General features: G+C 38.7%; 2 protein-coding genes across 3 annotated transcripts; one reads left to right on the forward strand and one right to left on the reverse strand.

Annotated features, from left to right (window-relative positions):
* Positions 1 to 29,599: 29,599 nt before the first annotated feature.
* CDH6 (cadherin 6) lies at positions 29,600 to 172,307 on the reverse strand. Of its 2 annotated transcripts, none has more exons than XM_043887473.1 (12): positions 172,063 to 172,307; positions 93,718 to 94,074; positions 65,113 to 65,407; positions 61,440 to 61,559; positions 58,319 to 58,486; positions 54,880 to 55,067; positions 52,460 to 52,713; positions 46,316 to 46,452; positions 42,876 to 42,997; positions 41,715 to 41,832; positions 41,332 to 41,583; positions 29,600 to 35,665 (listed from the first exon to the last, which is right to left on the reverse strand). In XM_043887473.1, exons 2-12 carry the CDS (start codon positions 93,943 to 93,945, stop codon positions 35,175 to 35,177), a joined length of 2,373 nt encoding a protein of 790 aa, XP_043743408.1. In that variant the 5' UTR covers positions 93,946 to 94,074; positions 172,063 to 172,307; the 3' UTR covers positions 29,600 to 35,174. The 2 variants fall into 2 exon arrangements, with proteins under 2 accessions (XP_043743408.1, XP_043743409.1); XM_043887474.1 differs by lacking the exon at positions 172,063 to 172,307 and adding an exon at positions 171,810 to 171,916.
* Positions 130,918 to 131,341, forward strand: LOC122683685 (ATP synthase subunit g, mitochondrial-like). Its single transcript, XM_043887480.1, has one exon. The coding sequence runs from the start codon at positions 130,931 to 130,933 to the stop codon at positions 131,240 to 131,242; it is 312 nt and encodes a 103-aa protein (XP_043743415.1). The 5' UTR covers positions 130,918 to 130,930; the 3' UTR covers positions 131,243 to 131,341.
* Positions 172,308 to 288,358: the final 116,051 nt, after the last annotated feature.

A 288,358-nucleotide genomic window follows, 5' to 3' on the forward strand; every position in this document is an offset into this window, starting at 1 on the left:
GAATCTGTCAGCAATGAATTGGATGAATTGCAGCAGACAGACACAACTCAGTGAGATGGGTAAGGAGGCTATTGTCACTTTCAGAGGAAAAGCCATGAAGTCAGCTGGTAGCTAAGAGGTAGAAGGAGATGTTGGGCATGAGAGACTTCAGACAGTGGAATCTTCGTGTGTATGTGTGCCCGTGCGTGCACGCGCATGCTCAGTTGCTCAGTCATGGCTGACTCTTTGTGACCCCATGGACTGTAGCCCACCAGACTCCTCTGTCCATGGGTTTCTCCAGGCAAGAATACTGGAGTGGGTTGCCATGCCCTCCTGCAGGGGATCTTCCCAACCCAGGGATTGGACTTTAGGTTCCTTTATCCCCTACACTGACAGGCAGATTATTTACCCATGAGCCACCTGGGAAATCCAGAATCTTCACAGCCCACTAATAAATTCATTGTAAAGAGTTAAACATGGAGCAGTAATGATGGAAGCTCTGATGTCACTGCGATGAGCAAGAAAGTGGGAACTAGCTTTCATGAAGATGAGCCCTCAAAGGCTCAGGTGTACTGCAAAGCAGCAAGCTCCACAAGGGGGCAGTAAAGACTGCCTGGCCCCGTGGCAACTGATCCTCAAGTGCTTGAAAAGCAAAGGGACCCCTCTGCTATTTACCTCTTTTATGAGCTGAAATAGTTAACTGTGACTCCTCTCCCCTTTTTTTTTTCACTGTGTCATTTCAGTGGCTCTTAACATCGCAGAGCCATTACCCAGTGGCAGGATCACGAGCAAACAATAGGGGTCTCTAAGTGGCTTCAGCATTGAAACTCTAGAGTCAGGTGGACGGCAAGCAAAGTAGTATCTTTAATGCTGATAAAGCTGTTGGAGAAAGTGACTTAATGCGAGGCTCAGACTGACTTCCTTAGATTGCCCCCAAGTAAGAATTTAGACTCATTGGTTCAGTATCCGTTTTGGGGAGGCAGGATTGTTCCTGCAGGGATGGAGCCTCTGAATGAAAACCTACACTGTGTCCTAAGAGAATGGCACAATCTCTGTGGGCAGGCAGTCCCCAGAGAGAAGAGGGACATACCGGTACATTTCTTCCATTCACCAATAGGTCTTTCCTCTTCCCTGGGGAGGAATGGGTGAGAGGAGCACAGGGGACAGTCCTCGGGTCTGGTCCCTCACTGACAGTGGGGGTTCCCCATGAGTTCCTGCAGAGCTGTCTTCCCTTTTTTCTTTGTCAACGCCCAAAGTCCCTGACTCCTGGTGGCCTCTGAAATCTGGCTCCCCTGGCTCTTTTAGACAGAAAACTAGAGGTAGTCTGATCAGATAGATTTCCTAGCACTTACACAAGCAGTTTGAAAGATCTGAAATGATGTGCTATGGTTAGATGGAGTTTTAGAAGATTCACTCTGATGACAGTGCACAGAATGCCACGTGGATAGGCCATGGGCTGGAGCAGGTCTGTGAACCACTAAGAGGAAGAATCCATGAGGCTGAAAGTGCACAGAAAGAGAAAACTGGATAATCCCCAGAGACTGCCTCTGGCCCTTGGTTCGACATTGAAGTCATTCCTTAAGGGAAGAATTATAGGAAAATGAGCATGTTGAAGGGTGTGAAGTGAGATTTCTTTTGGGGCATTTCAGTTGCATGTGGCATTTCCAGGTGAAGATGAGCAGAGATACCCTCAGCTTTGCAAAGCATGGGGCAAAATAAAGCATGAGATCAGCTGGGGGTCGGGGCTTGGAGACACTCATTTCCCACTCCTCACATTTCCATCAAGGGAGGGAATTACACACCGTCACCCAGAGAAGAGGGCTTCTCTGGTGGCTCAGCTGGTAAAGAATCCGTCTGCCAATGCAGGAGATACACGAGATGCAGGTTTGATCCCTGGTTTGGGAAGATCCCCTGGAAGAGGACATGGCAACCCACTCCAGTATCCTTGTCTGGAGAATCCATGGACAGAGGAGCCTGGAGACTACAGTCCATAGGGTCACAAAGAGTGGGACACGACTAAGCATGCACCCAGAGAAGAAAGGTCAGGGAAGAACACTCCCAACCTCTCTCTGCCCTTCACTCACTCCTTCATATTCTCTTTCTTCCATACTGGCTCTGGTCCTCTTTCTTTCAGATCTATCCTCCTACCCAGAGTGCCTCCTAGGTTCCTCCATACAGTTTCCAGAGAAGGCCTGCTGTTTTGTTTTGTTTTGTTTTTGATGAGGACCATTTTTAAAGCCTTTATTGAATTGTTACAATATTTCTTCTGTTTTATGTTTTTCATTTTTTTGGCATTGAGGCATGTGGGGTCTTAGCTCCCTGCCTAGAGATCAAACTTGCATACTTCTCCCTCTTACTGGAAGGGGAAGTCTTAACCACTGGATAGCCAGCAAAGTCCCAGGCCTGCTGTTCTGACTTTAATGCACACCTTATTAACTGCTGATGCAAAGTCACTTTCCCAAATAAAAAATATGGCTGACCCTTTGCTCCCATCTCTCTATTTCTCATCTCTTATTTATCAGTTGATTCAGAGCTCCAGAGGAGAGTATTTGGGCTTGCTAATGCTGCTGTAACAAAGTATCAACGACCAGGTGGCTTGCCCAATAAAAAATTATTTTCTTACAGTTCTCGAGGCTAATAATCCAAGGCCAGGTTGTCAGCAGGGTTAATTTCTTCTGTTTCTCTCCTTGGCTTGTAGATAGCTGTTTTCCCATGTCCTCACATGATCATCCTTCTAGAGCTGCCTGTGTCCAAATTTCCTTCCTATGAGGACCCTAATTATAGTAGATTAGGGCCTGCTCCAAGGACCCAGTTTTTGCTTAATCCCCTCATTAAAGGACCTCTCTCCAAATACAGTCCCATTCTTCAGTCCTGAGGTTAAGGCTTCAACATATGAACAGGAGGAGAGGTCACTATTCAGCCCATAACAGGGAAAGAATGGGGTGTTTGTTCATCCTCTAAAACTTCATCCACAGACCCTATCCTGTTCCTTTTCTCTCTCTTTTTTGTTTCTTTTCTTAAATTCATTCTCTCTCTCTTTTTAAAAATTATATTTTTTTACTTATTTTTGGCTGCGCTGGGTCTTAGTTGCTGTGCCAGGGCTTTTTCTCGTTGCCTGCCTGGGTTTCCCATCCCAGTGGCTTCTCTCGTTGCGGAGCACGGGCTCCAGGATCCCGGCTTCAGTAGTTGTGGTACATAGAGTCAGTAGCCCCGCAGCATGTGGAATTGTCTCCAACCAGGGATCAAACCCGTGTCCCCTGCATCGGCAGGCGGATTCTTAACCACTGGACCACGAGGGAAGTCCCAAAGACATTCTTACACACAATTTTGAGACCAAATTTTCTCCTCTCTCCCTCTTTTTGTTTCAATGCCAAGAACTAGGAAAATTTTAATCAGGGCACTGTTGAGTTTCATTAAAGAAAAAGTAGGTCAGTGAGGCTCAGAGACTGGATCCCATTAGGAGGGTTGCTGGACTGTGCCCCTCTGGGAACTGGAGAGAGTTTAAGACAGAGCCTAGTGAGAACCTGACCGCCTGGTAGTCAAGACGGCTCTACTTCTTCCCCTCAGAAACAGTGTGGAGCAGTGAGACCAGCATTTCCACAGCCTATGGGATTTACAGGTGACAGTATTGGCAAAGAACTGCCTGTGAATGCAGGAGACATAAGAGATGTGGGTTTGATCTCTGAGTGGGGAAGGTCCCCTGGAGGGGAGGCCATGGCAACCCACTGCAGTGTTCTTGCCTGGAGAATCCCATGGAGAGGAGCCTGGTGGGTTACAGTCCACAGGGTTGCGAAGAGTCAGAAGTGACTAAAGTGACACATGCAAAATATCCAAGGTTAATGGTTTTATGTATATGTAGATTCACGGCCATGATCTGGGCCTGTCTTTCTTCATTAGTTTTGCCCTCTGATATGTACTTCTCCTGCCATGTTTGAGTCTGAATGGTCTTCCCAAGAGAAATAAATTCTGCAGCCAGAGTGATGGCTGATTTTACGGAATTCTGTTAATATCCTACATGACTGAGGACAGTCATTCAGAGCTTTGTTTCAGGGACATACGATCTTTAGGCATCTCCACACAATGAGGGGAAGAAATGACAGATCTGTGGCAATGAAACACTTTTCTTGATCAGTGTGATTATATCAGAATGCTCAACCTGGATATATTGATTTGCCTTTGAGAGTGCTCTTTGCCATATAAATCTCATAGAAATATCTTTAAGGAGCTGCCCCGGAAGGCCACTGCTTCCCTCCTCAGCAAAGAGAAGCAAAGCCAGGGAGTCATTTGTCAACGTTTCAAGCAGAATGGTCCATTTATGAAGTGACTCTGGATGGTTTCCTATTGTGACATTCATGGGATTTTAAAGCAAAGATGCATTTTATGATTAACCTCGGCATATAGAAGTGCAGAGCTGTATTTGTCTCTTTCGACTTACTTCACCAACCTGAATTTTTAAAAAAATCACCTTCAAGGAGAATCATATTTATTATACCTCAAAAATTCAGTTTATATGCACCGCTGTTCAGAGCAATTTCTTTTCCCCTGTGTCTAATAGCCTAGTGGTCCTTTGTTTTGGAGATGCATTCATATTTTTCTAAGATGTGGCCATAGATGGAAAAGAACATTCTTGAGAGCATTTTCCCCCGCCCTGCCTTAGTATAAGAAAATAGGTCTTAAAATGTTATGAATAAGGTTTAAAATATTGATTAAAAGCTTCTCACTTGCTCTTTATTCTGAGACACATAGCCTCAATTTTCTAATTTTTGAGAGCTGTAGTGAAAGGAGCATCCTTCTCTTTCTCTGTTGCATTGGGTGACCTTGGACAATTATTGAGCTGAAATTTACCTTTTTCCCCTTGTAAAGTAAGTATTGTGACATAAGAAGGTAGGACTGGAGAAAGAGGGGTGGTAGTTTAGCACATTACTTATTAAGGAGTGTAGGTTTTGAGCCAGTTTGGCTTGATAAATTTGCGACTTGCTGGTTGGATGATTCGGAGCATGTGACTTGTCTCCTAAGCCTAATTTTCCTCATCTGTGAAGTAGACATAAGGATTGCTTTTTCTCCTGTGGTTGTTTGAAAAAGAAATGAGATAGTTTACAAATGTAGTGTGAGATTATCATCATCCCCATCATGAAAATAATGAAGAGCCATCAGCTGCTTTATTTCACTTTCCTTAATATATGCAGTAAGACATAGACTCAAAGGAAAGTAAAGTCCATAAAATCCAAACTCTGTCCTGGGTAAAATGGATTGAAACTGGATTGATGTAACTTGAAATGTATCTTTTGAATATCTGTATTCATACATACATATGCACATATATATGCACAGACACATACATAGATATTAATATTTATACAGAAATGTAAAAATAAATCTATTTATACACAGATGAAATTTCACAGAAGCTTTAAATAACAACTTGAAATGTATTTACCAAGATTTTATAACTATACTTCCATTTGGAATGCAAAGCCATTTTCTAAATAAAAAATATTTAGTCACAAGTATAAAATTGGAATAAGATTTAATAACCTCCCTTAGGAACTGATTTTAAGGTTTAAGTTGTCCTTTTAAACTGCATTAACTCTTAAATCCTTCTTATAATGTCTTCATATTTAAGCTTCAGTGGAGAAAAAGAGGAGCTAACCATTCTGTCACTTATTTAAAAATATTCCTGGATTTAAAAACATTAAGAGCTTCTGCTTGAAGATGGCAGCATAAAGATAATTGTGTTAAGCTCTACTCTCTAATATCAACTGAAAGCAACACAAATTCTAAAAAAGAGTCCATCTTTAATGAAACCAGGAGACAGATACAACCCCAAACCATGAAGAATTGCTTCTAAATATAGGGACATTTGGCCTCATTTCCAAAAGGATGCCAAAAGTAGGTTCACACTTGACACTCTTTGCACACTGCAGAGTTTTCCAACAGAACTGGCATTGCTCGGAACCACTTCACTGGTTACCCCTTGCTGGAAAACATTCATTCCACATCCTACACTGAGGAGCTGCAGACCGGGTGGGACTTGAAGGAGAAAAACCCATTAACTTTGCAGGAAGCATCCTGGAGGCATACAATGGAAATTGCAGTACCACTAACAGCAATATCAGTAATGACAATGGCCGACTGGTATCAAGTGCTCACTATGTTCTAGGCGGGCTTCCCAGGTGGCACTAGTGGTGAAGAACCTGCCTGCCAGTGCAGGGGACAGAAGACATGCGAGGTGGATCCCTGCGTTGGGAAGATCCCTGGAGGGCATGGCAATCCACTCTAGTATTCTTGCTCGGAGAGTCCCATGGACAGTGGAGCCTGGCAGGCTATGGTGCATAAAGTCACAAAGAGTCAGGCACGAGTGAAGTGACTTAGCATGCGGGCAGGAAATGCTCCAGACCCTGCTTTAAATGGTTTATATCCACCAAGTTGGGTTATCCTCACAGTAGCCTTATGCTGAGGGTATGATCACGATCTGGTTTTACTAGTCAGTTACAGAGCCTGTCCTCTTAACCTCCACACCCCTGAATTTTATGGTGTGCATGGAATCAGCTTTGATCAGTGGCTCAAGGTCAGCTGAAGGAGAAGGAAAATAAAGGCTAAGTCGCCACAAGAGAACTTGAGCCTCGTGGGGTTTCCCTGTAGGTCTCGAGGCTTTCTGTTTCCTTCCAAAAGGAATGCAGGTGATGGGGAGGAGGTGTGTGCTTGGAGCAAGGGCACAGCAGAGATGATGAAAAAGTCTTCTGAGAAGACACCGCTTCCTTGAGGCTCTGTGATTTTGGTTCTCCTTCCCTCTGCCCCATTTCTTGCTGATAAGACTCCGTGCATAGAGTTGACCAAGATGGAACTGCCCTCATTTAATTATGCATCAGAGTTAGAAAGAAACTAGCATAGGCTAATGTATAGATATTTGAAAGATATAAAAAACAAGAAAAACAAAACAAAATAGCAAGTAGAGTGACCAGAAGGAGGGAAAAAAAAAAAACAAAAACACACACACACACATACACTTAAAAGGGTAAGTGGAAAAACACAAAAGGAAAGGAATTAAATTATAAAGTGAATAAAATTTCAAACACTTTTCAACAAAAAGAGAACTGAATTCATGGGAATCCCATAATAATTTAAAGGTAAAAGGAAAAAAATCACTGCCGTAGGACAACTGACAGTGGTAAAGTTGCTGGACATCAAGAATAAAGAAACTGATGTGGGCCTAGCATTTAGAAAACAACAGACACTCAACTGATACTCATAGAATTAGTGAGTAAAACTAAGCCAGAAAATGAAATTCCCTATACTAAGGGAAAACCAAGTCAACATTAAACTTCCTAGTAAAAATGCTAGAAACTGCAGGGGCAATTATTATAAAGTATTCAGGGGATGAAAGTGTATTCTGAGATTTTTTTTTTTTACTTAGCTGAATGTCATTCAAATCTATAGAACACAAACAGGTTATTTTGACATACCAAAGAGCTCAGGCAACATGGCACTCATTAGTTTTTGGGGAGGAGGAAAAAACCTATTTGATTAGGATGTCCAGCCAATCAAGATAAGAGTTAAAAATAAAGGGTTCAATTATAGAAAAATGAGAATACTGATGCTATTTAGATATAGCACCAGGGCTAAACACCTGGAAATTATGGTATTAGAAGAGAATGCAAAGGTTATAAATTGTAACAACATAGAAATAATGATCTCAGTACAATAATCAGGAGGTCAGAAGAAAATAGAGACGGGAGGAAATGTTTGTTTCCACTTATTTCATTATGGAGCATGAGAAATTCTAACAAATGCTGGTAATTTAAATTATGAAGGTTTGAGTGTGTTTTTTTAATGCATAAAGATAACACCAGAATAAATTAAAATGGCAATATAACCAAGTGATGTATGCAGAGGGTGTGTAAATTTGGGAGGTGAGGTATGTATGATAATTTCCTCATCTTCCCTAGGGGAAGTTGGTAGATACTATTTAAGGTGGATGAATAAGTTTTAAAGTTATTTGGATGTATTATTCAAAAATATAAAATTATTCAAAAATCTAAAAACTAAAAATTCATTATAAACACAAAACCACACAAAAACAAAATAGAGAAACTCAGATCACAGAGGAAAATAGAGAAAACAATGGAAATATTTAATACATAACATAAAGAATTAAGACAAAAGATAGCATCTGATTAATAAATGTAAATGAAGTAAACAATCTGTTGAGAGAAAGACAAAAAGAACTCATATCTCATACTGCTTAAAAACGTAATTCCACAAGAGGAAGTCTAAAAGAGACACATCTGAACAAAATAACACAGTAAATTTGAAAATTAAAGGTATGTGGCAACCCCTCCATTCTCCCTTCCTGCCCCCAAACACCCCACAACTAATCAAGGCTAATGCAAGCAAAAAGGAAGCAGGAGTTGCCATGTTGGTACCATCCAAGGTAAGTTGTAATGACAACTCAGGAAAGTGAACTAGTTAAGAACTGTGAAGGCAGAGTGTTGGATGAGTTATCAACAAGCTTGTGATTGCTCCCAAGAGCAACTGAGGGAGTACCACTAGAGGCAATATATGTTCTTTGCTTAGCATAGCACACAGACGATCATAAGTTCTCAATGAATGCTAGCTACCATTTGAGTGCTGCTTCTGTTCCATTTGTTCTGGTTTCTTTCAGAAATCCCACTTATCTATATGTTGAATCTCTGCTAAATGTCTTCCAGGCACCAAATATCTGTATTTTGGTTTTTGTGTGGTTCAACCTTTACTTTAGGCACAAGCCACGGAGTTGTGCCTGTCCAATTTTTACTACCCATCTTGTCATGAAGCTCAACCTCCATCCAACTCTCTGCTCGGCAGGTTGGCGCACGCTCATGGGCTCACAGCACAGTTGCTTCTAAACGATTGTGGTTCTCTTGTGACACACTTCCTGCTTGCCCCAGGATTTGTTCTTTTCTTCAGTCTTCAGACTCGAAGGATGTTGCTGGGATTTCCCAAGACCTCCTCTAATTATTTTCATCTAGTTCCATACGTATCTTTCTCGTTGAAGCCATGGCGTGTGGAGGAAATTTTTTCCTAGTTCAAATGTTGAGACAGCTTGTTTGCTCTTTTCAAAATCATTGTGTCACTATAGCAAGGGCCTGGGAAGAAGGTTAGATACTTTTGCTCAAGTCACCATTTTAGATAAAGTTTCTTTTTTCCATTTTGTCTTGACTCATAAGACTCTTGTATTCCTGGCTCTTATTCTTCTGGGTCCATATCGTTGTTTCAGTGTCTGCTTTTGGACATTCTCTTTGGAGACCTGTGGACTTCTCCTTTTGGCTCTCTGAGCCTGGCTTTTTATTCAACTCTCTCTTTATTTAAAAAAAAATTAATTTATTTATTTTAATTGGAAGATAATTACTTTACAATATTGTGGTGGTTTTTTGCCATATATCCACATGAATCAGCCATAGGTGCACATCTGTCCCCCTATCCTGAACCACCCCCCCCACCTCCTTCCCCACCCCATCCTCTGGGTTGTCTCAGAGCACTGGCTTTGAGTGCCCTGCTTCGTACATCAAACTTTCAGTGGTCATCTATTTTACATATGGTAATATACAGGTTTCAATGCTGTTATTTCATATCATTCCACCCTAGCCTTCTCCCACGTAGTCAACTCTCTACTCTGATCTTAATATCCCTCTTCACACTACCCTGGTTTTGGAGGAGAATCACTTCTTTTAGCTCCATCCTCGGGTGTTGTAAGTAGGATTTTAAGATGGTACCCATGATCACTGTCCTCTTGTATCACTCCCACGATATTATGGCAAAAGGGAGAGTATCTAAGTGTGCCTGATCTAATCACATGAACCCTCTAAAAGCAAGTTTTCCCTGGTTAGTGGCAGGAGAGAAAGTCACAGAGATTCAAAGAATGAGGACTCAGGAATTCTATGGTGGTCTAGTGGTTAGACGACTGTCTTCCACTGTCGGAAGCAAGAGTTTGATCCATGGTCAGGGAACTAAGATGACACATGCTTCATGGCCAAAAAGGGGGAAAAAAAAATCCTTAAGCAAAGAACAACATACCATTGCTAGCTTTGGAGACGGAAGGGGCCATATGTCAAGGAATGCAGGTGGCCTCTCTCTAGAAGCTGACAGTAGCCCCTGGCTGACAGCTAGCAAGTAATTGGGGACTTCAGTCCTACGGCTGCAAGGAACTGGATTCTGCCAACAACCTAAATAAACTTGGAAGCGGGTTCTTCCCCAGAACTTCCACACAAGAGCCCAGTCCAGCTGACATCTGATTACAGCCTTATGAGACCCTGAGCAGAGAAGGTAGGCATGCCATGCCAGATTTCTGAACTATAGAACTTTGAGTTAATAATTGGGTGTTTAAAGTCACTGAGTCTGTGATAATTTTTCCACAACAATGGAAAACTAATATATAAACATCATCACTAACTTCATGTGTTCTGGAGAAAAATCTGATGATAAATTCTGAATGGGAAGAAGTGAAGCAATATTACAATGCTTTTGCAAAGAGAGGCTAAACCAAAATATAGTCTTAACTCTTTCACCCATGCCTCCCCATCTCAATTTATCTATTGCTGCTGCTGCTGCTGCTAAGTCACTTCAGTTGTGTCCAACTTTGTGCGACCCCATAGAGGGCAGCCCACCAGGCTCCCCCCTCCCTGGGATTCTCCAGGCAAGAATACTGGAGTGGGTTGCCATTTCCTTCTCCAGTGAATGAAAGTGAAAAGTGAAAGTGAAATTGCTCATTCGTGTCCGATCAGCGACCCCATGGACTGCAACCTACCAGGCTTCTCTGTGCACAGGATTTTCCAGGCAAGAGTCCTGGAGTGGGGTGCCATTGCCTTCTCCGTTATCTATTGAGATATATCTATATAACGTTATATAGGTGCATAAACTATATAACATTATATTAGTTCAAGTGTATAACATAGTGATTTAATATTTATATATTTTTCAAAATGACCATCACAATAAGTCTAGCTAACATCCATCACCACATATTCTTACATGTTGGTTTTTGTGTATGTATGTAATGAGAACTTTTAAGATCTACTCTTTTAGCCTTCATTATTTATTGATGATAAGTACAACAACCTCCTAATTTAGGGCTTTACTCAATTATCTGCATTGCTCTTGTTTTGAGGTTTCTGAATCCCTAATTTGATTATGTCACTCTTCTACTTAACTCCTTTGAGGACATCTTATAGCCTTCAGGAGAAAATCCAGACTCCCTAGCATAGTATTTCCAGCTCAAATTTCTCCCACATTAGCATTAGTCATACTAAATTGCTTGCCTTTGCTACAGGGAAGCATATATTTGCACTACTTTGTGCTTGAAGACGACTGCCAATTCTGTCTGGAAAATTGCTGTTCATCCTTAAAACTCCTCATCCCTTTCCAGGAGGTGTTTTGTGAGTTAGATATAGACACTTCTCTTGTGGGTTCCTGTTCATTAGATAATGGGGTACCTTAATAGGGGCTTTCTTTCCTTCATACAGACAGATTCTGACTACCGCTCTCCCAATATGCAAAGAGACTCTGGATTTAGACCAGGCTCAGGCAGATACGCATTGCATTAGACAAGGTCTAGTTTAAGTCCAGAGGTGTAATTTGATCTTTATCCTTGTCTTAGGGTAAGGCTAGCTTAGGAGCGGTGAATGAGGCATTTTGCATAGGCAACTCAGAGTTGTCTGGGAGAGATGGTCTAATCACTCTTCTATCTCTTTTTACTGAAATTTGAGTTTGTAGAGACCTTGGAGTTTACAGGCTTGACCTGATGAGTGTCCTATGACAGGGGAGGACAGCAAGACTTTTCGCATAGTGCTAATTTGAGTCCTGAGAGAGCTGTGACAGGCTGGACTTTAGGTGCTGCTGAAATGGCCTTGAACAGGTTCACATGGGGCCTGTTTTTGCCCTAAGAAGTGGTTCCATGAGAACGGAAGGGGCTGGTAACTCAAGTTCAGCCAGGCATAGCCCACGTTTGTGGATGGAATGGACCATCTTCTCTCAAAGGACATCCTCACAAGCACCACGGAGCCAGGCACTCAGTATGGGACAAGACAGTCAGCTGCTACAGCCGTTCCTTGCATTTTCACTTCAGCAGTGGTCCTTCTTCCTGAAGCATTTAATTTCCACTGCTGCTGAAATATCTGCCATCGGCAGGCTGTGATACCACTCTAATGGCAGAAAGCAAAGAGAAACTAAAGAGCCTCTTGATGAGGGTGAAGGAGGAGAGTGAAAGAGCTGGCTTAAGACTAAATATTAAAAAAACTAAGAACATGGCATCCAGCTCCATTACTACATGGCAAATAGAAGGGGAAAACGGTGAAAGTAGTGACAGATTTCCTCTTCATGAGCTCTAAAATCACTGAGGACGGTGACTGCAGCCATGAAATCAGAAGATGATTGCTTCTTGGCAGGAAAGTGATGACAAACCTAGACAGTGTGTTGAAAAGCAGAGACATCACTCTGCCAACAAAAGTCCATATAGTCAAGGCTATGGTCTTCCCAGTGTTCACGTATGGTTGTGAGAGCTGGCCCATAAAGAAGGCAGAATGCCAAAGAATTGATACCTTCGAACTGTGGTGCTGGAAAAGACTCCTGAAAGTCCATTGGACAGCAAGGAGATCAAAACAGTCAATCTTAAGAGAGATCAGTCCTGAATATTCACTGGAAGGACTGATGCTGAAGCTGAAGTTCCAGTATTTTTGTCATCTGATGTGAACAGATGACTCATTGGAAAAGTCCATGATGTTGGGAAAGATTGAGGGCAGAAGGAGAAGACAGTGTCAGAGGATGAGATGGCTGGATGGCATCACTGAGGCAAGGACCAAGAACTTGGGCAAGCTCTGGGAGATGGTGAGGGACGGGGAGGCCCGGCGTGCTGCAGTCCATGGGGCCACAAAGAGTTGGACACGACTAGGAGACTGAACAACAGCCATGGGCTGTGAGGTGCCAGACACTAGAATTTGTTCCACCTGCCCCTGAGTGTCTGACGGAGAGAATGGAAAGAGATCTGATGCAAAGACCTTGGTTAGTTTCCTTTGTACTGAGGTAACAACCTCATGGAGCTATTTTTGCTTTGGTGGCTAGCAGCAGAGAGTCTTTTTTCCACTTACGGTGCTTTAGACGCTCAGCCACAGCCAGCTTCCACTCCATGTCAGAAGTCAGAGCTTCTCCTCCGTGTTGGAGCTGGGATGATAAAATGGACTTCCTTGGGCTACCAGTCTATTGGTGTTTGAGCAGAGTTTTCTGGGGTTTGACCACTGCCTATTGTTTGTACGCCAAACTACCACTTTCATAGTTTTCTAAGTAACATTTGTTTGGGTGACTAACAGAAGCAAAAGTAACATTATTTCTTTCCTTGCTCTCTGCAAAATAATGCATGCAAACTATTTAAGTAACTCTACAAGCAATAGAAACAAAACTTGAGCTACCTAAAGTGAAGTGAAAGTCGCTCAGTCCTGTTTGACTCTTTGGAACTCCATGGACTGTAGTCGATGGAATTTGCCAGGCCAGAATACTGGAGTGGGTAGCAGTTCCCTTTTCCAGGGGATCTTCCCAACCCAGAGATCAAACCCAGGTCTCTCGCGTTGCAAGCAGATTCTTTACCAGCTGAGCCACAAGGGAAGCCCAAGACTACTGGAGTGGGTAGCCTATCCCTTCTCCAACAGATCTTCCTGACCCAGGAATCGCACCAGGGTCTCCTGCATTGCAGGCAGATTCTTTACCAGCTGAGCCATCAGGGAGCCCTAAAGAATTTGTCTAATCAGCTGTGGCCAGGAGACCCCAGTCAGGCTGGGGTGGGATTATCTACCCTCAGGTAATCAAGGCTGGTCACAGGCCTCTACAGGTGTCGATCAAAATACTCATTGGTTTACCCATTTGTTTCTCAACCAGCTTATAAACATATGAAAGTCCTTCATCTTTTTTCTATTTCTAGTGAGTATCTCACTTCCCATAGGCAATTCAATGATGTTAACCCAATTCTAATATTGGTTTAGCATTATTATTAAATGCAGGGTTTTATATCCTGCATTTTTGTTCATATGAATTATTATCATATTTGGTTTTTGCAGATATAACATGCATTCTCAAAGGATGATGAACTCTGATAATTAAGTATGGTCCTTAATTACAGGTTATTTGGGTACTTGGGAAAAATATTTGATGCAGTTTCATTGGTAACATAATTTTGCCTAATCAAATGGAATACTGTGAAAGTTGTAATAAAAGCACTGCTCTGTCAACACACTTAAGGTATACTCTTTTCCTTCAAATTTGAAAATTATCAGAAAGAAATACAAATCTTTCCTCCATAGAAAATATAGAGACAAGAAAATAATAAAAAAATACATATCAAATTATTATACACATTTGAAGTGAAAGTGAAAGTTGCTCAGTCATGTCCAACTCTACACAGTCCACGGAATTCTCCAGGCCAGAATACTGGAGTGGGTAGTCTTTTCCTTCTCCAGGGGATCTTCCCAACCCAGGGATTGAACGCAGGTCTCCAGCATTGCAGGCAGATTGTTTACCATCTGAGCCACAAGGGAAGCCTAAGAATACTGGAGTGGGTAGCCTATCCCTTCTTCTGTGGATCTTCCCGTCCCAGGAATCGAACCGGGGTCTCCTGCATTGCAGGCAGATTCTCTACCAAGTGAACTTTGAGGGAAGCATTTAGCTACCTCAAATACTATTTTACATCAATAAAAATGCTTAAATACTTAATTTTAAAATAATTATCCTTCTAATTTCATGAAAGAAATTAATTTATATGAAGGACATTCAGAATTTGTACTATTTTAAATTTTACTACAAGTAGAAAAATTCTTACCATAATCCTTTCTTTTCTTTTCTCACGCTTTGCAAGATAGTGCAAAGTAAAAGAGTTTGAAATACTTAGAAGCATGATTTAATGTATCCAATTCTGCAAATGGAACGGTAGCCTATTAATTTCTCCTTGGGAGTTTATCAACTCAAACCACATAACAGACTAGTTAGAAGAGCATCCATTATGGGTAAAATAGCTAGAGGAATCAAGTAATGTTTTCTTCTAACTGCTGAGGGTATATACAGGCATTTTTAATGAACAGTGCTGAACCATTCCCAGCATGAAAATATTTAACAACTTTTCCAGGATAAACAAGAATCCTACTCTCTTTTTATCTCTGGCATGACTTTGCAAAGAACTTTGCATAGAACTAGGTGCATGACAAATGCTTTCAGAAACAATTGGAAAAATGGAATGCGGAAACAAAGAGAAGTTAATACAAGACTATGCTTAAAGCAAAACCCACATTAAATGTCTTCGATGTTTGGGATACTGAGAGTAAACAGAATAGTTTTTACATGTAAACGGTTATCCATTTCATGAAGATGATCATTTTTATCCTAAAGCAGTGATTAAAATTTTTTTCTCTGGCTCAAACTTTCTGGTGCTCTGCTTCAATGATCTCTTTTTGTCACACTTCACCCCAATAATAGACCAATAGACATGAACAGCCAAATTTAGAAAACAATGCTTCCTTTCTCGTTGTTGTTGTTTAGTTAAGTCCTGTCGATTCTTTGTGAACCCATGGACTGTAGCCTGCCAGGCTCCTCTGTTCATGGGGTTTCCCAGGCAAGAATACTGGAGTGGGTTGCCATTTTCTACTCCAGGGGATCTTGCTGACCCAGGGATCAAACCCCGTGTCTCCTGCAATGGCAGGCAGATTCTTTATCACTGAGCCACCTGGGAGTCAAAAACTCAGGAAGCAATCTTAATCCCAAATCTTTAGAAAAGTTACCTAGTTTTTGAAATAAAAAGTATATTTTCAAAGCAGCTCAATGAGACTGTTTCCATCAGTTTTGACTGTGCAGCAGTTTTCCATGGCCCACACTAATATCCTGAATATTCTGCTTGCTCAGCACCAGTTTCCTCTCCATTATTAAGTATTCAGAAGAGATGAACATAGCCTTTCAGTGCATGTATAGCATTTGTCCCCCAGGTATTCAACCTCTTGTCTCCTTATTAAGAAGCCCAGCTACAATATTCAACACTAAAACAACACAACACAACACACACACACACACACACACACACAGGTGTATTTTCCTGAGCCACCATCCAGTGTTGTAACATGTGGATTTCAAGGTCAACGTGTCATAGCGCCACTGAGAATCTTGACTGTGTGGGAACACTGCAAATATGAAAACAATGCTTTATGCACTCGCCATCTGAAAGCAAATGTGAAAGCATGTAAATTAAGGTATAGAAGCTTAGGAAAATATAGCAATTGTCACATGATTGCTTTTAGACACAGCTTGACATTCTTGAAGAATAGATGTTAAAGAGTAACTCCTTTTCAATGATATACAAACTCACTTATTCAGGTAGTCAATAAATATTCATTGGGAGCCTACTGTATACATAAAGTGGCAGATACATTGATGGATAGCAAGGATGTATAACACCATATTGACCATGTGTATATCATTTCCTAGAGGGCTTTGCCAACAAAGCAGAAATGAGGAGGACTGATTACTGTAAATGGTGTTGAAAGTTATTCTTTATGTACAGTAGTAACAAGACCAGCATACCTTTAACAACCTTGTCTCTCCAAAGATCCATTATATATTGCTCATCAATAATCAAGGAGAATTTAAAATGACTTTTCTATGGAGGAAGTAGACCTAGACCAAATTTGATTAAGAATAGATAATATGAGCACAATGCTTTAAAAAATTTTCAAGTGAAGTGAGATGAGTCTGACCTGATTATAGAGGTCATCTGTTTTCTGAGATAATCACACAGTTTAAAACAAAAGTGGCAACGGGATGCAACATTAGAATCCCATGATTAGAAGGATTTTTTTGGGGGGCATGAATAGGAAGTTGCTCATTCTCTAAGGATCTGATGAACAGCCTTTGAAACTAAGGGAGGAAGAATAATCAAATAAGTTGTTTATTTAAAGGCTTTTTCTACGAAGAAACATGATCTTCCAAACTGTGAACTAGATCGTCAAGAGACTGAAATTTTAACATTGCTGAATATGTCGTTGAACTGTTCTATAAAATAAAGTACAACTATTTCCCTAAATTTTCTACACATTTTACAAAGTTTGATGGAAAGGTGAATGACTTTATATCACATTACATCTTTCTGGCTTTGGGGGAAAAGGAGATGATTCAAACTTTAATCACATCAGGCTAGAGACTAGAGCTACTATAAATTCATGGTCCTGAGCACTAACTTGGAGCGTTGTGCTATAATGCCTGGAAAGCCTTCTCTTTTCAGTCATCTCTCTCCTACTCTTCACACAAGTAGCTATGCCTGCTTCTCCACAGAAACTACAAAACCTCCTGACCTCGAATCTATTATCTTATCAGTGCCTCACATCCTTGTCATCATACCCTCTCACCACTTCCGAGCTTCCACAGAAAGTTGGCAAAGTTCACTGACTTCACCTCCTTACCCATTACACCTTGGCTAATGTCCCATCTCTACTGAAATTGCTATCGTCAAGGTCATCTGCTACTTCCTCTTCTCTATGCCCACTGGAAGTTTTCCAATCCTTACCTCAGTTGACCCGTGGGTAATGTTTGGTACTGTTAACCCTTCCATTCTTATTATATCTCTTGCTCTAAATTGGAAACAACTCCTCTGCTTTTCTCCCAGTTCTTGAGAAAAATCTTTCTCAGTCTGCTTCACAGATGCTTTTATTTTTGTTTATTCCTTAAATACTGGTGTTCAGGTAGGTTGTGTCTTGACCTCGTCACACTCTGCAGACTCTTGCTGTACAATCTCATCCATTCCTATGCCTGAAATTGCTATCTATATGTTGCTGGTGCTCAAAGCTACATCTACATCCCAAATTGTTCACCTTAAACTTCAGACCCATATATTTCAACTGCTGCTTGACTTCTCTTCAGTGACACACAAATGCCTCCCATTTAGCAAGTTCAAACTGAACAGATTATCTTTCTTTCAAATCCTTTCCTTTTCCTGCCCCCTGTCTATGATAGCACATCAAGCTACATAAATGCTTCAGTCCAGAAACATGTAGCGATGGTCCACAGTCCAGTCAAGGGGGGAAATCATTTTAAATCTCTCATGACTCTGTGGCCATAAAAATAAAATCACTGCTCAGACTGTGATAGTACTGGCTATTTTCACCTTTTTTTTTTTTTTTTCCTGAGTAACCAAATTAGCCTCCAGTTGTATTCCTTTGCTTGTAATTCCATCTTGTTCCAAGGCTTTTTCCATGTTAGAGTCAGAGTTATCTTTCAAAAGAAAATCTTATCATGTCATTCACCTTCTTTAAATCTTACAATGGCTTCCATTTTATTTTATTTATTTTTGGCTGTGCTGGGTTTTTGTTGCTTCTTGGGTTTTCTATAGTTGGGATTAGCAGGGGCTACTCTCTAGCTGCAGTGCACAGGTTTCTCATTGCAGCGGCTTCTCTTGTTGCAGAACATGGGCTCTAGGTGCATGGGCTTCAATTGCGGCTTGTGGGCTCAGTTGCCCCTCAGCATGTGGAATCTTCCTGGACCAGAGATTGAACCCATGAATGCTGCATTGGCAGGCAGACTCTCAACCACTGGACCACCAGGGAAGTCCCTGGCTTCCATTTTAGAATAAAATCCAACCCTTTAAAATGTCTTACATAACTTGTCACCACCTTGTCTACACTCTCCTCTTTTATATCTCACCATGTCCTTTCAAATTGTGGTCCTGAAGAAGATTCTTGAGAATCCCTTGGACTGCAAGGAGATCAAACCAGTCAATCTGAAAGGAAATAAACCTTGGATATTCATTGGAAGGACTGATGCTGAAGCTGAAGCTCTAATAATTTGGCCACTTGATGCCAAGAGCCAACTCACTAAAAAAGACCCTGATGCTGGGAAAGATAGAGGACAGGAGGAGAAAGGGGTGACAGAGGATGAGATGGTTGGATGGCATCTTCGACTCAATGGACATGGGTTTTAGCAAACTCTGGGAGATAGTGAAGGACAGGGACGTGTGGCATGCTGCCATCCATGGGGTCTCAAAGGACTTAGCAACTGATCAAAAACAACACATATCCCCTGCCCACCCCACTCTACTATGCTTCAATCACACCAAACTTTTAGTGTTATCTAAATGGACTATGGTCTCTGCCACTTTTAAGTTTTCTCATTGACTCTTCATTTTGTTTGGGTGTTCTTTCTCTCATCTCATGCCTGACAATTTTTCACTGTTTAACATAACCATTTATTCCTCTCAGAAGGCATGATTTGTATCCACATTCCTCCTCCCTCCATACTTTTATCATAGCACTTTATTATAATGGCTTATTTAATTATTTGGTGTTTTTTTCTGCTAGACTATAAACCCCAAGTGTCTGTCATGTTTAAAGTTGTAATCTCAAACATCTATCACCGTAAATATTTTTTCATATTCACTGATGGGTGAATTTAGAAGGTGAAAGGAGGATAAATGAGTAGCAACTTACTTAGCAGAATGGAGAGACTGAAGCCTAATTTCTAGCGTGGGGTGGGAATGCAATAAGAAGCAAGCTGATTCATAATGCAACACTCAGGCAAGGTCAAGGCATGGAGCTGCCAGGAACTTGATTACCAGGGGTGGGGGTGGCTGGAAGAAGACTGACTGTAAATCTGCATCAGGAGCAGTTAGCCTCCAGATCTTCTTTCCTACTCTACACATCCAGCTGGTTTTTTTCACTACTCTTCCTCCATCCCAGCAGAAGGTAAGAGGTTTACTCTCTAGAAATGCTGAATCAGAGAGATCCTGTGCTCAGGAAAAAGAAGACAATTGAGGGCAGGGGTAAGAGCTGTACCTTAAAGGTAAATTACATGAAAATCTCTATTCCGAACACTGAAATTCCTCCAGATCCTTCCTTGTATAAAGGTTTCTAAATACTGACAGCCAGGACTGGACTTCCAGGGAGGAAACTGGAGGATCCTTCTCAGTGGAAACGGACTGACTCAAGACCAAATATTCATGAATGTGGTCATTTGAGGATACCAGTGAAATCATCAGTTTCCTTCAAGCATGAAATAGGGAAGACCACCAATGACACTTAGACCTTCTAATCAGCTTTTAAGTTGTTGTTGTTTAGTCGCTAAGATGTGTCCAACTCTAGCAAGCCCATGGACTGTAGCCCACTAGGCCGCTCTGTCCCTGGGATTTCCCAGGCAAGAATACTGGACTGAGATGCCATTTCCTTCTCCAGGGGATCTTCCTGACCCAGGGATCAAACCTGCATCTCCTCCATTGGCAGGCAGTTACTTTACTACTGAACTAGCTTTTCAGTACCTCACTATTAACTAGGAACAGATGATTAAGGATTGATAGACATTTGAGGAAGACGTCTAATGTGGAAGACAAAGACTAAAGTAAGCAGAAAATAAATTCAGAAAAAAATAGAGATAAACAATCAGGAATAGAAGAAAAAGTTTTAAAAAATCCATTCATGACATCAGAGAGATGGATGGTTTCTAGACAGATACTCTAAGCAAAAGAGAATTGACAGATTTCCTTACAGAATTGAGAGGAATTTAAAATTCACATCAGGAAGATTGTGGCTGAATTATGACAGGTATATAGAAAGCTAAGCAAATTTTAAAAAGAGGCAGTTATTAACTTCAGGCAAAAGCAAAGTTGAGTAAGAAAGGAAGTGAAATCACAGTACAGTGTAAGGCTCAACTGTGAGTAATATTTATACAGAGTAATAAGGTAAACTCTTCATCACTAACTGTGCTATAACTATATGGGAAAAATGTGAGAGAAGTGAGCATGTGTGTGTGTGTGTGTTTGCATGTATGTGCACGTGGGGGTGTTATAGTACATCTAATCCTTTCTCTCCATAATGGGAAGCCAATTAACAATGTTCAGAATCTTAAACCCAAGAAATAGCAGTATGAAGTTGAACTATCTGAAATTGCTGATGTTAACCACTTTTCACCTAAAAAAATAGCAAGTTGTTATGATTCAACGTAATGTAAGAATTGTTTAGAAAATGCTCCTTGGAAGAAAGGCTATGACAAACCTAGACAGTGTATTAAAAAGCAGAGATCACTTTGCCAACAAAGGTCTGTATAGTCAAAGCTATGATTTTTCCAATAGTCGTGTATGGATGTGAGAGTTGGACCATAAAGAAAACTAAGTGCCCAAGAATTGATGTTTTCAAACTATGGTGTTGGAGAAGACTCTTGAGAGTCCCTTGGACAGCAAGGAGATCAAACCAGTCAATCCTAAAGGAAATCAACCCTGAATATTCATTGGAAGGACTGATGCTGAAAGGGAAACTCCAACACATTGGCCACCTGATGCCAAAAGCAGACTCATTGGAAAGTACCCTGGTGCTGGGTAAGACTGAGGGCAGGAGGAGAAGAGGGTGACAGAGGATGAGATGGTTGGATGGCATCTTTGACTCAATGGACATGAGTTTTAGCAAACTCTGGGAGATAGTGAAGGACAGGGAAGCCTGGCGTGCTGCAGTCCATGGGGTCGCAAAGAGTCAGACTCAACTGAGTGACTGAACAACAACAAAGAAATATGGAAATAAGTACAGCTATCTGAAAGAGTTGAAGGGTATTACCTCTGGGTGAGTGAGTGAGAGTTGAGTGGGGAGTTTTTGCCATAAGTTTATAGAACTATCAATATTAGGCATTCTAGATTACATACATACATTGACTTAATAAAAATTAAAATTAATAAAGGGATGCATAAGTGGCTTACTTCTAAATTATCTAAGTGAAAAGACCCCATTTTACAAGGAAGAATGATTAACAGCATTAATTGATCTGACTGTGCTCACCCTTTCTCCGTTAAGGATTTTTACCTTTTAAAAAATAACTATTAGGAGAGCTTTCTCTGAAAAGACAAAAATAGTCTGTTCTAATAGCTCATTTAGAACTTTAATTGGAAATTTGGTTGTGTCTTCTTCCAATTAAGCTAATTGAAGTGGAACTTGGATTGGGCCCTGGGAGAGGAGGAGTTCCCCAGCTGAGGCTCACAGAATAACAGCTGACTTTAAAAAGAGAAGTACAAGCTAATGCTTAGGAAGACCAGAGAATTGACTCTATAGGGATTTCAATTATTTACTTATTGACTGACACATGCAGGGAAAGTAGCCAGAAAAGTTCTGAAAAAAAAAAAAAAAAAAAGATGGAAGAGTGAAGAGCTACACCTGAGGTTTTAAATGAATGTGTATGAATGACTCCTGGTATTTTAATTGGAAACTTGCAAACTTTTCTAGGGAGGACACCTGTTTTAATCCTTTTATCATTTGTTAGACAAGTGCATTCATTGCAGTCAATAAGCAAAGGAAAGTTGAAAGGCATGTGTGAAACTATTACAACTTCCATCCTTCCTCACTCTTTTTAGAACCTGCTTTGCTAGTCAAAGAGATTTACCCAAAGTTCCTTGAGCATGCCTTGCTTTTGTTACCTCATCAGTGTTGCTCTCTCTCAAACTCTGCTGCGCATAAAAATCACTGGGTAATTTGCTATAAATGAAGATTCCTAGTCCTGTCTTTAGTTTCTCCATGACATCTTTTAATACATTACCCATAGTACACTATTTATGCTCTCAGATGAGCTGCAGCCCAAAAAAGCCCAAATTTTTGTTAAAAAGGGCTTTAAGATAGAGAAGGAGTTTGGAAAAATAGAATCAATGAAAGTCTAGTAGTATATATAACAATGTCATGTAAACTAGTGAATTACAACTTGATTCACATCTTCAAGGGCTTCCCTGGTGGTTACATCTTCAACGTTAAGCGCGGGTATAATTTAAAAACAAACAAGTCAATCCAAAAAATGGGCAAGGAACCTAAATAGACATTTCTCCAATGAAGACATACAGATGGCCTAGAAACACCTGAAGAGATGCTCAACATTGCTAATTATTAGAGAAATTTAAATCAAAACTACATGTCTTTACTATTGTAAACAGTGCTGCAATGAACATTGGGGTGCATGTATCCTTTAGGGCCATGTTTTGCTCCGGGTGTATGCCCAGGAGTGGGATTGCATTGCAGGTCTATTTGCAATAGCTAGGGCATGGGAGAAACCTCGGGCCTGGGATGAAGTTAAATGTCCAACAAAGGATGAACGGATAAAAAGGATGTGGTAAATATATGCAATAGAATATTGTGTGTGTATGTGCACACACATGGGCATTAAGTTGTGTCTGACTCTGCAACCTCATGGACTGTAGCCCACCAGGCTCCTCTGTCCATGGAATTTTCCAGGTAAGAATACTGGAAATACAGGAGACACAAGACGTGGGTTCAATCACTGGGTTGGGAAGATCCCCTGGAGGAGGGCACAGCAGTCCACTCCACTATTCTTGCTTGGAGAATCCCATGGACAGTGGAGCCTGGCAGTTGCCATTTCTTACTCCAGGTGATCTTCCCGACCCAGGGACCAAACCTACATCTCTTGAGTCTCCTGCATTGGCAGGCAGAATCTTTACCACTGGGCCATCTGGGAAGCCCAGTGGATATATGTATTCAAATTCATATAAGTGATTTACTTTGCTACACACCTGAAACTAATATAGCATTGTAAATCAACTATACCTCAATATAATTTTTTTAGTGTGGGTATAATTTAATGTTTAATATAATGGGAACTTCGGAATGCCTACAGCCTATGGAGTACATAAAACAGCTCTGGTTATTCCCGGAGTGGGACCTGTGAACTTGCACTTCAGAGCGACTGGATTCCAGTGACAGTTGTAGATTCTAGCATTCCTACTTGGGCCCAGCGCAGGTCTTAATGCCAAAATCAATCTGCCCCTCAACCTTTTCTCACTTGAGATATCATTTGAATCTTGGTGTCATTTGGCCAAATTCTTTTAAGGTAGATACAGATCTTTGGATCCAAAGGAAAGCAGTCTGAATCATATGTTATTGTTTTTTCATTACAAGTTATTTGTTAAATATATATTTGATTGTGATCCGATTTTTGTAACTTTGCAAGGTATTTTTGTATAATGTTTTCACAAATCAGAAAACACTTAGTCATGATCTTGATTTATGATAAAGGAAAAATATATTTTATAAATAAAGCAGGTAGTAAAGTTCTCATCACATAAGAGATGTTCAGAAATCATTGAAGACTGGCTCAATTTTAATATACTATTATATTTTAATACTATCATGAATACTTTTTATAATGCTTGTGATAGATAGTAAAGCATAGGAAAAACACTGTTATAAATTAGCATTCAGTTTGACACAGTGACATTCAGAGGTAACTTTCAGCACTTTCTGAACCTTGGCCAAAGCCATAAGTCAGGAAAGAATCAGGTGTCTTTCTTAAGCTTTTGATCCTGACCTTTTGAGGATAAGAAATGACAATAACATAAAAAGCAATTCTGATCAATAAACTTCAGCTTCCCCATTTTGTGATAGGTAGGCGAACAGACAGGGAGGGTTAAGAGAATTATCATATTTTTTCTGGAATCCATCTACTCCCCCTAACTCCCTTAGCAGATGAGCTTTAAGCTTTGACTATGCCTCATCTTTCTCCTGACCCCCACTCTTGAAGGTTACCTTGACCCCTTAGAACTTGGCTGCACTATTACAGTATGGAAAATTACTGATATTATAGTATCAGAATTACAGTATGGAAAGAAACCTAAATGAATAAAAGTTGAGCTTCTGTTGCTCACAGGAATCAAGGTTCAAAATAGAGGTGAAGTTCAGTTATTGTTTAGTCTCTAAGTCATGTCTGACTCTTGTTCAGTTACAGAAAAGTATGAAAAGTACTTTACTTTTAGTTTGTAAACAAAGATTTGTAGCTACTACTCTAGTACATGGTACCAGATACCACCATGGTGTCTGGTATCTGATACCATCCATAGTACATGGATACCACCTAACAGGGTAGGTGGATTTTCCAGAGATAAAGCAGACACCAGACTACTGGGGTGGGTGTATGTCTGTGTGTGCTAAATCATTTCAGTCACGTCCGACTCTTTGGGACCCCATGGGCTGTAGTCCACCAGCCTCCTCTGTCCATGAGATTCTCCAGGCAAGAATACTGGAGTGGGTTGTCATGCCCTCCTTCAAGAGATCTTCCTAACCCAGGGATCAAACCCATGTCTCATGTCTCCTGTATTGGCAGGCAGGTTCTTTACCACTAGCACCTCCCGGGGAGCCCACTGGGGTGGGTACTTGGATCTAATGGATGCTTCTGGCTAGAGCAAGTCTCCTTTGTTCCTCTAAACTCATGAAATCTGAATTGCAACAGGAAGTCCTAATTCTTTTCCTTCTCTCCCAGCTCTTGAAGGACATGGCTACACTATAGAAGGTTAACCACAATTTCATTGTGTGAATTATCACTGTTGTAAAGATGGTTATTATATAAACAACTAGAGCTTTGGCGGCCTTGGGTGGAATTTATATTTATTGGGACAATTGTTCTTTGGAAACACTGACCCAGTGGTGTTTTATGGTAAGAATCAATTGAGTAACTGGGTCAGCAGGCAGAATTTTGCTTTTCAAGTTCTTCTTTCCTTCGTGGAGCATTGGGGTTGATGTTATAGAGAGGAATGTTTCTAAGTTTGAAGTGACCAGTGGATTCAAACCTCATCTGAATTTATATAAAGGAAAAAGGAAGCCTTTTCTTTTCTTCCAGTAAGTATTTATCTCAAATGGATGGGATTGGACTATCCATAAAAAGGAGGAAATGGGTGATTCATTGGTGTGATTGCAGAGCCTGAGTTTATAAAGAATTAAGTTTAATTCTAATTCCTGTGATGTGACCTAAGGACAAATAGCCCCACTTTGTTGTGAAATGGGGATGATACAGCCTAGCGTACAGGGCTTTTGTGAGAATTATATTAAGTCATATATAGAGTAGTTATTTCTAAAGTGCTACATAAAAGTAAGGCAGTATTATCAGGCAGCTAAGCAAACTTAAAAGCTTTAATAAAACCTATCCTTTACTGACTATAAGAAGACATTTTCTTACCAATGTGCAAACAAGACATTCACTGTTAAAAGTTAAGTTTTTGAGACTAAATGGTTCAGGAAGCAATAAAGATGATCTAATATGTCAAGGGAGTCATTTTGAAAAAGAAATAAGTATTTTATAGACAGAAGTAGGAGACAATCTACTTCTTTTAAAGAACCATATCTATTCATAGCATATTTAGAAAAGTATTGAATTCAGGAATATTAGACCCAGAAAAGTGATCTAAAAAATCAGGGTGTCATTCCATGCAAAATGTTTAGTCAAGCAAACCAAGATTAATAATGGGAGATTAAATCATGGCAGTCCTTGAAGGAAGGGTGTGCACAGAGCAGGGTGTGTGTCTTTTTTATTCCTGTGTTCCTATCACCTTGATCAATTCCTGGCCCGCTGTGTGTGAGTGTTTGTGTCTTAGTTGCTCAGTTGCTCTTTGAGACCTCGTGGGTTGTAGATTTCCAGACTCCCCTGACCCTGGGATTCTCCAGGCAAGAATACTGGAGTGAGTAGCCACTTCCTTCTCCAGGGGATCTTTCCAACCCAGGGATCAAACCCAGGTCTCCTGCATTGCAGGCAGATTCTTTACCATCTGACCCACCAGAGAAGCCTGCCTGGCCCATTGTAGATTCTCAAATAAGTTTTGCAGAATGAATGTAAAGACTCATGAGTATCACCATATAGGCTTCCCAGGTGGTGCAGTTGGTAAAGAATCCACCTGCCAATGCAGGAGACGTGGGTTCGATCGCTGGGTCAGGAAAATCCCCTGAAGAAAATGGCTACCCACTCCAGTATTCTTGCCTGAAAAATCCCATGGACAGAGGAGCCTGGCAGGGTATATAGTCCATGCGGTTGCAAAAGAGTTGGGCATGACTGAGCATGCACACACAGTATCACTATAGAGAGATGCATCAACAAGACTGAAATTAACATCTGAATTGTTGAAAAAGATACATGCTTGTTGGGTCAGATTTATGAAATAAAGATGTGAGCTAATTATAATGGCAAGCTGAGCCCTTTCGGCTTCCTTAATTATTCTGAATTTTTTACAACTTCAAGACCAGAAAGCTCTTCCTAAATGTCAGTGGTGAGTAGTTAACAAAACTTAGAACTATAACAAATAAAGCAAGTCTTTTACTAGACAGCTTAATTTCTAAGGTTTGTGATAGCAAATAGGTCAACATTGTTCTGTTGTTGATAGCTGCTGGGGCATTTCTGTTAGAGATGCTTAAGGCTAGAAATCCATAAGTCAATTCATTAGCAATGCCTACCATGGGTATTAGACTCAAGGATGACAGACAAACACCTCTTACAATGTTTTTCAACTTGAAGGTTGAATTTAAAAATGATTTAGTTCTCTGACTAGGGATTGAACCATAACAGTGAGAGCACTGAGTCCTAACCACTGGATTGCCAAATAATTCCCTATAAATGACTTCCTACCTGCTTTTCTGATAACACACTCAAGATTATCATGGATATGACTGAGGATGAAACTGATGTGATGGATATGAACTTGGGCAAACTCCAGGAGATGGTGAGGGACAGGGAAGCCTGATGTGCTGCGGTCCATGGTGTCTGGAAGAGTTGGACATGACTTCACAACTGAATACCAACATAATTGGGGCAGAGATTGGGAAAGATAACACAAGCTTGACAGAGACTGACTTTAAATGTGGCAGATACATGTAAATGTGCTGAACACATTCACATGTGCTCATCTTTCTACACCTCCCAGCCTCTGTCCAGTGAGTCTGGGGCTATGTGATTGAGATGTGAGCAGAAGCAGTCTAAGACAGTAGGCCCCGCCCTTAGGAGCAGCTCATACGATCTAGCTTGCTCTCTTCCCCACCACGTTAGACCTTGGAGGCAGCATGCTCCAGATGGCGTCGCTACAAGAGTGAGACACACATTTTCTGGAGGTGCTGGAGTTTGTCTATTGTAGCAGCCAGAATAAATTACTATAAATATCATTATGGGTAGTTTGCTAAGATGATGGGTTAGGGCTTAGTCCCGCTGAACGTTTGCAGCAGTCTGCTTCCTCAGCTGCTTCCTTGAGAAAGCACATTGCCCTTCCTGCCTATGTTACTGTTAGGTCAGGAGATTTTCCTAGATGCTGCAGACGATGCTTGCCTTTGGGTGGCCCAGAGCTGCGGAGGGGTGGGAGTGGCTTGGCTTTAGTCTACCATGCATGCTACTGTGTAGTGTGCATATCCTTCAACAAGTGTATTTCTGACAGCATCATTCCTTTCCATGGTTTTCTGTTTCCCACCAAGTCATCATTAAACCAAATGTCAATAAACAAAAATGTAAAGAAACAACAAAAGCCAGCTGCTATGACACTTGTGATCCTCTGTGTTCTGGTGACATGTGAATTTTCCAAACCTAGTTTTATTCAGATGGAGAAGGAAATGGCAACCCACTCCAGTATTTTTGCCTAGAGAATCCTATGGACGGAGGAGCCTGGTGGGCTGCTGTCCACAGAGGTCGCACAGAGTCGGACATGACTGCAGCCACTTAGCATGCATGCATGCACTGGAGAAGGAAATGGCAACCCACTCCAGTGTTCTTGCCTGGAGAATCCCAGGGACGGGGGAGCCTGGTGGGCTGCCGTCTATGGGGTCACACAGAGTCGGACACGACTGAAGCGACTTAGAAGCAGCAGCAGCAGCAGTTTCCTTCAGGAAACCTCAGCTGAGATCAATGACACTGCTTAGACATCCCTCTCTTTTCTCTCTTTTTCCTGCTATTCTTTCTGATTTCTTATCTCCCATGATCTCAATCTCACTAACTCCTAAACCTCCCCCTGACTTCTCTACCTGGGCAGAAAGAGTTTCTCCATCCTACGAAGATTTTCATATATACCTCTCTGAAGATGTCTCCATGTCACCTTCTCGTAGGTACCCTAGTGATGAATTTATGGCAGCCCTTCTTCCTAGACCATGAGCTTCTGGAAAGACAGGAAAAATTTTATATTTGGCTTATTGTTGAATATTCCATAGCACACAGTGGCATGCCTACTCTATATAGAGCAAATGAATGAATACATGGAAGTTTCCTTTGCAAAGCTATGAATTCAATTCTCCCCATTAAAAAATTATGAAACTGCCTCTGTAGAAATAGGAGGCAGCTTAAAAAAGAACAAGCATGTAAAATATTATACTTCTGAATATGCTAAAAACATTTTATTTACTCATGGTATCAGAATGCTGGAAGGATTTTATTCTTAGTCCCCTCTGGTGTGACTCTTGCTGTTTCTTTTTTAAATCAGAAATCTGTAGACAATTGTTTTTATGTGAGTGAAATAAAGGATGAAGATATGGGATGGGCAAAAATATAGAACTGTCTTTTTTATCTAAAGCAATTTCCATGAAGATGAACGAGTTTCTTTGTAAGACAGTAATTTTATAAGTAATAGTAGAATCTTGATGTCCCAGCAGTAAGAAGTCTGCAGGACTGTGCCAATGATACATGTAGCTGGTTGGGAGAAACTATTGTTTACAAGCTAATTATCATAGAGTAAGTTGGCTTTAGTTGGCTCTCTCAGAGGTTAAAACAGCAGATTTGAAAGGATAAAGTATGTATCAGTATGTACATTTAAAAGATCTATGATTACAAACAATAGTTTGAGAGAATTGAAAAAAAAAAACAAGTTAGAAAAAAAAACCAGTTTATTAAGTAATATCATATAAATAACTTGTTACAAAAATTGATTTGCAAAAGGCATATTTACTCTTTGTGAGAAATCACTTTTTAAATTGCATTCTTTTTAAATTTATACTTCCAAGAAAACAAAGGAAAATAAAAGAAGCCATTTCAAGGAGCGTGTATTTGCCATTTGACTACAACGAATGGTCCCGCCACACTGAGCTAAAAAGGTAATTGTCTCAACCCCATTCTTCTAATACAGAAAAGTTTCTCATGTAATCTGTGAAGTTATGAAAAATCTCCCTAGCTGGAAATGTGGATGAAAGCTGAGCAGTGATTGTTTCCACCAGGTGTTCTCGTTGCCAGAGACACGAGCGACACCGAGAAAAACCATATGAACTGAGGACTCCAGGCAGTAAATCTTCGAGGGTGGCATCAGCTTCAATTTATACTTGGGAGTATTTTTAATTAAAAACAATCAATACCAAAAAGCTTTTATTTGGGGGATTTTAAATCACACATCACAGTAGGAGACTGCCAAATTGCCTTAGCTTGGTACTACTGAAGATGCCCGTAGCATTTATTATAAATCCTATTCTTACGCAGTTTACTTTCAAAGCAAGGAAAATAATCACATAATAGTACAGTGGTTTGAAAGCGCTCCTATGTTTCTCCCGAACAGATCATTTTTACGTTTGCTACACAGCATTCCTCTTGAATGCCTAGTAATTCTATACATATGATTCCTTAATAAACACTAAACTAATAGATCATAGAAAACTAAAAGCTTATAGTAGGTGCCTCTAGACATATTTACATAAATAGTGTAGTCTCACAAGAAAGACCAAGATCTCATTATAGTGGAATGCTTTTTCCACAACGCTGGGTCCATGCCTCATTTGTCAAATTAACCCCATTTGAGGAGAAATTTGAGTTTGTGGTCCATGGGTTTTTAAAAAAATGGAATTAAGCAACTTGTAAAAGCTCTTTCGAAATTAATCTAATAACCCAGTGGCTCTTCGGCTAAGTGCCTGGTCCTGTCTGAAATACAGTGGGTAATAGGCTTTGTTTCCATTTGACCTCCTTTCGGCACTTTCATCTGCTGGCTCTGTCGGGCAAACGTTCCCCCCAAATTAAAAACTGAAAATGCATCATAAATAAGGTATTACCAAATGGGGAGGAGATTAAAGATTGTCTCAGCAATGCTTAAATTAAATTGACGATGCAGAGACCATAAACTCCTGGCTTTAAAAATGAACTATTTCTTTATTAACTTTTAACAAGTGTGTGAGTCAAGGCATTGCTCTGCGTGTTAAATATGGTCAGGGTCTAATATTTTTTAGTAGAGAATTATCCCTTTAGAAAATTGTTCCATAAAGATGCCAAAGGGATATTAAAAATGCTGCAACCGTAAGAATCATTGAACTTTTAAGGAGACCATACTGTAATTTTGTATCCTCTACAAAAGAAAGCTGCTTGTCAGACCTTAGGAAATAGTTCATTTTCCTGAAGACCCACACACTAACTCTTAATCTTTCCACTCTTATAATCTGATACAGGAGTCTTGGTTGTAGTGTTAATGTAAACATAGTAGACAGCTTAGAGTTTTAATCTCCTGTCATAATTCAAAAAGATTTTGTCTAGATAAAAACAAAAAAAGAATAAAATTACACTAAAATGATTCTTTTCAGAGGATACCTTTCAAAATAGTGGAGATCATGACTTTCTAGTGTTTTTCCAAAGTAATTACACTGCTTCAACACTAGTGACTATGACAAAATAATTTTTTGGTTAGTTCAGTTCCTGGGGAAAATGAGTTTAGTTGTACCTGCTTTAAATATTTAGTTTGGGCTCAGAAATTAGCTTTCTCTTTCAACTGCATCAGTTCAGTTCAGTCGCTCAGTCGTGTCCGACTCTTTGACTCTTTTAAATGGTTCTCAAGTATATAAAATTGGGGAATGCCCAATTCTAGTTTATACATGATTATTGCCAACGAAATAATCATTTCAAGGCAAAGCATTTGATATAAGGTATTGCTCAGCAAATCAAACATCTCAAATCTATGTATTACTTAAATATCTAAATTTAAAAATTACCTAAAATGAAAGTAATGAAAGCATTCTACAGTTAATTTGGATCTGTAAAATCTGGCTGCTTCTAAGGTAGAGATTCAGCTTATAAAAGCTCTTGTACAACTTTTTGGGAGCTGAAAATGAATATCAAACCAAAATTTTTATACTGAGTTAGAATTGAATCAGCAGGTTTTGTTTCATCTGAAAAGGGAGTCAATTTGTATCCAAATTTGTATCAAATTTGTACCAAATCTTTATGCATCTAAACTGTAAAGCTAAGAAAGTTCTTACAAAAGCATACATTTTCTGGGTCCAGATCCCCTCTCTCATGGCTCTATGGAACCATTTTCGATTCTCCCTCTCATTTTCGATTTAGTTTTTATTTGGGAATGAATATTTTCCAGGTCTCTCAGAAGAACATGCCATGAAGTGGAGGGGCTTTAAGTTTATGCACAATAGATTCATGTTTTTAAAATTTCAGCTTATTCTAGGGAATATCTCAGTGATTTGAAGAAACTTTCCCTTTTGAATCAGAGGGTGAAAAATAATGTGAGAAGGGCCTCAAAGTCCTTGAAATAACCCACAAAAGCAATCTCCCTATATTTAATGAACTTTAGGTTCTTTGTGATTAAAGCAAATACTAAAACTTTACCTCTCCCCAATCTCCTTCTATCTTTCTCATGGCAAATAGCTAATACCAGGACAGAGACAATGTGAAAATTGAACTGAAAACTAATGGTTTCTCCAGTAATCGTTCATGTCTGACCTGGATCCTCGACCTGATAGCTTAGTGGAAGGAAGTGCAACTAGCACAGAATGATGAAATTATGGCTCTTATTGTTTCCATAATGTCAGACAGCCTTCATTTTAGGAAGATATCATTCAAATATCCTTGACATTTTTAGGGCCCTAGTGCAAAATATTCAGCCCCAGTCTCAATTTATTCTCTTTCTTAGAGATTCACCTCATCATCAGGTTTTGTGGTAAGAGATTTAACAGTTATTTAAATATTTAGTCATATTAACCTGTTCTTGGTATAACTATTCCATCTTCAGGGTGATATAAGATACCTTTCAATCACACCTCAGAAATCCCACTACAGAACTTCTTACTTTTACTTATATGAAGAGAATGTAAATTTTACTCCTAAACTTTGAAGTTGCTGGCATCAACCCGCAGACATTCCAATTAATGCCAAAAGTTCAAAAGGAAGACTTTTGATGATACTTTTCTTTTTACAGGACTATCTCTCTTGATATAATTTATTACATAACATGAAACATGAGGATAGAGAGCTCTTTTTTACAGTAAGTTGTGTGATTAAGGTGCTGTTCTATTGCTATAAGTAACTAGTTCTTATTAATTAACTTTACTAAGCTATCTTTTTTCAACACTTACCTGTGACTATGATATATACTGACTCTTTACAGTGAAGCCCTCCTGTAGGATTTTGTTTGCATTCTTCTGTGTGTGTGTGTGTCTGTGTGTGTATGAAGAACTAGAAAAGAGAACCTTGTAAGCAAGAAACAGTCCAAGCATAAAATACTTGTTAGTATACAGGGAAGTCCATCCATTCAGGAAACACAAGGAATAATATGGTTGCAACAATTTTTCATTCTAATTGGGTAGCCCCAAATACTATATTTCTCTTTTTTTAAAGATGTTGTCTTTACTTCCTGGGTAATACATCTATTTAAAACTTAACAAAACAACAGTGTATTTTCAAATAGAAAATATGTGTTGATATGACATTATCCTCAAATGGAAATGACACTAAGATTACCTGCAGAAAATTAACATTAATTGAAAATAAATTCCTAAGACTACTAATTGAAGTCAGCATATTCTTAAGTACATATTATATACATACAGAACCTGTTTTTTTTTTAAGTTTTCAAAACAAGGATGTTTTCATTACAGTACTTTGGAAATTTCTGATGACTGCACAATGTAAGATTCTAATGACAAAAATCATTAGAACAGCATATGAAATAAATGATTTGAACCTGCCAAAAGGATTAGTTCAGTTCAGTTGGGTCCTCTGGATAATAACTATGACGCTAATTGCATAATTAGAGAAATAATGGATTCGATGGATTGTACATTACTTTTCTGTTTGTAGTTTGAGACCATTACTTTATCATTAGTTCAAAGACAAGGATGGCAGTGTTGCCATGGAAACAAAGCTAAAAACAATGAAAAAATTTTAATGCTTTGAAAGTCAGCTATCATTTTAATTACAATCTTAAATACCCTTGTAGGGAATCCAAGTTTTCCCTTTGTGAGCGTCTTCCAAACATATAATATGTAGGTTTTCACCATGATTTCAATATTCATCTATATCACATTATATAAATATATGGATATTTTTGAATGTGAAGGACAGGGTGTCAAGTTCAAGTGTGACTGGCTCTTACCTCCCCATTTAACTCTGAGAGAGGGATCTGAGTTTTGTTTAATCTACTTTTACTAATGCAATTTAATTGTGTAAGAAGTATCTGAAGCATATGAGTTATTGTACTTCACGCTGCTACTTTCAAATATATTAGAATAATACTGACAACTACAGACAAGGAGTTAAACTTTGTCTCAGAAAAGTTCCTTCAAGAACTTTTTAAATGATTAGACTTATTTGTAATTAGCCTACTGATGGCTGAAATAATTCCAAGTGATCCATGATACATTTGGTGGCCCAAACTTTAAACTATGCTAAATATTTCCTTTGTTAACATCTATTAGCTATTTTTCCTTTCCCTTTATATGATGCAACAGCAAACTTTCGCATGTCTTATGAACCAGTGGCAAGGAATGAGGTCGTATTAAGATTTTTTTTTTTTGGTTGTTCTTTTTGAACATTACCGTTTAATTGGCATCATTTCCTAAAGAGGAAGGAGAATCTCAAAACACTGGTGGATCTGATGTTTTGAATAGTCATTGGTGCCGAAAAAAGATCATGAAGGACAAACAGGATGGGCAAATATCATTTTAAATTCTTTGTGACAGAAATACACACCCATATATAGTTCATCAGCTCCTTGTGAGCTGATACACCAGGAACAGTGGCTCCTCCCTCATTTCTTTTACTAAAACTGTATTTTTTTTAATCATTAAAGCACAATCCCTCATCCCATTAGCGTGTGAAATGTACAGAGCAGTCAGCTGACCTTGAGTCAGTGCAATGTAGTAAGAGACCAGGCCAGTGGCATTGAGCTGTGTTTCAGACTTGCCCTAAGAGTACAGGGGAAAAGATGACGACCATCCTCTCCTGCAGCCCAGCGCCTGTTGGGCAGATATGGTTAACAGGATGCACTAAAAAATAAACATTTGCCTCTTAGAAGCTCATAAAAGTGTACTAGAAAAAAGTCTCTAACGTTGGATCCACACGGACTGCAGCCATTTACTTTTGGAACGGATAGAACAGAGAACCCTTCACGGAGCAGTGGATAAATAGAAATAGCCACTTCACATCTTTCAGTGTCGTACTGAAAAATGAAAAAAAGGCAACATATCATATTAGGAGTCCTTGTCACTGTCCACCCCTCCGTACATATCCGCGAGCTTTTTGAACCGAGGCCCCCAGTCACTAAGGTAATCGTAGTCTTGGTCTCCATCCGTGGTCACCGACTCGAGCGAGCTGAGCGAATCGGCCACCGAGCCGGCGCCCTCGTAGGCGTAGGTGGCCAGCGAGTCGTAGGGCGGGGCGGTGGGGTCCGTGTCGTTCTCCTTTAACCTTTGGTTAATGAAATCGCGGACGTCGGTGTTATCACGGGCTGCTGGAGTCCGTCGGGGTAGGAAAAGGGCTTCGGGCACAATGTCCCTGCGCAATTTGCTGTCCTCTATGGCTTCGGGATTTCTCAGGGTGCCGATATCAAAGGCCTGGGTGTCCTCCTCTCCACCTCCTTCGTCGTTGTAACTGACAATGTTGTCTCTGATGTCCTCTTTGGAAATGATCAAAGGTTCTTTTTTCCGCTGCCGCCTGAGAGCTGCGAACAACACCACTGTCACTGGAAGCAGAAACAAAACAGCAAGGGAAGGGAAAGTTAATTTGCCGCCCAATTAACATCAGGAAGAAACACAAAGTGAAGTTTTCAAAGTTCTCCACGAAACTACCCTTGCTTAAGGTTGCACTTGCCTCCGCACATGATCAAATCAGGGCCCTCCCCCACCCCCTCAACGGAGTAACTATATAATATTTGAAAGAAAGTTTTTAAGAATTTAACTAGAGGATAAAACACCTTCATGTTTTGTCAGTAGTTCCTTTTTGCTTTGAAATGGCAGATTAGTTTCAAGGTAAGGGAAAAAAAATAATAATAAAAAAGAGCTCAGCCGCAGTGAGAGTACTGCAAAAAGAGTGAAAATTATGCTGAACACCTGAAATGCTCTGAAACTGCTTATAAGCACAAGGCTGGCACCTTCGGGGATGTGTTGAAGGGTTTGCATAACTCCACTTCTAAAATAACTTTTGCACTGATGCCTTCTTTTTTTTTTCCCCGAGAAAAGTGTAAAGTTCGTTTAAAGCCCAAAGTAGAGATGTGAATGTTTGCATACCTTTCTTACATATAAGTACAGATAATACCTGGAAAGACCCAGATACAATTCAGAAAGCCATTTTGAACTTAGATCAGCCAGTTTCAAGGGAACAGGTAATAATACACGTGCCAGATTATTTGTGCTTAGGCTAAACAAAACAAACATTTCTGTGGGGACTTAAAACAGAAAATCTTTCAGAGTTTCACGTTCTGTAAGTTTGTTGACCGGAATGTTTGTTCTTTTGATTTTTCCTAATTCAAATTAGAGGCAAAGCAAGAACTGTATTTAAATAGCTCCCGATGTTTCTTCACAGCTGGTTGGGTAGAACACAGCTGGCTACCTGTAAAGAGACACATCTACGAATGAACATATGGATGAGAAAGTAAAAACATAGTGACAGCTTAGAGCGAAAACAGTCATCTGGGGCAGAAAATGCATTGTTAACCTGGGTTTGTCCAGGGGAGACTAGTACCAGTAGTATCTCTTTACTCTTTCATCCATAACATGGTCCAGTTTTTATGAGCCATGAAAACTGAATTATCACAATAACAATTACAGAATAATGGCCTTTGGTAGATGTGGATATCTACCTATATAATAATGGATATATGCACACCCAGGTGTCTATATATTTAACATTTCAGATGTTAATGATATTAATAATTGGTTACCTGTTGAGACAGTTCTATGTGCCAAGCACTGTGCTAAGTGCTTTACATATGGAATCTAATTGAATTATAATAGGCTTGACAAAGTAGGTACCACCATTATAACTCCATTTTACATAAGAGGAAATTGTGGTTTAGAGATGTGATGTGTGCAAATAATTGAAATCCAGGTCAGACAGACTAAAAAGCTTGTGCACTTGATTACCATGCTTTGAAGCATGTTTGGGTTATAGACTATTTCACAAGGATATGCAGTTCTGCTGTTTTCAAGCATGTGGTTGTATAAATGCAAACATTCTCTTTTGCTGCCAGAGAGTATCCTGGTGCCTCATGTATCCCTTTCATTCATGGTACATATTTTTTGTTTGTTCAAGAAGTATTTATTTATTGCCAACTCTGTGCTAGGTAGAGTTCTAGACAGAAAAAAATTGATCAAGAGTCTTGTCTGGATAAGGTAGGCAGAGGTGGTGGTGGTGGTGGTGGATGGATGGAGACAGAAAAAAGCAATGTGTATAATAAATAAGGAAATTATTAGAAGATGATAAGTGCAATATAAATAAGAAAAAGTAAGGCAGAGTAAGGAAGATGGGAAGGACTTCTGTATATGTTTGAGGGACTGCATATATTTTTGTGTGTGTATGGGGGGAGAGTGCATCATTAAGGAAGTAACATTTGAGCAAATAGATGAGGAGTTATCCAGGGCACTATCTGGGGGAGAGGCAGAGCTAGGAGTAAGGCCATGGCCTGGGGTGTGTTTGGAGAGTGTGAGGTGTAGGGTCGGTGGAGAGAGAGGAGGAGGAAGGGCCATGACATGTGGGGCTGTGGATGCTCCATATGCCTCCGCTTTACCCTGGGGTCCAGGTGGTTGGAAAACTGCAGGGTTTTGGGTGGAAAGATGCTCTTCATCTACCTTTTTGTAAAAATAATTTTTATTTGGTTATGCCAGGCCTTAGTTGCAGCATGCGGGATCTTCAGTCTTCATTGTGGCATGGGGTATCTTTAGTTGCAGAATCTTTACTTGTGGCTTGCACACTCTTAGTTGCGGCATGTGGGGTCTAGTTCCCTGACCAGGGATTGAATCCTGGGTTCCCTCCATTGGGAGCATGGAGTCTTAGCCACTAGACCACCAAGGAAGTCCCTTGTGTCCAAGGAGATCTGTGAAAGTGAAAGTTGCTCAGTCGTGTTCAACTCTTTGCGACCCCATGGACCATACAGTCCATGGAATTCTCCAGGCCAGAATACTGGCATGGGTAGTCTTTTCCTTCTCCAGGGACTCTTCCCAACCCAGGGATCCAACCCAGGTCTCCTGCATTGCAGGTGGATTCTTTACCAGCTGAGCTACAAGGGAAGCCCAAGAATACTGGAGTGGGTAGCCGATCCCTTCTCCAGTGGATCTTCCAGGAATTGAATCGGGATTTCCTCCATTGCAGGCAGATTCTTTACCAGCTGAGCTATAGGGAAGCCCCTTAATCTATCTTTAATGCTAGTTTCCAGTGTGACACAGATTTGCAAAACAGAGGGCTGTAAGTAAGGCCAGTCTTTAGAATAGAGAATAGAATCAAGCTAAATGTCTCTCAGAGAAATAAATTCTGATGGACACAGGTTCATCCCATCATTTAAGGCAAGATAGCAGGCATTTATCACTTCCTAATTCTTCCCTAGCTTAAGTTACCTGTATCTTGTCTTTTAGTCCTATGCACACCTGAAAGCGCAGTTGTCTAGAAGACAGAGGGCATGTTCAGTAATTCAAAGGCATCTGTGCACTGCCTAATTCTCCTGCTGCTACAATTGCCTGTCTTTTCTTACTGGCCCAATGTACATCTAACAGAATTTCTTGAGAGCATAATCATCTAAAAGGAAGGTCTTTTTTTCAAAGCTGACTTTTATAAATTGAAAGTGTGAGTTCTAAGCACTTGGAATAAAAATACTCTGAGAAAGTAATATGCTGTCTTCCCAGTAACTGACCCTTTCCTTTTCTCTACCCCCTTGAGGCCAGAGGACCACAGTGAAATTTTGGGGCTGGAGTACTTGGACCAATTTGTGTTCAAATCCCATCATAAAACTAGAAGGTAGCCAGGTATCTAAGATAAGCAGATCTAGATTCAATTAAACAATCTGACCTTTCTAAGTCAGTTTTTTCTCTGTAAAAGAGAAGCAATAACACGGTGCCCAATGTGAAAGTTATGCCAACTCGAAAGCACCAAAGAGGCACAAGATGTAGTAGTTGTTTTTACTGTTGCTTTATTGACAAAAACAACAGATGCCACACGATCCACTTTCTTGACGGCAGATTTCCTCCTATGTCAACGCCGCTTTCTTCCTCTTACAGACTCTCAGATTTGTTCAATCATCTCATTTTTAGTTCAAGCTCTCTTTCAGCGTGGAAGTTGCACTGCATTCTGTAAGCTTGTAAAGAAAGTAGGGTACAGTGTGGAAGCACCAGGGCTTGGGGGGCAAAAACCTGGGTTTGGAACTTTGTTCTATCACCTGTTAGCTGTGTGACTTGGCTTCACATCCTGGAACCTCAGCTTTCATATGTAAGATGCAGATAAATATAGACCAGAGAGTTCTGAGGATTAAGTGAGAAAAACGTTTGTAAAGCCTCCTGTCCCGTATCTAGCCCATGATGTGAGTCTAATAAAGGTTAAATCCCATTTTCTCCTTTTTAATTAGGTACAGAATTACAAAGGGACTGGACAAGATGTGGGAAACACAGAGGCAAATTAGGAGTAATGAGGAGATGGCAAGTTCATTGGAGGAAGGCGATGAAAAGAGAGGTCATAGGGAGCTGGTTAGAAGGAAAATAAGAGGGTGGAGAAAGTGGATAGATGATGAGAGAAGGGAAGTATGACCTCTGTGAGATGAAGACTGGTTCTTTCCCCATAGACCAGGGATCCATGGAATTCTATTTGATACAGTCTCCAGACTAGCCCTCCTAAAAATACCCGCTTTTACCAAGGGGGATGGTGGGGGTAAGGGATAGTTAGGGAGTTTGAGATCGACATGTACACACTGGTATATTTAAAATGGATAACCAACAAGGACCTGTATAACATAGGGAACTCTGCTCAATGTTATGTGGCAGCCTGGATGGGAGGGGATTTTGAGGGAGAATGGGTAGGTGTATAGCTAAGTCCCTTTGCTATTCCCCTGAAACTATCACAACATTGTTAATCAGTGATACCCCAATACAAAATAAAAAGTAAAAATAAAAAGTGAAAATAAATAAATAAAAAACCTCTTTTTCTTTTAAACCAAAAAAGAATATTTGCATCTTTCTCTTGGAAAACAATATTTAAAGACTCACACCATTAGAACACTGTTTTGTCTTTGCATACTGTCAGTTTTTATTTATCCTCATATCTTAAAATACTCCCTCCAACTCTTAGTTGACGAAGAGAATCACAGTTCTGTAGCCAGGTTTCAAGGCTCTGTGATAATTAGCAGAGTCAACCTGGCATATGAAACTCTTGAGCAGGGATCCCTAGGCTTTCTCTTCTTGGAGAAATGGAAGTCTTCCTTCCCTCTTCTCAAAGTCACTACACTGTCATTTAAAAAAAATGACTCCCTGGTCTGCCTCTGTGAAATCCAGGTTAACTCTGACTTACTTCCCCCCCACCCATGGTGTGGGCAAGTTTTACAAATTTTAACTTTTATTTTTTGAAGGGGTGTAATAGCTAGTATTTGATCTCTTACTTCATAACAATCAAGGGACTTTTGAGCATTCCGAGCTCAACTTGTGTGCTTAATTAGTTGGTTGGGAATAAAAATTTTTCCTTCAAATCACTGTTAGACGTTTGATTACATTCATTTCTTTTAGACCCCAGATTTATTTCCTTACTCATAGAAGTTATTTATTGAGAGTCTGAGAAATAATAGACATTGTGTATGTGGTAATCAGAAAGCAATGCTAAGAAGATAGTTATTCAAGTGGGTAGATCCAAGTAAGTTTGCTGATTTCAAGAAAATTCACCACTATTTATTTTCCTGTATGAGAGAAAAAAAGTCATTGCATTTCTCTTTCCAGTTTCTCATTGGTCTTTAAACTTTACCTTGATGGAAATGGCCTTCATCATATACACTCCACGCCCAACAACTTTTGTTCTTTGAAAACGGAATGTTCGCCAGGTTAAATATTAAAAAACAAATGAAATGGAAAGGGCATATTTATATATTGCCCTCAAATCCCCCTGCAACTCATTCCCAGCCTGATAGACAAGAGATCTCTTGGTGGAACGACTGCCTCAGTGGGGAAAGACATGGGCAAGTTTCACAACTGTTCATTCTCCAAAGCCACTTTTCAAGCAAAGACTCGTTCATGGGTGAACACACATAAGATTCCCAGCACATAACTCTACTCACCTAGATCAGGCTGTATGCCTTAATGGGGGAGGCGGATAAATCTAGAGAGCCACAGTAACAGTGTGTGCCCCTCAGCATGGGGAGATAGGATGCGGGGAGAAGCAGTTTACCTAGTAGGGTCACGATGCACAGAAGGATGGCAATCAGAGCCCCCGTGCTCAGTCCCGTGGGGTGGACGAGGGCCTCCGCATGGCAGGACTGCATGTTCCCTTGGTGGTCACATGCACAGACCCGGACAGTCACTGTCCCAGTGCTGCTTTGGACTGGGTAGTCGTTGTCTGATATGACCACAGGCAGGAGATAGATGCTCATCTCGTGTCTGTTATAGCCATTTTTCCGAGTAAAGATTCCCGCCGTGTTGTCTGGAACCGGAAAGCAAAGTGGTGAATGGAAGTGGAAATCATGTTATGTATGGGATCAATTCTGATGAGACTAGATAGATATAGATACAGACATAAATATATAGGTAGACAGGCAGCTTGGGCTCATTTACCTTTGTTGTCTTGAATGGTAAAGTTTGAGCCACTGGCTGCTTCGGGGGCCAAAGAGAACGAGAATTGGTGCCCGCTGTAAGGGTCATCCTTGTCAACGGCGCGTAGGGTCTGAATCAACTAAAATCAAAACCATAAAGCTGTCATCAAGTTTTACTAACTCAAAAGAGTTTCTTACAGCTTTGCAGTAAATTGCTAATTCAACGATATCTAATTTTAATTTTAAAATGATAGCCTCTAGAAAACTTACAATGAATCCACCCTATGCAGAGAACTGATTGGCTAGAAATAGAGCAAGGGACAGCCCTACAACAGTATTTTTTGCAGCAAATCTAAATTCTTCTGTTGAAACCAGTAGTACCCTCTTCCTTGTGACAACCAGAAATGTCCCCAGATATTGCCAGATGTCCCTGGTGGGGGTGGGGGGGCAGGGGGGTGCGGGGCAAAATCACCTGGGTTGAGAAACATAGCCCTAGAGTGATAACAAGCTTAAAATATCACAGCGATTTATGACAACATTGCAACTTAAGTAAAGGGAGGCACTCTTTGGACAGCTTGCTTAGAAATGCAAGCTTGGCATACACAACTTGCTAAAGAGCTAGTTTGAGTATAAAACCCACAACTTTGGAGTCCCATTTTAACATGTATTTTAACAGTGCACTTCTATTTTGACAAACTAACATAATTTTTATATCACTGGCAGAAAAGACTGATTTCAGGTGGGGACAAATTTGTAAAACAGTAAAACATTCATGAATTTGTATTACTTGTACAGATGGGCAATGTAAATAAGTGAAATGAATTATAGGCAATTGTAAAATATGTTCTAGCTAGTACTTTTCAGTATATATGGTAATTAAAAATATCTTCTCACCAATAAAGATTTTTCCAATAAAGCAGTGACTGATATATTTTCATGAAAACTTAAGACTAATTTGGGATCAGCATCAGTCTGTGAGACTAACGAACTTCCTGTTTTTTAAAAACTGTTTGCTCTCTTATGCAAGTTAAACATTCATCATGTTTCTTATTTATAGTATTAATTTTGTTGGCATTTATTTCATAGATAATTCAAAACTTGCCCTCAGCTCTGTGTATCATCTGAGTTATTAGAAGATCTAAATTTGTCTGAGTTAATTAATTTGCTTTCTTATGAAACTCACCTGATCTGCTTTTGCTTTTTCACAGACAAAGGTTTCATAGAATTCAGCAAATTCTGGGGGGTTGTCATTGACATCTAGGACTTTAATATATAGAGGTACTCGGCTGCTCTGCTTTGGATTATCTGCAAAATGCCCAAAAGAAAGGAACAGGCATTTATATGTTAATGGGTGATCCCCTTTAGATGATGGTTACTCACTCCTTTTTCATTCATACATAGTTTCCCCAAGGCTCCTATGAGTACCACAGGGCATTATGTATCATCATAGTCACAAAAAAGTAGAATTCAATTCTTTGGTACTTATGGACTAGGATATACCTGAAGGAAATATATAGGGGACAAAGCTACCTTTATGTACAGGGTGTGTGTGCTGTGCTTAGTCACTTAGTTGTATATGACTCTCTGTGACCCCATGGACTGGAGCCCACCGGGCTCCTCTGTCCATGGGGATTCTCCAGGCAAGAGTATTGGAGTGGGTTACCATGCCTTCCTCCAGGGGATCTTCCCAACCCAGGGACTGAACCCAGATCTCCCACATTGCAGGTGAGATCTGAGCCCCCAGGCAAGCCCCAAAATACTGGAGTGGGTAGCCTATTCCTTCTCCAGGGGATCTTCCCAACCCAGGAATCAAACTGGATTCTCCTACATTGCAGGCAGTTTCTTTATCAGTTGGGCTACCGGGGAAGCCCATACAGTGCAACCATATAATAAATCCCAGATTAACACAAAATAAAGAAGAGCTATCCAGAAAAGGAATTTTAGAGACAAATTTTAAAGGAAGCAAAGCCAGGGAAGTAGACTTTTCTGTGGACAGAAGGAAAAAAGAATGGGGCAGTAATGATTGTGAAGTGTCTTAGTTTTTTAGCTTCAGAGCTAGACATTGTGCTAAGCATTTTGTTATATTATTTTATTTAATCCTTATAAACTTCTGAGATAGATATAATTATTGCCCCATATTATAGATGAGGAAACTCATTATATTATAGATGAGGCATGGAGGAGTTAGGTAATTTGTCCACATTCACAGAGAAATTAATAGTAAAGAGTGGATCCTAGATTCAAACTTGGGTCTGTCTGACCACAAAACTGAGGCTGTTCATCTCATAATGAAAGAGCTTAATCAGTGTTTGAAGACCTGCGGTAAATGGAGTGTTTTGGCTGTCATTTCTGATAATCTCCTGGGAAGTATGGAAGATAGATTCCTGTTCTAAGAATCAGGGGCTGGAGTCTCTCACCTCAGGTTTCTTCATTCATTCACTCATATGTCTGTTTGTTCTCATCATAAATATTTAGTGAGCATCTAATACTAACTTGTGCCAGCCACTATTTGGGGTGCTGGGACACATTGGGACTATAACAAAGATCCTGCTTCCCGGAGCTTTGTTCTAAAGGAGGAAGGCAAACTGTAAACACATAAATATATAATGTGCCAGATGGCAAATGCTATGGAGAAATTAAACAGGTAAAACGGACTGGAGAGAGACGGAGATGCAGCTTTGTGTGGGATGACGAGGACTGGCTTCTCCGATGAGATGCTATTTGCATAGAGACATGAATGAAGAGATGGATTAAGCCATGTGAGTGTTTCTGGCTCTTGAGGTCAAGGAAATGGCAAGTACAGTGACCTGGAGTGAGAGAGAGCTGGCTTAATACAAGCTCTTGACTCTTGGCATAAAAGGTATTGAAAAAGTTTGGACAGTAAGATTCTTAGCTTCCTTTGCACCTAAAATTTTGCTCACATTTATTCTTCCAAAGTCAGAGCTTCCAAGGTGAGTTTTAAAAGGTCTTTATCACTAAGACTTTCAAATATATCATAGAAACAGTAAATATTAAAAACAAATTTTTAGGTGCAAAGCTTAAAACATGCTTAAGATGACTACCTCAGTAGAAAAATAAAATTTCATGTTATAAAAATGATCCTTTTCAAGTGGTAAATAATTTTGTAATTTTAACGCTCTAAGTATGCTCTGTCATTGGTATCCACAGTGGTCCCTCCATATAAATCCTGAAGATCAAATTCTTACCTAGCAAATATATAATGAGAAATTCTTACCACTACACAAAAGCAGTGTTTCATTTTGTCCATATTGGTTATTTATTATTCTACTCAATATCGTTCAGCCACTTCAAATCTCATGAGTTATACTGACAAAGAGTATTATTGTATTGAACCATTTGATATGGACTATTTTACACTAGATACCTGTGCTAAAATCATTTGAACTTCTAAAATCAAAAACTAAAAAATGAGCCATAACTTAGAAGCCTATTTTTAAACATTTAAATGCTATTTAAAAAATCCTCTTTCTTTCATTTACTTAAGTCTACACATTGTGTTTATATTACACAGGTTTCACTGTGTATAATTATTTTATTTGAAGTATTCCTTTGGCAGTGTTTTTCTTTGCCTTACATTTAATGGAGACTGCAATAAAATTCATTCTAAATACTCTATGGATTACTTGGTGGTTAGTATCGCTCACTTTGGTGTTCCATGGAAAAGTCAAAATTTATATGTCTTAATTCTGTAACAGGGCTTCCCTGATAGCTCAGCTGGTAAAGAATCCACCTGCAATTCAGGAGATCCCGGTTCGATTCCTGGGTTGGGAAGACCCCCTGGAGAAGGGAAAGAGTACTCACTCCACTATTCTGGCCTGGAGAATTCCATGGACAGTATAGTCCATGGGGTCACAAAGAGTCAGACACAACTGAGCGACTCCCAAAAAAAAAAAATTCTGTAACAATTTTGAGACAGGCATTTTACAGAAAGCTAAAGGGCGAATAGCCAAAATATTTCTATATTGAGTCCTCCTTGATAAACAAATATTAATAAATATTGTGTTGGATATATATTAATTGATAAAGTACAATGAAAGCTTATATATAGCAATTCTTTTTTAAAATGCACATAGTGAGAGCTGACAGAAGGTTAACAAATATTTGTTGTCTAAATTCATCACTTTCTTTCTTCTCATATAATTAAGTTGCTAAAATAATACTGGTTATGTTGCTGAAATTAAAAGAACTATTTCTAAGCAATGCCTACATTTTAGGTTCTACTTGATTCCCACTCCCCCACTACTGCCACACACATACAGTGTCTAACTGGGAGCCCATTTCTTTCAGTAGCTTGTGTGACACTCTGATTTACAAGCATTTTGGAATCAAATCCAACATGTACCAATTCAAACTAGACTGAGAGATGCATTCCTGTTTTATTGTTCCCAAACTGCAGAACTTCCACAGTTGCTTCTGCATTTATGACTGAACCAACATGTGTTTAGAAGAAGCATTTAGTACAAATCATTACAGAGCTCTTTCATTCAATATGTATTGAGCAGGATCATCAATACACAGTGATGAGTTTCAGCCATGTTCACTAGCCCTTGCTGAGATGCTCTCTGTCAATCAGGGATGGTAGTGGCAAAAGGGGGGACTTACTGATCTCTGTTGCTATCACTGTAATGTTGTGCCACAGCAGTGTTTCTCGGTCAAGAAGTTTCGATGTAAAGATTGAACCATTTCCAGAATCGATGTTGAATATTCTGTCCATATCTGTGTGTCGATCAACAGAATACCTGAAAATGCAGAGCAGAATTTAGGAAGGTTTTCTATTTGTTATTTTTACATCTTAAAAACTATTCCAGAATATTGGTTACATGAAATTTTTTCTACCTTTAGCGCATATTTGAAAATCTGTAACTTAACATTGATGCTTGAACTATGGTGTTGGAGAAGGCTCTTGAGTGCCCCTTGGACTGCAAGGAGATCCAACCAGTCCATCCTAAAGGAAATCAGTCCTTAATATTCATTGGAAGGACTGATGGTGAAGCTGAAACTCCAATACTTTGGCCATGTAATGCGAAGAACTGACTCACTGGAAAAGACCCTGATGCTGGGAAAGATTGAAGGCGGGAGGAGAAGGGGACGACAGAGGATGAGATGGTTGGATGGCATCACCAACTCGATGGACATGAGTTTGAGCAAGCTCCAGGAGTTGGTGATGGACAAGGAAGCCTGGTGTGCTGCAGTCCATGGAATCACAAAGAGTTGGACACAACTGAGTGACTGAACTGAACTGAACTGAACTGAACATTAAGCAAGATATTCTGAGAAATTATTTTGATTTTACAGTTGAGGTCTTAATAGAACCCACTAGACAAGTTGTATGATTTTTGAGTATCATCACCAATTTTTTTAAAATGTAATTTGGATTGAGTTTATATACTAATTGTTATGTTTTAACGTTTTAGATCTTTAGAATTTTAAAATGTGTGTGTGCATAAGTAGGATTATTGGTTATTTTTCTATTACTCATTTTTATTTTAAAAATCATTTTGTTGAAAAAGCAAAGGGTGGTAAATGTGGCTAAGGTTAGTGAGGCTGGAGAGGTAGGAGATAGGCTTGGAAAGAGATTCACAGTTGGGACTCTAGAGGGATGGGCTGGCCATGCGGAGGAGCTGGAGTTTATTTGAACTTGATGTAGATCTTCCAATGGATTTTATGCAGAGGAGTGTCACTGTCCAACTCTTGCTTAATAAAGATCACTGGCTGAATTAGGAGAATGGTTGGATGGTGATATTACAAACGATAGGAGTGAAGAACAGGATTTGGGGAAGATCAGTTTTGATATGTCGAGGCCGAGGTGCCTTAGGAAAGTCCAGGAAGCTCAAGATAAACATTTGGACTAACAATCTGGATTTTCGAGTCAATTGTCTAAGAAGAGAAGAGGGAAAAATGCGAGGAACTGAGTTGCTTACAGGATGAACAGGAACAGAGACCCACAGGGACTAGAACAGTGCCTAGAGCAGAGTAAGAATTTGATACATATTTAAAAAGGAGGGTTTGGAGAATTCAAGGAAAACCAAGAGGTGTTTTAGAAACCAAAAAGGGACAAAGTCTTCAACACTGAAATTCATGGAAGGCAAGTAGACTTTGAGAAATGCTATCTTCTTTATAAATTTATCACTAGTTTCTGGAATAGCCATAAGTAAGAGGAAAATATGTAATACACCCTGTTTTATGGAGGATTCCTAAAGAGAAAACTCAGAAGAAAGTTGATAGGTGAAGGTTATTAGGAACAAAAAAATTGCTCATTTCAGCTGCATTCTCAAAATGTACATCATGATAGGAGATTTTAAAATGTCAGCTCAATAGAAATATATTTTAAGTAAATGTCTTACCTAGTCATACATGTGTGGAATTATGCATTTAAAAAAAAACTTGTTACTAACTTGCAAATAGTGTACTATATTCTAAGATTCTATTTCAATTATTTTGTTTTAAAATGCTTCTGTTGACTTATAATAAACAATATATGTTATCTTAATAAAATCTCTTTTTATCATCTAGCAGATGTCTAAAAAATAGATATTCAATTATTGTAGGGTATTTAAACCCGATTTTAAAGAGAATTAATTAAGTTCACAATGGATACATATATATCAACCTGGAATTTTAGTTTCAGTTTATATAAATCTAGTGTTTTATTGTCAAAAGTATTGAAACAGATGAAAGAGCTATTGTTTTGTCATTTATGTCATGAATCAACATTTATTAAGAATTTAACCAATTGCATTGAACTTGTTTGATCACCTTTCTTCATTTTTAATTTGAGGATGATAAATATTTATAGGACATGATTACCAAAAAGGAAATCTCAGGATTCATAGCCTTTGTAAAAAATTTAATAATTTTCTACAAATGTATATTTTTCTTTCATGAAAAATGTCAAGCTTAAGACATGCTGCTTATTGCTTTTATAAGCTATAACAATTATACACAGCAGTAATCTTTTCTTGTTCTTTGTCTCTTTCCTTCCTGCTATGGTTTTAAGTTTTAAAAGTACTCATATTTTCCAATCAAGCTTTGAAATAAAGGGTGAGGAATTTTTAGTTGAAGATGGCTTTTCATTTTATTTATTTACTTGTTTAATGTTTTTGGCCATGAGTGTTGCATGCAAGATCTTAGTTCCCCAACCAGGGATTGATCCCATAACCCCTTCAGTAGAAGTATAGAGTTTTAACCACTGAACTGCCAGGGAAGTCCTAAAGGTGGCTTTTGATTTTAAAGAGAGAGGACAATTTAGGAAATATAATAATTCTATATTATTTTCTTTCCTTGATTGTAGGATTTAAAATCATTAGAAGACCTAAAATGTCTACATTGTTTAGGAAAGATGTCTCACTTGAGGCATACAAAGCCTCATTTATTTGTTGTTTTTCTTTCCAAAATAATTTCTACTTATATCCAGAAATTTACTGTCAGTCACATTAATTGTAATAGTAATTGATAAGGAAAATGGTAATCAATTCATCATGATTAAAGTGGATCATTCTGCTAGGTACCTCCTTTTTTCCCCTCAAACTTTATTGTATTCTGTGATTCAGTAATTTGTCTTCTCATGTATCCTGAAGGGAGCTTTGTGGGTCAGGAAAAGACAATGTATTTGCATGTAAAATTTTCATAATAAGTATTCTGAGTGACATTTCATAAGACTTCCATGTAAATCAAAGGACACTTGTGGCATACAGTAGTTGAAAGAAAATTATTTTATGTGACTAAAGAAGTAAAGATTTGTGCTAAAATAATGATAAATTAATGCTTGGGGAAGAATTCTCTAGTATTAATTATACACTTAAGATGGCATCTAACACTTAATTGTTCCATATTTATGTCTTGAATAACCAAAAACTATATACGGTTGTACTTTCTGAATATAAGAATCAGTTATAATTCTCCTATAAAAGAAACCACTGGAACATACATCTATGTACCAATGTATCTATATATATTTTTATCTTTATGTCTATACATGAAATCCATATGTACCAAAGAAAAACTGGCAGAAAAAATTTTAAAATTAGTTGACAGCCAACCTAGCTTCTGACAAGCTAACTACTTCCTATAATGAAACAAAATAAATACGATGGGTAAAAGTGGTATGTGGTATAAAAGTAAAACAGATATAAAAATGCAGCCTAAATTCCCAGAAGACATTATCTCTTTCATTAGAAATATTTTGACCGATCAAAGAGGTAATCAAAGTTCGTATTTATAAATTTCAAGCATTAGCACATTTAAATTGGTCTTGATATTGACTTGCTAAGATTGTTTTCTTATGCAATATACAAACTTTGAGTAAAAGCACGTTGTGAAAGTACTTAAAGTTATTCATGTTGTATAAGCAAAGGCCATCGTTTAAATTCCTTGTTGCGTGTGTGCTACGTGCTTTGTACTAGGTTGCCTCTCTTGTGTCCCACTCCTTGAGACCCCATGGACTGTAGCCCTCCAGGCTCCTCTGATCATGGGATTCTCCAGGCAAGAATACTGGAGTGGGTTGCCATGCCCTCCTCCAGATCTTCTGGACCCAGCGATTGAACCCATGTCTGGTATGTCTCCTGCATTGGCGGGTGGGTTATTTACAACGAGTGCCCCCTGGGAAGCCCATTTTCCTTATTAATAATGTTACATGTATATGGAAGATGGAGCTCTCATGTGGCTACTCTGGGTTGCCCGTCATGGAATTCAAGGAAATATTCCGGTAGAATGATAAAACAACAAAGTCTCTTTCCCCAGAGATTTAAAATTATTCTCTGAAAATAAGTCAGGCATTTCTGTGTTTTAGATATGGGACTTGCCATGAGGTTTCATTTGAACAAAGGACTCAATGGCTGAAAAGTTAGGAAACAATTGCCTTAGAACCTCAGTCTTTCATCTGCAAAAAAAATATTCTTCATGCAACAACCAATGTGATCCTTTTAGAGAGTAGTTTTGGATTAGTTAACTCTGCTCAAAGCTTGCCAGTGGCTTCTTACCTCAATCAGAATAAAATCCAGTGGTTACGAGGACCCACAAATCCCAGTAGGACCTGCCTCACTCACCACCTACCGAACCTCTCTGTTGCCTGATGCTTGATACTGTAACTTCTCTTCATCAGTGACTGCTCTCAGCTTGGCCGGCCTCTCCTCCCATATGCCAGGCAAGCTCTGATATCAGGTTGTCCCCTTGCTTTTCCCTCTTCTTGGCACCTTCTTTCCCCAGATATCAATGTGGTTCATCCATTCATTTCATTCAAATCTTTACTCAAATGATTTCCAACAAGGCCAGGCCTGACTGCACTATCTAAGACAGTATCCAGATGCTTTTGAGTTCTTTCTTTCCTCTGGCTGTGCCACACAGCGTGGGGGATCTTAGCTTTCTGACCAGGGATTGAACCCAAGCCCACTGCATTGGAAGTGTGGAGTCTTAACCACTGGACCACCAGGGAAGTCCCACCCTTTGTCTTCTCCATCTTATTTTGCTGCTTACACTTTGGTGTCACTTGACACATCACAGGGCTTCCCTGGTGGCTCAGACAGTAAAGAATCTGCCTGCAATTCAAGAGACCCAGGTTCAGTCCTTGGGTCGGGGAGATCCCCCGGAGAAGAGAATGGCAACCCACTCCAGTATTCTTGCCTTGAGAATTCCATAGACAGAGGAGCCTGATGGGCTACAGTTGGACACAACTGAGCAACTAACACGCCCACATATTCATTGTTTGCTCATTTCTGTCATCCCCAGTTAGAACGCAAGCTCCCTGCATTCAGGACTGGGTACTGTTCTCACTCATATCCCCAGCGCCTAGACCAGGCCTGGCACATGGCAAGTGCCCTGAGCAGAGATTTTTGGACTCACTGGCATAATTTCTCAGTCTGCTTACTTTCTTCACGGGGTGTAATTGACACAATAATATTCTGGTTTAGCACTTTTCTCAGCGAGTCAACTAAGCTATGGGTAAAGGCTTGAAGCTGTGGACTCCAGTGCTTTTGTGATAAGATTCTAGCATACTTAAGCAATGATGGTCTCAAAGAGCCATGAGGCTTTCTTACAACGTAATTTACAGTGAAGGTGTACAGGGAAAATAGAGCTTGCTTACTTGGTATATATTTGGACTCAACTCTATTAATTTCCCCATGATTTCCCAGACATATATCATGAAACTGTGCTTGTTTTTATCCATGTCTGCAAAAGAAAAAAATTACGCATCCAAATGGAGCATAATTCTGCCTGTAAGTGTTATATGGTAGGTTCTTCCACACTTGAAAAACAGACTTTCAAGCCCAGTGCCTTGTTTGTTAAAAGTACTTCCTCCGCCAACTTCGACAAATCTAAGACCTGAAAAGAAATCCCAGCCCATTCAACTGCATTACCTTGTACCACTCCCATGTAAGCAATAAACTCCTTACAGCTCATTTTATGTCTTCCCCCCAAATTAAAAAAATAATTTTGGGGGCTGACTGAAAGCATACAGGATCTTAGTTTCCTAACCAGAAATTGAACCCATTCCCTCTGCAGTGGGAGGGCAGAATCTTAGCCACTGAACCACCAGAGAAATCCCCAAATGTTGAGTTTTTAAGGTTTATTTAGTTGCTAAAATAATATTTTATATTGCACAAGAAGTGTAAAGGTAGTAGAAGTAAAGTAATATTTTAAGGAAGATACAACTAATTGGAAAAAAGGATTCATCTTTTCCAATTTACAAGAAAATATTTGAATTTAAATCAACAAACTTATGGAAGAGACATGTCACAGAAGTGTGCTTACTTGACAGGGTTCCTGGCAGCATCTGGGTCTTGGGCTGTGACCGAGCCTATTGTCGTATTTATCTGAGCATCTTCTCTTATTTGCAGGATGTAGGCCAGTTTGCTGAAGACAGGGGGCTCATCTACATCTTCCACCATAATTCTCACCGTGGCTGAGTCTTTGAACGGACCCAGGTAGAGAAAGCGGGGTTCTACGTGAGGATTGGAGGCTTCCACTTTAAGGGTGTACACTTTCTTCTTTTCAAAGTCCAAGAGCTTGTGGGAAGTGAAGGGAGGAAGAAATGACATATTTAAAGCAGTCAAGACACAGAAAGTCAAGACATGAGCCATTTTTAATGCAAACCACTGACAAATGAATGTGATCATATTGCTTTGAGACATTACTACACAGCATAATGTTGGGAAAAAACATGGGAGTTCAGATGCCACACAATCCTGATGAAATTGTGGGCAGAAGTCATGCACCAGGAATGAAAGTTTATGATGGGCAGGAGAGGGCACTAGAAGCAGGAGAGAACCTAAACAGGCCCCTTTTATAAAAGTCCTTATATTTGACTATCAGGAGCCACACCAGGGGCAGGTTGGCAAATATGTGGTAGAGCATTCTGTGTCAGATGTTGTCACATTTGGCTTTAACTGAACAGTCACTGAGTGTTTAAAATTTGTCAGAGAACTTCCCTGGCGGTCCAGTGGTTAAGACTCTGTGCTTCCAATGTAGGGGGCATGGGTTCAGTCCCTGGTGGAGGAACTAAGATCATAGCTAGGATGGAGCGTCGCTGGTTTGCAGCCTAATTTCCTATTCCTTGTTCAGATAAAACAAAATTTGTTTTTTGTTTTTTTGTTTTTGGCATGAGGTGTTAAAATATTCCAAGTGATATCCAGATAAGGGCATCTGGCTAATTATTTGCCAAGGAAAGTAATGATCATTGTTGTCAGAGGTCTGTAGGAGAAGTATCTCTGCTTCTGGAGACATAGTGAACCCAAATGCTTATTGCTGACTTTTAGTTTTAGATGATAATATGACAAGGCTCACTAGAAACACAATTAATCAAGATGTTAGTGAATGTGATTTAGTCGGCTAGGCAAAATTTCAGCATGAATCTGATAAGGCACCAAGAAAATTAAAAAGGTTAATGCACACTAATGGGCTTCCTAATTATATTATAGTATAAAACATTGATCTGAATGTCACTGAAACATGTTTTATTGTGTTTCCAGATATTAAGACATACAATCCAAAGCTTAAGAGGGAAATTTTTCTTCTTATTTACATCCACCTATGCTTATATTTACCAGCAAATAAAACATTACACCAAAGGAGAGAGAAAATATGACACGATACATAATAAAAGTGAACTCATTAAACACAGTAACCAAAATTAATATTATTTTTAGCTTTGAAGCACACAGTTTATTGATTTTTAATTTTTGCCATATTTTAGTACACTGCTCCATGACAATTTTGGGGGTAAATAAGTACATAGGGGACAAATAAAAATTCAGAACATAAAGTTTTTGTGTGCGTGTTCCAGAGTAGTGATTAACTACGTAAGAGAAAAATAGGAATTCAGAATATAAAATCTTAATTACTGCATTTCAAAAAGTAGCTAAAGAGCTTGCAGGAAATTTTGTTACTTTATTTTTGTGGTCTTTCTATATTTTCTCTCTCTAATTCAAACCATCTTTGTCACTGCTTGTATTACTCCTTTCCTTCAAATCATGTAGTGGAATTTGTAGTTATATGTGTTTCTTTGTTCATTTGCTTTCTTGTCCATAGGAGCGGTTCCATGAGAGCAGAGACCATCTTGTTGAATGTACTACTGCATCTCCAGCATTCAAACGGTGTCTGGCACTGTTTTAAAATTTATTCTTCACTTATATTATTTATTCATGTATTTTTATGTGTTTCATTTGTTTATGCTATTTACTTAGGAATCTTTTAATACAAATTTATTAAATAGTATAGAATTAATGAATGCATAAGATTATTGAGAACCCCTGAAAGCCAACCAAAGAACTCTCAATGTAATTAGACTACATCTTAAAAAAATTTGGGCTTCCCAGTGGTGCTAGTGGTAAAGAACCCGTCTGTCAACGCAGGTGATATAAGAGACACGGGTTCAATCACTGGGTTGGGAAGATCCCCTGGAGATGGGAATGGTAACCTACTCCAGTATTCTTGCCTGGAAAATCCCATGGACAGGGGAGCCTGGTGGGCTACAGTCCATGGGGTCACAAAGAATAGGACATGACTGAAGCATCTTGGCATGTGTGCAATGCATGCAACACTCTTACTCTTAAAAAAATGAATAAGCAAGACTTGAGAGGAATGTTCATGTGAGATGTAATTGCCCCCAGTTACTTGGGGACCAGAGAAAAATAAATGCTTTCATTTGCACAGTATTTTTAAAAATGCATTACCTTTTTGACAGTTATAATCCCTTCCTGAGTTTCCTGATCGGTGATGACATCAAACATGTCCAGCCCCTCTCCCTCTGTAATGCTGTACTCGATTTCAGCATTTTCTCCCACGTCGGCATCGCTGGCTTTGATCCTGCCAATTGGTGTACCCGGTGGAGAAGATTCAGGGGTTTTAAACTGATATGTACCTATTAATTAGCAGACAGATGTAAGTCAAACACAGACTAATTACACCCCATCATAATAAAAACAAAACCCATTTTCTAGCAGTTTGTTCAGATAGTACCATGGATGCAGACAGATTTGTGCTTTCCTTAAAATAATTAATGGTGCCCTTGTCTCTTTAATGTTTTTACTTTCATGGTTGTTAAGAATATTTCTTCTATTTCATGACTTGTCTCTTGGCAAAGGGAAAACACTTTTCTTGTCCTGTAAGTAGGCTTCCAAGTTTACGGTGTGATTGTGAGAAAGCCTGAACTGTTAGAGGAGGGTGCAGTTTTCGAAGCCTCCTGTTAATGTAATCTAGCAGAAAGAACAGAAAAGAATTTAACTTGAACTGTGACTTTAAGCCAGTTACTAGGTATTCTTTAAGAGTTCTTTCTGTCATTGTTAATAGTAACTGAAGATGAAAACAAACAGCATACTTCAGAGAACGTATCCAAGTAGAGATGAGATTCCTTCACTCATATGTGGAGCTGGTTTAGTTGCAGTTAGGATATATAAATACATTGAGGAATAAAGCTCTGAAATTTTTCTAGTTTTGACTAGATTTTTTTCCCTTTAAATATTAGTGTCTTTTTTGTACACGGATCTCTCCCATTCTTGTATTTATACTACTAATTAAAAAGTCTATTATGTAGACATACACTTTTCTTACATCTTCATGTTGGAAATTAGTCAAAGGAGACTACATGTGAGTTTCAATTTAGATATGCCAGGCTAGCATGTCCTTAGCGCTACCCCTCCACCCCAAAATAGCAGAAACAAAAGTTATCCTACTCTCGCCCATTACATTTTACCCACCATTTACACAAATTGCCTTGGAAAGAAAATTTACACTGCCACTACTAAACTGTGAAAGTCGCTCAGTCGTGTCTGACTCTTTGTGACCCCATGGAGTTCTCCAGGCCAGAATACTGGAGTGGGTAGCCTTTCCCTTCTGCAGAGGATCTTCCCAACCCAGGGATCAAACCCAGGTCTTCCACATTGCAAGCGGATTCTTTACCAACTGAGCTATCAGGGAAGCCCACTAAGGTAGAATACTTTAATAATATTTAATTCACTAAGTATTGAGCTCATTCTTGATACAATGATAAAAGAGGCCAGTTTTATCATGAGGGAAGTGGAAGTGTACTTGGGTGCCTCCAATCCCTTCCTGTATTCTCCTATCCCTGTCCTTGGGACATTATGCAGAAATGATCACAGTCTCTTCTAGGAGAGAGTGGAGAGGGGGAAGTCCCCTGGTAACAAGTTATGGGTAAATCCTCCTGCTATCCTTCCCCAAGCCATTCCCACATAGAAAAGAGGTCTTGGGAGAAAGTGTTGGTGATCCTGATTTTTTCATGTCAGGCTCCTGAATGGATGTTTTAAGGTTCATAAAAACTTTCTTCTGCCCGTTAAATCAGAAATCAGTTAGCTATTCTGTTTTTGCATTTAGCTAACTATGATTAAATACTTGAAAAAAGTAGACAGTATGGAAATTCCTTAAAAAACTAGGAATAAAACCACCATATGACCCAGCAATCCCACTCCTAGGCATATACCTTGGGGAAACCAAAACTGAAAAAGACACATGTATCCCATTGTTCACTGCAGCACTATTTATAATAGCTAGAACATGGAAGCAACCTAGATGTCCATCAACAGACATCAGCTGTCCATGGACAGTTGAATGGATAAAGAAGTTGTGGTACATATACACAATGGAATATTACTCAGCCATAAAATGGAACACATTTGAGTCAGTTCTAATGAGGTGGATGAACCTAGAACCTATTATACAGAGTGAAGTAAGTCAGAAAGAGAAAGATAAATATCATATTCTAACGCATGTATATGGGATCTAGAAAAATGGTATTGAAGAATTTATTTACAGGGCAGCAATGGAGAAACAGACATAGAGAATAGACTTATGGACCTGGGGAGAGGGGAGGAGAGGGTGAGATGTGTGGAGAGAGTAACATGGAAACTTCCATTACCATATGTAAAATAGATAGCCAACGGGAATTTGCTGTCTGGCTCAGGAAACACAAACGGGGGCTCTTTATCAACCTAGAGGGGTGGGATGGGGAGGGAGCTGGGAGGGAGGTTCAAAAGGGAGGGGATGTATGTATACCTATGGCTGATTCATGTTGAGGTTTGACAGAAAACAGCAAAATTCTGTAAAGCAATTATCCTTCAATAAAAAATAATTTTTAAAAAAGTTCTTATTGGTCCGTGTGTATCTCCATTATAAAAGAAGCTCTTAATCAGTTGATTGGCTTTAAAAAAACGGCCACATTTGAATAAGTGGGTTTTGTACTTACTGATGGGCAACTATTTTCTCCTAGAAGAAGGGATTCAGGTATTAAATAGTTTTCTCCAGTGGCTCAGACAGTAAAGAATCTGCCTGCAATGCAGGAGACCTGGATTCGATCCCTGGGTTGGGAAGAACCCCTGGAGAAGGGGACAGCACCCACTCCAGTGTTCTGGCCTGAAGGATCCCATGGACTGTGTTGTCCATGGGGTCGCAAAGAGTAGGATATGACGGAGTGACTTTCACTTAGGAAATCATGGTCAGAAAGGGATTTTGATGTTGGAAGAAAAATGACATGAAAACCAGTACCTACTGAGGTCTATAAGTGAAAAGGTCAAGTGTATTGCTTAAGAGTGGGCACTTATCTTCCTTCATCTTCCTTCTTATCTAATCATGACTGTTAAAGATTTCAGAGATGACTTTTGGTATCTCAGTTAACCATAGTGTGGAAAACTATTTATGAGTACAAATGGCTTAAGTGCATAGTTATTTCTACAGTTTTAGTTTTAGAAACAGTAAAATGATAAATCCTCCCCTTGCAAAGACTTAAAGGAGATTACATGCCTGATTAAATTCACAAAATATACAGTCGAGTTTTTCCTAACAAATAGCAGCATGCTTGTAAACATATGTTCTGCACAAGCATATTTATGTCTGTGGTAGTCTTATTAATAAAGAAAAATAAAACAATGATATTGCCTTTATAATAACAGACATATCAGGCAAATGCTCAGCTAATTACTGATAAACATTTACATCTACTGAGCATCAGTACTGTCAGTTCATTTTTAATAAATGTGCAAGTTCTTACTAAGTTCACTAACTTTGGCAATTAATAACAATAAAAAAAAAATAAATATCATTCTTAAAGTTACAGTTTTACAAAAGTTCCCTGAAGAAAGTCATTCAATCAAATGTTCCTACTCTGGGGAAACCGAGGAGGGTTGTCATTGACGTCGGTCAGCGTGATGTTCACCGTGGTAGTCCCAGATAATCCGCCCATCTGGCCGCCCATATCCTTGGCTTGAATCACTACTTGGTACTGCTCCCTGTTTTCTCGATCCATGTTGAGCAAGGCTGTCTTGATGATACCTGTGGGTATGAAATTCAGAAATGGAAAGGGATGTAGTAAAAATTACTTTCCAAAATTATTAATTTATGCAAACAAATATAGATTGTCACCCACAATGTGCCTAACACTATGCAGATGTCATGGGTGACCATAAAGATGATTGATTATAGATAACCTTTGTACTGAAGGAAATTAAAACCACATAGGGGAGGTAGATACATTAAAACACACATACACACACACACACATAAACTCATTCACCTATAATGCAAGAAGAATGAAAACGAATGTAAATTACATCCTTCAGTAATGCAGACTGTAAGTTGTATAACTGTTAAGTGTTATAAGATGACATAGCAAAACATAACTTGGCATGTGGCACAGTGATATACTACTATGCCACAGTAGAATAAAAGACAATTAGGTGTATTATGAGGAAATTGTTAAGAAAGTCATATGTACTTGAAAAGACTTCCCTAATGGCTCGGGGGGTAAAGAATCTGCCTGCTGATGCATGAGACGTGGGTTTGATCCCTGGATAGGTAGATCCACTGGAGGAGGAAGCAGCAACTCATTCTAGTATTCTTGCCTGGGAAATTCTAAGGACTGGGGAGTCTGGCGGGCTGCAGTCCATGGGGTCAAGAAGAGTTGGACATGACTGAGCATGCATATGTATGTGCGTATACTTGCACAGACTCTTGAGTTTCACTTTATTGAATTCACTGATTCCTCATCAAATATACCCACCATAACGAATGTTCTGAAGATCTTCTAAACCACAGAACTATGGTCTTACGAAAACAGTATCGGTTCTCTCATAATAATCATCTTGTATGATCCTAGAGAATCTTCTCCCCAAAGCTGAGGTGAACTTTAGTTCAACAGATCCTAGCAGTGACCAACACTCTTCAGCTAGATAAAAATTATCTCTATTGTTAGGTAGTTATAAAATACTTAAAGAACTTCTAAAATTTCATCTACTTTCTGTGTAAGGCTTAGGCTTAAATTAACCACAGTCTTTCAAAACTCACTGATGAAGTCTTTATAACCTTCTCTGGTGGCACATTCCAGTGCTTAATGACTAATGAAACTGAAAATATCTTTCTTTACTATTAACAGAATATCTCAGACAACAGGTCAATTTTATTCCTATAGTGCTGGCTCCAGTGAAAGTGAAACTGCTTTCTATTCTCCAAATAATAGTACTTCTCTATTTAAATACAGGAGATCACCTTAGCCTTTTGTCTTTTAAGTTAAATAATTTTAATTTTTCATCCTCATTGTCTTTAAACTCAACATTTTCTTTCTCCTTGGGATTCTTTCCAAGTTCATTGCACCTCTTACATTGATTTCCAACTAGATATAGTAACTTAGAAAGGTTTTGATATCCAAACAATAATGGAAGCTTGAAAATTGTGTAAAAGGAACTTGACTCCTAACATGATAGCAAAAATACATGTGGAATTTACTATACAGTACAAGTTCAGTTCAGTTTAATTGCTTCATTGTGACCGACTCTTTGTGACCCCATGGACTGCAGCACACCAGGCCACCCGTGTCCGTCACCAACTCCTGGAGCTTACTCAAACTCACGTCCATCGAGTCAGTGATGCCATCCAACCATCTCATCCTTGGTCATCCCCTTCTCCTCCCACCTTCAATCTTTCCCAGCATCAGGGTCTTTTCAAATGAGTCAGTTCTTCACATCAAGTGGCCAAAGTATTGGAGTTTCAGCTTCAGCATCAGTCCTTCCAGTGAATATTCAGGACTGATTTCCTTTAGGATAGACTGGTTGGATACCCTTGCAATCCAAGAGAATCTCAAGAGTCTTCTCCAACACCACAGTTCAAAAGCATCAATTCTTCAGCACTCAGCTTTTGTTATAGTCCAACTCCCACATCCATACATGACTGCTGGAAAAACCATAGCTTTGACTAGACGGACCTTTGTTGGTAAAGTAATGTCTCTGCTTTTTAATATGCTGTCTAGGTTGGTCATAGCTTTTCTTCCAAGGAGCAAGCATCTTTTAATTTCATGGCTGCAGTCACCATCTGCAGTGATTTTGGAGCCCAAGAAAATAAAGTCTGTCACTGTTTCTATTATTTCCCATCTATTTGCCATGAAGTGACAGGACCGGATGCCATGATCTTAGTTTTCTGAATGCTGAGTTTTAAGCCAAAGTTACAATACAATACAAGTGGTATATATTAAAACATAATTCGTCATAGATAGTATGCTACTTTGTGGAGAAAGTGCAGAAAACTGAGATGTGGAAAAAAGAGTTAAGGCAATCCATTTTTTTTTTTTTTAGGGCAGTATCAATTAAGATAAGCTAGACAATGTGACAACAAACAAAGTAAAATCTCAGTGGTTTAACAAAACTAAAGTGTTCTGGGTAGGCCAGAAAGAAAATTTGCTCATGATAACCTTTAGATATTCAGGCTGAAGACTCACTTGTGACTGGTTTCCATCCATGATCACTGTGGCAAGTGGGAGGGAAAATGGTGGATTATGCACCAGGTCTAAAAGTTTTACTTGGAAATGACTCATATGACTACCACATTTCATTGCCCCAAATAAATCACATGGCTATATCTAGCTTTCCAGTAAGGTAGAGAGATGCAATCCTACTAAGTGACTAGAAAAAGAAGAATCAGAATAAGTGTAAACAACCCTCTTGGCTATCAAAAAGGGTTGGCCTTTTAGTTTTATCTCAAACTGGAAGAAATAATAAGGCAATGTGTAATTTTTCCAAATCTCCCTTGTATAAACACAGTAGATGAAAGATCCATTGTCAGATTTCTTGATTAAAATGATCTGGATGTCATGTTTACAAATATGTCATTGGTGCTTGGAGATGAATCTAAGAAAATTCAATCACACTGATTGTTTTTATTAAAAATATGCTAGCTCAGCTGAGCATGTCAATTAAAATTACAGATCTTAAAAAGAAGATGCAAGAGGAATTCTAACCTGTTTCTGATTCAACTGAAAAATAGGGCTGCCCCTGTAGGATGCTATAGACAACTTTAGCACTGTTCCCGTAGGTTGGATCATCAGCATCAGTTGCAGTGACTTGGACAACAAATGTGCCTGTAATGAAAGAAACATGAATTGAAAATAAATTAAGGGTTCATTATGGATCCTTGATACCCACACATTGGGAAAAAGCACAATCATACTTCTATACAAAACTATCATGGCAAGGGAGTGGAGAACCACAGTAGGAATCTAGGCTAAAAAGCCTTGGATTTCTTATTCTGAAAGAATGTGAGCAATGTTCATAAATATTGAAAGGATTAAATTGGGCTTCCCAGGTGACTCAGTGGTAAAGAATCCGGCTGCAATTCAGGAAACATAGGTTCCATATCTGGGTTGGGATCATTCTCTGGAGAAGAAAATGGCAACCCACTCCAGTATTCTTGCCTAGGAAATCCCATGGACAGACTGGCAGGCTACAGTTCATGGGACTGCAAAAGAACTGGATATGGTCGCTCAGCTGCTAAAGAATCTGCTTGCAATGCAGGAGACCTGGGTTTGATCCCTGGGTTGGGAAGATCCCCTGGAGAACGGAAAGGCTACCCATCTGCTGTATTCTTGCCTGGAGAATCCCCATGAACAGAGGAGCCTGGTGGGTTACAGTCCATGAGGTCGCAAAGAGTCAGACACGATTGAGCGACATTCACTTCCCATTAGTGACTAAAAACAACAAGGATTAAATTAAAGGGGAGCATGGGAATGATCATGACTTTGGGTGGAACTGATTCCAGTCCATCTCCAAGGGTGAGATTTGATTGGGATTTTGCTACAGTGATTCTTTCAAGTTGTCTAGGCCTAAATATATTGGTATCTTGTACTACTTTTTCTACAAGGATTAGTTTAGGTATTGTTCAGTTGGAGGGCCATTTGTGATTTTGCTGAAAGTTTGTTGTGTCATAGGTGCTTTTGCCCCCTGAATGTAACGTTCTGATGTGGAGCCTGAAAATGCAGCAGGTATTTTGTGATCTTGGCAGTGCCAGTCTGAGGACAAAGCTGAAAAGGACAAAATTACAGAGAAATAGCTAGAGTCCAAATCAAACTATGTTCAAAGTCCACTTTGCTTTTAGACTTAATGTGACCACTAAACACTTTCATTGTTTAAAGTAATTTGAATTGGGTTTTCTGTTATTTATAAATAAAAGCATCCTAGGTGATAGATTTATCACCTAGGATGATAATTCTAAGAGGCTGAAAGACCTTGCCTTGAACCTTAAGAGAAGTAGTTTTGGATTAAGTAAAGAATTAATTGGAATAGTGGAGAATACACATCTGGAATTTATAATCCCCAAAGATGATTATAATTAAGTGTACAAAGAAAGCTATGCTGTTTCAGATTGGCATTCTTATTTTAGAGACCATAGTCTCTAAATACCATTCAAATACCATTCAAAGTACCCCTAATCCCCATGAAATTCCATGCAAATTTTTATGTGTATGCCTAAATGGATATGACACAGTAGAGAAGTGTCATAGATTTTATCTGATTCTGAAAGGGGTCTGTGACTTCCTAAAAAGGTAAGACCCTCTGATTAAGATCATTTTATGGATGAATTTTGGTATTCATATAAGACAGAGTAAACATACTGATAGAATTCTCCTGTCCATGAACAGGGTAGGGAAGTCACACTTAAGGAATACTGGAATTTTCACCTTGCTCTTATAATATCTAACCAATTCTATTCATTGAACTAATACACTATACTGTCTTAGGGTGGCATACTCTTGGATGGAGCATGTTGATGCATGAGATAGAGCATCCATCCTTGTAATTTAGCAAGGAATGAGGGAAGAATGAAAGCATAAGATTTTATTTATTTATTTATTTTTTCTGGCATGTGGGATCTTCCTGGGTAAGGGATCGAACTTGAGTGTCTTGCGTTGTCAGGCAGATTCTTTACCACTGAGCCACCAGAGAAGCCCAGAAAGCATAAGATTTTAGAGTGAGAATTAATAGTAGAAGTCAACAAACATCTATGTTCATACTTGACATCAATGCACAATTTGATTGCTTTTAGAATATGATTATCTGGATATTTTGAATGCCTATTAGTTGCTGGTGTGGTACTTGGGGTTGTGCACTTGTTTTTTCCTTTCATTCTTATGATAGGGATTTAGGAGTTGATGTTTATTATTTCTTTTTTATAGATATGAAACTGGAGGGTCAGAGACATCAAGTTGTTTATTTTCCTAAGGCCATGTAGTTGCTTATTAGTAGTGATAGTTTCAAACTCTGGTCCATTTGACACCAAAGTCCATTTATACCACCTTGTTGCTGTCCCACTACCTTTATGTGATTCCTTTAGGATTCCTTTATTATCACAATAATGGCATGTTAATTTATGATAATGATGAATATCAACGTAACTGTGCCTGTGTGCAAATTGGAAAAAGCCTTCTTTTCCTCAAGACCTGTTATTGCCAGGTACCCCCCAAATATTTACAAAGCATATTTGACTCTATAATGGCTTCAGAAGCAAATGGTGCCCCTTTGATTGCACAGTCACGCTTTTCACATCTGCCTATATAGCTGCTCTGCCTGGTGCTGATCATCAGACAGCCTTTCATTAATTCTTTTTGCCCTTTACCACACAGAGGAAAAATATTTTTTTCCTAACAAATCTTCTGTTTAAAAGAATTCTAATCCTCCACTTTGGTGATGATTTGTGATTTTTCTAACAAAATAAAGTGACTTCAAGTAATGAGATGAGCAACTTCTTCATGAGAAAAATTTGGATGTTTTATAATCATTTCTGTAGATTAGCTATTGTTCAAGTCTTGGAACTGTGAACTGAAATATCCGTGATATCTGACTCACAGAATGATGGAAATGTTTTTATTATGTAATCTAGCCCTTTTGAACTTGACACTGAGTGAAACTTAAAATAACCCTTTACACAAGTAGTTGAAAATTTGTCACTGTCTCTCCTGAAGTGTTTTAATGTGGTTCACAATGATGTCAGTAGGATTTTTTTTCTTAATTTAAGAAAAATTCACATTTTCTCAATCTAAGTAAACTAAATGCACACATTAAAATTGGTAGTAGAATTCTGCACAGAGTATTAACTAACCATATTAATGTCATGAAAGTCTCAATTTTCACCAATTAGTAAAGAATATATCCCATAGACATCATCTGTGTATTTTTCATGGATTTTTAAAAAAGTTTTCTTTGAGTCTCTTTCTCAAATATAATTACTCTTCAGTCTGAACTGTAAACTCAGGGCTTTTGTTTTCCACTGGGGAGATCCTTACCTAATGCCCAATTCTACTATGGGCTAAAAGAAATAGAGAGGACTATCAAGAAATAAAGTGGACATTTAAAGTGGGAGAGGAAACAGATGAAATGATCTCTCCTTCTCCCTGCCCTTCTCACTCTGCTGCTTTTCATTCGCTAATCACTAGAGCAAATGTTGTTTTCTTAAAAATAATAAGACTAATCTCAGGAGATACTGGTCCACTTCCAAAAAGGACCTAAATGGATTGTTTGAAACACAGTGCATCTAGAATGTAGCAGCCAAGTTCATTCACTTCAGCAAATTTCACTCATAGGATTCCTGATTCAGCTGATGTACTACTATAGGAAACAATTGAATCACATCTCACTTACCGACATCAGACATTTCGGGAACAGTGGCCGTGTAAACCTCCTTGGTGAATATTGGTTCATTGTCATTGATGTCATGGATCTTGATGATGAATTCAGACTCGGGCTCCACGGGTCTCCCTGTTTTTCTGTTTATAGCCTGAGCTCGAAGTATGTAAACAGGTTTTTCTTCCCTGTCCAGCCTCTTTGTGGCCTGTATGTCCCCTGTGTTTTCATTGATAATGAAGAGATCTCCTGCTCCATCTCCTGAAAGGATATATTTAAGTGATCCATCTCCTCTATCCTGGTCTGAATGTAACTAGTGTAGAAAAAAAAAATTAAAGAAAGTAAAAGTCAAGCATGTGATCCTAAACTGTTTGTCTTCATGATGCAATGCAAAGTTAACTTTCATTCAAGTCTTTCTAAGGGTTGCAGATTTTTTTTCTTTTACTGTTTATGGAAATCCTCAATAGTAAATGCCATTTGTTAATGAGCATGTTTCCTTATAATCACAGAAATTTCCAGAACTGGAATTCGTGTAAAGTTTAGTAATCTTCATTTTGAAGAATCAAAAACTACAGGCCAGAACAATAGAAAAATGCCCAAGGACACTTCAGGGTATTTTAGTTTAATATGGGAAAGGACCTTCTAAAAATTAGAGTCAGCCTAAAATTGAATAATCTGCTTTATGAAGTAGTGGGTTCTCTGCCCCTGAAGGCAATCAAGCAGAAGCTCTGATAAGATAAACAGCCAGTGACATGGGTCTGGGTAAAGGGTTGAGCTAATGAACATAAAGACACAACTAAAGTGAAGAGGATGATTTTAACTTGAAAATGTAGCCCATGTTACTTATTCTGAATTTCATTTCCACTGTATTGACTTCCCTGCTGTTTCTTTAGTTCCCTTTTTCCCACCTCAGCAAGACTTTGGGCAGTATCTCACAGGTCTTCTGATAATCTAAGGCTATTCACAATTTTTTTCAAAAAGTGCTTTTTATCAAGAACTTTTTTCAGACCTCAGTTGTAAGTATACATACAGAAAGGTTAGCGTTCATAGGAAGGCTGCTAATCTTGAAACCTGTGAGGATCCTGTGAGGTCCTCCTGGGTATAAAAGCCCTTCTGTGTTGGTTCTTTCTTGTTTGTAGAAAAAGGCTTTAGCCTCCTGGGCCTTGCCTGAGTTCCAAAGAGCAGACTCAAGCAGTTACTAATTAGGGAAGTGAGGGAATGTGCAAACAAAGGAAAAGCAAATCATTCAGTGATAAGATAGTCTTATCACTCTGTGTATAAGATAGTTATACACAGTCCTAAGAGATATACGTAACAATCTGACAAATATTTTGGGTTCTGCAGAAACAAGCCCCCCACATAAGGTGGAGGATGGTGATTTACATGCTACCACAAGCATGTAGACCCCAGATTGTTTGAAACCAGAAGGTTGATGATTATGATTCCTGAAACATTACCCTGTTACCTTACCATCAACCAGTCAGAAGAAGGTCCATAAGCAGCAATTCTCATGCCAAATGTTGCCTTTAAAAACCCCTTCCTAAAAGCTATCAGGGAGGCTGGGTCTTTTGAGCATGAGCTACCCATTCTCCTTGCTTGGTGCCTACGATACATGCTGTACTTTCCTTCATTACAACCTGGAGTCAGTAGATTGGCTTTGCTGTTCAGCAGTTGAGCAGACCCAAATTCTGTTTGGTAACAATCTCTACCTTATTTCAACTCTGTCTAAGTGGAGCACCAGCTATGTTACAATAGTAATGTCAACAACAGCAACAAGCAAACCAACTCCGTGTTCTCTTGATTAACACTGTATGGAATATTCAGAGTAACTTCTACAAACATATTTGAAAATAGAATCTCAGGGCAAAAGGGGACTTAAAAACATGTAACCCAGACTTTATATAAGTATGTCCCATGGAAAATCATTTATACAAAATGCTGAGAAAAAAAGGTTCTGTGGCCCAATAATTTTGGGAAATACTTCATATTCTGCTTCTTTCTTAGAATCTCCCACTGCCCATTAACTTAACAAAGGCTATAAGTACCTACAGTCCCAAACTGTACTGAACATTATTTGACCTGGCTTTCCTGAGCTTTCTTTGCTTATGAATCCTTTTTGGGTGTGATCCATACTGATGTTCCCCAAAACAGATTTCCAAGAAACTAATTTTGGGAAACATGAGCTAATTTAATGCATCATTGCAGAGTCAAGAAACTGAGGCTCTAGAGTACATAGAGTTTCCCAAGTCACACAGATCGTGTGAGAGTCAGATTAGACTTTGAGTGCAAGAAGAGACTTTTAGATTATTCTGTGCAACCACCTCATTTTGAGAGATAAACTGTGTCCAACACCACACAGCTACTGCTAGTTAACAGCAAAGTTTGAGGAAGAGAATATTATTCATGCAATTTGTAGCCCTGAAAGCAATTTGACAGAAATAATGTAAGATAAATGCGAATGGGGAGGAAATTGCTTAGAAGTGAGACAAACGCAATAAGAAATGTAAAACAAGTGAACACCATGATTTGTGTAATGTGACATGCTAAGAAAACGTTGAAACCCTGATTACACAGAAAGAGCCACTGGGGAAAGTTTTAACTCTCCATCGTCAAATTCTAATGACTGAAGAGAGCTCTTAAAAAGCTATTTCAGTATCTCATGAGTAACGAAACCAATGTCATTGCCCATTGGATCTGGCTCTGGGGCAGCCATGGTCAGCAGCTTGGCACAGTGCAGGGAGCACCACACCAGGAGAACCATGCGTGGCTCTTGCTCATCCTCTCACTCACCAAATGTGAGATCATACAAGAGTCAATTAACCTCGCAGCACCAGGATCTTTTTCAGAAAATGAAGATAATGGAGCTATAGGACAAGGCTGTCATGAAGCACTATTTAGAGACGATATACAAATACTATGTTAATTCCTACATAAACATGGGATAAAAACATGTGTTTTATAAAATATCTTCCAAATTTAAGACACTGTTACTATTATTAGCTCTTAGTTAATAATAAACAGGTTTTTGTTTTTATTTTGACTTTGAGAACTTTTTCTGAGGACTTTGAAAACCCCATTTAACAAACATACGGTATCGCTCAGGTAAAATCTGTTATCAAAAGCCAGTATTCTTCTACCAAGTGGCAACTGTTATCTTTCCATGTGATTTATTATATTCTGCATTCCGCTAGATTATAGACTCCCCTCGACTGGTTCTTTCATCACTTTCAATATGTAATCGCTGCACACTTACTGGTGAATACCATATCTGGTCACAAGATTTATCACGTAAAAGTAATCAGAAACTTATTTTTAGCTGTCAGGAGGCACCATTTTGATGACTTATAGAACAAACACCAGGACACTATAAAAGGGCAGCGGAGATGCCAACTAAGAGTGTGAACAGGGATTGCTCGGCAGATTCCACTTCTGATTTATCAATATTTGAAAACTAGTGGGAAAATGCACCTTTTCACACATATATCTTTATATATGATAATAAAACAATTTAACTTCACCCTCCTTCCAGCACAGTGTCTGCATCTGATGAAGTGCACAGGATAGAAACTTCCGGAAGCTTTAGTGTGCTCTTTCTCTACTCAGCTCCGCTTCTGTTGAACCCCCCTGGGGCCAGTTCTTTTTTTCTCTTCTTGGGGAGAAGAGGAAACATAAGACATCAGTGCAAGTGAAAGTGGTGGTGACAAGCAGACATTAGGGGTTTATTGAGCTCTTAGAATTTAATTGGATTTTTTTCTTTTGTGATGTCATTCATCATGGCCACTGTAAAAGGCAGAAGTTAAACAACAACAAATAAAAGGTTGTAGGCTGCCTGAGGCATGTTTTTTACTAATTTCAGTTTAATGTGGCTGTTCCATTAAGTTTAATCATCTGGTTCACTTTTAACGATTCACCATCAAGTAAAAATTATCCACTTTCCTCAGAAAGTCACATTTCATCTGGGGCTCTCAGGACTTTTTACTACTGTACCTGGAGCATTTTGTTTCAGGAGGAGCTCTTGGTCTCTGCTTGTTTTTCTGTTGATTTATCATCATCAATCAGTATTTTTAAAAATAATAAAGTTTTTTAAAAAATTATTTATTTATTTAACTTTTTGTTTGCCCTGGGTCTTCACTGCTAGTTTTCTAGTTGCGGTGAGTGGGGGCTACCTTCGAGCAGGCTTCTCATTGCAGTGGCTTCTCTTGTGGAGCACAGGCCCTAGGTGTTCAGACTTCAGTAGTTGTGGCAAGGGGGCTTCATTGCCTCGCAGCATGAGGAATCTTCTTGGACCAGGGATTGAACTGGTGTCCCTGCATTGGGCAGGTGGATTCTTAACCACTGGACCACCAGGGAAGCTCTGTCACTTTTTTAAGTGTAGTACCTTAATAAGTAAATACAGGAATTTGGTGTTACAGATGTGACCCCATGGCAGGCATTACCAAAGCAGTGCCCGTATCTTTTTACCTGCTCTATGCACTACCTCCAACTTGATTTTGACTCTAATTCAAAGGTGTGACACTAATTCTACAGATTTTTAGTGGTTTATGGAGCTAGTTAATGCTGCTCCCTCCCTCCCATTACCTACGTGTCACTGAGTCACTTGTCTAAGTCCGTAACTAAACTGAATTTTCTAAGCATCACTGAGACAAGAAAGAATAGTTTAAACAGAAGCATACCTACATGACACATCTGAAAATACCTTAACAGGGGAAGGAATTGTGTGATCTTTTTTTTTTTGCTAAAGTAAAAAATTGGGTTATGACTAATATGCTCATAGAAAGTAATGCAGCCCTTTAAGAGATGGAATGAGTGCTAATCTGAGATATACAAGAATTAGAGAACAGCCATGGTTAAAAGATGTCTGATTGGGACTGAAGTGTAGAAACTGGATTTGCAGCGGGGAGACCACCTTTGTGCTAAACAGACTGAATAATATTTTAAATTGGGAAAATAAATTTACAAATCAAGTTAGGACAAATTGAAGCTTAACTGAATTCAATATGTATATGTATACACATACATATCTTGACATAATGCACATATACATAATGCTAATAAATACACTTAATGTTGTACAAATTGTGAAGAGCTTGTTAGTTACAGTTTATGTCTGGAAGTAATTTTTTGAAGTCCATGACAGGGATTAGGAGTGGATTCTGTTTTAGAGACCATAGGATTAGATAGGTAAAAAATCTTTTAATAAAATTTTATATTATCAACATATTTTAATAATGCTGTATTAGGATGTTAGTGGTTAGTATGAGTTAACCAATTTATAATCTGATGATTCTTTTACAAGTTAAAATGCTGACGGCAGAATATTGGGTGGCCAAAATTTCATTTGGGTTTTTCTATAAGATGTTATGAATGAACTTTTTGGCCGCCCAGTATCATTGTGGTGGGCTGCTGGAACTAGTTAGCCATGCAAGATCTCAGACCTCATCTGCCACCAGAATCAGAAACTCAAAGGGTGTTGCTCAGCAGTGTTGCTCAGCAGCTCAGTCTGTGTTTCAAGAAGCCCTTCAGTAATTCTGATGAGTGCTCAAGTTTGAGCACTAGTACTAATGTTAAAAGCATGCAAGATCTTGGGCAAAGGAAAGCAATGGGTATAAAGTCATGCTATGTAGTAGTTGTATAACTTTGGGGAACTTAGTTAATTTCTCCATGTCTTTTTCTCATCCACATAAGAATAATACTGATACTTAGATTACAGGTAGGTTGCTCTGAAAATTAATAAAACAATATATGTAAAATGGTTAACAGAAGGCCTAGCTCAGAGATATGCTTTAATAAATTATTCTTACATCATTTAGTTGTTCAGTTGCTAAGTCGTGTCCAGCTCTTTTGTGACCCCATGAACTGCAGCACGCCAGGCTTCCCTGTCCTTCACTATCTCCCGGAGTTTGCTCAAACTCATGTCCATTGAGTCAGTGATGCTATTCAACCATCTTATCCACTGTTGTCCCCTATTCCTCCTGCCCGCTCACATCATAAATATGAAGTATTCAACAGGTGGATTTTGAAGGTGAAAAGGCTTGTGTCTGAATTCTGACTTTCCTACTGATGAACTAAATTAATCAGATTACTGTAGTAGTCATGCTGTCCATCTTTAAGACAAAACTCAAAAATAAATAAATAAAGAAGAATGGTTTTGGAGTGATGATGAAGTCAGTTGGGAAGTACTGAGTATAAGTTGTCCAAGATACTTGCCTGGGAATTAACTGTATCCGTAACTCTGGATCTCAAGAAAATGTCTGCTCTGGGGTTACATAGAGATTTGGACATTAATGGCATATAGATAATAGTTGAATCTATGAAAATAGATGGATAATCTCTTTTAGAGAGAGTATGTGAAATGAGGGAAGACAAGGACCTAAGGAATATCCACATTTAAGGGACAAGGAGAGGAGGACTACCTGGCAAAGTTAGTTATTTTGAGTTTTGTCTTAAAGATGAACAGCATGACTACTACAATAATCTAATTAATTTAGTTGATCAGTAGGAAAGTCAGAATTCAGACACAAGCCTTTTCACCTTCAAAATCCACCTGTTGAATACTTCACATTTACACCAAAATCATAAGGACCACCAGAGAGTCACCCTAAATCTTCCCTTCTGCCTCTGTCTCCACATTCATTAGACCCCTGAAAGTGAAAGTGAAGTCGCTCAGACACTTTGCCACCCCGTGGACTGTAGCCTACCAGGCTCCTCCGTCCATGGGATTCTCCAGGCAAGAATACTGGAGTGGGTTACCATTTCCTTCTCCAGGGGATCTTCCCAACCCAAGGATCGAACTCAGGTCTCCCGCATTGGAGGCAGACGCTTTAACCTCTGAGCCACCAGGGAAGCCCCAACTCCTGCCAATCCTACCTCTTGCCTGTATCTTGACTCACCACCTGTGGTGGTGGTTTAGTAGCTAAGTTGTCTGACTTCTGTGACCACCGTGGACCGTAACTCGCCAGGCTCCTCTGTCCACGGGGTTTCCCAGGCAGGAATACTGGGGTGGGGTGCCATTTCCTCCTCCGGGGGACTCGCCACCTACTTTGTCTCCATTCCTACCTGTGCTGACCTGGTCCAAGTCACCACCATTTCTCCTTGGTCTATTGCAATGAGGCTCTCCCACACATCTTGTGCATCTCTTTTTCCTTTCTGCAATTAGATGAACTTAAACAATTCATACATCAGGGGTTTGTAATCTTGATCTCCACAGGGAAGTCTTCCCTAAGTGGCTAGTCTAAGTTATATTCTCCTCCTAGAGTCTCCCAGTTTCTTCCCTAGTTAGCCGTCAGCACATTCTTGATTTTTTTTTGTTTTTTTTTTTGAGAATTTCACAGCTATTTTCATGTTTCAGTCAGCAAACAACTATATTGCAAATTTCATGAAAAAAGACACCAAACCAGTCTGGTTCACTTCTGTGTTCTCAGCACCTGACATTTGGCACATTATAGATCTTCAACAATGAATGATTACAAAGAAAGAAAGAATGAAATTTATAAAGATAAAATTGGATAAAATATCAATAATCAATGAAATGTAGAAGATAATCAATAAATCTTAGTGTCGTCCACCTGCTTTCTCACTTGATTTTAGGATAATTCTATGTATCAAGAATATATGTTCCTGAAGTTGCCAGATAAATTAGCAACTAGGGTTTCCCAGATGACTCAGTGGTAAAGAATCTGCCTGCCAATGCAGGAGATCCCTGGGTCAGGAAGATCCCCTGGAGAAGGAAATGGCATCCTACTTCAGTATTCTTGCCTGGAGAATCCCATGGACAGAGGAGCCTGGTGAGCTATAGTCCATGGGGTCATAAGAAGAGTTGGACATAATTAGTGATAAACAACAACAACAACCAAACACTAAGCACATTATCTAATCTGAGCAATCCGAGAGAGGATTCAAGTTACCACCTTAGATATAAAATATTTTATTTAATAACCAATTAAACTTCAATAATAAAACTAATCTGTACAGGATTTGTTGAAAAGAGCAGATTTGTTTATATCACCTTAGATATAAAATATTTTATTTAATAACCAATTAAACCTCAATAATAAAACAAACCTGTACTGGATTTGTTGAAAAGGTAGTCCCTTGAGTACCTCAAACATTGTAAGAGCCGAGACAGAAGTCATCTGTTAAGGGTGAAGAAGCTTCAAGATTTTATGCAACCATATTTCGAGTATCATCCTGTTGCTGAAGCTGATGGAAAATGAATGGAAAACGTTCCATTTCACAGAAACACTGTTCTACTAAAATATAATTTAACTGTCAACCATGGCCATTTTAAAACACTTACTGGCCTGAAGAGCTACATAAGGCAATGGATAAAAAACTTCTATTATCTACCTTCTATACATACATTTTCAAATTAGGCTTGGAAATACTGACTGCTATATAAAAGAAAGTGAATAAAAGCAGAAATTAGACATTTTAGTGTTGTTAATAAGTATTAGTTAGAAATAATCACCGACTCAGTGGATATGAGTTTGAGCAAACTCCGGGACATAGTGAAGGACAGGAAAGCCTGGCATGCTGCGGTCCGCGGGGTGGCAAAGAGTTGAACGTGACTTAGCAGCTGAACAACAGCTACAAGGTAAGGGAAACATATGGAGCAACACAGAGGGAACTTGTGAGTTGAACAGGGTGATGTCAGGGCATATGTTAGCTCTTTGATGGTTTAGAAAGACTTCTTGGAGAAGGCTGAATCACTGAGGGGAGAAAAATGACTTGGCAACCAGCAAGAGCACGTGGCATGGTTTCAAGCCTCCGTGTGGGAGAAAATCAGAGGAGGCCTTGAGTATGTGCCTGGAGTAATAAAAACAGTAAAGTCCAATGAAATAGAAGCGCCCTTCCCTTGAGGTGCAGGGTCACATATTTTCTCACACTGCACTCAGATGTGCATGGGAAGATGCAACTTTCTTATTCTTTCTTTTTTTAAGTAGCTTATCCCTCGAGCTCTAATCCCATTGAGTACTAGGAACTCGATATTGGATTGAATATTCAGTCAATAATTTAGTGCAATCCAATAAAGTCTCCTGATTCAATAATACAGTCTCTTTAGATAACTCTTTTAAATAAATCCTAGTCTTTCTGGCTTCTGCTTTCTCCCTTTGCTCCTGATTCAGTCCAAGATGATGTCTGAGTGTATGAAGAGCAGAGATCCACATGGCTCAAATCAGTGGGAAATTTGGGGCTTTTGGAACTGAGGGCAGTCCTGTACTGCCTCTGATCCATTGGTTCCTAGACAATAGCTCTCATCCGTCATTTTCCTCAGGGGCATCTATGGTTTTCCCCAGTGAAATCACAGATCTGCTCTCCAGGGTCTGAGGTGATTATACCCACCCTGCCTGCCTCATTGGCATCGCATACCCCCTAGTGTCTGACTGTCACTTGTCCATTGCCTTTGGCAAATGTGACCTTAGGTATAGGGTTGCTTTATCCTTGGTAGGTATCATCAATGAGATCGTCTACCCTTTTCTTTCCCTGGAGAAGCCCAGGAGATAAAAGGGGCTTCTCTCCCACCACATGATTGCCTCAAAGGGAAACAGGCAAAAACCCGCTCTCTTTTCACCTTTACCCACAAACTTGCCACTCCTTCCTACTGCCTTCTTTATTGGACTTGAGATACACTGTCTCAGGGAAGTAGAAATGACCTTTGATACACACAGGGGTGAGTTTTCATGTGTTTAGTAGCCAGGAATGTGAAATCCCTCCCTCAGTTTCAAGAATTTATTGTTGTTCACTTGCTAAGTTTTGTCCAACTCTTTGTGACCTCATGGACTGCAGCACACCAGCCTTCCCTGTCTTTCACTATCTCCTGGAGTTTGCTCAAACTCATGTTCATTAAGTGGGTTATGCTATCCAACCATCTCATCCTCTGTCACCCCCTTCTCCTCCTGCCCTCAATCTTTTCCAGATTCAGGGTCTTTTCCAATGAGTCAGCTGTTCATATCAGGTGGTCAAAGTACTGAAGCTTTGACTTCAGCATCAGTCTTTTCAATGAATATTCAGGATTGAGATCCTTTAAAAGGATTGACTGGTCAGGTTTCAAGAATACCCCATGACTTAAGTTTTGGTGGGAGGAAGTGTCAATTTCCACAATAAGAACTGAGATGATAACTGAGGAGGAAGAATGACAAATGGCCTGTAGCCCAGAGTCTGGCACTGATAATTTTGGTAATTACATTTATAAATGGGATTCACAAGTTCTATTAAATTGGCCTAGCTACTCTCACTTTTTCAAAAAATATTTATTTATTTGGCTATATCAGGTCTTAGTTGCGTCACATGGGATCTTTCTTTGCAGCGCAGGGACACTCTGCTTATGGAGTATGGGCTTAGTTGCTTGGAGGCAGGTGGGATCTTAGTTCTCCAACCAGGGCTTGAACCCGTGTTCCCTGCATTGCAAGGCAGACTCTTAACCACTGGACCACCAAGGAAGTCCCCAGGCTTATCTCTTGATCTGTTAAGTGGGTTCTAAAAGAATCTAACAATCTCTCTTCCTCTGACAAAACCTAGGATCAGGTTGCCTCCATATCCCATATTCTTTTTCTATTATACCCTGTTGCCTCTTATCATGACCAGAAAAAATTCTATTCTTCTATGTAAGTAATTTGATTGACTTTTATAACAGTGGAAAATATTTTATCTTTAAGTTTTCTCTTATCTGATTAATCATTTGGTAAGGGTCTATCTAGGATTTGGGAAAATAATAATAGCAAACATTTATGAAGCCATACTATGGGCCAAGTAACGTGCTGTAACTTGTTACATAGATTATATAATTTATTACTCATTACTACCATCTTCCTATCACCTCAACTGATGAGTAAACTGAGGTAAGGTAAGAGTCAGTGACTTCTCAGCATCATACAACCAACAGGAGAAGGATTTGAGTCAGGGTACTTTGACACCATAGTCTAGTCTGTTACCTACAACATAAATATTTTCTCTGGATATTTACATTCAATTCTATGAATGGAATTCCAGTTGAGCTATTTAAAAATCCTAAGAGGTCATGCTGGGGAAGTGCTGAACTCAATATGCCAGCAAATTTGGAAAACTCAGCAGTGGCCACAGGACTGGAAAATGTCACTTTTCAATCCAATCTCAAAGAAAGGCAATGCCAAAGAATGCTCAAACTACCGCACAATTGCACTCATCTCACACACTAGCAAAGTAATCCTCAAAATTCTCCAAGCCAGGCTTCAAAAGTATGTGAACCATGAACTTCCAGATGTTCAAGTTGGATTTAGAAAAGGCAGAGGAACCAGAGATCAAATTGCCAACATCCATTGGATCATCAAAAATGCAAGAGAGTTCCAGAAAACCATCTACTTCTGCTTTATTGACTATGCCAAAGCCTTCGACTGTGTAGATCAGAACAAACTGTGGAAAATTCTGAAAGAGATGGGAATACCAGACCACCTGATCTGCCTCTTGAGAAATGCAGGTCAGGAAGCAACAGTTAGAACTGGACGTGGAACAACAGACTGGTTCCAAATCGGGAAAGGAGTATGTCAAGGCTGTATATTGTCATCCTGCTTATTTAACTTATATGCAGAGTACATCATGAGAAACGCTGAACTGTATGAAGCACAAGCTGGAATCAAGATTGCTGGGAGAAATATCAATAACCTCAGATATGCAGATGACACCACCCTTATGGCAGAAAGCAAAGAAGAACTAGAGAGCTTCTTGATGACAGTGAAAGAGGACAGTGAAAAAGTTGGCTTAAACTCAACATTCAGAAAACTAAGATCATGGCATCCGGTCCCATCACTTCAGGGCAAATAGATGGGGAAACAGTGGAAACAGTGACAGACTTTACTTTTTTGGGCTCCAAAATCACTGTAGATGGTGACTGCAGCCATGAAATTAAAAGACGCTTGGTCCGTGGAAGAAAAATAGTTATGACTAACCAAGACAGCATATTAAAAAGCAGAGACGTTACTTTGCCAACAAAAGTCTGTCTAGTCAAAGCTATGGTTTTTCCAGTAGTCATGTATGGATGTGAGAGTTGGACTATAAAGAAAGCTGAGCACTGAAGAATTGATGCTTTTGAACCGTGGTGTTGGAGAAGACTCTTGAGAGTCCCTTGGACTGCAAGGAGATCCAACCAGTCCATCCTAAAGGAAATCAGTCCTGAATATCCATTGGAAGGACTGATGATGAAGCTGAAACTCCAATACTTTGGCTACCTGATGTGAAGAACCGACTCATTTGAAAAGACCCTGATGCTAGGAAAGATTGAAGGCTGGAGGAGAAGGGGACGACAGAGGATGAGATGGGATGGTGTCACCAACTCAATGGACATGAGTTTGGTTAAACTCCAGGATTTGTTGATGGAAAGGGAGGATTGCCATGCTTCAGTCCATGGGACTGAACAAAGAGTCAGACATAACAGCAACTGAACTGAACTGAACTGAACTATGACATTCATTAAAGATTTACTCTGTATCAAACAATATTTTAAGTGATGAGTTACAAAGATCTATCTAATTCAGGATTTTTGACCTCTGTACTATTCACATTTAGGGCTGGGTAACTCCATTCTGGGCATTACAAGATTTTAGCAGCATCTTTGGCCCCTCCCCATTGGCTACCCGTGGCACCTTTCAAGTTGTGACCATCAAAAATGTCTCCAGACATTGCCAAATGTCCCCTAGGGGACAAAAGTGCTTCCTTTGAGAACCACTGATTGAATCCTATATCTATATACCTATCTGTTTATCCTTCTATATTTTTTCTCATTTCATATGCTGTAACTTTAAAAATATGTTCATATAATACCAGGAAGTGGTCTGCATTTGCAGAGTTTCCATATGACCCCATTCAATTCAATCTTTTATCTTTTGTTAGATTTAATAACCACGGAAACAGACCCTGCATTATGTGAAGGAGAATTTTTGACAAAAGTGCTAAAAGCAAAAGAATTTAAAATCTAAACTCAGGAGAAATGTATTAACTCCCTTGACATTTATCTTTTACACTCAATATCTTGAATTTAATGTCAAAAGTACCAGAGTAACTATTAAATGAACAAAACTTTAGTGCTATAATAGTTGGGGTAAGCAGAATAATGGCTCTCCCAAAATGTTCATGTCCCAATTCCCAGTGACTGTCACGTCACCTTACATGGCAAAAAATACTTTACAGGGGTGATTAAGATGATTTTCAAGTAGGAAGATTAGGTTGGATTATCCAGGTGAGTTCAATGTAATTACCAGGGTCCTTATAAGGGTAAGAAGCAGTGAAGAGTTGGGATCAGAGAAGGAACTGTGATGATGGAGAGGAGGAGGAGAGAGAGAGAGATGAAGATGGTATGCTGCTGTCTTTGAAGATGGAGGAAAGGAGGTCTCCATGAACCAAGTAGACCAGACAGCATCTAGAAGCTCAAAAAGGCAAGGAGATAACAGATCCTCCCCTACAGCCTCCAGAAAGACATCTTGCAGGCATCTTGATTGTGGCCTAGTGAAACCTATTTCAGACTTTTGACCTCCAAAGCTATAAGATAATAAACTTGTACTGTTTTAAGCTATTAAGTTTGTGATCATTCATTACAGTGGCAATAGCAAACTAAGGTAGTTCTCTATCTTTGAAATTCAAGGTGAGCTGGAACTGCAGGTGGTCCTTCAAGAATTTTAGTAAAGAAGGAAGAAAACTAATCCTTGGTGAACACTTACTATGTGTTAGATACTGCAGGAGAATTGACGCTTTTGAACTGTGTTGTTGTAGAAGACTCTTGAGAGTCCCTTGGACTGCAAGGAGATCCAACCAGTTCATCCTAAAGGAGATCAGTCCTGGGTGTTCATTGGAAGGACTGATGTTGAAGCTGAAACTCCAATACTTTGGCCACCTAATGTGAAGAGTTGACTCATTGGAAAAGACCCTGATGCTGGGAAGATTGAGGGCAGGAGCAGACGGGGATGACAAAGGATGAGATGGTTAGATGGCATCACCAACTCAATGGACCTGGGTTTGGGTGGACTCCAGGAGCTGGTGACAGACAGGGAGGCCTGGTGTGCTGCGGTTCACGGGGTTGCAAAGAGTCAGACACGATTGAGCGACTGAACTGAACTGCAGGAGTGCTTCATTTGTTAATCAGTTAATACTCATAATCACTCCAGGAGATAAGCTTTATTTTCTCTATTTTACAGAGAAACTTCATTCAGGGAAGTTAAGTAATTTATCCAAAGTTAACAGCAGACCCAGGGAGTTTACCAAGATCTACTTGTTCACTCACATCAGAGCATACTACCAGTCAGCACTCCCTACCATAATTATAAACACTATTGAGTTCATTATATTTACTATAAGAGACCCCAGGCTAAGTTATTTGTAAATTCTATTGGCACAAATGATATAAACTGTGATAGATGTTGTTGTTCATTTGGGATTTATCAGTTAAACAAATGCATTTTGATTTCTTCACCGCATGCAGTTATTTTCCCAAAAAGGCGTTGTTTACTGCCTTTTGCTTGGCTCTGGAAGTCCAAGGTCTTTGGCAGACTGAGACATTAGTCTCAGCTCCTGTTTAGTCTAACATTTTCATTTTCAAAAAGCCAGTGGTAAATCAAGCTGAGAGCCAGATACCCAGTCGAAAATTGATTTAGTAAGGCATTGTAACTCACTAGTTACAATCCAACTTTTTGCCTTTAGGTATACTCTCTTCAGTAATTGTCAAATCTAAGGACACACATACATACATATACTCCGCCTGTCCCCTCTCACCTTCTCTTCCTGACAAATAGACTTTGGAAGAAAATATTAATAAATGCAGACATTTGAGACATGATGATTCAAGCAGCAGAAATTAAAAAAAAATTCTATTCCTCACTAGCTAATGGACTTTTCCCTAAACGTGTTTTTCCTCAAAGGTAAAAAACATATTGGATATAATATAGTTATGTTGACTCTTACTTAGGATCTAAAAAAGTTAAAGCCATCTCTTTATAAAACAAGTAGTTTGCTTTAGGGAGAGATTATTTCTCATTCAAATTCATAACTCCCAAGCATCCTGTACATGTCCAATAAATGATGATTAAATTGAATTCTGTAACCCACTCATACAGTGAAGAAATAATAGTGAGCAATTCTAGGAGAAAAAGTTATGAGTTCATTTATTAGCTTTAGTTTTTCTTGCAGGGGAACAGCTTATAAATTCTTAAACAATTTGAATAGCTTTGTTTTCTGTTTCTGTTTTTTGCTTTAAGGGAATAACTAGGAAACAATCAGTGAAAAAAAAATGTGTCCAATCTGGATGGCCATATCAGGATCATCCAGAAGTAAGGTGGGCTAGAGGCCAAGGAACATTTGCAAGGGAAATAGACAGTGACCTCCAACTGCTTCCTTAAGAACTAGATTCCAAGATGGGTTCCAATTTCACTGCTTTCCTTAATAGCTTTGCATGAATCCAGTGTGCATTTACTGAATTTGGAGATTAAGTTATGATATACTGAATAGCAATTCTGTACTGGTATAACTCACAAACAGATGCATAAAAGTAGGCCAGTCAGTTCAGAAAGATAATTCCCACAATCTAACAAAAGAAACTATCATAGGAACTGTGTTGTTCTTTTCTAGAAACAGCGTTCTCACAGTGATGTCTGTGCCCTAAACTCAGTACAGCGACATCACTTTGCCGACAAAGGTCTGTATAGTTGAAGCTATGGGTTTTCCAGTAGTCAAGTACGGATATGAGAGTTAGACCATAAAGAAGGCTGAAGACCAAAGGATTGATGCTTTTGAATTGTGGTGCTGGAGAAGACTCTTAAGAGTTCCTAGGACTGCAAGGAGATCAAACCAGTCAATCCTAAAGGAAATCCTGAGTATTCATTGGAAGGACTGATGCTGAAGCTGAAGCTCTAATACTTTGGCTACCTGATGGGAAGAGCTGACTTATTGGAAAAGACCATGGTCCTGGGAAAGATTGAGGGCAGGAGGAGAAGTAGGCAACAGAGAAAAAGATGGTTGGAAGCATCACTGACTCAATGGACATGAATTTGAGCAAGCTCTGGGAGATAGTGAAAGACAGGGGAGCCTGGTGTGCTGCAGTCCATGGGGTCCCAAAGAGTTGGACATGACTCAGTGACAGAATAACAAAACTCAGTGCTCTAACTCCTAAGCCCTTATGCTACCGTTCTATTTGCCCACCATGCCTGAAATACCCTCTACTACTTTAACAAGGTAATGATGTCTTTTTTTTTTTTTTTTTTTGGTAATGATGTCTTTTAAGGGAAGAGTACTAGACTAAATCACATCAAAGATCTGAACTCCATCCCCACCTCTGGCACTCTGCTGGTAGTGGAGCTGTGTGTGGTCTCTTAACGTCTCACACCCAAAAGGATTGAATCACACTCAACTGGAACCGTGCTCAGATCACGAGGAATTCTGTATGTATAGAGTAGTTTGTAAACGGTAGTGCTTGATAAAATCTGGAAAAGTATTATCATTGCTCTTGTCTCATGACAAATTTCTTGCAATAAGATTCTGCTGAAAAACCATCTAAGATGCCTCTTCACCTGCAAGGGGATGATCTTGTGTTTCGTTTTCTGTTCTGTTGCTCCCTATCCAGCACCCTCCCCGGCCCCGCTTCTTTGCAGTTACTTGATGGTTTGAATTGTGGTAAAGATTGTGCCTGCCTCATTATCACTTTAAAACTTAAGTAACATGATGTCCAGTCTGTTGGAAAGGAGACAAAATTAAAGTACTGCCACTCAAGTCTGCCCAAGTCACCTAATTTTCTTGATTTGATTTTGAAATCATATTTCCTCCTAAGAGGCAGGTAGATTGGTGATTGTCAAGATCATAGCTTTTGTACAATTGTAAACGGTTCCTCCCTTTTCTTCTTTTTACAGAATATATAGAGTTGGGAGAGTAGATAGAACACTCAAGATACAAATGGATGATAAAGTAACTTCTTATAACCTACTCTACTTTATTGATTTCTTAAAAAAATTTTTTTAAACACTTTTACTTGGCAGTAATCTCAAACTTAGAGAATACGCAGGTATAAAAATGGCTTAATTTGATTTCTGAAGGGAAAGTTTGCTTCCTGGACGTATTTATCTTCACTGGGAAAACAAAAAAGAAACAATGCTAGGATATAGATTATGTAAATGAGCCAGATTCTTAAGCTTCACAACTAATGAAAAGAAAACAATAAAGCATGCTAAAGTTTTACATAACTGTTTTAAAGCAGAACTTTCTTGGCATCTTCTCTTTCATGTTTTGCTTCTGAATTGTACTTATAAATAGTAGAAACAGTTATGAGATTATTTTTCAGAAATGATTATTTTTCCTGTGAGAACTCAAAATATGTTGATTAGAAGAATATATAGTTGGTAAAAAAAAAAAAAAGAATTAGTCATTATACAGAATTTTTCTCTCCCTCTGTTATTCCATTTTTCTCTATAGCTGATTTTTTGTGGATCACTGTAATCAACATTCTTAGGTCTTAAATGATTTTTCTTTCACTGAGCACTTGAGTCGTCTGCACAGTGTAGCTTCTCAGGAGTTTCAGGAAAATATTTTTTCTATTGGTGAACCCCGGCTTTTTCTCAATTTGTTACAAACTTTCTTCTGTGAGATCCTAAATAATGTCTGACTTTTAATTTGTAAAAGTCTTAAAGGAACCAACTTTTATGATACAGTATTATTTGTTATGTATTTTCATTTTTATCTTTCTTTTAGATGTACATACAACTGTGTTATCTTTAATGTCTCTGGTTTCTACTAAGGAAGCTCGCGTTTTCTTCTAGTATAAATACCTGTGTCATTTTGATGTGAAATTTTTAGAAATAGTTTCTATGGAAAGACTTTCACAATGAATTTGGTTTAAATATTTACTACCTAACATATCCTTGAACTTTAAAGACTAGATTTTCAGTTGTCAACAACTCAAAACACTATCAACGATATCCATATCAAATCATCCACACCAGTAAGCTGGTAGGAAGTTTTTAGAAAATATGGCAGGTTTTTATCTTTTGTGGTCATTGCTGCTTAATTGAAGTAATATTTGTTTCCAATGTGCAAAATCTGTGCTTGGTATCTTTAAGGATAAAAAGATGGGTGAAGTATGTAGTTTAGGGTCTTGCAGAATTTATAAAGACATGGATAGTCAAAGGTTTAAATACAATATCTAAAGTATTAACTGAAAGATCAGACCTAGAACCCAATATAAATTAGTACTCAATATACTAAAGGTCAAAGTTTAAAAAGTTTTGTTGTTCTTAAAAAGGGTAATTAAATAAGTAAATCAAAAGTAATTTCCCCACAATAATAAACTTTGGTTCAATAATATAAGGATCTTATGTTATTAAATCCAACTTAACAACTTAGCTACTATAATTCCAATTTGAAACATTATTATATCCTAAGTGCAATAGTCATTTTTGACTGTTAGATGCATTGAAGTTTTATAACATTTCACAGTAGTTTAAATAATATAAACTCCAAGCTGTGGTGTTAAATAATGATTTTTAAAATGAAATGAGAAATAGCCTTAATAGGAGGATCTACAAGAGTCACCAGGATCATCAAATTACATTAAGTGTAGTGCTCATGTTATCTTTAGTTTATTTGAGATAACAAAGAGAACTTTGAATCGCTGTTGATGAGTTGTGTTTGCGGCTGCCTTAGCTGCTCTGGTCCCATCTTCTGGCCTGTAATACTTGACTTCAGAGAAGGAGACTAAACAATAGTGACACCCTCACCTGGGCACCTTGGGTCCATTCTTCTCTTCACCTTTCCTGTTCTCTGAAGATGCACTTGATAGCACTGGGAGGGTGTTTCCCTCCTTACTCTGGTCTTCCCTTAGATCCTTGCTAGTGAGTATGATATGCTGGTCACATTCTAAGCTCTTTCTGTATATTACCTTAATTAATCCTCACCTCAACAACTTTATCACTCCCCTCATTTAACAGCTGAAGAAATGGAGGGCAGAGAGAAGTTAAATAACTCGCCCAATATTACCCAAGTAGTCGCAGTGTAGCTAAGGATCAAACATAGGCACGCTGCCCATGCTATTAACGTCACAGTCTCCGGTGAATAACTGTTGAATGAATGAAAAGCATTTTCTCTCCAAATCTATTTGAAAATGCCGTAACTGAGATAGCTTCTTCAACAGTCTTCTTAACTCCAATCTCCGTTCCCTCTAGTCAGCATTAAATCCCACATCCAGGCTGAGATTTCAGGGTTTTTGTTATGCTTTCATTACTGCCCTCAAGTCTTCTGAAACACATCAATCCACCTAAAATACTTATCCATATATTTCACACATGTATACATTTTAATCTTTTAAAATATCTCCTTTTTCTTGCGCACATGTACTTTCTGTGACTAGAAAACTGGAAGATGCTATACATAATTTTTTTCTGGTTACAATATATTCGTAGTTTTTCATATTTAAAATAATGCACCAAACCTGTCATTCATATCAATGTGAGAGAAGTGAACTAGTGAAAATTGCTCAGTCATGTCCGACTCTTTGCAACCCCAGGGATTATACAGTCCATGGAATTCTCCAGGCCAGAGTGGGTAGTTGGAGTGGGTAGCTGTTCCCTTCTCCAGGGGATCTTCCCAACTCAGGGATCGCACCCAGGTCTCCTGCATTGCAGGCAGATTCTGAACCAGTTCAGTCACCAGGGAAGCCCAAGAATACTCGAGTGGGTAGCCTATCCTTTCTCCAGCAGATCCTCCCAACCCAGGAATTGAACCAGGGTCTCCTGCATCACAGGCAGATTCTTTATCAGCTGAGTTACCCAGGGAAGCCAATGGAAATGAAATAAATCAGTGGTTTAAGAATCCGCTGACTGTTGACTACCAATATGTCAGGGATTTTTATCTGATTTTTGAATGAGTCAATCAAAATGATAATTAGCAATTCTGATTCTAAAAGACATGTAAACTGGGATGTTGACATTCTCTACATTTATGTTACCATTCTGCTACGTGTCTGGAGTGGACCCATAACATGACAAAAAATGAAGAACTCTGGTGCAAATCAAATATTTACATGGTTCCATAATAGTACAAACAAGTTAAGGTGGTGCATAAAGAAATACTTAACAATGTCTATAGGCTAGATTCAGAGGGATTTGTTATAATGAGCATGCAGAGTCTCTGTAACCTTCTGACAACCTCTAGTTCTGTTTGGTTTGTAAAGCATGGAGGGGAAAATAGCTCAGTGGGAACAAAAAGGATTTGAACCTTTAACTCTCTTTTATTCAGCTTGATCCCTCCATTTTCTTCAACAAATTGAATTATAAGCAGAAGGATATAGGATTCCACGGGCATAATAGCATGGAAGTTGCAGGATTAGGGATTGGGCTCTTGTTTGGCTTTCCATACTTCCCTCTGTTGGTGTGACCCAGGCAGCCAAACACTGCCTTTGGCTTTATGGCCAAGGTCAGACATTCTAACTGTTCTGTTCTCCATGTGAGTGACTGCAGACAGGGAAGGTCAGGACTCAGTGAATTGCTGTTACCAAGGACATTTTCTTAAGTATAAAATAAGAAATTAAGGCTTTTGTCATAAAGAAGGTGAAATCAGTTCACGGATAGTGGAAACAAAATGAGGATTACTGCCAGTTATGGGCAGTTGGGTAGTTGCTTTTTGAAATATTTTTTAAAAGTACGTCCAAGGAGCAAGTGAAGCCAAGTTTTCTTAAATACACTAACCAGTTGAAATATGAAAATGTTAAAAATTTCTGAGCATTAAATTTAAATGATGAAGAATAAAGATGTGCCCAAGGCACTTGTTCTGACATGGGGAGAAAAGATTATTGCAGGTGACTGAACCAGAACAGAAGTTTAGAGAAGGTTATCAAGGGAAATAAAAAGAAAAGTCACTTTTTCATCATGATGACTAGAAACACCACTAATAGCATATCTAATTTTAAAATGCTCACATATAACTATTTTGAATAACACTGATATGTTCTGGAAATTAAAATCAAGAAAAATTGAAAGAATATAAGTAATCATTATGCAAACACATCTGTGTAACTCTTCAAAAGTAGTCTTTAATTTTTTTTTCCCTTTTCTCTCTACCCTTGGGTTTCACCCCTCAGGTCCTCAGTAGGTATTTGTGGTATTGAATTGAAAGCAATCTCTGAATGCTAAAGCATGTTCATGTTCTAGGACTGTTTCTTCATTTGAGCCTCAAAATGGCTCTCTGATGTAGTGGATGTACACGGTCGGGGATATAACACAGAAACTGTGAGGTCGACAGAGGCCAACCGCCAAGTTCAAGCAGTAGGAGACTTCACGCTAAAGCAGTGGACCTATCTGAGCCTTAGTTTACTCCTCTGTAAAACAGAGATATAAATATTCTCTAGGTATTAGGTTGAACCTCATTGGTGAGGAGTGTACCTGAGACATTAGCAGTGTGTCTGAGACAAAGCAAAACTCAGTAATTGTTAGCTATGATGATGATTTAATCTGATGCTGATGTTCAAGCAACAGTGGTTAAATGAGTCTCCAAACCGTCCGTCAAATTAGTATCAGGAGGTCTCTACTCCTAAGCTTATGATCTTTAAAAAAAAATAATAATATAAGAAAGTAATCTCTTAATAATGGCATCTTTCAAATGGTCTTTCTGAACGAATAAAATATTGCTTCATGTTTATTGAATTTGGACCATGTAATTATAGGAACAAATGATGCTTCATTCCTAATTGTAAAGGTGTATATGTCTGACAACTTTTATTCCTATGGGCCATTAAAACATTACTGTCTAATTATCCTAAGACTAGTGGCTTTGTTGAATTGGGGAGACATTAATTTTAAAGACTCAAGAGAAAGGCATATTAGGAGGACCTGTACGTCAGAGCCTCAAAGAGAACTCACATTTTCATGGTATTTAAAAAAGCACAGCGGATCAATTTTTGGATAAACTCCCCCAAAGGGAACCTTTACCAACTTCCAAAAAGCTAACATCAGAAAATATCTATGAAATATACAGTTTATCAAATTCCACAGAATTGGATCTGATATGCTACTAAAAATAGAAGCACCTTGAGAGCTTCTAATGGAGACTAGTTTTACCAATACATTGTGTGGAATAAGAGGATTAAGAACACTGTGAAGGATAAAATGGAGGAGGCAAGGGAGTTAATCATTGCTGTGTGTTGTTTAATGATAATATGTGAATTTTTTGCCTATAAATGTGCATAGTTCTGAGATTTTAAATATATTCATCTTTGTATTAATGCATAACAATACAACAATGTCTTCAAAGTCTAATCTATATCTACCTATGTTCTTACTGAATTTAATTTTAGACTATATACCAATTATCAAGGAATTGCTATATTATGTAAAGCTGAAAGGAAGGACATGGAATTTTCTGAAAATGGAAAATTACAATGCTTCTCTCTTATTTTTCTATTCAGTTTACATATAGCCAAAGATCACTTCATGGCAAACAGATGGGGAAACAATGGAAACAGTGACAGACTTTATTTTTGGGGGCTCCAAAATCATTGCAGATGGTGACTGTAGCCATGAAATTAAAAAATGCTTGCTCCTTGGAAGAAAAGATATGACCAACCTAGACAGCATATTAAAAAGCAGAAACATTACTTTGCCAACAAAGGTCCATCTATTCAAAGCTATGGTTTTTCCAGTAGTCATGTATGGATGTTAGAGTTGGACTAAAAAGAAAGCTGAGCACTGAAGAATTGATGCTTTTGAATTGTGGTGTTGGAGAAGACTCTTGAGAGTCCCTTGGACTGCAAGGAGATCGATCCAACCATTCTATCCTAAAGGAAATCAGTACTGAATGTTCATTGGATGGACTGATGCTGAAGCTGAAACTTCAATACTTTGGCCACCTGATGTGAAGAACTGACTCATTTGAAAAGACCCTGATGCTGGGAAAGATCAAAGGCAGGAGGAGAAGAGGATGACAGAGGATGAGATGGTTGGATGGCATCACCGACTCAATGGACATGAGTCTGAGTAGGCCCTGGGAGTTGGTGACGCACAAGGAAGCCTGCCGTGCTGCATTCCATGGGGTGGCAAAGAGTTGGACATGATTGAGCAGCTGAACTGAACTGAAAGATAATCTAAGTGATTTTTCATAGAATCCAATACTCTTTCCTTTAACCATTAACAAGAAAACATGCACCTTTTTCTGTTTGCTGTGCTGGCATCAGTGACATTTTCACAATCCTGATTGTTCTATCTTGAAGTCTCTGACTTTTGGAACCTCCTGCTTTCTCTTGGCTTCTGCATTCAGTTAATTGGGAAGTCTGGGTAACTCTCCCTCTGCTGTGTGGGCTAACGCATGCTCTTCCCTTAAGACATGATCCCAATCCCACCACCTCCTCTAGGAAGCTTTGCTGAACCCCCAAGCCCAGTTAGCCCCTGTCTTTTGTATTTCCACAATCCTTTGGGGATGCCCATTTTATCACTGAGCTTGCCACATCTTGCTATAATTATTGCCAATAATATTCTCCTAGGGCAGTGGTTCTCAAATTTCACCACAAATTAGAATCATAAATACTTAATTAAAAAGCAACTAAATCGGAATCTCTGGGGAAGTGAGACTCAGGCCAACATACATATTTTTAAAAGCAGCACGTCTCAAATGTTAACGTGTACAGTGGTGGTGGTGGTTTAGTCGCTAAGTCGTGTCTGACTCTTGTGACCCCATGGACTGTACCCCGCCAGGCTCCTCAGTCCATGGGATTCCCCAGGCAAGAACACTGGAGTGGGTAGTCATTTCCTTTTCCAGGGCATCTTCCCAAACCACAGATTGAACCCGCAGGCCCTTGTTTCCTGTGCTGCAGGCAGATTTCTTACCACATATCCACCAGGGAAGCCCCTTAATATGCATAAAATTCACCTAAAATTCTGCTTTTGTTGAAAAGCAGATTCTGATTCAATAGATCACAGGTGGGGGCCTAAGAATTTACATTTCTAATAAGCTCCCAGGTGGCACAGAGACCACTTATGCTAAATCAGCTAAAAGTTCCCCCCAAATGGTTATATATTTTAGAAAACAATATCCTCCTTATCTGTATCGATACCTATATCTTAAGCTCACAAACTTTTACCCAATACAGGACCACTTCTTTCTACCCCCACCTGCCACTACCTTTTCAGGTGAGTAGAGGTGTTGAGAATTGTCTCATAAATCAGAGTTTGGGTTGTCAATCTTTCAGCTGTAACTGGCCTTCCTCACTTTTTTTTTTTCATTTATTTTTATTAATTGGAGGCTAATTACTTTACAATATTGTAGTGGTTTTTGTCATACATTGACATGAATCAGCCATGGATTTACATGTATTCCTCATCCCGATCCCCCCTCCCACCTCCCTCTCCACCCGATTCCTCTGGGTCTTCCCAGTGCACCAGGCCCAGAGAGAGAAAATTAACCGGCCCTTCCTCACTTCTATACACAATAAGTGCGTCCCTTGCTAGCTGTGCCATGCACATGTTTCTGTGTAAATCTTTCTGGCCAGAGAGAAATGCGGAGGAGCGTTAATTAAGACAGTGGGGCTTCCCAGGTGATGCTAGTGGTAAAGAACACGTCTGTCAATGCAGGAGATGTAAGAGACATGGGTTTGATCCCTGGGTCAGGAAGATCCCCTGGAGGAGGTCATGGCAACCCAGTCCAGTATTCCTGCCTGGAGAATCCCCCTGGACAGAAAAGCCTGGTTGGCTACAGTCCATGGCATTGCAAAGGGTCGGACATGACTAAAAAAGCAACTGAACACACACACACACACACACACACACACATACACACATGAATGGACGCATTAAGACAACATGAGAAGGAAGGTCTTGCTAACTTTGTGCTTCAGTTTTAAAGCTCATCTTGTATTCACTTCATGGTTTTATTTATTTATTTCACTGAAGGATAATTGCTTTACAGAATTTTGTTGTTTTCTGTCAAACCTCGACATGAATCAGCTATAGGTATACATGTATCCCTTCCTTTTTGAACCTCCCTCCCATCTCCTGCCCCATCCCACCCTCTAGATTGATAGAGAAGCCTCTGAGTTTCCTGAGCCATATAGCAAATTCCCCTTGGCTATCACTCTAGCCTCCAGATCCATTTTCTGCTGTTTCGTGGATGCTTATGTGGCTTTCTTTTTTTTTCCTTCTACACCTGGTAGCCTCTTGCTCCAACACCCATTCTCTCATTTTCCTCCATTGTTACTGTCATCCCTATTGACTTGCACCCAAATAACTGGAACCAAGGAATGCATATATAAATATAAACAGAACACACATATAAATATTACATTACTTACAATGTAAAAACGTCTTTCTTCTACTTTAAGTGCATTTGCTCACTGGCCTTACTTTTCCTCAGTTAATGCCTCTATCTGTTACATGAAAAGTTGAATCTTTTCAGTTTAAGGTCTTAAGAACAGGCTTTGAGTAGCTATTATTTATGGGCTTCCCACGTGGTGCAGTGGTAATGAATCCACCTGCAATGCAGGAGATGCAGGAGACGTGGGTTCAATCCCCGGGTCAAGAAGATGCCCTGGAGGAGGAAATGGCAACCTGCTCCAGTATTCTTGCCTGGAAAATCCCACGAACAGAGGAGCCTGGCGGGCTACAGTCCATGGGGTTGCAAAGAGTCCGACAGGACTAAAGCGACTTAGCACAATAGCACAGTTTAAGGTTCTATTAGTTTTTGTACATCTTTATATGCCAATCTAACCACAGTCTTTTGGTTCTCAGAGTTTGCATCAAGGCACCCTGGCGTGCAGCAGGGAACTCACTGCAGCACCGGGAAATATTTTTAAAAATTGAGGGAAACACAGCAACCCTTGAGGTATCAGACATCTTGCGAATTACTAACTCAGAGTAGTTCACAGTTTCAACAGTCGGTGGTGCTACCTTCCTTTTGATGATGTCATATACTAAGATTTGTGAAGCTGAGTTTCCCACAATGCACGTGCGTGTGCTAAGTTGCTTCAGTCGTATCCAACTCTTTGTGACTCTATGGACTGTAGCCTGCCAGGCTTCTCTGTCCATGGGATTCTCCAGGCAAGAACACTGGAGTGGGTTGGCATGTCTTCCTCCAGGGTATTTTTCCCATCCAGGGATTGAACCTGTGTCTCTTGCATTGCAGGTGGATTCTTCTACTGCTGAGCCACTGGGGAAGCCCATGTTAAAAAGCAAATATGGTGCAGAAATCAATGTGGAAAAGTTGTGCAGTGCAAAAAAAGTGGACCAACCTGTTGCCTCATGAGAAGCAAATCTGTTTTTCCTTTTTTAAATATTTATTTTTGGCCCACTTTTAATTGTGGTAAAAAAAAATTGTAGTCTTATCTCTTTGTTGATAAAATATAAAGACAGATTCAGGAAAATGCCTTATCAATAGTTCAGGAACACCTCTTACATACATTTGATAGAGCAATGATGGCATCTAGGATAACTTCACTTATTGCGCTTGACTTTTTCCCCAGCGGATATTTCTTCTTTATGGATTAGAACATCAAGGAGGTGGGGAAGGGGCAGATGAGGGGAGGAAGAAGGGCAATTTTTCTTGCTGCCAATAAAGTATGCAAATCCAATGAATCAAATTGAAGCTGTGATTGTGAAGGGATTTTCCCACAAGCCTCTCCATTTACCACCCACTGAGAAATCTGTTAATTACATCATTTTACTTTTGCAATGATATAAAAATAATCAGCTTCCATGCATTAAAGCTTTAACAGAGTGTATTCAATGGAGTTTTCATCGATAACAATAACTTCTTTCTGCACCTACTGTGTGCCAACTACTAGTTCTTGTCTCACTTTACATTGCAACTCCATGAGGTACATAGGCTTTACTTCTGCATTTTCTAGATGAAGAAACCAAAGCCTGAAAAGGTTAACAACCTTTGTGGGCTACACAACTGGCACCTGTCAGCACAGTGAAATGGCCTCAGATCTGCTTCAGTCCACAGCTCGCAACTTTTCCCCACGGCAATATTACCTCTCACAATTATAATCATAAAACTGATTCTTCTGAGGTTTTACCCATTGCTGCTTTTAGTGTTTCGAAATATCTGTATTTAAAAATATATGCTATTTTTTAATGTAAAATGGCATCACAATTTGAGACGAAAAAGAAGAAAAGAAAAAGGGGAGTCAATTATTTAAATAAAGCACTTTAAAAAACTTAATCTTTAATGACAATAATGTTATTTGTATTGTAGAAAGTGCTTTCAAGATTATAAGATTTTTTTTTTTACAATAATTGCCCTATTAATGTAGTGCTATTCAAATTTCACAAAGGAAATGGAGTGAAGTATGAGTAAGTGGACTGTCTTTCTTCAGCAGTCACACAGCGTGTGAATTTCATAGCAAATACAAGGCTAGTCTCTCAAGGATCCATGTTGATGTTCACCCCTTCACTGAATATTTCCTCCCTTACTTTATGCCACATTAATAATTCACTTCATTGGAAAAATGCCTGGTTACCTCAGCCCAAACCATGAATGCTTTTCCTTCATTTATTGTGGTAGATACTTAAAAAGAATATTTGCATCTGGTTATTCAGGGATATTTGATAACAGATTGAAGTGTGAACATGCAGCCCTTGGAATCTGTAAAATTTATGCTATTTGCATGATATCCAAATATAGATGTTCTAAAGTTGTAGTGGTACTCATAAATGAAGATGTTTTATCATCTCTATTATGTTTGTCCCTAGTTTGTTTACAGAAAGGATGTGTGACAATTATTTTCCTGATCAGTACCATGTTCTGAAACAGAGAATCTACAAAGTACAGACCTGTATCCCTGTCTTTCTCACTTCTTAGCAGGATGCAGATCTTCTGCAGTGGGAATGTGACTGATGATAAAATTTCAGTGAAATTCATGATGGCAGTATAACCAAGCTGTTTCCCTGACTCAGCTCCAGTAGTCCGTAAGGGCTATAATAAGCTATGCCTCCTCATTTTACTTTCTGGAGTCAATAAAATGGTCAGATGATATTTGGAAATGGCACCTTTACCTAACCATTTTCCTCTTTTGTGAACTTTGCTACAATTAAATCATAAGTTTTTGAAATGCCTGGTTATTAGCAATTATTGGAGACAAGACAAAAAAGCAGCAGCAACACAACTAAATCTAAGGCAGTGGTGGGTTTTGAGGATAAAGATCTCCGTTTGGTCAGAGCATAGACGGCTCTGTAGGTAGCAGAGTTAAGAAATAGTTAATTTGAACCTGGCCAAAGGACAAAAGCTCAGAATGTTTTTTTTTTTTCCCTCAGAATAAGAAAAAAAGGAAGCTTCCTTTCCTTACAACTAAATCTTTCTATTCCTATTTTTAATACATCCTACTTTATAGAATAGCTGGACCACATTTTTCAAGCTAAAGTAAAAATTAAAGGATTTATGATAATCCTATGCGGATGGTTGTGGGCGTTTCATTTTCAACTGAAGCATTTCTCTCTCTTTGTTGCAGTGCTAACATTTCTCAGCTTCTTGCTACAGTCTTCTTTCTGAAACTACTCAAGTGAAAAAAAAAAAGTCTTACCAGATAAGCAACAATTCTTACTGTATTGGGAGAAGAGTTCACATCCTCCCTGTTCTATTTATGAAAAGTAACTTCTTCAGGCTTTTAAAACCAGAATGTCAAAGAGCCCAACGGAATCCTACCTTGCCCACATACTGATAATCGGATCCTGTGTATTCCTCCAGGAGAAAGAACTGATTCCACATCCAGCTCCTTTTCGAACGGCTCAGCTCATTTTTGCTGTTTCCAGAGAGCTCCAGGGTCCTTTTCTTTGCCGGGAAACCACTAGTCCTCTTAGATAATGGAGTTGAGAAAGTTGGGTAGGGCTGGCCAACCCAAAAGAGAAGCAAGAAGTATCGGTAAGTTCTCATTCTGATGCCACAGTCCAGTCTCTGAGTAGCAGGTACCCCTCTCCTTGAAATGTCTTTTCTCACTGCACTGTATCCAGCCTCATTCCTCCTTTCTTCCTTAATGTTCTTGGCTTGGCTGTCAGAGAATATCTGGAAAGAATAATAACATATCAAGCATTTTTAGAGATGCTTAAAATTCAGTGTTACAGCAAATAGCTCTGGAGAAAAAAGAGGACAGAAATTTGAATAGCAAAACAACAAAAAAATAAGTTGGCTATCAATTTTGAAATGAGGAAAACGGTCTTTCAGATATGCTAAACGGAAGGCGGTTGCCGAGTATGAAGCTACTGTTTTCCTCTCTCCTTTTCTATCACTTAAAAATCCTATTTTAAGTAATAGCTTGCTGTAGGTCAACATGCCAGAGTGGATTATTTCACTACTCTTTTACCTCTGAGGATGTGGGCTGAGATCTGGTTAGAAGAAATGAGTTTGTGTTTCTGATTCTATTTGCATATTTATCCTCATGAAAGAATATCACAGACAATTTTGATTCAATTGAAAGTGGATAATGTTGAAATTTCGCTAAAGTGTATTGAGCACCTGTGATGGGAAGGCAGAAGCCTGTTCTGCAGACTCTTGGCTTCTGAGATGTGTTGTGATGGAACAGCCGGGTCAAACAAGGTTGGAAAAGACCTTATGTCTTCTCTGAAGAATGCTCATTAGTGTATTGACTTTTCTGAAGTGAAATTTTGTAGCAATGATGATAAGCCTGTATTTAATCCAGTATTTTCCAAACTTGACCGGGAAAGTTTTTTTCCTCATATGACCCAATTAACACTACAGGATGGGTTAATGAACAAGCTACAGAATTTGTATTTAATAGTATAGAGAATAAAATGAACAATTCTCTTCAATTTTTTTGAGGAAATCCTGGTTGGCTTTTATCTCTAAATTTTACTTGTATCATAGGCAACTATGTAAGTATATTAAAATTGGCCCGACAGTTCCTTTGTAATATTCACAGGTATATCAAATGTACCTCAATACCACAGTGAGGGCAATAGATGACAAGATCTTTAGAAAAGTCAGCTATTATAATTGTGGGTAATAATTTTCCATGACAAATATTAATTTTTAATATTAATTAATATCAATTGATTAAAAATTAATTAATTTTTAAAAACATAGCCTAGCATTAAAAAAAATCCTCATGCCAGAGTGCTTGGCAAAGATGCAAAGATATCACAATTTGGTTTACCATTTTACCTAATTAAACTAATGCATGCCTATATCTCCCTCCTAAATTTTCCCACATTTCTTGGAAAAAAAACCCCAACAAATTACTCCTTTATCTTGCTGTTTGAATAGAAAAAATATTTTCTTAAATAATACTAACACAAAAATGAAGGGCTTTGTAAGGTACAATATATGGTACAGTCAAATAGGTAAATACAGGTAAATAAACACAGATAAAGGAACAGGTTTTAGGCAATCTAATCAGTATTTTTTTTTCCCTCTATGTCTGAAAGATTTGTCCCTTTGTCTCCTAATTTTCTACTAGGTAAATGTATATATGACCAGTTTTTTTTTTTTTTTTTAACCTCAGCAATGAATAATTATAGCCAACCAACACATGTTTAAATGGAAGTTTTCTGGTGGAATATAAGTGAAATATTTCATAGTGTTCAGCATTTTTAAACCTTTATTCTATTATTATGCATCTTCTTGACAGCAGGCTGGGGAAGTTGAAAATTCCACAGGTGAGTGAATTAGTACTGTGACAATTAGTCATGCTGGAAGAATGCCAGGTACCAGTATATTTGTCATTATGTGGCCTTGGGACAGGTGTGGGATGACTGATGACCAATTAGGTAATGACAGTTCTCTCTTCTCGTGGATAGGATGTAAGGGGGGCTGAGAGACCATATGGAGAAAAGCCCTCTAAAGACATCTATTCATTTCTAGCAGTCGGATGGCACTGAGGTTGATTCAGTGGAAACTGCATTTTTCCTCATTTCCCACATCCTCCGTTATTTGCATAGACAAACCTGCAGTGAGGAGTTACTCATCTGCGGCTGCACTCCGTGTGTGTCCCACGGTGCTGGCAGGGAAGAGGGATGCAGAGAATGGAGGTGTCAGCTGTTAAAATGCAGGCTCCTAAAGGCCGTTTTAGAGAAAAATCGATCCCTATGGATGTTGTGTGCAAACTCTACAAGCTGTTGCCACTTGAATATTAAATATTAGTTCTTTTTAATATCACAGATACCAAAATGTCAAGTATTTTACTTTTTTTTTTTTTTCCTGCTTAGCTGGTAATAAGCTTTTAAAGTGGTACAAATTTAAGCAGTGTCTCCAAGCATGGTAGAACATCCATTTAGTTATCAGCCAGCTCTTTTGGTATCAACTTGGGGAATCAAAAGAGAACTGTGGACAGCTTGTCTGTGAGTCCCCTCAGGGACAGTAACCCTGGGGGACATACCGTTCATCCTTGAAGAATTCCCCTACTTCCCCCTGCAAGAGATTCTACTCTAGCAAAAGGGATTCTAGCAGGAGCAAAGAACTGGGGCCTAATCCAGTGCTTTGGCCACTGCCCACCGTAACCAGCTTCCACCACCCTCAGTGCCCTTCACTGCACTCCATCCACTGAAATGGGACCAGACACGTGTGAACGTCTTGCCACAAGACACATGTCACGGCTCCTGGGTTCAGGACATCCAAAAGTGAGAAGGAGAGGAGGGAAGAAAGGGTGTGTCCTTGTTAAAACTCAGTATGCAAAGTTACTAAAATTACTATGATCCACTCATATTTGGTATTCAGAGGGATAGCTTTCTCTACAAAACTCTACAGTTAAAAAACGCCAACAAACTCGACACTGTTGAATATATAACTTAGCAATTCTCATATAATAATACTACTCATGTAATACTACTTAATACTGCTTAAGTCAGGATTGCATGGTCGTCAAGATTATCAATGTTGGAGCCAGACTGCCTGGGTTTAAATTGCTATGAATTTGTGAAAATGCTTAATCTCACTGCACCTTAGTTTCTCGGTCTATAAATGGGAGTTATTATGGTAACTACCTCAGAGGGCATTATAAGGATTAAATGTCATTACATGCACTTAAAACAGTGACTGGCACTTAGTAAGGTATTAATACGTATTAGCCATTGTTATCATTATTACTACCACTATTGTTATTGTTACTATTATTTGCATTCCAAGTTTAGAATCCATCTACAGTAGCCTGCAAAAGCGTGCCAAAGATAGTATAGTTCCTTCTTAGGCTTAAATACTTTTTTATTTTTCAAGAGGCATTTCCAAGCAAGTCAAATTCTCTTAAAATTAAAGAATAGAAGCATTTAAAAATCAGAATTAGTCCATTTGCTAATTATTTTCCTTTGTGTAGACTTCAGTTCAGTGTTTCACAGTAACCATGTAGAAACAGAGAAGACGGAAGCTTTATGCCCACAGCCTGCCTCCAGAAGATTATGGGCAAAAACGAAAGTTCACCAGAGGACAGACTCATTTACAGACTCTATGTGTCCTTTCCCCCTTTCCATTTCGTTAACGTTTTGGAAATCATCTTTACTTTATTCAAGTGAAAACAATCAGAACTAACTTCAATGCTGTAATTTTACCTTGCAAAAATGGTACTGGATACACATTCTTTTATGATTTAACATGCTGATATTATATCAGATGAGAATTTGATCTAGTCAAAATGAATGACATACCTATTTTTAGGTATATTTAATTTTAGATTAAAATCTAAAAATATGAAATGAAAAAAACCCCACATTCCAAACATGATCTTGTGCTAAGTTGCTTTAGTTGGATCCGATTCTTTGTGACCCTATGGACCGTAGCCCACCAGCTCCTCTGTCCATGGGATTCTCCAGGCAATAATACTGGAGTGGGTTGCCAGGCCCTTCTCCAAGGGATCTCTCCACCCAGGGACCAAACCCATGTTTCTTAGTCTCCTGCATTGGCAGGTGGGTCCTTTACCACTAGCGCCACCTGGGAAGCCCAAACATGACCTTGGATGCAAAAGCCGCTGACTTCTGAGCAATCAGAATACAGGAAAACCACATGGCAAGTAGTAATCAGATGTGCTCGTTCATTCTGTAGGTGTCAGGCAGTAAAATAAAATGACAAAAAGTAAGAGCATACACAGACACCAAATTTTAAAATAGTAGGGATGGTTATTCAATTAGGAAAGAACCAAAGATTAGATGGGTAGCACTAGTGGTGAAGAATCCGCCTGCCAACGCGGGAGACACAAGAAACTAGTGTTGGATCCTTGGGTTGGGAAAATTCCCTGGAAGAGGGCATGGCAACCCACTCCAGTATTCTTGCCTGGAGAATCCCATGGACAGAGGAGCCTGGTGGACTATGGTCCATAGGGTCACAAAGAGTTGGACATGACTGTAGTGACTTAGCATGCAAACAAAAATTAGACCGTAGGGCAGGAAAGTATTTAAAGCAAAATGAATATTGTACCATTTTGCTCTCATCCCCTCATGGCATCAAGAGCAAACTAGGTAGAAATATAAAAAACTCTGTAAAAATGAACCTTGAACTTCCTAATTATAGCCCAATGACAGTTTAGCAATGAACTTAAAAGATTTCTTAATAGATCATGTCTCTACTTTTTATTTTCATTTTTGCCGGAATCTGTTTTTTAGGAGGGGGAGATTTCTATTTCTTATAGGCAATTGTTTGCTCTGAAATATGATATGCAAAAGGGTTGCTCTAGAAAAATAGTTTGAATCTTTGCAGAAGCCTTTTTTAGTGATGTGTAGAAGGTAATTAAGATGTTTATGGATGGTAGGGCAAAGTCCACATAGCATTCATAATTGCATATTTTGAAAATTTATTTGCCTGGCAGCCAGTAGGGATGTATATTTCAGTCTTCACAAGAGCATATAGTCAAGTCCAGCTTTTATTTAATGCATGCCAGTTAGAAGAAACCTGGGCCTCATTAATTCAGGTTCTATCAATTTAGAATATGTAATAATTAATGCAGAAGCTTGGCTGAAGTTTTCCTTTGATTAGCAAAATCTTTCCCCCTAGATTATTGCAAATTAATAATGTAAAATATTTCATAGGATATATAGAATGGGAAGACAAACTACGATGTCTTCAAGTTCCCTGGAATACTTTGGAATCACCTTTTATTTGCAAATAATATGTTAATTAGAAAACGTCTCTATTGATTAAATTGCTTCTCCAGCAACTCATATTTGATAACAGTTTGAACTATCTGGTTTTGAGATACTGATTTTATTATATTATTTACAGACAAACAAATAAGTAAATATTAGACAGACTTAAAGGCAATATAATTACTTTGAAGTTTTAGAATTCAGACTTAGCATACATCTGGTGTTCCTGATTAATTCTAATCAGTGCAATATTACTATAATGCCATCTAGGCTTACAAATTAAACCAAGTACATTCATTTTTTTTGGTATGCAGAGCCTTAACTTTGGCACTAAAAGCCCAGTCAACATTCAATAAAGCAACATTATTAATACACTTGAACCATTTACCCTAGCAAGAGAATGTTTTTTAAAATCTGTTATGAAATGATTTTTTCAAATAAATGGTGTTGCACAGAAATACTGTAGCATAGCACTTTGCATGATGCTGCTCACAGAAAATATTTCTGAAAATATCATCTACCCATAAATCATCCTCACCCATTGGCATAACCCATTAGTAATGCTTTTAACATATGTACCATGAATCCCTGAGGCTTCCCTGGTGGCTTCGTGGTAAAGAAGCTGCCTGCAGTGCAGGAGACGTGGGTCCATGGCTTCGATCCCTCAGTCAGGAAGATCTCCTGGAGAAGGAAATGGGAACCCACTCCAGTTTTCTTGCCTGAAAATCCCATGGACAGAGCAGCCCTGAGGGCTGCAGTCCATGGGGTCAAAAGTGTAGGACACGACTTAGCAACTAAACCACCACCAGCAGCATAAATTCCTACTAAATTTTTGGTACATCTCACATTCTACTGTCCATGAAATAGAAAGTGAAAGTGAAAGTTGCTCACTTGTGTCCGACTCTTTGTGACATCATGGACTATACAGTCCATCAAATTCTCCAGGCCCTAATACTGGAATGGGTAGATCTTCCCTTTCGCAGGGGATCTTCCCAACCCAGGGACCGAACCTAGGTTTCCCGCATTGCAGGCGGATTCTTTACCTGCTGAGTCACCAGGGAAGCCCATATTAAGTAGGAAACAGCTGGTTATTTACAAGTATTTAGCATTTCTTTTGACCCTATTGTATTCCAACTCAGCCTGAAATCTCTCCATTCCCACACCATCTTTGAGTGCACCGGAGACGAGGGTGGTTTTTTACTCCATTAAAACCTGGCAAATCAAAGAAACAGGACTGTGATATCAGGATTAATTAAACAGAGTGAAGCCAAAGGGACACGTCTTCCTACAGGTAAATCTTTAATAATATATATACACATTCTTTATTCTGAGAGGAGTTTTACAGCCAATTAAGGTGGTTCACAATCAATTTTTGGATGACCCAAGGAACTTTGTTTTGAATAGGTTGCCACCTGCTGTGAATAAAAATAAGTCTGTAGTACATGGCTGATCTTCTAGAAGTGGTGACATAAGGATAGAACCAATTTAAAATTTTTGGTAGAGATTTTACATGAAGTCTTCATTTCTAAACCTCCATTTCATTTTTCTGTAAATGTCAAAGTCACTGTTGAGTAAAATTGGTTCCGTTTCGTGTGTGTAATGAACTCCACTGAAATGTGTCAAACAGCCTAGGCATCTTCCATCACATAGCATTCCTCTTGTGCCAATGAATCATTATGGCGACAGTCATCAAATGCTGCCCGAATTTTTTGTAAATGTTTATATTTGTGGATAATATGCCAATCTGTTTGCAAACTGATGTGTTTCCAGATGAAGCTATTTCAACAGTATTACCCTTGTTCTAAAATCATATTCCAGACATTGCATTAATGAAGATAAAATCAAATGTGTTACAGCACAGAAAATGGTGTTTTATATGTAGTTGAGGCTTAAGGAATATTTGTTGAGTTGAAATACTCAGTTGGGACCAGAAACCCCCAAAATTTGAATCAAAAAGACAGAATTCTTTTTCCATGGGGGTTGGGGTGATCCAAAATATTTTATCATGAGAGGAAGTATCAGAATATGGTTAAGAACAGATTCTGGCAGGCCATCTCTGGGTTAGCTCAGCCTCACCCAACACTGGCTGGGCAAAGTAGAGGACGAATGTGTGCCTACATTTTTTTTTTAAATCTATAAAACACAATGATATTAATAGTATCTACCTTGTAGGACGGCTGTGAGAATAAAATGAATGAGTTGCCATGAGGTCTTAGCTATTAAGATGATCACAAATACCTAAATGGTCAAAGAATATCCTAGTAGAGGACACACTTTGCCTCTTGCACATCTCTTGGTTTACCTTTTACAACCGAGAAACTGTGGCCAGTGGCTCATCTTTAAAGATCAGCACATGCCTATTTCTGGGTTAATTTGGAACCAGAGAAGCTCTCATGACATCTTCGTTTCTGGAGTGGAGGGAGCTGCCTCCTGAATCATGCTGGCACTTGCCTACGACCCTTATGGATGCCTGCATAAAGTGTGTTCAACTGCCACTCAATTGCCTTTTGTCCTCTCATGTTCTCTGCAGTTTTCTTAAACCTGCTTGCTTCAGTCCTTTATGTGTATTGCCTGGCTCCTTGTGCATGCTGTCTTTTCCCAAAAGATTTACTTGTGTGAACAAAGGAGAAGAGAAAGCATTTTATGCTTGTAACTAGCTATTCATGGCATGAATTTTGAACATTTCTGTAGCAAATTATATGTTCAGGTTGCAGAACTGTATGAATGACTTGGTTTCCTATTACTCCCTGCTTGTACATTAGGCTCTTCTGCAGCTTTGTTAATTCTTTTGGACGCGTGGCCATTTAAGACAATGAGCTTGAATAAGACTGCAAGATGTCAAAAACCACTTGCACATTCTTGTGAGTGATTTCAGTGAGTTTGGTCTTCTTTCAGCAGCTCAGTGAAAGGGCAGCCAGAAGGTACTGGCTGGGAGCTACAAGGCCACCTTGGTGGGGTAAGGAGTTCAAAACAAATTTAACTTTATTAAACTACAAAAGGAGTCACATGGTTGGGTTTACCATAAAGTCACTGTGAAACCTGGCACATCACAGATGATTTTTAAAGGTTCCTACTCATGAAAAGTGCTATGAAGAGTGGAGATGTACTTATGCTTGCTGATATAATATCTAAGCCTTTATCACTTATACGAAGTCTAGCACATAGTAATAAATTTGCAGTGTTCTGTCCCTGATCTATGTGCTGGGCACTGTGCTTAGCACATCACAAATATGATGTCTTCATTTAATTCTCATGAGAATCTGTGGGGTAGAGAATACACTTATAACTTCTGCAGATGAGAAACTGAAGTTTAGAGAAGATGAGTGACTTGTCCAGGCTCATGGACTTGTCCATGTAATGGGGACGTGAGGAAGCCAGACTCTAGCCCTGGCATATGACTCTGGAGTCCTTGTTCTGAACTCACTCTGATGAGTTACAGGCTGCCAGGCTGCTGCCCATGAGAAGCACTCAGTATAGCTGTGACCTTACAGCAGAATCTTCACAACTCCCCTAAAAATATAACAACAATATAGGTCTCTGAGAGGTAAAAATAGTTGTCACAAAATGTCTAAGCAAATAAGGATAGCAAACAATGTTTGCTTTGCCCCATGCAATGAGATAAATGCTTTCAAAACATGTAGTCTTAAACAATAATTCTTTGAAATAGAGACCGTCACTCTTATCCTTCACTCTAGAGACAGGAGAGACAGGCTTGGAGGGAACCGGATGCTTTGCCCAAGGGGGCATAGCTAGCGGCTGGTAGAACTTGGATCAAACCCAGCTCATCTAGAGGCTCCTTCTTAACCACAACATTCACTATCTCATTTGTATTTTGCTCATGGAAACAGCATCTAGGTTTTATTTACTCTCATTTCAGACAAGATTTGAACAAATTTATCATCAGGTTTCTAAATCCCCAGCAAATTAAAGAGACCATGTAACGAGTACTGGAGGCTGGAGTCCCATTAGTAGGAGAAAGGCAGAGAAAGGCTTCAAAAGACAGGCAGAAAACTAAAGAGAAAATGGATGGAGTAAGGGGCTGGTCCTGGCAGTCAGGCAACACTCTCTATTCCTATGCTGAGGACAATGTCTGAACATACACTAGGTATACACATAAATAAAGTTGATGTGTGGATGAACGCATGATCAGCTGAATATAAGGATGACTAAACACATGATTGATGATATGACTAATGACTGTAAGAATGGACCTAGGAATACTTCACAGCACTTGAGCGAAATCCAGCATGTGAATATTCACGATGATGACCTTGAATCATTAAGAAGAGCTCCTAGTTTTCTTGAACTTTTGGCTTGAGAAGGCATGGATATATAGAATGAACACAAGCAATATGATCATCAAATGTTACAACAATGACATTCATTTGTCCATACCACATGGCATGTAGGGTCTTAGTCCTCTGACCAGGGCTGAACGTGGGCCCTTGGCAGTGAGAGCGCAGAGTCCTAACCTCTGGACCGTGAGGGAATTCCAACAGTGGTATTTGGAAACACTGGGTGTTAGGCCTCTCTGTCTTTCTCTCTCTTATTCCCTGTGTTATTTACCTCAGGCAAGCTCTTCCCCACTCTGACCTTTTGTTTCTCGTGTAAAATTAGGGCTGGTGAGCTGATACCCACTGATAGAAGATCACTGTGGTTAGAAGCACCTTCTGAGCCAGTTTACCCACATGTATCCCGGCATCAGTATTTATTAGACCTGAGAAGTGAGCAAGTGGCTTGATAGTCTCTGCTTCCATTTCCTCATTTTCCAATTGCGAATGGTACAGTTTTAGGATTTAAGTGGAGGCCCTTCCCAGGTGGCACCAATGGTAAAGAATCCACCTGCCAATGCAGGAGATGTAAGAGACATGGGTTCAATCCCTGGGTGGAGAAGATCCCCTGGAGAAGGGAATGGCAACCCATCCCAGTATTCTTGGCTAGAGAATCCCATGGACAGAGGAGCCTGGTGGGCTACAGTCACAGGCTCGCACAGAGTCGGACATGACTGAAGCCACTTAGCATGTGTGCAAGGAGGCACCTGATAGACAGCACTTCCCTTTCTCTTCCAAATTTCAAAGATATTAAGAAAACAACAACCATAATAAAGGAGTGTTGGATAGACACCAAAATATCACCTTTATTGCTAAAAAAGAAGCCAGTTGGAAAGGTAGATTAGTTTGAAAGCCTAGTGGGCTTGCTAAGCAAACCCAGCACTAGGCAGACTCCCGACTAGAGTTGGGGTTACATTATATTTTTCTTTTCTTTTACAAAAGCAGATGTGGCTGCTACCCACTGACAGCAGGCTCCAAATCTGCAGTTCGAAGCCAGAGGGAATCACTTTCTGCTTTCACTGCTGGCTGGATCAGGTTCAGAACCCAGAGATCTGGAGGAAGTGATTAGGCAGAATCTGTTTTAATCCCCGTGAATTAAAAAAAAAGATCATTAGAGACACCAGTGATCCTGAGAGCTGGTAAATCACTTATCAATTAACAACAATTCTTGTACTTAAAGCTTTGCTTTTTTGGAGTTGTTTACAGCATCATGAAAAGGGGGAAAAAAGTATGAATAATTTAAAGACTGGGAGTTTAAAACTTCCCTTAAAATATCTCTCACTTCAGGTCAATCAATGTATTATAAGAAAAGTGAATTCCTTTCCATCTCTCTTCACCTTTCCCACCATCCCTGTTCCCCCTACACACATAAAGAAATATGCAAAAAGTGATGTGCTTTGTACATTTACCTGTTAACACTGAAAAGCTACACTGGCTATTCTCACCCCAAAGAACAGCACTATTTACAGAGGTGTAACCTTTTACAGCAAGTTGTAATGGGAAAAAATAATTGAAGCCCTACTTGCTATTTGGATAGCTTCATTCATTCAGTGTGTTTTATGCAACACTTTATTTGCAGAGGATCCATAACCTAAATTAGATCCTTCTCATAATATCCTGGTGTAATAACTCTGAAGAAATTTAATTGAATAAATATTGTATAACAACTTCAAGAGGTACTGCAAAATTTAAAGGTTTATTCCCTGAGACTAACTAAAGTAGAAAAGGGCCTGTGAAGTTGGGGACATCTTAACTGATTCAGGCTAATGTTAACTGACCATCAAATGTGGCTTGAACTAGACAGGAAGACAATGTGCTTGAATTGTTTGCTGGGTCTTTTATCAATTTTGATTGCCTCCATTTAAAAACTTTAATTAGAACCTCTGTTTACTCGAGTCAAATTGTGCATAAAATTTCATGCAAACCATTTTAAAGGGAATTTTAATTATACCACTAAAGAAATGCCCTTGCTCAATGTTTACTAAACACTTGCCAGAACAAGTTAATTAATACATGTTTAAATAAGTGAAAGAAGAAGAAGGGAAACAGGAAAAAAAATCACATTCATCTTTTGTCAAGTTTCACTGTAGTTGTCAAAGAAGTTCAATTTCCAGTTTAACGACTGCACTATCACAGTGTACATGTGTAATTATAAACAATGGGGCACCAGAACACAGTGAAGGCCAGCAGAAAGCTAATTCTCAGTGGAAGTTGTTGTTCAAAATAATTGTACATTGTTACTTGATGTTCTGCAGTCATCAAATCAAGCGCTTTTCAATTTCTTTCGTCTATTAATTATTCCAAGGTAGAAAATCAGAATGTTCACATGGTAATTTTTTAATAGGTCAGTAATATGGCCTTTTATTTATTTAAAGCTACTAAAAAATACTTTTTAATGTAAAGAGCATAATATGGAGAAAAAGAAAAATTTTGATGATACTGAGTTTGTCGTTCTAATTTTAACATGCCACCAACTTTTCAGCTTTATCTTCTCAAAATCCCCATTTCCCCCATCTATTAATGTAAGCTTGTGTTATTAATACTGCTTGTGTCAGTAAAACAGATGTTGAAAAACAGCTGATAATCTATAAAAAAACCCAGATAAAATCAATCTTTCTGGGATACGCCCTGTTATCTCAGTAGCTTTATGAAAAATGGGAAGAAAAATATCCAAAATAATTTTGAAATCTTTTGGAGAAGGAAAATGCACATATTCCATTAATGCAACTGCCACTACTAAGGAAGTTATTCTTTTAATCAGCATGTCTTACATCAGTCCTGTTACAGTTTGTTCCTGTATTGCTGAAGCTGATCATTAATTTCTCAAATGGTCTAAGAAGCCACAGCTTGTGCAAGTCTGGGAAATAACGTTGACTTAAGAACAGGCCTTCCTTAAGTGTTTTGCTTGAAATTCCAAGAGAGGTGGGATGGGAGTGGGGGAGGGAGGCTCTAGAGGGAGGGGATATATGTATAACTATGATTGATTTGCATTGTTGTATGGCAGAAACCAATACAACATTGTAAAGCAATTAAAAATTTAAAAAATAAAAACTTGCCCAGAACAAACATTTAACTAAAAAAAAAAAGAAGAAATTCCACTGATGGGTTAGGCCAACCCAGATCAGACATTTGAGTTAAGCCTCACTGATTTGTTATGAAAATTAAATATGATACAGTATGTAAAACACTTACCACATTGCTAAGTAAGCAGGCAATAAATAGCAGCCAATATTGCTTTTGAGACTATTGCTTACCAAGAGCTGATCTTATGCAGTGCAACAACAGTACATAAAACATCTATAGTCTTTGGGCCACTTACTATTAATAAAAAACATAAAGTCAAAATATCATAAAATGCAGTCTACTTAAAAAACAAAACAAAACCCTTTTCTTCCACATATTATTTTTCTTTATACCTAGAAAAAGACATGTTTGGTACTTAAGCATGCTGACTTGCTCTATAATTTCAGTTGGCAGGGGAAATACAATTTCCCAATATATTTTTCCTAATAAAATAAAGAACCTGAAGTGCCAGCACATTTACACACCTACCAATTATGAAATGAGTTTCCTTGGATATTAAAACTAAGCCAAAATATAATTTAGTCCTATAAAATACTGTCCAACTCAGCTATAGTTCCACTGGGAGCATCAGGAATTGTTATTAATCAGCAATTGATTAGTGGACTTTAATGTAACTTTATTTTTTCTCCCACAACACAGTAAAAAGTTTTGTAAAATGAGCATTTTTCTCCATATGAAGGGAAAAAAGTACATATCATACATATGTTTTTTGAAATGTCTTAAAAGCATCTGAGAGTCAAGTGTTTATGACATCCTGAACTTTAGAAGATGCTGCAGCTCTGACACTGATGTGAAATTTCTTTCAGATGACTGTAAATAAAAATCAGGTACCCATGGTTATAAATACTCCATTTCACATTTTCTCCAGCAACAGCAAAAAATTTCAATTAATTGAATCTCAGCCAACTACAAATAATGCCAGAAGTGCAATATTTGGTGCTCCAGGTCATAGACAACCATTAATTAAGATGCAAAGGATCAGCATTAGAGGCCCTGAATACAGATTTTTGTTACAGAATTTTTTTTTTTTTTTTTGATAGGTATGGGCTGAAATAGCTATGAATACCACTTCAACTATATGGGAAAAGAGGGTTTTGGGTACAATTTTTATTTTGCTTGCTCTGGAATTTTTGATAAAATTCTTAAGTGTAATTTTTGAAAATAAAAATAAGATTATTTTCACTTCAGGATTTGTTCAGTTCAGTCACTCAGTCGTGTCTGACTCTTTGTGACCCCATGGACTGCAGCATGCCAGGCTTCCCTGTCCATCACCAACTCCTGGAGTTTACTCGAACTCATATCTATCGAGTCAGTGATGCCATCCAATCATCTCATCCTCTGTCGTCACCTTATCCTCCTGCCTTTAATCTTTCCCAGCATCAGGGTCTTTTCTAGTGAGTCAGTTCTTCACATCAGGTGACCAAAGTATTGGAGTTTCAGCTTCAGCATCAGTCCTTCCAATGAATATACAGGACTGATTTCCTTTAGGATGGACTGGTTGGATCTCTTTGCAGTCCAAGAGGCTCTCAAGAGTCTTCTCCAACACCACAGTTCAAAGGCATCAATTCTTTGGTGCTCAGCTTTCTTCACAGTCCAGTTTTCTTCACAGTCACATCCATACATGACCACTGGAAAAACCATAGCCTTGACTAGACGGACATTTGTTGGCAAAGTAATGTCTCTGCTTTTTAATATGCTGACTAGGTTGATCATAGCTTTTCTTCCAAGGAGCAAACATGTTTTAATTTCATGGCTGCAGTCACCATCTGGATTTGTATCTATAGAAAAAAAAAAAAAACCTTTGCATTCCATGTCAGCTCTATTTTAAAGGAATGCAAATTCAGTGATTTCCCATCGGAGAGATGGAGGGGGAAGACTAAGATCCTTTAAGATGACTAAAGTTACCAAATGCAAAATTTATAAACCATGACATACCTTTTTAAAGAATTTTTTCCCAGATCATTTGCTAAGAGGCTTATAGAAATGAATTATTTTCAAGATACTATCCATCTTTCAAAATATCTAGATTTTCTGGCAGTAAAATTGTGTGTGTGTGTGTGTGTGTGTGTACATTTTGCTTTCTGAAATGTAGATATTTCTTCACGTTGCTTTATGGTGGTTGAGCTCAAACAAGAAGAATTCTGAGAAAAAGATCAGTACAACTTGTTAGCTTCCCAATTTATCATCCACCTATACAAGATTTAATGGCTGTGTTAACCCAGAGTCTCAAGAATAATTATAGTCTAAAACAAGTCCTTAAAGTGAAGAGATGAAAAGAAATATAGAAAGGGAGGGCTGTCATGAAACAGAAATTGCACAAGCAAGGGAACTTTCATCATGTTGAGTAAGTACTTTGCTATGGGATTCTTTTTAAAATTAAGGTGCCTAGCAAGTTGGATGGAAATAAAATATGTATGATTAGCAGGGAATACCTTGGCTCAGAGTAGTTGGAAATGAGTGGAGAAAGGACAGAGAGGTATTTTTCCCCCCAAGTCATTACCAGCTTTAGTTCACAGAAAAGTTATTTCAACTTCTCTCTTTGAAAAACTGCTTTGAGGTCTGCTTTTAATTTGAACAGTTAAATATCGTATTCATGCCAATGAATCTTTTTTCTTGTTTAATATCATTAGGAAGAAAGCCTCCCAGGCCAGAGTGAATAGTGTAATTGCTTAAAAGAAGAAATATATAGCATACATATTTAATAAAAACCTTTAAAACAATTTCCTTATGTTGGCCAGGCATTTTTGTTTATATAAGATAAACTTTTAGCTTTTAAAACACTAAACTACATTGAACCGTATGGGAAAATCTCTAGAATAAGATTTTAGTGAATAACCTCACAGATCTTTTACTGATTATATCTGTTTCGGCTGCAGGTCAGTTTTGCAGGATCTTTAATTCAGCTCATGCAATTAGAGAGTAAACCACACTATAAATCTGAAAAGCTTCTAAGAACAATGTAGAAGTCATCATGCAACTTTGGTCATAAATTCCACGAGATAAGTGTTTTGGTATTTTCCATGTCTTGAAATACTCCCAACAACTGAAAAATATTTGTTTTCATGAAAAGTTAAAAAAAAAAATTGAGCGCATCACTACTTTTCAGAGCTCAACAGATTGCTGTCTGCACGACACTTCTTGCTGTTTATAACTAAAGAGAAATGACTTTGGCACTTGTATCTGTTTGATGAGAAATTGTTACTGCAATTGCCCTATGAGACATCAAGCCACCTGTCACAGCATCCCTGCTGTTTTGTTTTTTTGTCCAAGGCAATCCTCTCCCTGATAGCTCAGCTGGTAAAGAATCCGCCTGCAATGCAGGAGATGCTGGTTTGAGTCCTGGGTCAGGAAGATCCGCTGGAGAAGGAATAGGCTACTCACTCCAGTATTCTTGGGCTTCCCTGGCGGCTCAGACAGTAAAAACTCTGCCTGCAACGCCGGAGACCTGGGTTTGATCTCTGGGTTGGGAAAATCCCCTGGAGAAGGGGATGGCTACCCATTTCAGTATTCTGGCCTGGAGAATTCCATGGACAGAAGAGGCTGGCAGGCTACAGTCCGTGGGGTTGCAAAGAGTCAGACACAAGTGAGCAACTTTCAGTTTAATCCTCTCCAGTCGGCAGGAGGATAGAAAAACAGCATGCCACCAGACAGAAGTAGCTGGAACATTCTGGCAAACAGAACGGACTTCAGAGTCAGTCAGATTATAGGGTGAAAATTTTATTTACTTGTGTGACTTTGGACATGTTACATAACCTTTTAAAGTTTTAGCCTTTTCACCTTAAACTGGGGATGATTATGTTCAGGTCCCAGGTTATTAACATGGAGACTGAAAGAGGGTGTGCAGAAGGAGCAGATACATAGTAGTTATTGTTAGGTCATTTTTGGGGTGAAGGTTTGATGCATTGATGACTTTGAGATGTTTTTCTTTGTCATAATGGCTTTTCAGATACGGTAGCTAGTCAACCCTCTGTCTTTGCTGCAGAGGTTTCATACGTAAGGATCTCTGAGAGGTCTAAAGGCAGGACCCAAAGTGTGAAATTTATTGAAATCTTAGTTTTGTCTTAAACACATATGTATACTTTGTGTTCTACTCAGTAACAGATATAAATTGCTTTATTAGCCCAATCACTTCTGTTCCTTAAATCTTTTTATACATCTGACGCTCTGGTGTTACCTTCATTCTGTGGCATCGCCTGACCTCCGGCACCACGCTGGGAATAAGGATGGCCAATCTGGGCAGCATTTGAGAAAGACCAGGACTTTAGGGAAGAACTTAGACTTCCCTAAACTCTGCTTTCTAGTACCTCTGTACAGGTGGTGGGGCTTGGGGGCCTCCCTCTCTCTGACCAGCCCTCTTATTCCAAAATGAGACATAGGCAGGTTCTATTGTATGGATTATTCTCACCATTTTAAATTTTTAGCTTATGGCCTAAGAAATGGGGTGCAGTTGGGCCCCCATGGGGAGGAAGAGGATGCTGAAAATAAATTTCTATACCTTAGTGAAAAAAGATAATAAATGGTAGAACATATGCCATTCTAGGTTCCCCCTCACCTACCCCTATTTTGGAGTCCACCAAGAACACACTAAGATAGACTTTTGATTGGCTACTCTAGAGATTATGGCGTGTGCTCATGTGTGCGTGTGCGCTCAGTTGCTCAGTTGTGTCCAACTTTTGTGACCCCAGGGACTGTAGCCTGCCAGGCTCCTCTGTCCATGGAATTTTTCAGGCAAGAATACTGGAGTTGGTTTCCATTTCCTACTCCAGTGGCATGTAGAGCTTATATCTCATTCTATGAATCATGGGAAACTTGTAGGTAACTTCTCAGATTAAATGAGAAGGAAGATGAAAAAGCATGCTTTGGGTGGCTTGCTATACAGACAACTGGGTTCTTAGGCACAATAACATGTCTTGTAAGTAAAAGTCCATGAGATAGTAAATCATTGCTAAATAAATAAAGCATGGTATAAATAATAAAAGCATTGTTTTCTGTCTGTCCTCAAAGTTCTGTTACTCCGATTAAGTTAAGTAACTATTCAACCTAAAAGTAAAACCTCATTATATCCCCTGGTCACCAACAGCCCTCTAACCCATGAGCTGCGACACACAGGTGGAGAACATTACAGGGGTAGGATGGTATTTGGTACCATTTCATCCTGGATAAAGCCCAATAAGGTAGATGGGAGAGAGGGAAGAAAAGAGAGGAAGGATGAGGGCAAAAATGTACATTTATCTCCCTCTGTCTGTTTACATTTCATTCAGTGTAAGTCATATTTACTTGTTCCTGGGGCCCATGACATGCGACACCTTTCTTACTTCATAGATGGACTGTTGTGTCAATCTGGTGATGAGACTGTGTCATACACAGGTAATGACCAAATTAAACTCAGCCTGAGTCTTCCCTCTTCAGCTCAGGTTTGCTTCCTGCTAGAAAGGGACGTGGTTCTTCTGCTCCCGCTCTCTCAGCCCCTAGGCCTCAGGTCATCACCCTCAGTTTCTGCTCCCTGTCAACACTGAAGTTGTTAGTAGGCAGGGAGGGACAGACAGGTAGTGGGACAGTTCCTTTTACTTTCTGCGCCAGTCAAATTGTGCAAGTTGATATTTCTGGATGGCTCAGTTATATGATGAAGGCTTCCCTGGTGTCTCAGTGACAAAGAATCAGCCTGCAGTGCAGGAGACGTGGGTTCGATCCTGGGTCAGGAAGATCCCCTGGAGGAGGGCAGGCAACCCACTCCAGGATTCTTGCCTGGAGAATCCCATGGACAGAGAAGCCTGGTGGCTAAGGCAACTGAGCACAGTTATATGATTAAAATGAACGTTCCCCTCTTGTGGCACTTTGATGGCCTCCTCACATCTTTCCTATCTGGGCCTCTCTTCTGCAATTCCCTACCTCCAGGCATATATGATTCTATTCAAGATGGCCTAAGAAGATACCTACCTGGACACCTTCATCAGACTCTCTGCTGAAGTCACCGTGCTCCTCCAGGCCTCCCAACTGGACAGAGAGCCCAAGACACCCCCTCTAGTTCTTTCCCATTTGGCCCACTTGTGTTCTCAGGCAACACTCACACATCCATGTCGTGACAAACTTCAGCCCATCCCAGTGAGGTAGACTGCCCCTGGCTCCATTGCCTAGTGAGTCAGCCCCTCTCTCACACCCCAGTTCACAGCCTGTTTTCCCTTCCTCCAGTGTGAGTCAGAACTAGTTCCCCTGTGTCTCCCAACTGTCTCCCAACTGCTGGGAAAAACATCTCTCAGGGTTCAGGTGGTCCCATTGACATTTCCCTTAATATTGACACCTCCTTTCATGAGCTTTAGGAGTGGAAGGTAGCAGCCCTTCTTATAAAAGAGAGTGGGGACCAGGCAGTGACAGAGCCCTTCAGTAATTGCAAGATCCTCACTCTGATCCCCTTTCATCTTCTCCATCTAGGGAGGTTGTCCGTCATGCCATTTACAAATTCTGCATATGACAGGAGTTGAATCCACAGCCTTGTTGCCCATATTATTTTAGTAACTCAGTTTGAATAGCGTTAAGAAGAATCTCCATCCTTATTTGACACAAATCTGGTTTAATTCACTTGGGAAAAATAAGCAAACTCTCATGGTAACTAAAATTAAAAATAAATATGAACATGGTGCCAAAATTAAGTCACTGAAATGCATTTTAACTTTCTGGCAGGTAATCCAGCACTTAGAGTTTGATTTGACTATAAAAACAAGTCTGCACAAAATCAGTCTGAAACCATCATAAAAAGAAGCAAACTTTAAAACTCTTATCAAATTCACATCATGAACTCTTCCTTTAAAAGTGATATTTATAGACTTGGTGCCAACCTTGTAAGTAAAATCTGAGGCAAACATTTTCTTTGCACATTTTCATGTGATGCCTTTGAGTATGTTGACCAGAGAGGGGATAAAGCTAGGTTCCAGGTTTGGGCATGAGCTGTGTCTACCTCTGGGATTCCAGTGGGTCTCGATGTGCCTGGCAGACCCTTGGGGTCAGCCTGCCCAGAGTCTGTGAGCATGAGACACCATGATGCCTCCCAGGAGAGAAATCATCTTCAGGGAGGAGAGTGTCAAGCAGACAAGCTTAAACCTGTAATGAAGCCTGAGCCATCACATGGGAAGGACAATTCTGAGCACAGTATGATGCCGCCATTTGGATATATCCCTTTAGGGACTCAGGTCTGAGTCTTAGGGAGGAGAGGGCTGCAAGTAGAAACTGAAAGAGCTATTTTTACTAAGCCTTCTGGGACACAGAAGATTCAGATGACCTAAATATTCCCAAACCCCAACTGCTCCCTGTGCCTTCCTGGTTGAAAGCAGCAGTTCCTTTTCTGTCTGTTGAGACTGATATGGTCTTGCATATCAAAAAGCAGAGACATTACTTTGCCAACAAAGGTCTGTCTAGTCAAGGCTATGGTTTTTCCAGTAGTCATGTATGGATGTGAGAGTTGGACTACAACAAAATCTGAGCGCCGAAGAATTGATGCTTTTGAACTGTGGTGTTGGAGAAGACTCTTGAGAGTCTGCAAGGAGACTGCAAGGAGATCCAACCAGTCCATCCTAAAGGAGATCAGTCCTGGGTGTTCACTGGAAGGACTGATGCTGAGGCTGAAACTCCAATACTTTGGTCACCTGATGTGAAGAGCTGACTCATTGGAAAAGACCCTGATGCTGGGAAAGATTGAGGACAGGAGGAGAAGGGGACAAAAGAGGATGAGATGGCTGGATGGCATCACCGACCCGATGGGCATGGGTTTGGGTGGACTCCAGGAGTTGGTGATGGACAGGGAGGCCTGGCGTGCTGCAGTTCATGGGGTCGCAAAGAGTTGGACATGACTGAGTGACTGAATTGAACTGAACTGAACTGAAGAGGGCCTAGTAACCCCTTATTAGGACAGTTACCTTGCAGGGTGATGCCAATTCTACTCATGTCTCCAAATTACTAACTCCTTCCCTTTCTCTAGACTTGTATCCAGCAGCAGACCCCAGCAGGCTCTGTGGGGCCAATTACAAAATCAGATCCAGCAGAAGAAAGGTTCTCACATGAAAAGCACTGCATGATTCTGAGGAATATGTGTTCAAATGGATTCTAAGGGTGTTATATCAGGTAGGGACTGAACATGTGTGTATTTATCAGATATTCTCAGTTTTGTTTACTTGGTTGGTTAACTCAAAACTTGCCTCAGCAGTGGCCCATGTTAAATGAAGCTGAGATGCCAGATAGTCACTGGTATAATATAGTAGAAGGAATCCAAAGGTTGAGGGAGATAGGAAGTTAAAGTGGACTTACCTTTTGTTACTGACCATCCACCTTAACTAGATAGTATCCTGGCCATCTCCAAGTGCATCCAGAGAACACTCCTTTCATTAATATATTTAGAAAATATACCAGCAGCCTTGCAAAGTGCCAAAGAGTTGTTTTCTGCAGGCTGGTGATGAATATGGTGATGCTACCATTGAAGTAGGCTCCTTAGCTGCCATAGTGACTACAGGTTGCCAGGATGGCAGAGGCAATGTGCACCATGAGACCTTAAGAGGCAAGATGGGCACTATGTTAGAACATATACTTCAGCCAGAACAGTCATCAAAGAGGGATGATCTGAAGAAATCTTTGGTTGTGGCTAATGGATGATCACTAATGACTGTCTTTGGTGGTGGCTAACGGATTAGGACTGAAATAGTCTACTAAGGTTTTCTTTGATCTGTAGATCTGCAAACTTCAGATTTGGCAAGCAGAGTCACCCCAAGAGTCATCCCATATAAAGATCAAGACACTAACCAAATTCTAAGACTTGAGGCAATTCCTAGACCTAGTAGCTGTGAATGAAGAGAAGGTATGGAATCTTTGACAGCAGACCCTTTAGAGACCCCAACCTTTCCCAAGGGACTCAGAGCCATCTACCAGAGTTATTATGTACAAGGAAAGAGGGACTGCACATTCTTTACAGTTTTGATGGTGGCCTACCTCTGAAACCACTGGAATGGTATTGTTTTTGGTTTACTTTGTTAGAGAGAAGAATCTTCATTAACTGTTTCTATTACAGTGCTCACATTTCAGGAATCAGGGAGCTCATGTAGAAATAAAGTTCCTACTACAAACTTGGTAACTGAGCTAGAGTGCACACACAGAGAGTGGCTCTAAGCTGAGGATAATCCTGGGTCCAGACACCACTGCGCTATACTGGTCACAATGGGGGATATTGGAAGTCAAGGGGAAAATGGATTTTTGGTCAAGCCCACCTCTCAATGGGCCCAGTGAGAACACACATTATGGTTATTTTCTCAGTGGGAGTGGTAAAATTGAGTTGTCCTGCAAACTGATTAGGATTAGAAGGCTTTTACTTGCCTGGAACTTCTTCAAAGCCTTACAGCTTAAGCAGAGAATTAGAGCATCATGTTCAAATATGGTATAGATTGTCTACAAAACCCAAAGAAATTCTTTGTAGTCTTTAGGGAGGACCAGGCAGCAACTTATTGCAGATCAATTCTATCAGATCTCTTCCCTCTTGGAACAGACACTTACTCTTGCTATAGATTTGCTTTTCTTAAGTGCCGTGATTCTGCCACTACTATTTTCCACAGACTTACAGCCATATTCACTGTCACAACAAGCCACACAACTCTGAACAAGAAACTTTTCCAAAAAATAAAAGCACAGCAGTGGGTGAATGCCCATGGACTCTCTTGATTTTTTTGTTTTTACCATGTACCGTATTGCCCTGAAGGAGCTGGCCTTAAAGAAGAGTGGATTGGCCTTTTGAAAACTCAGTTACAGCAACAGTTGGAAGATAACATTGTGAGACTAGGTTACTATCCCATATGATGCTCTGATCTAGTGAATAACATATGGTACAGTTTCTCCATAAACAGAATTCCCAGGGTAGAATGGCAGTTCTCATTATTACACCTAAATTTCACTTGTAAATATTTTATTTCTCAACCCCATGGATTTGGGCTTTCCTGGTTTAAAGATCTCATGATGCAAAGGAAAACTACTTCCGCTAGGGGACATAACAATTGAATGTTGAGACTGCCACCTGGTTATTGAGTTCTGTGTACCAGTGGGCCAACAGGGTAAAAAAAAGTCACTTTTAGGATTCATCCTGTTTATCAAGGGTGAAATAAGGTTGGCACTTTATAATAGGAGTTAAGAGGAGTCCAGGGACCCTCTTGAATGACACCTACTACTGCCATGTAAAGTGGTAAAAGTTAAGAAAAGAGTGGAACAGTTCTATGGCAGACTGAGATATAGTCACCAAAACACATTTCCCTTTTCCTTGTCGGCACATGGACCGACTATAATTCCCAGCCTACCTTGCAGCTATATGCGAGCATGACACTGTGGTCTGTCAATAGACTGTGAAGGGAGCATTATATGCTACTTGCAGGCCTAGCGTATAAGAAAGAAGGAGCTAGTGTATCAGAAGGTCACCATCATCAGACTGAAGACAACCTCTTTGGGTTTTACTGAAAGAGGAATAAACATCTCCTGGATTAGACAGCTGAAAATCCCAAGTTCATCTCTTGTAGCAATAGATGTTACCAAACTACTTACAAACTGCTTAACAGCTTAATTTTCCCTTGAGTCAATGGCACACTTCAAAAGACAGCCTGCCCATGGGCTTTTATGTCTGTATTCTTTCCAAGAGGGGTGCTTTCTGGATGAGGGGAACCAAACAGCAAAAGACCACAAGGAGATCCAAGCCCAAAAGTTGGAAGAGGTTGGGCTGAAGTGGATCTCTCACCTTAAGAAATTGTGCAGTTGAGGGTCCCTTGTTGGATGTCAGAAAAACTCATCTTTGGTTCATACATGAGACACTTTGAGTGCCTGTCATACAATGTTGATGTTCAAGGGATACCACGACCAGTAAGGCAAGAGACACTTGCTTTGTCCATCTTTCTCTTATCTGCACCCTGTGGTGAGTATCAATGACTAAAAGGTTGGTGGGAAAGAGCTGGAGGCAAACACCCTGTCTTCAAAGGAGTTTATGGAGCTGCAGGCTGACTGAGGTCAAGGAAGTGATACAGATTTAGCTCAGATCTGACACTGGAACTTCCAGTTGGACAGGACTAGAGTGGACTATGGGCTTCCGAGGTGGAGCTAGTGGTAAAGAACCCATCTGTCAATGCAGGTAGATGTAAGAGACATGGTTTTGATCCCTGGGTTGGGAAGATCCCCTGGAAGGGGGCACGGAAACCCGTTCCAGTATTCTTCCTGGAGAATTCCATGGACAGAGGAGCCTGGTGGGCTGTGGTTCATAGGGTTGCTGAGTTGGACATGACTGAAATGACTTAGCACACATGCATGCAGAGTGGACTATAAAAATAACAAAGCAACCAGAAAGGTATGGAATTTGCTCAAGATAAAAAGAAGGGGAAGGAAGATTGGAGAAAGCATGAAAGAATGTGGCAACTGAAGATAGAGGAGACTCTGTTAAACATAACTTAGGCTAAGTTGCACTATAATCATACACTCTCTACTCTTTACTCTGTGTTGCAAGATGAACATGGACAATAGTTCGAATGAATCCTACCACTATGCTTTCTAATTGTGGGAGAAACCAACTCATATTAATAAAAATTGCTGTATTTCTTCTTGGCACTTGGTAGGCTGTCTGAGAAGATGGAGATTTCGTAAGAGAGGATGGAGTTCTTAATGGAGCTGCTGCTCTTGAGATATAAGGTGATGAAGTCACTTATTCAGCCTCATATTTCTGCTTCAAGAATGACCTAAGTGATCTGGCTAAGTGTCCCACCATGCTTTGTCTCTAAGTGACGGTCAAGATACCTCCGGTGTTGATGGTGGTGGAAATATTCCCTCACTGCCCTCTGGAAACCACTGCATCTGGTCTGGCACGCTATGGTTGCTTCTACTTCTTTCCCACAAATTGAAGAACAAAATGCACAAAAACCAGCATTTCCTAAAGTGTGTTCCACAGGAATCTAGTTCCATGGGATATTTATAGATGCTAAAGAGGAGAAAAAACTCTTCAATCAAATAACATGGGTAAATTTGGATAAACAAAGGGGACAAGTTTTTCTTTATCACAGAAGATCTAACAGCCTTTATTATGCTAATGTGTGTGGTGGTTCTCATGATAGAGACACAGAGAGCAGAATTTCACAGACTCTAAGTTCATGGACCCTCTTTTCCCCCAGATTGTTTTTGAGGACTGAGAGTTCATCAGCCCATACTTTGAGACCTGCTGGTTCAATTCATTTCCCCTTGTGCAGAAAATTTCACAAGTAATGAATGGATGTGAATAAAAAGAGAAACAGTGAAATCCTATTCATTTATCTAAAGATCATTTGAAGAATTGTCTGTGTTAACATTAAGTGCTTTTTTCCCCTGGACTAGAGAGAGGGAAGACTATTTCTTGATGAAGTGGAGGCCAGTGAAACACAAATGCATGTTTCATCCCAACGCCAGAGAGCAATGAATTCCTCTGGGACTCTTCTAATATATAATTGTCGTGCAAGTGAGTTTTAAAATGAATAGTATGCTTTGCCTTGTCAGATTTTCCACTTTTCATCTCATGCATCACCTTTAAACTGCCCAGGTGGATAAGAGAAGCAGTCCCTGCAAGTCACACATTTTGGTTCTAATCAAGGCAGACTCTAAATTCACCTTGCTTCTAAAGTTGGGTTTATTAACCATTCATTTATAAATGTTTGTTTCCATATACTTCCAGGAATTCTCCTTTTTACCATTTCATATCTTTATGTCAATGATTTTTAATGGGCTGAATTTTATTTTTTTTAATTCATAACATAAATTGAGAAATAATCTCCCACTGAAACAGTATGGATTAGAAATATGGATTTGGTAATCAGCTAAAGTATGTGAGCAATAAGTAAATCAATTCTCATTATTCATTGGATAAAAAAGTCTGAACTTGGAGGCAGAAAACCAAGTTTCTATTTCTTCTGTATTTCTAATAAGTTCTGTGGCCATTGGCAAGTTTCTTTACTTTTTTTAGGCCTCAGTTTCTTCAACTGTAAAATGAAAGTGCTTGAGATGATATCCTCTAGGGACCTCTGAAGCTATAAAATTCTCTGATTCTTACACTGCTATTTTTCCTAAATTTCCACATTTAGTAGATTTCAATATGTATCTGTCATTGGGATGCCCTGCAGAGGAATAGTTATGATTTCTGGAACCACACATCCATGATACACTGAAATAGATGACCTAACTGGCAATATCATACCCATTGCAAAGAATGAATGAATCATCATTGTTCTTTTAGTCATCAGTCAAATTTGTGCTGGGATGTTTGGTTACTTAAGCATGTATTCTTTCCCTTAAATGTATATAGAGAAGTAAATGTATAACTCCAAATTCAGATTAACATTTAACTGCTATATATCCTAAAACATGATTAAGTACAAAATTAGGAAAAAGTGAATATACTCATAGCATAGAGAAGAGGCAAAAATTTCTAGAGTTGTGCTATCCAACACAGAGTCACCAGTTCTGTGTCTACTTAGCATTTGAGATGTTGCTAGTCTGAATTGAAATTTCAGTAAAGGTTTTGAAGACTTGGTTTAAAAAAAAAAAAGAGTAAAATATATTATCAGCAATTTTTAAATATTGATTTCTTGCTAAAAATTATAATATATTCCAACTGAGCTATTTCAAATCCTAAAAGATGATGCTGTTAAAGTGCTGCACTCAATGTCAGCAAAATTGGAAAACTCAGCAATGGCCACAGGAATGGAAAAGGTCAGTTTTTATTCCAATCCCAAAGAAGGGCAACACCAAAGAATGTTCAAACTACCTTACAATTACACTCATTTCACATGCTAGTAACGTTATGCCTAAAATCATTCAGCAGTGTGTGAACTGAGAAATTCCATATGTACAATCTGGGTTTAGAAAAGGCAGAGGAACCACAGACTAAACTGCCAATATTCACTGGATCATAAAGAAAGCAAGGTAATTCCAGAAAAACTTCTGCTTCATCGACTATGCTAAAGCCTCTGCCTGTGTGGATCACAACAAACTGGAAAATTCTTAAAGAGATGGGAATACCAGACCACTTTACCTGTCTCCTGAGAAACTTGTATATGCATCAATAAGCAACATTTAGAGATGGACTGGTTCTAAACTGGGAAAGGAGTACATCAAGGTTGTATATAGTCACCCTGGGTGTTTAACTTACATGCAGAGTACATGAAATGCCAGGCTGAATGAATCATAAGCTGGAATTAAGATTTCTGGGAGAAATATCAACAGCCTCAGATATGCAGATGATACCATCTAATAGCAGAAAGTGAAGAGGAATTAAGGAGCCTCTTGATGACAGTGAAAGAGGAGGGTGAAAAAGCTGGCTTAAAACTCAACATTCAAAAAATGAAGATCATGGCTTCTGGGCCCATCAATTCATGGCAAATAAAAAGGGAAAAAGTGGAAGCAGTGACAGATTTTATTTTCTTGGGCTCCCAAATTACTGAGGGCAATGGCTGCAGCCATGAAATTAAAAGATGCTTGCTCCTTGGAAGGAAAGCTATGACAAACCTAGACAACATATTAAAAAACAGAGACATCATTTTGTCAACGAAGGTGCATATATTCAAAGCTATGATTTTTTCAGTAGTCATGTACTGATGTGAGAGTTGGACCATAAGCAAGGCTGAGCACCGAAGAACTGATGCTTTCAAACTGGTGCTGGAGAAGACTCTTGAGAGTCCCTTGGACAGCAAGGAGATCAAACCAGTTAATCCTAAAGGAAATCACCCCTGAGTATTCACTGGAAGGACTTAGGCTGAAGGTGAAGCTCCAGTACTTTGGCCACCTGATGCAAAGAGCTGACTCATTGGAAAAAACCCTGACGTGGGGAACAATTGAAGGCAAAAGCAGAAGGGTGAGGCCGAGAATGAGATGTTTAGATAGCATCACAGACTCGATGGACATGAATCTGTGCAAACTCTGGGGGACAGTGAAGGAAGGGGAGCCTGGTGTGCTGCAGCCCATGGGGTCACAGAGTCAGATATGACTTAGTGACTGAACAACAGCACAATACTCTCTTCAGGTGTGTCTCTTTTTAAAATCCCTATCTTTATTTTTTAATTGAAATATAATTGCTTTACAATATTATCTTAGTTTCTGTTGTACAATGAAGTGAATCAACTACATGTATCCATACCTCCCCTCCCTCTAGGAATTTCCTTCCTACCCCACACCTACCCCACCCATCTAGATCATTTTGGGTATATTAGGTTACATAAAATATATTGTTAAAATTAATTTTGTTTCTCTTTACTTTTTACAGTATAGCTATTAGAAAATCTAAAATTACATGTTTGGCTCTTTTTATGTTTCTAGTGGACAGCGCCACTGTTCTAATGGATTCTGTCATGTTAATGAACACTTTAGATAGCAACACTGAATTCTATTTATCCCCATAGGAAGATTAATCAATGTAAGTAGCTTCAACCTTTTAAGAAGGCTCTGTTCTAAATTTTTATGTTGCTTCTCTCTCCATTTTTCTGACGTCAAAACAATATAATGGTTTATTTTCCTTTAAAGCTTAAATACTATGTATAAGCAATGAAAATAGAATAAAATACTACTGAAATAATGTGAATTAAACAAAATAAAAGAATAAATCTTGTGTGTTTGTTCCAATTATTCAGACTTGAGTTTATTCTGCTCAGTGTGAATTGCTCCGTTGTGCTCAACGCTTTGCAACCTCGTGGACTGTGTAGCTCGCCAGGCTCCTCTGTCCACGGCACTCTCCAGGCAAGAATGCCAGAGTAGGTCACCATTCCTTTCTGCAAGGATCTTCTTCACCCAGGGATCAACCTTGGGTCTCCTGCATTGCAGGCAGGTTAGTTACCATCTGGGCCACCGGAGATGGAAACCTTCAAGTGGTCCTTCAGAAGACTTTGGCACATTTAGATGTGAATCTTTCCTGTCTATTAACACTTCAAACAGCGTTTTCCTTCTCTTTAAGACATGTGATTCTTTCACACTTTCTTACTTATTGCCAAGTTTACAGTAAATGTTTTGTCCAGCAACAGTGAAAACAAAAGGGAAAGAGGGGAAGAATCGAGAAGAACTTCTTCCTATCTACTTTTTTTTTTCCTATCTCCTTTCAAGGCGACAAGTGGACCAAGAGAGATTGTTTTGGGGTTGGAGGAAATTAGAACAGCTTTGGGATGGAAGGGTGTGGGGATAGAGAGGGAGTGAAGGCCATTTCTACGCATGGCTTTTCTTTCTTTGAAGTGCTTGGCAATGGTACCTTTCTGTTCTCAGCCTGAGATATTTCTATGATAGAAATATAGTTTTCCTATATGATTGTCTTTTAGAATATTTAAAATGTACAATAGAACCTGACTAACTTAAAGCCAGCAGTCACTATCTGACAGCTAGATCATAGACTGAGAAGTCCTTAAATGTTAAGTTTGCTGCTGCTGCTGCTAAGTCGCTTCAGTCGTGTCTGACTCTGTGTGACCCCATAGACGGCAGCACACCAGGCTCCTCTGTCCATGGAATTCTCCAGGCAAGAACATTGGAGTGGGCTGCCGTTTCCTTCTCCAAAATGTTAAGTTTAGGATAATTTAAAACATCTCCAATGACCAAAAATTGAACCAATCCTGCCTCCATAAAAAAAAAAATCAAGTCTCTTACTTATTTAAAAAAATCAAATATAGGAATAGTTGAATAAAGATTTGGGTGGTCCTAACTTCAGAGTATACATTGGTTTCAACTTTTCACTGAAGGGAAGAGCCAGAAAGAAAGAAAGAAAGGAATATTTACGGAATTTTAACTCTTGCAACAATCTTGTGGGGCAGACGTTATCATCTCCATTGACTGATGAGGGAACTGATACGTGGGTTTCCAAGAAGTTGCATCAGCCTCTCACATTTGCATGGTGAGCAATACAAGGTTAGAAATGGATTCAGTATCTTGTGACTTAAAAGCCCATTTAACCTTGCTGCTCCTCCTGCTTTGTTTCCCAGAGAAAATGTGAGAGGAAGAACACTGTTGTGGAAGAGAAGAATTGCGGGCCTGAAACATATTTCACACCCAAAGAAATAGCGGGGAAAAAAAGGTCAAATCCATTCTTTTACCTCTGTCTCAGGAATGAAAAAGTCAATTTTTAATTATATGGGTAAGGTTGACCGGGGGCTAACCTATCAAAAATGCTGAGTTCAGGGTTGGAGATTAAATATGGAGAGAGGCTCAATTTATTACTATTTGGGAGGAATAAACATTCGTACATAAAAAAGAGACTGGAATCTCTTTGCCTCCAGCCTGCCCTTGACCTTGAGGTGAACAGTGTAAAGTATGATCTTTTGGGGGCAATAAATGAACAGCTAGAGGACAGCATGGCCCATAGTGTACGTTATATATTCTGGGATGCTGATCAAGTGTGGAGATCATGTGGGTATCACCATCTGCTGACACCTCTATCCTTCTGAGGCACAGATTTGCTCAGGTCATATAACATTCTTAGATGCCTACAAAGGGCTAGTTTTCTTTGTCTTATGATAACACAGACCCTAAATCCCAAGTCTGACTTATTCTTTTCCAAATGACGGTCTGTGATTGCTAACCATTTATTAAATATATTCCTCTGGCAAATGACGGTCTGTGATTGCTAACCATTTATTAAACATATTCCTCTGCTTACCCACCTTGTTCAGCTGCCTATAATCTGCTCTGGAACAGGCAAGCTTTAAATAAACAAACTGGGTTCATTCATTCTTAAACATACTATCTTGCCAAACAGCTATTTTTCTGCATGTTTAAAAATATAAGATGGCTAAGTGGCAATGTAGTCTTAAATATACAAATCTATGTGGATTTCTTTGCAAAATGAGATAAAGTTTGCTCTTTACTATCTTATCAGCATGATTCCACAGTACTCCCCAAGCATCAGAAATCACACTGAATAAGGCACTAACTGTGATGAGACACAGCTAGGGGAAAGAGGGGTGCAATGGGACCCTCCTCTCCATTCAGATGTTGGGCAAAAATATTGACAGGAAATCCCAGCACGAGGGGCCAGATTTTCAAGTTCTGCTGATCAAAACAGGTTCACAGCTAGTTCACTCAAGTTCAGATGGAGGACAACATGACACTAGGAGACTGGGGGGGCAGGGGCGGGGGAAGGGAATCCCTTCCAAAAGAACCTTCTGCTTTATTTGCCAAAGTGTTTCAGTAAACTAAAAGCAGCAAAGCTAGCCAGAGAAGTTGGAGGGGATTTAATGGTTTGTGGTGGGGCATACCATGGGGCCACGAACCCTGTCCCAGTTATCATGTGGCCAAGCTGGGGAAGGACTGTGTATCCCTGATAACCAAGGAGATCAGACGGAAATTTTGCCTCTTTCCCCCCAAGCGTCCTGTCACCTTCATTCATACTGTGTTCACATCACTTCTTAATTAGGGGAGTATATTATGATACTTCAATGGGTCATTACAAACTACAACTGAAATAAAGTTGAGTGATTTGTTTCCACAAAAGACACCTTGATTGAGGTGATTATTAGTAATCTATAAAGTACAATGAGGATAATTGGTATGAGTGCTATCATTATGTAGTGATGTCTTCAAATTTCCCCACTAATTTTCCTGTGATTAAAGAAAATTACTTACATTTAGCCAGTTGAGTATAGAAAAGAAAAATGGTTTGTCAAAGTATAAAATTGCTATTTATACTTAAACTATTACTAAAATTTATACTTTATAATAGACTTACATATTTTTAGATATCTGCTTCTTATTAAAACAGCTGAAAAATGTTTTCCATACTTCAAAACATAAATGTCAAAAAGGATATATTTTTAGCAATTGAAAGCAAGAAACAGTGCAAATATCAATTCTGTTAGTACAGCATGAGGCAGAAAGTAATACAAAGTTCCCAGTCCACAGTTTCCTTTTCCTGATCAAATGTTAACAAAAACAGTAAAACAAATATTTTATAATAAATTGAAATTGCATAATTTTCTTAGTCAATATCCTAAAATGTGACTGAAGTATAGTTTCTTACATGTGTTACAGTATATTCAGTTCTTGGCCCTTAATTTTGGGTTAAAAAAGAAAATGTTTGGGAATGAGATTGTCTTTCATTTGTTCCTTGAATACAAGACATTATCAATTTGGTTTTCATTGCTATAAATAAATTACTCATTTAAGGCTTGTTACTCTGAAATGAAGGGTTTATGCAATCAATCATGCATAAAATTTGTTATTTCCCCCCACTTAGTCCAGTAGCTGCTCACAGAGAAATTGTATGAGTTGTTAGTTTTCTCTGTCATTACTGCAAACTGGAGACAGAAGAGTAAGGGAGAAACATAGAAATCAGATAAGAGGAAAACTCTAAATGTACCAGAACGGGAGATAGCAATAAAACTGTCGACTTCGAAATGAAATCACAGGACAATATTTCCTTACAAATATATGGGCATAGAGGAGCCACTCAAATCACAGAATTATCCTTTTGTTGTTGTTGTTGGCTCTGATATATTGCTTTGACTGAAAAAGTGGGAATTTTCTAACTTTGGGCTTGAAACAATGGCGTACACAGTTAAAAAAAAGATGAGGGAATAGAGTATTGTAAAAAAACATCTTTGAACCCTATGAAAGAGATTAACAAGGAGCAATCTCTTGGACTGACTAGGTGGTTGGAACATTTTCTTCCACTCTGATCTCCTCAACTGGCTTCTGATACTTAGTGGCTCCCTCAAGTATTTCAAAGTCTAAACCTACAAAAGCGAGCAGGCAATCAATCAATAGGTCATTGACTTCAGTGTGACAAGTCCCCTCATCCCCCAGTGATACTGAGAATGGGCCTTGGTATTGCACACCTGTGGATAATAGAATGCTTGGGTACAGGATGCTTCGGCTGACTTAGAACAACATGATTTTTATGTAGCTGCAAAACCACAAGGAGCATGTATAACTGTATGTATAGTTATAAATATACATAAACAGTATATATACACACACATATATATATACATATCTCTAATGACTCAGACGGTAAAGAATCTGCCTGCATTGCAGGAGATCTGGGTTTAATCCCCGGGTTGAGAAGATCCCTTGGAGAAGGGAATGGCAACCCACTCCAGTATTCTTGCCTGGAGAATTCCATGGACAGAGGAGCGTGGTGAGCTACAGTCTGTGGAGTTGCAAAGAGTTGGACACAACTGAGCAACTTTTACTTTCACTTTTCATATACATGTATATGTACACATGTATATTCACATGTATGTATATTTGTGTGCACGTATGTATATATATATATATACACACACATATATACATAGAGACTTGTTTACAAATGTAATTTGGGTTAAATGTAATGTATCTGTAATTTGGGTTGATCATCATTATAATATTAGAAGCCTAAGTAAAAAGGTCTGGGCTTAGAAAATAAAGACACTTTTATAAACTATAAAGAAATACATGGACAAGGGAGGGGGAAGGTGTCACAGAATAAGTGAAACAAAGAGTGGGAAGGAATGAATGCTGATACTCAGTGATTTACAGTGAAATCCTGGAGTTAATAAGGAACCCAGTGGTGGACTGGAGATATTATTTCCCCTTCTACCTTTTTTCTCTTCTAGCTGTATTGTATTCTGAATGGCAGATATTAGGAAAATAGCATCTTAGCTGTTAGTAAAAAGAAATCAACCCTGAATATTCATTGGAAGGACTGATGCTAAAATTGAAGTTCCAATACTTTCGGCACCTAATGTGAAGAGCTGACTCACTGGAAAAGACCCTGATGCTGGGAAACATTGAAGGCAAAAGAAGAAGGGGGTAGCAGAGGATGAGTTGGTTACACAACGTCACTGAGTTAATGGACAGGAATTTGAGTCAACTTTGGGAGACAGTGGAGGCCCAGGAGCCTGGCGAGCTGCAGTCCATGGGGCGGCAAAGAGTCGGACGTGACTAAGGAACTGAAAAACAACAACGACAAGTTTCCTTTGGTGTCATTACTCTATGGATACTTTCCCATTCTCAATCTGAGATAGTTTTGCTAAATTTAAAGATATGACTTAATTATCACACATACACACACTCAATATATGTGACAAGACTCTGAAGTCACAACATAATTCATTAAAAATACAGAAAGTTTTTTAAAAAGTTTTATCTCTGTGTATAGAAATTTATAAACTCACCTATTTTCTTTTCTGATATTATTTTGACATAATATTTGCACATTCTTAAAAACCTAATGCATTGTAAGATTTTGTTACAACTAGGACAAGAGTAACATATTAATAAAGAATAAAAATATACCCTTAAATACAATTGCTATTAGGCTGGAGGTTTATAAATTTAAAGATCTTAAAATATGATATTGTATCAAATATTAAGATACACTATAAACAGAATAACATTATGAAAAGAGAAATTTTGAGATATCAATTATCATTATATTGTTCTATTCACTTAAAAGCCATCAGAATGGAAATTAATAATTCAGTCATTTATTGAAAATTACTTTTGTGTTCCTGATACGTCCCAGACATAAAGTCTTGCCTCCTGGAGCTTGCATTCTGGTGGAGTAGATGGACTGTGAACGGAGAAGTAAGTAATAAATTTTTGGATCACTGATGAGGACTATGGAGACAAATGGACAGTGTAAAGGGATACTGAGTTATGGAATGAGGGGCAGCTATTTTATGAGGTCAAGGAAGACTTCTCTGTGAATAAACTGGAACCATGAAGAGCCAGTCATGGGAAGAAATGCTGAAATTTCTAGCAAAGCAAACAGCAAGTGCTGCGGCCATGGAGGAAGCAAATTTTCAAAGGTCTTAATAGAGCAAGGCAAGAGTAACTGAAGTAGGAGGTGAGATGACAGGAGACTGATATTAGTAACATTAAGTGATAATAAAGAAATAGAATAAGAAAAGTTTGGTAATTTAAATGTTTATAACATATTTCTCTCCTCATAGCTTTTATACTTTAAAAGATTTTTTTGGGGTATAAAATATGCTCCTTATACACTCTCTCCACGTATGTGTATATCTCTGTGTGTGCATGTGTATATCTGTGCACATGTGTTTGTATGTGTACATATATGTGTGGATATGTATGGATGTATAAATGCATATGCATATATGTGTATATAGTGTATACATGTGAATGTATGTGTGTATTCACACTGCATGTTAAAACCATAACATAGTGAAATTTGGATTGGAACTTAGTATGAATACTGACTCATGTCCCAGCTCTGACTTTTGAAAGGTTATTTAAGCCCCGCATGCCTCAGTTTCCTCATCTGTTCAATGGGAATTAGTACAGTACCTACTTTGCAAGGATGGTATGAGGATTAAATGAATTTATATATATGTGTGCACATATATATATATATCTTAGAATAGTGGCTGGCATATAGTATATGTAGCAAAAAGTCTAAGAGTCATACAACTGTTATTTTTATAATTTTCCTAACAAGTAGCATTTTATCCAAGTGATTAGAATATGTTATAATTTTAAATTTCAATTTACACTGCTATAAGCAAAACCAATAATCAAAAAGCTTGAAAATATTTTTTCACTGGCTACTCATATTCATTTACTCGGAAAACCACTTTGAACTCTCATTTATTTTTGGAATATTTCAAGCTTAAAGACGACCCTTCTGCTTCTCAATTGGGAAGATTAAATGGTTCTGTCCTGGAGAGAGTGTTAGTGAAAGTGTTGATTCCTCAGTTGTGTCTGACTATTTGCGACCCCATGGACTATAGCCCACCTGGAGAGAAGGTGCAGCCAAAAATGTTTTCTAGGGGTTAGGGGTGTATTAAACACGTGTCCACTTGAGGGAGCTCCAAGATTTCTCCAAAACCCTGGTCTTCTAAGCGTTGTCAACCCTGGGACTGGGTGCCACAACACCGGGTTTGGGTTTCAAACTTTGTGGAAAGAAAAATTTAAAGGTCTAGAGTTAAAGTCTGGAAAAGAAAAGTATTGGGTAGTAAAACTGATAATTATTTTACTGTTTTCCAGTTATGTATTTAATTGAGGGGAAAAGAAACACTTTTTGGAGAACTTCAAACAGCTCAGCTGGAAGCATAGGAATTAACATAAAGTGAAATATTTATGGGGGCTTAATACTGTTTAAGACTCATTTTTTCCTTGCCTTAAGACAAGAAGTCAAATTAACCATTTCTAATTAAAGAGTTGGATACAAAGTAGTGTGAGACCAGAAGCAGGAGCTAAATGGGAATGTCCTAAAGTGGGAAAGAGTCATTTGACATAAGGATCAAGAATGAAAGATACAAAAGAATCTTCATAGAACAAGAGAAACAAATCAGGGTGATTTAAAAATGAACATAGTTATGATAGACTTACTATCATTCCTTCCTAAATAAGTATCTTTCCTCTTAGGGCAGAGTTCTAAAACCGGACGTGATAAAGCCCCTCTGTCTCTCTCTGTTAGTGGTTCAGCTACAAAGAAAGTACAAATGCAATATCCCAAGTGAACTGGGATCACTTCATATGTTCACTAAGTATGATTCATGGGAATTCTGGCTCAGAGAACAGCCATCAATTAAGGATATCAAAAAAGAAAGTCCCAAATCCTAGGGGCTCCAGACCACTCTTCTTATGTCTAAACCACTACGCAGAGACACAATGATTTGCTTAGGATATCAATTTTATACACATATTTTAATTCTTACTGCAACATGAGTGAACTGTTGAAGAGAGTTTGAAGAGCCTATAAATCACTATTGGCTGAGTCATCTAAATATGTAAATCAGGCAATACATTTGTCACCCAGAATAGGAAAATATTGCATTAGAATATAATTCCAACAAAAGAAAACCATAATCAAAATATAATCATAAGATTAGAAGTAAATTAAAAACAGCACATAAGGTTTCCAGCATATTCTTTATATACTTAGATCTTAAATTTTAAAGAGTTTGTTTTAACCCAACTTAAAGCATTTTGCACAAAAATTCATGCCAATCTTTTCATTCGCACTTCATGAAATCTCCTACCATTGTTTCTTTATTAATTAACATACAATATTTTTACTTGGGTCACAGACAGTATTGCTAAGCTACTATTGTATACATCTCAAATTTCCCTTAAGCCTTATCTTGATTTTGATGAAATTGAATGGATTTGTTGTACTACTTGAGAACAGAATCAGGATTATCCTGCAAGTGGGTTTTTAAATCATTTTTGTTTTGTTTTGGTCATTTCTATTTTTCATGCAGCATTTGTTTCTTTTTGCTTTGGCTGTAAGTTTCTTCTTTCATTTTTCATTAGTACATCACCTCATGGTGTGAAATACCTTCTGTTGCTTTCTTAAATGTTAAACAAGATGATATGCCTGTTGAAGAAGCCTAATGCATCTGTATTCTCTCTTAAAAAATAAAATTGGAAGCATATTTTAAGGGTGCTTAAAAATCACTGCAACGGGCTCTCTGTCCTAGGACCATGGCCCAGTTTGTCCGTAACCTCGCGGAGAAGGCCCTGGCGCTGGTCAATGCTGCTGTGACTTACTCGAAGCCTCGATTGGCCACGTTTTGGTACTATGCCAAGGTTGAACTGGTTCCTCCAACCCCTGCTGAGATCCCTACAGCAATTCAGAGCTTGAAAAAAATTATCAACAGTGCTAAAACCGGTAGCTTCAAACAGCTCACTGTTAAGGAAGCTCTACTGAATGGTTTGGTGGCCACTGAGGTGTGGATGTGGTTTTATGTTGGCGAGATCATAGGCAAGCGTGGCACCATTGGCTATGATGTTTGAAGACCAATTTTTAACATGTGATTATATTTGCTTTATTATTCAAGTGTTCTTGGACCATGTGTGAACAGACTGCTATTTGAATAAAATAAGACAATGTGTTAGAAAGAAAAAAAAAATCACTGCAGATGGTGATTGCAGCCATGAAATTAAAAGACTCCTTGGAAGGAAAGTTATGACCAACCTAGATAGCATATCAAAAAGCAGAGACATCACTTTGCCAACAAAGGTCCATCTAGTCAAGGCTATGATTTTTCCAGTGGTCATATATGGATGTGAGAGTCTCACTAAAAAGAAAGCTGAGTGCCAAAGAATTGATGCTTTTGAATTGTGGTGTTGGAGAAGACTCTTGAGAGTCCCTTGGACTGCAAGGAGATCCAACCAGTCCATCCTAAAGGAGATCAGTCCTGGGTGTTCATTGGAAGGACTGATACTGAAGCTGAAACTCCAATACTTTGGCCACCTGATGCGAAGAGCTGGCTCATTGGAAAAGACCCTGATGCTGGGAAAGATTGAGGGCAGGAGGAGAAGGGGATGACAGAGGATGAGATGGTTGGATGGCATCACCAACTCAATGGACATCAGTTTGAGCAAACTCTGGGAGTTGGTGATGGACAGGAAGGCCTGGTGTGCTGCGGTTCATGGGGTCACAAAGAGTCGGACATGACTGAGCGACTGAACTGAACTGAACATGAGCAGTTTAATATATAATCAGAGAGGCTGTTGCTCTAGAAAGTGGAGATAAGCCAGGCTTTTTGGAGATTGTCTCTGTGATGGTTACATAGACAGGCCTGTGCACAGAGTGTTACCACAGAATCCATCAGCCCTCAGTGATTTTCTATGTCTTTTAGGAGAAGTTATCAACTGGACACAGAGGGCTTTCTTCATGTGTATATTGAGCTAAGCTTTTGATTTGCCATGGTAGACCCTGAATATTACCCTGAATGAGTACTTGGGGGAATACACAGGCCCTAGGCTTCTTAACTACTGCTTCTAAATTGGGACTTTAGGGCTTTCCGTGCAAAAGAGAAAGTGAATTCTCTCCAACTGCAGTGGGGTATTCTGCAATGTGTGGGATCATTGTTATCTTGACTCTGCTGTGGAGACAAGCCACAGCAGCAGCAGAGATAGCATCAGCCAATTAAACTCCAATATGGTGTTCAAAGGATATGGAAGACAGATTTAATTATGGAACAGATGACACTACTCAATCCTAATTGTCATACCAGGATCAAGTTGAGGGGCTGTTAATCACCAGCCAGGAGACTGGAGAGCAAGCACCTGACGTCACCAAAGACAAGAAGCATCAGACCATAATCACATTGCACCTTAATGATCCCAGTTAGGAACAACAACAACAGAAACAAATAGAAATTTCTTTTTATGTTGTGTAACATTAAGAACTGGGAGATTTTTATTTAGTTACTATGATTGTAGGCAATTAGATTTCTCTTTCTCATAGTTAATACTTTCACTAAGAAACCCTTAGGTGGAACTCTGGAGTTTCTTTAGTTCTCACAAGTTATTTTCAGAGTTACAATTCTTTTTACACAAAAATTAACCACATTTCCTGGTTTAGCCAATAATATCAGGGGAACCAGAGACCTATAAAAGCTTTCAAACTGGCACCAGCCATACAGTCATAAGAGCCAAGCTGCCTTAGCAACTTGTTTCAAATGCCTAACAGCTCCAGAGAGAAAATATTTTCCTGAGCCCACAGTTCCTCATCTATTTTGCTTTTCTGCAAACTTCACAAAAGCTGATGGGCAATATGCCTCATTTCCTATATACCAATCTATTTTGGCCAAACATTTAATTTCTAATCAGTATGGTGACCAGAAGTGGAGAACAAGAGGTTTGTAATATAGAATAGAAAAACACAGGAGTTGGAGTCAAAACACTTGGTTTGCAGTCTTTGTTCTGTCCCTTTTTTCTCTATCACTAAGTTCCTTAACCTTCTTCTTTAGACTCAAAATTTGGCAATTGGAATGCAAAGTAGATTAAGAAATATAACATGGTTAGGACAGTCGTCACTTTGGAAATGCCATACAACCGTATTCAGCATTACATGAGCTTGGACTAAACATTAGAATGGGAAACTAATTAACCGTAATCAAATACCTACTAAGGTTCTGTTGTAATGCTAGGTACTTTTGCATTTTTATGCTCTATATGAGGTTTGATTTTCTTCATGTTTCAGGTGAGGAAACATTCATAGAGAGGTTAAATGATGTCTAAGATCATACTGTTATTGGTAAAGTTAGGGTAGGAACCTAGGTATGTCTAGGCCTGGAATCACACTCTTTTCCATTTCTCCAATTTTGGAATCAAGGTGAATGAAGTTTCCTTCTTCAGCTGATTCAACTCCCAAGTCCTACACAGATGTGTGATTAGCAGAATACTGGGCCCCTAAATATGCCCATGTTCCAATCCTCAGAACCAGGGAATATGTTCCCTTACATGGCAAAGGCACTCTGCAGATGCGATTAAGTTAAAATCTTGAGATAGGGAGATTAGCCTGGATTATCTGAGTGGGTCCAGTGTAATTATAGGGGATTATAAGAGGGAGGCAGGAGAATTAAAAAAAGAGATGTGATTATGGGGCACAAATCAGAGAGAAAGAGGTCTGAAGATGCTACACTGCTGGGTTTGAAAAGGATGGGGCCAGGAGCTAACACCATGCTAGTGACATCTAGAAGCTGAAAAAGGCAAAGAAACAGATCCTCCCTAGAGTCTCCAAAGGGTACACGCCCTACTGACAAGATAATTTTAGCCCAGGGTGACTTTGGACCCATGAACCTGTAAGAAAATAAATTTGTGTTGTGTTAAGCCACTAAGTTGTTATAATTTGTTATAGCAACAATAGGCAACTAATACAGGATCCCTGCCTTTTTCCAGGGCTCTCAAGCTTTGCTTGTCCAGATATACGTGGTTCAGGTAGAGGAGGTGGATGGATCTCGGAAGCTGGGTAGTTGATGGGCAGGGAGTGTCTGAGAAGCTCAACCACATATTGTGGCTAGGATGGGATTTACACTTGCTTTTAAGAGAGAGATTTATTATTGGGGTTGGAGGCCATTGAGGTCTAAATTCTGAAGGAAGCCTAGGCCTGTGATGCTTAGAAGGTGAAAGGATTAGCGTATCACCTTTGATACACTGCCAGGGAGGGGAGGAGGTCTATACTTTAGAATTCTAGAAGAGTCAGAAAATGTTTCTGTTGCAGAACATAAGGAACAGTGGCCTTCCCAAATTCCAGAGCTTGTAATCTCCAAATACATAATCTGTTTTTAGTTATATCCAAATACATAATCTGTTTTTAGTTATATCCATGTACTTCTGTACTAACATACAGTACATAGGATTGAGCAGCCAAAAAATAATTGAAAGTATATGTGACAAAAACCAATTAGTTTAGGTTCAAGCTTTTCATCCCAAACTCCAATAGATTAACTTCCACATTCATCGTGGAGTAGTGTAGAGCATAGAGGAGGCATGGGAAAACATGATCCGATGGGTAGAGGGTGCCCCCCTTCATATTTTACTTTCCTTGTCTCTTATCCAATTTAGCTTAAGAAAGGGGTGAAGTGGGAAAGCGTAAGATGAAACCTTCAGTCTCCTGAGTTGGCACATGACCTCGGTTAAGAGAGCATGACCTTTGACAGTTGACGAGCCCTGCTTAAAGGAAGCATAACATAACATACTGAGCTGGAAGAAGGGGCAAATTTCCAGGGAAGAACAGTTTTCAGGTTTCAAGATTATGAACAGACTCACCATTTTCTTATGAAAGTCATGAGATCCTGTTTCTTCACGTTTGATTCCAAGGAGCATAAAATACTGCAAAATCCTTAATTAGTTTTACAGAGTGATTTGACTGCATAATAATGAGAATCGTGAGATTTTACCACTCTCATCTTTCTTCTTCAAAGGACTAATTTTCCACAACATGTTTGTGGTCCTAAACAATTTTTGAAAATAACGAGGATAATGAGTTTGTGTCCCTAGTTTGTAAAAGCATTCTACCAGTTCAGTAGGGGGATGAACTTATAGCTTTCCTATCATCAGCCCCCTGAAGGGAGAAGTAGGTAAAAAAGGTGGGCAGAAGCAAAAGGGACTCTAAGTAAGAGAACTGGTCCACAGTCACAGACCACTGCCCTGCCTCCCCCCACCCCGCCCCATCCACCACTTGCTGTGTGAACACAGTCAGGTCACACAACGTCTCTGTGCTGTGTTCTCTTTCTTTAAGAAGGGAACCTCTCAAAGGAAGAGATAGTCCTCATATCTCATCCTTAAGAAATAATCTATTTTTATAACCTGTTTATGAGATACTAGAGTGTGTTTTTCTGTGAAATGAGAATATTTCTTTTCAAACTCTAATATCCAAGGAGCTATTCAATTATATCTAAGTTAAAAAGTGTTAGACTTTGAGGAAAAACCCTACTTTAGTACAATGAAAAATTAGAGCAGAACCCGGGACTGTAAATTGCTCTTACTAATTAATTATATCTGGGGTAAGGTGAACAGAGCCCATATCTGGGATGTGAATGTTGGTCCATCTCCTTGTGAGCTACTCAACTTTAGGAAAGCTATTTAATCTCTGTATTCTTCAGATTCTTATGCACAATATGGAGAAAATCATGCCTACTATGCATTATCACTGTGAGCATCTTCTGAATATGTAACATAGTTGGCATAGTGATGTCTAGTGGGTGCTCATGTTGTGTCTATAGCAGTAACAATATCATCAAGCCCAAAGGAAACATCATTATACCCTCTGCAAACCTAAGGGATGATGTAAGCCCCTTGCATTTGTTTTATGCAGTCTCTCCTATAAACACAAGGCTCAGAGTCATTTATTCATCAAGATAGAGCAGTTAGAACAGAAATCAAGCCATATAAGGACATGATTACCAGAAAACCAATCACTGGACAGACAGCTCCTTAAAACAGGGTTTCACAGCCTCAGCACTATTGAGTTTGGGCCAGATAATCTCTGTTGTGGGGGCTGTTCTGTGAACTGTAGGATGTTTAGCAGCATCCCTGGCTTCTCCCCAACTAGATGCCAGTAACACTCGCATCACAGTTGTGACAGCTAAAAATGCTTCCAGACATCACCAAATGTTCCCCAGGGCAGGGATCACTGCAGGCTGAAAACCACTGCCTTAAAATGATGAGCTAAACAACATAGAGAACTAGTATGTGTCCCATTCTTTCCAACCCCATGGACTGTAGACCGCTAGGCTCCTTTGTCCATGGAATTTCCCAGGCAAGAATACTGGGGCGAGTTGCCATTTCCTACTCCAGGGGATCTTCAGACCCAGGGATGGAACCTGAATCTCCTTCATTGATTGGCAAGCAGATTCTTTGTCACTGAGCCACCTAGGAAGCCCATAGAGAAGTAGACTAAAATATAAACGTTGTGAGATTACTTGCTATATTTATAAAGACTAAAAATGCTAGTGAGAATAGTTAAAAGCTTGTCTCTGGAACCTTGGAATTTCACTCTACCTCTAGCCCTCTATGTGATTTTAGATAATTTATTTACTTCTCAAAGTTCAAGTTCTCTCACTTATGAAATGGGGATAATCACAGGTCATTGTGAGGATTAAATGAGATAATGTCAAGATGTCGGGTCCACTGAAGCACTTAGTGAATATTGGTAATTGTTCTTTCATTATTATTTATCACCACTCCTGCCACCACCATCATTACCATCATGGTTGATGGATCTTTCTCTATGCAGTACTGCAGTGTTGCTCAACAGCTGAGTATAGCTTTAAAAAATAATTGTTTGAGAAAATACATTTTAACTTTATAGAATTTCAAACTTCAGCCTTCTAAATGAAAGGCTCATCAAAATATCCCCTATTTTTTCCTTTGGACTCATTCATTCATTAGTAATCATTATATTGGACACAGTTAAATACGCATTTCATCCAGAGATGCCCACAGGGAACCCAATGCAACATATACCACAAAAACCAAAATGTAATGTTAATGGAAATTAACGAAAGACAAATCATTCCATAGCACACTAATTAGTTTTTTTAAGAATTAAATCACTGAGAGCTGCACATTCTACAAATAATTACAAAAAAGAATAAAATAAGAATCTCATTAAACTATTTAAACAAAGTACTGGATTTATAGAACTCCTAAGTTCCACATTAGAGAGCACAAGTATGTTTCCCAAAAGGAGGGATAATGTTACAAAGCTTCCGTTTTTCCAAAATCCTAATTTTATTAGCAGCAAAGTAATTAATTTTTGTGACAACAAATTCTTCAAGGAGAAATAAATACTAAGCCAGCTTCATGTGAGCAAAGCAGTCAAAGAAAAGGAGATGAAAATACATCAAGAAAGCCTTAAGAGTCATTTTCATCTCCTACTATGAAACTATGTCCTTAAAATCTGGTTCATTTTCAAAAGGGCTTCTAAACAAATCTCTGCTACTCAAAAGATAAAGATGGTCTCATTGAGCTTGCAGAAAGTCAACTGGGAAAGAAAATGGGAGGGATATTTTTTCAGGTGCTGAACGTACTATATAGGTTAAGGGAGTGAATAGACTACAGAAAGAAAGCTTGTATGTGTGTGTGTGTGTGTGTGTGTGTGTGTGTGTGCACACATGTGAGACAGAGAGACAGAGAGAGAGAGGGAGAGAGTGGAAAGTGCTGCAGAAAGACAAAGGACTTCACCATCTCCAAAAATCAGGATTTTGCAAGAGAATATAGTCTCTCAAATATCTAATGATAATAGCATTAATCAGGATAATGCACAAAGTGATAAAAACAGAAAATGACCTAAAATTTATATTAGATTGGCTTAATTTTAATTTTTGCTAGGTGCAATTAATGAATAGAGGCTATGTGGAATTATTCTGAGTTCAGTTATAAAACCATCATCAACTAATTGTCCTACCTTGAGTTTCTTAACTTCTTTGTATCTCAATTTTATGTAATTGTATAATGAATCTAAATATTTATATATTTATATCTTATAAATATTGAGAAGATTAAGTGAGATAAAGTGTACTAAAGCCTTAGCATTGAACTTGGCACCCAGGAGGTGATTCTTATTATACTATTATCTGAGTCATCAAAAGAAAACACTTTCATGTTAAGCCCAATTTAATGTACTCTTTTGCAATTTTTTAAATTAAAAAACTTTCTGTAGCATTATCCCAGGCAAAGTAAGAATGCATCAAGTTAGACATGGATAACAATGGAAAAAATAAGGGACATATCTAATTCTTGCTCTCTGATTTATGTGCAGGGCTGTTTTATATCTATTAATCTATGGGTCACTTTTATAAGATTGTAGGATTACATTCTTAGAGTAAGGAAAATTTTGTTTTAAAGAAAGTTCACTTGATGTCAGAGTCTGGTTGCTGTATATATCAAAAGCTATATATTTCAAACATTAAAACATCTTTAGAAGTAGTGAATATTCCTATCCAAAAAAGTTACTTGGGTCATTTTAAGATTTATTTCTCTTGTAAGGAGTTTTATAAAAAATCTGGTTTGGAAAGACTTTTCTATTCTTAAAAATACAACAGGAAAAGGTATGGGTTGACTAGAAAGTCCTGGACAAACTTTTTGGCCAACCCAAGAATTCTTCGTTTTTTTTTTTTTGAAAATGCTAATAGGTAAAAGAAAGGCAAATTACATATACTGAAAGTTTACTATCTAAGAGAAAGCATCCTTGATGGTTTTGCATATGGTTTCACATATAATTCACACAAAAATCTAGCAGTTGTGATCTCTATTTTTATAGATGAAAAAACTGAAGTTTAAAGAACTTGAGGAGCCACCTGTCTCAAAGACTCATAACTAGTACTGGCCAAGTTGGAAGCTTAACGGTTAGTTGCATAAATCTCTATAATCCAAGTGTTCCCTACCACATCAAGCTGTCTTTCCTTAATAACTCTCTTCCAATATCTCAAACAACAAACATTCACATTGGTTAAGTGATTAACATTCCTGAATCTGTTAACTCAAGGTTTTCATCAGAGAAATGGAATTTATTCTATTTTATAGATGAACAAATGATGAATAAAACCAAGTGCAAGATGGCACATAGTCATCAAATCCTATCATGACTCACTCAAGCTTTCTGATTCCTTCCAGTTCCTTTCACAGGTCAACAGTCTTTGACGATCATCTTCTCTTAACTGTGTTTAATGCAAGTCAATAATAGTAGGTAAAGTCAAGAAGGTAAAGTCTTCATCAATGAGTTAAAAATCTAGAGGACCGTTTCCACTTAATTCCAAGATTCTATGCATTGGAGATGTTTCGGGTTCATTTTTTCAGAATAGAATTGTTAGGGGAACTTCCCACCCTGGTTAGGCACTATAGTAACCACTTGCATAAGTTATAACAGGAGGTCCTGTTAAGGAACTGATAACTAACATGCTATTACCCACTGGAAGGATTCGGGAAAGGTCACAAGGAAAGAGGAGATGCCAGTCCACATGTCCCACTAACCTTCTAGAATCCTCACTGGAATCCATCTTGGCTGAGTAATGTGACTGTCATCAGGAAGGACTGCAAGTCAAGTGACTGGCCAGTAAAAACTGGAAACTAACCCCATCGCCATAAAGCCCAAAACTTCGAGCTATGAGGCAGAGCAGTTCTCCTGTGTTCCCGTAATCCCCTGCTCTCCCCATGGCCCCTTCCCAGTAAAGTCTCTTGACTTGTCAGTACATGTGTCTCCTTGGACAATTCATTTCTGAGTGCTGGACAAGAGCCCACTTGGGCCCTGGAGGGGGTCCCCTTCCTGAGTCAGAATTAAAGTTGATTTCACATGACCTAAATGTATGCAGGCTGAGTGCAAGACCAATAGTGGGTTTCTGACTTTAGCCTACCTAATCAACGCTATAGGTATGTAAGGAAAAAACTGTTGCTTCAGTTCATCCAGTCAGAAGTGTTTCCTTTCTAAAGGGTTCCAGCTGTGAGCTAGAGGGCTTGTCTAGGGAGGGAGGAGTGACGGGGACAGACTGAGTCTCGGCAGTTGACAAAGGACTTCGTCAAAGTGCAGCCAGGCTGTGCTTGCATAATAATCAACCAGGACATCTATTAAATCGAATTCTGTTCAAGAGATTCAATTTGCATGACAAACTACATGGTTTCCATTTAAATGTTTCCCCCCTGCAAACTGCCTGTCCAAGATAGGGTGAGAATTCAGGCGAGGCCACATATCTCAAACTGAGGCTAACGCAAAGAAAGAAAAAAAATCCAGATGATTTTAAGGATGATGTTTCCTGGAAAAAGATCCCTTCAGTTCTTAAACTTGATCAGGCATAGTCCTCCCTTCAGTTCTTCAGACTACCTTCTTCCTGGTACCCTCATCTCTCTCCATCTCCTCACCCTATTCTCTCTGGCCTTCCTCCTTTTCATCCTTCAGGTTAGGGAATAAAACATCACTACTGCAAGAGGCCTTTCATGACTTCACTATCAGAGTGTATGTTCTCTCAGTTATTCTCTGTCCCTTCACCTGGATCTATTTCCTTCATAGCACATACTATAGTTTTTAAATAACCTATCTATATATTGAATTATGTATTTGTTTTACCCCTTTTTGCTTCCTCTATATTGTAGAGTTCTCAAGGACAGGGACTCTTTTTTATTCACGAGCAGATGAGTAAATAAAATAGGGAATTTGGTCATCCTCACATTAATTAACTACATTAACTCTTTGTGATAGGATGAGATCCAAAGACTGTGCTGGAAGGCATTTATGAAGTTAAAATATCCTGAACAATTTTAAATGGATTTGGCATATCTGTTGGAGGTGGCCCTACTTTCTGAGTTCTCATGTTAAAAAAGTCAGCACTGACTTTAAGTCTGGCAATATGGACAACATATTCTCATTAATTCAAAAAAGAAAAAAGAAACCAGTCAGTAGGTAGAACCTTTGATACTAGGTCTAAACCCTGACAAGTCCCTCTGGTGTTCTCCAATAGGAATGATTTGTCATAGGAAGTATAAAGAACTCCTTTTAATCATGGAAGTTTACAAAGGAATAATAATGGTCTCACTCTGATTTAATTAGATTTATTAGACTCCACTATGAAAAAAAGAAAGATAGATCTAGGGCAATTTTAGCATATGTCTGAGGTTTCCAATTTAAGACTTAAGTACCACAATTACGTGTGGAAACTAACAGGGGAGCTGCTACTTTTTCATGAGATATTTAACCAGCTTTCTATTTCATTATTTCATTATATGGATTCTGGGTGGAGAACGACCTCTCGGGCTAAACAGATTCTGAGGCTTGACAGAGAATGCTTAGGAAGTAATTTGAACTTTAACAAAAATGTTTTCTTTATTAATTTGTTCATTCATTTACTCAATAAATACTTACTGAATGCTTATTATTTCCCAGGCATTGCTTCCCTGGTAGCTCAGCTGGTGAAGAATCCGCCTGCAATGAAGGAGACCCTGGTTCGATTCCTGGGTGGGAAAGATCCCCAGGAGAGGGGATAGGCTACCCACTCCAGTGTTCTTGGGCTCAGTTGGTAGAGAATCTGCCTGCAATGTGGGAGGCCTGGGTTCGATACCTGGGTTGGGAAGATCCCCTGGAAGAGGGCATGGCAACCCACTCCAGTATTCTTGCCTGGAGAATCTCCAAGGACAGAGGAGCCTGGCGGGCTAAAAAGTCCATGGGGTCACAAAGAGTCAGACACGGCTGAGTGACTAAGCACAGCACAGCACAGCACTATCTCATTATATGAATTCTAGGTGGAGAATGACCTCCTGGACTAAACAGATTCTGAAACTGGACAGAGTATTTAGGAAGTAATTTCAACTTTAACAAAAATGTTTTCTTATTAATTTGTTCATTCATGTACTCAATAAATACTTATTGAATGCTTACTATTTCCCAGGATTGTTCTAAATGCTGGAGACTTAACAGGGAACAAGATAGGCATCTTCCCTCAAACTTCAAAAAGAATAGATACATGTATATAGATACATGTATGTATATAACTGAATCGCTTTGTTGCACACTTGAAACTAATACAATATTGTTAATCAACTATGCAAGTGAAAGTGTTAATTGCTCAGTTGTATCTGATTCTTTGCAACTCCATGGATTACAGCCCTCCAGACTCCTCTGTCCATGGAATTCTCCAGGCAAGAATACTAGGGTAAGCCATTGCCTTCTCCATTGGATCTTCCCAACCCAGGGATCAAATCCAGGTCTCCTGCATTGCAGGCAGATTCTTTACCTTCTGAGCCACCAGGAAAGCCTCAACTAATCAACTATACTCCAATATAAAATAAAATGTTATAAAAAGAAAAAAAAAAACTTTGTTGATGTATACCACATATATCAGAAACATGACAATTTAAGTATACAGGGAAATGAACCTAATTTCAGGACACATTCTTAAAACATCAACCAATATTAAAAGTATATAAAACAAGTGAAAAAGAAAGTATATAAGCAAACAAATGAATAAAGATCATTTTAAGATGAGAATTTCCATGAAGGAAATGAAATGAGATGATATGATGGAGTATCTGGGTAAGCTACTCCAAGGTAAAACATGAACACTATTAAAGGAAGCAGTTATATGGTGAGCCTGGGGAGGTAGTTCCAGAGATGGAGAACATTAAGAGCAAAGGTGTTTCAGGGCTTAGGTATTGAAGGTGTTACAGTGAGAAAAGGCTTGGTATGTCTGGTAGATGAGTCAGGCTTCTCAAAGGAACAGATCCAGCAGGATATGTGCCTACCTATCTATCTGCATTCCTTTGAAGGAATTGGTTCATGCAGTTGTGAAGATTTGGTGAATCTAAAATCTCATGGAGTAGGCTAGGAGACTCAGGGAAGAACTGCCATTCCAGTCCAAAGGCTGTGTGTTGGCAAAATTCCTTTTGGCTAAGGGGTTAATCTTTGTTCTCATAAGGCCTTCAACTGCTTGGATGAGGCCCACCCACCTTACAAAGAGTAATCAGCTTTATTCAGCATCCACCAATTTAAAAGTTAGTCTCATCCAAAAAATCACCTTCATAGAAACGTCTAGAGTAATGTTTGACTAACTGTCTGGGCATGGTAGCCCAGCCAAGTTGACACCTAAAATTGAGTATCACAGTTGGGAAAGAAAAAGAAGTTAAATGTGCCTGAAACACAGTGTACAAGGAATGGGGTGGTGGACAAAGGGTAGCAAAGTGCAGTGGGATGCACTGAAGCTTTCAAAGCAGTGCAAGTCACATGTTCTGGGTTATATTTTACAGATGACTCTTTCTGTGTGTAAAGCCTGGATTTCACAGGAGCTGGAGAAAGAAATTAGGGAGACAAGTTTCATGGCTTCTCTGATAGTCTAGGCAAAAGGACATGATGGTTTGGACTTAGGTTCTGCAGGTGGGAAGAGAGGAAAGGAAGAGGATTCTGAGCACGTCTGGGAAGCAGATGTGACTGCACGCTGATGAACTGAATGTGGGTCTAACTCTAAAGAGCCCACAAAGATAGGAAAGAGTGGGAGCCTCATATTTTGGAATTTTCCCTCAAAATAAATCAGAGTGGGTATAAAATCCTTAAAATGCAAAATACCCAGTGTTTCTCATATCTGTAATTTATACCAGTGAAATAGGTTCTTTGTTAAATGGATGAAATTGCAGTACATTTGAAATTACCAAACCATGTTTTACTTTAATTAACTATAAATCTTTAAGGCATGTGAGATAAACCTCTTTCAGGTACAGTCTTCTTTTAGCTATAATTTTAAATACAACAATTGGGTATTGTGTACTTTTTTTTGTTTTTGTGAATTTCCCTACTTATAAAATTGCATCATTGGATAATATATTATAATTAAGTTTAAAATAGTAATGGTCTCAAAAAGATATTGCAAGTATATTTCAAGTTAGTATTCCTACAATTATAAATGCTCTGCAATTTCAAATGTATTATAATAACAACATTATTTAGCAATTTGGTTATAAAAATGAATTAAAATGAACTTAAAAACTTTAATGACAATGGAAAATACAAATGACTCTCCACTTAAGCAAAAAAACTTCTAAATGCCTAATTCCAGTATTATCTATACTTACACTCAATTTGTATCTGTATTTAAGTTAAATATATCTTAAAGTTTTTCTAGTCTCAAAAACTGGTTTAAATTTTGGGGGAATAATTAGCTCTATCTAAACAGCAGAACAGGAAGCCATGTCCTAAACCCAAAGTTAATTAAAATATTAACTTAATAGAGGCAAAGCTGTGCCTTGGACTGGGAATTCTTTAATTGCTGCTGGGAACTTGATACTATAACCTGTGTGTTCCTCTGGCTGAGTTGAGTGTTGTACAGCCTCCATATCTTTCACTCTGGTTATCTTCCCACATAGACATCAGTCCTTCAGGTGAGAGGGAGTGACGTATTGATCAGCTCTCTGTGTCTGGCAGGGTGTTTGCTGTGTGTGTGTTCAGTCGCTAAGTCATGTCTGACTCATTGTGATCCTACAGACTTCAGCCTGTTAGGCACCCCTGTCCATGGGATTTCCCAGGCAGGAATACTGGAGTGGGTTGCCATTTTCTTTTCCAGTGGATCTTCGCCACCCAGAGGTTGAATCCATGTCTCCTGCATTGGCAGGGAGGTTGTTTACCAAGCTACCAGGGAAGCCCTATGGTGTCTGGACCAGCCCTTATTAAGGTGCTCAATTAATAGTCCTGAAAGAACTCAACTCATTTGTGAATATACAGAAATTTATCCTGAATATCACAGACCCAGCTTTTCAAACTGTGGATTGGGACCCCACTAATTGTTCATGAAACCAATTTAGCAATTCTGATGAGAATTGAAAAATAATTAAATGAATAGAATATAATAGAAAAGACAGTTTTGTATTTCAAAAGGTTGTCTTTTTTGATGAAACTTTTAGGTTATAAGTATATGTGAATATGTGCATTTGGTTGTGATGTAAAATGTTATGTGGTTTTGCACTGGAAAATGTTCAAAAGTTGGTCTAGGTTTTAAAATCAGAACGACTAATTTTTTTCATAAGGATCCAAGTTTATGAAAATTATGCCTATTAGTAAGAGACAGAGAAGTAGGGGAAATTGAGGCCATATTGACTACTCAGCACACATAACATCGAAATAAATGGATACCATTTCATTTAACAACTATATATTGTGCACTTTTGAATGCCCTCATTTAAGTACCATGAGGAATATAAAAATATGTAATATAAAGTCCTTCTGCTCAAAGAACATGACAGTACCTGGCAAGAATTATGTGTATCCAGCTATGGCCTTGCAATCAGGAAAAAAAATTATGGACATTTTTTTCTCCTCTTTCTTGCAACTTCATTGTTGTTTAGTGGCTAAGTTGTGTCAGACTTTTTTGCTACCCCATGGACTGTAACCCTCCAGGCTCCTTCTGTCCATGGAATTTCCCAGGGAAGAACACTGGAAGGGTTGCCATTTCCTTCTTCAGGGGATCTTGCCAACTTATGGCCACCTATTCCTAAACTTCATAACTCAAGCTGTTAGTACTACAGTTAAAATAATTATAAGTTAATCAGCATTTGTGGGTTGGCTTACGTATCAAATTCATTTATCATTTGGTTCTCATGGACAACTGACTTCCAAATGAATTTTTTGTATAAAACCTGCTCCTAAGTTGGAGGATGCTTATACAAATTATTTTTTTGCTTTTGGTAGCAGGGTTTGCTATATTAAAGTAGAAATTGGTAGACTTTTTCTCTAGGGAGTCAGATAGTAAAGATTTTAGGCTCTGCACACAGTCTCTGCTGTAGCTACTCAACATGTTTTTGTAGTGTGAAAGCTGCCATAGATAATATGCTAATGATTTGTTGCAATAAAATTTTATTTTAGGGGCACCAAAATTTGAATTTTATATAATTGTTATGAAATATTATTTTGATTTTTTTAACCATTTAAAAACGTGAAAACCATTCTTAGCTTGCAGGTCATATGAAAACAGGCAGTGGCTGGATTTGGCCTGAGAGCCTTAGACTGCTGACTCCTGCATTAAAAGCAACAACATATTTTTTTTCCCCAAGAGATTTACTGTAATGGTTTTGTGCAACTGAATCAACAAAATAAACATTAGATTGCAAATAAACTTCTTAAACCCAGGAACTGCCTCATTTCTTTTTTTTTAAACCTTAAGTTTTCAGAAAAATGTCAGCTATAAGTTTTGAAAATGTATTGAAAGTTTCCATAAATGAATTATTTAAATAATATGGTAGGTTTTCTGGTAGAATTTGCAAACATGTAAACTCTCTTTATACTTCTGGTGCAGGAGGGCAAAGATTTTGAAAAATCAAAAAGCCTACCTCTCGCTTTACAATGGTAACTGTGTTTTACAGTATACTCATTGTCAGGAAAAACAGGTTTTAGGTCATTTGTCTCCTGGTTCCCATGTGGAGTTTCTTTGTCAAATGCAATGATTTGATTTTTATGAAAAGAGCTGGCTGGTTTCTGTGTGTGTGTGTGTGTGTGTGTGTGTGTGTGTGTGTGTGTGTGTGTGTGTGTGTGTGTGTGTGACTGGGAGGATTCAGGAGTCATGCTTTTACTTGCATAGAATGATAATCAAATATCAGCATCATTGGGCTTCCCTGGTGGCTCAGTGGTAAAGCATCTGCCTGCAATGCAGGAGATGCAGGAGATGTGGGTTCGATCCCTGGGTGGGAAGATCCCCTGGGAGGAGGGCATGGCAAACCACTCCAGTATTCTTGCCTGGAGAATCCCATGGTCAGAAGAGCCTGGCAGGCTACAGTCCATGGGGTCTCAAAGAGTCGGACATGACTGAAGTGACTGAGCAGGCATGCATCATCATCAGTATCATAAAATAACACTACTAATCAAAATGACCAAGGCTTATTTAGTACCTATTGTGAGCCAAGAACTGTGTGACCACCTTATAATACATCTCATTTAATCCTCCCAATAATTTAAAGAAGTAGGACATTGAGGGAAAAGGATAGTGATTGAACGATTTATACAAGGTCACATGGATAGTAAGAACCCACATAAGACTGACTCCTAACCTTAATCACTCCCCGAATCTGCTTATTTTGCGGGAACGCTCTTTCATTTAGACCTGGAAACATTAAAATCCTTGTTTTGTAATGAGTAATGAGTTTTCTGCACACCATATGTGGAATTCTCAATTTACCTAACTTTATTAGAGTTATATTTGATTAGGCTACATCTTCAAAACATTGATTTGCTCTAACCAGAATTATTTTACATGGAGGAACTGAATTGGCCCCAAGCTATTTGGTTTTACATTTTCTATTGCCTGAATATTGATGGTTCCTCCAAACCTATCACTTTCACTGCATTCTTAATGGCATGTTTTTACTAATAAAGTTAAAATGTTTTAAATTATTACAGGGATCCAATGTAAGAACTATATTGAAGAATGGGTTGAATAATATTCATACCCACAGCAGTTTATTATAGCTCAATAAATGTAATATCTAATTCTACGTGATATTTTATTTAAAGGATTTAAAAATTCATTAAATATTTTCAGTAAAAATAAAGCATCATGTAAACCATCACTAACTAGTTGATTGGTGCTTAACAAAGGATTTTTCTTGTAATTATAATTAAAATACATTAAAGTTGATGACAGACATTATTCTAGGGAATATTCGAGAGATTTATAGTAGAAAGGAGTTTATTGCTTTCATTTTTGCCAATCTATCCAATATTGGGTAAAATGTCTCCTCAGCAGCAGGATTATAGTTTCAATTGTCACAACTAGATAAAAAAACAATTAAATCTAATCAATCATATATGTGACTTGATCCCTTTCTGGATTTCATGAATGAGCTAATATGAACTGTAAGACTTTTTACATCAAAGCTTCAAACTTTTTGATGCTAGATATTTTGAAAGTAGCAAGAGGAAAGTCATAGTATAAAATCATTTGAAGTCGTCAGTTCATCCCAAACTTTACTAGGACACGCTCACAGTTTTCATTAATTTCAGGTCAGGATTTATCTGCAATCAGTAAATAAAGGCTTACAGAAATGCAGTTCCATTGCCAAACGCCTTAGCTCCAAATGTGATTTTCTCCCAAAGTGATTTCTTTTAGATACAACACAATTTCTTTCTGATCCTGAGCATATGGTCCTATGCTAATATGAAATGGTGTCTTAGAAAGGTTATTTTTGTTTTTTTTTTGCAGGGAGCAGTCATCCTTTGACCTATATTCAATATGTGACACTGATCTGATTGTGCAACAACCATTTACCTCATCCGGAATCCCTAGTTGGAGGTCAGGGTTCAGGTCAGGGACCACTACTCTTGGGTGTCAGAGCTAAACTTAATTAATGCCTTTAAAAAATATATATATATGGATGATATTTTATTCCTCTGAAGATGTATGAAAATAGCCTGCAGGATTTAATCCTGGAAAAATGTTAAAATCAGAAGTGGCTTAGTTGTTTGACAGGCCCTAAGATCTGTTTCTGAAATCACCAGCACTGCCCAGTGTATTGGGCTTTTTCCCAGCCTGATCTGGTGTCCAGTTATTGTGATCTTTTGTAAAGGCACAGCTTCCTTCTCTGCACCTTTCTGGCTCTCGAAGCATCCTCTGGTCAGCCACTGTCTTTTGAAGATGGGCCTTCCCCCTGTCATGGCTGTTGCAGAACCCAGGAAGGCCACAGGGGTAGAGAGTTACAAGGAAAAGGGCTGGGATTCATAAGGATGAGGAATAATGGCGGTTTCTATGGTGCCAATGAGCAGGGTGGGGGGACTCTTCTTGTGCTGAAATGTTTAGCAATCATTTTCCAATGAGAATTGGCAGCTGCCTGCTAGGACGGGATGTTCTGTCAGCACAGGTGTCAAGAGAACGAGAGGGTTCTGAAGAAGGTAACTGACAAATCAGATAGGGTTCAGGAAGGAGAAAGTCACTGGGGAGGGCCAGAGGAAGAGGGCAAGGTGCTATCCGGCAGATAGCTTTTAAAGTAATTTTTAACCAACATTATTTGAGCCTTTTAGAATGCAGAGCCCCCTTTCCCAGAGGCATCTGCCAACTGACAGTACAACAGGAAAAGAGGAAACTACTTCCGAAAAGGCTTTAAAAAAAGACTTTTAGAGGTTGTTAAAAAGACATACAATCACATTCTGCGTAAACCTGTTTAAGCAGCAGTTTACTGCTCAAGCTGGGCTTCTTCCACTTAATAGTGTGTTGTTTTCCAATACCCACCACCCCACCATCCACTCTCTGAAGCCCTTTACCCAGTAGCTAAGCAGCACCTCTGTTTTCTGGTTGAGCCCCACACAGGATGCAGACACCAACTTCTACTTCTCCTCTGTGTGGTCTGGAGATGTAGTTTTCATTTTAGCCCTTTCATCCCTGCAGTAAACTATACACTGCTTTACCTCTGAATGTCTGACACGCTATTGCTTGAGACACTTTCCAGTGGGTATATTGTAGCCTTCTTTCTTTACTTTCATTGTTTGAGTTCTAATATTCTTTCTCATCATCCATTATCCAGCCAGTGAAGTAGCTTGTTCCTGTGCTTTCAGATTTGAGAAAAATGTGTTCAAAGAGGCCCCTACCAGTCTTTTTTGAGAATCTAGAGACAAAGTCTTCAGTAAGGAAACAAGGTTATGTTCATCATTGTATCGCTGTCATTAGCATATGGTAGGCAAGCCATCAAGCCTTGCAGGAAATAAGAATGTATGAATGAATGAATGAATATGAATGAATCATGACTATCAGCAAAACAGGAGTTGGGAATGGCAAAAGGAGGTGTTCAGGAGGCACATAGTTGAGCAAGAAAAACAAGCTGGCAGCCTTGATTTTTAGAATTGTAATTCATTTTACCGGTGTTTTATATGCAAATATTTTGGAGGGGGAGTGTTTTTCCTGAGTGCAGAATTTGGGGGCAGCAAGGAGAGAAAGAAGGAGGATTAATTACAAGAAAGCATTATCAAGTTGGCCACCAGTTCATGAGATCATCCTGGAAACCGTATGAAATGCATCTCAGGACCTCCTCTCCTGGGGAAGAAAGGGAGGAACACTTAGCCATAGGCTCCAATCCTGGATTTGTCAAAGCTGCAACTCCTGGAACAAATCACCTGCACTTCTGGATTGTATAGGGTTTAGCATGGAACAGATTCCTTTAGTGTCTCAGTTTGTGGTGTCAACAGAGAAGCCCCAGGGCAGAAAGCAAGGTGTGCACTTGCAAAAAGTGGGTCAGAATATGTGTAGAAACTGGTTGTCATGGCAGTGGCTGGAATGAGAGACAGGGGAAGTAAGGAGATCTGAAATGGTGCATGAGTGTGATTAGATGTAGTCCCCAAGTACAAATATACCACATGAAGCCACTCATTGTTTTTAGGAAAAATGTAATCCCACTTAAATCTACATTAATAATTTGAATACTAGCATAACTACTATGCTTCAGTTCAGTTCAGTTCAGTCGCTCAGTCGTGTCTGACTCTTTGAGGGCATACCAGGCCTCCCTGTCCATCACCAACTCCCAGAGTTTGCTCAAACTCATGTCCATTGAGTCAGTGATGCCATCCAACCATCTCATCCTCTGTCAACCCCTTTTCCTCTGGCTTTCGATCTTTCCCAGCATCAGGGTCTTTTCAAATGAGTCAGTTCTTCACATCAGGTGGCTAAAATATTGGAGTTTCAGCTTTAACATCAGTCCTTCCAATGAATATTCAGGACTGATTTCCTTTAGGATGGACTGGTTGGATCTCTTTGCAGTCCAAGGGACTCTCAAGAGTCTTCTCCAATAGCACAGTTCAAAAGCATCAATTCTTCAGTATTCAGCTTTCTTTATAGTTCAACTCTCACATCCATACATGACTGCTGGAAAAACCATAGCTTTGACAAGATAGACCTTTGTTGGCAAAGTAATGTCTCTGCTTTTTAATATGCTGTCTAGGTTGGTCATAACTTTTCTTTCAAGGAGTGTCTTTTAATTTCATGGCTCCAGTCACCATCTGCAGTGATTTTGGAGCTCAAAAAAATGAAGTCTGTCACTGTTTCCATTGTTTCCCCATCTATTTGCCATGAAGTGATGGAACCAGATGCCATGATCTTAGTTTTCTGAATGTTAAGCTTTAAGCCAACTTTTTCACTCTCCTCTTTCACTTTTATCAAGAGGCTCTTTAGTTCTTTGCTTTCAGCCATAAGGGTGGTATTATCTGCATATCTGAGGTTATTGATATTTCTCCCAGCAATCTTGATTCCAGCTTGTGCTTCATACAGCCCAACACTTCTCATGATGTACTCTGCATATAAATTAAATAAGCAGGGTGACAATATACAGCCTTGATGTACTTCTTTTCCTATTTGGAACCAACCAGTCTGTTGTTCCATGTCCAGTTCTAACTGTTGCTTCCTGACCTGCATACAGATTTCTCAAGAGGCAGGTCAGGTGGTCTGGTCAATTGAGTGTATCAATAGTAAAACCATATTATGTGTGCGGGTGACCTAAGGTGCTTCAGTAGTGTCCGACTCTTTGCAACCCTGTGGACTGTGGCTCACCAGACTCCTCTGTCCGTGGGAATCTCCAGGCAAGAATACTGGAGTGGGTTGCCATGCCCTTCTCCAGGGGATCTTCCTGACCCAGGATGGAACCGGTCTCTTTTGCGTCTCCTGCATTGGCAGGCAAATTCTTTACCACTAGTGCCACCCGGGAAAGCCCCAAACCATATTATAGAGTTAGAGAAATAAGAGAATTAGACTCAGCTGGGTCTGTGTGTTTTAGTTTTGATGAACATATTGTTTTCAGGAGATACTGAAACTGGAAACCTGTGGGCAGAGGCCTGCCAATCTGACGTTTCTCCATGCACATTAGGGGAATGACTGCAGTGAAAACAGCCTGGGCTTGGTACAGAGCTACCTGGACTAGATTTCTCAGGAATCTAACGCCAGCTGCAAAAGTGCCCTAACTGAGGAATTCAGGGATGAACCGGAGCCTCAGAGCATAACATTTTAGTTAAAGTTCTACAGTATGAGTGGTATATGTACACATTAGTCTTCCATACCCTACGGTAGGGCACCTCACATTTTTTGCTTGCATGTTAATCAAAATGATACTAAAAAGAATTTCTGCCACATTGTTAGTGGTTAAAAGTACCACACACTGCTATATTTAAAATGGATAACCAACAAAGGCCTACTGTATAAGACAGGAAACTCTGCTTAATGTTATGTGGCAGCCTGGATGGGAGGAGAGTTAGCGAGGAGAATAGATCCATGAATATGTATGGCTGAATCCCTTCACCGTTCACCTGAAGCTATCACAACATTGTTCATCGGCTATACTTTAATATAAAGTAAAAAGTTAAAAAAAATAATCTTACTGTAAGTTTGAGTTATTGAAAATAATGTAACTTCCTGCCAATTGTAAATATTAACACTAAAACACACTATCAAGTCACTCTAAATTTTTTCTAATAGAATTCTAATACAGTAGCAGTTCAATAGCCACAATGCCTCATCTAAAAATAACATGAATGAGATCATTTTAACAGCCAGAAATTTTATACCAGTCCTTTGTCATCAACTCAATTCCATTCAACTTCCCCCACATATTTTAATCTAAAGGTAATTTTTTATGCTTGAATGTCTTATATTGATCACATGTACTTTGCAAAAGTTATGTATATGAACTGAAATTTGAAATAACATTTTTCCTATAAGTCTCTAATACTAATTTTATTCTGAATAGACTTTACTATTATTATGACACAAAGCAGCATATACTGCAAATTTTATAGTTATATAATTATATTTTTAAACGTAAGAGTACACTTTATATAAAAGAGGCTCATACACACAGATGCAGCCCTCTGGGACTACAAGCATAAGCCCCGGCTGTCCTCCAGGCGATCCAGAAGTATTCCGTGGGTTGGACATCTAGGCTCCAGAGAAGGGTATAAGCTCCTGTCTGGGAGATACTGCCAGTTGTAAAAAGGCAGAGGTCAAGTGCAAAGATGATGGCATGCACTGGCCTTTGTTCCCTGAGAGAAGGGCTTTGGGCCCCTAGTTCTGGGCCAAATCTGACGTCTACCCCTCAGCCCAAGTTCCAAGCCAAGCAAATGGGCCTCTTTCTTAGAAGGCGGTGGGGTGGGGGTGGGGTCTCCGTGCAATGTCCACCCAGTGCCCGTGCCGGCAGCCTGTCAAGAAGTGTCTCCCTGGGCTACAGCCGGGGCACCAATCTCACGTGTGAACGCAGAGGGGGCGGAGCTAGGGCAGAGGGGAAGGTGCGAAGGCGGGAAGAGAGAGGGAAGATGGCGCCAGGGCTGGGGCAGGGTAGAGACGGCTTCGTGGTGGCGCCTGCCAGCCTCCCTTTTGCGGAGTAGGGGAGCACCCCAGCTGTCCCCAATGTGTGTGTCAAGGCAGATGCCTGCCCCTCGAGCCGAAGCTAAGCCGCAACATCAAGCAAGTGAGGACTCCCACAGCGGAGGTCCGCGTCTCTCATCGACATCGACACCTGCGCCCTGCCGGCAACAGGTGAGTCCTGCCACTGGGAGCTCTGTGAGGGCTGTTTCTCTGACCCTTCAGCCCTGTGGGACTGGTGCGCAAGAGCTCGGTTAGTTTTTAAAGACCTTTTGAGGGCTCTCAGATGCCGGTGTGAGAGGTGGGGTTCCAACCCTTTGCTCCTCAGGGAGAACCTCCGGTTTTGAGTTCCCTCCTGACTGGCGGGGGGCTTGGTTTTGGGGGGATGGTGTCCCCTCTCTCCTACCTGCTGAGTTGTGGCCTTTCTCGGGCAGGAGCTGCTCAGCCAAGTTTTAGGTGTTTTCAGAGGAAGCAGTTCCATGTGTTAGTGGTGGGTTCCCAGTGTTCATGGGAGGAAGTGAGGACGTGACCCTCTGACGTCTCCATCTTGAACCAAAACCTCATTTCCCGTTTTGTCTTAGGTGTTTTTGGTGGTGGAACTGGTGTGTGTGTACACGTGCGTGCGTGTGTACATGTCCATGTGTGCCTTCTCTTGCCAGTGTCATGTGTTTCTGATGCCATAGTTGTGGTCTGCTGTTTCCCCCCCCCCCCCCCCACTCGTTATCACATGGACAAGGGCAACTGGCCGTCAGATTCGAACAAGATCCTCAGGAGAATAGCGTGCTACAAGGGAATTTGTATCTACCATTTTTTACTTCGTTTTGGCTGCAGTTAGTTCACACCTTTGCAAACCCAAATGAGGAACCCTTCTCGGGTTGCAGATTTTCTGGGAATGGTGCTGAAGAGGCTTAAATTCTGAATTTAAGCCACATTTGGCACATTCACTGTGTCAGCCAAAACACGTTTCAGTGAGTAGAATTATGGGCATGTTGCCCCCCATGGCACATTACATTGGTGACATAAAAAATGCTGTGCATCATTCCAATTAGTGAAATTAAAAAAAAACAAAAAAACACCTTGCAGCTTGTTAAAAATAACCAAGACCCTCAAATGGATTGAATACTTGGAAGACTTCTTGATAACAATGAGGACAGCAACATTTTGGGAGTGCTTCCTACATGCTTATCTTAGTTACTCCTCAGACACCTTTCTGAAGTTGAAATTACCATTATCCTCATTTATCTGAGAAAAATGCACTATGAGAAACATCCAACAGGTCATCTGCCCAACTGGAAAGTATTTGTACTTACACGGTCAACCTGGGACTCCCTTTTTCATGCAAAGTAGGACAGTTTAAGAGCTCAGTGCCCCCTTTCCTCAAAACTTCATACATAAATCATCTAATTAAATTCAAAGCTTTTATGGTCATGGCTCCTTAATTCTACCCCTAACTTGCTTGGTAAAAAAAGACATTTTTGTCATAGTTGAAGATTTGCAGAGGTGATTGAATTCACATGGTGGCAAAGTCAGTTCTAAGGGAACAGAAGATGAGGAAAAAATTGTTAAGATTTAGACTTTAGATTTTATTACAGGATGTTTTAGGAACATCCTGTTGTGTGGCATATATCACATCCACATAAATGCATTTGTTAAAAAAAGCAACCCTAGAACTTCACTTTTGCCTTAAATTAGCCAGATAGCAGAGGCAGCACTCTGTTGAGTTTTCATTTTATATTTCGCAATTATTTCTCAAACCGTTTTGACTTGGATTTAGATAAATATCTGCATTTCAGCTTAGTTGCCTTTCAAATAAAATCTAAGAGGAAAAAAAAGCATTCTTAAAGATTTGGGATATTTTTAGCAAGGCAGAGAAAAGAAAATTGTTTTGTGAGGCTATTTTTAAACAACACTTTTTAAGATTTCTTAAAGCTCCAGTGGTTAGGACAGTGCTAAAGGCAAAAATGTTGCTTAAGGAAACACTTCAGAAAAAGCTAGAAAAGTTAAAGCCCAGGCCAAGCCCCTAGAGAGCAAGGAGAGTGCTCACATGGCTTGATGTCCTTTGAATCTCTTAAGGTTATTTTCTAAATGAGACTATGAGAACAAAATGAAATTATACTTCCCTTCCAGCTAGTTAAACCTCAACTCCCTAGATGAAAAAAATGTTTTCTTTTTGGACAGTGATGTATTTCTAGTCAGTATATTCCCAAAACAAATACACCAAAACCCACTTCATGCACAGAGTAAAATAAAAGATAGGAACGGAGGTCATTAAAATGGTTTAGTATCACTCTAATTGCCATTTTGCTGATAACCCTCACTTGATGGAATAGGTGGGTTTTGGTCTTATTATCTGTTACCTGTAAAGCTGTGGTTTCTGAAACTGAATTCCACTGAATCCCTCACCCACTTAAAACACTTAAGACTTTTTACGTAGAGTAATACTGATTCTCAGGCTAAACTGTAGTAGATAGGGTTTGTTAACTAGGAACGTTCATTCCCCAACTTCTTTCTTCTTGATAGAATCCCAGTTTTGTCTACATATATTTCTTCCCTCTGAATCCACGCATGGAATTAAAATCAAGGGAAGCTGACCCCAAGAATAGATCTTTAGTCTAAAAAGCTAATTAGCACATGGAATTTCCTAGCAAAATAATACAGTAAATGGTCATATGTCCTGTACTGCCTCAGCCTGACTGAAGGACACTACCCTTAACTCTTGATAGTGAGAGAGGTTTTTCTCTTTCTTTTGCTAGACAAGAATAAGGAAGGATGTAGCTCCAGTAGCCACTGGCAGTCATCTTAAAGTTTGAGGGGAATCATTGAATGCAGTTGATGCTAAAGATGACAAGAAGGATAAACAGAAAGATTCAGAGTGTTTGATCATGCTACTCATCTATGGATCATTTGGAACCTGCATTTCTATGGAATGTCTATTTTGTAAAATATAATTTTATTTATTTCTTTCCAGTTTGAAATAGGATTTTTTTCTCACTCATAGCCCAAAGCATCCTATTGCATAAGCTGAAAATACTTGGTAATAAAGAGTAAGAAGTAATCAGATCTTTAGGATGCTGAACATGAATTATTATAGCTTACTTTTCTGATCTCCTTTCCACTGTTAATAGGCTTTCTTATTGGCTTCTCCTCTACCCCCAATAGCTTAATCACTCCTGAAAATCCTTTAATTCTCTACTTACTATTCTAAAGTTGGGATGTGAAGTATGGGAGAGGCTGCCTCTACAGAGTTTAGATTCCTTGTGTTAATGTGAGATGTTACTGATTGAAAGTGTTAGTTAACCAAAGGAAATGTTAACCAGAGGAATGGGAATCACTTTCCTAACTTTTCTGAACCCACAGTTCTATTCTTTTCCCTTGGAAGTTACAATTTCCCATAGTGGTGAGATAGGAGACAAACTTTTCAGAATGTACCATGGTACCTATTCTACTCTAGGAAATCCACTTAGGTAAAACAAACTAACTTCTATTGATTAGTAAATTTAAAATTCTCCATGTACCTTTGACTTCAGGCTGACGGATATCACATTAAATGGAGGAAGTTTAAAGAACATCATCTAAACCTCTTCCACTCTTCATCTCAAACCTTACAAAATATTTGGCATGCTCAGAGAGCTGGGCTGAACTGCATATTTCATTGCCAAATAATATTCATGAAGATCCCATTTCATGTATTGACTGCCACTTAAGGAATGAAACAGGACCACATAATCAGTTGAATTTAATTCAGTCTATTTTGTGTAGTTGTGTTCAAGGTTATAACAAGGTATGTAGACTCTGCTGTTAGACTTCTGTAGAACCTCAAGAAACATGTCCAGGGTAGGAATTTAGGGGAAAATGATTTTGCTCATAAAACATGTATATAAGATTGTTTTGTAGATTCCATTTGATGTACTACTATGGGTGAATAATAAACCAAAAGATAACCAAGGTTTATCATGCTAGTCTATTCCAAAGAGAAAACATTTATGCAGCTAAAATTTTCAACCTGAACACATTAATAAAACCTCTAAACAATTCTACACCTTGGTGAGAGTGACTGAAGAAATTGCAACTTTTAGATAAGAAAACATCCCCAGTAAAAAATTCAAGTATTATATTGGAAGACCCATCAGTTATGTGGTCTATAACCCTATGTCAGACACTTGGCTGACAACACCAAGGTTGTCCTGGGGACAGCACCTTCTGTTGGGTACACCCCTTTGGTCTGGGCTGTCTAGAAGGCTGGCGCTGACCTTTCTTTCTTAAGTGTACTCTTACACTATGTTTGGAGGAAATCGGATTACAAGAAACAAAAACTAACCAACATGAATAATGTAAAAGCATATAAGTGTAGTCCAATTTTATAATGAATACTGTCCATTTCTTCTCTCAACAAACATCGAAGGTGTTCTCGCCATTTGTCAAAAACAGTGCTAGGCCTTGGTTAGAGATGTTAGAGTTTAAGACCCAGAGGCCTTGTTCTCTCGAGGCTTACAGTGTGATAGGTTAAGACCTGGACTATCTTGTAGAGACGTTTGAAACAACAGGTTTACTTAGAGGCTAAGTGCAGTGAAGTTGCTCAGTCGTGTCTGACTCTTTGCGACCCCATGGGCTGTAGCCTACCATGCTCCTCCATCCATGGGATTTTCCAGGCAAGAGTACTGGAGTGAGTTGCCATTTCCTTCTCCAGAGGATCTTCCCTACCCAGGGACTGAACCTGGGTCTCCCGCATTGTAGGCAGACGCTTTACCGTCTGAGCCCCAGGGAAGCCCACTTAGAGGCTAAGTAGAGGCTATTATAGGATCATGCAGTGAAAAATCTTAAGCTGAGGGCGGGACAGGTGAGTGGAAGTCAGGGAGAGTTTGCTGGACAAACAGATTCTTGACCATTTCCCTGAATATCCAGTGAGATTTGGTCAGTGAAGATGAGTGGGGACACTGGAGGTAAGCAACCTGGACAGCTGTTCTGGTGTACATGAGCTGAATATTAATATTGGTACCGAGCTTGGATGTCAATACATTAAAGTCTAGATTTAATAATGGTAGATCTTAGTCTGCTTCATGACTGAAAGGCTCAATTCTGACAGAATATCTGTGTATTCATTGAATAAGTTTATGGCAGTTTTTAACAGTCATATTTAATATAGGTATACCTCCCTTTATTATACGTCACTTTATTGCACTTCCCAGTTACTGTATTTTTCTGAGAAATTAAAGGTTTGTGGCAACCATGCATTCGGCAGGTCTATTAGTGCTATTTTTCCAACAGCATTTGCTCACTTTGTGTCTCTTTGTCACATTTTGGTAAATCTCGCAATATTTCAAACCTTTTGCCAGCAAAAAGATTACAACTTGTTGAAGGTTTGGGTGATGGTTAGTGTTTTTTAGTAATAAAGTATTTTTAAATTAAGATTTTCACATTTTTAAAGACATAATACTGTTACACACTTAATGCAGTATATATCTTACATGCACTAGTAAACCATAAAATTCATGTGGTTCGCTTTATTGCAGTGGTCTGGAACCAAACCTACAATATCTGAGGTTCAGTTCAGTTCAGTTCAGTTCAGTCTCTCAGTCGTGTCTGACTCCTTGTGACCCCATGAATCGCAGCACGCCAGGCCTCCCTGTCCATCATCAACTCCCGGAGTTTACTCAAACTCATGCCCATCGAGTTGGTGATGCCATCCAGCCATCTCATCCTCTGTCGTCCCCTTCTCCTCCTGCCCCCAATCCCTCCCAGCATCAGGGTCTTTTCCAATGAGTCCTCTTTGCATGAGGTGGCCAAAGTACTGGAGTTTCAGCTTCAATATCAGTCCTTCCCATGAACACCCAGGACTGATGTCCTTTAGGATGGACTGGTTGGATCTCCTTGCAGTCCAAGGGACTCTCAAGAGTCTTCTCCAACACCACAGTTTAAAAGCATCAATTTTTCGGCACTCAGCTTTCTTCACAGTCCAACTCTCTCGTCCATACATGACCACTGGAAAAACCATAGCCTTGACCAGACGGAACTTTGCTGGCAAAGTAATGTCTCTGCTTTTTAATATGCTATCTAGGTTGCATAACTTTCCTCCCAAGGAGTAAGCGTCTTTTAATTTCATGGCTGCAGTCACCATCCACAGTGATTTTGGAGCCCCAAAAAATAAAGTCTGACACTGTTTCTACTGTCTTCCCATCTGTTTCCCATGAGGTGATGGGACCAGATGCCATGATCTTAGTTTTCTGAATGTTAAGCTTTAAGCCAACTTTTTCACTCTCCTCTTTCACTTTCATTAAGAGGCTTTTCAGTTCCTCTTCACTCTCTGCCATAAGGGTGGTGTCATCTGCATATCTGAGGTTATTGATATTTCTCCCGGCAATCTTGATTCCAGCTTGTGCTTCCTCCAGCCCAGTGTTTCTCATGATGTACTCTGCATATAAGTTAAATAAGCAGGGTGACAATATACAGCCTTGACGTACTCCTTTTTTCCTATTTGGAACCAGTCTGTTGTTCCATGTCCAGTTCTAACTGTTGCTTCCTGACCGGCATACAGCTTTCTCAAGAGGCAGGTCAGGTGGTCTGGTATGTCCATCTCTTTCAGAATTTTCCACAATTTATTGTGATCCACACAGTCAAAGGCTTTGGCGTAGTCAATAAAGCAGAAATAGATGTTTTTCTGGAACTCTCTTGCTTTTTCGATGATCCAGCGGATATTGGCAATTTGATCTCTGGTTCCTCTGCCTTTTCTAAAACCAGCTTGAACATCTGGAAGTTTTCGGTTCACGTATTGTTGAATCCTGGCTTGGAGAATTTTGAGCATTACTTTACTAGCGTGTGAGATGAGTGCAATTGTGCGGTAGTTTGAGCATTCTTTGGGATTTATATATATCTGAGGTAGGCCTGTATTTAATGCATATTGTAACCAACTGGATGCCATGGTGTTATCTATGGCACCAACACAATGCCTTGCACCTAAGTGTTGGTTAAATAGTTATTGAATTAAATCAAACCTCCATCACTTAAATCTTAATTTCTTGTGATTTCTTGATGAAAAGTATTTCTACTTAATGTTGTCCCACAAACTCACCAGGGGAATTGTAGGATCAGTGAAAGAAACATGAAAACATTCCATGTACAGTATGCTATATTGCTTCAGTCATGTCCGACTCTGTGTGACCCTATGGACTGTAACCCACCTGGCTCCTCTGTCCATGGGATTCTCCCAGCAAGAATACTAGAGTGGGTTGCCATGCCCTTCTCCAGGGGATCTTCCCAATCCAGGGACCACATCTCTTAGGTCTCCTGCTTTGGCAGGCAGATTCATTACCACTAGCACCACCTGGGATGTCTAACGTACTTTGAGGCATACTATTAAAAATAAAATTGTAATAAGCCTTTGGCAGTGAAGAGGGATGTGGGGGTTCTTTCTAAGCTGGGGCAGGAGGTCAAATACCAAATCTGAAAATGAATAGAGACCCTATAAACTGATCATAATGTAACCTGAAATGAAAGACTAATTTCCATGTTCATGTAAGATCTAAGTATGGGGAGAAGATGAATAAAATGAACTGTGAATGTCCTATTCATTTTTATACAAAGCTGGCACTATTGGCCTGTTATTACTAAAGCATGCATTCCTTCACTTTGCTGACTTCCTTCACTGTGTTTTCAAGTTCTGGCTTCATGCTTAGGAATTCAATTGCTATCCCAAGATTATGAATATATATTTATCTAATTTCAGTAAAGTTGCAGTTTTGTTTTATACTCTTACTCTTTAATTCTTATGGGATTTATTTTGTATAAAATATAAGGAAAGTATCTGTTTCCCCAAAGTGCTCTGTATGTTATCATCCCAGTGTCTCTCCAGCATTGGGCACAGGAGGGTCTCAGTAAATATTATAGAATGAATAAATTAATCAGTGATGAGTCTAAACCTTCCAGAAACTTTGCCAGGCTTCCCTTGGGACCAACAGTAAGACTGATTGTAAGACTGACTCAAATTAAAGTGAAAAGCTAGGCCTAAAGCTAAACGACTTTTGTGAGGCTGATATCTGCTGCTTTGGGCTATAATTAATTGATCTAACTTGTTGTGGGAATATACTGATGAATTCACTGAGACTTGAAAGGGAAAGATGTTTCTCATTTTCTTTAAAATTATATTTTTTGATTCCTGAGAAATATGTATATGTTATATATATTGCATATATATAAATGCATGTATAAATATCCTTACAATTTTGACATTATTTTTGAATTTGAAATACAAACATTTGAATCTATTCATCTATCTACCATCTGTTTGGGTATATATACATACATATTAAGCACAAAAGGCACAAGAATTTAATATTTAAGAGTGTGGGCTATCAAGACTGCCAGGATTTAATCTTAGCTCTGACATGTATTAGCTGTGTGACCTTGGGCAAGTTGCCTAACTGCTCTATCTCCCAGTTTTGTCTGTAAAATTGGAAGATTAATAGTGTTTTCTTCAGAACATTGTTGTGAACATTAAATTCATGTAACCATTTAGAATAGTGCCTGAAATATTGTAAGTGCTGTCTAAGTGTTAGCTTTTATTATTATCCTACTCACTTCCAATAATCTTTCTTGTGTTCTCGAAAGTAACAGATTCAAAATATCTTTAAGATATTTTAAAAGAACATTTAGGATTTACTGAATGAGAGAGAAAAAAAATCGCTTAGTAAAAAAGCAATTGCTTTATTTAGCATAGAAAATATATAGTAACACACATGAATACTAAAACTGTAAAAGAAAAAAAATTCAGAAAAGAACAATGTTTAAGTTTGAATTCTGAAAATAAAATACATACATTGAAAAAGTGTAAACTCAGAGGTGCATCCTGTTTCCAAACACAAGAATTAAAAAATCAAAATGACAGACTTCTGCTAATCTGCTTAGGAAGGCATAAATTGTTAATCAGGCTCCAGGCAACATTGTTTAATACCAAGTTTAATAAAAATCTGCCTGGAGGAAGAAGAGGTCTGGTGGCCAATTTTGAAAGCTGGGCAGCTCTGTTTACATGCTTAGTCTCTCTAGCTCTGAGGACACCATTGATAGGGTTTCCTTTGAAATTGGCTTCTTTTAAAGGAGTCAAAATTATTAAACACTATAGCATGGGATAGAAAACTTGAATTTTTTCATTGGTGTGAATAAACTTGAAAAGGAAATAAATTGGAGAAGTATTTATTGAAGAGAATCTTTTGCAGTTTGTATGAGAAGAATTTCACAGTAAGCATTTATTGAGCCTTCACTATATGCTTACATTTGCTAGTGATGCCTTCATGTTAAAACTGTGATCTTGAGATGAAAGAAGTGATATTTTAAAGCCATTTTCTCCTTTCTCCCCAGCCTGTATTTGTTCATTCCACAAGGCATCTTGTGTTTGTATCATGTGGGCTTTTTTCTGTGCAGGGAATCAAGAAAATTTCCAAAGTCTTGGCATTGTTTTTAGGAGGACTTGTCAATCAGGTGAAAACTAAATTGGAAAATATTTGACAAGTGCAATATCTCCTGAGCAGTTAGAGCCTTGTAGCTACTTCTTTGGATTACTGAGTTTAAAATGCAGCCCAAATTTCACTTGCTTTAAAGTCCTTGATAACATCATGGATATTATTGCCTATTTCTTAATTACAAATCAGGGCAGGTTTGGCTCTTGTTTTCATGATTGGTTTTTCTAAACAGCTGTGATTTTCATATGGAGAAAAAAAATAAGCCATTTAAAAATTTATTTTAATGTAGTGAGAAATTGGGAAGCAAACATATGCTCTATTAAAGTTCAGAATATCCACAGTGCAAAGCAAACTTCTTGTTCTTTGGTGCACAGTTAACCCAGCATAGGTTTCAACAATTTCTCCCCTCTCTGTCCACTGTATAAAAATCTTTCATTACATCAGACTAAACTAAATCACTTGGGAGCATTTTACTCTTTTGTAGCTTTTAGCTTCATATTTTAAATAAGTAACTGTCCTATTTAGCATTCTAGTTGGTGAGAAAGTCATTTCACATGATCTCTTGACATCTAGCAGTGTCCTTCCCTCTATTGGGTAATCTCTTAAACTTAATTGCATTGTTTTTTTAGAACACAGAGTAAACACACATTTAAACTCAAGGCGGGGGAAGTTGAAAAATGAAACCATGGTGCTATTTGTAAAGGTATCTTGGAATGTGGCATCTGAGAATAAAAGCATACTGAAGAAGGGAAGTATCACGAGACAAAGTTTTAAAATACGAGACCTGTATTTGGTGTGCCTGCAATTATTTCAAAGGCACTTTACCTGCAGGTAAATATACTTTCCTTGAATTAAAAAATTATTGCAGAGCTGGATCTGGAGGTTTGGAACCACCTCCTCTTGATGACACTAACCAGTAAGTGACCCCTTCATTCTGTTGTCTTAATAAGGATCTGCCCTGAACATCTCTTTCTTAATAAAAAGGGATATGAGTCAGAAAGAGAGTAAAACTGTGGCACTGATATTTATCACAAGGCCTCTCTCACAGAATTTATTTCTTTATGAAACACTGACAAAATCTCAACTACATACTTTATATAAGTAATTAACTAGCAAATAGTTAGTTAATACAAATTAGGATCAGCAGTACTATACCAATCTTGGTGAATTTTATCATTTTTCATCATGATTACTCAATCCGACCACACAGTTTTGATCAGTGTTAAATCAGAACCTGTTCTTAAGAAGAGCTTAAAATACTTTGTTGAGTGTGAAATTGAGCAGTTCTAAACATTTTATAAAATGGACGATAGTTGATTAATAAAATCCCCCTTTTTTAATCCTGAAAAGGAGGTTTAAGCTTTGCAGCTAAAAATGTGATAAGCTCATTTTCATGACTGAAATCTAGAAAGCAACTGCTTTTTGACCTAACAGTGCATACCTTAAACTACAAATCAATCAACACCTTAGGAAATTTGTGTTTATCCGCAGTTATATAAAGTTCACTTTTAGGGGGAAAAAAAAAGATGCCTCTTTAATAATGGTTATGGTTAAATTGAGCTGGCTGGGTTTTTAGAAAAACAAGATATAAATTTAAAACTTCTTATTTTCCACCGAATAATCCACTATGTAATCAAATAGGCGAATTCATTGCCGATGACATATTTTGGCCATGACCTTGGCAAAGCACAATTTTGGAGAACCTATTAATATAGTCAAAGATTGTATTGTTATTCCGAATGTTATTATTAATCTCTATGAAGTTTAAATAAGGGATCCAAAAATACCTTTTGATAGAATGACTTTTATCTTTTGGACTATTTGGCTTATCATTCCAAAAGTCATTCCCCTTTACTTTCAATTCATCCAAACAAGGAAGAAAACTAAGTCAGTCATTTTTCAACATTATGTTATTCATTATCTAACCCAGTGGTCCTTGGACTTTTGGATTTCATGGAACATTAACAGTTATTTTTTTAAATAGGGGCGGGTTGAGATTGGGTTGCTTGCAGATTTTAATTTTATCAAGGGAAAAAAACAACATAATTTATCCATACACTTTCATGCCAAAATTGACATTTTAACTCCAAAGAAGTAGGAAGGTCACTGTCTTAGTCCTTAAGTTGAATAAATGGAGAGTTATAAAGAACACAATAAATAGGTTGTTATCATGTTTCATATCTGATCACTGACCAATAAACTTTTTTTTTTTTTTTTGCAAAGATGCACACGTGACTTTGGATAGCCTGCCAAATTACTGATACTCAAGACTACCATCAAATCATTAAAAATAAAATAAAAACCTACATTTTATCAGCCTCCCAAGTAATCGTCAAAATTTTGAAGGAAAATTTTAATTCTTCTTTGCAATAGGAGCTTTACAAAAGTGTATTTTCTTCATAAGTTTCCATGCCTGCTCCTTTATAGCATATTTATAAATAATGATATTATAGATTTAAATTTCTCTTTTAATTTTTAATGGCAAAATTGAGTGGAGATGATAAAAAGTTATAATATTCCACAACTAGAACTCAGGTTACAGAAGAGATAGAGATAATGAACAAAATGAATTCAGTTGATCCATGGACAAGTCACTTCATCTCTCTGGTCATCAGGTATCTCAAATGTAAACAATGGGCATTGGGTTTTAGTCACTCGTGTCCGACTCTTTGTGACCCCATGGACTGTAGCCCACCAGGCTCCTCTGTCCATGGGATTCTCCAGACAAGAATACTGGAGTGGGTTGCCACTTCCTTCTCCAGGGGGTCTTCCCAACCCAGGGATTTAACCCGGCATTGCAGGCAGACTCTTTACCAGTGAAGCCCTTGGCATTGGGTAAAGTAATGTCTAAATTCCTTTCTGTGTCTCACGTTCTCTGATAATTGCCAAACTGTCAATAGAGGCTGGGTTAACTACCTGACTTTTTGAATGGTGGTAATAGAAAGAATGGAGTTTAATGAAAATGGCTTATCACCATCAACCATTTATAATATTACTGCATTGTTAAGAGGATGTCTTTCTTCCTTTCTCCTTCCTGCTTTCCTCCACCCGCCCCCCTGCCCCTTTTCTTATAAAATTTTACTTGGTAAAGAAGTCATTCAGAACAAATACTGAACTGTGATGGGAATGAAATAACAAAACTGTGGTCATAAAAGAAGAAAATTATTTTTACCCATCAAATAAGGAAGGAAACGAACACAGTCTTATTCAGCTCTACCTACAGTCCCCAAAGCTATGCATGTAGTGAGTTTGTCAGTGCACTAAGAAAGGACTGAGGCCCTTGGGGTGCCGTGAAGTTGTGATGCCCCCCGACATTGAAATAAACAGCTGTCATTTTTAGCTACTTTCCTGAAATACCCCCTCCAACTTAAGGCACTCTCTGAACATAAGAGAAGACAATTTATTCTCTTATAAGAAGTATCATTATTATGCTCAGAAAAATGCCCCACACAATTCTTTTTACTACTATAAACCCTAATGCATACTTTCAAGTGGTTTTTAAGAAATGAATAACCTACAGACATTTTCCTCAGCCTGAAAACCTGCATTGCTCTGGTCAAAATAATCAAATCATTCCCATGCCCTCTGCTGCTCTGTATTTCTCAGAGTCACACTTTTACTTCTAAGATACCACAAGTGTTTGTTAACAGCACATTCATTAAACGCTTGGCTCAAACAGAAATTTCCTAGAAATTCAAACCAAGAAAGGGCTAAATAAAGAGGATACCACATATAGAATCCAAATGAATGATTTGGTTGGTCTTTATCACTTTTGTATACTTTAGGTTGTCAGAAGGACACATAGTATATCTATTTAGCTGGAAGAACAATGAAGATAATAGAAAAGAGTCAATATTCTTCAAAGCAGTAGGAAAACCTTCCTTTGATTCTGCTGCAATTTCAGACCACTTTTTAAAAATGTACTCCTCTGCTTATTTTATGATCCATGCAGATCATTTCCTTTAGATGGTGATTTTTTTAAAGGATAACTTTCAAATTTACATTCCATGTTAGAGAAACATAGTGATTATAAACACGTTAATGATGTAATCATGTTTATAAAGTTGTATCTAATAATAGCAGTATTTATAAAGTGGAAAGTACACTCTGTATAAAAATGGTGACTTTAATTCTATTTCTATTCTTACATTTTCCTCTTATGTAAAAATTCATCTCCCATCTCTTTTCATTGTAGTCACTTGGGACACCACCTCAACTTAATTTTTTCTTGTTGTTTTCCATTCCTATAACTTATTAGGTCTCCTGAACATCTTTTGGGCAGATCTACCAAATTAGGGAATTACAGAGAGAGAAAAAACACAGTGTTCTTTCAAGTGGTGAACTATGAAGATAAATTATACCCTGTATTGGCTAGCTTTGTATTCTTCAACTTCTTCCTAAGTTGTTCTCTTTCACAAGATAGCACTAAGTATGGTGGAAAAAGCTTTGGATCCATGCTGCCCACTTATATACTGCACATCAAATTTAATAGTCACATTCTGGCTTTAATTAAACTTTTCCTCTTATAAGTCTCAGCCAAGGTGATCTGATTTACAGAGGAAATGAGCACCCAACAGTGTTAGTGTAGTGATATTAAATAGATGAAACAAGGTAAAATAATCTCTAATAACCTGTGGGGATGGGGGACACAGAACCTTCTGCACATGTGTCCACTCTGCAGTAATGCATCTGTGCTCACAGCATTCACTCTTCAGTTAGTTTTGGTTGTTGGAAGAGTTAAAAATTTCCTGGATAGTTCAGTCTTGATCAACGGCTGTATCTTGATCCCTCTGACCCAATCACTTTGGCTTAAAAGAACCTTACTCCATTTACATCTGTAGTAAATGAAGGTGTATCACCTTTTTCAAGGGTTATGTATACTTTTCTTGCCTTATCTCCCTACTTGTGAGTGATGGGGTTACAAAGACTGTACACTTTCAGCTGTAAACCTTAATTAGAGAAAACCTGAATTTTCTCATCTGATTACTTTGAAAAAGGGAGCGTTTCTTAGGAATAGGAACTTTAAAAATGTAGGCCAGTTTAATCTTCATAAGAGGAAAACTCAAAACAAAAATATTGTTTAGATCTAGGAAAGTGCCTTAAGCTCTCATCTGTGTTCAAAATAAAACAAAAATCCTAATGGAGAGAAAGAATGAAAAGGAAAAAAAAAGAAGAAAAAAAAATCAACCCAAGTTGTGCATTTCTTTATTTCTTCTCTAATATCATTGGAACAGTGTCACAATTGGGTGCTCTGTGTGTGTGAATTTTGATTTTATTCTTTCATCAATTTCCCCTATTAACATGATGTTCTTGAGTCTTTGTATTTAGAATCATTATTCAGAAAAAAATTTAAATCAGAGAAGGTTTGATTATCTACATTTTCACCTTTTTGTGAAGCAAATAAGGTAAGTTCAGTAGACACTAGCTAGGCTGAAATACTATTAAAAAATGCAATTCAGACTGAGTCACTGCTTGTTAGTTTTATAAGCGAGACCCTAATTCTGATTGACCCCAAAGAATGGGCTGCTGTGACTAAGCTAGCAGCAGAAGCAACTGGCTTCTGCTGGATGTTATCTCATTTGGAACACATTTCAAACTTTAGAACAGATTTTTAAATTCAGAGTTGAAACCTGCAGACCATCAGCAGACGAGGCTGATTCACCCCTATAAAACTTATCTTACTATGTAAGTTCCAGGCAGAGTTTTTTTTAAGGACTAGGTTACCTAAAATATGTTGTGATACATCAAAGAGAGAGAGAAAAATAAAAGACAAACACCTCCTGGAATAAGAGTGATATGCATCTAAACATTTTTTGGACTTTTAGTATATGCTTATTTGAATGGGGGCTTCTTTAAGTTAGAAACCTCTAGTTCAGTATAACTTGTCAGTGTTCACGGATCTCTGAAAGGTTAGTTAATTTTTTTCTGCCTCATTTTTTCTGCTTTCTTTCAATTGCTTCATATATTTGCTTGAACCCCTATGGTAGGGCTTCCTCATGTGGAACTTTTTGAGTCATAACTATAATGCCATTATTACTATTGGGTAAATTTGAGTGAAGGAAGTACAATCTTGGCAAGATGAGAAATAAGGAAAATTTTATATTGGTAGTCGTGAATTCTTTATTAATTGGCCGTTGCTTTCATTTGGAATCATAAAGAAGTTATCAAAAGTCTAGATACCCAGAAACTGTGTAAATACTCTTGGGCTCCTGAAATTAGAGGAACTACACAAATGACAGTAATGGTTTTGACCTGGAATAAATGTCATGAAAGGACTTGGGGAATACTGTCTTGTCTGTGAAGGGAAAGCTGTTATATGCTTATTATCTTAGATAACAAAATCCATGATGCAGTTGAACTGCAGGGAGAAATGCATGGTGTGACCCACTAGAGGTCCCTTCCAACTAAAAAAAGTTTCCAAGTTCAAAGGATTCAGCCTCAGTAAGTTGGCATTCCGGACTGCAAAGCGAGTAAGGACCAGAAGGGGGGACTGCACATTTTACTTCCCTAGGGAGAAACATGGTTTCATTCAGATTATTTGTCATATTTATCTCTCTTTTTTTTATCCTTATGTGGTACAATCACACAGTTAGCTCTGGTTAGATATTCAGAACCTGTTGTTCCAAGTTATTGATACATTTGGAAAAAAGAAGTGTCATTTGATGTCCTGGAGCTATAGTTGTGCTTTCTATTGATATTAGCTGTTTTCAAGAATCTCAGAAAAATATTTTGCAAGAGAGATTTTTGCTTAAAAATGAAGAGTGCTTCAGTAAGTTTTTACTTGCAAAGCTGATGGAAGTAGTGGGTGGAGGAGGTAATATACACATTTTCTGACAGTAGGCAACTTAGTAGAAAATGATTGTTTCTATATATTATCTTTGCAGAGTTAACATTAAGAAATGTAATTGCAATAAATTGATGTAAAAGCCAGATAGTAAAGGGACTAAAAGTCCCTACAGAGACACCAGTCTGTCACTTACAAAGATAGCAAAAGATAATTGTAGACAAGTACAGGAGAACTAAACCATTGCTGTTTTCCTTTAGAAATGTACTGCTGCTTCTCATGTTTTTCTGAAAAAATTGGTTACTTCCTCTGCTTCCGAAGTATGCCATGAACCATCAAAACAGGTAGAAAAAGATCTGCCTTTTATTTCTCCCCAATACCTTTTTAATTAGAATACACCAAAGAGCAAAACGGGGCGAGATACAATCCTATGTGATTGCATTTTCCAGTAAATTGTTGGATTTCTTTTAAGTTTCTGAGCTCTGCATTGAAAATCTGGCCTCTGGCACAAACTTTGCCCTCCCCTATGACATAATGAAGACATCTGCTTGATCATATCCTCTTTCTTCACACAACTTGTTTTCTGGCTCTAAAAAAATAGCCAGCACAAAGCCATGCAAGTACTGAAACACAAAGGATGATGCTGAAGCCAAACTGGAAGAGTTTTTTTTTTTTTTTTCTCCTAAAGTAGAATACTAAAGCTTTTCCTTTTCAGGTACAGGCATCAGCAAGAAAAGAAAGGAAATAAGTAATCCCTGCTCACAGTTTGTATGAGCTTATTTGTTCTTTAGTCTTAGAAGAGTTGTTCATTAACAAGGTATATCTCCGTGTTCCTTTTCCCATGCAGGGAGGATTTTGCACCCCCTGGATTGTAACCACTCAGAGAACCCGTATTTCGCATGTGCGCCCCTCCAGAGCAGCCAGACATGTACACATCACTCACTCCAGCAGCAACATTTTTTTTTTTTTTGCAGGAAAAATCCTCTTCTTTCCTACATTATGTGCTTCAGTAAGTGAAAATGAATATTGGCTGAGCCATGGGGTGATACACCTCCATAGTGTGAATATCATAATTAAAATGTCTTTACAAACCAAACAAACAAACAAAAACCAAAAACGAGAGGGGGGAGAGAATGTATGGCTATTCCACATGATTAAACTTCTTGGTACTTGGATGTTCTCTGTAGTTAACTCAGGTGAACAGCCCCTTGCACTAACAAGGACCTGCATATAACCCCCCATAAAATATGGATTTTATTGCAGCAGTGACAACACTTCTCAGCACCACGCTGACCTCTCCAGCATCTCCCATCTCCGAGATCTGCGATAACTCTTGGCATAAGAATAACTACAGAAGTAATCCCAGCTCTGCAATACACAACATAGCAAGATTCCCTGTTACTAAATTCCGGAATATCGCACCGGGGGCGTCACTTTTCATGCATCGGACACCGGAAAACCAGGCGCACTTGGTTTGCTCTCCAACCAGTCCGGGGGAGGCGTTTTCCCCCAGATTTGTGCCTGGCCAGCCTTGGAAGAGCACAAGCGAGCTCCATCTTCCACATGACTTTTCCCTGGACGGTGTGCTCCATTTTCGGAGTCCAGTGTTGGACTTTCCTTGCAACCTAAGCATTTCTGCCCTACGTGAGCCGGCAGGCGTTGCCCCCGGCGTGCAAGCTAGCAGTGTTTTTTTTTTTTTTCTAAATCTTCTTCTCTGAGACAAATCATCTCTTTAGCCTAAGTTTTCCTTATTGGGAGCATTCGGGAGTTTTCAAGCTACCCAGTTTTCTGCTTTGGCTCCCAAACCAAGAAATGTAACCCGGCCAAAGCAGTCCTTGCACAGACCGTGAGATGTGGGCAGGTGGAAATAAATCAAGCCCCAAACCGCTCCGCGGGTCCTGCACGCACCAGCGCCCTTGGTAATTGACCAGCCAACTTTGCAAATGCCGGAGACCCCTTGGCAGCCTCTGCCGCTGGAGAGAAAGGCAACGGGTTCTTCCCGGCGGCCCCATCACATATGCCCCCACCAAGCCCCTCCACGGTCTTACCAGAAGGCGGAGGAGCGGCGCCGAAGCTCCCCGGGAACTGGCGCCCGTTCTGGGCAGCGGCAGCAGCGCAGCCAGCGCAGCCGGACCCGCGCGCCCGCCCCGACCCGGGCTCGCAGGCTGAACATCCCTCCCAACTCCAGCGTGCGGCACCCGCCGGGGAAAGAGGGCTCTCTCTCTCTGATTGGCTTCCATCAGCGCTACAGAATTAAAACAAGAAAAGGCATGCACCATCGCCAACTGAGACCGAACCCACCTCTGCTCGCCTTCCTGCTCCCGGGGAGACCCAGCGACCCGCCCAGGCTGCTCCTGTCTCGGCCGCCGCCGCCGCCGCCGCCGCCGCCGCGGTTGCCCGCTCAGCCGTTCTCCGCTCAGCCGTTCTCGCTGCCGCGGCTGAAACTGCAGCTCGGGATGGGAAGGTTACGGGCTCGGGAGAGCTGGCTCTTGTGGGCACACACTGATTTGCAAGTGAATGAAGTGGGAGGGAGCAAAGAGAGGAGGACTTTGTTAGAAAGGCCCAGTGCCTGCCCCCGCCCGCCCCCTCCCCTTGACAGAATGACTCCCTGTGTTTGAAGTCCTGAGCAATTCGCTCCCTGTAACACTCCCTCCGCTCCAGGCTTTCCTTTCTCTTCCTTTCTTATTTTTTGGGGGGGGTTAAGACATATTCAGAACTTGCGTGACTTCGTCGGTTTCCTCTTTTATACTATCAAAGTGCACCTTGTGCCATCATCTGTAGCGGTTGAATATCTTTTTTTTACCGACCAAGCAATTACAATTCCCAGGGACATGGTACCTCAGTTGGCCAGCTTCGTGTTATAGCACGCATAACATGCACACGCATAAAACAAACCCGGTCTCCTGAGATAACAGTACTGACGGCTTTTCTTCACAACATAAACAGGCGTTCTCCAGACGCAAGCAGACATAGATTCAGACGCGTCTTTCCTTTTCTTCTGGGAAGACAAGTTTTCACATAGTCCTATGATCTCTGTCACTCTTTTGGAGTGAGTAACCCCAAGATGTAAAATGAAGCCATGCTTCCTTGGGCTTGCACAAACTGTCGAACCCAAACCCTTCAGGCTAACCACTGACTTATGGCTGATTCCATCTTTCTAAATGCGTTAATACAAGGACACAAAAGACTTGCAGAAGAGTGTGTAATGATATTTAGGTCTGCCTCGCATTTGTGATCTTTCATGAAAGTTCCTGAAGTAGGGTAACCTCCAAATTTGAACTGTTAGGTACACATAGCAGTAACCAAAAAGTAATTTCTATTAGGGAACTAAACTGCAAAATCTTAAGTATGTTGAAGTATTATTAAGTGAGAGTAATGTTTTTCTACATAAAAGATATAAACATGATGGAGCCAGGCGCTGTTGGATTAGGAAAATTAAATCTAAATTACCACAGTGATTGCACCCGGGGTCAGTAGTATCCCAAACCAGCTGTTTGTGTATGCTTTAAGTTGAGGGGAGAATTCCACTGCATGGTGTGCTAAAAAAATCCAGGCTACTCTGGCCTCTGAGTGGTTAAACTGGTTGGAGGTTGGTTTTCTTCCCAACTGAGCTCTTACTAGAAAATCTTTTGTTTCTCCAATAGAAGTTCAGGCATTTAAATAAAGCCAAAATCAAAGTATTTCCTCTAGGCAGTCAGTGCTTCAAAGAAGTGTGCATGGAATGGTTTTAGCACAGATGTTCCACACATGGAAGATGGAAAGACTTTGAATTTCTTTCTTGAAAAGATCTTCCTTTAATGGAGAATTGCCACCAACTTAACAAAAAGGAGGCTGAACATTTTCTCTTCATGCAGCTATTCAGAATCTTGTAGAGAAAGGATAGGCGAGAAGAAAGCTGCTTCCATTCCTCAGATTATGAATTCTATACATTTAATTGGAAATTCTAGATCCTTATGTTTTTACCATACTTTTTCGCTTACAGAGTACTTTCACAGATCATTTTATTGAATTCTTCTTTCAACAAGTGGTCTGACTTTTTCCCCATTAAGACAAAGGAAGCAGATTGATGATGGCATTGCATGGGTTAAATAACATGTCCAAGGCAATGAAAACTGGAAAGCAGATGAGTCAGAAATACTACTGGTAAAACTGGCTATGTGTGTGTGTGTCTGTGTATATACATACATATATGTATATATATATATACACCATTAAAAATTAGCCATGTTTTAAGACTGCCTTTTGCAGAAAGATATGCAGAATAACTGATTTTTATGGTAAAAGTGGGATAATAGTGAAGTTAATGGTCTCCCCGTTGAACAAGTTTATATCTCACAAAGGAAATCTTTAACTGTTTGAAATATACTACTCTTCCAACCCCACCAAACTACATATCAAAGGTGATTAAAGCAACTACTTGTTATTAAGAATGGATAAGCAATCAATTTGCTTTGGAATAGTTTAAGTGGCAACATTACATAAAGAACAGCACTTTTTGATACCAGAAAAGATTTTTGTGTGATATTTGAGGATTTCTAGCATTATTTACTACAGTCATTGTTTTCAATTAAATATCCATAATTATTTCATTCTCATTTTGGAGATAAAAAACTGAGACTTATTAAGATCAAATGATTATCTGGTATTTAAATACCCAGAATTATTTCATTTTCATTTCAGAGATAAAAAACTGAGAGTTACTAAGGTTATATGATTATCCAGTGTCATGTTAGTACTATTTCTAGTTCATTCTCTTGCACACCAAAACATGTTGGCAAGTAACAGAAGCTAATTAGAGATAGTTCAACTGATAAGAGTCCATCCTAAAGGAGATCAGTCCTGGGTGTTCATTGGAAGGACTGATGCTGAAACTGAAACTCCAATACTTTGGCCACCTCATGTGAAGAGTTGACTCATTGGAAAAGACCCTGATGCTGGGAGGGATTGGGGGCAGGAGGAGAAGGGGACGACAGAGGATGAGATGGCTGGATGGCATCACCGACTCGATGGGCATGAGTTTGAGTAAACTCCGGGAGTTGGTGGTGGACAGGAAGGCCTGATGTGCTGCGATTCATGGGGTCGCAAAGAGTCGGACAGGACTGAGCGACTGAACTGAACTGAACTGAAACTGATAAGAGGGTCTTTGCTATCATCGTGTAGAATCTTCTCTTGAAACTCAAGAGTGGAAATTCTGCAGGGCTTCTGGATAGGCTTGGAAGCAGGTATTGAGTCGCCACCGGGACTTGGCCTAGAGTACTGTTTTCCTGTGCTTACTGTGCTTCTGCTTCTGTTTTGTCTCCCTTCACACAGACCATCTCTGTTATTCAGTCAGACCTTCAGAGCAGTACCACTGACTGTACCAGAACTTACCTGTTGGAAAGAATGTTTCTTTTTCTGCTTCATTCCCAGTGTCTTGGAAAGCAGTCCTGATTGGTCAAGTGTTCGCTGGACTAGTTTGCACGGGCTGGGGCTGGGGCAGAGGGAGGCAGCAGGGTCACCTACACAGAGCCCTTTCATGTGTTGCGTGCTCACTCAGTCATGTCCGATTCTTTGTGGTCCCATGGACCATAGCCTGCCAGGCTCCTCCATCCATGGGATTTCCCAGGCAAGAATACTGGAATGGGTTGCCATTTCCCTCTCCAGGGGATCTTCCCAACCCAGGGATCGAACCCACATCTGTTATGTCTTCTGTATCTGCAGGCAGATTCTTTTACTCTCAGGACCCAAATGAAGGGCAGCAGCAAGGGAATGCTCTTGTGAACTGGGAATACATTCCCCAAAGTGTCCCATTCCACACATTCTCTTGTTTTGTTTAGTAATTTGGTGCAGCTGAAGTATCTCATCAATTTTTAGACTACTTCATTATTTTATATGCTTCAGTCAAAATGACTTGTACTTCTCTCCTTTTACAGCTTGCAAAGTTTCAATTTTTCAAAAATACTCCTTCATATACTATTACTAGGGATATTAATTTTGATGAGGGATTTTCCAACTTCCACTAAATCTCTCTTCAGATGATTAAGAAGTGATATTATCCTTATAGTGTGGAGGCATATAAATAAATAATTACATGTTTTCTGACTTTCTTTTCAGTAATGTGCATCTGTATGCAATGATTACCTGATAAAAACATTTTCATGATCATCAACAGTTATTCTTGATTAGGAGAAAAAAGTTCACTTTTAAAACCATGTGCCTAATTAAGAATCTTGGCATAGGTAGTTTTGCTTCATCCAAATCTTTTGTCTAAAGTTTGCCTCAAATGTGTTGTTACCAGGAAAAATCTACAGTGTTGACCAGAAAAAAGTCTACATGTTACAGTGATTATTACGTAATTATCATGGTGTACACAAGTGAACAGATTTCAGTGAGGAATAAGGGCTATTTCCTGTCTTTGCCCTGTGTGTGCTCACATGCGTATACACCCATGCATGCACACACACATTGGTGTTTAAGGGGGGAAAAAAGTTTTAACTACTCTGTGTATTAATGAACTGAAACAAAGGAGATAGGAAACCTCGATGGAATTCCTCTTTTGTGAGAGCCATAGACATCTCAAAACAAGCTAAAATAAAATCACACAAACTTCATGAGCTTATCCAGGTTTTCTTATTCTGGGAGAGTTTCCAATCCTGTATTTAAAATGGGTTGGATCCCAGGGTGCATTAAGACATTTCCCTCTTGATCATTTGACTCATCACTATAGGTAGTTTGCAATAGCCAGGAAATTTCCAAATTAGATAAATGCACGGCAGCAAAATGTTATTGACCTACACTGGACATTTGAATACTCAGGGCATTTCCAGGTTGGTAGAGTGGACTTCAAATTTGATTAATTATTTTATATTTTATTCACTGTGTAGTGGTAGAATCTAAATTTGTCTGATGAGATACCTACAACTCAAGTTTGGTAGACTGTACTATGTCAGCGAAGGAGCATGTCCTGGTTTAGAAGGAACAACCTAGTAGGAGGATATGCACAGTGTCAGCGTATTCTCTTAAATAACTAGTGTAGACCAGAATAAACAGAAAATCCTACACTTGCATCCAGTGTGCACACGCATGCCAAGTTGCTTAGTTGTGTCCAACTCTTTATGATGTTATGGACTATAGCCCACCAGGCTCCTCTGTCCTTGGATTCTCCAGGTAAGAATACTGCAGTGGGTTGCCGTGCCTTCCTCCAGGAGATCTTCCTGACCCAGGGATCAAACCCACTTCTCTTATGTCTCCTGCATTTGCAAGCGGGTTCTTTACTACTAGCACCACCTGGGAAGCCCTACACTTACATCCAGAGGGAAAAATTCCTTTCTCTCACTAATCCCTCTCCCAATTATAGAAGCACTTGATGGGAATAATGGCAGGCTGGAGTGGGAAAGATAATATAATAATGCCTGTCCAAAAATATTGGGGTACTATATATGCATATATATAGAGAGAGAATGTTAAAATTTCACAAGTTTTGTCAAAAGGTGAAACAAAAACAATTACACAAATATTATCCTTTGTGTAGGTTTAAGTGTTATCTTTAGAATAGACCAGACCTCACCTAGAATCTGTTCTTCAGGTATCACACTTAAATGCCTTTTTCTTTTTTGCCCCCTCCTGTGTTTTCACTGTTATTTGTAAAATATCTATAGTACTTCAGCTAGAGCTTTTGTTTACATATTCTTGTTCATCTGCTAGACTGTATATCCATTGAATTACTGAAGGTAGAGCATTTGTTTTGATCATCATTTTAGCTTCTGGTGCTTGAAAAATAAATGCTTGGTGCTTACATGTAAATAAATAGAAATTTAGATGGACTAGAATTGATTCTGTAGACAGAACCTTTAGATGATTTGTAGACTTAAGATCATGTTTATGAACTAACAGTGATAAGATTGGAAAAGAGAAGGTTCAAATTGGCCATGAGTCACACTTTCAAATACTTCATGAACTGTCATATGGAAGAAAATTAGAATGGCTTTTAATGTGATAGAAGCTTCAGGTAGTATCAACTGGAGAAACCTCTGGAAGTTACTGCATTTTGTTAATTCTAAGACACCCATATTTCCCCATTTTAATATCTCTGAAATTATGATGCCTCTCACAGTTGACACGATGAGAAAGGATCATGTCATGGTATAATTGGCAATGTCTCTTCTTTCTTAATGACATAAAATAATTGTGCAACTTACTACCATTGGCATCTTTGATCTTTGATGACATGCAGATGGTAGATTTCAGCTCAACATATGGAAGAATTTTCAAATTCTTAGTTCTGTTCAAGATGAAAGGTACAGCTTCAGCATAGCAACAGGTCCTGTTCCTGAAAGCATTCATTCCCAGACTGGACCAACACTTGTTATAAATGAGCTCATCAATTTTGGGATTGAATCATCTTTAACATCTTTATCAAACTTGAGATTCTTGAATTTTGAGACTCTTAATTTTTAGATGAGAAAACAAAGATGATAGAGGTTAAGTGCTTTGTGCAAAGTTACATATCTCATTTGAGACCAACACTGGCCTGTCCATGCCTCCCGTTTTGTACACCTGAAACTAACACAACATTGTTTATCTACTATACTCCAGTATGAAACTACTTTCATTTACTGTCCTTTCCTCTTCAGGCTTGCAGTGTAGAAAATGGATACATACAATATTTTGATAAGAGCAACAGCTAACATTTGGTATGTAATTTACTTGTTCTTTATGTATGTTATCACATATAGTCCATCTGATGGCTCATGCTAGATATTATCATTCTTGTGTTCACAGATGGGGAAGCTGAATAATGGGAGGTAAAATAATTTTTTCAAAGTCACACAGTTAGTATTAGTCAAGGCTGAGGTTGAAACCCACACTTTGAAGTGAGTTCTATTCTCTTAATCGCTAGATAGGGACTTACAGATTCATAGAGTTTACTGCGGAATCTATATGCAGTGATGTGAAAATCAAAACCTGCCATGGTATGAAATTTCTGATTTTAAAATAAACATACTTTGGTTGTTTCATTATTATCTCTTTTATTACTTGCCTTAAGATATCTGAGTAATGGTTTCAGCTCTCTACTGCATTTATGTTCAAACAAAACCTTAAGTGCTTTTGTTAAATTTTAGGACCAGCAGAAAGCTCATCAATAAACTGATAAAGTAATTTACCTCTTAAATCAGGAAAATTCTGTTTTATTCTTTGCTTTGTATGTACTTAACCTATGCCTACTTCTGCTCTTTTCCTACCTAGAGGTACCCCAAAGTTGAGAAAAATCAGTTTTTAACTTATTTCCTGACCTTTGTTTTTTATTCATTGTGGGCCCTTGGCCATCTGTAAAGATGCATTGACTTTTACTTTTTTTTTTTTTTTTTTGAGGAGAGCTATCTTTGTGCACTTCTGAACCCTCAGGGGGCAGTCTTTATTCCTCAAAAAGGAATCCTTCATAGAGGACGCAGGCAGAATTCTCAGTCACAGCTGAGGTCCTCTCTTTGCCCCTGGGAAACTTTACTTATTATCTCTCTTTGAAGGAAAAAGAAAACTGGAAAAAAGCATCTGGGTATCAGTTGATAAGAAGAATTTTAAAAGAACCTTAGTTAAGTCCATTTTGGAGATTAGTTTTCCAGACATCATAATACTCAAAATATCACAAAATATTTTCACATGTAGGTAGTTTACTGAAAAATTTTGTAGTCTTGACCAATCTCTTGTCTCTTGGCCTTGGTTTGTTTATCTATAAATTGAAAGTGTTGAAATAGTGTTTTACTCCTGTCATTGTTCTCAAAGACATTTCTTTACATGTTGCTATTCTCTGTGTGGCCGCAAGGAGGACAAAGGCATGGCCTACTATTGAAAATGGCTTCCCATCACTAATTTGGAATAATGGTCTTGAAGAACAACCACACGGAAAGCTAGTTTTTCTTAATGAGACACTGAATATTTTAAAAGTCCTTTTTATTAATTGGTATTAAAGTGTGATGTGAACTGGTACTTCTTTGTCATACTTGAGAATTGAGGAAAATGATTATTACTATTTCTGTGACCACTAAAATCTTTATAAGTATAATCACATATCTCCATGAATGTTACCACTTAGGAGATGTTACTAAGCTCATTAAGAATCATGGATATGAGCCTTTTTGAAAAGTATCACAAGCCACAATATTTTAAGAATGTAGATAAAGACATTTAAAAGATATTTTGAAACTTCTTAGTTGGTATCAAAGTTGGTAATAATTAGTTAATATTTTCAGACACTAAAGCAACAAAATAAGAAATTTCTAATTGCAAAATTGAAAGGGAACTAAATGTTTTGTAACTGAAAAAGGTCCATGAATACATAATAATCTTTAAAAGCAATTTTAGTAGCTAAGATTTATTGAACACTTATTATATGCCAGATTATGTGTTAAAAGCTTTTGTTCATATTCTTTTGATTCAGTGACTCTGTGAAGCAGTTACTTTATCAGATTCATGAGTAAATGATGGTTTAGAGAGTTTCATTACTGTGCCTGCCACACTGCTGTCCTGTAGCAGAGTGGGGCTTTGAACACGGGCACTCAAACATCAGAGTAGCAGATAGTCATCCACGGCTATATTGGTAACAGCCTGTGCTATATTGCTCTTCAGGATTATAAAATGCTTCACATTCATTACTGCTTTGTGTGTTTACTACATTTCTCTTCAGTAGAAGGTGAGGATAATTAGCCTTTGTGTTTCCAGGCAGGGCAAGAAGACTCAGGAAGGTTCAGAGTCCTGAACCAGACTCCACAGTTTGACAGAACACATTTAGAAACTAGTATTTTATCGTCAAAAAATAGAGTATTTTATCTTCAACTATTAGAACCAGAATCTCGGGATAGGATGAAATTGTCTACTTTCTGAGCTTTTGATTTTAAAAAGCTTGTGCAGATAGTCTGGTTGTCTCTAACTCAAAGACAAGACCCTAAAATTCTCAGAAAACTTGAAATTTCACATTTTTGAACATCAGTAATCACTCCATTTATCACGAGCCTGTTAGGTGCCAGGGATTACAGTCAGTACTTTATAAGTTGCCTTTTTTGATTCTTCATGACAGCCTTCTAAGGTCAGTATTCACCTCATTTTACAAATAGGGAACAGAAACCTAGAGAGATTAAATAACTTATTCTAAGTAACACAGCAAGCAAACAGATCTGAACCCAAATCTTTAGTATGACTTGAACTTCATATACTAATGAGGTTCAGTGTATAATATCTGTTTGAAATAGTTGTGACACTTTTGGGTATAAGTGTGCCCCAAGTTGTAGCTGGTGAGGCAGGAAGACTGGCTTTTTGTGGTTGTGAATAAGTGTATGCAATGAAGAGGAGGGTAAGGTTTCTGCTAGTCTTATTTTGCAAAACATGATCATTTTCTTGGTGAAGCATAAGGCAGAGTCATCCTATCATAAGACATATTAGAGCCAGTATCCTGAAGTGACCAGCTCTCAGCAGTGAATCACAGGAGCTGGAATGAAGGCATTGTCTGCTGATATGATAATACCCAGTTTGTCTCCTAATGTTCCCATTGCCCCCAGCACTGGCTGGTGGAATCTTCCTGCCTTCTGCCTGATCCCTCACAGCTCAGTCCTTTATTTTTAAAGATTCATTTCACATTTTGTTCATTTGAATATGATGCTTGTTTGAAGTGGAGGGAGAAGGAAGCACAAAGCCTGCTTCTCCTTAGTCCACTCAGCCTCTTAGAGATGCTGCTAGAAGAGGGGGCAGAGGAGGGCAGGTCTTATAAGATTATACAGCAGTTCAAGATTAAATTGATGATCCTTCCTCAGAGGGTTTCATTTTAAATAAGTGATGATACACATAAAATTAGACCAAGAAATAATACAATGCTATATGCTTTTGTGTTTTCTTTTCCTTGTTGGCATTTTTCATCTGTCATGATTCATCTATGAGAGTTTTGAATAAGTGCATACAAGTTACATTTGTGTGCTTAAAAGATAGTCGTGTTATTTGTTACTTTTGTCTGTGCATTTATTTGCAAATGTATGCAAGCCTTCATCTAAGATTTTATCAAAACTTATTTGAAACAACATTTTTGCACTGAAAACTAGTAGGTTTTTGAAGTGTGACTTGTTTCATGCACATGTGTTTTGGACCTCAACTCTGTCGTATGTCACTTCTCTGCTCCTGCACTAACTAAGGTTCAGTTCAATTCAGTCACTCAGTCGTGTCTGACCCTTTGCGACCCCATGGACTGCAGCATGCCAGGCTTCCCTGTCCATCACCAACTTCCGGAGCTTGCTCAAACTCATGTCCATTGAGTTGGTGATGCCACCCAACCATCTCATCCTCCGTCGTCCCCTTCTCCTTCTGCCTTCAATCTTCCTCAGCATCAGGGTCTTTTCCAATGAGTCAGTTCTTTGCATCAGGTGGCCAAAGTATTAGAGCTTCAGCGTCAGTCCTTTCCATGAATATTCAGGACTGATTTCCCTTAGGATTGACTGGTTTGATCTCCTTGCAGGCCAGGGGACGCTCAAGAGTCTTCTCCAACACCACAGTTCAAAAGCATCAGTTCATCGGTGCCCAGCTTTCTTTATAGTCCAACTCTCACATTTGTACATGACTGCTGGAAAAACCATAGTTGACTAGATGGACCTTTGTTGACAAAGTAATGTCTCTGCTTTTTAATATGCTATCTAGGTTGGTCATAGCTTTTCTTCCAAGGAGCAAGCGTCTTTTAATTTCATGGCTGCAGTCACCTTCTGCAGTGATTTTGGAGCCCAAGGAAATAAAGTCTGTCACTGTTTCCATTCTTTCCCCATCTATTTGCCATGAAGGATCTTCCCATAAAATGAAGCAATACATATGGGGAACTTGAATCATCTGCATAAGTATCACAAGACAGCATTTAACATTCTAGTTCGACTCCTTCATTTCATATTACCTCTTCCTCCCTTTTTCCACCCTTTGCTTGGAGTATCTAGGCTATCCAAAAAGAAAATGATTATGTGATTATGATACCAGAGAAAAGCAGTTATGGTGTGTCTTACTAAATCATTTTGGGACACATATCTTATTCTGCTAGCATTCACATGGCCCATGATTACAAACATACAGAGTTCTTGAAGATTGATTAAACATTAAAAATACAGCATCCTTTTGCATCTCTAAATGAAAATCATTAGAACAGGCTATTAAAAATGGCAAGAGAGTACATAGCTTATCGGATGAAACATTTAAATTCAGATTTTTCTGGTGCAAGTTTTTATGGTGGAAACCGTGTGAGAAATATTACTCAGTTCACACCTCCTTTGAATCCCTCTGCATGTTGCTGCCTCTGCAGCGTTTTACTGAAACGTTACGGTGACTTCAGTGAGATTTTGTGATAAGCTGAACTCCTCACAGCTTGATCCTTCCTTGACTTTGTAGTGAAAACCGGGGCTGTTGAGTGAAACACAGGTTGTTAGTTGCTCTGCTGGACCTGGCATTCGACCCAGATGCCTCATGTTTATCCCTTGCTGCCTAGGGGCTCCATTGGATTGCCCTTCTGATGCATGCTTCTGAATATAGACTGAGGTGGGAAGATATTTGGGGGTTCAAGATCTAAACGGAACTTAGTGATCTGGATCTTCCCATAGCACAGATTTCCTGGTTTGTGGTTCACCCTCTCAGAGTTGAGACTAATACAGAGATGTTGATGGGTTTTAGAGGCTGGCCTCTTGGGACATGGCAGCTTGCCATGATGCCATCAGTTTAGACTAATGATTGCACAGAATTCTCATGAAGCAGATGGCTACTAACCACAATATTAATATTATTTTGCTTTGTACATTTAGGGAAAAAATCATTTTCACAGTTGCAAAGGAAAACCTTGTTTGGATTTTATAAAGAATGATCTGCAACAGAAATAACATGCTGTCAGGACCTGTTTTATATGCTTTCATTATCAGTGACAAATTGTGATATTAATTCTATAGCAAATTTGTGCTTGGGACTTTAGCATTTCTCTCAGCCATTTCCTTTCTCTGCATAGCTAGCTGTAGAATAAAATGCTCTGAATTTTACCTTGGAGGGATCGACAGCTGGATTTAAATGTTACCTCTGTAATTTGCTTAGAGATACCATTGTTTATAAATTTGAAGAGTGGATGTTCTTTGACAGGATTCGGAATGAAGTGGAGGTTTGAGGTAATTGCTTAGATAATCCAGGTAGCAGAGACACTTCTGCCTGGATTCCCCCAATAACATAGCTGAAACAAAAGAAATTTATTTCTATCTGAATTAGTCAGGTAATTACTTCTGCACTCTGCTTTGTTTTGCTGATAACATTCTGGTTTGAATGTATTGGGAGAGATGATGGTGACAGTTAAGTTCATAAGATAGAATGGCGGTCCTGTGATCTATGTAATTCAGCCACAGGGTGTCAATCATTATTTTACTTTGATTAGTGTTCTGGATTTTCCATAATGCTATTTTCAGGATAACTTACTAACAAAAGTAACTCAGGAATGCCTGATATTAGGACATTAGGGAATTTAGCATGACTTTGCCTCAAGCACAAGAATTTTAAAATTTGGAACACCAGAGTGAGATGGAGCACTTGGCAGTGGTATGCATGTTTCCTGTTCACCTCTCAAACCATCTTGAAGCCCAGCATAGGCAAACATGATTCACTGTGTGCAGTTTCTTTTTTTTTTTTTAATAGACTGAGATGTTTAAACATGGTTTTTTACCTGCTTGGTGTTTTTGACTTTCTTATTTTTGTGAAGCCTTTAAAACATAATATAAAAAAGGAAGGGAAAAGAATTAACTGCTTTTTGGGTCTGAGAGAACATGAAATCGTGACTGATAAGCAATGGCTACTGAATAAGAGATAAAGAAAATCACATCTTTTTATGGAAAGGTTTGGAAGGAAGACTTAGTAAGGGAAGATAGTCTTATTCCATGTACAAGTTCTGTTTCAAACTCTTGATGTACAAGTTCTGTTTTAAACTCTTAGCAGTTTAGTCCCAAATCCAAAACAAGAAAAGATAAGGCTTACTCAGTATCCAAGTGATTGTTTCTTAACAAACTATCCTTAATTATATTTGACATCTAGTTTTTGACCACTTAGCAGTTTTGCAGCAATAAATTTTTAGAAGGACAGGAGGTGACACGATTAGATGGAAGTTTAATGACAGTGGAAATGACAGCTGACCTTGAGTGGCAAGAGAACAACAACCACCACAACAAAGCAGACATTGAGGATATTGCAACAGAAGTACAGTGATGAATCCTCACAGAGATGACTCTATGGTTCAAGAAGTTAGTCCCTTTCCCTTAGAAAGCTAGTAATGATTTAAGATGCCGATGAGTGACACTGCAGTTTGGCAAATGAATAGGTGTGCATAAGTAATTTAGAAGATTCATTTATGTGAATAGTGGATTCCCAGCGATGCAGTTTGTTAGGTGTCTTTCCATTTGAGTTGGGTCATGTCAAACAAACATTCTATCCCTTACTGTGTAGTAATGATTCAAGAAATACTGGCGTGGATCAAATATCTGAAATTATTCACTTGGGGATTCATTCCTTTGAGCCTTGAAGGCACTACATTTTTTTTTTTTTTTTTAGGGCACTACATTTTTACAGACCTCCTGTTAAAGTGCCTATGGGTCATAAACTGAACTGTGGTAATCTATGGGTATTACATTATTAGGTAGTGTGAGAATTTTATGTAGGATAAGCACTCACTCATTTCTTGAGCTCAAACTATCTCCATACTCTGGGTACTGAGGAAAAGATTTGGAAAGCAAACAGCTTATTTCATTTCTATAAAACAGTTACCCAAGTTTCATTTTCACCTTCCTAGGGAATAAGAATCTTCTAAGTTTGATGCACTGGAAAATTCCATCCACGGTGCTGGCTGTAGCTGATAAATTGATTGGTCACTCTTTTTGACTATATGACAAGCTTTCTGAGTAAATGGTCCTACAATTGCAAAATAAACTTTGAAATTAAATGCCATTTAGTTATATTCAAGGAGAACTCAAAGATGATTGGCAATGATATGTGTAAGTAAGGAAAATAATAAATGTATGCAATTCCAGTGAGTGCATGCCTATATGGGCAACCATACTTCTGGTTATTAGTGACAGGAGAGAAGAGATGGAGGCTGCAGAAGTGGGAAGAGAAGCTGTGGCTGTAGCAAATGTGGAAATACAGTAAACTATTGGCCAAGTAGCCCACCTTGTTTGGGGAGAGCAACAATGGTGAGCTCTACCAATCTCAGTTCCAAGTTGGAAAGTAGTTTGTGGGAGGATTGCTTAGTTTCAGGGTAGCCATCCATCCTAGCTTGCCTTGGATAGCTCCAGTGTGTGCCTGTTGTATTGGTTTAATTATTGATATTTTACTTTATTTACTACCTTATTTTACTATCAAAAGTGTTCTGACTTCAACATTAAATAATTCCATGATCATTATAAGTAATTGTGAGTGAGACAGAAGAGAAAATACAGAGCCTATTTTAAGCCTATTTTATCTGATCATTCACAGATAACTCCTCTTATAAGGAATCTCTTATTTCCTTACAAGTGAAATAATAAAAGCAAACCTGACGGTCATAAGTCTAGTTTCCAACCTAGTAAAGAAATGACATCAAACCCTACAGCAACTTCAACCTCCTCCTACTGCCTTTATGTTTTACAGAGCCACCTATATTCACTGTGGAATTGTAATAACTAGGCAAAGACGAACAATTTTGGATGAGAAACGTTGAAATAAACAATGCTGCACTTCTGAGTTTATGTGCAGTAGTGTATCAGGCCAGGAACTGGAGGGGGAAAAGTGAAGTCCTCAGATTATGTCCAGAGAAATGTTAATATTCCCAGACTATCAGCCTTCTGCATCTGGTCTGAGTACTGTTCCTCCCCTGGCAGTCCACTGTACATTGCTAGCTGGGGAGGTTATTAGAATGAATTTATTATCCTTTGGTAGTCATTAACACTGACTGCAGTGGACAGTAAATATTTTACACTCTTTGTGAATGGGTCTGGAAAACAGTTTCAGAATTTTTCAAAGTGACTTTTGGGGGCAATATTCTATATCGGGGACATATCCTTATAAATAAGAACAACATGTCTCTCAGCAGTCACATAGAGTTGCTTTTAGGGTGTTTCTGGTGTTCAAAATCCTTACTTTATTTTCACTCTCTTATGTAATATTAGTAATCTTTTTGGCTCTTGGGTTGTGTTGGGATATGGCAGTTAAGAACTTTCTGACTATTGTGCTTATCTAATCAAGCCAAATCTTCTGTGTTTTGGCATCTGTCCAACATCTTCCTTATTCATAATTTCTTTCTTGCCTAGGCCTTCATACACATAGCTAGGGGGAGTATGAAAAGTGCAGGGAGGACCTGACACACAGGGGGAAGTGAAAAGGAAGAACTTGTGATATGACCGTGGTTGAAGGACTATAGCTCCTAGGACCCCCAGTACTGTGAGGCAGACATGAAGAGGACAGTGGGTCAGCTGGAATTCTAGCTAACCTCAGCAAAAGTGACATGGTGGCCAGGAGCTCTGAAGACTAATACGATATAAAACCCTGGATCTAGGTTCCATCATCTCTCTATCTAATAGCTGTGTGACCTTTGGCAAATTTCTCCATATCTCTCTCTTTCAATTCTTCTTCTTAAACTGGGGATGGATTCTATAGTATCCATCTAACAGGGCTCATGTGAGAATTGTATGAATCGAACTGTGTAAAGAGCTTAGAAAAGTTGCAGGCATGTATGAGAACTTAGTAAATGTTAGTTCTCTAAAAACACCCAGGCTGTTGGTTTTTGGCATGATCCTCTCCCTACAGCAGTGCATAGTGTAACCAAACTTTGCTGAGCCAGGAAGGACTTTGCTAACAGGACCGACAGCAACAGAGCTGTGTAACACCAGTGTTATTTCTCTGCAGCACAGTGTGGATTCTCAACTGACTGGCTTGAAGTCACAATTCCTTTCTGGGCCAAAGAAGACAAGAGTGTTGGGTGATTACCAAATAAAATGGGACAATTATGACCTAAAGTCGAGGCGTCCTTTGGGGATTACCAGTTGGCCCTGAAGACTGATCTCCCTTTGATGACAAGTGCTAGAAAAAAAGAATGTACCCCACCTTTCCTTATTCTCTTTGCCACACTGTAACTGTGTCCTTAGAGATGGTATTTAGCACCAGGAAGAGTGTATTACCACTTTACAGTCAAGGATAAATCATGTTCTATAACTGGAATGTCTAAAAATTCTATTTGGTTATCTTCTTAAATGTAAAACATCTTGAGCCTTGATTATCCAAATGTACCAGAGTCTCCTAGTTTCTGATATTACTGCTCAATAATCACTGCCCTTTATTGAGTGTATCTATGACCATGTTATTCTTTGGAACTCTGCATTCAAATGGGTATATCTATCCTTTTCTCCTTTTTTTTTTTTTTTTTCTCACAGCTATTTGTAAGGCCTCCTCAGAGAGCCGTTTTGCTTTTTTGCATTTCTTTTTCTTGGGGATGGTCTTGATCACTACCTCCTGTACAATGTCATGAACCTATGACCATAGTTCATCAGGCATTCTGTCTATCAGATCTAGTCCCTTAAATCTATTTCCCAGTTCCACTGTATAATCATAAGGGATTTGATTTAGGTTATATCTGAATGGTTTAGTGGTTTTCCCCACTTTCTTCAACTTAAGTCTAAATTTGGCAATAAGGAGTTCATGATCTGAGCCACAGTCAGTTCCTGCTCTTGTTTTTACTGACTCTATAGACCTTCTCTATAATATAAAATATATTATAATCAATATATAAATATAATACAATATCTGATTATATATAATATATATTCAATATATATTATTGAAAAAAATTATATATATATATATAATATATTTATATAATATATAAATATATAATCAATCTGATTTCTGTGTTGACCATCTGGTGATGTCCACGTGTAGAGTCTTCTCTTGTGTTGTCGGAAGAGGGTATTTGCTATGACTGTACCTTCTCTGGGGAAAACTCTATGAGCCTTTGCCCTGCTTCATTCTGTACTCCAAGGCCAAATTTGCCTGCTACTCCAAGTGTTTCTTGACTTCCTACTTTTGCATTCCAGTCTCCTATAATGAAAAGGACATCTTTTTTGGGTGTTAGTTCTAGAAGGTCTTGTAGGTCTTCATAGAACCATTCAACTTCAACTTCTTCAGCATTACTGGTTGGGGCATAGACTTGGATTACTGTGATATTGAATGGTTTGCCTTGGAAATGAACAGAGATCATTCTGTCATTTTTGAGATTGCATCAAAGTATGGTATTTCGGACTCTTGTTGACTGTGATAGCTACTCCATTTCTTCTAAGGGATTCTTGCCTACAGTAGCAGATATAATGGTCATCTGAGTTAAATTCACCCATTCCAGTCCATTTCAGTTTGCTGATTCCTAAAATGTTGACGTTCACTCTTGCCATCTCCTGTTTGACCACTTCCAATTTGCCTTGATTCATGGACCTAGCATTCCAGGTTCCTATGCAATATTGCTCTTTACACCATTGGACTTTACTTCCATCACCAGTCACATCAACAACTGGGTGTTGTTTGTGCTTTGGTTTCGTCTCTTCATTCTTTCTGGAGTTATTTTTCCACTGATCTCCAGTAGCATGTTGGGCACCTACCAACCTGGGGAGTTCATCTTTCAGTGTCCCATCTTTTTGCCTTTTCATACTGTTCATGGGGTTCTCAAGGCAAGAGTACTGAAGTGGTTTGCCATTCCCTTCTCCAGTGGACCACATTCTGTCAGAACTCTCCACCATGACCTGTCTGTCTTGGGTGGCCCTACACGGCATGGCTTATAGTTTCATTGAGTGCAGTCATGAAATTAAAAGACACTTACTCCTTGGAAGGAAAGTTATGACCAACCTAGACAGCATATTAAAAAGCAGAGACATTACTTTCCCAACAGAGGTCTGTCTAGTGAAGGTTATGGTTTTTCCAGTAGTCATGTATGGATGTGAGAGTTGGACTATAAAGAAAGCTGAGCACAGAAGAATTGATGCTTTTGAACTGTGGTGTTGGAGAAGACTCTTGGGAGTCCCTTGGACTGCAAGGAGATCCAACCATTCCTTCCTAAAGGAGATCAGTCCTGGGTGTTCATTGGAAGGACTGATGTTGAAGCTGAAACTCCAATACTTTGGCCACCTGATGCGAAGAGTTGACTCATTGGAAAAGACCCTGATGCTGGGAAAGATTGAAGGTAGGAGAAGGGGATGACAGAGGATGAGATGGTTGGATGGCATCACCGACTCAATGGACATGAGTTTGGGTAGACTCCAGGAGTTAGTGACTGACAGGGAGGCCTGGCGTGCTGCAGTCCATGGGGTCACAAAGAGTCAGACATAACTGAGCAACTGAACTGAAATGAACTGGTGACTGTTAGGAGTATGAGACTTAGACTGCATGATCCTTGCTTTCAAAGAATGACTGATCTAGTTAAGAAATAAAACATTAGTGTGGTCTTGATACTAAGCTTCTGGTAGTCATTGCCATTATAGTTTCTAAATAATGTCTCGTGGTCTATTCTTCATGTGTTCTCATAGTGCAGTCCTTCCTTTCTTACTTTTCTTAATTCACCATTGTAGTAACACAACATCTAAGGGTTAGATGCTCTCTTTGCATCACTGTGGGTTCCTAATAAACATTGTAAATCAAGCATTCCCTAGTTTATTCTTGCTTGAAAGAAGAAAAGACTTCGTTTTTTGTGCTTTTGTGATTTGGCCTCCACTTACATACAGTTTTGTACCCCAGATTCATGCTTAAGCACTGTTTCATCACCTTGATTTAGTTGTTAATTTTTTAAACTGTTTTTGAAAATTTAAATTGAGGTAATCTATGTAAGATGCCTATTACAGTGTCTAGGGCATAAGGGATGATCAATGAAAGTTAATTCAACTTATTAATACATTTTTTGTTCTTCTCCCATGCAGTTCTAAATCATTCTTTTCCATCATGTAGCAATATTCAAGTTCATTTTCATTTTATGTATTTATTTTTATGTTATGGAAGGTGGAAGCAAAAATGTAAAGCACTAGGTAGAGGGTCATCTCTCTCTCTGCTGGGACAGGAACACCAGCATGAGTAATATATTCTGTGGAGCAGGACTAAAAACAATAAATGTCCTGAATGTATTTCCCAATAAGCAGGCAGAATTATTTTCCCATTTTCATAGCTTTGTATTTGAGGCTTGTATTTTATTTATAGTATAAATTCTGTGCTGTTTTCAGTAGATGCTGTTTCTTGTACTGAGCAATGGTTACTAAAGACTATTTTTCATGCTCCCATGTAATGTGCTCCTAATATGCAACCAAAAGCTTTCTTTCAGTTAACTTGCTCACTCCATTTGTGGCAGCAACATGGAACAGTATTTTAGAACCTTGTAGACCTCAGGTTTGTACATGGTATTATTTATTTGTAGTCTCTAAAAATATTCATGCAGAAAGTAACTTTTATATATTTCTTTGAACTTAATTTTATAGAAATACAGCACAGCTGAGTTGGCTTTTCACACTTCTTTCTCAAATTTGGGTTTTCGTGTCACTAAGATTATTTTTTTTTTCTCCTGAAAGATTCAGTTTAGTTCAGTTCCGTCACTCAGTCGTGTCCAACTTTTGCGACCCCGTGAACCACAGCATGCCAGGCCTCCCTGTCCATCATCAACTCCCAGAGTTTACCCAAACTCATGTCCATTGAGTCCATGATGCCATCTAACCACCTCATCCTCTGTCATCCCCTTCTCCTCCTGCCCCCAATCCCTCCCAGGATCAGGGTCTTTTCCAATGAGTCAGCTCTTCGCATCAGGTGGCCAAAGTATTGGAGTTTCAGCTTCAACATCAGTCCTTCCAATGAACACCCAGGACTGATCTCCTTTAGGAAGGAATGGTTGGATCTCCTTGCAGTCCAAGGGACTCCCAAGAGTCTTCTCCAACACCACAGTTCAAAAGCATCAATTCTTCTGCACTTAGCTTTATTTATGGTCCAACTCTCACATCCATACAGGACCACCGGGAAAACCATAGCCTTGACTAGACGGACCTTTGTTGGCAAAGTAATGTCTCTGCTTTTTAATATGCTGTCTAGGTTGGTCATAACTTTCCTTTTTTTCCCCAATTATTTTTATTAGTTGGAGGCTAATTACTTTACAGTATTGTAGTGGTTTTTGCCATACATTGACATGAATCAACCATGGATTTACATGTGTTCCCCATCCTGAACCCCCCTCCCACCTCCCTCCCCATCCAATCCCTCTGGGTCATCCCAGTGCACCAGCCCCGAGCACTTGTCTCATGCATCCAACCTGGACTGGCGATCTGTTTCACACTTGATAATATCCATGTTTCGATGCTGTTCTCTCAGATCATCCCACCCTCACCTTCTCCCATAGAGTCCAAAAGTCTTTTCTATATATCTGTGTCTCTTTTTCTGTCTTGCATATAGATTTATCATTGCCATCTTTCTAAATTCCATATATATGCGTTAGTATACTGTATTGGTCTTTTTCTTTCTGGTTTACTTCACTCTATATAATAGGCTCCAGTTTCATCCACCTCATTAGAACTGATTCAAATGTATTCTTTTTTAATGGCTGAGTAATATTCCATTGTATATATGTGCCACAGCTTTCTTATCCATTCGTCTGCTGATGGGCATCTAGGTTGCTTCCATGTCCTGGCTATTATAAACAGTGCTGCGATGAACAATGGGGTATACGTATCTCTTTCAGATCTGGTTTCCTCGGTGTGTATGCCCAGGAGTGGGATTGCTGGGTAATATGGCAGTTCCCATGACTTTCCTTCCAAGGAGTAAGGGTCTTTTAATTTCATGGCTGCAGTCGCCATCTGCAGTGATTTTGGAGCCCCGAAAAATAAAGTCAGCCACTGTTTCCACTGTCTCCCCATTTATTTGCCATGAAGTGATGGGACCGGATGCCATGATCTTAGTTTTCTGAATGCTGAGCTTTAAACCAAGTTTTTCACTCTCCTCTTTCACTTTCATCATTAACTGCATCTTATCAGTTGTCTCAGAGGGCTCCTTTGATTTGAACTAAGGAAATAATAAACATGGTTCTACATTTTTAAATGGGTGTTTATTATAGAATTATGACCAAAATGGAGAAAATTCCATCCACTCCCTGGAAGTTTCTGGTGCTAAAGTCTGACTGCACACTGCATTTCATCAGGGTGCTCCCGGCTGGTGGAGGTTGAGGGTCACTTCTTTTTGCATTACCGACTTGACTAGTTCTAATTCTCTCAGTGTATCCACCTGGCTGCTTTGGATGGTACAGTGAAGCTTACACACGGGTGCTTTGGCTGTTTATGTTATAACATCTACTGGGGATACAAGAAAACTACTACTTTATGATTTAAGTTAGAATTCGTACTAAATGGAGTAGTCCCTTTTAATTTCACCAACAAATGAAATTAATTCAGTTTAAAAGTATAAATAATTTGAAGACGTACTGAAGAAGATAGATGGTAAGTATGTCCTCTGTACTTATGAACTTGCTCTTCATTCAAGATTAAAGATTAAATCTGACTACCAAAAAATCCAAACCCCAAACCCAGAAGATTTTGTTCTTTTCTTTTACCTAGAAGAATGGTTTATCTTCGTTTATGTTGGTTGGCAGTAAAACCCAATGCCCAGAAAGATGAAACCCTGGTAGATATTCCTCAGGAATGTTTTAGAAAATTTATTCCATTCAGACCTCATATCTTATTAAAAGCACAGTCAATATCTGAAATACATATTCTTCCAGTGCCATACAATTTCTGAGATTCTTCAAGGCTTCTATTATTTTATACAGTCATCTTTTACTGTCCACTGTGGATGGACAATTAACTCAACTTTTATCTAGGTCTGAAGAAGAGAAAAAAGTCCAGTTATAAATGCTTTTGTAGCTTGGAGCCTTCTGTCTTTTGTAAGACAGCCATGGTAAGGTTTTTAACTCTGAATACTTTTTTTTTTTTTTGCTATGTTCTATTTACATGCAGTAAACAGTGTAAAGTCCAGGAGAAACTGAGAATGAAGAGAAAAGTAATGATTATCTGTGATTTGAAATTTTAACTTCATACATGAAATGATACAGTAAATAAAATAGAATGTGAAGGCAACAGAAATAAATATCTTTGGATCCCTTCTGTGTGACTTTTTCCACACCTAAGACACAGACTTGTATTTAAAGGAGAACTTATAAATCATCTATGAGGCCATTGCATTTAATGCAGTATCTGTATGGGTGACCAGTTGGCATGGCAATGATAGATGGACTCACACAACTGGGTCTGGTGGTTCAAACGTAGTTCACTTTGGCAGTGACTAAAAGCCTTTATGATCCAGTGATTGCTCAGTGACCTGGATGAAATGAATTGGTCTCTTTTCTAGTGAATAGCTGTCCATGTCACAAGACTAGAATGTAACCGGTACTAATTGTCTCCCTGGTTGATGGTTTCAGAAACAAGGCTAAAGAGGTCATAAGGAAAAGGGTGACAAAATGCTCTGTCTTTTCACACCATCACTCATTTACCAAGCTCACCGCACCCTGTTATCCCATTGGCCAGGCAGAAAGGAGGAAACCATTCATTGTTCCAACCTGAGTTAAACTGAACTTCCCTTAAATGACATGTCTTCAGTTCTCTTGATTATCTCTGTGACAAAATCCTTATACATACCAAATTTGGCTCCACATCTTTAACCCTGGGGGGACAAAAGCAAAAACAGTGTTAGAAAAGAAAAATAGTCTTTAAAATGACAGATGTTTCTGTTCATTTAGAGTGAAGTCTAGACTTTGAAAGATTAATGGAATTAACTTCATAGTTTCTTTATAGTTGTATCCTACTGTGTTAGGTAGTTGACTTAAAATGTTCTCGCATCAATGTTTATCCTTTAGGACCCATTAGAATAGTTTTTACCATTTTTGTCCTATATAAAATTAAGTCTGGAAGAATTTTCCTTGGCTGGGAAGAATTAAAGATGTAAATCTTTGCTAAATGCATATAAAAATGAACTTCAGTCCCAGGCAGCATCTAAAAATTTGATAAAGTCCACAGAGAACAATTCCGAGAGAATTAATAATGATGATACACACAATAATATTGAAGGAGACAAAGAGTTACTATAAGGAAAGAAGATGAGATTGGAAGTTAGACAAGCAGATTAATAGAATTCAACTGGACTGTGGCCACATATACATATTCCCAAATGTAGGAACTTAGTATTTGTTTAGCGTGGTGTTTCAAATCTGTAAGGTGTTTGGATGATTGAATATTCAAATGCCAAATACAAAATTGGATTCCCCTTCACACCACACACAAAAGATAAACTACTGAGCTAAATATAAAAATTTAAAATTGTTTTAATAAAGTGTTTATGAATTTGGGGTGACATTCTTAAGATTTGAAAACCAGAATCTGTAAAGAGAACACGTGGGCAGATGAGTACGTTAAAATTCTAAATTCTGTAAGTAACAGGAAATCCTAATTTAAAATACAAACAGCGAATGTGAAAATATTTGTACTATCAAGTGTAATAAATATTCCTAGTATTTAAAAATTTTTTCTAATATAGCTAGGAAAAATATTAACCACTAAACTATAAAGTGGACAAAACATATGAACAGGTAATTTAGAGATGAAAAGCTGGAAAAGACCAATAAATATATAAAGTTGTTTAACTTAAATACTAATAATTCCTTTAGGAATGAAAATTGAAACAAGGTACCCTTTTTGGCTATTAGAAATTTGGAAAATGTAAAGAAGATTGGAAATGTGTGTTATGCTGAATGGGGCTATGCTGTAGCATGAAAATGATCTTTTCATACATTACTGTGTTAAAAGGAATTTGTAAAAATTTTGGAGATCAGTTTGGTAATAGCTATTAAAAATTCAAATGCACTTTTCCTATAACCTAGACATATTCTAAGGAATCTCACCTATAGCTGTGGGTTCAAAAGCATATAATTTTGTCCATCACAAACATGAATGTTCATTAATAAGAAAACAGTACAATAAGTATATCATGTCTTTACAGTGGATTGATTCTATATAAACATTAAAAAGATTTGGATCGAATTATATCTGCTAACGTGAAAAAATATTTGTGTTATGTTATTGAGTGAAAAAGTGTGTAATGTGATAATTCTTTAAGAGTCTGTGTGTGTGCACATGTGTGCATTTGTTTGTTTTTGTATAACCTTAGGAAAATACTGAGAATTATGTGTCCCCAGTTGTTGAAAGTAGCTAAAGGTTTAAAGTTATTGAAAGGATGAGTCGGGTAGAGAAGTCAAGATGAGACTCTCTTTCTTCTTTGAATAACTTTAAGAGGATGGGAACCTGGGTCATTGTCTGAACTTGAAATTTTGGGTTTTTCAGTAAGATAGGTTTGTGCCTGTATGGCCACATATGATGTGTGCCATTGTCAACCCTCATTTCTCCAGTAAGACCAGAGCAGGAATGATCATTTGCCTGCTCACTAAAGGAGCAGTTCACACCTGGCTAAGAAGGCAGTTGTGAGTGTACAGAGTACCAACATGATTTTGAGGAGTGCTGCATACTCAGATATAAGTAAAAGGAAAGTCACCTTTCAACCCCTATTAGAAGAAGGTTTGACTTCCTGTCACTGATGCTTAATTTCAAAGTTATTTGTCTTTGGTTCCTTTCTTTGCTAATATATAATGCCTACCATAAAATAACCTATTGACTATGCCAAAGCCTTTGACTGTGTGGATCACAATAAACTGGAAAATTCTGAAAGAGATGGACATACCAGACCACCTGACCTGCCTCTTGAGAAATCTGTATGCAGGTCAGGAAGCAACAGTTAGAACTGGACATGGAACAACAGACTGGTTCCACATAGGAAAAGGAGTACATCAAGGCTGTATATTGTCACCCTGCTTATTTAACTTATATGCAGAGTACATCATAAGAAACGCTGGACTGTATGAAGCACAAGCTGGAATTAAGATTGCCGGGAGAAATATCAATAACCTCAGATATGCAGATGATACCACCCTTATGGCAGAAAGTGAAGAAGAGCTAAAGAGCCTCTTGATGAAGGTGAAAGAGGAGAGTGAAAAAGTTGTCTTAAGGCTCAACATTCAGAAAACTAAGATCGTGGTATCCGGTCCCATCACTTCATGGCAAATAGATGGGGAAACAGTGGAAACAGTGGCTGACTTTATTTTTCTGGGCTCCAAAATCACTGCAGATGGCGATTGCAGCCATGAAATTAAAAGACCCTTACTCCTTGGAAGGAAAGTTATGACCAACCTAGACAGCATATTAAAAAGCAGAGACATTACTTTACCAACAAAGGTCCATCTAGTCAAGGCTATGGTTTTTCCAGTGGTCATGCGTGGATGTGAGAGTTGGACTATAAAGAAAGCTGAGCACAGAAGAATTGATGCTTTTGAACTGTGGTGTTGGAGAAGACTCTTGAGAGTCCCTTGGACTGCAAGGAGATTCAACCAGTCTATCCTAAAGGAGATCAGTCCTGGGTGTTCATTGGAAGGACTGATGTTGAAGCTGAAACTCCAATACTTTGGCCACCTGATGCGAAGAGCTGACTCATTGGAAAAGACCCTGATGCTGGGGAAGATTGAAGGCAGGAGGAGAAGGGGACAACAGAGGTTGAGATAGTTGGATGGCATCATCGACCTGATGGACATGGATTTGGGTGGACTCCGGGAGTTGGTGATGGACAGGGAGGCCAGGCGTGCTGCCGTTCATGGGGTCACAGAGAGTTGGACACGACTGAGCAACTGAACTAAACTGAAGTATAAACTTTGTGAAGTGATTTTGTCAATTAGAAAAATTATTTTTAAAATGTTTGGTTTTTAAATTCATGTTTTAATTACTCATAAAGATTTTTAAAATGGGGGCATCATTTCTTTTTCTTTTATTTTTTCTCCATTTCCTTCTATGAATTGTTTTAGTAATTCTGTTGTCACATTAGTGTTTGAATCAAGGAGAGAATCTATGGCCTCTTCAAAGAAATGTGGCAAAATTTTCAATTACTAAAATGTAAAACTTGTTCTCCTTTCTCATATTTTTATACCACAGCATGGAAATGTGTCATCTGATTTCTTAGAGTAAGGAATTAGTTTTTAAAGTAGCAAATTGCATTTTAAAATCACTTTTCTTTCTCATTCATATTCCTTTTTCTGTCTTTCGTATCACTTACTGGCTTTTGGAACAGGTTTATTCTTTGCTTTTACATCAAACTAGACATTTACATTTTTATATTTAAATGTAATTTTTTTTTCACCATAAACAGGTTCCTAATTTATGTCAAGGTGATATCTCCCAAGTGGGAGATATTTTATTGCCAGTTTGTATATGAAATTTTCTTCTGTTTTTATCACAACGTTTTTGTTGTCATTTTTTCTAAGAAACAGTTTTGCTTTAGTATAGTAAAATCATAAATAAAATGTTTAAGCAATCAGTGACTGGTCATTATGACATTTGCCCAGTACTAAGTTGGTAATAAAACCTAGAGAGAAAGAATTATGGAAATCAGTTTCCCTGAAGTGCTGCTTTTGATTTGCCAATATGCTTTTAAAGATTCTTTAATATCTTAATTCTTTAGCACCTCTTGACTTTCTTAAAGTAAAATAACACATGTACCCTCCTCCCCCTTGGTCTGCAGTCTGTTACCTCTTAATACCTAAAAGGGGTGGAGAGTGATGAAGAGTAGTTCCCACTTGGTGCAGGATGGGCCTTGAAAGAGTTAACCTATTGCTCAAGGAAAAGTTGCAAGGAAAAATGACCCTCACATCAGTAATATTCTTGATCTTTCCTTTAAGAAAAGATAAGACAAAAGCAGACATAAAAACCTAACAAAAATAAAGTAAACCTAACAAAAGTAAAGTGAAAACTAAGATTTCAAAAGACATTGACCCATAAGTGGATATTTTTATAAGAATTTTATGCATGGGAGTAACATTTAGCATTTTAAAAGCACTTTGAGAATAAGTTCATGAGATGTAGTAGTGATAATTCAGATTCTAGGCAAAAAGGTCTTTGATGTTAGCTTTGGAATTAGGACAGTGTTTTGGCCAGAAACCAAGATGGGGGTCGTGGAGGGTGGTGTACAAAATTATTGGAATAACATTAAAGTGATACCACTGAGTGGACTTGAGATAAAAATAATTCATATATGGTTTAATAGTGGAATGATGCAGATATCATTTTAAATTAAAAACAATATGATGTAATAAAGTTTATGGAAGCAGTTAGATCCAGGCTAGGGGGATGACTTGCAGAGTGGCCTAGTGACAAATGAAGGAGTAGCTAAATCACTCATTATTAAGGGACTGAGGGTGACAGCCACTAATGCAGAGGGAAGCCCTATGCCTGCTTACTGGGGTTTGCACAGTGCTAAGTAAACTTAAATGGCTCAGATGTTCAGAGGAGGAATGCAGTCATGAAGAAGGAAGCTGCTGTGTACCTGGTGAGGTTAGAGAGCAAAGGCACACACCATCCACATTCTGGTGCCTGCTCAGTGATTAGGCTTCCCTTGTCTGGTTTGCATGTTTATTGGGCAGAAAGTGATCTGTCAGTTTAATTCAGAACTTGTATTTTCAGTGGAGTTGACATGGGGTTAAAGAAAATCAATGGAAGACTTACAAGATAAAATAATGTTATCTTATTGACAGCTATCAATAATGGATAATGAGGCCTTAGGTTGAACTTCCTTGAACAAACAAAGAGTTGAAGATGTCAATAGGTTATAAATGAAAATCTAATTACGTAGACTTGTTAGCTTGAATTCCAGTTTAGACATTAATGTAATTAATTTGTGGAAGAGTGGCAATTTGAGTGTGGGAATTTAAGCATATTTTATTAATTTTTTACACATAGGTAGAATTTTAGAGAAAAATACTTCTCTTTTGCAAGCAGAAGAATTGCAAATGCATATATGACATGTGAGCACATGGGCATGTGAGATAGATTCTTTTTTTTTCCAGTTTATGGGACATCATTATAAATCTGCTGAGAAGAAAGGAAATAGAAATTGCTTAGGCAATCTAATAAAATTCAGTTAGAAATAATTGGGTTCAAGATACTCAAGTTTGTCAGTATCAGTTCAAAATTAAAATAAATTTTGTATTCTATGAAAGTAAGGTCACTGTTAAAAGTTTCTATTTCTTCCTTACCATGGCTTAAAATATAAGAGCAAAAGTACAGTTCCATAGAGTTTTGCAGTAAGTTGGCTTTTCTAGAAAATTAGGATCCTTAGAAAGGGAGAGGTAGAGATAGAGTATTTTAAAATTCTCTTCTCTAAAGTTTTATTCATAACAGCTAGTACTTGAAAGCAGCCAAGATGTTCCTCAATAGGTGAGTGGATAAATGAACTATGATTCATCCATGTAATGAAATACTATTTAATGACAAAAATAAATGAGCTATCAAGCCATGAAAAGACACAGAGGAAATTTAAGTGCATGTTGCTAAGTGAAAAAAAGCCAGTCTGAAAAGGCTACACAGTATATGGTTCCAACTATTTGACATTCCAAGAGAGGCATAGCTATAGAGACAAAAAAAGATCAGTGGTTTTCAGGAATTGGGACAGGGATGGAGGTAAGTTAGAGAGAGGAATGAATAGGTGGAAAAGAGATTTTTTATGGCAGTAAAACTATTCTGTATATTACTGTTAAATGGTGGATAGGTGACATTATGTATTTGGGAAAACCCATAGAATGTACCACACAACGAGTGATCCCTAATGTAAATGTGGACTTTGGATGATGATGACAAATCAATGTAGGTTCATGGAAGTAACAAATGTACCACAGTAATGCAAGATATTGATAATAAGGCAAACTGTGTGTATAGAGGGGAGTTGGTGGAGGAGTAGATATATGGGAACTCTCTGTTCTTCTCCAGTTTTTCTATAAACCTAATACTGGAGAAGGGAATGGCAAACCACTTCAGTACTCTTGCCTTGAGAACCCCATGAACAGTATGAAAAGGCAAAAAGAAAGGACATTGAAAGATGAACTCCCCAGGTCGGTAGGTGCCCAACATGCTACTGGAGATCAGTGGAGAATTAACTCCAGGAAGAATGAAGAGACGAAACCAAAGCACAAACAACACTCAGTCGTGAATGTGACTGGTGATGGAAGTAAAGTCCAATGGTGTAAAGAGCAATATTGCATAGGAACCTGGAATGTTAGGTCCATGAATCAAGGCAAATTGGAAGTGGTCAAACAGGAGATGGCAAGAGTAAACATCAACATTTTAGGAATCAGCGAACTGAAATGGACTGGAATGGGTGAATTTAACTCAGATGACCATTGTATCTACTACTGTGGGCAAGAATCCCTTAGAAGAAATGGAGTTGCTATTATAGTCAACAAAAGAGTCCGAAATGCACTTTTGATGCAGTCTGAAAAATGACAGAATGATCTTTGTTTCCAAGGCAAACCATTCAATATCACAGTAATCCAAGTCTATGCCCCAACCAGTAATGCTGAAGAAGTTGAAGTTGAATGGTTCTATGAAGACCTACAAGACCTTCTAGAACTAACACCCAAAAAAGATGTCCTTTTCATTATAGGAGACTGGAATGCAAAAGTAGGAAGTCAAGAAACACTTGGAGTAGCAGGCAAATTTGGCCTTGGAGTACAGAATGAAGCAGGGCAAAGGCTCATAGAGTTTTCCCAAGAGAAGGCACTGTCATAGCAAACACCCTCTTCCAACAACACAAGAGAAGACTCTACACATGGACATCACCAGATGGTCAACACAGAAATCAGATTGATTATATTTTTGCAGCCAAAAGTGGAGAAGGTCTATAGAGTCAGTAAAAACAAGACCAGGAGCTGACTGTGGCTCAGATCATGAACTCCTTTTTTGCCAAATTCAGACTTAAATTGAAGAAAGTAGGGAAAACCACTAGACCATTCAGGTATGACCTAAATCAAATCCCTTATGATTATACAGTGAAAGTGACAAATAGATTTAAGGAATTAGATCTGATAGACAGAGTGCCTGAAGAACTATGGACGGAAATTTGTGATATTGTACAGGAGGCAGTGATCAAGACCATACCCAAGGAAAAGAAATGCAAAAAGGCAAAATAGTTGTGTGACAAGGCCTTACAAATAGCTGAGAAAAGAAAAGAAGTGAAAGGCAAAGGAGAAAAGGAAAGATATACCCATCTGAATTCAGAGTTCCAAATAATAGCAAGGAGACATAAGAAAGCCTCTCTCAGTGATCAATGCAAAGAAATAGAGGAAAACAATAGAATGGAAAGCCTAGATATCTCTTCAATAAAATTAGAGATTCTGAGGGAGCATTTCATATGAAGATGGGCACGATAAAGAACAGAAATGATATGGACCTAACAGAAGCAGAAGATATTAAGAACAGGTGGCAAGAATACACAGAAGAACTGTACAAAAAAGATCTTCTTGACCCAGATAACCATGATGGTGTGATCACTCTCCTAGAGCCAGACATCCTGGAATGCGAGGTCAAGTGGGCCTTAGGAGGCATCATTACGAACAAAGCTAGTGGAGATGATGGAATTCCAGCTGAGCTATTTCACATCCTGTAAGATGATGCTGTGAAAATGCTGCACTCAATATGCCAGCAAATTTGTAAAACTCAGCAGTGGAAAATGTCAATTTTTATTCCAGTCCCCAAGAAAGGCAGTGCCAAAGAATGTTCAAACTACTGCACAATTGCGCTCATTTCACATGCTAGCAAGATAATGCTCAACATCCTTCAAGCCAGGCTTCAACAGCACCTGATCTGAGAACTCTGGGATGTACACCCTGCATTTAGAAAAGGCAGAGGAATCAGAGACCAAATTGCCAACATTTGATGGATCGTAGAAAAAGCAAGAGAGTTCCAGAAAAACATCCACTTCTGCTTCATTGACTATGCTAAATCCTTTGACTGTGTGGATCACAACAAACTGTGGAAAATACTTAAAGAGATGGGAATACTGTACCACCTTACCTGTCTCCTGAGAAACCTGTGTGCAGGTCAAGAAGCAACAGTTAGAACTGGACATGGAGCAACAGACTGGTTCCAAATAGGGAAAGGAGTATATCAAGGCTGTATATTGTCATCCTGCTTATTTAAATTATATGCAGAGTGCATCATGAGAAATGCTGTACTGGATGAAGCACAAGCTGGAATCAAGATTGCCGGGAGAAATATCAATAACCTCAGATATGCAGATGATACCACCCTTATGGCAGAAAGTGAAGAACTAAAGAGCTTCTTGATGAAAGTGAAAGAGGAGAGTGAAAAAGTTGGCTTAAACTCAACATTCAGAAAACTAAGCTCATGACATCTGGTCCCATCACTTCATGGCAAATAGATGGAGAACAATGGAAACAGTGACAGACTTTATTTGTTTGGGCTCCAATATCACTGCAGGTGGTGAGTGCAGCCCTGAAATTAAAAGATGCTTGGTCCTTGGAAGAAAGGTTGTGACCAACCTAGACAGTATATTAAACAGCAGAGACATTACTTTGCCAACAAAGTCCATCTAGTCAAAGCTATGGTTTTTCCAGTAGTCATGTATGGATGTGAGCGTTGGACTATAAACAAAGCTGAGCGCTAAAGAATTGATGATTTAGAACTCTGGTGTTGGAGAAGACTCTTGAGAGTCCCTTGGACTGCAAGGAGATCCAACCAGTCCTTCCTAAAGGAAATCAGTCTTGAATATTCATTGTAAGGACTGATGCTGAAGCTGAAATGCCAGTACTTTGGCTACCTGATGCGAAAAGCTGACCCATTGGAAAAGACCCTGATACTGGGAAAAATTGAAGGTGGGAGGAGAAGGGGACAACAGAGGAAGAGATGATTGAATGGCATTGCTGACTCAATGGACATGAGTTTGAGTAAGGTCCAGGAGTTCGTGATGGACAGGGAAGTTTGGCGTACTGCAGTCTATGGGGTCGCAAAGAGCTGAACACGACTGAGCAACTGAACTGAACTTAATACTTCTCTAAAAATAAAATCTATTTATTAAAAATTATCCTTCAAAATTAGTTTGAAATAGAAATTTTCAGTTAATAAGATTAAAGCTACTCCAGGTGAACACATCCTATAAACCATCAGGATGTGGTTTAGAAACCCAGGTGGCTTTCTCCTTATGTGTCTATATTGACTTTCCATTTGGCCCAAAGCATTGATCAAGATAGAGCAGGATGAATCAGTTACTGCATGGACTCTGCCTTGGCTCCACCAGGAGGATGTCTTTCTTGGGAAAGTCTGTCACGTGTATTTGAAATAGCTCAGCTGGAATTCTATCACCTCCACTAATGTTGTTTGTGGTGGTGTTTCCTAAGGCCCACTTGATTTCACACTCCAGGATATCTGGCTCTAGGTTAGTGATGACACCATCATGGTTATCCAGGTCACTAAGATCTTTTTGGAAAGTTCTTCTGTGTATTTTGCCACCTCTTCTTACCCTTGAGAGTAATTCCAAGCCAATTTTGTTCATATATTCTCTGGGTGGCAGCCCAACCAAAAGGAATGCCAGAAGATTCTAATGAGATTCTGCTTCAGCAGCCTAGGTTCTTCTGTGAGACTGACGTGGTGTTAGATCACAGCATAATGAGCACAGTGGTCTACTGACTTCAGAACATAGTGATAATTACCCCCATGAGTACCTCTACGATGGCTTAGTGGGCCCAGGTTGGACATTTGGGGCCACTGTAAGTTTGATAATGATATTCTATCTCTCTTACACTTCACATTTCTGGATGAAAGATCTGAGAGTAAGGATGATGGGGAAAAAGGTCAAGTTACTTTAGGAAGACATAACAACTTTGTGGCAGTGGAGACAGGACAACCCAGACATCTAGGGAGGGAACATCTTATACCCTGTAAATTAAGAGGAAGAAGGAGCTTCATACCTGAAAACTTCCTCAAGAAGGGAGGTGCCACAGTTCAGTTCTCCAAAACTGTTGTAAGCACCTTAAATTTAGTTGACTGGAAGGGCCTTCCATCCCCTACTACATAACCCTCACTATAATTTGCTCCCTGTTCTCACTACTAAAAATTCCGTCAGAAGCAGCAGAATGACACCAGACCCTGAAACTCTCATGCAAAATACCTGTTAGTATCTCCTGATATTTTTCCCTCCTCCTTTCCCTGGAAAAATGCCACCTGGTTAGTGGCATAGACAGAGAGGAAATACTGATCTGGTACCCCTAAGACTTAGTGGCCAACCAGATGACCACATTGGAGGCACTGTCAACTTGTTCTCTTTAATGAATATATCACTTGGGAGAGCCCAACAAGTGGAAATTACACTTTCTTTCCAAAGGTAGTACATGTGCCCCAGGACTCCATTGCTTGTGAGGAAGCCAAACATTTCCTTGCCTCTCTCCCAAAAACACCCTGACTTTCACCTGAGGGACTGAATTAGGAAGATACCACTTGTGGATTAGATGACTGTGAAGATTTTTCCAAAATGAGGAGGGCCTTGGTTACTCAGGGGTGCTCCCTAAATAACTGATTTGTTATTTATATGGACCCTTGGGCAGTTATTCCCATAATGGGAGCCATCCAATTAGATAATTTGTCTTTGACTTAAGTGACCGGTTACACTATCACAGGCCTGTAGTTCATTCAGGTGAGCCTCAGCTCTCTGGCCAAGAGACAGACTTGGAACAATGAACTGGTTCAAAATTGAGAAAGGAGTACATCAAGGCTGTATTTTGTCACCCTGCTTCTTTAACTTCTATGCTGAGTACATCATGTGAAATGCTGGGCTGGATGACTCACAGACTGGATTAATATTGCTGGGAGAATTTTCACAGCCTCAGATATGCAGAAGATACCACCCTAATGGCAGAAAGTGAAGAGGAACTAAAGAGCCTCTTGATGAAGGAAAAAGAGGAGAGTGAAAAGCTGGCTTAAAACTCAACATTCAAAAACCTAAGATCTTGGCATCTTGTCCCATCATTTCATGGCAAGTCCGTTCAGTTCAGTTCAGTCACTCAGTCATGTCCAACTTTTTGCAAACCCCTGAACTGCAGCATGACAGCCTTTCCTGTCCATCATCAACTCTCGAAGCTTGCTTAAATTCATGTCCATCATGTCGGCGATGCCATCCAACCATCTCATCCTCTGTCATCCCCTTCTTCTCCTGACTTCAATCTTTCCCAACATCAGGGTCTTTTCCAGTGGGTCAGTTATTCACACCAGGTGGCAATGGTATTGGAATTTCAGCATCAGCATCAGTCCTTCCAATGAATATTCAGGACTGATTTCCTTTAGGAAGGAATGTTTGGATCTCCTTGCAGTCCAAGGGACTCTCAAGAGTCTTCTCCAGCACCACAGTTCAAAAGCATCAATTCTTCGGTGCTCAGTTTTCTTTATAGTCCAAATCTCACGTCCATACATGACTACTGGTAAAACAGCTTTGACTAGATGGACCTTTGTTGGCAAAGTAATGTCTCTGCTTTTTAATATGCCGTCTAGGTTGGTTATAGCTTTTCTTTCAAGGAGTAAGCATCTTTTAATTTCCTGACTGTAGTCACCATCTGCAGTGATTTTGGAGCCTCCAAAATAAAGTCTGTCATTGTTTCCATTGTTTCTCCATCTATTTGCCATGAAGTGATGGGACTGGATGCCATGAGCTTAGTTTTCTGACTGTTGAGTTTTAAATCAACTTTTTCACTCTCCTCTTTCACTTTCATCAAGAGGCTCTTTAGTTCTTCTTCACTTCTGCCATAAGGGTGGTGTCATCTACATATCTGAGATTATTGATATTTCTCCCATCAATCTTGATTCCGGCTTGTGCTTCATCCAGCTGGCATTTCACATGATGTACTCTACATATAAGTTAAATAAGCCCCGATTTGGGACCAGTTTGTTGTTCCATGTCCAGTTTTAACTGTTGCTTCTTGACCTGCATACAGACTTCTCAGAAGACAGCTCAGGTGGACTGGTATTCTCATCTCTAAGAATTTTTCACAGTTTGTTTGATCCACACAGTCAAAAGCTTTAGCATAGTCAATAAACAGAAGTAAATGTTTTTCTGGAACTCTCTTGCTTTTTCAATGATCCAGTGGATGCTGGCAATTTGATCTCTGGTTCTTCTGCCTTGTCTAAATCCAGCTTGAACATTTGGAAGTTCACGGTTCACATAATGCTGAAGCCTGGCTTGGAGAATTTTGAGCATTACTTTGCTAGCGTGTGAGATGAGTGCAATTGTATGGTAGTTTGAACATTCTCTGGCATTGCCTTTCTTTGTGATTGGAATGGAAGCTGACATTTTCCAGTCCTGTGGCCACTGCTGAGTTTTCCAAATTTGCTGGCATGTTGAGTACAGCACTTTCACAGCATCATCTTTTAGGATCTGAAATAGCTCAGCTGGAATTCCATCACCTCCATTAGCTTTGTTTGTAGTGATGCTTCCTAAGGCCCACTTGACTTCGCATTCCAGAATATCTGGCTCTAGGTGGGTGATCACACCATCGTGGTTATCTGGGTCATGAAGATCTGTTTTGTATAGTTCTTTTGTGTATTCTTGCCACCTTTTCTTAATATCTTCTGCTTCTGTTAGGTCCATACCGTTTCTGTTCTTTATTGTACCCATCTTTCCATGAAGTGTTCCCGTGGTATCTCTAATTTTTTTGAAGAGATTGCTAGTCTTTCTGTTCTGTTGTTTTCCTCTATTTCTTCGCATTGATCACTGAGAGAGGCTTTCTTATGTCTCTTTGCTATTCTTTGGAACTCTGCATTCAGATGTGCATAGCTTTCCTTCTCTCCTTTTCCTTTCGCTTCTCTTCTTTTCTCAGCTATTTGTAAGGCCTCATCAGACAACCATTTTGCCTTTTTGCATTTCTTTTTCTTGGGGATTCATTTTAAGTACTGGTGCTGAAATTGAAGCTCCAGTACTTTGGCTACCTGATGTGAAGAGCTGACTCACTAGAAAAGACTCTGATACTGGGAAAAACTGAAGGCAGTAGGAGAAGGGGATGACAGAGGATGTGATGGCTGGATGGCTTAGCCAACTCAAGGTACTTGAATTTGGGCAGTCTCTAGGAGATAGTGAAGGACAGGGAAGCCTGGCATGCTGCAGTCCATAGGGTTGCAAATAGTCAGACATGACTGAGTGACTGAACCACAAGAACTCTTAGGGGTGATGCATCATGCTGGAAATGGTCAAGGCAGCATTCTGAATTTTCCAAATGAAATCTATAAAAGTCCCACTATACCTTTGTTTTGATCATTATGTGGGGTAATTATACCTTATTTTGTATTACTTCAATATTACTTATATTGTTCATAAGTCATATTGAATAGTTGCTATCTCTCTTTATATCTGTTTTCCCTGGAAAACATGATTTCTTTAAGGAAAAAATTTTGACCTTTGCCTTTGTATTTCTAATCCTAGAGCCTAGGAAGGTACTTAGGTATGATAGAAGGCTCTTTAAAAAATGTTTCTTAACTAGAACTCACTTGTGAAAGATGGACTAGGAGAATAGTATTCAAATTAACTGTGAATTGTGTAAATAAAAACACAGAATCTCATTAAAAATGATTATTTTTTCTTTATATTCAGAGGAAAAAGATTTTGGGATAAATATTACATACTTCTTTTAAAATTCTTTAATAGTGTATTATTTCAGGAAAAATTCAATAAAAGTCTAGGAGATTAATATATGATTCTTCTGGTTTTCCCCCATTGCATTAAGCTATTTAGCAATGTTTTGACATTTAATAGCTATCTATAGAATTATTTGATTGGATTATATTAATTTTTTTGGCCTTAATGATGCTTATCAAATTAGTCCATTAAAGTGAAAAACATCAGACTAAATTTCAAAATGCCTGCTTGAGATGAATGACAAGTTCATGAAACTAAAGAAAAAAGAGTCAAATAGTTACAAAATGTTTTTTTAAGCAGATTTCTTTAGTCTCTGTTTAAATATCTTGTGGTGAGTTTGGGCAGCAGAAAAGGGCTCTGTTATTCTGGTTTAAGTGCTGATGTGCTTAGTATTTAGAGAAGTTTAGTCAACCAGTTTTATAAAAGCAACGTGAGAAGAGAGGAGTTGCTGGGGATAACAGTGAATAGTCTGTGAATGACTTTGGTAATGACAAGCTTGTCTCTGAGTCCTCTGTGACTCAATGGAATGCTTTACTTGCGAGTCTGAGTTACAGCTTTCCTGCTAGCCTACAAGTCTCACCTTCCCTTGTTTTTTTTTTTTTTTTTCCCCCTCTTTTCTTCTGAATGTATTCCCCAGGAAGTGAAAGCTACAACTTGCTTGGACAGACATTCCAGAGCCTTTGGATTTTATGGACATAGTGAATGTATTCAGAAGCTTCCTGCTTGGTGATGACACTCTGTGTTCTTTTGTGCATATTCTAAGTGAACTTTGCTCCAGACAAATTAGCCTAGGGCAAGGCGTTAAAAAGAGGAGATTCCAAGAGAGACACTTAACACAGGAAAGGGAATACTCATTCATTTCCATTTTGGTTTCTATTTTTAGCCAAACATTTATCATGTTTAATTCCTCTTAAGAAACTTAGTAAGTCGCATTTCTAATTTATTGTGAGCATAAAATTGGTTTTGTCTTTTCACTGAAGTTTTTAGGAAGCATTGGTCAACTTTAGGGACAAGAACTCCTTGCATTTAACAAGGGAACAATTTGATGAATGTGTCTGCTTGAGTTTTTTACTATCTGGAATTTGAGGCAACACTATAGATGTAGGTCTTTTGAATTACAAAATCCCACCTGTGAACATCTTAATTCATTAAGCAAAATTTTACCCTTCTAGTGTCTGATCCAATAGAATATCAATGTCATTTTTTTTCCCTAGAGAGTTATTCCCTGACTCAGTTCAGTTCAGTTCAGTCGCTCAGTCATGTCCAACTCTTTGCGACCCCATGAACCATAGCACACCAGGCCTCCCTGTTCATCACCAACTGCTAGAGTCTACCCAAACCCATGTCCATTGAGTTGGTGATGCCATCCAACCGTCTCATCCTTTGTCGCCCCCTTCTCCTTTCACCTTCAATCTTTCCCAGCATCAGGGTCTTTTCCAATGAGCCAGCTCTTCGCATCAGGTGGCCAAAGTATTGGAGTTTTAGCTTCAACATCAGTCCTTTCAATGAACACCCAGGACTGATCTCCTTTAGGAAGGACTAGTTGGATCTCCTTGAAGTCCAAGGGACTCTCAAGAGTCTTCTCCAACACCACAGTGTAAAAGCCTCAGTTTTTTTGCAGTCAGCCTCCTTTATCGTCCAACTCACATCAATACATGACTACTGGAAAAACCATAACTTTGAGTAGATGGACCTTTGTCAGTAAAGTAATATCTCTTTGCTGAGAATAGGCTATCATGGATAATCTCATCTGAAAACTTAGTAGAATTACTTAATTTTATTAGGAATAAGGAAGATAAATTGATATAATCATCTCATTTATGAGTAATAATTTCTCTTCTTAAATAAAAAGTGTAGTATAGTTTTTCTTGTTTGATAATATTATAATAGTGTTATAAGTTACTACTTCTGGTTCTTCAGGTTTTAATGTATACTTTATTCAGGCTTATCTTTCACAGATGCTTCTCTTGTCACATCTGCTTAAATCCTTGACAACTTCTTCATTAGAAAGAGTAAACTGGACCACTTTGTGTCTCTTTTGGTACCTAGATGGCGCTTTGCAGAGTTGTTCCTGAATGCACATTTGGGTGCCCAACACACAGTGAGGCAAACAAATCAAAACTGTGGAGTTTGGAGCAGAGAAAATTTTATTGCAGGGCCATGCAAAGAGATGGGTGGCTCATGCCCCCAAGCCCCAAACTCTGGAAGGGTCTCAGTAAAGCACTTTGAAATGCAAGATGAGGAAGGGGTGGCTCATGCCCCCAAGCCCCAAACTCTGGAAGGGTCTCAGTAAAGCACTTTGAAATGCAAGATGAGGAAGGGGGGAGGTTGGTTGTTGCAGACTTCTTGGTGCTGGAATCCTTTGTTCTTGCAGCTATCTATACGGGTCAGGTCATCATGTTCCTATAAACCTCCAACAAAACATGTTATTCTCTGTTCTGCAACTTTTTATCTCTGTATGAATGGACTCTTTAAGGTCAGAGCCCTGAGAATAGGGTATCTTGCATATTTCAGGCTACAGACAATATTCATTTTCAAAAAACACAGAGCCAGCATGACTAAGCACAGGCAACAAAGCTCAGAGGTTAAAAGTAAAAGAAACAGAGGTAATTTGGAGTCAGATTGTTCTTCACTATTACAGAGTTATGAGATAGTTGGATGGCATCACTGACTCAATGGACATGAGTTTGAGCAAATTCTGGGAGATGGTGGACAGGGAAGCCTGGCGTGCTGCTGTCCATTGGGCACAAAGAGTTGGACACGACTGAGTGACTGAACAACAACAATTACAGAGTTACTTAATGACTGCTGATTAACTAGGGGATGTCACCTGAAAGGGGTTCTCATACTGGGCTGCTGAGCTCTGCCTTTAGCCATATCTTGTTAAATTCATATGTCAATGCTGTCTGTGAATACATAAAATTTATGCTTATCAGATTTGGAAACAACTCAAGGCTGAGATGGATAGCAAATATACTAGATGACAGAATCAAAACCTGAAAATATTTTAACAAGCTTCTTTTAACAGGATGAAATTTGTTGTTCAGTCGCTAAGTTGTGTACAACTTTTTGGGGCTCCATGGACTGCAGCATGCCAGGCTTCCCTAGCCTTCACTATCTCCCAGAGTTTGCTCAAATTCATTGAGTCAGTGATGCCATCCAGCCATCACATTATCTGTTGCCCCCTTCTCCTCATGCCCTCAATCTTTCCCAGCATCAGGGTCTTTTCCAATGAGTCAGCTTTAATGGAGTTAAAAGTAAAAACTTTTTATCTCCAGTAGCAACAACAAACCTATACCTGTTGAACATCTGTATGTAGAAGATTCTTAGAAAGGATCATCAGTGATCAGGAGTCATACAAGCCAATGGAGTCATAGACTTATTTGGAGAAAAGAAGGATGGAGGTGAAGGTCGCCACACTGGCAATGGTCAGACCCCATCCAAAATCTTGTGTGCACTTCTGGATTCTTTATTTTCAGTTCAGTTCTGTTCAGTTCAGTCACTCAGTTGTGTCCGACTCTTTGCGGCCCCATGAATCGCAGAAAGCCAGGCCTCCCTGTCCATCACCAGCTCCCGGAGTTTACTCAAACTCATGTCCATCAAGTCGATGAGGCCATCCAGCCATCTCATCCTCTGTCATCCCCTTCTCCTCCTGCCCCCAACCCCTCCCAGCATCAGGGTCTTTTCCAGTGAGTCAACTCTTCATATGATGTGCTTTATTTTCAGAGAGATACAAACTGAAATGTATTAGAGAATGTCAAAGGGTCTTAAATTTTTTTTTTTTTTGGTAATGAGTCTGAAGAGTAGTTTTCTAGCTAATCTGGAAAAATTTAATTATTTTGTCAAGTTAAAGAAGATAAGCAAGAGTTGTGATACTAGTTAGGATAAAGATTTCTTGTATCCTAGAATTAAAAAATTTGGAGGATGAACTATTGGCAAACACATGTATGTGTCTCTGAGTAGAATATTTATTCATAAGTGTGGCAATTTTTTCTTTTAAAAGAGGTGACATGGAAACAGCATGGTTAGGAGTGCTGTGAAATGACCAAGCTGTGCACATGTGGGACTGCATATCTTCTGCTTCTTGTGGTCCTGAGTGAGATGTGAGAGGATAGAATATGTTCTGTCCTCCAGGCTTTGCAGATACCCAGAGAGCTAGAACAGCTAAGAGGAAAGAAAAAAGTGAGGAAACAGAGTGTTCAGTGTATAATAGGATAGGATAGGACAGAAGAGAAAGGAGAGAGAAAAAGACATACTGAGCTCCTTATAATATGTTCTGGGGAAGCAAATTTATACCATCAACTTACTAAGAAATTAATAAGTGGGTCACATGTGATGACCAGTGCAAAGCTACAGATGTCTTAGGTAGGGATGCTTTTAAGAAATCAGAAGTATCATGTTCTCTCCTCTTCAGGTATCTGCCTTTTCTGCCCCTGTTTTTTGTCTGTGAAAAGGCAGATACTCATCAGACTTGTGATGTACTGTCACCTATTCTTAAAGGTCTACCTGTGTGTTTGAATAGTGACCTTCAAAATGCTTTCCCACTATAGTTGAGATCTGCTGAAACACTGCTGTACACGATACACCATCGGGCTTTGTGTCTCTTTCAGAGTTCATGATTGCAACTCATGTCAAACAATTTCCCTCAGTGTCATACATCTGCAAATTTAAATTCAAGAAAACTCATTCAAAACAGTGAAATTAAGCAATAATTGAAGTGGATACTAGCTACTTCAGCACAAAAGGATTTATTTTGGTGTATTTTTAGGGCTTGGTACAACATACTGATACAAAAATATTAAATCACTAGAAAAAAATTGATAGTGTTTTAAAGGATGTGAAGAAGGAGAAAAGAACAAAGGACTTTTCTCCAATCAAATGCAAATGAAAATGACCCACGAGATTCTGAAAACAGTCTCTCTCCTGACAATGAACATTTTCATGCAGTGAAATCCATTTTTGAGACTCATTAGCAAGTGCTGTGATCTTGCTTATTTTCTATAGGAGCGTCTGGTTATTTCAAATTGATTAGGAGACCTCTGATACGGGAGAGAGAATCACTGAAACTACCTCAGGTATTTCTGTAATTGGTTATCATGCTTAATTACAAATGTTTCAGCACAACCAATTTATTCTGGAGTAGATTTTCCTTGCCTTTCCACTGCTGTTCCTGCCAGTGTGTTTTTCTGTTTTTAGGGAGAGAAAAGAAAAAGGAGGGAGGAAGGAAGGGGGAGAGAGAAAAAAGGAGGAGGGAGAGAGAGAGAGGACAGAAAGTAATGGTTTTTAGGGTTCTAAAAACAGCAGATTCATTCACAGTATTTGTCAATAGTAGTAGTTGAAAATGAAAGAAATGGAAACGTATGTATGTATTAGTTTGTAGTGAGGTCACTCCTTGCAAACTGTTACCAATTTTGTCTGATTCTATTATTTCCATTAACTAGTGTTGGGAGCTGAAGTTTAACTCCCTCATCCGTCTCACCATGCCACAGCGCTGGCTGACCTTCGTGTATTCAGTCCACTTGCTCCTGAGCTCATCAGAAATAAATGGACTAGAATAGGACAGAATATGGCTCCATATCGTGTTATTCATCGTCTGATGATCCTGAAGACCTGAGCAAGTAGCAAGTTGTGCTGGTGTCTCGGGTTGCAAATGGGGCACTCTTTACATTTTCCGCAGTCTCTCATCTACAGCCCGGGGCATTCCAGGGTCAAATAATGAGAGGCTCTGGTCAGGGCACATGCCTCCTGCCTCAGCCCTACAGTGAGGATCTGCATGGACTTTTGTAGTACCAGGGAGAAATGGCAAAACCTCCAGTTTCACATCTTCTGATTAGAATTTGATTTGTCCAGACTATCCCTGCTGGGCACTGCACATCACCAGGAAGCTGCTACCTATTAAGAAGTGTCTTCTGCTTCTGCTACCACAGATACTTTTGGCACAAAAGCAAAACTCACATTACCTGATGCCAACTGTGATTTATATCTAGGACTTTCAATTTAAAGTATTATTTATTATATTAAAAGTTAAAGTAATTCTTCAAGTAAAGGGAGTTCTAAAAGAAATTCCTACTGCTAAAGAATGGGAGGGGTTAGATTTGATGTAGTTTAATTTCCCATTGGTGAAATTTATGGGTTATTTATGGGAAATCACCAAAAAATTGGTGTAGGGAGGAGTCCTTGAGATAATTTAGGCTAACTTACTGATTTGCAGATGACAGAAATCAAGAGAAGTCAAGTGACTTTTTATAGTGTCAGTTGCAGAGCTGAAAACAGAATCTAGTTTTACTTCAGGTGTAGGCCTGATAGAAAAACAATTTTTCTGTTTTCTCTGTACTCCCAACAATCAGCATCCTCTTTACATAAAAAATTTTCTGTCCTTATAATGTGATTTTGTTTTGCTTTTGTTGTGATGATAGGAGTTATTGATAATAACATAAAATATAATAAATTATAAAGAGTGACATTTTTCAATATTTATTTCAGAAACTGTTGATTTTTGAACTTATGAGTACATAAAGCACTTTTCTTCTGTGGCAAAGATATCTATTTTACAGTTCCTAGTATTGGCTATCAGCACTTCAGTAAACCTCTGTAAATCATTATCTAGGGTGAGAATTAATTTTAAGAAAAGTAGCCATTGGCAATGTTCACATAAATGTGTGAGAGAAAACATTCCAAATGGGGATTTTATAGTCACTGAAGGAAAAGCTCTTGTTATATTAGAGCTGCCAAAAGAATTCAGAACTCGAAAGATCCAAATGACAGCAAAGCAGATTGAAGCTGCTGTTCCTTCTACATTCTCCTTTCTTTATGCATTCAGGGCTCTGCATCAAGGAAACTTATATGCAAGGGGTGCAGAACAGATCCAATTATACAGAACTTCAGCTAATGTCTGACGCTTTAAGTAGTTTTCAGAATTTCTGTAGATTGCTATATAGCCACCTCTCAATTTCTCAAAGTAATGAGGAAAGTCCTGGAATACATTACCCCAGTATTCATAGAATGAAGTAATTAGTATTCATTACCAATTTTATTTCAATGGCTAATTGCACTTCACACTTATATATTGATACAAAAGCTGGACAGTTAAGTAGTATCTACTATCATTTATTATATGGACATGGAAAGAATAGTTGAAGGGATAGTTTTCCCTGCTCTGAAGAGTTTGAAGAATTTTCCACACAGTTTGATAGAGTACTACGATCCATTCAAAACCAAACCTGACATCAGTGAGTAAGATGGGGGAAAGGGAAGTTCTTAGAGGTAAAACAGATACCTGTTAAATTTGAGGGTGGCTGTGGGTGAAGGCAGTGGTAGTATTTGTATGTATGCATATATACTCTGACACCTTTGATGGATCTAAATGGGCATGAGCCAGAGTTTGAGAAATTTTGGTTGAATGTCTACTGAGGATGATGAGCTGAGCAAATTTCTACTTGAGGTTCATGCTTCTAGATGTTCTACTCAGTCTTAGGAGACAGAAGACTCCACTAACCTTTGTTTGAAAACACCAGAGGGCTGCAGACATTCATAAAACTAACTCTTAATTTCTTCTTGCCTCCCTTGCATTATCATGCTAATGGAATAAGAAAAAAGGAAAACAGTTGGTATTTTCACTCATGGAAAATTTCTTGAATTCTCTTATAATCCAGGGACTGTAGTAGGAGCTTTTGCTTGTATATTAGGACCTAAACAAGAAGCAGAAAGCATACTAAAACTGAAAATTTGGGAAGGAATTAATAGTAGGACAATTAAAAAATGTGTGGATATTATATAGAAAAGCTGTAAGCTGTAAGGAATTATGTTACCTCAGGGATAGTAGGAGTAGAATTAGAATACTTTCATGACTCTCAGATCTGTGGGGAAAATAGAAATCAGAGGACTGACTGTCAGGAGTTCCAACTCAATAGAGGGAAACAGTCAGTGAACAGTAAGCTTTTAGAGAAAGAACTAGGGGAATGTGTGAATACTTTCACCCAACTCTCCTCTCTCCATCACACTTCATGCTGAGACTTTGTATTGGCTGAACTCAACTGGAAACCAGAAGAGAAGGAAGCTCATTGATGCAGTTCATTTTCAGTTGCATTTTTGGTGGACAGATCAGGGTGTAGAATGGGGAGTCAAAAAGAAAGAGAAAATGCTGAGAATGCAGGCCTTTTCTCATTTCATTGCTAAAACAGCCAGGGATGGTTGTGTATGGTAGGATTTTCAGTTGCAAACTATAGAAACCAACTTTATTTGGCTTAAGCAGGAAAGGATATTGAGAGCCTTCTGGAATCCCTGGGATACATGAAAAACGCGCTCCCGGGAGGATACCACTGCTCCTTACCCTGGGTTTATATCATAGACACTACTGCTGCTGCTACTCCAGCAAGTGTGGAAGCTGCCTTCACAGCCAGAGATTCTTCCTCATGGACTCTTTTCCTTGTTTCAGTTACCGACTCAAAACTGATTTGTGTGCCTGCCACTGGTAGAATCCGGCTCTTGACTGAGCTTTGCTTCAGAAGATGGTGGAAAAGTGAGTATTTGGTGTTGTAAGTTGTCTATAGAATGACAGTGCCTCTCACAAGAATTTTTAGGTGAGGAGTTCTCCAAGTTTAGGGACAGTTTTCTAGTGATGATGGCTAAAGAGCATGTCAGATGCCTACTAAACATAGGTTTTATTAGCTCCATCTTGTAGATGAAGATCTGAGGTTCAGAGAAGCTAAAAGAATCTTGCAAAATTAATAGCATTAGTTGAGAGTGTGGTGTAGGTATAGGGGTGCACAGACTAATACAATAGACTAGTAGCTCCAGAAATAGATCCAAACAAGCATGCTGCTTCAGTTTGTGATAATAGTGGAATTTTAATACAATGGAAGAAAAGATAGATGATAAATTTGTTGGGAAGTCTACTGACTGTAGATATTAACTGTTTTAATATGAAGATATTATGTAGATATTTAATATGTAGGTATTAACTGTTTTAATATGAAAAAATGAAAAAGAATAAAAGTAAATATAGGTGACTATTTTTATAATCTTGATCTATGTGAAACATATCTAAGTAGGGCTCCAAATCCAGGCAAATAGAACTGTTGCAAAATTGAGTACATAAAAATTTCTCCACAGCTATAATGATATAGACAAATAGTTATCTTGAAAAATACTCACAAAATACAAGAAATAAAAAGGCTAATATTTTTAGTATGTAAAGAAAAAATTTACAGAAGACATGAAAATGGCTCACTAACATATGAAAGGATGTTTAATTGCATTTGCAAATGAATTCACATTACAACAAAATTAGCAGAAATTAAAGCAATTAGCAATGTCCAAGGTAAACCAGGGTGTATGTCTATGTATGTGTGTGGGAGTTTACGTTATACCATTCTGGTTGGGTTCTGAATTGGATTAATTTTTCTGGAGAGTTATTTGGCAATATCCAAAATTCTTTAAAATGCCCTTTGATTAAAAAATTCCACTTCCAGCAATTTTTCATCATAAAATAGTTCAACAAACACATAAATCACACAGGGATGAAGATTGCAGTATTACTTTCAATAGAAAAAATAGGAAAATACTAGATATTCATAAACTGGGGATGTTAAATGTTTCATGTACATTTATAAAGTGGAATACTACTTATCCATGAGAAGGCAGATACCTATCTATCTATTGATATCAAAAGAGATCTGTGATACATTTTTAATGGAAAAATCGGGGTATAGAATACTATGATTATTCATATCTAGTTCAATATAATATTTATATATTTAGTTGAATAATCAGGTATAAAATAATATGAATAACACTGAATATTTTAAGAAAAAAATTGCATTTAGAAAAAATTGGGAAGATTATGCTCTAAGTACAAGTGGTGATTTTATCTGACTAGTAGCATCTTGAATGACCTTTATTTTTCTTTTCTTTTTAAAAAATTTTTTAAAGTTTATTTTTGGCTATGCTGGATCTTCCTTGCTGCACAGGTTTCTCTAATTGCAGCGAGTGGGGGCTACTCTGTAGATGCAGTGCATGGGCTTCTCGCTGCTGTGACTTCTGTTGTGGAGCATAGGCTCTAGGCACGCGGGCTTCATCACACGGACTCAGTAAAGGTGGTGTGTGGGCTCAGTTGCTCTGTGGCCTGTGGGATCCTCCTAGACCAGGGATCACACCTGTGTCTCCTGCACTAGCAGACAGACTCTTCACCACACTGCTACCAGTGATGCCCACTTTTATTCTTCTTTATCCATTTCTACATTTTCTAGTTATCTTATGATAAACATTGATAAGAATAATAAAAGACAAACTATTTCTGTTTTGAAAAATGAAGTAAAAGATACAAAATATCTGTAAACAACATGTAAGGACTATTTTCATGTACATGATTTTTCTAATATAATTGTGTGTGTGTGAAAGGGGTAATAAAGTGAGTGAGTTGCCATTTCCTTCTCCAGGAGATCTTCCTGACATAGGGATTGAATGTGCCTCTTATGTCTCCTGCATTGGCAGGTGTGGTCTTTACCACCCTGATGCTGGGAAAGATTGAGGGCAGGAAGAGAAGGGGATGACAGAGGATGAGATGGTTGAATGGCATCACTGATTCAATGGACTTGGGTTTGGGTGGACTCTGGGAGTTGGTGATGGACAGGGAGGCCTGGCATGCTGCGGTTCATGGGGTTGCAAAGAGTTGGACACGACTGAGCGACTGAACTGAACTGAACTGAACCACCTGGGAAGCCCAAAGAGTGGATAAGAATTGAACAATGAAAAAAGGAGAAGCTAGTCTAAATTTCCGGCTAGAGCACTAGACTTCAAAAGAATCACAGTGATCTACTCTAACTTGTTGTTAATATAGATGAGGAAACTGAGGCCCCAAGAATTTAAGTGACTTACACAAAGCCAGCTGATTAATCAGCATAGATCTGAGACTGGTGGAGAAGGAAATGGCAACCCACTCCAGTATTCTTGCCTGGAGAATCCCATGAACAGAAGAGCCTGGTGGGCTGCTGTTCATGGCATCACAAAGAGTCAGACATGACTGAGTGACTAAGCACTGAGGCTAGAGTTCATGTCTTCTAGCCAGCAACCTAGTGGTGTTTCCACTAGCACGTGCAGTTGACCATTGAAAACACAGGTTTGAACTACAAGGGTTCTTTTATACTAAGATTTCCTTTCAGTAGTAAATTCTACAGTACTACATGCTGCATTGTTGGTTGAATCCATGAATACTGGACAGCCGATATGGAGGAACTGGGGATAGAGAAGACCATACATGGATTTTTAATTGCAAACAGAGTCAGCCCCTTAAACCCCAGATTATTCAAGAAGGGTCAGTTGTTCTGATGATTTTCCAGGAGGTATTAGTCCATACAGCACATTGTTCATTAATAAAAATAGTGTGGGACAGAAATAGACATTAGAATAGAAAGATGATGAACAGTCTCAAGGGTTTTGAGATTACCTCTTTTTTTGTGAATTTGCTACCTTTTATTTTCTCTAATTGTTCATAAAATTTAGTAGCTTTCTTGTTTACCAAAACAGATCATTGTATTTAGGGAAGTGCTTTTCAACATGAGAGGGCTCTAATACTAAGACAATAGAGCTCAATTTTCAAATAGTTGAATAATAATCTGTTAGGGGCAAAATAATAGATATGGAATGATATTAGCACTTACTTTTCTTGAGCAAGTATTTTCACATTATATATATATATATACTTTTCCTGTTGGCAAAGATCGAAGGACCTGTAATACCTGAGAGAACTTCAAAAGGAAAGTGAGCACTTTTGACCAAGTTTTACGTCTTTGCATATAGGCAACTACACAGTAAGAACAGCAGCAAAGGGAATCACCAAGTGAAAGGAAGGAACATTTGAAGCAGGAGAGGAATAATTTCCTGCAAGAAGGGCTGTGTGATGATGGTTCAGCTGGTGATCCATTATGCCTTTTAAGAGGCCAAAGAGAACTGTAGATCTCTGAGGTCCATGGGGACAGAGGCAGGGGAATAAGATGAAGGGAACACTAGAATAAATGAAGTACCTTAACAGCTGAAAAGGGCTGATGGATGTGCTCTGCACCTCAAAAGACAGAGCTCCCAGCAGGAGAATAAAGAGTGCAACAGAGCAGAGCCTGCTAGAACCACATAGTTAGGGAACTGATCCTCTAATAACCCCCCGTTTCAGGAGTTTATAATGTGCTATAAAAACCTCTGTCTCTAGACTAAAACCTGGCACAACCACACTTAACTGAATTTTACTGCCATTGTACAAATCCCCGATTTGCTGTTACTTTCTCTTAAATAGGACTGGATCTATTTTCAACATTGCAGGTGCCAAGATGTTTTGTAGAAATATTCTGTAGAGAATAGATTTGATTTTTTAAAATGCAGAAACTGGATTTCAATTCTTAAATTGAAATGTTGGACTGGGCACCAAGGACATTTTGATTAAATCATGCCTAAGTTCAGGCTATTAATTCCAACTTGGATGGTGTCTCTAGATATAGAAAACTACTTGAAAAGCAGATATTCAGAGTTTCCAGTGAGTGAAGGTCATCCAGTAGCTAAATCTCTTCATCCTTCATAACAAAATTATGGGAACTTTTGTCTCTCGTGTATATTGGCATTGCCGTTTACTATCAGTCAAGAGAAAATATTTTATTTTATAGAAGAGTGTATTGATACTTCTAAAAAGAGTCCCCCTCATAGACATGTATATTTCAAATGTGACAACCATCAGTAATAATGAGTCTTCTTACACTTTTACCTCATATACTTTTATTTCAGTTGTTGGTTGCAATTCATCTATTCTTTCCATACTTCAATAATAGGTTAACTAGAATTCTAGTTAAATTAAATGACTGTGCATGGTCAAATTCAGAGTCAGAAATAAAAATCAGGTCATTGTACTTTCCTTCTCTGTGTCATTCTCTATAATCAGAATCAATTACAATGAATGAGTGATTATTAATCACTAATTTCCAAGTAACAACCTTTTGCTATGTACATACGGTGTTCTACAAAGTATAGAAAAAAAGCAGATGACCATCATGAAGAATAACAAGTTGAGTAAAAGAACACACAACTATTTAGAGAACCAAAAGTATAATTAAGCAATTTATAATATTTTACATTTTCTCAGATTCATTCCTGAAGAAAGGGTCACTTTGATAACCCAGCTGTTCTAGCTAATTATTTTTAATGTGAATTACTATTTGTTCTTGACTCTATTGGTGTATTTATTTTCAAGTTAGAGGTCCAGCTTCAGGCCGATACTTTCATTTAGAGGTCACAATAATCACCTTCTTCTGTTTTTTTTTTTTTTTCTTTTTTTGAGGAACTAGTGGGCTAAACATGCTATTCTAGGGAAGACAAATTTTGCACGATAGGCGCACAAAATCTTATGTTTTTCAAAGTTTAAGTTTCACGTTGCATTTTTCTTTCTATTGTCACTGGGGCCAGTATGTGTTCTGGGAATAAACTAAGAACTAAAGAAGGAACTTACTTGTATGCAGATCCTTTGCAAGTGTTTTGATTCTGCTTTTAACACTGAACTCTTTTACTTTGATTTTCTGAATTATGGGATGCGGTATTGCTTTTCTTTGAAAAACCTTTTGGGTTCTTTTTGTGTGTTTTTAGCTATGTAAGTTAGTTGGTAAAGTGATTAGAGTGTATCTGTTCTGTAATTGTTTTTGTTCACTTTTCTGAGGTATTTTGTAATAAAGTTCTAACTGGGATCTGTATGTATATGGTGTACTTGGAACATATAAAAGGGTCATGTTCCCTAGTCTGGGTGAGGCTTCCAGGAGAAATGCTCCAAGTTGAGTCTCTAACAATCAGTTCAGTTCATTTCAGTTCAGTCGCTCAGTCATGTCTGACTCTTTGCGACCCCATGAACCACAGCACGCCAGGCCTCCTGTCCATCATCAACGCCCAGAGTCCACCCAAATCCATGTCCATTGTGTCGGTGATGCCATCCAACCATCTCATCCTCTGTTGTCCGCTTCTCCTCCTGCCCTCAATCTTTCCCAGCATCAGGGTCCTTTCCAGTTAGTTGGCACGTCAAATTAGGTGGCCAAAGTATTGGAGCTTCAGCATCAGTCCTTCCAATGAATAGTCAGGGTTGATTTCCTTTAGGATTGACTCCTTGCATTCCAAGGGACTCTCAAGAGTCTTCTCCAACACCATAGTTCAAGAGCATCAGTTCTTCAGTGCTCAGCTTTCTTATAGTCCAACTCTCACATCCATACATGACCACTGGAAAAACCATAGCCTTGACTAGAGGGACCTTTGTTGGCAAAGTAATGTTCTGCTTTTTAATATGCTGTCTAGGTTTTAAAAGCAGAGACATTACTTTGCCAACAAAGGTCCATCTAGGCAAGGCTATGGTTTTTCCAATAGTCATGTATGGATGTGAGAGTTGGACGGTGAAGAAAGCTGAGTGCTGAAGAACTGATGCTTTTGAATTGTGGTGTTGGAGAAGACTCTTGAGAGTCCCTTGGACTGCAAGGAGATCCAGCCAGACCATCCTAAAGCAGATCAGTCCTGGGTGTTCATTGGAAGGACTGATGTTGAAGCTGAAGCTCCAATACTTTGGCCACCTCTTGTGAAGAGTTGACTCATTGGAAAAGACCCTAATGCTGGGAAGGATTAGGGGCAGTAGGAGAAGGGGACGACAGAGGATGAGATGGCTGGATGGCATCACTGACTCGATGGACATGGGTCTGGGTAGACTCTGGGAGTTTGTGATGGACAGGGAGGCCTGGCGTGCTGCGATTCATGGGATTGCAAAGAGTTGAACATGACTGAGTGACTGAACTGAACTGAACTGAACTAGGTTGGTCATAATTTCCTTCCAAGGAGTAAGCGTCTTTTAATTTCATGCCTGCAATCACCATCTGCAGTGATTTTTGGAGCCCAGAAAAATAAAGTCAGCCACTGTTTCCACTGTTTCCCCATCTATTTCCCATGAGGTGATGGGACCAGATATCATGATCTTAGTTTTCTGAATGTTGAGCTTTAAGCCAACTTTTTCACTCTCCTCTTTCACTTTCATCAAGAGGCTCTTTAGTTCTTCTTCACTCTCTGCCATAAGGGTGGTGTCATCTGCATATCTGAGGTTATTGATACTTCTCCTGGCAATCTTGATTCCAGCTTGTGCTTCCTCCAGCCCAGCGTTTCTCATATAGTACTCTGCATGTAAGTTAAATAAGTAGGGTGACAATTTACAGCCTTGATGTACTCCTTTTCCTATTTGAAACCAGTCTGTTGTTCCATGACCAGTTCTAACTGTTGCTTCCTGACCTGCATACAGACTTCTCAAGAGGCAGGTAAGGTGGTCTGGTATTCCCATCTCTTTCAGAATTTTCCACAGTTTATTGTGATCCACACAGTCAAAGGCTTTGGCACAGTCAATAAAGCAGAAATAAATGTTTTTCTGGGATTCTCTTGCTCTTTTGATGATCCAGTGGATGTTGGCAATTTGATCTCTGGTTCCTCTGCCTTTTCTAAAACCAGCTTGAACATCTGGAAGTTCACGGTTCATGTATTGCTGAAGCCTGGCTTGGAGAATTTTAAGCATTACTTTACTAGCATGTGAGATGAGTGCAGTTGTGTGGTAGTTTGAGCATTCTTTAGCATTGCCTTTCTTAGGGATTGGAATGAAAACTGACCTTTTCCAATGCTGTGGCCACTGCTGAGTTTTCCAAATTGGTGGCATATTGAGTGCAGCACTTTCACAGCATAATCTTTCAAGATTTGAAATAACTCAACTGGAATTCTGTCACCTCCACTAGCTTTGTTCGTAGTGATGCTTCCTAAGGCCCACTTGACTTCACATTCCAGGATGTCTGGCTCTAGCTGAGTGATCACACCGTCATCATTATCTAGGTTGTGAAGATCTTTTTTGTATAGTTCTTCTGTGTATTCTTGCCACCTCTTCTTATTATCTTCTGCTTCTGTTAGGTCCATACCATTTCTGTCCTTTATTGAGCTCATCTTTGCATAAGATGTACCCTTGGTATCTCTAATTTTCTTGAAGAGATCTCTAGTCTTTCCCATTCTATTGCTTTCCTCTATTTCTTTGCATTTATCGCTGAGGAAGGCTTTCTTATCTCTCCTTACTATTCTTTGGAACTCTGCATTCAAATGGATGTATCTTTTCTTTTCTCCTTTGCTTTTAGCTTCTCTTCTTTTCAAAGCTATTTGTAAGGCCTCCTCAGGCAGTCATTTTGCTTTTTTGCATTTCTTTTTCTTGGGGATGGTGTTGATCCCTGTCTCATGTACAATGTCACGAACCTCTGTCCCTAGTTCATCAGGCACTCTGTCTTTCAGATCTAGTCCCTTAAATCTATTTCTCACTTCCATTGTATAGTCATAAGGGATTTGATTTAGGTCATACCAGAATGGTGTAGTGGTTTTCCCTACTTTCTTCAATTTCAGTCTGAATTTGGCAATAAGGAGTTCATGAACAAGACCAGCTCCTGGTCTTGTTTTCCATCTTTGGCTGTAAAGAGTATAATCAGTCTGATTTTGGTGTTACCATCTGGTGATGTCCATGTGTAGTGTCTTCTCTTGTGTTGTTGGAAGAGGGTGTTTGCTATGACCAGTGTGTTCTCTTGGCAGAACTCTATTAGCCTTTGCCCTGCTTTATTCTGTACTCCAAGGTCAAATTTGCCTGTTACTCCAGGTGTTTCTTGACTTCCTACTTTTGCATTCCAGTCTCCTATAATGAAAAAGACATCTTTTTTGGGTGTTAGTTCCGGAAGGTCTTGTAAGTCTTCATAGAACTGTTCACCTTCAGCTTCTTCAGCATTACTGGTTGGGACATAGGCTTGGATTACAGTGATATTGAATGGTTTGCCTTAGAAATGAACAGAGATCATTCTGTCGTTTTTGAGATTACATCCAAGTACTATATTTTGGACTCTTTTGTTGACTATGATGGCTACTCCATTTCTTCTAAGGGATTCTTGCCCACAGTAGTAGATACAATGGTCATCTGAGTTAAATTCACTCTTTCCAGTGCATCTTAGTTTGCTGATTCCTAGAATGTCGATGTTCACTCTTGTCATCTCTTGTTTGACCACTTCCAATTTGCCTTGATTCATGGACCTAGCACTCCAGGTTCCTATGCAATATTGCTCTTTACAGCATCGAACCTTGCTTCTATCACCAGTCCCATCCACAACTGGGTGTTGTTTTTGCTTTGGCTCCATGCCTTCATCTTTTCTGGAGTTATTTCTCCCCTGATCTCCAGTAGCATATTGGGCACCTACCAACTTGGGGAGTTCATCTTTCAATGTCCCATCTTTTTGCCTTTTCATACTGTTCATGGGGTTCTCAAGGCAAGAATACTGAGGTGGTTTGCCATTCCCTTCTCCAGTGGACCACATTCTGTCAGACCTCTCCACCATGACCCGTCCATCTTGGGTGACCCCACACGACATGGCTTAGTTTCATTGAGTTAGACAATGCTGTGGGCCGTGTGATCAGATTGACTAGTTGTCTGTGATTGTGGTTTCAGTCTGTCTGCCCTCTGATTCCTTCTCTCATGCCTACCATCTTACTTGGTTTTCTCTTACATTGAATGTGTGGTGTCTCTTCACAGCTGCTCCAGCAAAGCGCAGCTGCTGCTCCTTACCTTGGACTTGGGATAACTCCTCCTGGCCGCCGCCCCTGACCTCGGGCATATCAATACAGAAGGAACTGTGGATGAAAGATTATAGAGATAAGAAAATATGCTATTTTCACAAAATTTAGTGCACCTGGAATATGGCATATATGTGTGTGTTGTTGTTCAGTTGCTAAGTCATGTCTAATGTTTTGTGACCTCATGGACTGCAGCACGCCTGGCTTCCCTGTCATTCACTTATCTCCTGGAGTTTGCTCAAACTCATGTCCATTGAGTCAATGATGCCATCCAACCATCTCATCCTCTGTCGTCCCCTTCTCCTGCCCTCAATCTTTCCCAGCATCAGGGTCCTTTCTAATTTGTAGACATTCGAATTAGGTGGCCAAAGTATTGGAGCTTCATCTTCAGCTTCAGCATCAGTCCTTCCAAAGAATAGTCAGTGTTGATTTCCTTTAGGGTTGACTCCTTGCATTCGAAGCGTCTCTCAAGAGTCTTCTCCAGTACCACAGTTTGAAAGCATCAATTCTTTGGTGCTCAGCCTTCTTTATGGTCCAACTCTCACATCTGTACATGACTACTGGAAAAACCATAGTTTTGACTATATCACTTTGTAAGCAAAGTGATGTCTCAGACACTAAAAATTCTGCCTGCAATGCAAGAGATCTGGGTTCAGTCCCTGGGTTGGGTAGATCCCCTGGAGAAGGGAATGGCTTTCCACTCCAGTATTCAGAATACTGGAGTAGATAGCCATTAGGTAGCCTGGAGAATCCCATGAACAGGAGCCTGGCATGCTATAGTCCATGGGTTGTAAAGAGTCAGACGTGACTGAGTGACTAACACTTTCAGTTTTCTTATGTATGTAGGGGAAGAGTATTGTGCAGAGGAGAAAGGTAGGAGATGAAGCCTGGCAGGTAGGCAGGCTCCAAATGTGTAAGGGCTTTGCCAAGGGGGTGAGAGGGTAGAGGGGAAAGGTGAAGGGGAATAAAATCTCTGAAAGATTTTAGACAGGTAACCAACTGCATGTGGTTAGACCAATTACTTAATATGCTGCTTTGGAACCTTTTGAGATCATAAAAATTCATTATTATACCACCTACCAGGTTGCTCTCCAGGCTTCATAAATTGACAAAGCAATTTCCTGAGTGGTAAGGCTCACCCTTTCTAGGCACAGTAAATTCCTTTGAAGTCTTCCTCACCTTTTCCCCTTCTGTGTTCTTTATAATGTCTGATTCTTTCCCAGATATTCCCTTAAACTATTGTATTACTGGGTAACTCTAGATTAGAATTATCCCTCCTTTGTCACATGTTTGCATTTAAGCCTGAATCCTCAGAAATGGTTTTCCTGGAGGGGATTTCAGGCCCCATACCAGGCATGAAGAGATTTGAGCTTTCAACTCATCTCAAACTAGGCCATGTAAGTGACTATCTTCTCTGACTTCAAAGACATTTGGTTTTGGTGCTTAATCTGGCCTGCCTGTGAGAGGCTCGCCATTATACCTTCTAAAACTAAACTGAGTGTGTGGATGTGTATTTAGATTCTGCATAACGTTGTGTATGTGCTTTTTTTTTTTTTTTTAGTTTGTGCCTTTAAGAATCAACTAAGAAAGTTCTGTTATTTGATCCTGCTGATGTTCCCTTTCAGACAGCTGCCACCAGCACCGCTTGGCCACTTCCTTTTTATTTCCTATTCCCTTTTAACTGTCTAGCTTACTTTGATATGATTTCGTCTCTCTCTGTAATGGCAATGAGAGAGGATGTTTTTTCCCAAGGCCATGGCATGATATGCCTTTTAATTCATTTTAGGCTTATTACCTTGCAGCCGTAAGAATGAGTTAGGGCCCTGTTTGCCCTCACCAAGCATGTTTCAGACATGTTGGAAGGTGAAAGTGCGCATTAGACCACTTGTCTGCTTGACAACCCCTTTCTGTGACAGCATGGGTCATTAGAGGTTTGATTCCTGGGTCTGCCACTTTTCTGCCTTGTGACTTTGGATAACCCACATAATCTCTCTGCTCACTGACTCCTTCTTTATAAAAGAGTAAAAAGAATATACTTTTACCTTCCTGAACACCAAGGGATGCTGTGAGCTTTTTCAGATCAGGTGTGAAAGTTGCTTTGAATGCCATGAGTTCTATGTTAGAATGCTTTTAAAATGGCTTAATACAAAAAAAGTTAACTAGAGAGCATATTTTTTTTGTTTGTTTTGTTTTGGAAAACAATATGTATTTTTTAGTGCACAAATTATATGTGATTTTTTTTTGCATGATTACAGGTAATTTTTTTTTTTACTGTGACTTCTGGATTTATTTTAATACATGATTTAAACAAAATATGCTGTGTTTTTGACAAGGTTATATATCTTTCTCTAGACGTCTGTAAGACTATGCTGTTCATTTGAACCTAGGAAGTGAATCTAGTCCCTAGTGAATATTGTTGCTACTGGAACCTGATGTCTTATTAACAATTCACACAATAAAAATCACAGGTAATGCTCCTGTATTGTGGAGCAACTCTTTCCAGTAGATTATGCTGCCTATTTTGCAGGCATTTTGTTTTTCTAGTCTTTCTCTCTTGATTGCACTCAGCTTCTGCCTGACCTGTTGGTTACTCCAAGATAGGCTACATTACTCTGTAACTTTAGGAGAAAAAAAGCTTTGCAATTACCACAGAGATGACACATTTATATTAGGAAATATGCATAATGAACTCATATTCATAGTTATAATTTCTTGTTACTATACATTTCCAGTTCTTTCCATGTCAAATGGTGGCAGTTTGCCACTATTTCTTTCAAAGGAGAGGGAGCATATGGTCAGCTCCCTAAATTTGAAAATTCAGACCATATACACCCATTAATGAAATGATTTTGGAATTGTGAACATTGTTTCTTTCTCTCTAAAGACTAAACCTGATTCCCAACTCCAGTTTCATTACCCTCCAGGGTAACTCCAATCATCCCAAAAAATGGCATGAAACTTTTAAGGCAAGATTAATTTTAACTTGTTTTAAATTAAAAACAAATGCATGCCAAACTGTGCTGTTAAAAAAGATTATCTTTACATCCACTAAATACCATTTTTAACCTGAAAGTATTCTATTTCATCCTTGTTGTGCACTAGTTGAGAAATATATGAGGTATGTTTAGGGTGGCCCCACTGAACAGAGCAGAATTCCATTATTCTATAGAAGCTTCTTTCTTTAGATTTTCTAATTAAAGCTTGAAATAATTTTAGAACCTTGTGAAGGTGGCAAAATTATATTTTTAGGTGGACCCCCTTTTTTCTGGTAAATTGGAGTTCTACTTGAACTATAAATAAACCTCCATGCTAGCATGAAAAATGTTTGTTTTTACACTTTGTTGTCTGTCGATGACTATATTTAGACTTGCTCCGAATCCTTACCTGATGTCATCTTGTTCTTCTTGTTCCCTTGCTCGGTCATGTCCTACTTGTGTCCATGCACTGTAGCACACCAGATTTCCCTGTCCTTCACTATCTCGCGGAGTTTGCTCAAACTCATGTCCATTGAATTGATGATGCCATCCACCCATCTCATCCTCTATCGTCCCTTTCTCCTGCCTTCAATGTTTCCAGAATCAGGGTCTTTTGCAATGAGTCCACTGTTCACATCAGGTGGCCAAAGTTTTGGAACTTCAGCTTTAGCATCAGTCCTTCCAATGAATATTCAAGGTTGATTTCCTTTAGGATTGACTGGTTTGATCTCCTTGCAGTCCAGTAGAATCTCGAGTCTTCTCTAGCACCACAGTTTGAAGGCATCAGTTCTTCGCTACTCAGCCTTTTTTTATAGTCCAGCTCTCACATCCATACACGACTACTGGAAAAGCCGTAACTTTGATTATACATACCTTTGTAGGCAAAGTAATGTCTCTGCTTTTTAATATGCTGTCTAGGTTTGTCATTGCTTTTTTTCTAAGGAACAAGCATCTTTTAATTTCATGGCTTCAATCACCATATACATTGATTTGGAACCCAAGAAAATAAAGTTTGTCACTCTTTCTTTTGTTTCCCCATCTATTTGCTCTGAAGTAATGGGACTGAATGCCATGATCTTAGTTTTTTGGATGCTGAGTTTTAAGCCAGATTTGTCACTCTCCTCTTGCACCTTCATCAAGAGATTCTTTAATTCCTCTTTGCTGTCATAACGGTGGTGTTATCTGCATATCTGAGGTTATTGATATTTCTCCCGGCAATCTTGATTCCAGCTTGTGCTTCATCCAGCCCAGCATTTTGCATGATGTACTCTGCATATAAGTTAAATAAGCAAGGTGACAATATGCAGCCTTGTACACCGTTTCCAGTCTGCCGTTCCATGTCCAGTTCTAACTGTTGCTTCTTGACTTGCATACAGATTCATCAGGAGGCAGGTAAAGTGGTCTGGTATTCCCATCTCTTTCAGAATTTTCCACAGTTTCTTGTGATCCACACAGTCAAAGGCTTTGGTGTAGTCAATAAAGCAGTAGATGTTTTTCTGGAATTTTCTAGCTTTTTCTATGATCCAACGGATGTTGGTAATTTGATCTTTGGTTCCTCTGCCTTTTCTAAATCCAGCTGGTACATCTGGAAGTTCTCAGCATCTGGAAGTTCTTGGTTCATATACTGTTGAAGCCTAGCTTGAAGGATTTTGAGCATAATCTTTCTAGTATGTGAAATGAGTGCAAGTGTGTGGTAGTTTGAACATTGTTTGGCATTGCTCTACCAGCTGTCTGTTAAAAAGTATTCATAGAAAACATCCCCTTACTTCACTGCATTCTTACTGTGCTTTTAAAATAATTATTATTGTGTGAACTAATTGACCTTTGGGAGCAAGAACTTTATCAAGCATGGCAGTTTGGTCATCAATATTTTTACATTATTTCTTCTCTTCTGATCCTAGTGGTGAAGTTCAGCGTAATTTCTTTTGAGCCCAAAGGCATGTTATTTCCTTTTTCCTATGGCTCTATGAGTTCCCTCCCTCATCTTAAATGGGATCCTTTTTTAATTTACTTAAAATAGCTTTTGATCATTTCAAGGTAACTTTTATATTTATAGTTCATACAACTCTTCTATTTACTTCCCTGTTTGTCACATTGTAAATACTTATTTTCCTTGACTCCTGAGTAATTTCTGTAGTAGTGAAGAAAAAAGTAAGATTTAGATCCCACAATTTCTTAATTTCATATTCAGAGCAGATGATGGTGTTTTGATCTGTGGAGCCAGGCTATATCAGTATGAATCTTGGTTAGACATTTGGTAAGATCTGAAAATAATGTAAGTAAATAAGATCATTATCCTAGTGGACCTCAGACTACAAGATGCTGAGACCTGCCAAATTAAAAACCTTTTTAGAAGTACCTAAAATTTCTTTCTATATTTTTATGAAAGCAGGAAATATTAGGCCTAGGACTTGAGTAGTCATATTTTTAAAGATGACATATGGATGGCCAACAGACACAGAAAAAGATGCTCAACATTACTAATCATCAGGGAAATGCACATTAAAACCACAATGAAACATCACCTTATACCTATCAGAGTGTATATTATAAAAGTGATAACAAACAGGAAGTGTGGCAAGGCTGTTGAGAAGAAATCTGTGCGCAGTATTGGCAGGAAGGTAAACTGGTGCAGCCACTATGGAAAACAGTATAGGAATTACTCAAAAATTAAAAATAGAACTACTGTATGATCCCACAGTTCTACTCATCGGTATTTAAAGGAACCAAAAGTCACTGATTAGAAAAGATATATGTGCCTCTATGTTCACTGCAGCATTATTTGCAGTAGCCAAGATAAAGATGCACCCTAAGTGTGCCCATCAAATAGATGAATGGATAAGTATGTTTATGTGTGTGTGTGTGTGTGTGTGTGTGTGTGTATACACACATACAATGGAATATTACTCAGTCAAAAAGAAGAATAAAATCTTGCAATTTGTGGCAGCATGGATGGACCCGGAGAGTTTTATGTTAAGTGAAATAGGTAAGACATAGAAAGACAGATATTTTATGATTTTACTCATATGTGGAATCTAAAAAACAAAACAAATGAACAAGCAGAGCTAAACAGAGTCATAGATACATGGAAAAAACAGGTGGTTGTTAGAAGGGAAAGAGGTCAGGGGAGGAGAGAAGTAGGTGAGGGAGATTAAGAGACACAAACTTTCAGTTACAAAATAAATAAGTTACAGGTATGAAATGTACAGTTTGGGAAATATAGTCAATAATTCTGTAATATCTTTGAATGGTGACAGATGGTAACTAGATTTATCATGGTGATTATTTTGAAATATATAGAAATATTAAATCACTGTGATGCTTTTGAACTGTGGTGTTAGAGAAGACTCTTGAGAGTCCCTTGGACTGCAAGGAGATCAAACCAGTCAATCCTGAAGGAAATCAGTCCTGAATATTCATTGGAAGGACTGATGCTGAAGCTGAAGCACCAATACTTTGGCTATTATTTTGACTACAGTACTTTGACACATTAGAAAAGACCCTGATGCTGGGAAATATTGAAGGCAGGAGGAGAAGGGGACGACAGAGAATGAGATGGTTGGATGGCATCACCTACTCAACGGACATGAGTTTGAGCAAGCTCCTGGAGATGGTGAAGGACAGGGAAGCCTGGTGTGCTACAGTCTGTGGGGTTGCGAAGAGTTTGATATGATGGAGTGACTGAACAACAAAATGTTGTGTACCAGAAACTGACATCGTATTGTCACCAATTATGCTTCAAAAACGAAGTCACTCATAGGAAAAAACAAAGTCAGATTTATGGTTTCCAAAGGTGGAGGTGGGGTGAGAGGGAATCAGATGAAGGTAGTTGACAGGTACAAACTTGCAATTAAAAGATAAAAAAGTCCTAGAGATGTAATGTACAATGTGATAAATATAATTAACAGTGCTGTATGTTATATGTGAAAGTTTATAAGAGAGTAAATTCTAAGAGTTCTCATCATAAGGAAACATAGATACTTTTTATATTTAATTTTATAACCATTTAATACATGAGATGATTGATTTTCATTCACTAAATTCATTGTGGTAATCACTGAATGATCTATGTCAGTCAGATTATTGTACTGTACACTTCTGTGTGGCAGAGAAACCTAGCTGAACAGCCTATGGGCCCCACCTAGTGAAGAGATAATGCTGGGCAATGGCTACCCAGCCAGGGACTGCATCTCTCAGTGTCTTTCCCTTTGTAGACGGAGCTACATGACTAGTTCTCACTGATGGAATATAAAGAGAAGTGACTTCCAGACCAGTGTGATTAAGAAACAGGTGAGCTTGGGCTCTTTCACAGTCCATCAGCTGAATAGAGAGGACTTCCTAAACCTCGAAGGGCAGAGCCCTAAGGATGATAGAAGAAGAATGGGTCCTGAGTGTTCATGTGGGAGGCTGCCCAACCTACAACACCTTGGTTGATCCTGCTGTGAAAAGTAAACTTCTGTTGTGTTACACCACAGAGAAGGTGGAGCTCATCTTTTACAGCAGCTAGCACTTACCTTGATAAATATAATATGAAAAATGCCGTATTCTAGTTGTGGGATACTCAGCACAAACCGTGTACAAAGTATCAACAGAAGTAGGAATCAGTTTAAATACATGCTCACTGTGTATCTTTTAAAATTCAATACTTGGAAAATAATCTAAATGATTCCCTTCATTCTAATTTCATTGATAATCCTTCTAACTGATGTATTATCTAAAAAGTTTTAATGAGCCTGCTAAAAGGCTAAGAGTTTCAAAGGACAGTTTGTTAGTTTACTTTAAAGGATTATAGTACAGTGAGTTATCCAAGTGTATATATTTCTGTAATATATCAGGCACATGGTTCAAGTGTACAATAAGCAAAGGTTTGCCTGTGGCCATATATTAGCATTAATGACTTGGATATGGTAGCACAATGTATTACAATATTCTTAACCATGAAGTAATTTACGATTGTTCACATGGCATAAGAACTAGGCAATACAATACACTGGACACTGATACTGGATAGAGAAAAGGATTTAATATGCTCCAAAATTCACCATCCTCTGCTGTGAACATTTCTCTTTCTCTCCTTCCTTTCTGCTTCTCTCAGATAATTCCATGGAGACTTGACAAGACTTCAAATTCCAAAATGTTCCAACTGAAATGTGACATGATAGTGAAAATTAAAAATCATAATTCTTATTTTACTTAACTTCTCAGTTGTGCAACAGTCCTAAAGGCTTTGGGGGATTTGGGATATATTTACTTTAAATACTACATCAGGAAAATTTTAATGTTGATCACAGATGGGACTATCATATTTATAACTCAATTGTAATTCAGTCATTACTTTGGGGACAGAGAGTCCTCCAGGGAGAGTCACACATTTGCATGATGTATCCCAGTGTTCAGTCAGGTATTTGTAACTCTGTTTCAACCAAGAGATGTGTAAAATCACAAATGACTGGTCAACTCTCAATTGGATGCAACTGAGAAAACTTATGAATTCCATTTTCCACTTATTAAAATTTAATGCTCTAATATTAATAGAGGCTGTGAACTAGGTTCTTACTAAGATTTTTAGGTGAGAATCTGAAACTGAGCCAAACTTAGCTGGTACCCAGCAATATTTTGACATTGATTCTTCTTATCTCTGTTCTGCATGCTTTTCCCTCTCAAACTCCTCTTACATCATGTTTTGGAGACCAATCTTTATTTCATTGGGTGTTGTGTTTTCTGTGGTCTCAGAAGACATCAGAGGTCAGTGGAGGAGAGAAATAGGTGAGGGAGATTAAGAGATAATTTATACTCTAGGCCATGGCCTCCTCCTCCTCTCTCATGCCTCTATCATAACTTCTTGCCTGGATTACTGCAATAGCCTCTTACCTGATCTCCCTGAATGCAGTCTTCCTTCTCTATAATGATGGTCCAGAAATGTAGGTCCATTCAAATTTCTCCCTATTTACAGCCTTTCAGTGTCTTTCCATTGCTCTCAGGGTAAAGTCCAAATTTTGTAACAATCCTGATAAAATTTAGATTTGAGGCTTGCCTTCTACTTATGGTTGTATAACCTAGTTACATCTAAGTTTTTTTTATGTAGGCAATCCTTATTATTTGTGGTAGTTATTTTCTGTAAAATTCCTGTGCACATTAAATCAGTGGATACTGGAGGCATTACAAGGTAAGGTTCCTTTGAGCCTCTGGTCACAGTATGTCCATCAATAGATCTATATATAACTTTGTTTTATGTGTTTCTGTTGAAAGACATCTTACTTAATATATGTTATTTATTCATTTACATTGAACTCATGGCTAATGACATTGTGCAGGCATGCATGTTAAGTCGCTTCAGTTGTGTCCGACTCCGTGCAACTGTAACCTGCCAGGTTCCTCTGCCCATGGGATTCTCCAGGGAAGAATACTGGAATGGATTGCCATGCCCTCCTTCAGGGGATCTTCACGACCCAGGGATTGATTTTGCTTGTCTTATGTCTCCTGCCTTGGCAGGTGGGTTCTTTACCACTAGCACCACCTGGGAAGCCCCTAATGACACTATTCTTCATGCCTAAATGAAGGTTATCTAATACACATATTTTCTGTAGTAAGACACATCACAGCCTTCTTGCACTAAACACTAGACAGCATTTCACTTCTTTTCTTGGGGGTCATTTAAAATAGTATGAAATTGCCAATAAAGGGCACAAATTTTTTTAAAAAATGCACTAAATAGACAAAGGAACACTAGCTTATAGTATGAGAGCTGAAATAAGGCAGAGTGTCACCTTCTTTGTCTTTAGTCAGGAATGGGTTCATGTCTGGTGACTTAGAATTTTCATTGCTCCACACACGCCTGTGAGCGACTACAAAAGTACTGTGAGTGTTGCTCTTGGGGTTACAAATAAATTTTAGTGGGTAGTAAAATTTGCAAATAAGGACTTTGTCAATAATAGGATCACTTGTGCATGGAAAGGAATAAGTTTATAGCAGATACTCTTGATTTCCTACTCTCCATGTTCACCTTATGCTTTGTTGGCCAATTTCTGATTTTGAATGAATTGTTTACTGTCTCCTATGTGGCCATGTGCTCAGAGAGGAGGCCCTGGACTGCTGCTAATTCATAACCATCTACATCAGTCACTTTCTCAGGGAAAGGTTTAGTGATGGGTGTGTGACCCACTGTAGCTAATAATATATGGAGGGAGGGGAGTGAGCTGCAAGGCTTCTGGGAGAGATTTTCCTGCTCACAAGAAAACACACAGGAAGAGACAACTCTTCTTTTCTGTTGAAAGATTTTGTGTCTGCTAGGAGTAGCAGACAATAGGGTTGATCTCCGAAACCAAGAAAACAGAGTAGATATGCTGCTTGTGTGTATGCGTGCTAAGTTGCTTCAGTACGTCTGACTCTTTGTCACCCCATGGACCATAGCCCAGCAGACTTTTCTGTCCATGGGATTCTCCAGGCAGCAGTACTGGAGTGGGTTGCCATGCTCTCCTCCAGGGGATCTTCCTGACTCGGATTGAACCCCCATCTCTTATATCTCTCTTGCATTGGCAGGCATGGTTCTTTACCAGTAATGCCACTTTGGAAGCCCCAGATATACTGGGTATAGCTCAAAGGAAATTTGAATAGCATCTCTAAAAGGTTTTTGAGGACATTAGTGAAAAGTTATATTAATCAACAAAGTCTCTTTGAAGTGAAAATAAACCTTTATGCCAGTTTATGTAGGTTTTTCTTGTTAGTTATTTGCAACCTAACACATCCTGGTGGTGGGTTGGTAGTTCAGTTGCCAAGTCGAGTCTGACTCGTGCGACCCCATTGACTGCAGCCTGCCCAGCTCCTCTGTCCATGGGATTCTCCAGGCAAGAATACTGGAGTGGGTTGCCATTTCCTTCTCTAAGGGATCTTCCCAAACCAGGGATTGAACCTAGTTCTCCTGCATTGCAGGCAGACTCTTTACCGATTGAGCTACATTTTCCATAAGGCTGGTGTTAGGAATAAATGGGAGAAAGAAATATGTAAATATGCATGTGTATGCACATATGTATGCCATCTGCTATAGGACTGAGGTTTGATAAATGTTACTTTCCTGATTGTATTTTTAGGGATACAAAGAGTATACAAGTTAAAGACTAAAATTCCAAATACTTGTTATCACTGTTTCAAATTAACAATAAAATCAAAATCTTATTGGTTATTTTTTTAATTTCAATATTCTTCCTTGGAATTGTGATCCCAATTAATTCCTTTTTCCTCTTGGTCATTTGTAGCTCAGCCATTCACTCTTCTATTATGTAAGGCTTTAAATTAATGTTAATGCTTTCAATTGTAGTATGATAATCATAACTCACAATATTTCTCTAACAATTCATCATCCTGTGGGGTAGAGGGAACCTATATTGCAAGAGGCTTTGTGAATATTACAATAGGAAGATATGACAAGTTTTCGGAAATTGCAGTTTATGTATAAAAAGTAAATTCATGGGATTTATTAGCTATTGTTTATTCATTCAACTAAGTATTTTTAAGTATTTATAATAAAGCATTGGCTGAGTTGCAAAGTGCTCTATAGGATATGTATCATGCCACTAAGACTTAGAATCCCTGGCATGGCATAGGTTGTAAAGTTTTGGAGACCATGGGCTGTTTTGCAAACATCTTTGTATTGTCCATCTGCTAAGTCTAGATACTTTTACACAATAAGCCCTCAATAAATACTTGTCAAATGCAGTAGAACACACAACACTCAAACACATACACACAAGCACATTTCTATAGGACTAATATTTGCTAAAAGAATTAGGACTTTTTGCCTTTGTTGGATTTTTAACTGGTGTTGGATGACTCTGCATTCTAGTATTTCTCACACATTTCTCTGTTAGATTGCCCAAAACTGTCTGGAAGTGTCATTTGCCCAGCTTTGTGGAATGCTCAGTCACTTCATGGCACTGTCCTGTCTCGTGGCTTATAGTGTTCTGTGCCTTTCTTTGAGATTTTATTTTCCTGAGAGGCCTGATGAAGCCACACCATTCAGCAGGGATTTGCGATACTGTCATCTCTTGTGAGTACACTGAGACCTTGAGCTAATGCTCTTTAACTTCCAAATAATTTCTCTGAGACATTTCTAGGATTCTGACAAGTAATCTAACACACAACTTTTTTTTTCACTTAAAGATAATGTATTTTAGCATCTAGAATAAAGCCATTTTCTCTCTTTGATAGAGATAGTATTTAATTTCCTCTTAAACATTTAAGTATAATATTTTCACTAACTCTACTATTATTTTCCAAAGTGTGCTTTGATCAGCATTGACATATGAATTGCCATATTATTCCTTATACAACATTCATAATAAAACTGAGAAACTTGAAATCAGACCTTTCTCAATCATAATGAGATTAATATAAAACATGAATTTAAACTGTTTTAGGGTACTATGTAAAGTTAGTACTATTGACTACTATTTTAAATGCCTATGACTGCTGAAACCTCACTATAACAAAATATCGCTGTTTTTTTTTTTAATGGAAAGTAATGCATCTTTAAAAATGCATAAGATGTGGATTTTAAGATGAAAAAATAAGTGGCCTTTTATAGATTTGTAAACTTGATGTATGTCATTTTGAATAAACTTGTTATGGTGTTGGCTGGCTTTGCTGTCTCCAGTAGGATGTTCTTGTTTCTTTATGAGATTAGGGTACACTAAGTTCAGTTGAGTTCAGTTCAGCTGTCACTCAGTCGTGTCCGACTCTTTGCGACCCCAAGAACAGCAGCACACCAGGCCTCCCTGTCCATCACAAACTCCTGGAGTTTACTCAAACACATGTCCATTGAGTCGGTGATGCCATCTAGCCATCTCACCCTCTGTCCTCCCCTTCTCCTACTGCCCCCAATCCCTCCCAGCATCAGGGTCTTTTCCAGTGAGTCAACTCTTCGCATGAGGTGGCCAAAGTATTGGAGTTTCAACTTCAGCTTCAGTCCTTCCAATGAGCACCCAGGACTCATCTGCTTTAGGATGGACTGGTTGGATCTCCTTGCAGTCCAAGGGACTCTCAAGAGTCTTCTCCAACACCACAGTTCAAGAGCATCAATTCTTCAGCACTCAGCTTTCTTCACAGTCCAACTCTTACATCCATACATGACCACTGGAAAAATCATAGCCTTCACTAGTCGGACTTTTGTTGGCAAAGTAATGTCTCTGCTTTTTAATATGCTATCTAGGTTGGTCATAACTTTCCTTCCAAGGAGTAAGCGTCTTTTAATTTCATGGCTGCAGTCACCATCTGCAGTGAATTTGGAGCCCAAAAAAATAAAGTCTGACACTGTTTCCACTGTTTCCCCATCTATTTCCCATGAAATGATGGGACCAGATGCCATGATCTTAGTTTTCTGAATGTTGAGCTTTAGTAAAAAAAAAAAAAAAAGTCCCCCAAATCTCAGTAGATTAACACAAGTTTATTTCTCACTCAGGCTACACGTTCGTTGTGTATTGACAGAGAAGAGGCACTGTTTATCGTTGTTAGTCAGGAGGCAAAGCCAATGAAGGCTCTGTCTGGACAAGAAATTCCCACAGAAAAGAGAATGTGAATCTTACAACTTTTCCTAAGAAGTGACACATTTCTTTCACTGGTCAAAGCAAGGCAAATGACCTGACAGACTTCACTCAGGTGGGCAGGAAGTACAACTCTCCCAACAGGGCTGGGAGGAGAATTAAGAGTCCATGTAAATCCATGGCTGATTCATGTCAATGTATGGCAAAAATCACTACAATATTGTAAAGTAATTAGCCTCCAACTAATAAAAATAAATGAAAAAAAAAAAGAGTCCCTGTGTATAACCCTAAACTGTAAATGCAATTAGAAAAGTGAGTTGGGAGCCATTTCCTGAAGCATTGTTTGCAAAACACACGCTTTTACGTTTCTCTATGTTGGTTTATTTCAGTTGGAGGACTTGATGGGGGAATATTAAGAAAGATGTTATATCTTTTACTAGCTACCCCTTTTGTTCTACCTATATGTTTCTTTAGAAAGTCTAAATGATGCTAAACTCTGTTTGCAGGTCAATACATGAATTATTCACACAGAACAGTGAGATTTCTATGCACATTAGGTGAACGATTTGCTTTTAATTATATGTGTGAAAGTTAAGATTGTCAAATCATAATTTTTTTTCGATATCAGAATCTATTGCTTTTATTGTCTGTAGTAGAATGATACAGTATAATCCTAACCCAGTTATAATAATTGAGATATAGCTTCCCCTTCCATATGTGCTCTCTTGACTTCTTTTGAAAATATATATGCTTATTCACTTTTGAACTTAGTGTGCATTTAACAATTCATAACAACAAAGCAAAAATCACATCATCTTAAGTGTGTTAAATAATCACTTGGTCTATTCATATTTCTCCATTGGTATCAATGAATTCACTGACAGATTTCAAAATTTTTAAAAAAAAAGAAAAGAAAAATTGAAACCACAGTACCGTCATGGCTGCAATTAAGAGAGTGTTTTCTTTTTTTTGGAAAGGGATTAGAATGACCCCGGGTGGTAGGTAGTTTTTATTGCATTGAGTATACATCAAAAAGCCCATTTTCAAAATCGATTGAGGGAAATTAAGCCCAAATAAAATAATTTTCATTTAGTGTAAATTTAAAAAAATGTGGGTGTATGTCTTTTTGAGCAAAAGTTTAGCATTAAAGTGACTAATATGCCAAGTGGAAAGTAATGCCCTTAATGGAAGTATAATGAGTGGTGAGGTCAAGAAATGGATGTACTCTAAATTATTTTCTTAATAAAAAACAGATCTTTATTCTCCGATTTCTTTTAATTTCAACAGTAAAGATTTTTAAACAGTAGACAAAGGACACTAGGCTAGACTTCTGCTTTGTAAAATGTCATCAGGATTCTTCAAAAAAGTTTCTAATAGGACTGCTTTTGTTTTTCAAAGACTTTGAAGCTTGGGAGGTATTCTCTTTTGTTATTGAGTTACCTCCTCTGTTTGTTGATTACCACTCTGTTAAGGCTTGTTCCTGGCAGGAGCAGACATCCTCCTGGCTGCCCAGAGCAGGATCTGCACATACTCTGTCCAAGGAGGTGATCACTGGGACCAACAGGGGCTCCTACAGAGAAGTGTCTCTGCTCATAGCAAGAGAGGAAATAGGAAATGACTTGAGGCAAGTTGTGCTAAGAAGAATGAATTAGAAACACACTCCTAAACAGACTCAGAAAGTATTGTAGTCACAGAAAAAGAAGAAAGGGTATGAGAAAGACTGCTTACTATTCCCACCTGGGGTCTGAAAAGATTCTTTTCAGTCATGTTAACCAGAGAGGGGCATCACCACTGAATAGATACTTTCATTATTTCTACTAGCTTGCCTTTTTAACTTTTAAGTTTTTTACATCTAATTATGAAAGGTCAGTATCCTGGAAACCAAAATTAGTGAGCTTGAGTGAAACAAACATTTCCCACTTAAAAATTTGGAAAATAGAACTGTAACAATAGCTCGGACCTCAGAAGCACTGTCCTTAATAATATGCAGTGCAAACTTGGGCAGCTCCATCTAATCTCAGGTCTATGAAAACAGAAATTGCTACAATGGAATGTAAGCTTTATGTTCTTAAATCATATCATTATTTTGTCAAGACACTGGAAGAGAAACTGGAAAAGCAAATTTTATCACCCAGGAAAAAGTAAACCTCTGAACAATGTCTTCTGTTGGTCTTGGTATTACCCTAGTACTTTTGGTCATTTTATGCCTTTTTTAAAAAAATAAAAATGACTTAAGAGTTTGAAAGTCTAAAACTTAATGCCAACTACACATCATCTCACTTGATGAACTCTAGGTTTTTGTTTATTTTTAACCTTATTTAGTAAAAAATATTTAGGAAATTACTTCCTAAGCCTCTTTGGATATTTATTTTTATTGATTTTGAGTGCTTGAAATTAAAAAAAAAAAAAACAGGATGGAATGCTTACTGTTAGGAAGGTGTAGAGTCTATAATAAAATAAAAATGTAGACTAAACAACATGACCAAGAAAAACAGAATGTGAGATGAAAGAAACAGACACCCAAAATCCCAGCATCTCAGAATAAAGCTGTCCTTAGTGTTCACATCAGTTGGTTAGGGTATGTAATGGGAGAGTTTTATGGGCTCTACTTCTTCACCATCTTGATTTCGTCTTTGCCTCTATCCTCTTCCCCTCCTTTTTCTCTGTTATAATTGCTAGAAATTCATGCAGAAAAAAAATTGAGAAACAAAACCTAAATGAATATTAATTACCTTATAATAATATTTTTGTACACAGCAGAGATACAGGCATCAAGATAATATTCTCATAGGGAGTTCTCTTTATAATCTTGTTTTTCTGGGGATATAATTAGCCCCTGTGTCTTAGCCCTCTGTTAAGCTTATATTTTATTCTTTGTATTTTAGAAGGCAGACTGACCACAGGACACTTGATGCTTTGGCATGAATTCTTATACAATTTAGAAATTTTAATAATTTCTAAGCAAATTACGACATTTTATTATTGAACATTATTTTTTAATCTTGTTTCCACCATAGTCAAGTTCCAAAGGGATGAATAAAAGAGCACAGAACTGCGACATTCTCAGTTTCTTTAATATTTTATTTGTCCTTAAGAGGTTTTAAAAAGGTTTTTTGTTTCCACATTTCAGGTTGAAAAATAATATCTATCATTTGTGCATGTCTGTATTTATTCTCTTTAATTGTGAGTCAGTTTTGACACACAGGATATCAGACATTTGTGTGGTCATGATTCTCAGAGAGTAGAATGCACTGTTTTCCTTAGGTGATAACCCAGTGAGTGATGCAGAACTTCAAATACAATGGTTGACCGCACAGCGAGTTTCAGCACCATCGCTTTTGAAAACCTTTCTGGTCAAGTGCAGAACTTTTTAAAGATTAAAGCAGATTTGTGGTATCAAAAGGTATTTTGATGGTCAGCCAAAATTCCAGGAGGATAAGATTATGCACCATAAACTTTATCCTCCTTTTCAGTGACTTTAAGATTTGGTTTTTAGACATAGATTAAATGTAGATTCCTTTTTTATTTGTAATCCATATTTCAAATTACTAAAGTAGATTTACTGTGTTGTGTTGCTTGAACTCTAGGGATCTGAAGGCTGGATTGGTCAAATGACTTTAAAAAGAGCTCTGGTTATTACCATGCTTAATGTTGTAAGCCAGATGAAATAAGGAAGCTAGCAGAAAAGCTCAGTTTTCTTTGGAGAGAATGCACTTTATCTTGCTTTAATTTGTTCCTTGGAGTCTTTGTGTGCTATTGGTGATATAGGTAAGACAAGGTTACAAAAAAGTTCTTTCTACTATTTCTAAAGGCAGGGTTTCTGCTTCATACTGAATTCTGTAAATTTGGATTCCTTAAATTTAAGTGGTCTTAAATTCACAAAAGTACTACATTTTAGTTTATACGAAAGGTTTATGGTCTTCATCCAAAACTTTTGGGGCTGGGAAAATTTAAGAATTCAGATTCCCGCCTTAGTCAGTTCAGTCACTCAGATGTGTCCAACTGTTTGAAACACCATGGACTGCAGCATGCCAGGCTTCCCTGTCCATCACCAAATCCTGGAGCTGGCTCAAACTCAGGTCCATCGAGTCGGTGATGCCATTCAACCATCTCATCCTCTGTTGTCCCCTTCTCCTCCTGCCTTCAATCTTTCTCAGCATCAGGGTCTTTTCCAATGAGTCAGTTCTTTACATCAGGTGGCCAAATTATTGGAGTTTCAGCTTTAGCGTTAGTCCTTCTCATGAATATTCAGGACTGATTTCCTTTAGGATTGACTGGTTTGATTTCCTTGCTGTAAAAGGGACTCTCAAGAGTCTTCTCCAACACCACAGTTCAAAAGCATCAATTTTTAGGCCCTCAGCTTTCTTTATGATCCAACTCTCATATCCATACACGACTACTGGAAAAACCATAGCTTTGACTAGATGGACCATTGTTGGCAAAGTAACGTCTCTGCTTTTTAATATGCTGTCTAGGTTGGTCATAACTTTTATTCCAAGGAGCAAGCATCTTTTAATTTCATGGCTGCAGTCACCATCTGTGGTGATTTTAGAGCCTAAGAAAATGAAGTCTGTCACTGTTTCCATTGTTTCTCCATCTATTTGCCATCAAGTGATGGGACCAGCTGCCATGATCTTCATTTTTTGAATGTTGAGTTTTAAGCCAGCTTTTTCACTCTCCTATTTCACTTTCATCAAGAGGTTTGTAGTTCCTCTTCGCTTTCTGCCATAAGCATGGTGTCATCTGCTTATCTGATGTTATTGATATTTTTCCTGGCAATCTTGATTCCAGCTTGTGCTTCATCCAGTCTGGCATTTCGCATAATACACTCTGCAGAGAAGTTAAATAATCAGGGTGACAATATACAGCCTTGAAGTACTCCTTTCCCAATTCAGAACCAGTTTGTTGTTCCATGTCCAGTTCTAACTGTTGCTTCTTGACCTGTATACAGATTTCTCAGGAGCAGGTAAAATGGACTGGTATTCCCATCTCTTCAAGAATTTTCCACAGTTTGTTGTGATCCATACAGTCAAAAGCTTTGGTGTAGTCAATAAAGCAGAAGTGGATGTTTTTCTGGAACTCTCTTGCTTTTTCTATGATCAAATGGATGTTGGCAATTTGCTTTCTGGTTCCTCTGCCTTTTCTAAATCCAACTTGATCATCATTGAAAGAATGAAGATTGGAGCCAAAGCAAAAACAATGCTCAGTTGTAGATGTAACTGGTGATAGAAGTAAAGTCTGATGATGTAAAGAACAATATTGCATGGGAACCTGGAATGTTAGGTCCATAAATCAAGGTAAATTGGAAGTGGTCAAACAGGACACGGCAAGAGTGAACATCAGCATTTTAGGAATCAGTGAAAGAAATGAACTGGAAAGGGTGAATTTAATTCAGATGGCCATTATATCTACTATTGTGGGCAAGAATCCCCTAGAAGAAATGGAGTAGCCCTTACAGTCAACTGAAGAGTCTGAAACGCAGTTCTTGGGTGCAATCTCAAAAATGACAGAATGATCTCTGTTTGTTTCCAAGGCAAACCATTCACTATCACAGTAATCCAATTCTGTGCTCCAACCACTAATTTTGAAAAAGCTGGAGTTTAAAGGTTCTGTGATGACCTACAAGACCTTCTAGAACTAACACCCAAAAAAGATGTCCTTTTCTTCATAGGGGACTGGAATGCAAAAGTAGGAAGTCAGGAGATACCTGGAGTAACAGGCTTTGGCCTTGGAGTACAAAATGAAGCCGGGCAAAGGCTAATAGAGTTTGGCCAAGGGAACGCACTGGACATAGCAAACACCCTCTTCCAACAACACAAGAGGAGACTTTACTCGGGGACATCACAAGATGGTCAATACAAAAATCACATTGATTATATTCTTTGCAGCTGAAGATGGAGAAGCTCTGTACAGTCAGCAAAAACAAGACCAGGAGCTGACTGTGGCTCAGATCATGAACTCCTTATTGCCAAATTCAGACTTAAGTTGAAGAAAACAGGAAAAACCACTAGACCATTCTGGTACGACCTAAATGAAATCCCTTATGATTATACAGTGAAAGTGACAAACAGATTCAAGGGATTAGGTCTGATAGAGTGCCTGAAGTACTATGGATAGAGGTTTGTGACATTGTATAGGAGGCAGTGATCAAGACCGTCACCAAGAAAAAGAAATGCAAAAAGGCAAAATGGTTGTCTTTGAGGCCTTACATATAGCTGAGAAAAGAAGAGAAGCTAAAGGCAAAGGAGAGAAGGAAAGATATACCCATCTGAATGCAGAGTTGCAAAAAATAGCAAGGAGAGATAAGAAAGCCTTCCTCAGCGATAAATGCAAAGAAATAGAGGAAAGCAATAGAATGGGGAAGACTAGAGATCTCTTCAAGGAAATCAGAGATAGCAAGGGAACGTTTCATGCGAAGGTGGGCGCAATATAGGACAGAGACTGTATGGATCTAACAGAAGTGGAAAATACTAAGAAGAGGTGGTAAGAATACACAGAACTATACCAAAAAAAAAAAATCTAAATGACCCAGATAACCACCATGGTGTGATCTCTCACTTAGAGCCAGACAGCCTGGAATGCGAAGTCAAATGAGATACCAAGGGAATACTTCATGGAAAGATGGGCAGAATAAAGAACAGAAGTGGTATGGACCTAACAGAAGCAGAAGATATTAAGAACAGGTGGCAAGAATACACAGAAGAACTGTACAAAAAAGATCTTCATGACCCAGATAATCACGATGGTATGATCACTCACCTAGAGCCAGATATCCTGGAATGTGAAGTCAAGCGGGCCTTAAGAAGCATCACTACGAACAAAGCTAGTGGAGGTAATGGAATTCCAGTTGAGCTATTTCATATCCTGAAAGATGATGCTGTGAAAGTGCTGCACTTAATATGCCAGCAAATTTGGAAAACTCAGCAGTGGCCACAGGCCTGGAAAAGGTCAGTTTTCATTCCAATCCCAAAGAAAGGCAATCCCAAAGAATGTTCAAATTGCTGCACAACTGCACTCATCTCACATGCTAGCAAACTAAAGCTCAAAATTCTCCAAGGCAGGCTTCAACAGTACATGAACTGGGAACTGCCAGATTCCCCCTTACTCCTCAGTTTTTAAAATGTAATATTGTGCCCATACTATATATTATGCAATATTTTTAGCAAGATTTGGGGCAAACCCCCATAATCAAACAGATTAATATTTTCCCAGAAAAGTTATGAATGTTCACAGTAAGATCACCCCTACTCAGGGGTGATCGAATAGCTTGTTTTCAGTTCAGGTCAGATCTTTTAAACTGAAAAGCCTGAACTTTTTCAGCTCTTTTTGGATTTTGAAATTTCAAATGCAGGATTACAGGTCAGTACCTATTTTGTTTTTCTGGTATAACTTGGTAGACTTTGTGAACCTTTTAGATGTTTAACAATAAAGGGAAGCTTTATAAAATTGTTTTAAAACATTAAATTAAATGCTTATGATATCTTTAAAATACTTGGAAACTTTTGTTTTCCTAGTGTTATTGGTATAAAGACTGTACAATATTATTGATAATGGGTTATACAGACACAAGCATTAATATTTGCTTCATAGTTATAAAAATGAGATTAAATTGCATTTTAAATTTTAAAAATCTTCATTGGAAACACTGATTGTGTTATACTTGAGAACCACACAATCATGTCCCTCCTGTGGCTCACTTGATCCTACACCCTCTCCTACTGCAGTAAATTTCCTTGTGTAAAATTTCTTTCTCTTTATTGGATAGTTTTGGATCATTTTCCCTCCTGATCATTCACTTCAACCTGTGAACGTGTTTTAGATTATTCTGTGTTTTAAAAAATATGCAATAAGATTAAATTTGCAGGTTTAGCTGAGCACCACAATAAAATGATTCTGCATTCCAGAGTAGGTCCCAAACTATATGCAGAATTTCCAGAGTTTTAGTAAAGTGGTTACCTACCCCTTAAATTCTATACTCACAGCACCAGGCATGTAGTGGCTCAGATGGTAAAGAATCTGCCTGCAATGTTGGAGACCTGGGTTCTATCCCTGGGTTGGCAGGATCCCACTCCTGTATTCTTGCCTGGAAAATCGCATGAGCTGAGGAGGCTGGTGGGGCTACAGTCCATGGGGTCCCAAAGAGTCGGACACAACTGAGTGACTAAGCACACATCCTAAGTCATGTAAACCCTTTCCTGTGTTCTTTATCTCCTTCCCTTCTGCCTCCTCCCTCCTCACCTCTGAACCCAGAAAGGATGAGAAAGAGCAGCCAGCCGTGAGTGGAGATGTGACAGAGAATGAACTCACTTAAATTCCCAACATTTCTGATGTCATCTAGGAAGTTTATAGTTTGTTAATTCTATGAGCATTATTGATTTAAGATTAGAGCTCTGTATCCAAATTTTCCATAAACCCATAATTTATATATATGTCTTTGAATGAAATTAGAGGCTTTGACTCTTAAACAGTACTGGACCTTCTAATTACTAAACTGAGATCATGTTTAGTGACTTAAGGTAGGAGTTTGGAATCACTAAGAGTTATTAGGAAAGTTATGAGATTACCTAAATTTTCATCCAGAGAAAGAAGAAAGTAATCCCTAAATAGAGTTTAGAAGACTACTGGGAGGTAAAATTAATTTGATCATGCTTATCTCCCTAAGTCTTTTTTGGGGGGGGCAATTTAGTGTTTTCAAATTTTATCCCTTGCTTCTCTATTTCCTTCCAGTAGGTGCCCAGTTTTTTCTACTTCCTTGTTGAACAAAACTCTGCTTCCTCTTTGATCAAATGTTTACATAGACTTGTGGCTTTTCCTTCTACACCCATGGTTCATAAGCTAATCCACTTAAAACTGAAGTCATCTCTGCCACTTCAGGGAAACTAGTCTCTTCCCTGGGAGTCTAGTGGTTAAGACTCTGCACTTCCAATGCAGGGGCATGAGTTCAATCCCTGGTTGGGGAAATAGGGGCCCACATGCCATGTGGTAAAAAGATTCTTATCCTTGCCCACCAATGACCTGCTAGTTGCCAAATCCAACTCTCTGTTTTCTTCTTATAGAACCTCTCTGCAGTATCTGACCCAGGTCTGCCTTTCTGAAAATACTTTACTGGCTTGGTTTCTGTGACACACATTAACCTTATGTTCTTTCCTGTGACAACTTCTTTCCAAGCTCCTTGTTGACCCCTCACTCCCCACTTCTACACTGAAGTGACCCAGCACTAGGTTATAGGTTCTGAATCCTTTTTGCACATCAAGTTACTGCATTTGGGTCCACTGTTTTGTGTTGTCTATAGGGTGATGACGTCTAAGTTTGAATCGTCAGCCATGATCCTTTTCCTGAGAAATGAACTGTGTATTTAACTGTTTTTTGACCGTGTTGTTATTGTTTCGATATTTAATGGATGCCCCAAATTATAGGTCCATCAGGCAGTTTTCTCTCAAATTTCTTCTCCCTAACTTGTTCATCTCAGTAAATAACACCACCTTTCATTCACTGTCTCAGGTCGAAAATATAGGGTTGTTACTGCTCCCTTTCCCTTAAATGCCACACGCAAGCTGTTCCCATCATGTCCTAGCAGTTTTATCTTTGTTATTCTTTGTGAATAGAGAATCTACCTCTACTGCATTAGTACAGGTGAGAGATTATGTTTTCATACCATTCTGACAGACGTGTGAAAAACAGATGACTGGGGACAAGAATGGAAAATTCCCACTGCATTGAACCCTACCTCAAATATTCAACAAGTCCACTCCTTTTGGTTGACTGTGTCCTAGGTAGACGTGCTTTCCTTTGTTCTTGGTGCATGTCCATACTCTTTCCTAACTCAAGACCTTTGCACTTGCTGGGCCTCTTGTCTAGATATTTTCTTGTTTATGTGTTTGTTTACTTATTTCTCTCTCTTCTAGCTCCCTTCGACTGGGATGTAACTCATATACACCCTCTTTTCTGTTCAACCCTGTATTCCCAACAGCTGTTGAGGAGCAATACATAGCAATTAGGCTTCCCTGGTGGTTCAGATGGTAAAGAATCTACCTGCAATGCAGGAGACTTGGTTTATCCCTGGATCAGAAAGATTCTCTGGAGACGGGAATGTCTATGCACTCCACTATTCTTGCCTAAAGAATTCCACGGACACAGGAGCCTAGTGGGCTATAGTCCATGGGGTCACAAAGAATCGGACAAGACTGAGCAATTAACACTTTCACATACTCACTTCACATAGCAATTGCCTGTAAATATTGATTGACCGAATGAAAGAATGTATGTATTTAGGGCTTGAAATTTAAATAGAGAAGTCTCTTGAGAGTCCCTTGCACTGCAAGGAGATCCAACCAGTCAATCCTAAAGGAAATCATTCCTGAATATTCATGGGAAGGACTGATGCTGAAGCTGAAACTCCAATACTTTGGTTACCTGATGCAAAGAACTGACTCACTGGAAAAGACTCTGATGCTGGGAAAGATTGAAGGCAAGAGGAGAAGGGGATGACAGAGGGTGAGATGGTTGAATAGCATGACCGACTTGGTGGACGTGAGTTTGAGCAAGCTCCGGGAGTTGGTGATGGACAGGGAAGCCTGGTCTGCTGCAGTCCATGGGGTCGCAAAGGGTCAATACAACTGAATGACTGAACTGAGCTCATTTAAATAGAAAAAGAAGAAAACATGCTGTGATAGAGCACTGGGAGTCTCAGTGACCATTCCTGGGTGCTGACTCAGCCACTTTGGCAAACTCAATTTAAAAAAAAAAAACAAAAAAACACAACTACTCCATGTATTTTTTCTTACTCCCAAACATGAGGCTTCTTGTCCATTAAACAAAAACAGATGACAACCTGCAGAAATAAAAATGTAGGACATATATTTCCACATTGAGTTCAATACTGCAAAAAACACATAATTTCAAGCAAATGGTCTCTCTTCAGTTACAGTGCCCTTTCAATAAAATTTGGCACTACAGGAAATCCATTACAATAAATATCTGTTCCAGTATCTGTCCATTTAGCAATAATTCTCCTTACGCTTGATTCCTCTTCTCTAATGAACTGTCCTAGGGACCCTCCTCTCCTTCCCTCTGAGATTTCCAGAGTTTAAAGTCTGCCTCTGAATGCTTGTTGTCATGGTAGCCTTGCTAATTTTACTTATATTTTCCCCCATATTTTCCCACAACCTTTGAAAATACCAAACTATATATGTGCCAAAGGCTATTTCTGACTTAATGTTGTAGGCATGAAAATATTTCTTTTCTTAGTCTCTTGAAAAATGTTAAATGGTTTTCTCAGCGTCATTGATTGAGACTGTTTGTTTATTTCCAGGGCTGAAAGTTAAGGCCATTCTATTTTCATAGAACTATTTATTTAAAACAAGCCTGAAATCAAAGACACCTCGTACAGTATGCAGGGAATGCTGTTTAACCCAAGTGATCCCAAAGTAAATAATTTATTGGATTACTCAGTAGGTTGAGAAATGAAGTGAGGATCTGGGTATATATGGTCTGCCTTTTATTTTTTAATTACTCACTAAATAAATGCATGTGCTGTGTGAGTTTAGAAGAAAACAGGGTATTATTGAAAAGAAGATATTATCCTTGTAGTGATCTTAGGTGGTCCTAAGGAAGAACAGGTCCCATCCATACCGTTGTAGCAGAGCAGGCCTGCTATCCATGGTTGTATGGAGGCAGTCACATTTGCATGTAACACCTAGCTTTTCAAAACAACAACAACAACAAAAATGGCTCTGTGGCTGCAAGAGAACCATTGAAATGAAACTCTGCAGGCTCGTTTCTTTATCTATAAAACAAGAAAAAATCTCTCAGGTCCCTTCCAGCTCTGAGACCAAGCCATTCTCTTTTAGACCAACCAAAAATTATTATAGGACTGAGGCAAGATACAAGGCAGTTTAGCAAGGGCCCAGAGATCATAACTTGGACCTTTCTGCAACTCAAGACATGGATGGCCCCTCCCATCTGTTTTATAGCAAACACTTGCTTCCTTTCAAGCTGATAAAATGTCATTGTGTTTCATTGTGTTTTCTTTTATGGGAAACATGCCACAGATCTTGTACCAAAGTTATTTTACTCTGGTGTATAAAAGAATACAATACAGATTTTGCTCCTTATTCTTGCCTTTTCAATGAGTTTTTGGATTGCTGATTTTTTTTTTGTTGTCAATTAAAAGTACATCTCCACAAGCCCAGCTGCTCATGGACCCATGTCGGCTGCACGTCCTGTTTCCTTGGCGGTCAAGCTCCTGTTGTTAAGCCCTGAGAAACAATGCTTATTTATTTATTTACTTTTTGTGAGGAGAATCCTGATCATTTGCTGTTTCTGATAAAAAGAAGGAAATTGGGTAGACAACAGAAAATATTTAAGTAGACTGTAAGAAGGAACTTCTTAACCCTGGGCCATAAGAAGCTGGCAAGAAGTGCTAAGAGTTGTAGATCAACAATTGCTGACCCCTTGTTTAGAAGGATTTAAATATCTAATTGAGTCATTTTAGAGACCTCAATTAGATGGAGTACACATAATCACAGTTACTGGTCTACCAGTTCCCAGCATACAGTACTTCTCTCAGGAAACCCTTGGAAATGCGAAGCAAGTAGTTTAGGCCAAATTTAAGGTTTAAGAGATTTATAGAGCTGACTATATAAAAAGCTGTACATGAGAAGAGGAACAAGATGGTGGAGTAGGTGGACATGGAGTACATCTACAGATACATCAGGGATGCACCTTCACACAGAGAAGTGCATGCAGAACACCAGCTGAGAGCGGACAGGAGTACCTGACCAGTGGAAAAGAATATATGGAACCACGCAAAACTTGGTAGGACAAAGGAACTAGGGGGAAAAACAGGAGTGTTAGCAGGACTGGACCTGCCCTCGGAGGGAGGGGGAACTGAAGTAGGGGTCTGATCCCCACATTGGGGCAATTATCTGAATCAGAGGAGAAACATTTAAGGCTGAGAGGGAAACAGCTGATTTGTGGCAGCCTAAATGGAATGAGAATCAGAGAGTCCTTGCTGCAGCCATACACACCGCAGACAGGGAGGTGGCTCCCCTGGAAGACACAGCGGCTGGGAGCTGGAGTTTAGGGATTGTAGAGCAGCCCCCGGGCAAGGGCTGCTGTTGACTGCGGAGAGATGGATCGAAGGGATGTGAGGGAGGAGACTGTGGTGGGAAATGCCTGTGGAGGAAAGCTGGGAAGCCGTGGAAACCTGCTGAGTCACGCAGAAGGGATGGAGCCAACACTATAGACTCTCTCCCCCCACATGCCAGCATTGGCAGCTGAGCAATACAGAGGCTGGCCCATCAAACGCCTGATGCACTGAACTATAGAGTAGGACCCCACCCAGGGTGCCCCTTTAAGTGCCTGATACGTTGATCTACAGAGTAGGACCCCAGCCATGGGGGCCCTCTATGTGCCTGACGTGCTGAACAGCAGAGAAGGACCCCAGGCAAGGGAGCCCTCTAAGTGCCTGAACGGGCGGAGCTACGGAGAAAGACTGGCCAGAGAGGCCTTCTGATCGCCAGCTACGAGAGGCTCGAAAAAAGACTCTGATAGGGCCATAACTCCTGCAGTGGAGGCAGTCCGTGTCCCTGCACACTTGGCGCTGCCAGGGTCCCCACAAGCCAAGTAGCAGTGCCACCGCGCTCAACTCTCACTGGGGCAGAGCTGCCGCAGGCAAAAAAAAGTCTTGCGTCTATGCACGCAGGGTCGCTTCAGTCATGTCCGACTCTTTGTGACCCTATCGACTGTGGCATGCCAGGCTTCTCTGTCGGAGTGGGGGTTCCCCAGGCAAGAATATTGGAGCGTATGGGCCAATACCGGTTGTCATACCCTTCTGGAGCACTATATTTCCTGCTGCCCTAGCCACCCACTCCCCTGAGTACCGGTGCTGCCAGAGCCCCTGTGACCCAAGCAGCTGCACCACCTTCACATCTGGCCCCCCACTGGGCCAAACCTAAGTCCTCCAGGGCAACCTCAGGAGCAAACCCCAGTGGACAACCCACATGCAGAGGTGGAAATAAAACCACAATTGAAACCCAGGGCAGTGTGACTAATGAAGAAGACCCCAAACCCTCCCATCAGCTGTATAATCTGCAAATTAAATCCACACAATCAACTAGGCAGACTCTGTGTCTATGGAATATATAAAAGGTCATTGAGAGCTCCCACAAAAGAAAACGTGCTAGTTCTGATAACTGTGGACGTTGGAGGCAAGAACATAGAGGAGTAGGATCAGATTAGAATCTGAGCTACCACCACAGTAGGTCCAGAGATCAGCACAGTGTTAGAGGGTATCCTAGGGAGGTGAGGTGAACTGTGACTCTCAGTGAGGGAAAGGACTCTGACAGCAGTGACTCAAAAACAAATTTGTTATTCTTATGTTTTGACTTGTTCTGTAGATTCTTTTGGATTTTCTCTCTCTTTTTTTCCCTTCCCCTCCCCCTCTGTTGTAGTTGTCGATTTTACTGGCACTATGAAATCTAATTAAGCTTTTGAGCATTTTTTTTTCTTCTTGGTCCATTTTTTTATTGTTGTTATAAACCCCTGCCTCTACGTTGGGCTTTTGCAGTTCTGGGGAGTTTTCCTTTTTTTCTTTTTCTTTTCTCTTTCTTTAATTTTTAAAACATTATTATTTTTTCTACATTTATTCCTTTGTTTGCTTTTCCTACTGTTCTTTTCCCCTTGCAATTAATCTTTAATATATATAAGCCTTCTTTATCTACTTCTATTTAACTTTGAATATCTATTCTTTCTTTCCTTTCCTCTCAACATAATTGTTAGTTTCATTTTCATTGCTATATTCCCCAATTGGCACCTTGCTTTAGTTTTGTTTTCCAGTTTGTGCTTTAGTTAGTTTTTTTCTGGTAGACATAATTTTTGGTTTCCTTTTTTTGCCGGGTCAATCTATTGTACTTTGTTTTTGTTGGACTGTTTTGATTTTGCTTATGGGTGTATATGTATATGTGTATATTCAGTCACATTTTTATTGTTGTTATAAACCTCTACATCTCCCTTGGGCTTTTGCAGTTCTGTGGAGTTTTCCTTTTTTCTTTCTTCCATCTTTTTAATCTTCTTTTCTCTTTAATATAATTTTAATTTTTAGTTTTTTGAAACCAATTATATTTTTTCTACATTTATTCCTTTGTTTGCTTTTCCTACTGTTCTTTTCCCCTTGCAGTTAATCTTTAATGTATACAAATCTTCATCTACCTCTATTTAACTTTGCATATCTATTTTTTCTTTCCTTTCCTCTCAACATATTTGTTAGTTTTATTTTCATTGCTTTATTCCCCAGTTGGCACCTTGCTTTAGTTTTGTTTTCCAGTTTGTGCTTTAGTTACTTTTATTCTTAATTGGTAAATATAATTTTTTATTTCCTTTGTTCACTGGGTCAATCTATTGTATTATTTTTGTTGGACTGTTTTGACTTTGCTCATGGGTATATATGTATATGTGCATATTCCATTATTTTAATTATTATTTGCCTGATTTTGTAACTGCCGCTTGTCTCAGGTTCATCTTTGGTTTCTTGGTTTTAGATATTTGTTTTAATCTCACTTAATACCATAACAAACCACTTGTGGAATCTTCATTCCTGACCAGATCAAGCCCTGAGCCTTTGGAGTGGGAGCACTGACTCCAAGACCCTAGAATACCAGAGAACTAAGCCTGGGGGTATCAAATAATGAGAACTCACACAAAGGAAACCATTGGAATACAAGATCTGGCATCACCCAACCACCAGTAATGCCCTGTGCTAAACAACAAACAAAACAAAAATACAAACCCAGTCATCAGCAGACAGGATTACAGCCTCACTCAGCCTTGCCCATCAGAGGAAAAACAAACAAACATGCAAAAGCTCAGCACAATCTCACCCTGTATGAAAGTTACACAAACTACTGGACCAACCCTAGAGGGCAGAAACCAAAAGGAAGAAAGAATTCAACCCTGAAGCCTGGAAAAAGGAGACCTCAAACACAATAAGTTTTTTAAAAAATTATGAAAAGACAGAGAAATACTACACAAATGAAGGAACAAACCAGAAACACAGAAGTCCAAATAAATGAAGAGGAAATAGGCCAACTACCTGAAAAAGAATTCAGATAATGATAGTAAACATGATAAAAAACCTTGAAAACAAAATGGAGAAAATGCAAGAATCAATTAACAAAGACCTGGAAGAAGTAAAGAATAAACATGCAGACACAAACGGCACAATTACTGAAATTAAAAATACTGTAGAAGGAATCAGTAGCAGAATATCTGAAGCAAAAAGTGAATCAGTGAGCTGGAAGATAAAATGGTGGAAATAACTTCTGAAGAGCACAATAAAGTAAAAAGAATGAAAAGAACTGAGGATAGTCTCAGAGACCTCTGGGAAAATATCAAACTCACCAATATTCAATTAATAGCGGGTACCAAAAGAAGAGAAAAAAAAAGGTATGAGAAATAATTTGAAGAGATTATAGTTGAAAATTTTCCCAACATGGAAAAGGAAATAGTCAATCAAGTCCAAGAGGCACAAAGAGTCCCATACAGGATAAACCCAAGGAGAAACATGCCAAGACACATGCTAATGAAACTAAAGAAGACTAAACACAAAGAAAGAATATTAAAAGCAGCAAGGGAGAAGCAACAAGTAACATACAACAGAAACCCCATACGCTTAACAGCTGATCTTTCAGCAGAAACTCTGCAGGCCAGAAGGGAATGCAGGATTTATTTAAACTACTGAAAGGGAAACATCTACAACCAAGATTATTGTACCTGATAAGGATCTCATTCAAAATTGATGGAGAAATAAAAAGCTTTTCAGATAAGCAGAAGTTAAGAGAATTTGGCACCACCAAACTAGCTTTACAACAAATGTTAAATGGGCTTATATAGTCAAGAAATACAAGAGAAGAAAAAAGACCTACAAAATCAACTCCAAACAATTAAGAAAATGACAATAGGAACATATGTATCAATAATTACTTTAAATGTAAGTGGATTAAATGCTCCAACCAAAGGACACTGGTTGAATGGACACAAAAACAAGACCCATATATATGCTATCTATATATGCTGTCCACTTCAGGCCTAAAGACACATATAGATTGAAAGTGAGAGGATGGAAAAATATATTCCATGCAAATGGGAGGCAAAAGTAAGCTGGAGTAGCAATCCTTATATCAGATAATATAGACATTACAATAAAGAAGATTACAAGAGATAAGGAAAGACACTGCATATGATCAAGGGATCAATCCAAGAGGAAGACATAGCAATTGTAATTATCTATGCTCTGAACATAGGAGCACCTCAATACATAAGACAAATACTAACAGACATAAAAGGAGAAATTGACAGTAACACAGTAACAGTAGGAGACTTTAACACCCCACTCACACCAATGAATAGATCATCAAAACAGATAATTAACTTTCCTAAGTTAATTAGGAAACACAAGCCTTAAATGATACATTAGATGAGATGGATCTCGTTGATATCTTCAGGACATTCCATCCAAATGCAGAAGAATACACCTTCTTCTCAGGTGCACATGGGACATTCTCTAGGATAGACCACATCTTGGGTCACAAATCAAACCTCAGTAAGTTTAAGAAAATTGAAATCATATCAAGCATATGTTCTGACCAGAACGCTATGAGACTAGATATCAATTACAAGAAAAAAATTGTAAAAAATACAGAAACATGGAGATTAAACAACACATTTCTAAATAACCAACAGGTTACTGAAGGAATCAAAAGGAAGATCAAAAAATTTCTGGAAACAAATGACAATGAAAACATGACAACTCAAAACCCATGGGATGCAGAAAAGGGAAGTTTATAGTTGTACAGACCTACCTCAAGAAAACAATAAAAACATCGAATAGTGAACCTAACTTTACACCTAAAACAACTGGAAAAAGAACAACAACAAAAACCCTCCAAAATTAGTAGAAGGAAAGAAATCATAAATATCTGAGCAGAAATAATTGAAAAAGAAGTGAAAGAAATAATTGTAAAGATTATTAAAACTAAAAGCTGGTTCTTTGAGAAGTAAACAAAACTGACAAGCCTTTAGCCAGAGTCATTAAGAAAAAAGAGAGAAGAATCAAATCAACAAAATTAGAAATGAAAAAGGAGAGGTTACAAAAGACAATGCAGAAATACAAAGGATTATAAGAGACTATTATGTGCAACTATATGGCAATAAAATGAATAGCCTGGAAGAAATGGACAGATTCTTAGAAAAGTTCAATCTTCCAAGACTGAACCAGGAAGAAAATGAAATTATGAACAACCCAATTACAACCACTGAAATTGAAGCTGTGATAAAAAATCCAGCACCCCCCCCCCGCCCCCGGCCCCAAAAAAAGCCCAGGAGCAGATAGCTTCACAGGAGAATTCTATCAAACATTTAGAGAAGAGCTAATGCCTATCCTTCTAAAATTCTTTAAAAAAATTGCACAGGAAGGAACACTTCCAAACTCATTCTACGAGGCCACTAATAGCTTATGGTGAACGGTGTCAGATTCATGATCTCCAAAGAAGATTTAACTTTGGGGCCAGGGACCAGGTTTGATCATTCAAGAGCTTTTGTGTAGCGGTGTTTTATTAAAGTATAAAAAAGAACAGAGAAAGCTTCCGACATAGACATCAGAAGGGGGATGGAGAGTGCCCCACTCACTAGTCTTTAGCAAGGGAATTATATACTTTTAAATTAGTTATTACAATAAATCAAAAGAATGTCTCAAGTTTGTGAAAATTTTATCAGACCCATGGCCACAATTTACATTTTAGGATAACAGGATTAGAATTTAACAATAGAAAGATCCTACCAGACCCACTCCTATAATATACATTCTAAGATATGAGGATTACTCAGAAGTTTTCAGGAAGGAGAAACTGTCCTCAGGCAGGATACACTGTTGTTATATAATCCCTAGCACAGAGTTTAAACTGAGTTGTTTGTGTGTAATCATCAGTTTCAGGCTTAAAGAAAAAAACGTTTTATGTGACTAAGATTAAGGAATGTAGAGAGAGAAAAATAAAAGTTTGTCCTTTTCTCCTCCTTGAGAATTCCAGACCCCTATCTCCTCCTCGAGAACCCCAGACCCCTCTCTCTTCAGGGAACCCCGGACTTCTTATCAACTTGCCTAGTAATTGACTCTCTCACCACCATCACCCTGGTACCAAAACCAGACAAAGACAACACAATGAAAGAAAACTGCAGGCCAATATCACTGATGAACATAGATGCAAAAATCCTCAACAAAATTTTAGCAAACAGAACTCAGCAACCTATCAAATGCTCATAGACCATGATCAAGTTGGGTTTATTCCAGGAATGCAAGGATTCTTCAATATATGCAAATCAATGTGATATACTGTATTAACAAATTGAAAGATAAAAACCATATGATAATCTCAATAGGTGCAGAAAAAGCCTTTGACAAAATTCAGCACCCATTTATGATTAAAACTCTTCAAATAATTGGTGTAGAAGGAACCTACCTCAACATAGTAAAGTCCATATATGATAAGCCTACAGCAAACATTATTCTCAATGGTGAAAAACTGAAAGCATTCCCTCTAAAATCAGGAACAAGACAAGGGTGTCCACTTTCAGCACTATTAACATAATTCTGGAAGTCCTAGCTACTGCATTCAGAGAAGAAAAAGAAATAAAAGGAATCCAGATCAGAAAAGAAGTAAAACTCTCACTGTTTGCAGATGACATGATATTGTACATAGAAAGCTGTAAAGATAGTTTCAGAAAATTACTGGAGCTAATCAGTGAATTTAGCAAAGTTGCAGGATACAAAATCAATACACAAAAATCTCTTGCATTTCTATATTTACAATGAAAAATCAGAAAGAGAAATCAGGGAATCAATCCCATTCACCATTGCAACAAAAAGAATGAAATATTTAGGAATAAACTTACCTAAGGAGACAAAAGAACCACACACAGAAAATTATAGACATGGATGAAAGAAATCAAAGACAACAGAAACAGATGGAGAGATATTCCATGTTCCTGGGTAGGAAGAATCAATATTGTGAAAATGACTATACTACCAAATGGAATCTTTAGTTCAATGAGGTTCCCTATCAAATTACCAATGGCATTTTTCACAGAACTAGAATAAAAAATTTCACAATTCATATGGAAACACAAAAGACCCTGAATAGCCAAAGCAGTCCTGAGAAAGAAGAATGGAGCTGGAGGATTCAACCTTCCTGACTTCAGATTACACTACAGAAATATAGTCATCAAGACAGTATGGTACTGGCACAAAAACAGAAACATAGAACAATGGAACAAGATGGAAAGCCCAGAAATAAACCCATGAACCTATGGGTACCTTATTTTTGATAAAGGAGGCAAGAATATACAATGGGGTAAAGACAGCCTCTTAAATAAATGGTGCTGGGAAAACTGGACTGCTACCTGTAAAAGAATGAAATTAGAACACTTCCTAACAGCATACACAAAATAAATTCAAAATGGATCAAAGACCTAAATGTAAGACCAGAAACTGTAAAACTCTTGGAGGTAAACAAACATAGGCAGAACACTTGATGACATAAATCAAAGCAAGATCCTCTATGGCCCATCTGCTAGAGTAGCAAAAATAAAAACAAAAGTAAACAAGTGGAACCTGAGTAAACTTAAAAGCTTTTTCACAGCAAAGGAAACTAAGCAAGGTGAAAAGAGAGCCCTCAGAATGGGAGAAAATAATAGCAAATGAAACAACTGACAAAGGATTAATTTCCAAAATATACAAGCAACTCATACAATTCAATGTCAGAAAAACAAACAACCCAATCAAAAAGGGGGAAAAAGATCTAAACAGACATTTCTCCAAAGAAGACGTACAGATGGCTAACAAATACATGAAAAGATGCTTAACATTGCTCACTATTAGAGAAATGCAAATCAAAACCACAATGAGATATCACCTCACATTGGTTAGAATGGCCATCATCAAAAAGTCTACAAACAATAAATGCTGGAGAGGGTATGGAGAAAAGGGAACATTCTTGCACTCTTGGTGGGAATGTAAATTAATACAGCCACTATGGAAGATGGTATGGAGATTCCTTAAAAACTAGGAATAAAACCACCACATGACCAGCAATCCCACTCCTCGGCATATACTCTGAGGAAACCAAAATTGAAAAAGACACATGTACCTCAATGTTCATTGCAGCACTGTTTACAATAGCTAGAATGTGGAAGCAACCTAGATGTCCACTGATAGATGAATGGATGAAGAAGTTGTGGTACATATACACAGTATAATATTACTCAGCCATAAAAAGGAACACATTTGAGTCAGTTCTGATGAGGTGGATGAACCTAGAACCTATTATACAGAGTGGAGTCATAAAGAGAAAGATAAATACCATATTCTAACACATGTATATGGAATCTAGAAAAATGGCATTGAAGAATTTATTTACAGGGCAGCAATGGAGAAACAGACATAGAGAATAGACTTATGGACATGGGTAGAAGGGAGGAGAGGCTGAGATGTATGAAAAGAGTAACATGGAAACTTACAGTACCATATGTAAAATGGATAGCCAACAGGAATTTGCTGTGTGGTTCAGGAAACTCAAACAGGGGCTCTGTATCAACCTAGAGGGGTGGGATGGGGAGGGAGATGGGAGGGAGGTTCCAAATGGAGGGGATGTATATGTACCTATGGCTGCTTCATGTTGAGGTTTGACAAAAAACAACAAAATTCTGTAAAACAATTATCCTTCAGTAAAAAAATTTAAAAAATGCTGTACATGATTAAAATATTTTCAGACAGTTTTAAATGAATATATAAGTGAAGATGCAGTAAAAGGAACACGGCATTTGAAATGGATACCTGCTCTAAGAAATACTCCAGCTTGTAGCCGCAAATATTTTGAAATTGACAACATGCACAAAATGTACCTTGTCGCCTCTCTCAGAGAAAGCCTATCAGAGTAACTGGCTCATTAATTTGACCTATTATGGCATTTCTTATGTCCTTAGGTTCCTATGACCTCCTTGAAGGCTCATTTGGCCTTGAAGCACCACAAGGTGAAAAAAAAAATCTCAGAATTAATCGAGACATTACCAGAGTGCTTTTTTTTTTCTTTATAGGGGCCTAGTAAATTGTCAGCTTATCCTTGAAAGAATAGCCTCCACCAGAATCTTTTTCCCTATGACAGTGGCAAAGAGGCAGAGAAAGGGGTTGTGAAATTGCTGCCAGACACTGGGTTTCCTCCCTAATCCTTGTCTCCCTTTCCACCAGGCACAGAAAAATCTAGAGTTCAAATATTTAGATAATCTCAGATGAAGGAATGCAGATCTACTCATTGCTTACAGAGTTTCAAGTTAAGGCCTGAATAACTGGACACAATAGGCCAGTCAAGTGTCTTTCGTCACTAGTAAGACAATCAAATCTGACTCAGCCTACAAATCCATGTAAAATGATTAAGAAAATGAAAAATGCATTTTTATTACAAAATATTGTAATAATCTTAAAGCTGTGCTCTCTTGAATGTATATGATCTAATGAGAAAGTAGTTATCTACGTATGATTACTTTGATTTATGTCTAAGAAGTGTCACATGTATGGGCAAGTAGGATGGGACAGCATTAAGGTGTAAATAGATCTGTTTTAAGACTAAAAAAAAAAAAAAATCTGTATACGAACTGTTTTTCTAGACGGTGGTCACTTGCTCCTGAGGTGGTTGATTCTTTTACCTAGTTGTTATGTCTGAAAAATTAATGCTTGCTCTGCGACTATAAACCAGCCTGTAAGTGAAAGCAGCTCTGCCAACATTGTTTGAGTCATTAGAAGAGTCAACCCGTTGTTCTCTGTCCTTTCTGCGTGGCTGGATTTCCTTAATGACCAATTCATTGTGTGTCTTCAAGCATGACACCTGAAAAGCTGTGATCTCCTTAATGAAGGATCCATTAGTCTTTCAAGAATGTGAACATGTGAAGTTGAAAAACCTATTCAATAAGGTATCTCCTTGAAAGAACTCTAATCATGCTGGGAAATACATTTCCACAAAATACAACTTCTTCATGCATGTTTAACTGAGCAGAATGGTTTCTGAAGTCACATTAGCTGACCCTGAGAAGAACACAGACTCAGTTTACTAAATATTTCCCATTTTCATAAAGTTGCTAAAATGCCACTTTTCAATTCACATTTATATATAGCAGAACATTCTCTCTTAGAACATAAGCCATTGTGCAGTCCTCTCTCTTCATTCTTTGAACCTTGGCAGCACACAGTCTCCAAGATTCCATGATCATAGACAGTCCACCCTGCTGTTGTGTGCAATGTACTGCTTTATACAAATCTTTCTGGTGCCACTGGAAGTGACTCCCAGGAGACAAAGCCCAAGAATGACCCTGAGTTTTACCTCTTTGTATATTCAGTTCTGCATTTCATCTTTGCAGTTCTAAACCTATTCAAAGGTCTTTCTGTTTGAGCTTCTAAAATTTAGCATATCCTCTGCTGAATCTCGAGAGGAAAAAGATGTAATTATAATACACAAATTGCTCTTGCTCTGCACATTAACACAGTAATAGGAAATAGGGGTTTTTCAATATAAAACTAGTTTTTTCCTTTTATTTCACTTATTTAAAAATAATGCAGTATATCAGGAATTAATTTTAAGGTAGTCAAGTATGATTCATCACCATTAAGTCACTTTTACCAAGGAAAATAACTCAATATACTTTCTATATCATAGGAGGGGGAAATAAAGTATATTTCATTTTAATAGAGAAATACAATTTTGTCCCACAGTGTAATTGGATAAGTGATATAGGAAGGTATCTCATAATACGGTTTTATTGTATTTTCCCCTAAAGTTGCATAATATCTGATTTCATAAAGTCACTTACCTACAGTATCATCTGACTAGTTTCTCTGAGTATACTCCATAGTTTCCATTGAATATGTGTTCACTTGGGAGATTCCTACTCTAGTATTAATTTTTATGAAGTTAAATATTTGGATATGGATTGTTTGAAAAGAACTGGAGTTAATAAGGAGTTTGGTAAGCAAAGAGTTGGTCTGTTACCCAACTTTCCTCAGTCAGGAAGGGCTGATGCTAATAGTTTTGATTACTTGTCAGGTGAAAGTATTAATTTATAAATGCTGTTATGGCTCAGGTCTTGCTTGAGCAGAAACATGTGGACATGTCTGGGCATATCTGAAGCCCAGCAGGGCACTGTCCATTTGGTGCCTGAAGGGCTGAGGATATTTCCTGGGGAAGGATGCCTTCCTTGAGGAAAAAAAGGAAGGAGACAGTGAAAGCTGACCCAGTAACAGGCTTAATCTTCAGAAGGAAGCAGGACTTTTGACTTCAGCTTGGCATCTTGTTGTCTGCAGATGATTTGTTTTCTAGTCTAGAGTCCCATGGACTCCTTCCTATGGGTTCTGACCTGTGAAGTGTGTTTGTAAAAGCCCGAGTGGGCATGAGGAAGGACAGCTTTGAATAAAAACTGAAAGAGCTGAGTGACTGGTATTCACTCAGACACCATTGTTTTGGTACAAACACTAATAGATGTGGCAACATACAAAAAGTAGGAAGAGGAATATCCACCCACTTTGTAAAAGATAAAAACAAAACAAAACCCACAAACCCCAAATTGTTGCTGTTTGATTGACTGCTGCAGGAGCCCATGTGTGAAATGGTGGGACAAAGTGGACAGTGATTTAGCTCAGCAGAAATGCATCACTGTGTTAAAGGATTTAGGGGAAGAGGCCATTGTGAGTGGGATGGGGGGTGGGGAAGAAAATAAAATGAGTCATTGAGGCTACTTTCGTCATGATTGATTTCTGTGATGGTGAACAATATGCTTACTTGCGCTTCTCCACTTTTACATTATTAAAATGGGTGTTAGAACCACTTGTTCACTGTCATGTTTAGTGGGTAGTGAAACTTGAAAGATTTATTTGCTTCAATTTTTTAAATGTCTATTTTTTTTTACTTGTTTAGGATATGCCTCAGTTCAGTTCAGTCACTCAGTCATGTCCAACTCTTTGCGACCCCAGGGACTATAGCACGCCAGGCTTTCCTGTCCATCACCAACTCCCGGAGCTTGCTCAAATATATGTCCATTGAGTTGGTGGTGCCATACAAACATCTTATCCTCTGTTGTCCCCTTCTCCTCCTGCCTTCAATCTTTCCCAGCATCAGGGTCTTATCCAGTGTCAGTTCTTCGCATCAGGTAATCAAAGTATTGGAGTTTCAGCATCAGCCCTTCCCATGAATATTCAGGATTGATTTCCTTTAGGATTGACTGGTTGGATCTCTTTGCAGTCCAAGGGACTCTCAAGAGTCTTCTCCAACACCACAGTTCAAAAGAATAGATTCTTCAGCGCTCAGCTTTCTTTATAGTCCAACTCTCACATCCATACATGACTACTGGAAAAACCATAGCTTTGACTAGACAGACCTTTGTCAGCAAAGTAATGTCCCTGCTTTTTAATATGCTGTCTAGGTTGGTCATAGCTTTTCTTCCAAGGAGCAAGCGTCTTTTAATTTCATGGCTGCAGTCACCATCTGCAGTGATTTTGGAGCCCAAAAAATAAAGTCTGTAACTGTTTTCATTGTTTCCCCATCTATTTGTCATAAAGTGATGGGACCAGAGGCCATGATCTTAGTTTTCTGAATGTTGAGTTTTCATAAATAGGATATGTCTGTTTATGAAAAATCTTTCCTCTTGGTATTGAAATGGTGAGAAAACACATTACCCCACCCCGAACATGGCATGGATATCTATTCTAAACTGGAGAGTGTGTGGAATCTAAATTGTCTGGACTCCTCACTCACCTGAGTCCCCCAAAATGTCAGCTTCAAATCATCCTTTAACACAGGGTTTCTTGACCTTGGTTTTATTGACACTTTAGTCTTGAAAGTTCTGTGTTGTGGGAAACTTGCCCCCTGTATTGTATTATGTTTAGCAGCTTCTCTGACCTGCACTCAATAGATGCCTGTGGCCCACATTCCCACCCGTCAGTTTTGTTACAATAAAAAATGTCCCCAAGACATTGCCAGGGGAGGGGAGGAAAAATTACCCCAGGTTGAGAATTAATACTAAAATCTAACACAGTGTACTAATTTGAGATTAATATTTTATGAAATGTTTTTGAGCACCTATACAGACCGTGACACCAACTACTAGTAATGATGTGCTATTAAATATAAACTGAGGTATATTAAGACCGTTAAGTGTTTACTTGAACATTTGTTCATTTGAATTGGACACTGTTGATCCAAATGGAAGTAGTTTGGAGCATTCCACCAACAGGAGAAAGGGAAGACTGACATGTAGGAGGTGCGGAAGCAAAGAAAGGAAGTTAATTGATTGGTTATAACTTAAAGCCTAAGTTAAGGTAGGCTGTCTGTGATGGGTTGTCCTTAGTGTTTTCATTTCATAACCTTGAGGCATATACAGGCTTGGATTTTGGTTTGCTTAAATAGACATCCATGGCATTATAGCCAACTCAGTCTAGTTGTCTCTGTATTTAGTTAATCTAGCAGTGCTTTAGCACTGCTTCTGTTACAAACTTTCTGTAAAGGGACAAATATTAAGTATTTTAGCCTCTGTGAGCCCCATGCTCTCTATTGCTACAACTCAATTCTGCTATTGTAGAGCAAATGAATAGATGAATTGGCTGTATTTCAATAAAATTATTATTACATATTTCGGGTCAAACGGCTGCCGTTTGCCAACTTCTCTGCTATAAGAAAAACTGACACAACATACTGCATGTACTAAGCTATATCAAGTCATTGGATCTCCCAAACTCCAAAGCTAATGTATAGAAAAAGTAAATTAAAAATACGGTACATTTCTTTTATGTATACAGATCACCTATCACTCTTAGAAAATGAAAATCATTCTGCAATAGAATTTGTGAATTTTATTTTTTGTCATTTCAGCTTTATTATTGCAACGGCAGGCTGAATGAAACGAGTGACTGTTTTTAACATATTTTTAAAGCCCAATGCAATGTTTCCTGAAAAGTAAGGAAAACCAAATGGGATGAACAGAATTATTGTTGTGAAACAAATGAATGTGTGGGGAGAAATAGAAATGCTTTAATAGTATATTGGAAAACATTTAAAAACTCACAATTATACTATTTGCCTAAATAACACTTATTAAAGTGGGACCAGCTAAAAAAGGCCAGGCCACCTCCATGCTGATGCTGTAGGGAGGATTTAGTGAGATGGTCTTGCCATCAGAGGTCATATTTTATAAGGGGACTAATTCTGCCTAGAGATTTCTAGAGACAAATAAAATCCAAATTTTAGAGAGGTACTCTTACCACTTCTCCCTACCTCCAAAACTCCCTCCTTTCCCTCTCTTTGCCCCCTTCCTTCTTTCCTTCCTTCCTTTCTTTCCAATATAGAGATTCAAGAGAAGTTTGAGTTCAACCCATGTCATTGGACTCTAGCATTCTTCTCAGGTCTTTGGGGGCTCTGAGGGACGGCTTATGTTTCTTTATTCATCTTTGTATTCAGCTGCAGCTGTCAATTTGATGAGTCACTTCACCGTTCTGAGTGTGCTGTTCTGTTGTAGCCTTGGTGTTCCAAATGTCACAAGATTCTTTTTCCTCGATTTCCCCACACTTCCTCCCCACTAACAAGCCCACTTGTATAGTGACCTTTATTAGTGGTTTGAGTAGATGTAGGAAGCACTGTAATGCAAACAATTTATAATTGACTATTAGACAATTCATTGTTGCTCAGTTGCTAAGTGGTTTCTGATTCCTTGCGACCCCATGGACTGTAGCACCTCAGGCTTCCCCGTCCTTCACTATCTCCCAGAAGTTTGCTCAAACTCATGTCCATTGAGTCAGTGATGCCATCCAACTCTCTCATCCTCTGTCACCTCTTTCTCCTCTTGCCCTAAAACTTTTCCAGCATTAGAGTCTTTTCCAATGAGTTGACTTTTCACATCAGGTGGCCAAAGTATTGGAATTTCAGCATCAGTCCTTCCAATGAATATTCAGGGTTGATTTTCCTTAGGATTGACTGGTTTGATCTCCTTGCAGTCCAAGGGACTCTCAAAAGTCTTCTCCAACACCACAGTTCAAAAGCATCAATTTTTTGGTGCTCAGCCTTCTTTAGAGGCTTCCTAGGTGGCACTAGGGGTAAAGAACCTGCCCGCAGTGAAGGAGACATAAGAGACGTGGGTTTGATTCCTGGGTCAGGAAGATCCCCTGGAGGAGGGCATGGCAACCCACTCCAGTATTCTTGCTTGGAGAATCCCATGGACAGAGGAGCTTGGCAGGCTGTGGTCCATAGAGTCACAAAGAGTTGGACGCACGCACATAGCTTTCTTTATGGTCCAACTCTCACATCTATACATGACTACTGGGAAAACTGTAGCTTTGATTATATGGACCTTTGTTGGCAAAGTAATGTTTTTGCTTTTTAATACACTGTCTAAGTTTGTCATATCTTTCCTTCTAAGGAGCAAGCATCTTTTAATTTCATGGCTGCAGTCACCATCCACAGTGATTTTGGAGCCCAAGAGAAGAAAATCTGTCACTGTTTCCCACTTTCCCCCCTTCCATTTGCCATGAAGTGATGGGACCATTTGCCATGATCTTAGTTTTTTTTTTTTTTTTTGATGTTTTATTTATTTATTTATTTTATTTATTATTTTTTTTAATTAGTTGGAGGCTAATTACTTCACAACATTTCAGTGGGTTTTGTCGTACATTGATATGAATCAGCCATAGATTTACACGTATTGAATATTGAGTTTAAAGCCAGCTTTTTCACTGTCTTCTTTCACTCTCATCAAGAGGCTCTTTAGTTCCTCTTAGATTTCTGCCATTAGAATGGTATCATCTGCATATCTGAAGTTTTGATATTTCTGTCTGCAATCTTGATTACAGCCCGGCATTTTGCATATTGTACTCTGCATAGAAGTTAAATAAGCAAGGTGACAATATACAGCCTTGATGTACTTCTTTCCCTGTTTTGAACCAGTCCGTTCGTCCATGTCTGGTTCTAACTGTTGCTTCCTGGCCTGCATACAGGTTTCTCAGGAGACAGGTAAGATGGTCTGGTATTCCTATGTCTTTAAAAATTTTCCACAAAATTTCCACTATGACCTAGTCCGTCTTGGGTGGCCCTGCATGGCATGGCTCATAGCTTCATTGAGTTCTGCAAGCCCCTTTGCCATGACAAGGCTGTGATCCATGAAGGGGATACAATTCATATATCCTCTAAACTATCCTATATTCCGTAACTGCCAAGATATTTGCCTCTCACCAAATCTCTCTCTCTTCTCTTGGCCCCTGGAAACATCTCCTACTCCCCACCCCCAAATCTCTTCCACTTTATTAAAAGAAACATTCTGGGCCTCTCCAAGCTGAGCCCTGAATATGGACAACCCACCAATACCCTGTGCTTGACAGTGGGTCATCATCTCTGACTGTTACCAATTTTTCCACCATCTGTAAGGAGAAAGAAGTAATCGGTTGAGTTATTTCTCCTCAGTGTGAATTAACTTTCCTTAGAGGGAAGAAGCAGTCTTATTTAGTGTTTTGTTGAAGGCTATATCTCCATTATTCAGTATGCATTTGTAAACCATAGCACAGATGAAGTTTAGATTTTATCTGTTTGTTTTTGCTTGTTTGTTTTACTTTATTTATTTTTTCCCTGCCATTGGTCAACTATGCAAAGATAATAAGGTCCTATTGATCACAAAATGGGAGGGAATGACCATAGGATAGCTATGAAAGTCTTTTCAAAAACTGTTGGCAAGACATTGAGACAATTAAAAAGTCTGGATTTATTTTTGAAAACTACTATTTCAGGTTTAAAAGAAAATTATATTTTACTTATAGGAGTTTACTCTTTCCTCCTTCCTCTTCTTTTATTCCCCCCTCAATTGAAAGTGAACAATTAAGCACTTAATTGAATAATTTAGGCCTCAAACTCCGTTTATTTAAAATTTTGCATATAAGATCATCCTTGTCCTACTTAATTTTAACTTTTGAAGATCCATCATAAAGGAAAGTTGGAGAGAATTTTTTCTAAGAATAATTGCATGAATAGAGATCTAGAACTAACGTGTTTAATTCTTGAAATACTGGTTGAAATAATTATAGCATAGTTGAGAAGAAGCAGAGCTTGGCTTTTGGTGTTACAAGAAGCCTTTCTTCAAAGTTTTGGTGCTATTCCTAAGTGAAAGCCAAGAGCACTGAATCAGGCTGAAGCTGGTGAGAAATATGTAGTATATTAATGGTATTAGGCCTGAAAGTATTTATACAATTTGATCAAGTGAGTTCTGAAAAAAAGACATAGAATATTTTGCCTTTTATAAAAGCTTATTTTAAGGAAATTATGTACATCATGGCCTAAGGAAACTTAACTACATTCCTTTTTAAATAAAAAGCTACTTTACTACAATGTTGATGTTATGAAAACCTATAGAAGAGAAATTCTGATTAAAACTAATTCCTGTTACTATGAAGGAAAAAAAGGCAGCCAGGCAAAGTAAGAGCAAAATGTAGTATATGCCTTAAAGGAAGAGCAGTTTCAGACTATAAAATTGTGAGTCTATAGAGGAAGGAATTGGGATAATTTATTTAACTCAGTAATGAAACTTAAGTCTAATATAAGCAATGGTTTCTAAAGTAACCTAAGGTGCAGAACTCTCCAACTGTGAAAATTTAACTCTGAGTGTGTTTTAATTTATAACAAGAAGTTATATCTCCATATATTGACTAACAGAAGAAGTTCACAAACAGAAATTTCCAGAGCATAAATTCATAGAGACAAGTGAATGGCAGATACATATTTCAAGGTACTTTTGAAATTGAATTATTATTTTAATACTTCAAATTTTATGATTAGCATGGAACTGAAATCGCCAGTAAAGCTCTTAGAGAGGATAAAGGCAAAGATTTCTTCTTTGTATAATTCAGTTCAGTTAATTCATCAAATATTTTTGAGGGCCAGATGATCTCTGGTGCCTTTCACAGTACTATCCTGGCTTGGAGAAATCCTGGCTTGGAGAAATCCTGGATTGATTTGCTACCTACTTGTTTAAGAAGTGGTTTCATCAGTGCCTTTGGATACATTTTACATTTTTGATTTTTTGCTTTCTCCTCCTCCCTCTTTTTTGACTTTCTAGACACTTTTATTTATTTATTTTTGACTATTCTTTTCTCTTAGTCCCCCCAGGTTTTTTTTTTTTTTTAAAGAGCGTTTTAACCTCTTGGTCTGTTGTGAGTAGAACCAAGTCTTTTCTTTCACAGAAGATTCTTATCCTGAGTCATAGCATGAATGATACCTTATTTTAACAAGGATCCCAAGAACAATGAATACCTTATTTTAACAAGTATCCCAAGAACAGTGGTGGTTCTGAGACTTTCCATTTTCAGTGTGCAGACAGTGCCTAAATTTCAGTTACTTGCATCTTGAAAATGTACACAAAAATGAGAGGGGAAACATCCTCTACCCTTATGTTTGTTTTCTGCTTTATTCCTGATGCATTTACACAAGGACATGTTGCACACATCACTTTTTATGCAGCATCATGTTACCTTCACCCAAGGACCAGCTACATCATGCATTATTACCAAATAATACAGCTGTCACCAGTGTCACTGTATTCTAAGCAAATGCCATTTCTCTCCTGTATGCCAAAACTTTCTTCTCAACTTCCTTTGCTTCCACTCTTTCCCAACAGTTCACTGTCCACAGGGAAATTAGAATGTTCATTAACAGTATGAGTCAGATTTGCTCTAAACACAACGAAGTTTTCCCATGGTAGATAAAATCCAAACATGATTTAGTCCCGGGTTCCTTGACCTCATGTCATGCTGCTTCCCCTCTTGTGCACAATACACCCCAGGATCACTAGCTTTATTTCAGTTCCTCCAGGAGGCCTGTTCCTTGGTGGGTGGTTCTCTTTCCTCCCATCATTCCAGGACTGCCGCTTAGTCACTAAGATGTTGGTCATATTGTGTCATCTGCAGAGAGGCTCACCCCAACCAATCCATCTGAAGTAGCCACACACTGCCATCATATCACCTCTTTTAATTCTCTGCATACAATTACCACTCTCTGATGCACATCTCCTTTATTTATTTTTGTCTTGTTTTGGTCACCTGTATCCAATAAAATGTAAGACTTTACAGCTGAGGACTGTGCCTATCTTGTTTCCTCAGAGCTTTGGATAGTATTTGCTATGTACTTAGTTCTCAGTAAATATTTATTGAATGAGGCTTAACCTTCTTTACAGTTTCTACTTGGGCAATAAGGCTAAGCAAATTATCATAAATGTGTGCTGTGCTTAGTCACTCAGTTGTGTCCGAATCTTTGTGACCCCATAGACTGGAGCCCGCCAGGCTCCTCTGTCCATGGAGATTCTCCAGGTAAGAATACTGGAGTCGGTTGCCATGCCTTTCTCCAGGGGCTCTTCCCAAGCCAGGATCGAACCCAGGTCTCCCACATTGCAGGCAGATTCTTTACTGTCAGAATCACCAGGGAAGCCCACCATAAATCTAGGTGTATCATTAATTAAATTGATTAATTGTATCACCTATGTAAATAGTGATAAAATGTATCTTTCCTGAATAACACAGATAATTTATAATGTGCTTCTATTTTTTTAAAACAATGTATTTCTACTCCCTTAAACTGAAAGATATTTGATTTCATTATGAATTTTATGCATTTGTGTTACATTCAGTCTTTAGTATTCAGACAGATTATCTCATCTTTCCCTATCTTTTCACTTTTAGTTTCAGTCATAGACAGTTATAATTTTAGGATCCTAAGGCCAAATGGATGTGAGAGTTGGACCATAAAGAAAACTGAGAGCCGAAGAATTGATGCTTTTGAACTGTGGTGTTGGAGAAGACTCCTGAGAGTCCCTTGGACTGCAAGGGGATCAAACCAGTCAATCCTAAAGGAAATCAGTCCTGAATATTCACTGGAAGGACTGATGCTGAAGCTGAAACTCCAGTACTTTGGTCACCTGATGTGAAGAACCAATTCATTGGAAAGACCCTGATGCTGGGAAAGATGGAAGGCAGGAGAAGGGGATGATGGAGGATGAGATGGTTGGATGGCATCACCAACTTGATGGACAGGAGTTGGTGATGGACAGGGAAGCCTGGCATGCTGCAGTCTGTGGGGTTGCAAAGAGTCGAACATGACTGAGTGACTGAATTGAAGGCCATATGTTTTAAAGATCTTCTTACATTGGAGAAGTGTGATGAAGAGCTCTGCCCTTGAATTTGTGGTGCCTGAAAGGAAGCCAGAACTGGGATTGTTTGTGCCCAGGAACATTTGAGAAAAAAAAATTGACCAATAGTAATAACACCAGAACTTTGATAGAAGCCAGATATCAAAAGATACTTTGCCTAATGAAGCTTCAGATTTAATAATATTAGAAATTAAAGATTGTGCCCAGAAGATGGTGACCCTGGGAAAACAAATTGCTGATCCACTCAATCTTAAAGTACAGGGTATGACATATGGATTTAGGATTGATTAAAGCAAATATCTATCACTGGTACTTACAGGTGCTTATGATGCCAACTCATGTTTTTAAACCCCCTGTTGGAAAGTCAGTTGTAATTAATGTATTATGTATATATAATTCATATATAGATCCATGGTGGTTTAGTTGCTAAGTTGTGTCTGACTCTTGTGACCCCATGGGCTGTAGCCTGCCAGGCTCCTCTGTCTGTAGGATTTATAAATCCATGTATGATCTTAAATCCGTGATCTATTTCACTAGGTCCATTCAAAGTGAAGATCTAGATTCAGGTGATACCATTTAAACTGTTACAGGGTGACTCAGTTGAGTGGGTCATGATCAGCAGTTTTTTTAAGCTCATACGATTGAATCGAATACAAAGCATGAGAGGATGTCTCACATTGTGAAACAACAGATTCATAAATTTCAATCAGTTGTGTGACTAAAGTGTGTGTACTGTCATCAAGTAAAATACATTTCTTGTTGTGAATGGGATAAAAAATCTGTGAAAGCCATCAGAGAATATTGGATTGAGTTGAACTGGGTTCATCTGACATAAAATGAAGAATAATTTACAGAGGGAATTTTCCCAAGTATGAGGACCAGTCCCCAAATAAGGACAAGGTCAAATTGTCACTGAACTCCATGAAATAAAAAACGCCTGAAATACAGAACAGAATGTGTTAGACTTTGTAATTCATAATTCCCTCAAACATAGCCTTATTTGTTTTGCCCATTGATAATTCATAACTTGTTTAGTAGTGTTTTGAGCTTCCCAACCAGAAGTTAAACTCCTTGAAGTAGTCATGTAATTCTTTGTCTTGTAATGCTGAGAACATAGTAGTCACATAAAGCATTTTGTTAATTGACCCATGGAAAAATAAAAAATATGAGTAGCTAATGAAGATTAAATATAATCTGCATCATTTTAGATGGCCCAGCGTTATAACCCAGTAGTTTTGCCCACCATCCCTGTTTGTTAGTAGCATATATATCAGTTTTCTATCTTGCACGTTTTCAAACCAAATCTGTTTTGAATTTATTAAAAATAAGACATATGATAGTTATCAAAAACGTCTTTCACAAATTCCAAATAGTTTATGACAATCCATTCCATTTTTTGACCTTTAAATCTGTGATTCCATCAAAGAAAGAGATCACATTCTCCCAACTTGATTTGTTTTTCTTCATTATGGTAAGGTCAGAACCCAGAAGAGGTAGAAATGGTTTCAGGTTCCTATTTAGATTCCTTTGTCTAATTCATGTTTTGGATCAACTCTTCCTTCACAGTTCAAAGTCATTGAGTTAAATTAAACAAGAGATTCCTGAGAAGATGAAGCCAAGCATGACTAACATCTTGTCCCAGACACATGTCAAGCTTGGTTAAGAATTAGACCCCCCCCTTCGTTGTTGCTGGGACAGACGGAAGTCTCTTTTAGTATGACCCAGCATGAGCTAGCAGCATTCATGTTAGTTTGAAGCAATTTACTTTGTATTTCGTTTTTGTAGTTCACAGCAGGTCCTTTCAGGAGGAATAAAAGGGCTTGCTCTGCAATCTACCTTTATTGTTTCACTGAAGAATAGAAGCAAAACATATTTCAATCAGAAGAATTACACCTGAGTGCTATAAATATTTCCAGAGCCAACAGAGAAAGCCCTGTGCCATTTAAGGTCAGGGCTGATATTTTAAAGGGAAAAATGTTGATGGTAAACCCATGGGGAAATAAAATCCTAGACTATCCTAAGTGAGTAGCCAGGAGATAAGGCCAGAAATTCCAGAGGTTAGCCACAGTAGATAAGATCCTCATACTTTTTTTTTTTTTTTTAAAAAGGACATTGCTAGGATACACAGTGACTTCCATGGAACTCAAGTGCCACTGTTTTATAGAAAAGCCACTTTTTTATTGACTAGTGTTAATGAGATGAAGGAACTCCACATTGATGGATTATCAATTCTACCTAATCTTGTTTTTTACTATTTAATCTTTCTTGTTGCTATGGTTAGAAATATGTTCAAACTAAATCCTTGTTTCTTCTTTCCCTTGACCTTATTCTGATTCATCAAATTGGTTCTCTTACACTCTGAACTACGCCAATTATTGTGTCTGTCAAGCCATACATTCATTAGAGTATTAGGGCTAATGGACATGCTCTAAGAGCATATTCATCTTTAGAAATATGGTAAAAGCTAATTCTTTTGGCTCAGCAAAGCTCAAGTTGACATCTTGCCACTCTTCTGCTGCCAGGAATATCTGGTGACTTAATGAAGCAAAGATCTTAAACACACAACTCAGTGGATTATTCACTATTAAGGTTTGCACTGGAGTCTGTGAAGAAGGATTAACACTTTCAGTTCTATAAAAGCACAGGTGATGAATTAAAACACAGAGGACTACCAGAATGGACAGTGCATCAGAAGGATTACAGAGTAACTTGTACCTCAAGAGTCCATTGATCTTCCTTTTCATATGGTATTAAAAAAATAATCTTTTATATGCCAGTTGTAATGCAACTGGATTAGTGGAGCCAACAGGCTGTGACTGTTTAAATATTAATTGGAACAGCAATGTCTAAATCAGTCGTTCTCAACCCTGACTGCATATTAGAATCACCTAGGGAGTTTTAAAAATTTGCAGATGCCTAGTCCCCACCTCTAGAGAGACTGCTTTAATTGGTTGGGGGCAGTGCCCTGACATCAGAATATTTTAAAAGCTCCCTTGGTATACAGTCAGCACTGAGGACCACCTGTAAATTAATGCTAAAACAGAATAGCATTCTCTTACCAGAATGCTAGGCTCAAATAGTCTATTCTTTTAAAGATTCTCAATGGAGTATCTTTTATTAAATGAATAGAATAAGGATCCTGTTTTACTCCATCCCAATTACTTTGGCTTTGCCATATTATAGCATATTATGGCCTGTATTGGATGCAATTAAATATTTTGGACATTTTCAGGAAGTCTTTTTAATTTTCAAAATATACTTGATATGAAATTTATACTCTTAAAAAGTCTCTTGGTTTTTGCAGTGTCATAGAATTTGTTCATCAGGAGAAAAAAAAAAAAAATAAAAAGGCAAAATATCCCCAAAGACTCTTTGCTAATTCAGTAGCAAGCAAACCAACAAAAACCTTAAAACCTATTTTGTTTAGTTAGTTCAGCTGCCTGAAACAGAAGGGAGCAATTAATTACTCATCAATTTTTATCAGAAAAAGAAAACTCAGTGTTGCTGTTGGGGTAGTGTTATATCTATATATCTATATCTATGCATGTATATCTATATCTGTAGATCTATGTCTATGACTATATCTGTAACTAAAAGAATGCTAACATGAGACCCACCATTAATTGTGAAGTTTTAGGTCACTCGGCCTTTGTGGGCTTTAGGGTAACACAGCAGTGGAGCAGGGATGAATGTCTGTGATTCTTGTCTCACTCTTTGTTACTTGTGAAAAGAACAGTGAGGACCAAGTGGGTAGAAAAGATGATGGAGGAACTGATGTGGGCCCTTCCTTAGAGGTAAGTATGGTTTCTGTATTTCTCTGCAGGCTGCCTTTCCTGTGTGTGTTTGCATGCATGGTGTGGAGTCAAGTGAGTTCTTGTGGAAAGGCTGATGTTGAGTCCTCCTTCTCCTCTGGATTCCAGGGCGTGGCTGCTTACCAGGCCGTGGGTCTTCTCAGCAGCAGCGCTGATCCCTGTGGTGACCTGCAGCCACAGCCCTGGCTCTCCTCGTCTACTTTCTTCTTTCCTGCTTCATCACAGATCCCCACTAATGGTTTCTCTAACCTTTCTCCAAGGTGGTGCCAGGTGAAACAAGTACTTCTATGTCTCAGATAACTAGTTACTGCCTTTCAGGTGGTTTCTTAGTGAAATGTAATGGAAAGGGGGAGAAAAATCCAGCCAGGGCAAGCAGGAGGTATGTAGGCACAGTGTGGCCTTTAGGGGAATTGGAATCTGATTTGGTTAAATTCCTATTGTCCGATCTTATTTTCATGTCTCACCTCATTTTCTTCGTTGCACAAATGCCAAACTTATACACTTTTGTATCTCCATATATTTATTTTCTTAAAATATCTTCATGGCCTATACACTTTTATCTAAATTCATTAACTTCACATGTTTATATTCTAGTAATTCTGATATATTTCTCTCTAATCTCAATTTCCTGTGAAACATCTAAATTTTACACGTCTTCCTGATTTGTTTCATAAAAAGATGTCATTAACACATTTTTTGGTTGGTTTTTGTTTTCTTTTTTATTTTATAATGCATTTTACAATATAATAATAAAAAATAGTGTAACTTTTTATTATAATAGTACAGTTCTTCCAGTTTATTCCTCAAAAAGTAATATATCTATAAGTCTAATTGCTAAACCCAAAAACAGCATCTTTTGACCATCATCAATAACTTTGTTCTGCTTTTTGCCCCATTTAAAAAATATGTTGCCATCTTCCACTGCAATCTTCCCTCCCCCTAAAGCAATACTGTTTTCTGTTATTTTTCCTATAGCATATTTTTTCTTTTCTTTCTTTTTGGGTGTCAAATGCATTTTATTCATCAGTTGATAAAATCATATGATTTTTTCTCAATTAGCTTGTTGACATGACGGATTGCATTGGTTGATTTCAAATATTGAACCATCCTTGCATCCTTGGGATAAATTCAACTTGTTCATGGTGTATATTTCTTCTTATGCACAGATATACTCAGTTGCCAATATTTTTAATAAATTTTTGCATCTAAATTCATAGGAGATACTGGTTTATAATTTTCTTTTTAAATGCTTTTTTAGCCTAGCTTTGAAATCAGGGCAATACTGGAATCATAAATAAGTTGGGAAGTGCTCCTTCCTCTGCTGTTTTCTGAAACAGATTGTGTAAAGTTTATTAAAAAGTAATCAATTTTTTTAAACAGAAAACAAAACAAAAATAGTTCACCCATTTCTCCTATCCTCCATTCTCCCACCTCTGGCAACTACCAGAGTTTAGGGTAAGTCTGAGCCTGGCATTTTCATTTATTTATTTTGAAGATTCCATTTATAAGAGAGATCATAAAGTATCTTTCTCTGTCTGACTTATTTCACTTTCCATAATGCCCTTGAGGTCTATCCATGTTACAGCAAGTGGCAATATTTCATTTTTTATGACTGAATAATATTTTATTATATATATTATAATTTATTCCTTTATCCATTGGTTGGATGCAGGCTGTTTCTATATCTTGACCATTAAAAATAATGCTGCTATGAACAGGATACTGTAGATACCTTTTCAAATTAATGTCTTCCTTTTCTTTAGATGAATGTCCAGAAGAGAATTGCCAGAGCATGTGGTAGTTCTATTTTTAAGTTTTTAGAAAGACTTCATATTGTTTTCCATAGTGACTTTACTAGTTTACATTCCCGCAGTACACAGGGTTCCTTTTTCTCCACATGCTTATTAATCTTTGTTATTTCTATTCTTTTCGGTAATTTTAAAAGGTGTGAGGTGGTATAACCTCTCATTGTGGTTTTGATTTGCATTTCATGCATGGATGTGAGAGTTGGACTGTGAAGAAAGCTGAGCACCGAAAAATTGATGCTTTTGAACTGTGGTGTTGGAGAAGACTCTTGAGAATCCCTTGGACTGCAAGGAGATCCAACCAGTCCATCCTAAAGGCGATCATTCCTGGGTGTTTATTGGAAGGACTGATGCTGAAGCTGAAACTCCAATACTTGGCCACCTCATGCAAAGAGTTGATTCATTGGAAAAGACCCTGATGCTGGGAGGGATTGGGGGCAAGAGGAGAAGGGGATGACAGAGGATGAGACAGCTGGATGGTATCACTGACTCAATGGACATAAATTTGAGTAAACTGCGGGAGTTGGTGATGGACAGGGAGGCCTGGTGTGCTGCAATTCATGGGGTTGCAAAGAGTCGGACACAACTGAGTGACTGAACTGAATTGAACTGAATGATTAATGATATAGGATGTCTTTTCTTGCATCTGTTGGCTATCTCTATTTCTTCTTTGAAAAAATGTCTATTTACATCTTCTGTCCATGTTTTAATCAGGGTGTTTCTTGCTATTGAGTTGTAAGAGTTCTTTATGTATCTTGGTTATTAGCCTCTTATCAGATATATACTTTGCAAATGTTTTCTTTTATTAAGTAGACTGCCTTTTCATTTTGTTGATGGTTTACTTTGTTGTGCAGAAGTGTTTTAGTTCACTGTAGTCCTACTTATTTATTTTTCTCTTGTTGCTTTTGCTTTTGGTGTGAGAGTCAAAAAACATCACCGAGACCTATGTCAAGGAGCTTACCACTATGTTTTCTCCTAGGAATTTTATGGAGACAGGTATTACATTCAAGTCTTTAATTCATTTTGAGTTAATTTTTGTGTATAAGATAGTCATTCAGGTTTATTCTTTTATATGTGGCTGTCCAGTTTTTCCAGCATCATTTAAGAGATTGTACTTTCCTCTTCTTTATGCATGGGTTTATTGCTGGGTTCCTTCCTTTTATGCTTCTTATCATGATTCAATCTAGGTAGGTTGTGTGTTTCTAGGATTTCTCTATTGCTTCTAAGTTGTCCAATTTATTGGCATGTAATTGTTCAAAGTAGTCTCTTATGAGTCTTTGTATATTTATAGTATCAATTATAATGCCATCTTTCATTTCTGATTCTATTTATTTGAACTCTTTCTTTTTTGCTTGGTGAATCAGCTTATGGTTTGTTCACTCTATTTTTTCAAAAAACCAGCTCTTGTTTTCATTAATCTTTTCTACTGTCTTTTTCATTTATTTCTGCTCTAATAGTTTCTGTTATTTCCTTCTTCTATTAACTTTGGGCTTTGTTCTTTCTCCAGTTGCTTGAGGTGTAAAGTTGGGTTGTTTATTTGGGATTTCTTTTGTTTTTTGAGACAGGCATTTGTTGTTATGAACTTACCTCTTTGAACTGCTTGTGCCGAGTCCTGTGAATTTTGCTGTGCTACATTTCATACCATTTTGATGTAATACATGTTTTCATTTGTATAAGGAATTTTTTTGATTTCTATTTTGGTTTCTTCTTTGATTCATTTTTTGTTCAGTAGCACTTGTTCAATCTTCACATATTTGTGAATTTTCTAGTTTTCTGTATGCAGTTAACTTCAGTTTCATACCATTGTGTTTGGAAAAGATGCTAGATATGATTTCAACTCTCTGATATTTTTTAAGACTTGTTTTGTGGCCTACCATGTGATGTATCTTGGACAGTGTTCCGCGTGCAGTTTTTGGATGCATGTGTGTGTGCTCAGTCACTTCAGTCGTCTCTGACTCTGCAACCTGACCCTATGGACTGCAGCCTGCCAGGCTCCTCTATCCATTGGATTCTCCAGGTAAGACTACTGGAATGGGTTGCCATGTTCTCTTCCAGGGGATCTTCCTGACCCAAGGATTGAGCCTGTTTTCCTGTGGCTCCTGCATTGCAGACAGATTCTTTACATGCTGAGCTATGTGGGAAGCCAGTGTTTGGATGGCGTGTTGTATGAATGTCTGTTACATATACCTGGTCTAACGTGTTGTTTAAGGCTGATGTTTCTTTATTTATTTTTCAGTCAAGGTGATCTATTCACTAATATAAGTGGGGTGCTGAAGTCCTCAACTATTGCTGTCTATTTCTCCCTTTAGGTCTGTTATATAGCATACTTGAACACTGCAGAACAGTGTAGAAAATAGTAGTGAATACCTGCTCACCAACAAGTTCAATCAAATCTTGACATTTTTCCCAAACCTGCTTCAGTTGTTTTAAGGAACTAAAACTTTACAGGAAAAGTTAATGTCACTTGTGTGCTTCTTTTTCTCTCTTCTCATTCACCTCCTGCCCTCTTCCAAGAGAATAAATATCTTAATTTTTTATCATTCCCATGCATTTATAGATACACATATCTATAAATAAAATCTATATCTACAAATCTATGTGTGTGTGTGCTAAGTTGCTTCAGTTGTGTCCAACTCTGTGCAACGCTATGGACTGTAGTCTGTCAGGTTCCTCTGTCCTTGGGATTCTCCAGGCAATAGTACTGGTGTGGATTGCCATTTCCTTCTCCAGGGGATCTTTCCAAGCCAGAGATCAAACCGTGTCTCTTATGTCTCCTGCATTGGCAGGCAGATTATCTATAAATAAAAGATAGTGTTATACTCAAGTGGCATTTTATGAAATGGCAACCCACTCCAGTATTCTTGCCTGGAGAATCCCATGGACAGAGGAGCCTGGTGGGCTACAGTCCACGGGGTCGCAAAGAGTCGGACACGACTGAGCGACTTCACTTTAGTCTGTAACTTTTGAGGGGCTCAATATTAAGATTTTTGAAACACATGGCCAACTTATGTATTTTAGGTTCTGTATCATGTTCTGTTGAATACTTATAAAACGTGTTTGATCAGTGAATGGACAATTAGTATGTTTTCAGTCTTGAATTATCATAGACAGTGTTTCAATGAACATTTATGTAACTGTCTTCTCTTGTAAAGAGTCTTGGTTTTTCCTGTGTCTCTAATGCATTTTTAGTTGTGTAACAGCTCCTGCAAAATTAAACTTTCTTGCCACTTACTATCAGGGGACCAAAAGGCAAATTTTCTGGCTCCCATTTCATTTCAGTTCACTCTAGAAATGTCAATAGTAAAGTTCTGACCATGACAATTAAAAGAAGTTGAACTACCTGGTTAGAATAAAAACAGCATGTGGTATGAATCCTTTGTGATTCATTAGCTTCTTTAATGGTAAATTTGCAGTAGATACTACTCCTCTTGCAGTAGATAACTTCTGATATGCCACTTACCCAATGCTGCCTCTGATTTTCCTTCCTTCCCTTTGGAGCTCAGAGGAGGTTTTTCTGTACATCCCTCTAGGATGAGAGACTTTTCCATGGAGTCTTTCAGATTTATGCATTGTGAGCCTCCTACAGCAACCAGAGATTTAATGCCTAAGGTCACTGTTTCAACTTTCTGTAAGATGGGTTTTTCTTCCTGCTAATGAAACTGGAATCACAACCACTCATTTCTGATAATAGCACTCAGAATTAGACTGCACTTTATTCCACCTTTGCCTTGGGCTCATTTTTATATATAATAATATGGAAGTATTTTCTGCAAAACTGCATCAAATAATCGTTAACAACTGAATAAACATAAAAGCGAGGTTGTATAATCCTGCATTTTCGTGTGATGTCATTGAGAGTCTGAGTCAATTATGGCAGCTCCTGCTTCATGGGATTTCTTCTATCCTCTCACGTTGGCTTCTTATACTTGGGCAAATGCAGATCCACTTTTGCTTCTTCCTGCAACCTGAGCGGATTCCTGTTGGGAAAGAATGCCAGTTTACATTATGCTGCTCTCTTTGTACTCTGATGAACTCAAGAAAAGTAGACTAAGCCAGGCTGCATAGATCACCAATTCTCCTCACCTAATTTTTTGTTTGTTTTAAGGTAGTTTCATGTTTGACCTTTGTTCTGTCCTACAGAGCCATCAACTTCTGTCCCAGAAGAGACTCCTATATTTTTGCAGTAGAGTAACCAAGGTTTTTCTGCTTCTGTTCGTGTCCACAGATAATTTCAACCAGAGCCACATTAGTTCCCTTAGAGAAAACAGGGCAAGGGCCAACATTAACAAACAGTGAAGATCAATTTCTTGGATCAGTATCCTGACTGAACAAGACTCATGATCCCTCCACTTTTAATAAACTAAAAAACATTCAGAAAACTGATAGGTGGTGTTCCTGCTCCAGGTAAGTTATATTCCTCATCTACGTTTTTATCAGCTAAACACAGCTCTGATTTTTTTCCTCTACTTAGGAGTTAGGATGGCATATGTGAGTGATGCTATTTGGACACAATAGTCTGAGTTTGTCATATGAGGAAAGATGAACATGCTTTTCATTGTCAAACTTCCCTTGCAGGAAGGGCTGCCCTATGCATTCCCAATCTTTTGTTTCTTCTAGTACCTATAGACAGGGGCCGTCACTGTAGGAAAAAAATTATCATGATTCTTCATAGACATAGAAAATATTTTGAGTACTCTAATTCTCATAGGTAAAAATATAGGTCAGACAAAAAAAAAAAAAAGATGAAATCACGGTTCATGTCAATTCCAGGCGTTTGAGTTGGCTTACACAGTTGGAATGTGTTAATATCTGAAACACAGAAAACAACCTAATATAAAAGGAAGTGTTCTTAACCTTGTCTAAGGGAAAAGGACATGATTGGGTCTGTTCACTATCCTTAACTTTATTTCTCTCCTTAAGCTCCATAGCTTGTTGTGCTGGCATGAACATGTGTGAACTTGTGCTGTTCCCACTCTTCATGAAGCCAATTTATTTAAATCCAGGACAATCTGCTGCAGATTCTCCTTAAACTGTGCTGTCAGTTCACCCTCTTTTAGGATGAAGTGGCGGTGTCTGGGCTTACAGTGTTGGACCTTCATTTATTATGTTTCTGATCTGAGGAGGGAGGAGCTAAGCAAGAAAGCAGCTCCCCAGATTAATCATTTATTGCTTGTAATCTTTTAGACTTTTGCCTGTTACTCAAGCTTCACTGCTTGAGAAGCGATTATGGGATTATGGACTTTTTACTGATGGTAGCTAATCAGGGTATATAGATTTAAATGATTCAACCAGTATTTAATAGAAATGTACTGTGGATCTATCTTTAGGGTAGGTAATAAGCATTTACACGATTCCTGCCTTTGATAGTAAGTAACTTAGATTGTTCTTTTGTTGATAGTAAGCCCATGGACAGTTTGGGAAGCCTGTGCATATAATTCACACCAGTGTGTGATTTCCAAATGAAACATTAGGAGAGCCATGAACTGGACTGGACAGTCCTCAGCACTTGGGGTGCCAATACCTACCCCGGATCAGCCTGTGGAGGCTGCCCTGATTGTTGCTGTGGCTCACAGCATTCCTTTTCCCACAAAAAACGAGGATGTGAAAAATGGCTTCTGTATGGAGATCAAAGCCCTTCCACCCTTGTTGGTTAGGTGGCTGGATGGGATCTGGTCAGTCAGGGCATTCCCTGTTTCCTGTCCCTTCACACCACCACATCATCTGCAACCTCCAGCAGCCTTTCAGGTTAACTACAGTGTGTTTCACAAATAGCATTATCATATATAAAGTGAAGTGGAAATGTTTGGGAAGCTGTCTTTAGATAAGTGTTCTTAGACTTAACTGTACTTTAGGATCACCTGGGGAACTTTAAATTTAAAAACCCATTTCTAAGTCCCATAGACCATTAAATGAGAATCTCTGGGTGAGGTCTGGGCATTGACATTTAAAAAATGCTCTCCAGGTGATTTGAATGGGATACTAGGGCTGAATAACAGTGCTTTGGACTGAAATTTAGACTAGAGGAATGAATATTGAAGTAGAGGGTGGGCTGGGAGGGAGGTGGGGTTGGGTTATTGGACTTAACTGAGGTTAGAATATGAGGAGCTGGGTTGGGACTGTGTGATGCCAGAGAGTACTCCCTCTGAAGGATTTACTTTTTAAAAATCTTTTACCCCCAGAATCTAGAAATAGTCATCTCTCTTTCCCAGCATTACATTTGTACATCCTACTGCAATTGCTTTCAACTGACAGAGGACTTCTCTCTTATAGAGAAGTGCTGTCTGTCCCACACAACATCTCTGTTGCTCTCAGAGAAGAAAAAAAAACCTCATACTGGAATTTTTGGGTCTAGGAATTTTCAGTGGTGTTTAACACTAAAGTGAGCAGTGATCTGTGGTGGAACTGGGTATGGTGGGGAAAGACACTCATTATGAGAGTCATTTCTAAGGGAACAACTAGTAAGAAAATGAAACAAATTTGCTTTCCTTATATGTACTAGAGAAGGATCATACTTGAAACTGGGGGTGAGTGTTTGAATTGTAATAGGCAATAAAATATAACTTATTTTGTGTGCGTGTGTGTGTGTGTGTGTGTGTGTGTAATGTTTGTATCCTCTGTTTTATTCATCATCTAGGGAAGCAGGCCAGCCCACCTGAAACCAGTCCAGTGAACAATCATTTCACTGATTGGCCAGTTCTTCAAATAGCCAGTTTACCAATTTTTCTAATTTTATCCATTTCCCAGAAATTTGGTTATTCATAACTGGATAAAAATAATCATATCATATTGAAATTTAAAAATGTATTTCTAGAAACACAAACTCAGGCTTATGGGTTAATCTAAGGAATTGACACAGGGATAGTATACATACTTAAAAAAAGGAAGTAAATAACTTTTAAACACATATGGTAGAAACAAGAAGTGGCTCAACTAATCAAATCACACAGAAATTTTTGGTTTCTAACAGTGATTTGAAAAGACATACAACACAAAGCCTGCAGATCATTCAAAGCGATGGAAAGAAGTGAGAATGCATGGAAGGTATCACTTCCATGTGTATAATGTTGACAAGACAGTAAATTCAGCTGAGAAAGAACAGTAACAGAATAAAAGAGCATGCATTTTGTTAAATCTCAAAAACATTAAAACCTTAAGCATGCTAACAAAATGGGACTGTTTGAACAAGACAGAGACAAGAACAACCATGTTACTTGTTACATTTTGGCTACTAATTGCTAGAGATCACCTAAGTAATGTTCTAATACTTGAAAAATTAGTAAGAGATACTTAAAATGTTTTAAAAGCAGAAATGACATAGGAGAGAATTGGTAAGACATCAGCATAAACTGAAGAATTTCCATATGAAATTCTGAAATAAAAATCAGTCAACTAAGACTTTGCAGAAATCCTCAAAATGTCAGAAGCCAACTCACCCTGTATAAATTGTTATACATTTTATAATTATTTGCCTTACAAAAGCAAATATTTTGATAAATATATACATTATTAAAAATGGCAATTGGTCATTCAGCATATTGCTTTTTTTGTGAATTGACTAGGATAGTAAGGTACATAGCAGCAGTAGAATTACCCCATTTCCCAGAGAAACTAACTTAGTTTTGTAGAAAAAGGAGCAAAATTCATTATCTGTCTTATGTATACAAGGGTGTAGTTGCATGTTCCTTAGAAACCTGAAGCCTATAGAATAGATGATGCAAGCTCATGTCTGACATTTAAGAGGTACAATAAAAATAATTCACAAAGCATATTAATTAAAGAATATCAGATAAAAATATAAAAGGTAATATAACTAATTTGCCAGGAAACCTCCTACCAAGCTTTTCAGAAACACACATAATGTCACTTGAGTTCTTGCAAGGAGAAATACATCCAAAGCTAGAGAGCTCCAAGTGCCAGTATATATGAGAAAATTGTCACTTCCAGATCTAGGATGGTATTTGGCACATGGTATGACATATGTCATCTTCTCTGCAAGCATTTTCTTATGCATATGGTCCCTCCAGCTAAAGGAGCCCATCCGCAGTCTATTTTATCAATAGTGAAGACACCCAGACTGAAAATAATCTTGCGTTCAATAAAATCAACTTACATTTGACCAAGAAAGCAGTATGTATTTTATAGATACACTTTTTCTCCTTAAGCCATTACTGCAGAGAATGTTGTGTACTGAAGGTATAGCATGGTTCCATGCCTACATACTAAACGTTAATTGTGTTGTTAACAAGAGTTCAAGAGTGTGTATTAACTATGAGAAGTTTGCCGTGGATTCTATGTGCTCCATATTTGGCTAACTTTAAATGAAAACCTTTTTTTTCAATTTGAAAATTGCCTTATAATTTTTATATCCTTTTTGTCCTGCTGTGCAGCATTGGGAGTTTTATTAGTCAACATGATTTAAAGATGTAGCTTTCAAAAGGAAGTCTTGGCACAAATTTCTTGATTATGTCTGACCCTTCCAAAAAAGTAAAATTATTTTAAACAGTTAACATGTAAATGTAATATGTTAAATGAAAGCAAGTTCATTCCCTTTTAATAGGTTTTTAAAGGAAAGAATGTGGTACATCACTCATGAGTTCTATTTTGAATGTTTGCTTTCTTTTAAAAAATGTAGGAAAGTAATTTTAGAAACTAAAATAGACCATGCTTTAAATGCTCTTTTTAATAGTGGGAAAATGATTTTTTTAAAAGTACATTTTACTCACTGTAGCAAGTAAATTTCTATAGACATTAAGAGAACTCACTACTAAACTTCAACTGCTATTTTTAAATTTTGGAAAGGACCAAGGAATTATTTTGAATATCAAATAAATGGGATTCAGAAATACCCAAGAGTTCAGAAAACTAAAACTAACATTTTTGTTGAAGAAATACTTCTTCACACTGCTAAAGAAGTCTCTGTCATAGGATTTGCAAAAATGGTATAGCACTTTTACCAATACTCTGTCAACGTAGAGCCAGAAAGTCGAGACTTTGGTAAATTACAGTGTAATTAAAGTGCTGTGCTTTCTATGGTGGTGCTTTTCTTGATGCAAAGTCTCCACAAGCAAGAGGCATTTAACTCCCATCTCTCAGACTGTTTTTGGCAGTTACCATGACTGTCTTTAAGAGTCTGTCTCAGATGCTCTAGTTCTCCTCTTTCTGGTCTGGTGGTAGAATTACACAGCCCTGATGAAATTGCACATGACCATGTGTTTTACTTTGAAGAAGGAAATGTGACTGGAGGGGATGTGTCATTTCTGGTGGAAGCTTTAGAAGGCAGAGTTCCATTAGCTATATTCTCTTTCCTTCTGCCACAGTAATTGGTACCTCCCTGAATGGAAGAGTCTTTATCAGCTTGGTTCCGAGAGAGGGCACATGTATCCCCCAGTTGATCCAGTGGATATGAGAGATAAGACTTTGTAGTTGTAAGGCGTGAAAACTTGGAGGATTGTTTATTACTGCATCATAATATTGCCTCAGTTCAGTTCAGTCATTGAGTCCTGTCCAACTCTTTGCGACCCCATGAATCGCAGCACGCCAGGCCTCCCTGTCCATCACCAACTCCCGGAGTCTACCCAAACCCATGTCCATTGAGTCGATGATGCCATCTAGCCATCTCATCCTCTGTCATCCCCTTCTCCTCCTGCCCCCAATCCTTCCCAGCATCAGGGTCTTTTCCAATGAATCAACTCTTCTCATGAGGTGGCCAAAGTATTGGAGTTTCAGCTTCAACATCAGTCCTTCCAATGAACACCCAGGACTGATTTCCTTTAGGATGGACTGGTTGGATCTCCTTGCAGTCCAAGGGACTCTCAAGAGTCTTCTCCAACACCACAGTTCAAAAGCATCAATTCTTCAGCACTCAGCTTTCTTCACCATCCAACTCTCACATCCACGCATGACTACTGGGAAAACCATAGCCTTGACCAGACGGACCTTTGTTGGCAAAGTAATGTCTCTGCTTTTAAATATGCTATCCAGGTTGGTCATAA

This window comes from Cervus elaphus, chromosome 25, assembly GCF_910594005.1.
Source record: "Cervus elaphus chromosome 25, mCerEla1.1, whole genome shotgun sequence".
Classification (NCBI taxonomy): domain Eukaryota; kingdom Metazoa; phylum Chordata; class Mammalia; order Artiodactyla; family Cervidae; genus Cervus; species Cervus elaphus.

Coding starts and splice junctions, on each gene's coding strand:
- CDH6 (XM_043887473.1), bottom strand. CDS start 93,945: ATGAGAACTTACCGATACTTCTTGCTTCTCTTTTGGGTTGGCCAGCCC. Junction 61,560..65,112: donor TCCCGAAATGTCTGATGTCG/GTAAGTGAGATG, acceptor CTTTCATTACAG/GCACATTTGTTGTCCAAGTC. Junction 55,068..58,318: donor CCCTCCTCGGTTTCCCCAGA/GTAGGAACATTT, acceptor GCTAATTAATAG/GTACATATCAGTTTAAAACC.
- LOC122683685 (XM_043887480.1), top strand. CDS start 130,931: ATGGCCCAGTTTGTCCGTAACCTCGCGGAGAAGGCCCTGGCGCTGGTC.